Genomic DNA, 288,358 nt, shown 5'->3' with positions numbered 1-288,358 from the left:
CAATTATTCAGACGTGGAGAAACAAGCATATGTCGTTTTCAAAGCGATCAAATATTTCAAACCTTTCTTACTTAAAGCCCATACCAAAGTCGCAGTACCGTTTCCAGCGGTAAGAAACCTTTTGGTACAGAAGGACGTGGGCGAAAAGAGAGCAAATTGGATTACCGCTTTACAATAATACGATCTTGAGATCAAACCAGCAAACATCGTAAGAGGTCAAGGCTTCTGCAAGATGTTAGCTAGAGCATCGCAAATTCCTGAAAACTAATATGAAGAGGTACACACGTATGAGGTAAGCCTAAACGAGGCAGAATCATTATATGCGGACACCATTTATTATCTTAAGAATGGGTATGCTCCATCACACCTGGATCACACCAAGAAAAGAGCTCTGAGGTTGAAAGCTAAGCAATACCAGCTCATAAATGATGTTCTGTTTAAAAGGAATTACGATTCTGTACTTCTTAGGTGTCTTGAGAAAACTGAAGCCAAAAAGGTTTTGCAGGAACTCCACGATGGACCAGCAGGTGGACACTATGCTGGAGAAGCTACTGCGCATAAGATATTACGTGCAGGATATTATTGGCCCACGTTGTTCAAAGACTCATACAATTACGTAAGGAAATGCCAAATCTGCCAGACTGCTGCAGGGAAACAAAGGAAATCGTCCATGCCACTACAGCTAGGTTAACATCGAGCAACCATTCAGCCAATGGGGCTTGGACATAATAGGTGAGATCGTTCCTCACTCTTCTAAGCAGCATAGGTATATCCTCACGGCAACAGATTATTTTACTAAATGGGTAGAAGCAGTTCCTCTCAAGATAGTTAATTCTGAAAACATTATTGAATTCATAGATCAATTTATCATCACTAGGTTTGGATTGCCAACGGCCTTAATGTTTGATAATGCATCATACTTTTCTGGAAATGCAATGACTGAGTTTGCACTGAAAAGAGGGTTCAAACTGAAATATTCTGCCAATTACTATCCGCAAGGTAATGGGTTGGCTGAATCAAAAAACAAAAACCTAATCAGGATTATCAAAAGAACAGTCGACCAAAACCAAAAGAATTGGCACAAAGCGCTGGTAAATGCTTTATGGGCAGATAGAATCACGAAGAAAGATTCAATCGGCACTTCTCCCTTTAATTTAGTTTATGGGAAAGAAGTGGTTCTTCCAACTCACTTAGTCATTCCCTCTTTGTCTTTAGTGCAACACATCGATGAAGTATCTACTTCCTCTTTACAACTGAGACAAATGGAGATAATCAAACTAGAAGAACGTCGAGAACAAGCTAAGAAAACCCATGCTCATCACCAAGCACTAATAAAATCCTCTTTTGACTCAAGCATCATAACCAGAAAGAACTTTCAGATGGGAGATTTAGTTTTGAAATGGGATAAGGCTCATGAAGAAAAGGGAAAACATACGAAATTTCAGAAGCTGTGGCTTGGTCCTTTTCAGATTGTAGAAGTCATAGACCCATCGACGTTTGTGTTGCAGGATTTGGCAGGTAGAAGAGATTCTTTGCCTGTGAATGGACAGATTCTTAAAAAGTATTTTCCATAGAAGATCATTCTTCTATTTTTTGTAGTATAGTTTTAGTTTCTTTTATTTAGTTTTTTTTCTTTCTTATAAATAAAACCGGTTGTAAATGATCATTGAAAAGGATTCATGAAAGAGCACACCAACTCTCTATCAGATTTTGATTTCACTTGTACAAATAGCAAAACTTTTCGAAAAATCTGATTTTTATTATTGACAAATAGAGTTAACTTTAACCTGAATATGATATTAGTTTCAACCTCTCAAAAAACTTTGATGAAAGCAACCTTTGGTAAGAAATTGTTTTATGCCAGCACAATGAAAGGTATCATCAATAATAAAATAAATATTCTCTGTAAAGCTGTTGTTTTCAAACTCTATTATTGTCGTCCAGAGCTTTCTTAAGGAAAAACAATGACTTCCTCCTGCTAAAGGAAACCACAACATTCAGAGAAACAATCCGAGAAAACACTATATCTCAAAGAATAAGAGGTCTCATCACGAGCCGGCTTATCATGATCACAAATATTATAACTTGCTGACTTTGCCAATACTGTCTATCAAAACAGGGCAACGACTCAAGATTGTTGCAATCAAAAGACAAGGGGTCTCATCACGAGCCAGCTTGTTCAACAAAAGTGTAAATCAAGTGAATGACTGTGTCATAATTTGGCCACCAAACCAAGACATTGTTCTTTAGAGAGTAAAAAAGGAAAAAGTGTCAAAAAGGATTTTTCTCTGAAATGTTGTAAATAACCTCAAGCAGGAAAAAGGATCATTACTGGATAACATGGTAACCCTGTCGAGGCTATGGACGCTTGCAGGCAGCAGAGGCTCTACCTACGACAAATGAGCATATTTTAAAGCCAGTACGCAGAGAAGACCTTATTTTATCTTTAAAAAGGACCGAGTAATGTCTGGTATGAATGCAAGAACTAAGCCTAAGGAAGCAGACAATTGGAATAAAAGAAAGGTTGAGACAAAGTATCATTGACAGGATAAGGGGTAATCTACTCTATCTGTCCATAACAAAATTTAGACATATGAAAATTTTTCTGTTTCGGAAGTGGAAATGTCAATAGAAAAGCAGAGATAACTGGTTCTTCACAGTGAATCGCCATTGTTGTGGTCACCAACAACCCCCCTCTTTGTTTGGTATTAGCAATAACATCAAGCAAAGGGGGACCCTTAACAAAAAATCCCAAAAATATTTTTATTAAAATTTTTGTATTTAACTCCCTAAAAGCTATATCGCATCGCAAAGGGAGAGTGAAGCGTTTTCCTATGCGCATAAATTAAGCTGCAAAGAAGCGATGCGACATTCATCGCATCGCATATTTTTGAAAGCGCCTTTAAAAGAAAATCTAAGGAATCGCCGACGGCCGATATGCGACGTCGCATATCGCAACGTCGCATAAGCAGCGCACAGTGATCAAATGAAAAATGCGATATTGCGATCTGCGATCTTACGACCTGCGATTTTGCGATTTGCGATCTGCGATGAATGAGACTATCAATTGCTGCGATGCGAAACACAGAAACCACTCATCGCAAAGTTTCTTCGGCATGATCTGTAAACCCAAAATGGAGCGCGCACCTTAAGGGAAATTAATGATTGCACGCCTGAGTATCCAAAGATGATCGTGTTGCGTTTTTCGAAGAGTCAAGTCATTATGAGTGTCATGATTATGCATTCATTAGAACTTAAAGCTTTCATGTCAATCTTTTCGTCAATTCTCTTTTCCTTTGCGTGAACTGTAAGGCAGCAACTAATATAAATCTATATGCAGGAAACATCTAAGGAAAAGGGGAAAGCGCCAATACTAGAAGAACAGAGAGGAGATGCCTTCGCAAATGGATGCCGCATGCAGCAGGGCCATGGATTCCAGAGTATCATTCAACAGACACTGATGAAAATAGACTATCCAAGACTCAGAGTCAAAGGCGCACAAAAGCAGCATGTTTGCAAAAGATCCTGAAGCTCAGATTGGATAAAGCAAAAAGAAAAACGCTGAAGAGGGAGGACGCTCCAGAAAAGCCTGGAACAAAGAACGGAAGATTGTCTAGGCAACGAAATCCCTAACTCATTGAGTCATTCGCACGGCTGGAAACCGAAATAGCAACAGCACAATCAGTTTGAAAGAAATATGGGTTATACTAAGTATACACACAGCAAATACACCCAGCCAGAGGAATATTTTCAAAAATATCTTCTAGTTTGTCAGAAAGAGGTGCCAGCTTTTGTTATTTCTACTTTTATCGCTCGAGCAAAGGAAAAAGACAACCAGCCGACTCTTTCCAGGAAACCTTGCATTGCTTACAGCACTAAGGAGCGGATACAGAAACGGTTAGAAATTAGATTCAATTTTTAGAAATAAATTTGTTTTAGTAAAAGGGCGGTCATTTGAAGTCGTTTCCTAAATTTTTGTAATTAAGATTAGTTAGTTAGTAGTATTTAACCCTTCTCATGGCATTTGGAGAAGGGTCCGGAAATTTTTCAAAAAACTTGTCCTCAGAACATGCACTTTTGCACCCTCGGAGGGGGTTTTTGATGAATGGATGGATCGAGATTTATTTATGTTTGCATTTTAATGTCTGCTACTGATGTTGCACTTCTGTACTCTTAGTAGATGTTAGAAGTAAGTAGAGATAAATCGTTATTGCTTGAAGTTTGTGAGTGAAATCAATCATAAATGGTACTTTTATCTCTTGATTAATTTCTGCTCATATTCTTAGAGTGATATACAGCTGAGTTGTTTATATGTTAATGTATGAATGTGTGGGTTACCATTTGGCACTTTTGTACGGTGGAGTCATTTGTTTGTGCTTGACATATGAATAACTGATTATGTGATATGCTGTTCACAACTGTTTTGCCTAACTTCTTATGCATAATGGTTTATCTTAATTGATTTATATTCTTATGATAGCTGAATGATCTTTATTACTAGTTGTTGTATGAAATCTTTTTAGATCGCATAATGAAAGAATTTTACCCCGGGTTAGTATAGATTAGATGTGCTGTTTTTGTTAGATTACAGTAGCATAGAGTCAGTTTATAGTCTAGAATTAAATTAGCTTAAAATTACCTTTAGATTAGCATCGTCAAAATCTACACACACACACACATCCTTTATATTGGGAAGCTGGTCCCATTATCCCCAGTCGGACCCGCTACACCAAACGGGCAAGGAGCCGCCAACCAGGTTCCCGACCGGGTGGGTATCCCCCTTGTTGTTGACCCGATTTCGGGGCCCTCAACAGCTGGAAAGGTAATATAAACAACAAAGTAAAATGTGATAAAAAGCAAGCAAGACCATAGGGTAAAGATAAGAAGGAGAATGTTGCACCACCTAAGAGGTTCAATGCATCAGATAGAGGATAGGGACATAAATTTGAAGAAAACAATAAGGATAGAGGCTAGAATACTATAGAGTGTTGGACTGGTGGAAAAGATCATTGCAGGAGAGATTGTCTACAAAATCAGGGTGGTATACCTCAAATATACAGTGCACAGGAGGTGCATACTCTTGGAGATGTTGGTCAGAGTATTCCACGTATCTATGTAGCCTTGGATAACAAACAGGTAGAGCATTAGGCATTTATCATCGAGATGGACAATAAGATTTGTGATCAAGTTATTTCTATTTTGATTCACCCTAGATCTAATTATAGATATATTAGTCCTGACTTGGTGGATATGTGTGGTTTGAGTAAGGAATTGCATGAAGAATCTTGGTTAGTGAAGTTGGCTATAGGTATAAAGAAGCGATATTATCATTGGGTAAGATATTTCACATTTGACTTAAATGGTATGCCTACAACAACACATTTAAATGTATTACCGTTGGGATCATATAGTATGTTATCGAGCATGGATTGTTTGTATCTACATAGAACCAAGGTAGACTGCTATGGCAAAGATATTGAGTGTGTTGATGACAATGGAGAACCAAGATTCTTACAAGGTAAGAAGAAGGCCACATCAGTTAGGATGGTGACAATTATGCAAGCAAAGTGTAGCCTCAGGAAAGGGTGCAAGCTATTCACAATGCACATTTCTAGTGATAAGGGTAAGTAGTTTGAGAGTGCAGATGTGTTGAACAAGTACCGAATTTTATAGAAGTTCATGGATGTATTTCCTAAGTACATTATAGAGTTTCCACCTCACAAGGAGGTATAATTTTCTATTAAGTTAGTGCGAGCGGTAGCTCTAGCATCAAAAGCACCTTACGCAATGAGCACACCTGAGCTGGTAGAACTGAAGCTATAACTTAAGGAAATTTTGGACAAAGGATACATTAGGCCAAGTGTATCACCATGGGGTGCACTGGTCTTGTTTGTGAGGAAGAAAGATGGTACTCTCAGATTATTCATTGATTACAAGGAATCAAACAAAGTGAATATCAAGAACATGTACCCTTTGTCGAGGATTGATGACTTGTTTGATCAACTAAAGGGGGCAGCAGTGTTTTCAAAGATTGATAAGGGATCTGGATACCATCAGGTACGCATCAAGGAAGAAGACATTTACAAGACTGCATTCAGGACCACGTATGGGGATTATGAGTTTGTTGTAGTTCCACTTGGCTTAACTAATGCTACAACTACATTAATGTGCTTGATGAATAATGTATTGTGTCCATATTTGGATAAGTTTGTTATTGTGTTCATTGATGATATACTGGTATATTCTAAAAATGAAAAAGAGCATGCCAAGCATTTAGCAGCAATGTTGAAATTGTTGAGAGAGCATCAATTGTATGATAAGCTTAGAAAATGTAGTTTCTTTTAGAATGAGGTACATTACTTGGGGCATGTCATATCCAAGGAAGGCATTGCAGTAGATATAGAAAAGATAAGATCCATCATGGAGTGGGTATCTCCTAAGAATGTGGATAAGGTGAGATATTTCATGGGTTTGGAAGGCTATTAGCAGAGGTTCATCAGGAATTTCTCACAGATTTCTTATCTTATCACATCTTTGCAAAGAAAAGGTAAGAAGTTTGAATGGACAGAGGAATGTGAGGCTAGTTTTGAGCAACTCAGGAAGTTGTTAACACATGCACCAGTGTTGAAGATTGTAGACCTAGACAGATATTTTGTTGTGTTGATAGATGTGTGCAAGAAAGGACTTGGTGGAGTCCTTATGCAGGATGGATAGGTAGTCTTCTATGAGTCACAGAAAATGAATGAGCACGAGAATAACTATTCCAGGCATGACCTTGAGTTGGAAAAAATTATACAACCATTGAAGATGTGGAGACACTATCTTCTGGACATGAGATTTACATTGATGAGTGATCACAATGGGTTGAAGTATCTATTTGACCAACCAAATCTGAATGGTAGGTAGGCTCAGTGGTTGGCCATGATTAGTGAGCTCAACTTTGAGATCAAATACATCAAAGGCAAGGAGAATAGAGTGGTAAATTCTCTTAGCATGAATGTACAAGTGAATCACTTAACAACTATGAGCTCTTATGGGATAGATTTACAGGATAGGATATTGTGGGCAAGACAACATGATGTCAAATATATGGATATTGTTCATAGGTTGCAGTAGAGTATAGGTATAGGTACAAGTGATGGTACTAGGTATAGGTAGTCTTACAGGTATAGGTGTAGGTGCACAGGACTTAGACTATTGTTTTACAACAAATGGATTGGTCAGGTTCCGAGATGGTATATATGTGTCAGATGACAGTGATCTCAAGAAGGTGATATTGAGGTAGTTTCATGACAAATCCGTATTCAGGTCACCCAGGTTACCAGAAGACACTGACAACAATGAAGAGACCTTACTATTGGCCGAACTTGAAGAGGGATATAGCATAGGTTTTGGATATATGTTTTGTTGTCAGTAAGAAAAAAGAGAGTCTAAACATCCAGGTGGACTGCTAAATCTAATCATGATTCCGGAATGGAAATGGGAGGTCATTTCCATGGACTTCATAGGGTTTCCAAAGGAAATGAAGCAACATGATTGCATCCTGGTGATTATGGATAGGTTAACAAAGGTTGCACACTTCATTTTGGTGAATCCTATGTTCTCAGCTACAGATGTGGCACAGGTATTCATTAGAGATGTGGTTAGACTGCACAGTGTTCCAAAGAAGATTGTATCAGATAGGTATGCGAAGTTCACTTCAAGTTCTAGAAGGCGTTGTTTGTATGTTTGGGCACAAAGTTGGTCTTCAGCACAAGTTATCATCCGTGGAACAGATGGACACACAGAGAGGATCGACGAGATATTGGAGGAAATGTTGCGAATGTATGTGATGCATCAGGAGTGGAAATGGGAAGAGTATCTCCCCTTGGTAGATTTCACATACAACAACGATTATCAGGAGTCATTGAGGATGAGTCCTTTTGAGGCACTGTATGGGAGGAGTCGTAACACTCTTATCAGCTGGAGTGATCCAGTTAGTAGGGTATTGATTGGACCAGATATGGTGGCAGACATGGAACATGAAATGCAGGTAATCAAGAAGAATCTAAATGAAACACAGGATAGGCATGAGAGTTATGCAGATACGAATAGGTTGTTCAAGGAGTTCCAGGTTTGGAAATAGGTTTACTTTCACATCAAACTGAAGAAGAGCTCCTTGCAAATTGTCTCATGTGCCAATCTGGCATCATTGTTTTGTGGACCCTTCAACATTATTGAGAGGATTGGGCTAGTAGCCTATCGACTTGCACTGCCTCTGACAATGAAATTCCATGATGTTTTCCATGTCTCATTTCTTAAGAAGTATGTTAAGAATGTTGATTATGTAATTGACTGGTCTGTATCACAGGTGGAACCAGATGGAGAATTTGAGTCAAAGCCTCAGTGTATATTGTAGAAAAAGGTGCTCATTCTCCGGAACCAAGAAATAAAGCAAGTTAAAGTGCAATGGAAGCACTTTGGGACCGATGAAGCTACATGGGAGATGGCAGATCAGATGTGGACTATGTATCCTTCCTTGTTTGTTGGGTTAGGCAAAGCAACTTGACATGGTGGTTTGGTATATGTTTATGGTGGTTTTGTATTTTCTTATGATGGTTTGGTACTTTCTTATGGTGGTTTTGTATTTTCTTTATGATGGTTTGGTATATGCTTTATGATGGTTTGGTATTTACTTTATGGTGGTTGATATATGCTTTATGATGGTTTGATATATGCTATATGATTTTTTGATATATGCTTAGACATGTTCTTCAGTATATGTTTTGATATATGCTTTGGTATATGATTTGGCATATGTTGTGGTATCTATATTTTGATGATGTTACTGTATGTACACCCATTTATGGATGTAAATACTGTAACGAGCTATGTTATAAAGATCCACTATGCATTATAGGTGTCATATTATTATTCTATCATGTGGTTATGTTATCATAATCTTATGATTTTATATGAGTTGGCATTCAGCAGGATGATCATTTTAAATACCGTAATGAGTTGTGTTTTAAATCTCCACTATGTGGTATGTTGTCATGTTGTTTTTCACTTCAGCAGATCTTTCATTGTAAATACTGCATCGAATTGTGTTATAAAGATCCATGAGAAGTATGTCTTCTTTCAGCAGGTTTTTGAGGTATATGTGTGATTGAATACCGATGACAATGTTCCCCAAGGGGGAGGATTATGTAACAACCCTGGTGAAAACTTGGATGTAATAAAAGTTAAGAAGCAATAATAGCAGTTGATGGGACACATATTCCAAGCTGAATGTTGGGAAAAACATCCTATGGGGTGTTCATTTGGTTGTTTATGGCTAAGGAAATTGGAAAAGGAAATGGTTAAGGCTTTGGAAAGGAAAAATGGCATTTTTGGCTCAATTATTTATGAAAATAATGGAAAATGAAGAAAATAGAGGCCTCATCCATAAAAAGGGTTCTGAGGGTCAGTTGGTAACCTTTTGTCAGTTCAGTGTTGGAACTCTCTCTCATCATTCTCTCTTTCACACTCTTGGACACTTAGAGTTTTCTTGGAGAACTTTTGGAGGGTGTGTCATACTTAGATTCTTGGAGAAAGAAAGTAAAGGAAAAGCAGGAAATCATAAGGAGGCATCGGGATCAATAGCTACATCATATTTTCTTGCAGGTATCGAGTTGCATGTATGTTTCCTTCACTAGTTTTGGCATGCATGACACATGCATGTGGTTTCTTTGTTGTGATCTATCATTGGCATGGAGGATTTCCTAAATTGACACTAGATTGCCTAGTCTTGCCATTTCCTGGATAGCCATGGTGATTTTGGTTTCACTTTCATTGTTTGTTTTGGGCTGGTTCTCATGTTTCCTTTACTTAGGTTAAGTTATTAGTTCCTAGAAGCCTGGTTGGAAAAATGCTTTGGAAGCCCTGTAACAACTTTGGTTGTGTTACTGTCTTAGAAGCCTTGGCTAGAAAAACGCTCTAGAAGCCCTTGGTGGGTTGAGTTACTAATCCTGGAAGCCTTGATTGGACAAATGCTCTGGAAGATCGACAACAGTTGTGGGTTGAGATACTAGTCTTGGAAGCCCTGGTTGGAATGAACACTCTGGAAGCCCTGGAAGGCTTGGATGGAGATGACTGTGATGATGGTTTTGTGATGTCCTACCATGAGGTGGAATCACTGTTTGGTTGGTTGAGGTGGATGGACTCCGAAAGCCCTCGATGAGTTTGATTGATGTGTTCTATGAGATCCCACATTCATGCTTCGAATATGGTATGAGGGTGAATGGCTGAAGAGAGATTAGGCTCAACCAGTCTACGGTCAGGTGGAGCATGGAAGTCCCATCCCAGGTTTGGATTTTGAATCATTAATGAAAGGTTATTTCTCTTTGTATTTCTATGATAATTTTGATGGATTATATGTGCTTTGTATGTTTGTACTTTCATTAGTATTTTCTTCTTCTATTAAGTTGGTTATGTATGTGTTTTATGACAGCAGCCATGTGTGGCTCTCATCATGTCTTTACTTATAATTAAATTATCAATGTATCTATGACCTAATGAACGTAATGGCAGGTGATGCATTGAGGCATCAATGGTTCTTAGCGATTCTCAGCTAAGTATAATACCCCTATGCTCAGAATTGTGAATTAAACCTATAGATTACATATTTGCAATATGTTTGACGAAATGCTTGTCATGGCTAGTGGGGGTCTAGTCAAGGTATTGAATAGGCATTTTATTTAGTACTGTCATTTCCATGTTATATTGTTGATTTGAGGAGATGGATCAATTCTGAGCAGTGACTTGGGCTTTGAGCCTCAAAAAAGTGGCTTAAATCCTACGGTCACTGGCACAACACTGGCAATTCTAGTCCACTGTCACTGGCAGGCATACCTATGAGAACGAATTTAGGTTGTTGGTCACTTCCTTGCCCATATCATGAGATCAAATATGGACCAAGAGACCTAAAACAACAATGGGACCAAGGATAGGTTGTCTGAGTGTATGACATGTCCTCTAAGGGTTTTCTTGATGATGTTGGATGTCGTTATGGTGTGTTTTTTTCATTAAATAAGGCTTGCATTCCATCTCTATTTGGACACTTTCAACCATTCAAGTTTGTGATACATAAATTAGACAATTAAGGTAATTCGTTTATTGAATCAGTGTTGCAAACACACCGAGATGAACGGTATGTTTGGTGGTTTACATATATTGTTTGACATAGTTAAACAAATTATTCTAAACATTCTCAAGAAAAGTTATTTCATCTTAACCTTAAGAGAACCTTATGTTGAGATTCATTCTGATTAACTGGGATATGTTATCTTTTTGCCGATAGGCATCTCTATATCGATTCTAGATGGATGTATCGACGTTGATTTTTATTTTTTAAATAAATATTTTTAAAATATGGATGGCCAAGATTGAAGCCCGAGCGAATATGCTTCGTGTGAGTGGCATATCGATGGTTAGGTTGGTCGGGAGCGTGAAGCATTAGGTTGATCAGGAGTGTGAAATGTTGGTGTGGAAATTATTTATGTGGAAATATTTGACCCCACACCAGTCAGGCAATATTGTCGGCACTGCGAAGTTGGCAGAATATTAAGCATATAAAATTGTATAAACCTCGCTCCATCGTATAACTCCGATAGCGATATCGCGATGCGATTAGTCACAATCGCATATCGCTCATGCCTCGGGTCGGTGTAGCATTCTATCGTGGTCACCGATTACGATATTGCTTTGTTGCAATCATCGATTGCGATGTCGCAATCGCAATAATTGTATGTAATGCTCCAATACGCGCCTACCTCCACCACTGATTGCGACGGCCAATTGGATCTAGACCGTTGATCAGCCATATCCGACTGTTCCTGTTCATTATTGGTTTAAGCCTCCGATAGGTCTTACTTTACTATTTTCTTCAAGATTTTTGCCTCTTTCCCAAGGAACAAATGGGAACTTCTTCTTATGATAACTTCTTCATATGGAGTCTATTTGCTCTCATTCAAGTTGCGTTGGATTCAGAATGAGGAGATCTCTACAATGATAATACTTACAAGAGTAGCCTGCGATTTTCATTTTCCTCTGATTTACAAAGAATTTGTGCCATTTGACACCTTTTTCCTCTTATATGAAGTCTTTTAGACTTAGAGGTTTATCCAGGATCCATTTTTGGATCACGCCTTCCCACTAAGAGAATTTTTGGTCTCCAAAAGACTGATATACTGATCATAACAGTAAATGAGAGTGACGCACCCTCTTCTTTTTAGCCTCCCTACAACTACCTTTGCATAGTGCCTCTGAACCAAAGTTTTTGACCACTTCCCTTCTTGGATGAGCTGGTCTTCTTGGGAAGAACTGTCTTCCTCCTTGCTTTCGTATATAACCTCTACTGAAATGGTCGTATAATGTAGCTTGAATTTCCCTACCTTGATCATTGATTCAAGGTGGCTCAAACAAATGTGAATTTCATCTGATCCACAAAACTTTCACTTGTAACTGTTTGAAAGACTGCCAACAACAATTGTTAACAACAATAGGCATACATGCAACAACTGGATGGACTAACTACTGCTTTAACAAGAGAAACAAATTTCACATCTTGTGAACACCTCCATGTCTTGTATCTCCATACAAATAATGGACTAAATAACAAGCCCACAAAACATGCCTTTAAACAAATAACCCTTCAAGTCAATCATGTAGAAAAAGACCATTAAGACTCTTTTTCAAAAGATGAAACACTTCGTCATTATCTCCATTTGGAGACCAAGTCAACTTCTCCCAAGTCAACATGGCATCACATGCATGTCAAAGCAATCAACCCTGCAAGTTAATTACACATACATGTTCAAAAATAGGGAAATCATCAACATCCCTATGTTTATGAATCTCATGCTCATGCATGCATTTCATCCTTCAACTTTCACTTAAGCACATTGTACTTTCGAAGCTGAAATGAAATATAATGTAGATGCATCAATAGACATGCAATCTCAATTGGATAAGAATTCTAACCATTCCTTAGCAATCCCTTTCAAAGGTACTACCTTGGTTTGCACATCAACATCATCATGTGAACCATTCTGAGACACATCATTCATGAAATCTTCACTTCCATTTCTGCCATCTTCTCTTTCCACTTTCTTCAGCTTTTGTGGAAGCATTGCTGGATTCAGAGTCCAACATTTTGCAGTAAGATGTCCTTGCTTATGGCAGTAAGTGCACTGCATGTGCATCCTCTTGAAAACATGATTTGCCTTTTCCAATGGACCTTTGGCTTCTTGCTTCTTTTCCTTCTTCTTCTTCCTGTATGTGGCCATTCTATTCCAACATCTAGAAACATTATGGTTATCCAAACCACAAAAGGAACATGCAACTCTTTTCCCATACTTATGTGAAAATTTATCATGCTTTGCACAATCAAAAGGAAAATGTTTAGAACCAGATTTATATCTTTCTCTTTCACCTTTATTGCCTTCATGAGTAAGTAAATCAAATGAAGAAGTGGCTCCCTTTGGAACCTAATCAATCTCTTCAAGGCTATCGGAGTCTCCCCAACTCTCTGGCTCAAGTGTGTGCTTCTGAACACCTGCATCTTGCAATTGATGTTTCAAGCTATTGCATTCCTCCTTAATACAATCTTCACACTTTGCAATGCAACCCCTTCTTGGAGTTGTTTCAATGGCCTTCATGGCAGCTTTGGAACTTTCTCCATAAGCTTGTCCATAGCCAAGACCCAAATACTTAGGCCTTTCCTCAATCATTATTGGCTCAACAATACCTTGTGCATGTCTACCCAAGCCTTTTCCTTCATTACCCATCTTGGACATTAGCTTGGACTATATGCCTCTAGTATGTTTTTCAAAAGAACCAATATAAGCATCCTTAGAGGAATTTGAAGACAAACTGGAATGGTTTACATCTTCTTCAAGATGATACTTGACTAAAGATTTTCGGGCAACAAAGGGTTGTGTCTCCAACTCATGCATCCTTTTCAGGTTCATATGTGCGATATGAAGTTGCCTCTCCATTTCCTGTAAATTTCCAGCAAGCAACTGCTTCTCTTCCTTCATAGAATTTGTCTTCTTTCTAAGCATGTTGCTCTTCCTTCCATCCTCATACATTTCTCTCACCATATCCATCATGGTGGACAATTCTTGCTTCATGTCTTCATTAAAGAATCTTGTGAAGAGAGCAGAATTTGAGGACCCACTTGTAGAAGTTTTCATTATGCCAATGAACAAAAAAACTTCAACAAGATAAATAAAGAGCTTATTTAAGCAACCTCTTGCAACAAACCTCTTGTGCCTTGGATTGCCTTGAGGTCCTTTTGGATAGAAGAATGCCTTCAACCCTTCTTCCTATTTGTCCTTCCTGGACTGAGCTATCAGTAGCTCTCCCTTTACCTCTACAAACTCAGAAAATAGTCAGTCTACAAAACAAGCATACAATCAGCCTCTGACTGTTCAAACACCTTTTAGACAAGCATTCTTTGCTTTATCAATCAAGCATCTTGATATCACCTTATTAAAGGTGTGGTTAACCAAACTTAAGCTTTGATACCACCTGATCTGAAAATGGGGCACTTAGGGTTCTTGACTAACTTACAAGAACCTCTCTCACTTCCAAAGCTTTAATTTTTTTCCCAAATCTTATTTATTAACCAATGTGGAATTAAGAAATGCTTGAAATTATAGGTGTATGCTTATGTTTATTTTTAACTGATTGTATATTTTAAAAATTTGTTGTTTTAGCTGATATGTAAATGTGCTGGAACATTATGTATATATGCATATAACAGTAACAATGCAGCAATAAACAATCACACAGAAACAATAATTTAATTAGGAGTTCACCCACAACTCTTGGGCTACATCTCTGTGAGCACTAGTCAACTCAACTAGGCTCTTTGGGATTATGGTATAAGTCTTTTTTTTTACAAGCACTTGGCTTAACTCTTGTTGTCCTACACATAAACAGTAGGTTCAGACACCATTTTATCCTTGGATCTTGAAGCTCTCGCTTTCTAGCTCTCGGTTCTCGCTTTGGCTCTTTGGCTCTGGATCTGGCTCTTGGCTCTGGCTCTGGCTCTGGCTTCTTTCTGCCCTCTACTAAAGGGAAACCTTGGAATAGGGCTGAAGCGACTTGCAATAGCGATTATCGATCGGATCTGGACCGTTGATCGGTCAGATTTGACAGTTCCTGTTCATTATTGGTTTAAGCCTCCTATAGGCCTTACTTCACTATTTCTTTAGGTTTTTTGCCTCTTTCCCAAGGAACAAAGGGGAACTTCTTCTTATGATAACTTCTTCATTTGGAGTCCTTTTTCTCTCATTCAAGTTGCGTTGGATTCAGAATGAGGAGATCTCTACAATGATACTATTTCTGAAAGTAGTCTGCGATTTTCATTTTCCTCTGATTTACAAAAGATTTGTGCCATTTGACACATTTTTCCTCTTATATGAAGTCTTTTAGCCTTAGAAGTTTATCCAGGATCCATTTTTGGATCAATATCTATCTCTATATCTCTCTCCCCCCTTCACTGACTCACCATCTCTCCCTTGTCACTCCCTCTCCACCTTTTTCTCTCTGTCTTTCTTCCCCTTCCAACTCCATCTCTCTTTGCCTCTCTCTCTCCTCTCTCTCAAGTCCTCTCTTTTTTTCCTTCCTCTCTCTCCCCTTCTCTTCGTCTCTCCCCCCATCATACACACACTCTCTCTCCACCCTCCAACTTTGTCGCTATCTCCCTCCCTATCTCCTTCTCTCTCTCCTCCTCTCTGCCTCCTCCATATCTATGTATCCACTTCTCTCTTCCCCTTCTTTCCCTATCTTTATCCTCTCATTTTTTCTCTTCCCTCGTCTCCTCTCTCGCTTGTCACTCCTTCTCTTTCCCTCTCCAAATCCATCTCTCTCACTCTCTCTCCCCCCATCCTCTCTCTCTCTTCCTTTCTCTCTCTCACTGTGTCTCTCACCTCTATGTCTCTCTCTCGCACTCTATTCCCCCTTCCATCTCACTCTCTTTCTTAAAGATGATCCCATTGTATTGTATTTAAGAAAGTATCTAAATTAATAAAAACCTAATTGGTTGTAAAATGTTAAACCTATATTTGAACTAATCATGTTAAAGAAAATATAATAATAAAAGAATTGAAAGAATCATGCACTGTCTTTCTTCTATCATTGTTAATTATTTTTCTTTCTCATTGTCTGGATCCTTGGTTAAGATGTATCTATCCTAGTTCTTTATAATATTTTTTATATTATATAAATTTCACACATGTATATATAAGTATTCTCATTTTTTATTTTATTAAACCTCCATTTAATCTCTATGAAAATATTGTTAGTAGTCATGAGGATGGAGGGTTTAGATATACCTCAAAAGTAATTATAACCCTTTTTCTCTTGAATTTAAATAAAAAATGTTATAAAATTAAATTAAATTAAATATTTGTATTTTGAAATAGGCTATTGTTTTTTGGCATGTGGTATTGATAGGCCTTTGGCATTGTAGTAATTAAAATCCTAGATCCGTAATATAATAATCCGAAGTCTAGATGGCTCATGGTATTGATAAACCATGGTAGTAACCCATGAGATTATAATTTTCTTCCCTCCTCTCTCTCTCTATCTTTCTCCTGTGGGTATTGGCCCATAGTATTGGTAAATATTCATGATTAGAAATCTTGTCATATTGTAAATATTAATTGTTACAAATATATTATTACATAAAATATAATATTACAATATTATATGTTACCCAATATTTATAACCACCCCCACCTAATAAATAGTGGTGAGGGGTGGGGAGTAATAATAATTAAAATGTGATATTATTAAATTTTATCTAATATTTCAGGTCATACACCACCCTAAATATTACATTCTATTCAATTTTTCCCCTCACTCCTACTACCTTCCATTATATTGAGTTTACTTTTTTACAACTAAAAACCTAAAAGCAATATGAAATTTCCCTGGATATTATTACAGGATATTCCCAATTGAACCATCCACTTCTTTCATGTAATTTTCTTTCTTTCACATATGTAACCGCAATGGAATCGACTCGCTTCCTCCTGCAGTCGAAAATCATCATGGCAAATTGGGCACGAAGAAGTAATGCTATTGTTGTCACTAATATGTTCTTCTGAAATAGCAATAGCAATAGCAATAGCAATAGGAGTGAGACGTACCAGATTTCGAGTAACTGGTAACATTAATGGTTGCAGGGCCCTCGCAAAGATGCATGTCTGGTGGTATGCATGGAAGGTGACGTCGCAAATCTCCAAACAGAAAATTTTCATTACATATTCTGCAAAAATCATTATTGGTATTCTCCTTTGTAAACGTTATGCTGGAAGTTGCTCAGGAAAACGTTCACATCGTAGAAATTAAATATATAGAGAAGGTGGTAAAAAGTTCACTATTTAGGAAAGAAATAGACCCAAAAAAAAAAATATTACCCAGAAAGGGTAAGATGATTTAAATATAAGAAATAATAAATAATATAGTTAAATTTTAAAATAAATTAATAATAGTTTAATAATATGATTATATCGTGTTTGTTAATTTAGTATATTTGTGGTGGTTGGGAGAAATGATTGGTATTTTCCTCATCCATTCAATTCATACAAGTGGTAGGATGAATTTTGATGTAATGGTTATATTCTTGTCATTGAAAATGAATACTTTGTTGAGGAGAGAACACATATATTCCTTATTTAGAATATACTGATCTTTTCCATATATATATATATATATGATGATTGTGTCAATTGGGTTATGGAGGGAGGTTAGGAAGAACGAATGGAACATTTCCCACCCAAACCAATAGGGTAAGTCATGTCGGAGAATGAGAGGAAGAGAAAAGGAAGAGGGGGAAGGGAAATGTAGAGAAAACTGAAGGAAATAAATGGAGAGAAGAAGTCTCTTAGGAAAAGAGACAAGGATTAGGAATGTAATAGAGAGAAAAAGAGGCAAAGAGACAAATACTAGGAATGTCTAATATGGTGATGGAGGTGATAAAAGACCAACTTCCAATGCATATAGTCATATCCCATTTGAAGAACTTGAAAAAGTCTTAGGCGTGATCTCCTTAGCACCCCACCCATTAGCTTTCCCTCCACCCCACCCATTGTCAATTCTTAGAAAAGTACATATGTAGGGCGTGGACCAATGTATGATTAACGACTTTTGTTTTCCCATCAAATTAGGGCTAAAAGGATGTTGGAAAATGACAGTGATAACCCTGGAGGGACCAAAGAGTCTTCCAACCTGGAACCCTGATCAGAAATGATGTTGGTGGGTAGGCCAAAATGTGGTATGACATGGGTGAAAACAAACTGAGTGGTCTGCAAGGCAGAAGTGGTTATCTTGGAGAAGCAACAAACAAAAACTCAAATGGCATTATGTTTGCACAAGGTCATAGGAAGTCCATATCGATAGATTCCCGAGGGAAAAATGGGATGGGTAAGGGCTAGGGTAGACCATGTTTTTGATTAGAGGGCTTACTTTGGTTGTACAATAAATAAGCCCACACATACTTATCGACTTGGCATTGTATAGCTAACTAGAATAAGTGGCACTACAGATCCTGAAGAGTCTTTTTAGTGCCAAAATGGGCCCCATAAGAGGAGGAGTGGGCCTCATGAACGAGAAGGAGGGGGTCATTTGTCTGGGGCACACACAACGAGTTAATCTATATAACCAACCGTCCTAGATGGTGTAGTCCATAAAAGGAGTTTGATTTACCTCTGTAGGTTGGAGAAAAGCATTCCAGATAGGTACAAAATGCAGATCAAAGGGATAAAGGTCTTTCCAATTGTCATAATTGGCACAAAAAACTTCTAGCAATTGCAAAACTGGAATAGAAGGGTATCTCAAAAGGTCTACCACTGGATTAGTTATACCACACTTATACTTAATCAGTAGATGGAATTGTTGAATATGTGTGGTCCATTTAAGGTGGTGTTTTTCCTACAATTTAGATTGGGAGTTAATGAAAATAAGCAGATGATGGTCTATATGCAAGAGAATTTCCTTGCCCAAGATGTAATGGTGCCATTGGTTCAAATCCTACGCCAGACTGTAGAATTCCTTTTCATAGGTGCTATAGTTGATCTTTTCCTGGGAGAAAGTATTAGAGTGATATGCCACTCGATGTCTTCCCTATTTAAGAATAGCTCCAATTACATATTGGAAAGTGTAAGTTTTAATATCAAAAGGCTGGTGAAAATCTGGAAGATGTAAGATAGGTGTGAAACAAAGAGCTTGTTTGAGGCGAGTAAACTGATCCATTGTAATAGAAATCCAGGCAAAAGGGGATTGATTAGAAACTTGATGCAGAGGTTGAGCCAGAGAAAAGTTACGAATGAACTTCCAAAAAAATTGATACCAACCAAGAAGCTATTCAGATCGACGGTGGTGGCTAGAGGAGGCTAGTTAGCCAAGTCTTGGCTGAATCAGGGTGGACACCTTCTTGATTAACTATGAATCCCAAATACTACATTGATGTTTGGCCAAAGAATGACTTACGCTGCTTAATCCACAGTGTATGTTGGCGCAACAGCTCCAAGACTGAATAAACATGTTGATTGTTGTTCTCCCAAGTGTTGTTCAACACTAGAATATCATCCAAATAGGTGATAACAAAGATCCCAAGGTAAGGTATGAAAACATCATTGATAAGTTGCATAAACGTTGCATGGGCATTAGTGAGAGCGAATGGCATCACTAGCCATTCATAGATCCTGAACTTGGTCTACAAAGTTGTTTTCTAAATGTGAGAAGCATCCATTTGAACTTGATGGTAGACAACAATCACATCCATCTTGGTAAAGAAGTGAGCCCCATGCAAGTGGTCTAGCAGATCATCTATCTAGGGCAAAGAGTCCTGGTTTTTTACAGTGGCTTTGTTGAGGGCCTAGTAATCAGTCACAAGGCACCATTCATTGATCTACTTCTACTTCTTCGGAATGATGAAGGCATGAGAGGCAAAAAGAGATGACTGTGGCTCGTTATGGCCCAACTACAATAGCTCTTGGAGTTGGTGTTTAATCCCCTCAGCCTCATGAAGAGCAAGGCGATATGAGGGGGCATTGGGTAAAGATGCTCCAAGGATGAGATCGATGGTAGTTCAATGGGACAAGGAGGAGGGAGATCTATGGGAGGCTTAAGGACATCAGCGAACTCAAAGATTAAAAGGGCCATGTCCTATGGAACCGGGTGGGTAGTATTATTAGGTTTGATAGACATAGAGAGATGCATTTGTTAAGAATGACTTGGTGAATGGCCTCATTTTTCTAAAGGAGAGTAGGAGTCTTTAGCGCAAAAGAGGTGAGGAAGAATGTCTGGCCATCTTATTGAAGGTGATGTTGATTATTGTGGCTGTGATAGATAGCTTCGCATTGAGTTTGATAGGGAGAGCCATGTAGAAGGTCAGCACAATCAAGAGGAGACACATTGCAGACCATGGTATCATGAAAGGGACCAATAGCGAAAGCGATCACACAAAGTTAGGACACCATGAAAAAAGGGCCATCCTTATGGACCCATCCCAGTTGATAAGGCATCAGGTGAGGAGTGGTGGGGAGATCAAGGTGCTGCCAAGTCTTGAGTGACAAGATTCTACTGACTCCCATTGTCTAGAATCCACATAGCAAGAATGTGTTTCATTTTACAATTGTGAGTAAATAGGGGGGTCGTGGAGGTCGCATCGTCATCAGTAGTCATGAGGAACAATTAAGGGTCAGGGGCTATATTATTATTGAGTGAAAAGATTTTAGAAGGCGAGGGAGTACTAGTGGAGGCCTCAAGAGTATAAGCAAAGAGTGCTTTAGTAGGATTTTGACTCTTGAGTGCCCGACACTTAGCATAATAGTGAAAATGAGAATGGTGGAAGGTACACCAAGGTCAAGATTTAGGAGAGGCGGGTGATGCAACGCTAGAAGAGGAAGAAGGAGTAGGGCAAGATTGAGGAGATAGAAGCTAGGGAGACACTTTGTGCTCAACAACAAGAGCCCGTAGAAAGGCATTGTCCAAGGTGGTACCATAAAAGGGCTCAAGTTCTCTTGAAACATAATTAATAGACCATAATGAAATCTGGGTGTAAGTACCCCTTCTAGATCATGGATGTGGAGGTGGATATGGAGCTTGAAGAAGAGGTTGATGTAATTATACACTGACTGACCATTATGTCGTCAAAGCTGCAACCATCTAGACATCAAGTTTTGTCATTGCCCCAGTGGATAAAAGTGGTTTCCCAAGGCCTGGTGGAAATTGTCCCAAGTCTGGAGAGGATGGGAGGCAAAGGTCAAGGAATATATGGACTGCAAATCCACCACCAGATCGGGCTAATCCAACTGAGCATCTCAACTAGTCTAAGCAATGGCTTCAAGATGAAGGCTAGCAATCTAGAGCTTAGCTTCCTCATCCAGATATGGAGTTGTCTTGAAGTAGGTAGAGAGATTGGGTATCCATGAATTAATCATTTCATCATTCATCTGACCTGCAAACTTCAACAACTAGAAATGATTGTCCAGCTGGATGGGAGCAGGAGTGTGCCTCTATTATAGGGACATAAGTTCATTTCACGTTATGGCTAGATCCAGGATTGAACAAGATGACCCATAATTAGAATCCTCAGAGGTCGCTTCTTGTTTGGGAGGCTTATTGAAGGTGTAGAGAAACCATGCGATAGGAATGAAGCATTCAGAGAACTTACTTAGTCAATTGATCGGGGGTGATTGGTCAAGGGGGTGCCGGTTGGTTTCTTCCAAGGAGCAAACAAAGTGCTTGTCAGTGACTTTAGGTAGTGCTTGTCTGCCTAGAGCTTGGGACAAGGTAGAAAGGGCTTAGCAAGATGCACGATCAGTAATGTATGATTGGGCTAGTGGGGGCATTGGAGTGAATCGCCTCCCATATATTGATATAGATAGGTTTGACCATCTCTCATTTCCTATATCTAATCTCCCTACCATACTTGCCCGAGAGGGGAGTGCTTGTGTGTGACTCTTTGCTTCAATTATAGTGGCCATTTATTCGAGTCATTCTTTCTAGTCATTCTATAATAGATATCTATACGTCTTTAAGAAAAGAGATGTACCCCTGATGACTAGCTATTAACTATATAAGTACCACCATTCACGACAGCTAGCTATGGAGGAGAATAGTATTCATTTGCTGATGTTAATAGGAAAGGTCTTCATTCTTATTCGTAATGGAAGGGTTATTTATTGAAAGGTATTCCTCTCCCGATATGATAGAACGAGCGACTTCCTACTATCAAATTTCATAAACAAATAGTAAACTCCTTTAGAGTATATTATAGTAGTATTAACAAGTAGAGTCATTTTGATGACGTCAAGTCCTCATTCCTTATGGGCTGGGCTTTGTCCTCCCTTTAGGTCAAAAAAAGATAATAGGGCGAGCCACACAAGAAAAGAATCATGTGTGGTGTGTGTAAAAGTATAGGGCTGCACTATTAGAATCGCTTATAGATAGAGGTAGAGGGCTGCAATCGACTAACCATCAGCGAGGAACGAAGGGAGGGGCAGTGCGCGACTCACCAACAAACGGGGGAACGAACCGCTCTACGCATACCTTCCTTTATGGGTAGGTTGATCGATCACTGTACTTCCAAAACCCATCTACTGGGTCGAGTCTTCCTCTCGAATGCTCTTTTTGGGAGGATTGAAAAAGATTCATGGGATAATGAAACCACCTATCTATCTAGGGGTGTTGGTGCTTTGGACCGATTCCAATAAGGGGAAGATCCCGCTTGTCCCTCTCCCATGTAATCAACCTACCTATGCAGAGGCATGTAGAGTGAATCAGTTGTTTTTCACACATGCCTGTGGCACTCTAGGAATTGGTTCTGCCCGAACTCCCTAGTATTTGCTTCTATCAGAAAATGCGGGAATGGTTGGCACCACAGCACTGTGGCACATACGCGGCCCCCCCAGTCTTGATGGTTCGTTCAACCCTCCTAAAAGGCTGCTTTCTTGCACTAAGAGATGCCAGACACATGAAGCATTTCCGAAGGAATAACACAAAACAAAACCCCGACATCCTTTCACCACGTGCTTATCCTCTAAATGCCTGATTCATTTGGTTGCGAAAAATGGCATTGTCTCTGCACTCACTATAGTAGTAGCACACGGATGGTTTGACCGGGGCCATACAGAGCTCCTCACCTTCCTCCAGTTAGGGGCCACCACTCACTCGACTGGACACGGAAACCACCCGCCCTACCTGAAGGGACTGTCTACGGAAGAAGGTCTCTACACGCACGCAATATCCATGATTACCTATTAGTGGTGTCTTACTCATCTGTAGATGAGCTTAGTATCATAACTATTTCCTTCTTGAGTAGTACAAAATTCACTTTAGTAATAGAAGCAGATCTAGTAGTTGAACTCGTTACCTTATGTATGAAGGAAATCACCACCCCAATACTCACTAGAGAAAAGGGTTGATGGTGAATCGTATATAATATCTCAGTAAGTAATTACTTCTTTATACACCCCAATTTTTTAGGTAAGTAAAGAAAGGGTAGTGCTTTAGAAGGAAGGGTAGGGCTTGTGACATATCTCTTTCCCGAGCTGGGATAATATAGTGGGATAAGATAGAGAGAATGTTTCTTTTGCTCAGCAAAGACTAGCAGGAGAGATAATGGACCTGATGCCAGAGGTTGTGAGAATTATGGACCAGCGCTGAAATTCATAAGGTGGGTGGGAGTAGAGTAGAGAGTGAATAAGAAGCAGATGTGTTTTCAGGTCAATACCCTGTCGAAACCAACCTATTATATATGAGCTTATCCTTCCTATAAGTAAGTCAGGCCCAACACTTGGATAAGATAAATAACCCGTTCATAATGCTTGGACAAGATAAGGAACCCGGGAATCTCCAGAACAGGGGAATCTGTGGGAATCAAGAGTATCCGGGTGGGAAAGATACATGTAAGGCATGGATATGTCTACTCGTTCACACCGTGTCATTCTCCACACCCTGTAGTCTATAGGAACCCGCACCTTGCCTTTATTCATATCCCTAGAGTTGGGAACTCACTGTGCTTGGTCTATGATCACTCCCCTCAGGGTGTCCCTAAGAATCAAGGGTGAATACCTAGAGTGTGAACATTTGTTTGTGATCCCGAGATAAGAAGGATGTTCCATTCATAGGATGGTAGATAAGAAGGCGAGGCAAACAGATAAGAAGATGGGTAGATAAGAAGGTTGGGAAAAGATGGTTCCGATAATAAGTAACGGAGATAAGAAGGATGTTCCGTTCATAGGATGGATAGATTCTTATTGCTTAAGAAACAACCATAGATGTATACTTATTTAGAGGAGGTCCATGATCGTATAGATCAAGATAGATCAAGCTACCACTATAGAACATTTCCCCACCATCTCTCGAACCAAGAAGTAAGGCTAGTCATGTAAGGAGTAGGATTTGTGTTCTCGAGGCCGAAGGCCAAGGGATAACGAAGGTTACTAATTGAACTAGCTTAACCGATATAACTAGTCAAGGTATAGTCCCATCCCTTGTTTGTCTTATAGCCAATAGGGAGTTATTAACTGATCAAACTGGCTTAACCTATTGGAAATGGAGCCTAAAATCACTAGTGTGATGAAATGAGTGAAAGGACCGTTGCACTTATCAAGTTCCTATCACTCTTTAACACTGTGATGCACGAGTGGGAGTTATTTACTGAGAGAACATAGGAAAGGGGATTGAGCCTTAAATACTTCAATCTAACCCTCCTAGAATACTTCTGGAGGGAAGGAAGCGGGACGTAGTGGGAATCAATGAGGGCTTTGCCTACCATTGGAAAGCCTGAGCTATGATACTGATGGATGTGAGTCATTATTCCACAGAGAGAGCAGATCAGGCATCCAATCTTTTTCAAAGTGAGGATTCGCACAAAGTAGAGAGAATGTGGGTCTTAGCATATCCTGATAAACCTCCTAGGACAACGAAATTATTTTAAGGGATCTGTCGGAAAAACTAGTGGATCAATTATAAGTTCTCCACCTTTTTCTTTTGCGATGACTTCTTTTCATCCTTCATCCATCGTGCACTCCCTTCACTCACTACACTATAGGCAGGCAATACTAGTTATTAGTTGCTACAACTTGGCCCTGCTGGATTGGATATTCAGTCTTTTAATCAGCCACACTGGCGGACACACAATAGCGTTTGACCATCAACGATCAAGTATTGGATCGTGGTGGACGGACGTCGCAACTACGTATTTTTGGCCACTTCTCTCCAATATTGACATGAGAGCAACTAACGTTTTTGTTTCATTATGTTAGAAAAAGATGGCATAGCATTCCACCAATAGATAGATGGACGAAGGATATCTCCATAGAATTCACATCTAAAGAGTGCTCAGTGCACTCCGTTCTCTCCGATGGGATTTCAGTTAAGTCAGTCATAGCACGAGTTTAGGTTGCTCCTCTGAAAGGGATTGAGACACGACCCGAACCCCTAACTACCTTCCGTATCCAAGTATTTTAGTGGCTTTTGTTTGTAATATAGTTGTAGCCGTACGATTTTTCTATTCTATATATCTAGTAGTAATAGACTTCCACAAGATGAAACTAGTCACACTTCGTTCCTTTTCCTCTTTCTTATGATTAATGGAACTGATAGCATAATTGAATCACAATCCTTATTTTTATGGGCATGTTATCTCTTGAAATTCTAGATCTGATCACGATATTGAAACAAAGAGGGATTACGAAAAACACCTCAAAGGCCATTATAGGCCCTTCTAGCACCTAATCGGTCATGCTTTCTTCAAGAGGAGAGGAGAGGGTCTCCATAAGTGTGCGGTAGAATTTAGATCTTTGAGGGGGGGAGGTGGGCAATATCAAAACCATTGGCAGGTAGATCCGAACCATGCAGCTAGTAGATGTGAAAATCCTAAATACTTGGTCGCTTTAGAATGGACCAGGACCTCTATTATGGCCGATCCAGTAATGAAGATAGGCTAGTGGTTTATAGCCAAATCCATTTGTTGCTTCTATTCGGCGGTGAAAGAAGGTTGGTTGATTCGGGTGGGGAATATGGAAGCGTGAGGGTGAAGTGGAACCAGCTTCTATATGCATTGAGCGAAACCAGCGAAGAGCGGAACCGGTACGTGCCGGAACACTGGCCAACATCTGGCTTCACTAGCGGCTTCATGAAACGGACTGCGGAGGCTTACAGGGCAGTGAAACAGCCTTTGGGATACCATGCCCTGAGTTCTCCATTCTTATTAGACGTCACTACTATATAATATGTTATTTAGGTACTACATTGCCTATATATGGGGGGGTTTAGGTTTTAGATTGCCTACTAGTTCACGATATAACCCGTATATATTCTGTTATATTAGGCATCGAGCTCGTCGAATCAAGGTGGGTGGTCGAAGAGCCAGGTATGGTAGGCCAAGAACATGATGGTAAGGGATGGGAAGGAGAGCCCACTATTGCTGGTCCTGAAGTGGCTGCTGGGACTGGTCGATCCCACTATACACCACAGGGAGGGAGGGAAGGAGGAGGATGGATGCCTTGCACGTAGCCACTGTTATTACGTATATAATCTGAGAACACGTACGCACTATTATTAGAGGAAAATATGGCAATTAGAAGAGGATTCCCAAGAAGGCTCGACCAAAGGAGAGGAACATGGGTCAAGAGAACAGAAGGAAGGATGGAAAGCATTTGTTTCTTACTCATGTGTCCTCCGGAGGCCGAGCCATGAGGACAGGATATTATGTCTTATTAGGTAGTATTTTGAACCAGACATTACAGTTATTCCCTCCCGGGGCCGAGCCCATTAGGATGTTTGTGCCCTCCGGGGGCCGAACCTGTACATCTCTTTTTTCTCATGAACTTAGACAGATGATTGCTAAGATTAGATTACAAAATAGATGGTCTTTTTACCCTTCTGGTATTACATAGTATAAGATAGGTTACTACAGAGGGGAGGGGATGGGACAGGAGGCATCTCAGTGGGAGGGAATGGGACGTACCAACGCACTAGCCAAATGATGGGATACCTAGATAATGATGAAGATTGATTAGACCCTGATCACTGGCCATTATGAAGAAACCATTTTCCCCGAATCACTGCACCACATGCTTGGATCAGATCAGTTGCTGCTAGAAAAGATTAGATCAGATATGATAAAAGAGATTATCAAAGAAGATAAGATATGATGGCATGTGCGAGTTTAGATGACACAGCTTGCCTGCGCTCACTAGCGATACGACCGAAGGAGGATGAAAGGGAAGCAGAATTGACTTACTTAGAGGGAACAAAACCTGAGTTTGTACCGCATGAGCTGAGCCTAGACTATATACATTATTTTGTTATTTGGTTGATTGATTCCCTAATACTTGAAATTGAGCACCCATATTGATTCAAGTCAGAGAGAGATATATTTTGACCTTTTCGAATGCAGAACTCATGATTGTAGATACTCTTATTAGATATATTATGAAATAGTTTGAAGAAGTAAATGGGACCATCCACCCAACCCCTTGCCCCTTTAGTGATTCTTTAGGCCTAGACAGGATAGATATTGATGGAAGTCATGAGATGGAAGATGGCATGGAACAACACACCTAGGACCTTTTTATGAATGCTAGCAGGGGCTTATACCTTAGTCGGAGAGAAAGAAAAGAGGGAAGATAGAGTTACCATATGATCCGATCAACTACTATATATGGTATCTAGTTTATATATGACCTACAAGGTGAACTATATCACCTGTATATATCATAGTCAAATAGACATATTGTTGGTCCTGGAGTGGCTCCTCATTATGGTCACTGGGACTGGTCTGGGGATTCAAGCTGGGCTCTAGGATTGGTCTCTAGCTGGCTGGGACTACTCCATGGTACTCTTACTTACCCCAACTTTATATCAACACTATTAGAAAAACAGGGAGGAAATACTGGGAGGGAGGAGGGAGTATTGCATGTAGGCATGTTTTAACGTATATAATATGATCACACATAGACACTATTCTTATATGAGTTGGTTTACCTTACCATGCATGTCTTCCGGAGGCTGAGCCCATTAGGGGGGAGATTTGACCTTTATAGCTTTTAGTTAGAACCTTACCATGAGTGTCCTCCGAAGGCCGAGCCAGTCCAGCTGTTGCTACTACTAGTATGATTATTACAGAGGGAAGATCTTCTGCATATTCAGAACAACGATCCAAGTTAGATCTTATTTGATTCGAAACGGTATAAGTTAGATCTTTTTTTATTGTTTATATTTCCTACGCAGGATGACAGGGAAGAAGCAGAAATGACTTACTTCTAGTCACCCAGAACCATAGGACCTACCACATGAGCTGCGCCTAGACTATATACGAGATTTTGCAATCATTGGATTACTAGATATTGATTGGCCTAGGATGACTTGGATATTTTCACATCCCAGAGCACTTTACATGATGAAACCATTCCCGATCAATGGACCACATGCTCAGATCACTAGTGCTTGAATGAGAGATAGCGTATGACCTCCATTGCTATTCATTATATGACATTAGAGGATGAGGGAAACTCAAAAGAATAGCTTAGACGGTTACAGATACATGCCTCGTACCACATGACCAAGAACCATTTATAGATACGGGTTGCGGGTCCTCTATAACAGAATAGAAAAGATTCACCGTGTCACCATACATAACAGAATATATTCATTGTGTCACCCTTAGATATTACAGCCAGACAAGGATCTTAATACTGTTTTTCAGAGAGACCTAATGCTTGTCTATTATAGTATGATAGATAATATTTATACTTTTTGAGAAGTAAGGGGGAAAATTCTGAATTTAGCTATTGGAAAGAAGAAATGGCAGACTACTGCTCAGGTGTAAAGAAGCAGAGAGAGATTTCCCCTTATTATTATACGAACCAAAGGAGTTTATGAATTAATATAATGAATTGGTAGCTTATAATAGACTTGAATTGGTGGGCTAAGTTTCAGCACCAAAATGGCATCACCACTGCTCTAACCTTACTGGAGGCTTCCTAAAAAAAGCCCTCCTCATCGCCGCCATCTATTATATGTCAAAAGAGAGAAAAAAAATTAGTACTTATAAAAAGGGCTTTTCAAGGTCCATGGGCCAAGTTCGTTTGAATTGTTTCACTAACAAAGTTTTTGAAGTTGCTCACTAACAAAAATGGTCAATTCTAGCCATAAAAGTGTAGAAGTTCGTTCATAGTACGACTACTCGGAAGTATAGAAAGTATAGGAAGTGTATGGAGTTATTTCATTTACCTTCTTTTCACAAGCCAAGCCCACCCAAACCCGTACAATCTCCTGAGTCCGACTGTAGGGAATCAATCCAAGAGGGTTGTTCCGATGATCCCATGACTATGGTGGTATTTGTCAAACTAAAATTCCTCAAGTAAGGTGAACCAGGTGGCTCCCTCCATGCAATAAGGGCATGTGTTTTAGTTGTTTGAATCTAGAAGCATTGAAGTTGCTTGGGTTGTGCAGGAGGTACTAAATAGCAATTGGGGAAACCAACTAATTGGCAATAGAGGGCTGCTAAAATATAAGGCGGATCATGGACATCAACTTCCGGCAATCAAAAGTTAGGATCATAGAGAAAAATGAGGCTACTAGAGTCAAGACTACGTCCCTGACCCCACAAAACCAAATTTTTCTGGGTCTGGAAGCACTAAACCTGGCTAACCTGGCCTCCTCTCGACACATTTGGTGAGCAAGAATTCTCCTATACCTGTTCTAGCTTCAAGCCATAAGAATCCTAACCAGCCGCATTTCAATTTCCCTTGCCTTGCAATTTCCCCACACACATAAATAGGAATATGTTATGAAATCCCTCCCAAATGTGTAAATTGAAGCGATTGACCCAGGTCTGAATGGATTTGTTCCCCCAACCCCCTAAGAAAGCATGCTTCCTATATTTTATATACGTAATTACACTATTTCAGAATTGATCAAATATGAGTAGTTGGTAAATTCACAACTGGTGGCCTATAGTGAAAAACTACCCATCCATCCCTCCATCGTCCATCTCCTTGTGGTCGTCTATCATCAACCGAGAAGTCATGTGATCCTAATAACGATGTTGGCCTGTTAAGCCTATTACCTGAGAGCTTATTTATGAGCTAATTAGTAAGCTTCTTCCTTCAATTCAAAGTCACAGGTAAGGGATTTATCATCTTGACTTTCTCTATCCAATCTATTGATGTTCATGGCCAAAAGTAATTAGGATTGATGCCTAACCTTGCTTTAAAGATCAATAATGTGGTGATCATAGAATTTCAGCAATTATAGAAACAAGTGGGAAAGGTGAAGCCCGTTTTTCACCAACCCAAACTGCCTATTTCAGGCGATCCCTAAAGGTGTATATATCTATATCATTGGAACTACCCCGCTAGTGGATAAAATTTGGCGATATGATCCAGCCGCGAAAGTCGTTAGTTGACGACTGCATCTCTATCACTATTACTTATGAGCATGTCAAACCTACTCTACCATGGAAAAAGCATATCAGTGATGTCCCTAGAACAATGATTGGTATTCGTTTCCTTTATTCCTTGCTCTAAATACAAGAATATGTGTGAGGGTGAGCTTGTGAGAAGATAGAGGCAGGGCATATAGCTTTTTTAGTGCATAATTCTTGGGTCAGTGGGGAGCAATTATCCAAGAGTATGTCACCTGGGGGGCCAGGGAGTTATGCAATTAGTAGCTTAGGGTTTTTAGGGGGTGGGTCCTTTTCCTCTTCGGCTTGGTAGGGCCGAAAGTGCTACCATTAGGATCTTCCTTAGTTGCTCATATGCTTGGTGGAGTAAGGCGTGTTATTCCCTTTCTGGACTCAAGCAGCACCAATTTGGCAGCTTTGGCAACAATGATTTTCTTCCTGCTGGCCAAGCTCCGGGCAGTCACTTCTTGGAGGTTTGTATCCCCAAAAAACATTTCTGAATTCTTCTCCAGTGGTAGCTGGGAACATAGGGCATTCCAACCTTTGCACCAAGTTAATTTTCTCCTGAGACTTTGTCATTTGATGGAGGCAGAAATAAAAGCCAAAATCAGAGTCCTTCTCGTTCTTTTATCACCAATATAAAGCTATTGAAAAGCTACAAAATAAGGTGCCTCAACATCGTTTGGCCAGACCAAGACGACAGTTATATCTGGGCCCATTCCTCTAAGTAATTGTAGAAAAAGTGAATGAAGTTCAATTACTTAATCTACAAGATGAAGTTCTATGAGCTTGAAGTATGCTAGTGACATGGTAAGTATGTAACCAGTTTAGAATCTCTTATATCACAAGTTGTGGGCTCCTTCTAAGCATGCGGGATCGTCGTTGATCCAATTGATTCACGTTTCATCTAGGATCAAAAAATCACCTAAAGGTGAAGAATAATTCCATACCACCTCCCTATTGGAGGAATACTTTCTTGTACCTTCCTGAATGTAGACCCCCAACTCACTTTTGGAGTAAGTCTTAGTACGTTATTGTGCCAAGACTTAGGCGTGATATCCTTAGCACCTCACCCATTAGCTTTCCCTAGGTGTGTTTGTTGGATAGCCTACTACTATTTCCATATTCCCCATGAGGAATATCCCCGATGGAGCATGAAGATGGAGCTATACCAATATATAGAGACCTAGGAGCAATGGAAACTACCTCCATAGAGACGACGAGACCAGGGAGGTTCCACTACCGCATCGCTATTTGCACTATACTATTAGGTGAGGTGAGTTAGGCCAATAGTGAGTTAGTCATTGATGAGCCCATGGGATATCCATACATTTCGGGATACCTAACCAAGAGACCTAGCCATTGCAACCCGACCTACACACAGAATGTCAGAAGGAGCCAATCATAAGTCTATGATACTCACATATATACGTTATACGTTCAACCACCCATCCCGACGGAGTGAGTTAGGTGTGCACGGATACTTATTTTGGACAGGAGGGGAAAGCCTAACATGGATGTCGAAACAGTGGTTGGCCAAAATGACACTACCTTTTATCTAGATCTCTACATCAATAATAGATATATGATATCACATAGAGATGTTCTCGCCCTCCTTATATCTTTAGAGCCCTACATCCTTTCCATGGAAAGTACAACATTTCACCTTCCTCCTTCTCACTAGGATAGGTCATAGCTTACAAGTAGAACTACTAGATAGAAAGTACTACTTCTCATTGATATACTATATCATCACAGAGACGTTGATCTTCCTTCTTTATTCCTCGTCTTGGGTGCCATGTGTTATCACTGAAAAGTCTGTTGTAAAAAATTTTTAGCCTAGCTTAAAGACAGGGTGTTTTCGCAGCGCATAAATTCTTTAGCAGTTTCGCAGCGCCATCTGTTTTAGTGATTTCGTAGCGAAAACACTGACCTTGCACTAGTTGCGCTACGAAATTGGGAAACGACACATATTTAAGGTGGTCTGATGGCTGTGAAAGCATTTTTCAAAAAACAACCTGATGTGCTTTGTATCTTATGCTAGTGCGAAGACCTAAGAAATTCTGTTGATGACTAATAAGGCAGTAAAAAATTTGCAGTGGTTGACAGAATATTTCATTGTGATTGATTGGTTTTAGAGCTAAATGTGTAGCTCCGGTTGAATGTACATGGCTGCTATTTTCCAGCCACTTGGTGAATATCCCGTTGCTTCTTTAGCAGTAGATTTGTCAGGTTTATGCACAATCAAAGAATGGAGAGACAGAGTGCAGGCACTTATGCAATGTGCGGAAAAGTTGTATAAAACGATTGTGCACTTGAAACATAATCATATCTATTAAACACCTCTCTGATAGCACCTTTAATTCTATCATTAGGGCGGTGCTGACGTTACACCAATGCAGAAGCGTGTCAGATATGGGAGCTTCTCTAAAAACAGCTGTTAGGTCGTTATGCCTATGCAATATCTAAAGGTAACATTAGAGGATGGCCGTCATTATGAAGATGATCTTTGGGTTAGTGCGCAATATTTTGCATTTGGGAGCGCATTTGTCACGCTCAGAACAACGCTACCTCACACATCTCATGGTTAATTAAAATAGCATTGGTTTTCTGTTGTTCTTCGCGCATTTGTCATTCTTGAGCGCATTTTTTTTTTGGGAGCCGAGGTAAATTGGGACCTGTTATGCGCATCTGGGAGTTATACCAGTGTTGAAAGTATATAAGTTGAAGAGGCCAGTCTGCAAGTATAAAATGGGGTGGAGATGGCAAATTTAAAGATGTTTTTGTCATAAAGTGCCTTTAATCAACTGTCTTTTGATATAATGTAGGTTTTCTGGGGTTCCGGATTTCATTTACAGATACATTTGAAAACTTAGTGCCCGTCAGTTTGGTTTTATTGGCCTCAATTTCTACAGTGCGTTTTAGAGTGTGAATTGAAGCAGACCGAGGCTTAGAAAGCTTGGCATATATACATCCGTCGTAGAGACTCCCTCAGAGTGGCGTTATGAGCCCTACAGGTGCCATGTCGGCGCCTATCGTGAGGCCCGCTGTGGCCATTATACCTCCTGCGACGCTTGTTCTTATGCCCAATCTTATAATGTTATATTGGTATCTTTGGCTTAACTGCCGCTGCTGCTCCTGTCTCTGGACTCATCATGACGGTGCCGCCTATCCCTGGAAATGTATTTTTGGATTCGCCCTCTGAAATTGATATTGCTAGAACACATGCTCTTGAAAAGTCCCAAATCGACGCGAGAGAGAAGCAGAAGAAAGGGAACGCCTTAACAGAGAGCTCAAGGCTGGACTCCATCCTTTATAGCACCGATTTGTTTTTTGATACCTTCGTCGACAACCTGGAATTAGATCTCAAGCATCATATGAGTGGAAAGGGAAATGGTTTGCTTATATACAAGTTTTATGTTGTGGTTGTGCGCGTCGACAACATTGGAGGACGATTTTTTTTATTGTTTTGTACAACATGCTTAAGGACAAACCAGAAGTTTCGGCCCAGACAATTTGAGTATCATCCATCTGATGCTAGTTTGATGGTCTTCGGGACTTTGGATGGGGAAGTGGTTGTGATCAACCATGAAAGTGGTAAAATTGTCGGACATGTTCAGTCAGTTGGAGCAAATCATAGTATTCTTGGTCTCTGTTGGTTCAACAAGGACCCTTCCAAGCTTATTGCTGGCTCTGACAATGGCACATTACAACTGTATGATGTGAACTGAATGCGCTCAAATGTTTTTCCTTCCAGATATGGTGCAGGCAGCAGCTGTAGAAACCATGCCACTTACACATATGAAGAGTTTGAGAAATTAACATCTGTCCATATTAATGAAACAGATAATTATTTCCTTGCTAGTGGATATTCAAAACATGTTGCTCTGTATGATGTGTGCAGAAGAAAACAGTTACAAGTTTTTGAAGATCTCCACCATGAACATGTAAATGTGGTCAAGCAACACTTAGCTGTGGATGGAAGGCTACATATGAAATTTGACATTACTCCTACAGGAAATGTTCAGAACTATACTCGGTCATATTATATGAATGGGATGGCATGGTTCGCCTCTGTTTTAATTGTAAGAATAAGATTTTAGGGGTGATCTTTAGGCAAAAGGCTAACTTATCACTACTGAAAAAGAACTTCAAGACAGTTCAAGCATTGCAAGAAGCATGACAGAAGACAAATGAGAGTGTAGATATTCCAGAGTAGTTATTAGCGGTGGTGTTAGCTTGCATGGGTAGAGGAAAAGAGGATGTTTCTCCAATTGCTCGTTGGCTTGCTATGGCGGTATTGGAGCAGTGTGGAATCAAGCTGGAGCTCTATATGATCCACTTTAGAATGTATTAATCAGGTAGAAGAGAAGATATGTAATATTATCTGCTCAGATTCAAAATCTCATGTAGAAGAGGATCAAAATGAATTTGCTGTTCAGGTTGATGTTACAGAATATGCTAAGGATACCAAGAGATTGGATTTCACCTCTAAAAAACTTGAAGAATTAAAGCACTGTGTCATGCTCATGACTGTGTCTCCCAAGAAGCATTATTGTTTGAAGCTGGTCACAGGAATTTTAAATAGGACTGAAGAGAAGACAGGGGATATTTCGAATGCAATTTTGAAGTCCGATAATAATCAAAAGTCAGTAGATGGTCAGAGTCATGTACTATTGCCTGTTAAGAGCACTGAGGAGCCAAGTCTTAGTTCTCAGCAAGTTGTCAACTCAGAACACTTTGGCATGCTTGTACCAATGCCCAAATGCAAGATGCGGTGATTCTATCCATGATTGGTAAAGCCAGATCTTTTAAGGCACCAAAACAAAGATGTCAAGCTCATTATTATGACTTGCATTAATGAGAATCACACTGAAAATGTATCTGATTCAACGCAGACAATTGTGAGTTTGGTTTGAATGAAAGGGAGACTGTGTTTTCTTTAAATCACACAGCAGTTTCGTAGCGCGCTACGAAACTGCTGTAGGTGATGATTTTAAGCGAAGAGCAGCTATTGTGATACTGTGAGCGGGAGTTGAGGAAGAGAAACACCTGTCTATCAATACCACTTACAGCACATCAGAAACATGGCAGCATTCCATACTTGGGGTTATTAAAAGAGCTGAGACATGTTGCTGAACTTTCGGAGAATGTTGGGAGACAGAGACCGTTAAAATAGAAGCACATCTTTTGGTCAATTAATGAGTCATCAGCGCTAACAGGTATCCAAAGTCAGCGTTCCTTGCATCTTTAGCTCAGCCATCTCAGCCTAACTGAAGGAGGACAACTGTCAAGGATCCAAGAAGAATCAAGCATACGAGGAGAATGAAATTAGTGTTTTAGTTTGATTAGGATTTTGTGTAATTACAGCTCAGCATGTTTGTAATTAATGAATTAGTTAAATAGCATGTAGGAGTAGTTAATATGGCCTTCGAGCCCATTCTAGAGAGAGAGGAATAGATTCCTATAAAGGGATCAGATTAGGATGTAATAGGGGTTGGACATTTTATACAAAAACAGGGTTCATTTGGGCCAATGTAAAGACTTGTTACAGTAATAGTAAAACGGTGGTTGTTTCTTCTCAAGATTCTCAATGGATTATATTGTTCAAATGTGATGGTGTTTTATTCTCTTAATGTTCTTTTACAGCCTTGCTATAGCATAATCACTCAGAATTCATTTTTAATGCTCTGACTTCCTGTATGTTTGGCAAGCTGTGGTTTATGTGAAATATGTTTGAACATCTGATGCAAAGAGCCTTGACTTCCATGAAATGACTATGCTTTTGTTTACTTAGTGTGTGAGACTCCATAGCCCAATGAAGACCAATTTGATATGTATCCAACCAGCTTTTGTTTTCATGAATGAGTGAAGAGTTAGCCATCTGTTGTAGTGAATGATTTTTATCAAAAGTCTGTGAGAGAGCCCTCTCTGACTAGGAAGGCTAATTCCTAGTCTAAAGTCTGGTTGAAAGAGTTACATAAAATCTTACTTGGTTGCAGCCCTTAGTACTGATTTTGTGATAACACCATGAAAAGCATTTCCTAGTATCCTGCTACGCCCGAGCTTGTCTTATTACTATTTGATTAGGAATGTACATTTATCACCGATTGGGACTGATAAGAAGCATTGCATTGACGCACTCCACAACATAATGACTTCCCACCCTAAAGACTAGTTCGGGACTTAAATGTCTTCTTGCTTGCTCGGTACTCGATCCACTGGTCTATCAATGTCAATCTCAGATATGGATGCTCAAAGAATGATTCCATCATTTTGGTATCTTCAAGTGGAAAATTTAGGACTGGGAAAGTGGCGTTTGACAATGCTTTTGGTTGAAAGTGGTTGGAAGCAATGAGAGTATGGATATGGTAAATTTAAGAGTGGTAAGGTGGCATGTCAGTAGGCCCCACCTTTTCTCTATTCATCCTTGGCTCTACTTCTAAGGCTTCTATTTATTTTTCCTTATTTCTCTCTGGTCAAGAATGGGCATCATTCAAAGGCATGTTTGCATGAAGGAATGGCACTAATATGTTGACCACTTTCTGACTTCTTTATGAACTGAGTAGCTTATTCGATTATGCTTCAGATATGTTTGAGTTACTTTCCTGAGGTGTTAGATGATGGAACAATTGGCTCAACGTACCTCTCTTGTTATTATGTAATTACACGAAAACATCTTTCTTAGTCAATTGCCTGTTACGGAGGAGGGAATCACAAAACAAAAAAGTGAGATGTTTGGTAAAATTCACAAGGTTAGATATCTATAGAAAGCCCTAAAATTGCCCTAATTTGTGCTATTGGGGCATGGAATAGAAGCAACTATGGGGTTTCTTGGGTGTGGAGGATAACCTTATTCGCTCCATACATACGCAATGCTTTAGACGGTACACCAAAGTGTATACCATGATTTGGTTTTTTCCACCAATAACTGCATACCCTTATTATAATAGTAGGGCCCCGCCCTTAGGTCCAAGCCAATAAATGACTTAACGGTGAGGTAGAGCAAATGAATGAAATGTGACCCGTTGTGATAGACATGGGAAAGCATAGCATAGAGGGATGTTATGGCTCTTACTACTAGAAGACCATATTCTGTTGATTAACCGATTTCGGAAATGGGTTATTTATACCCAAGTAGATTGATTCATCTTGCTTTGTAGCAAGAAGTTTCTATTGCTCGACCAACATTTGAAGGGTTAAGGGACAAGGTATCCCTCTGTTGGAAATATGAGAGCCAACAATCGTGCTGAACAGCTAAAATATTTGGTAGCAACAGAGTGCTCATTTATCTGGAAAATAATTTGAGTTCGCTAGTCGAATGCCTCTAAAGAGCTAGGTCTTGCTGTTCAGCTCTAAACCTCATATTAACTGGGGGGGTTGGCCGAGTCTCTTGTCTACGGATTCAAAAATGAACCATTATTTAGGATGAGTGCTAACACCTAAAATTGAGGATATTTGAGTCAACAATACTAGGGGGATATTCGAGTTCACCCCAACCCTACTTATAAAGGTGAAGGGCTATTGGTCCAATGCTTCTTAGATAGTTGGAAATTGGGGTACCCCTTTTCCCTATACAACAGTTATTACGAAATTGATTGGGTGGGCTTATAAAAAGAAAAATAAATACCCCCTTATAGTAATCAAATAGGATTAGGAATCACTATATACACTAAAACCAATGCATCTAATGCAAGCAATCAAATATGAGTAGAAATCAACATCTATGCCGAAATCAATGCATCTAGTGTATGGTATTAAATATGATTAGAAATCGACATCTAGACTGAAATCAATTCATCTAGTGCAAGCGATCAAATATGATTAAAAATCAATATCTACACTAAAACCAATGCATCATGTGAAAGCAATCAAATAGGAGTAGAAATCAACATCTACACTAAAATCAATGCATATAGTGCATGTGATAAAATAGGATTAGAATCAACAACCACATTGAAAATATAAAATACTCGTCACTTTCTAGATCTAACTTCTATGTCTATATTTGTCTCTGTGAGCCTCTTTCTTCTTCCCTCTCTCTCAACCTTCCAATCTATGTCTATCTCCCTCCCCCTCTCCTTCTCTTTGTTCCCCTTCCTCTCTTCCCCGTCTCACTCTAACTGCCTCTCCCTAATTTTCTCTATCTTTCTCTTCCTTCCTTTCTCCCCCTGTTATCTATATTTATACCTCCCTCCATCTCTCCTTATTTATCTCTCTATCTCAACCCCCTAAACATATGTCACACACACACACTCTCTCTCTAGCCCCTCCATCTATATCTCTATATCCCATCTATCCCTCCTCCTCCCTCCCTCTCTTTGCCTCTCTCTTATACCCCATCCTCCGCCCCATCTATATCTCTATCTCCCCTTGTCTCTCCTTCTCACCCCTAAAACATACAAATATCTCTCCATGTCTCTCTCTCTCTCTCTCACACACACACACACACACACACACACACACACACACACATAGACTCTCCATCTCTCCCTTGTCACTCCCTCTCCACCTTTCTATCTCTATGTCTTTCTTCACCTTCCAACTCCATCTCTGTCTCTTCGCCTCCCTCTCCTCTCTCTCAAGTCCTCTCCCTTTTTCCTTCCTCTCTCTCCCCTTCTATCCCACCTCCCTCCATCTCTCCCCCCATCATACACACACTTTCTCTCCACCCTCCAATTCCGTCACTATCTCCCTCCCTATCTCCTCCTCTCTCTCCTCCTCTCTACCCCCTCCATATCTATGTATCCACTTCTCTTGCTTCCCCTTCTTTCCCTATCTTTATCCTCTCCTTTTCTCTCTCTTCCCTTGTCTTGTCTCTCCCTCATTTGATCTTCGTCTCTTCCTTGTCACTCCCTCTCTTTCCCCCTCCAAATCCATATCTCTCCCTCTCTCTCCCTCCTCCTCTCTCTCTTCCTTTCTCTCTCTCACTATGTCTCTCACCTCTATGTCTCTCTCCCGCACTCTATTCCCCCTTCCATCTCACTCTCTTTCTTGAATATGATCCCATTGTATTGTATTTAAGAAAGTATCTAAATTAATAAAAAAATAATTGGTTGTTAAATGTTAAACCTATATTTTGAACCAATCATGTTAAAGAAAATACAATAATAAAAAAATTAAAAAAATCATGCAATATCTTTCCTCTATCATTGTTAATTACTTTTCTTTCTCATTGCCTGGATCCTTCGTTAAGATGCATCTATCCTACTTCTTTATAATATTTTTTATATTATATAAATTTCACACATGTATACATAAAAGTATTCTCATTTTTTATTTTATTAAAACCTCCATTTAATCTCTATAAAAATATTGTTAGTAGTCCTGAGGATGGAGGGTTTAGATATACCTCAAAAGTAATTATAACACTTTTTCTCTTGGATTTAATTAAAAAATGTTATAAAATTAAATTAAAATAAAATATTTTTATTTTGAAATAGGCTATTGTTTTTGGCATGTGGTATTGATAGCCCATGGTATTGTAGCAATTAAAATCCTAGATCCATAACATAATAATCCAAAGTCTAGATGGTCCATGGTATTGATAAACCATGGTAGTATAATTTTCTTCCCTCCTCTCTCTCTCTTTCTCTTGTCGGTATTGGCCCATGGTATTGTAAAAAAACCTACTTAGAAGTTAATAATATCCATGGTAAATATTCATGATTAAAAATCTTGTCATATTGTAAATATTAAGTTTTATTAACTTATTAATTAAATTTATAAATGGAACACATCTATATTAATTGTTACAAATACATTGATTACATAAAATATAATATTACAATATTATATGTTACCAAATATTTATAACACCCCCACCTAATAAATAGTGGCGAGAGGTGGTGAGAAATACTAATTAAAATGTGCCCACAGGGCTTTGGATTGACAATGAACGGGTGTGCTGTTAAGGCACTCCCTGCTATAGGTCACTGGTTCAAATCCCCCATGGGTACTTAGGTTAGACTAATAGATAAAAAAGAAAATACTAATTAAAATGTAATATTCTTAAAATTTACCTAATATTTCGGGTCACACCCCACCCTAAATATTACATTCTACTTAGTATTTCCCCTCACTCCTACTACCTTCCATTATATTGAGTTTACTTTCCTGAAATATACCTGGATATTATTACAGGATATGCCCAATTGAACCATCCACTTCCTTCACGTAATTTTGTTTGTTATTCGATGAATAAGCTAATCCATCTCTTTTTAAATTGTATAGATATCGTTTTCACAATTGAGTATGTTAATATTACCCGACACATTTTTTATTTAATTTTTTCTTTTAAGTGACGTTACACATATCTTCAACATACACAATATATATTAGACGACACATATATTTTTTTAATATTTTGTAATGTGACATTACATATTTTTCAATACTTTTTAATGTTACGTGACAATAGTAAAAAGTAAATAATTCTAAACCGAAATCACCAACCAATATGCCCAATTGAATCATCCACTTCCTTCACCTAATTTTCTTTGTTATTCAATGAATAAGCTAATAGATATATTTTTAAATTGTATATATATCGTTTTCAAGTAACATTACACATATCTTTACATATACAATATATATTAGCTGACACATATTTTTTCTATTTTTTCAATACTTTTTAATGTAACGTTCCATGAAAATAGTAAAAAGTAAATAATTCTCATTGTGTGATTTTTGTAATAACAATAACCCAATAAATTTATATTCAGGTTTTAGGTTGTCTGATTTATGTAATACTAATAGTCAGGTAAATTTATGGGGTAAAACATTTGATCCATCATTCCTTGGACATGCAGGTGAGGTTGAAGAGGAGCGGAGCGCATTGTTGATTGATGTCATTTTGATCAATAGAGCACACAGTTCAAGAGTAGTAAAACTGATTAATGTTGTAATTTTGTTATGGAAAGCACAATTATCTTCTTGGGTTGTGCATCATTACTGGTGTTGTGCTAAAAAGAGATTTTAACAATAGTGATGACTATATTCAATTAGGTAGTTTGGAACTGCCTAAGATCACTGGTCACATGCGTGATAAATTAGGTTTCCATAATATTATGAGGTGTGCTAATGATTACATGCTGGATGAGATGGAATGCTCTATGCACGAAGCCTTTATCCACTATGATAGGGACACTGGAATCTAACGTAGGAATATGAGCTTTTATAGAGTTTTTCTTTATTGGCTTGATTAAATTATTATCTTCTTAAATGTTGATTTCTTCCTTTATCTACAATTCCATTATTTAGCAGAAATGCTGGTGGTGGTGTCGTTGAAGCAACTTATCAATGCATAGAGAACTTGGTAACCATATAGGTTCTAGGGGAATCTCTTTTGATCATACCAAGTTGAGTGTGTAGTCCTTGACTCCCAATCTCAATTTTGTTCAATATCTGTGTGCCTCTATTTTGTTTGTGGAATACATATTTTTGTGTGCCTCTATTTTGTTTGTGGAATACATATTTTTGTTTGGAATGATGTCTTCTTGGCAGGTCGCTAGTGGTGGTTCTGTTAAAGTAACTTTATCGCTATACTTGGGGAACTTGGAAACCACTTTAGATTCGAGGGAATCACTTGTTATTATAGAGTTTGTAGAATCTTTTTGATCATTTCAAAGGTGTGTGCATAACTGCTTATTCTGCAGAGTATTGGAATGTAGGTTCTTGTTGTTAATGTTGCAAAACATGTCTTTATTAGTTTTTATTTTCAATGACCATTTACATTTATGCCTTAACAGGTTTCCTTTGCAACATCTGGTGCAAATGATAGTTATATATGTTTCATAATACTTATAAGACATATATAATATTTAATTCTAAAATATATAACGAATTCACGTTGGAAATAAGCAACTATTGTTAAATATGATGTGGGAAAACAACAAAAATTAAGAAAATAAAAGAACAATCAAATAAAACAAGAAATCTACACTTCATTAATTAATAGAAAAATTAAAATTATTTTATTATTTTTAGTATTATGTTTCTATTATTTTAATTATATATTGATAGATAAAAATAACTTAACTATTTTTATATTTTAATTTATTGTTTAATTCATTGAACCATTCTAATGTGTAGAGAGGTGGGTTCGAAACCAAAAATCGTACAGATGCCTTTAACTATTTATATATAAACATTTAAAAGAACAATACAATTTAAATCAGAAAGGAAATGCCAACAACCACTTCTAATGCTATTAATGAGTACTACTGAAATTTTGTGCGGCAGACAGGACAGGTGTTGGCTATTGTTATCCATCGTGTAATGCAAATTTGGTGGAATATGTGACCGCAATGGAATCGACCCGCTTCCTCCCACCGTCGAAAATCATTGTGGCAAATTGGGCACGAAGAAGTAATACTATTGCTATCACTAATATGTTCTTCTGAAATAGCAATAGCAGTGGGACATACCAGATTTCGAGTAACTGGTAACATTAACGGTTGCAGGGCCTGGTTTATGTGTTGGACTAGTGGAAAAGAGTGTTGAACTGGTGGAAAAGATCATTTCAGGAGAGATTGTATGCAAAATTAGGGTGGTAGATCTCAAATGTATAGTGCACAGGAGGTGCATACAGTTGGAGATGTTGGTAAGAGTATTCCATGTATCTACGTAGCCTTGGATAACAAACAGGTAGAGCATTAGGCATCTATCATCGAGATGGATAGTAAGATTTGTGATCAAGTTATTTCTATTTTGATTCACCCTAGATGTAATTATAGATATTTTAGTCCTGACTTGGTCGATATGTGTGGTTTGAGTAAGGAATTGCATGAAGAATCTGGGTTAGTGAAGTTTGATATAAGTATAAAGAAGCAATATTATCATTGGGTAAGATATTTCACATTTGACTTAAATGGTATGCCTACAACAACACATTTAAATGTATTACTGTTGGGATCATACAGTATGTTATCAGGGATGAATTGTTTGTATCTACATAGAACCAAGGTAGACTACTATGGCAAAGCTATTGAGTGTGTTGATGAAAACGGAGAACCAAGATTCTTACAAGGTAAGAAGAAGGCCACATCAATTAGGATGGTGACAATTCTGTAAGCAAAGCGTAGCCTCAGGAAAGGGTGCAAGCTATTCACAATGCACATTTCTAGTGATAAGGGTAAGGAGTTTGAGAATGCAGATGTGTTGAACAAGTACCGAGTTTTATAGAAGTTCATGGATGTATTTCCTAAGTACATTATAGAGTTTCCACCTCACAAGGAGGTAGACTTTTCCATTAAGTTAGTGTGAGCAGCAGCTCTAGCATCAAAAGCACCTTATGCGATGACCACACCTGAGTTGGTAGAATTGAAGCTATAGCTTAAGGAAATGTTGGACAAAGGATACATTAGGCCAAGTGTATCACCATGGGGCACACCGGTCTTGTTTGTGAGGAAGGAAGATGGTACTCTTAGATTATTCATTGATTACAAGGAGTTGAACAAAGTGACTATCAAGAACATGTACCCTTTGCTGAGGATCGATGACTTGTTTGATCAACTAAAGGGGGCTGCAATGTTCTCAAAGATTGATATAAGATTTGGATACCATCAGGTATGCATCAAGGAAGAAGACATTTACAAGACCACATTCAGGACCAAGTATGGGAATTATGAGTTTTTTGTAGTTCCACTTGGCTTAACTAATGCTGCAGCTACACTAATATGCTTAATGAATAATTTTTTGTGTCCATATTTGGATAAGTTTGTTATTGTGTTCATTAATGATATAATAGTATATTCTAAAAATGAAAAAGAGCATGCCAAGCATTTAGTAGCAATGTTGAAATTGTTGAGAGAGCATCAATTGTATGATAAGCTTAGAAAATGTAGTTTCTTTCAGACTGAGGTACATTACGTGGGGCATGTCATCTCCAAGGAAGGCATTGCAGTAGATATAGAAAAGATAAGATCCATCATGGAGTGGGTATCTCCTAAGAATGTGGATAAGGTGAGATATTTCATGGGTATGGAAGGCTATTAGTAGAGGTTCATCAGGAACTTCTCATAGATTTCTTATCCTATCACATCTTTGAAAATAAAAGGTAAGAAGTTTGAATGGATAGAGGAATGTGAGGCTAGCTTTGAGCAGCTCAAGAAGTTGTTAACACATGCACCGGTGTTGAAGATTGCAGACCTAGACAGAGAGCTTGTTGTGTTGATAGATGTGTGCAAGAGAGGACTTGGTGGAGTCATTATGCAGGATGGATAGGTAGTCTGATATGAGTCACAAAAACTGAATGAGCACGAGAATAACAATTCTAGGCATGACCTTGAGTTGGAAAAAAATATAAACCATTGAAGATGTGGAGACACTATCTTCTAGACATGAGATTTACATTGATGAGTGATCACAGTGGGTTGAGGTATCTAGCACGAAGGTATAGGTGAATTACTTAACAACTATGAGCTCTTATGGGATAGATTTACAGGACAGGATATTGTGGGCAAGACAACATGATGTCAAATATATGGATATTGTGCACAAGTTGCAGTAGAGTATAGGTACAGGTACAGGTGATGGTACTAGGTATAGGTGCAGGTACAGGTAGAGATAGTGTTACAGGTATAGGTGTAGGTGCACAGGACTTAGACTATTGTTTCACAACGAATGGATTGATCAGGTTCCGAGATGGTATATATGTGTCAGATGACAGTGATCTCAAGAAGGTGATATTGAGGTAGTTTCATGAGAAACTGTATTCAGGTCACCCAGGTTACCAGAAGACACTGACAACAATGAAGAGACCTTACTATTGGCCGAATTTGAAGAGGGATATAACAGAGTTTGTGGCTATGCGTTTTTTTGTCAATAAGAAAAAACGGAGCCTAAACATCAAGATGGACTGCTAAATCTAATCACGATTACGAAATGGAAATGGGAGGTCATTTCCATGGAATTCTTCATAGGATTTCCAGAGGAAATGAAGCAACATGATTCCATCATGGTCATTATGGATAGGTTAACAAAGGTTTCACACTCCATTTCGGTGAATGCTATGTTCTCAGCTACGGATGTGGCACATGTATTCATCAGAGATGTGGTTAGATTGCACAGTGTTCCAAAGAAGATTGTATCAGACAGGGATGTGATGTTCACTTCCAAGTTTTCCTAGGATACTGCCAGTGAAAAGCCCAAGCTATGATACGGATGGATGGGAGTCATTATTCCATAAAGAGAGTCGATCAAGCATCCAATGTTTTTCAAAGTGAGGATTCGCACAAGGTAGAGAGAATGTGGGTCTTAGCATATCCTAATAAAACTCCTAGGACAATGACATTATTTTAAGGGATCTATCAGAAAAACTAGCGGATCAACTAAAATGAAAATTGATGACCGAGGAGTGCCTTTGCCGCTTTGCATACATTAATAGTGGTGGGAATGTATGTAAAACGTGTGCGTGTGTCGGCCAGCTTCCGTCCATAATTATGTATAATTTATAAAAATTATCCATAATTTTGAGAAAATTATTTCGCATGTTTTTATCCGATACTTTAAGTATCGTAGAAATTAAATATATAGAGAAGAAGGTAAAAAGTTCACTATTTAGGAAAGAAATAGACACAAAAAAAAATATTACCCAGAAAAGGTAAGATGATTTAAATAAGAAGAAATAATAAATAATATAGTTAAATTTTAAAATAAATTAATAATGGTTTAATAATATGATTATATTGTGTTTGTTAATTTAATATATTTGTGGTGGTTGGAGAAATGATTGGGATTTTCCTCATCCATTCAATTCATACAAGTGGTAGGATGAATTTTGATGTAATGGTTATATTCTTGTTGTTGAAAATGAATACTTTGTTGGAGAGAGAACACATATATTCCTTATTTAGAATATAATGATATTTTCCACATATATATATATATATGATTGTGTCAATTGGGTTATAGAGGGAGGTTAGGAGGAACGAATGGAACCTTTCCCACCCAAACCAATAGGATAAGGCGTGTCAGAGAACAAGAGGAAGAGAAAAGGAAGAGGGGGAAGGGAAATGTAGAGAAAATTGAAGGAAATAAATGGAGAGAAGAAGTCTCTTAGGCAAAGAGACAAGGATAAGGAATGTAATAGGGAGAAAAAGAGGCAAAGAAACAAATATTAGGAATGTCTAATATGGTGATGGAGGTGATGAAAGACCAACTTCCAATGTATATAGTCATATTCCATTTGAAGAACTTGAAATAGTAAGTCTTAGGCATGATCTACTTAGCACCCCACCCATTGTCAATTCTTAGAAAAGTACATATGTAGGGCATGGACCAAAGTACGATTAACGAATTTTGTTTTCCCATCAAATTGGGGCTAAAAGGATGTTGGAAAACGACAGTGATAACCCTGGAGGGACCAAAGAGTCTTCCAAAAGGTGCTAAGTAACTTGGAATCCTGATCAGAAATGATGTTGGTGGGTAGGCCAAAATGTGGTATGACATGGGTGAAAACCAACTGTGTGGTCTGCAAGGCAAAAGTGGTTATCTTGGAGAAGCAACAAACAACAACTCAAATGTCATTATGTTCTCGCAAGGTCATAGGAAGTCCACTTAGGAAGTCCATATCGATAGATTCCCAAGGGAAAAATGGGATGGGTAAGGGATAGGATAGACCATGTTTATAGTTAGAGGGCTTACTTTGGTTGTACAATGAACAAGCCCACACATACTTATCGACTTGGCATTGCATAGCTAGCTAGAATAAGTGGCACTACAGATCCTGAAGAGTCTTTGTAGTGCCAAAATGGGCCCCATAAGAGGAGGAGTGGGCCTCACGAACGGGAAGCAGGCAGTCTTCCATCTGGGGCACACACAATGGGTTAGTCCTATATAACCAACCGTCCTAGATGGTGTAGTCCAAAAAAGGAGTTTGATTTACCTCTGTAGGTTGGAGAAAAGCATTCCAGATAGGTAAAAAATGCAGATAAAAGGGACAAAGGTGTTTCCAACTGTCATAATTGGTGCAAAAAACTTCTAGAAATTGCAAAGCGAGAACAGGAGGGCATCTCAAAAGGTCTACCACTAGATTAGTTATACCACACTTATACTTAATCAATAAATGGAATTGTTAAATATGTGTGGTCCATTTAAGGTGGTGTTTCTCCTACAACTTAGATTGGGAGTTAATGAAAATAAGTAGATGATGGTCCATATGCAAGAGAACTTCCTTGCCCAAGATGTAATGGTGCCATTGGTTCAAATCCTACACCAGACTGTAGAATTCCTTGTCATAGGTGCTATAGTTGATCTTTTCCTGAGAGAAAGTATCAGAGTGATATGCCACTAGATGTCTTCCCTGGTTAAGCATAGCTCCAATTACATATTGGAAAGTGTAAGTTTCAATATATGCTGGTGCAAATTTGGAAGATAAAGGATAGGTGCGAAACAAAGATCTTGTTTGAGGCGAGTAAACTGATCCATTGTAATAGAAATCCAGGCAAAGGGGGATTGATTAGCAACTTGATGCAGAGGTTGAGCCAGCTGAGAAAAGTTATGAATGAAATTCTGAAAAAAATTGATACCAGCCAAGAAGCTATTCAGATTGGCGGTGGTGGCTAGAGGAGGCTAGTTAGCCAAGTCTTGGCTGAATCAGGGCGGACACCTTCTTGATTAACTATGAATCCCAAATACTACATTGATGTTTGGCCAAAGAATGACTTACGCTACTTAATCTATAGTTTATGTTGGTGCAACAGCTCCCAGACTGAATAAACATGTTCAATGTTGTTCTCCTAAGTGTTCTTCAAGACTAGAATATCATCCAGATAGGTGATAACAAAGCTCCCAAGGTGTGGTCTGAAAACATCATTGATAAGCCGCATAAATGTTGCAAGGGCATTAGTGAGAGTGAATGGCATCACTAGCCATTCATGGATCCTAAATTTGGTCTTCAAAGTTGTTTTCCAAATGTGAGAAGCATCCATCTGAACTTGATGGTAGACAATAATCACATCCATCTTGGTAAAGAAGTGAGCCCCATGCAAGTGGTCTAACAGATCATCTATCCATGGCAAAGAGTACCAGTTTCTTACGGTGGATTTGTTGAGGGTGTAGTAGTCAGTCACAACGAACCATTCATTGATCTACTTCTACTTCTTCAGAATGATGAAGGCATGAGAGGCACAAAGAGACAACTGTGGCTCATTATGGCTCAACTACAATAGCTCTTGGAGTTGGTGTTCAATCCCCTCAGCCTCAAGAGGAGCAGGGTGATATGAGGGTGCATTGGGTAAAGATGCTCCAAGGATGATATCGATGGTATGTTCAATGGGACAAGGAGGAGGGAGGCCTATGGGAGGTTCAAGGACATCAACAAACTCAAAGATTAAAGGGGCCATGTCCTGTGGAACTGGGTGGTTAGTATTATCAGGTTCGATAAGGCACACCAGACACAAAGAGATGCATTTGTTAAGAATTACTTGGTGAATGGCCTCATTTTTTTAAAGGAGAGTAGGAGTCTTTAGCGAAGAAGAGGTGAGGAAGCATGTCCGACCATCTCACTTAAGGTGATACTGATTAGTGCGGGTGTGATAGATAGCTTGGCATTGAGTTTGATAGGGAATGCCATGTAGAAGGTCAACACAATCAAGAGAAGAAACATCACAAGCCATGGTATCATGAAAGGGACAAATAGCGAAAGCGATGACACAACGTTAGGACACCATGACGCAAGGGCCACCCTTATGGACCCATCCCAGTTGATAAGGAATTAGGTGAAGAGTGGTGGGCAGATCAAGGTGTTGCCCCAGGTCTTGAGTGACAAGATTCTACTCACTCCCATTTTCCAGAATCCACATAGAAAGAATGTGTTTCATTTTACAATTGTGAGTAAATAGGAAGGTCGTGGAGGTCGCATCATCATCGGTAGTCATGAGGAGCAAGGAAGGGTCAGGGACTATATTATTATTAAGTGAAAATACTTTAGAAGGCAAGGGAGTACTAGTGGAGGCCTCAAGAGTATAAGAAAAGAGTGCTTTAGTAGGATGTTGACTCTTGAGTTCGCGACACTCAGCATAACAGTGAAAATGAGAACAGTGGAAGGTACACCAAGGTCAATATTTGGGAGAGGTGGGTGACACACTGTTGGAAGAGGAAGAAGGAGTAGGGCATGATTAAGGAGATCAAAGCTAGGGAGACACTTTGCGCTCAACAGCAAGAGCCCGTAGAAAGGCATTGTCTAAGGTGGTACTGTAAAAGGGCTCAAGTTCTCTTGAAACATAATTAAAATTTGGGTATAAGTACCCCTTCTGGATCATGGATGTGGAGGTGGATATGGAGCTTGAAAAAGAGGTCAATGTAATTCTACAATGACTGACCATTATGTTGTCGAAGCTGCAACCATTTAGACATCAAGTTTTGTCAATGCCCCAGTGGATAAAAGTGGTTTCGCAAGGCCTGGCAGAAGTTGTCCCAAGTCTGGAGAGGATGGGAGATAGAGGCGAAGGAATAAATGGACTGTAAATCCACCACTAGATCGGGCTAATCCAACTAAGCATCTCAACTAGTTTGAGCAATGGCTTCGAGATGAAGGCTAGAAATCTTGAGCTTAGCTTCCTCATCTAGATCTGGAGTTGTCTTGAAGTAGGTAGAGAGACTGGGTATCCATGAATTAACCATTTCCTCATTCATCTGACTTGCAAACTTCAACAACTAGAAATGATTGTCCAGCTAGATGGGAGTAGGAGTGTGCCTCTATTATAGGAACATAAGTTCATTTCATGTTATGGCTAGATCCAGGATTGTAGGTACATAAATTCATTTGACATTATGTCTATGGTGTTTTGATGTGAGAGAACATAGTTTTTGCTTCTGCACTATGGATCAATCTAAGATTCACATTTAGGGAATCCTAAAGAAGAAAATCTGACAACAGTGGAATGTTGAACTATATTCAGAAAATGAAACATCTCATCAAAAGTTGTGAAAGTTCCAGCGTTAAGATCATAAACACTCTAGTTTGTTTTTAGAAAATCTTCAGGGATACGTTATGATTTTGGTCTTGGGTGCTAATTTCAATTGGGCACATACTATTGCAAGCAAAAAATAATGTAGAAGTCTGGAAATAAAAGTATTTAGGATGGGAGAGATGGGTAAGAATGTTGGACAATAAGTTGAAAAGATGGGATAGAATGCACAATCACAAAAGAATTGTGAACTCATAAATATTGTTAGCAATTTACATAAGCTGCATCATAACAAAAATATCACTATGAATGAATAAAACTTCCAACATGTCACGAGGAACCAAAAAAATAACTATGAAAGAATAACAACTTCCAACACGTTAGAAGGATGAAAAATATCATCAAATAAATGATGAGAGTTGGCTCAAGATTTTCAAATAGGGTGCTTTATTACTCATATGTTTGGAAAATTAGTTCGTTCTCTTTTTCCCAAATGATAGACATAGATGAATATTACTTTCTCTTTTGTGCATCACTAACCAAACACAGTAGAAATGGATTTTGATTGGCTAATATCCCATATAAGTGTTCTGTATTTTCTTTATTCATTCACAAGCAACAACTGTATATTAAACCAATCCTTATTTCTTCTCAGAGTATCTATCATTCATCCCATTCGAAGAAGAAAAAGAAAGGTTTCTAACTCTCTAGTTTATGTGAACCGGAGGAATACAATTAGTTGTGTTCATTGGTGTACTGAGGAAGAAATGAAGCAAGTGAGTGATCTGCTCGATTGATGGAGTCCATAGGGAGAGAGAACAAACTTATGTGGCTTGATGTATTTACCTTTGTCGAGTGTGTTTATCATTATGGGAAGCGATGTGAGATGATGTGCTTCTTAATCCTTTTCAGGCCAAATTTTGGCCTGCACTTCTGATGTATATCTTATTTTGATAATAAAATATATCGATACTTATTTAAATTAAAAAAACAAAAAAGAAACACTAGGATGAATGCATTGGATGGATATTGAGCTTGAATGGCCATAATATCAATCTACAAACAAGAAATATCTATAATTCAAAACAATGTTCTCCTCCTCCTGAAATATGAACCTCTATCATAAGCCATCTTGTCAAATGGAAGAAAAATGCAACCCAGTATTGTATTATCTTTTGTAAATTTGTGTGATTCATGAATTATTTTGAATCATGAAGTACTGAAATTAAATTTCATATGATGCTCCAAATGAACACATCCATGTGGAAGACTCTTTGATTTCAATTTATCTTCAAAGGTCCAAATATAAGCCAAATATGGGGAGTTCTTCATATAGGATCATGATCCACTAATAAACAACCTATCCATGTCAGAGCTAGGGCGTTGGGCTAATGGGCCTCCAACCATGTTAAAACCCACTCATGTTTATGGTTGCTATTTACTGTTACTTCTCACTCTTTACTCTCATTTTTCACTATTTAAAGGCTATGGCATGTGGTTAATGAGCCTCTATCCATGTTGAAACCAATTCACAGTTACAACTATTGTTTACTGCTACTGATATGGTTATTGTTTACTATTATTGTTCACTATTTTATGGAGTTTTCAAATTATAAGAAGTGAGTTGTTCAAAATTTCATTATTCCCTCATTTTTCATTTATTTAACAACTCAAATAAAAATGATTTGTTCTAAATCATTTGGTATGTACAAGAATAAAAAAACTTCAATTTGTGTTCTCAGCTAGAATAGACTATGAATGTTTCTTCTAAAATGGCTTTTGATTACAATGCTCCAAATAGTATGAAATAAAATAACCTAGGATTTAATATCAAATCCTCATGTAACAATGAAAAGATGTAGTCCATCCAAAATCCACATCCTAATGTGGTTACAACAAAAAAATATGATAACCCTATGCTTGATGGCCTTCGAAATTTGCAGTGCCCAAACCTGTTGATTTTCCTGCTTGAGTCAAATAGGTTCAGCTACCTATTAATGGTTGATTGGGATTTGTTGGATTCTTGCGATATGATTGATTCAAATTTTCCCCTTATATCCATGGAGGAATTGAGTAACCATAGCTCACACTTGCACTACTATCCCTGACATTAAGTGGAGGTGTCTGATAATCATAGATTAGATTTCACATGCCCTAGTAGGAATATGCAAGTTGGAAAATGTCCATTTTGATAGCAAAATACTTGGATGTTTATGAGGTCTTGGAATAATGGTCTATTATCTGCAGTGTGATCCAATGTGTTTGGAATCATCCTAGTTTCATTAGCTCTTCTTGCATCATTGTCATCCCTATATCAAATCCCGTTTTGTTTTTGAAGCACTTGATCCTTTCTTGATTCATTTTCCTCGCTTTCCAATTATTTTTGATGATCCTTATGTTTCCTTAATTTATCTCTTTCAAGCCTTTCCTCTACTTGATGTTGTGCTACAAAAATCCTTGCTTCCTTCTTTTCCTTAGCTGTAACAACTCCCGTGAAAAATTCCATGTAATAAAAGGTTAAAAAAATAACCATGGTCGATGGGACACTTATTCCAAGCTGAATGGTGGGAAACGCATCCTCGATGGTGCTCATTTGGTTGTTTATGGCTAAGGATTTGGAAAGGTAAAATGGCATTTTTGGCACATTTATTTATGAAAATAATGGAAATTAGGAGAAAAAGGATGTGAAAGGTCACAAGTTGCATGTGACGAGAAAAATGAAGGAAAATAATAGAAAATGAAGAAAATAGAGGCCTCATCCATAAAAATGCTTATGAGGGCCAGTTGGTAACCTTTGTCAATTTAGTGTTGAAGCTCTCTCTCATTATTTTCTCTCTCATACTCTTGTACACTTAAAATTTTCTTGGAGAACTCTTGGAGGGTGTGGCATACTTGGACTCTTGGAGAAAGAAAGAAAAGGAAAATCAGGGAAGTGCAAGGAGGCATCAAGATCAACGACTACATTAGATTTGCTTGCAGGTACCAAGTTGCATTTATGCTTCCTTCACTAGTTTTGGCATGCATGGCACATGCATGTGGTTTCTTGGTTGTGATTTGTCATTGGCATGGAGGATTGCATGGATTAACAATGGATTGCCTAGCCTTGCCATTTCCTGGATAACCATGGTTATTGTAGGTTTACTTTTATTGTTTGTTTTTTATTGGTTCTCATGTTTCCTTATCTTGGGTTGAGTTATTAGTTCTTGGAAGCCTAGTTGGATAAACGCTTTGGAAGCCCTGTAACAGCTTCGGTTGAGTTACTAGTCCTGGAAACCTTGGTTGGATAAACACTCTAGAAGTCCTTAGTGGGTTGAGTTACTAGTCCTGGAAGCATTGGTTGGAAAAACGCTCTAGAAGCCCAGAGCTTTGGGTTGAGTTACTAGTCCTGGAAGACTTGGTTGGAACAAATGCTCTAGAATCCCTGAAAGGCTTGGATGGAGACTAATCTGATGATGGTTTTGTGATGTCCGACCATGAGGTCGAATCACTATTTTATGGATTGAGGTGGATGGCCTCTGGAAGTTGTGGATGAGTTTTGATTGATGTGTTAAACTATGAGATCCCACATTTATGCTTGTAATATGGAACGACGGTGAATGGCTAGAGAGAGATTTGGCTCAGCCATTCTACGGTCGGGTGGAACAGGGAAGTCCCATCTTGAGTTTTGACTTTGCATCATTAATGAAAGGTGATTACATCTTATATTTCTATGAGCATTTTGATGGATTATATATGATCTATATGGCTATACATTCATGAGTATTTTCTGCTGCTATTGTCCTAGTTATGTATTTGTTTTATGAAAAAAACCATGTGTGGCTCTCATCATGTTTTTACTTATAATTTAATTATCAATGTATCTATGACATAATGGATGGAATAGAAGTTGATGCGTTGAGGAATCAATGGTTCTTAACAATTCTCAGCTAAGTATAAGACACCTATGCTTAGAACAATGAATTACACCAGTAGATTACACATTTGCAATATGTTTGACGAAATGATTTTCATGGATAGTAGGGGTCTACTCAAGGTCTTGAACAAATATTTTCGTTAGTATTTTAATTTCCTTGATATCTTGCTGACTTGAAGAGATGGACCAATTATGGGCATTGACCCGGGCTCTGAGCCTGAAAAATTGGCTTAAATCTCAGGGTCATTGGCACAACACTAGCACTTCTGGTCCACATTCACTGGCACACAGGCCTATGAGAGCGACTTTAGGCTATTGGTTGTTCCCTTGCCCATAGAGTGAGAGCGAATATCATCTAAGAGACCTAAAACAATAGTGGGACCTAGGGACAAGCTCTCTAAGTGGTTGACTTGTCCTCTGCAGTTTTTTTTATGATGTTGCATTTAGGTATGGTGTGTTTCCATGTGTTCCACTTCCTTAATATGACTTAGGAGGTCAAATCATATCATAGTTGCCTCTCATCTCATGCTTACCCTTGATGGTCGGTTTCTTGGGTAGATGTGGGAGGAGGTTATTACAATGTGGTATGAGAGCATGGTTCACCCCTCAAACTGGATGGCCTCTGTGTTGGTCATACATGCATGTCTCTCACACTTGCATTCCATATTTTGTTGTAATTGCATGATGTTGATCATTCTTGTGGTGATGTCGTCATGAGGAACTTAGCATGATTTTGCAGGATGCATCACTGTGAGTATATGGTTGGTTATGTGTTGTTATATATCACATACATGTATCATGGGGTTTCTTGGTTACATTGTTGTATGTTTGGTCATATGTATCATTCTTGTGTGTTGGGTTACATTATGATACAAATGAGTGTTGTTAAATTATGCTTGATTTTATGTGTTATGTGTGGGAGTAGCCCATAATCGTCCTTGAGTGATATCTGCATGTAGGCTGGTGTATTGTCTACATTGTGGTTGTGAATGGTCCAGATACAGTGGTACGGTTTATGTCGTCATGCATAAGGTCATGGTATGTATGGTTATTTGATGCTTATGCATTTTCATGTTAGCATGTGGTCAAGTGTACTGTGATGTGGTGGATGTTGTCATGCATGAGGTTGTAGTGTGTGGTGTTAAGGTCATGTATTGATCACTAGACCCTAGCTAGAATGGTTGTTGTGTGGTTATATCCTTATGTATTATTTGTATATATTGTTATGGTTATGTTATACATGTATCATGTTGATTTGTTGATCTTGCAGACAAGGTATCCTCCTTGAGATATAATAAGGTAGTTAGTTTATTGTGATTTGGTTTAGCTAACATGATATACCTTACAGGGAGAAACATTGAATGGATAGCAAGATGGTTTACTACAAAGACTCTCCCTATGAATCTGAAGAGCATTAAGGTGTTGGGAAATCTTTTGATTTAGCAGGGACACTAAGAAGCTTAAAGGAAGAGGTAAGGAGTTGTAAGGCAAATAATGATAGAATCATATAATCATAGGAAACGCTAGCAGAGGTAAATGTAGTCATACTTCAGAGCTTGTCGGATTTGTAGCGACAGGGGCCGCTTTGAATCAGTCATGAGTAGGAGAAAAAACTAATGGAGAATATGGAAATAGATCACATGGCGTTCAATGATCAGATAGAGATGACACAATCCAATATGGAAGATTGTTGGACACACTAGAGAGAGAAGGGATAGACACAGGTATGATCTAGATAGGCATATGATCGTCATTAGTATCATCCTGATAGGAGGAGTGATAGGGAATACATTCCAGATGAATTTAAGAAAGTGAATCCACCTACTTATGATGGGGAAATGAAGAAACCATGGGATGTAGAGGCATGGTTTCTTGGCATGAGGAAGTTCTTCAGGTTGCATGATTATTCAGAGGACATGAAAGCTAGAGTAGATACGTTTGGTCTCAAAGGAAATGTGAACATTTGGTGGGAAGATGTGAAGAATCTTAGGCATATTCATGAGGAAGATTTGTCTTGGAGTGAGTTTGAGAGACTATTTAAGAAGAAGTACTTGTCAGAAAGATACTTTGATGAAAGAGAAAAATAATTTTATGAACTAAAGATGGGCTCCATGATAGATGACGAGTACACTAATAAGTTCTTTGAGTTACTAAGATATGTGACTTACCTCACAGAGGAGAAGGCCAAGATTCAGAGGTTCATTAGTAGGTTACTGGTTGCATTCAAATATGTGATTGAGTTTGATGAGCCTAGATATTTAGAGGATTCCATTAGAAAGCTGAAGCATTGCTATGAAAAATTGAAGCGCAACACTGAAACTAAGCTAAGCTGGAAAGGTAATATAAAGAACAAAGTAAAATGTGATGAAAAGCAAGCAAGACCATAGGGTAAAGATAAGAAAGAGAATGGTGCACCACTTAAGAGGTTTAATGCATCAGATAGAGGACAGGGACATAAATCTGAAGAAAATAGTAAGGATAGAGGCTAGAAGCCTATAGAGTGTTGCACTGGTGGAAAAGATCATTGCAGGAGAGATTGTCTGCAGAATCGGGGTGGTGGACCTAAAATATATAGTGCACAAGAGGTGCATGCTATTGGAGACGTTGGTCAAAGTCTTCCATGTATCTAAGTAGCCTTGGATAACAAACAGGCAGAGAATTAGGCATCTATCATTGATATGGAGAGTAAGATTTGTGATCAAGTTATTTCTATTTTTATTCACCCTAGATCTAATTATAGATATACTAGTCTTGACTTGGTCAATATGTGTGGTTTGAGTAAGGAATTGCATGAAGAATCTTGGTTAGTGTAGTTCGCTACAGGTTTAAAGAAGCGATATTATCGTTGGGTAAGATATTTCACATTTGACTTAAATGGTAGGCCTACAATAGCACATTTAAATGTATTACCGTTGGGATCATATAGTATGTTATCAGGCATGGATTGTTTGTATCTACATAGAACCAAGGTAGACCTCTATGGCAAAGCTATTGAGTGTGTTGATGACAATGGAGAACCAAGATTCTTACAAGGTAAGAAGAAGGCCACATCAATAAGGATGGTGACAATTATGCAAGCAAAACGTAGCCTCAGGAATGGGTACAAACTATTTGCAATGCACATTTCTAGTGATAAGGGTAAGGAGTTTGAGAATGTAGATGTGTTGAACAAGTACCGAATTTTATAGAAGTTCATGGATGTATTTCCTAAGTACATTATAGAGTTTCCACCTCACAAGGAGGTAGACTTTTCTATTAAGTTAGTGTGAGCGGTAGCTCTAGCATCAAAAGCACCTTACGCAATGATCACACCTGAGTTGGTAGAACTGAAGCTATAGCTTAAGGAAATGTTGGACAAAGGATACATTAGGCCAAGTGTATCACCTTGGGGCACACCGGTCTTGTTTGTGAGGAAGAAAGATGGTACTCTTAGATTATTCATTGATTACAAGGAGTTGAACAAAGTGAATATCAAGAACATGTATCGTTTGCTGAGGATTGATGACTTGTTTGATCAACTAAAGGGGGCAGCAGTGTTCTCAAAGATTGATCTGAGATCTGGATACCATCAGGTATGCATCAAGGAAGAAGACATTCACAAGACTGCATTCAGGACCAGGTATGGGGATTATGAGTTTTTTGTAGTTCCACTTGGCTTAACTAATGATGCAGCTACATTAATGTGCTTGATGAATAATGTATTGTGTCCATATTTGGATAAGTTTGTTATTGTGTTCATTGATGATATACTGGTATATTCTAAAAATGAAAAAGAGCATGCCAAGCATTTAGTAGCAATGTTGAAATTGTTGAGAGAGCATCAATTGTATGATAAGCTTAGAAAATGTAGTTTCCTTCAGACTGAGGCACATTACTTGGGGCATGTCATCTCCAAGGAAGGCATTGCAGTAGATATAGAAAAGATAAGATCCATCATGGAGTGGTATCTCCTAAGAATGTGGATAAGGTGAGATATTTCATGGGTCTAGAAGGCTATTAGCAGAGGTTCATTAGGAACTTCTCACAGATTTCTTATCCTATCACATCTTTGAAAAGAAAAGGTAAGAAGTTTGAATGGACAGAGGAATGTGAGGCTAGTTTTGAATAGCTCGAGAAGTTGTTAACACATACACCAGTGTTGAAGATTGCAGACCTAGAGAGAAAGCTTGTTGTGTTGATAGATGCTTGCAAGAGAGGACTTGGTGGAGTCATTATGCAGGATGGATAGGTAGTCTTCTATGAGTCGCGGAAACTGAATGAGCACGAGAATAACTATTCCAGGCATGACCTTGAGTTGGAAAAAATTATACAACCATTGAAGATGTGGAGACACTATCTTCTAGACATGAGATTTACATTTATGAGTGATCATAGTGGGTTGAGGTATCTATTTGACCAAACAAATCTGAATGGTAGGCAGGTTCGGTGGTTGGCCACGATCAGTGAGCTCAACTTTGAGATCAAATACATCAAAGGAAAGGAGAATAGAGTGGCTAATTCTCTTAGAAAGAAGGTACAGGTGAATCACTTAACAACTATGAACTCTTATGGGATATATTTACAGGACATGATATTGTGGTCATTTCCATGGAATTCTTCATAGGTTTTCCAAAGGAAATGAAGCAACATGATTCAATCATGGTCATTATGGATAGGTTAACAAAGGTTGCACACTTAATTTTTGAGAATTTTGTGTTCTCAGCTACAGATGTGGCATAGGTATTCATCAGAGATGTGGTTAGACTGCACAGTGTTCCAAAGAAGATTGTATCAGACAGGGATGCGAAGTTCACTTCCAGGTTTTCCTAGGATACTGCCACTGAAAAGCTCGAGCTATGATACTGATGGATGGGAGTCATTATTCCATAGAGAGAGCCAATTAGGCATCAAATATTTCTCGAAGTGAGGATTCGCACAAGGTAGAGAGAATGCGGGTCTTAGCATATCTTGATGTGCCTCCTAGGACAATGATATTATTTTCATGGATCTGTTGGAAAAACCAGCGGATCAATTAAAATGAAAATTGATGACCAAGGAGTGCCTTTGCCGCTTTGCATACATTAATAGTGGTGCGAATGCATGTAAAATGTGTGCATGTGTCAACCAACTTCTGTCCATAATTATGTATAATTTATAAAAAATTATCCATAATTTTGAGAAAATTATTTCGAATGCTTTTATCTGATACTTTAAGTATCGTAGAAATTACATATATAGAGAAGAAGGTAAAAAGTTAACTATTTAGGAAAGAAATACACCCAAAAAAAAATTATTTCCTAGAAAAGGAAAGATGATTTAAATAAGAAGAAATAATAAATAATATAGTTAAATTTTAAAATAAATTAATAATGGTTTAATAATATGATTATATCGTGTTTGTTAATTTAGTATATTTGTGGTGGTTGGGAGAAATGATTGGGATTTTCCTCATCCATTCAATTGATACAAGTGGTAGGATGAATTTTTATGTAATGGTTATATTATTGTTGTTGAAAATGAATACTTTGTTGAGGAGAGAACACATATATTCCTTATTTAGAATATAATGATATTTTCCATATATATATATATATATATATATATAGATAGATAGATATGATTGTGTCAATTGGGTTATAGAGGGAGGTTAGGAGGAACGAATGGAACCTTTCCCACCCAAACCAATAGGGTAAGGTGTGTTAGAGAACAAGAGGAAGAGAAAAGGAAGAGGGGGAAGGGAACTGTAGAGAACACTGAAGGAAATAAATGGATAGAAGAAGTCTCTTAGGCAAAGAGACAAGGATTAGGAATGTAATAGAGAGAGGAAGAGGCAAAGAGACAAATATTGGGAATGTCTAATATGGTGATGGAGGTGATGAAAAACCAACTTCCAATGTATATAGTCATATTCCATTTGAAGAAATTGAAATAGTAGGTCTTAGGCGTGATCTCCTTAGCACCCCACCCATTGTCAATTCTTATAAAAGTACATATGTAGGGCATGGACCAAAGTACAATTAACGACGTTGGTTTTCCCATCAAACTGGGGCTAAAAGGATGTTGGAAAACGACAGTGATAACCCTGGAGTGACCAAAGAGTCTTCCAAAAGGTGCTAAGTAACCTGGAATCCTGATCAGAAATGATGTTGGTGGGTAGGCCAAAATGTGGCATGACATGGGTGAAAACCAACTGAGTGGTCTGCAAGGCATAAGTGGTTATCTTAGAGAAGCAACAAACAACAACTCAAATGGCATTATGTTTGTGCAAGGTCATAGGAAGTCCACCTAGGAAGTCCATATTGATAGATTCCCAAGGGAAAAATGGGATGGGTAAGGGCTAGGATAGACCATGTTTTCGGTTAGAGGGCTTACTTTGATTGTACAATGAACAAGCCCACACATACTTATCGACTTGGCATTACATAGCTAGCTAGAATAAGTGGCAGTAAAGATCTTGAAGAGTCTTTGTAGTGTCAAAATGGGCCCCATAAGAGGAGGAGTGGGCCTCACGAATGAGAAGCAGGGGGTCATCTTTCTGGGGCACACACAACGGGTTAATACTATATAACCAACCATCCTAGATGTTGTAGTCCAAAAAAGGAGGTTGATTTACCTCTATAGGTTGGAGAAAAGCATTCCAAATAGGTGAAAAATGCAGATCTAAGGGATAAAGATCATTCCAACTGTCATAATTGGCACAAAAAACTTCTAGTGATTGCAAAACCGGAACAGGAGGGTATCTCAAAAGGTCTACCACTAGATTAGTTATACCACACTTATACTTAATCAGTAGATGGAATTGTTGAATATGGTCCATTTAAGGTGGTGTTTTTCCTACAACCTTATACACCAGAGAGATGATGTCAAGAGGATGATCGCGAGAGTGATATCCATTCATTGATCTACTTCTACTTCCTCAGAATGATGAAGGAATTAGAGGAACAAAGAGATGACTGTGGTTCGTTATCACCCAACTACAATAGCTCCTCGAGTTGGTGTTCAATCCCCTCAACCTCACGAGGAGCAAGGCGATATGAGGGGGCATTGGGTAAAGATGCTCCAAGGATGAGATCGATGGTATTTTCAATGGGACAAGGAGGAGGGAGGCCTATGGGAGGCTCAAGGACATCAGTGAACTCAAATATTAAAGGGGCCATGTCCTATGGAACCGGGTGGGTAGCATTATTAGGTTCAATAAGGCACACCAGAAACAGAGAGATGCATCTGTTAAGAATGACTTGGTGAATGGCCTCATTTTTTTAAAGGAGAGAAGGAGTCTTTAGCGTAGAGAGGTGAGGAAGCATGTTCAGCCATCTTACTGAAGGTGATACTGATTAGTGCGGGTGTGATAGATAGCTTGGCATTGAGTTTGATAGGGAATTCCATGTAGAAGCTCAACACAATCAAGATGAGACACATCATAGACCATGGTATCAGGAAAGGGACCAATAGCGAAAGCGATGACACAACGTTAGGATACCATGACGCAAGGGCCATCCTTATGGACCCATCCCAGTTGATAAGGCATTAGGTGAGGAGTGGTGGGGAGATCAAGGTGCTGCCCTAGGTCTTGAGTGACAAGATTCTACTAACGCCCATTGTCCTAAATCCACATAGCAAGAATGTGTTTCATTTTACAATTGTGAGTAAATAGGGGGGTCATGGAGGTCACATCATCATCAATAGTCATGAGGAGCAAGGAAGGGTCAGGGGCTATATTATTATTGAGTGAAAATACTTTAGAAGGTGAGGGAGTACTAGTGGAGGCCTCAAGAGTATAAGAAAATAGTGCTTTAGTAGGATGTTGACTCTTGGGTGGCCGACACTCAGCATAAGAGTGAAAATGAGAATGGTGGAAGGTACACCAAGCTCAAGATTTGGGAGAGGTGGGTGACGCAGGGTTTTAAGAGGAAGAAGGAGTAGGGCAAGATTGAGGAGATTGAAGCTAGGGAGACACTTTGCGCTCAAAAACAAGAGCCCATAGAAATGCATTGTCCAAGGTGGTACTGTAAAAGGGCTCAAGTTCTCTTGAAACATAAGTTGTAGACCATAATGAAATTTGTGTATAAGTACCCCTTCTGGATCATGGATGTGGAGGTGGCTTTGGAGCGTGAAAAAGAGGTCGATGTAATTCTACACTGACTCACCATTCCATTGTCGAAGCTATAACTAACTAGGCATCAAGTTTTGTCGATGCCCCAATGGATAAAATTGGTTTCCCAAGGCCTGGCGGAAATTGTCCCAAGTCTGGAGAGGATGGGAGGTAGAGGTCAAGGAATAAATGGACTACAAATCCACCACCAAATCAGGCTAATCCAATTGAGCACCTCAACTAGTCTGAGCAATGGCTACAAGATGAAGGCTATCAATCTAGAGCTTAGCTTCCTCATCCAGATATGGAGTTGTCTTAAAGTAGGTAGAGAGACTGTGTATCCATGAATTAACCATTTCGTCATTTATCTGACCTGCAAACTTCAAAAACTAGAAATGATTGTCCAGCTGGATGGGAGCAGGAGTGTGCCTCTATTGTAGGCACATAAGTTCATTTCATGTTATGGCTAGATCCAAGATTGTAGGCACGTAAGTTCATTTCACGTTATGTCTATGGTGTTTTGATGTGAGAGAACATCGTTTTTGCTTCTGCACTATGGATCAATCTAAGATTCACATTTAGGGAATCCTAAAGAAGAAAATATGACAACAGTGGAATGTTGGACTATATTCAAAAAATGAAACATCTCTTCAAAAGTTGTGAAAGTTCCAGCGTTAAGATCATAAACACTATAGTTTGTTTTCAGAAAAGCTTCAGGCATACACTATGATTTTGGTCTTGGGTGGTAATTTTAATTGGGCACATCCTATTGCAAGAAAAAAAATGTAGAAGTATGGAAATAAAAGTATTTAGGATGGGAGAGATGGGAGAGAATGTTGGACAATAAGTTGAAAAAATGGGATAGAATTCACCATCACAAAAGAATTGTGAACTCATAAAGATGGTTAGCAATTTACATAACCTGCATCATAACAAAAATATCACTATGACTGAATAAGAACATCCAACATGTCACGAGGAACCAAAAATGTCACTATGAAAGAATAACAAATTCCAACACATCAGAAGGATGAAAAATATCATCAAATCAATGATGAGAGTTGGCTCAAGAATTTCAAATAGGGTTCTTTATTACTCGCATGTTTGGAAAATTAGTTCACTCTCTTTTTCCCAAATGATAGAGATAGATGAATATTACTTTCTTTTTTGTGCATCACTAATCAAACACAGTAGAAATGGACTTTTATTGGCTAATATCCCATATAAGTGTTCTTCATTTTCTTTATTCATTCATAAGCAACAACTGTATATTAAACCAATCCTTATTTCTTCTCTGAGTATCTATCATTCATCCCATTCAAAGAAGAAAAATAGAGGCTTCTAACTCTCTAGTTTATGTGAACCGAAGGAATACAATTAGTTGTGTTCATTGGTGTACATAGGAAGAAATGAAGCGAGTGATCTGCCCGATCGATGGAGTCCACAAGGAGATAGAACAAACTTATGTGGCTTGATGTATTTACCTTTGTTGAGTGTGTTTATAAGCGATGTGAGATGATGTGCTTCTTAATCTTTTTCAGGCCAAATTTTGGCCTGCACTTCTGATATATATCTTATTTTGATAATAAAATATATTGATACTGATTTAAATTAAAAGAACAAAAAAGAAACTCTAGGATGAATGCATTGGATGGATATTGAGCTTGAACGACCATAATATCAATCTACAAACAAGAAATATCTGTAATTCAAAATATTGTTCTCCTCCTCCTGAAATATGGACCTCTATCATAAGCCATCTTGTCAAATGGAAGCGAAATGCAACCCAGTATTGTATTATCTTTTGTAAATTTGTGTGATTCATGAATTATTTTGAATCATGAAGTACTGAAATTAAATTTCATATGATGCTCCAAATGAACACATCCGTGTGGAAGACTCTTTGATGTCAATTTATATTCAAAGGTCCAAATATAAGCCAAAGAAGGGGAGTTATTCATATAGGACCATGTTCCACTCATAAACAACCTATCCATGCCAAAGTTAGGGCGTTGGGCTAACGGGCCTCTAGCCATATTAAAACCCACTCATGTTTATGGCTACTATTTACTATTACTTCTCACTCTTTACTCTTATTTTTCACTATTTAAAGGCTAGGGCATGTGGTTAATGAGCCTCTAGCCATGTTGAAACCAATTCACGGTTACAGCTATTGTTTACTGCTACTGATATGGTTATTGTTTACTATTATTGTTCACTGTTTTATGGAGTTTTCAAATTATAAGAAGTGAGTTGTTCAAGATTTCATTATTCCCTCATTTTTCATTTATTTAACAACTCAAATAAAAATGATTTGTTCTAAATCATTTGGTATGTACAGGAAGAAAAAAAAATCAATTTGTGTTCTCAACTAGAATTTCTCCATTATAATAGACTATGAATGTTGCTTCAAAAATGGCTTTTGATTACAATGCCCCAATTAGTATGAAATAAAATGACCTAGGATTTAATATCAAAGCCTCATGTAAAAATGAAAAGAGGTAGTACATCTAAAATCCACATCCTAATGTGGTTACAACAAAAAAAGTATGATAACCCTATGCTTGATGGCCTCCGAAATCTGCAGTGCCGAAACTTGTTGAGTTTCCTGCTTGAACCAAGTAGGTTCAGCTACCTATTAATGGTTGATTGGGATTTGTTGGATTCTTGCGATATGATTGATTCCAATTTTCCGCTTATATCCATGGAGGAATTGAGTAACCATAGCTTGCACTACTATCCCTAACATTAAGTGGAGGTGTCTGATAATCATAAATTAGATTTCACATGCACTAGTAGGAATATGCAAGTTGGAAAACCTTCATTTTGATAGCAAAAGACTTGGATTAGATATCGTTTTTTGGGATTCAACTACGTTAAGTAAGTCATTCACGTATGACCATTTCCATGAGAGGTAGTCGTAAGTGACTAATTTATCATGATTTGAATCATTCACTTAGCTCTCATTGCATCGGGTGATGCTCACAGGGGTGAAGAAGTGGGATTGAAACTGGTCAAATAAATCACATAGTGTCAATCATCACTTCCGGGGCTTGCACCCGATAACTAGGACTTCCCGGGAGGTCACCCATCCCAGATCTCCTCTGGCTCAAGCGCGCTTAACTGTGGAGTTTTCCCCACAATCAAGCCCACTTAGCTTGCTACCCCATTTGCAAAACCTTAGCAAGTATTGTGCCTCATGAACCATTCAAGTAGAGATCCCTATACTTAAAAGACTTGGATGTTTATGAGGTATTTGAATAATGGTCTACTATCTGCAGTATGATCCAATGTGTTTGGAATCATCCTGGTTTCATTAGCTCTGCTTGCATCATTGTCATCCTTATATTGAATCTCGTTTTCTTTTTGAAGCACTTGATCCTTTCTTGATTCATTTTCCTCACTTTCCAATTATTTTTGACGGTCCTTATATTTCCTTAATTTATCTCTTTCAAGCCTTTCCTCTACCTGATGTTGTGCTGGAAAAATCATTGCTTCCTCATTTTCCTTAGATGTAATAACTCTCGTGAAAACTTCCATGTAATAAAAGGTTAAAAAAATAACCACAGTCCATGGGACCCTTATTCCAAGCTGAATGGTGGGCAAGACATCCTTGGTGGTGTTCATTTGGTTGTCTATGGTTAAGGAAATTGGCAAATGCAATGGCTAAGGCTTTGGAAAAGTAAAATGGCATTTTTGGCACATTTATTTATGAAAATAATGGAAATTAGGAGAAAAATGATGTGAAAGGTCACAAGTTGCATGTGACAAGGAAAATGAAGGAAAATAATAGAAAATGAAGGAAATAGAGGCCTTATCCATAAAAAGGCTTATGAGGGTCAATTGGTAACCTTTTGTCAGTTTAGTGTTGGAGCTCTCTCTCATTATTTTCTCTCTCATACTCTTGGACACTTAGAAATTTCTTGGAGAACTCTTGGAGGGTGTGGCATACTTGGATTCTTGGAGAAAGAAAGGAAAGGAAAATCAAGGAATTGCAAGAAGGCATTAGGATCAACGACTACATCAGATTTTCTTGCAGGTACCAAGTTGCATTTATGTTTCCTTCACTAGTTTTGGAATGCACGGCACATGCATGTGGTTTCTTGGTTGTGATTTGTCATTGGCATGGAGGATTGCATGGATTAACAACGGACTGCCTAGCCTTGCCATTTCCTGGATAACCATGGTGATTGTAGGTTTAATTTTATTGTTTTTTTTTTGTTGGTTCTCATGTTTCCTTAGCTTGGGTTGGGTTATTAGTTCCTGGAAGCCTGGTTGGACAAAAACTTTGAAAGCCCAATAACAACTTGGGTTGAGTTACTAGTCATGGAAGCCTTGGTTGGACAAACACTCTAGAAGCCCTTAGTGGGTTGAGTTACTAGTCCTGGAATCATTGGTTGGAAAAACGCTCTGGAAGCCCGACAGAGCTTTGGGTTGAGTTACTAGTCCTGGAATCATTAGTTTGAAAAACACTCTGGAAGACTGACAGAGCTGTGGGTTGAGTTACTAGTCCTGGAAGACTTGGTTGGAACAAATGCTCTAGAATCCATAAAAGGCTTGGATGGAGACTAATCTGATGATGGTTTTGTGATGTCCAACCATGAGGTCAAATCACTATTTTATGGATTGAGGTGGATGGCCTCTGGAAGTTGTGGATGAGTTTTGATTGATGTGTTAAACTATGAGATCCCACATTTAAGCTAGGAATATGAAACGGGTGTGAATGGCTAGAGAGAGATTTGGCTCAGCCATTCTACGATCGGGTGGAGCATGGAAGTCCCATTCTATGTTTTGATTTTGCATCATTAACGAAAGGTTATTTCTCCCTGTATTTCTATGAGCATTTTGATGGATTATATGTGATCTATATGGCTATACATTCATGAGTATTTTTTGCTGCTATTATCCGAGTTATGTATGTGTTTTATGAAAACAACCATGTGTGGCTCTCATCATGTTTTAGTTATAATTTAATGATTAATGTATCTATGACATAATGGATGGAATGGAAGTTGATGCGTTGAGGCATCAATGGTTCTTAACAATTCTCAGCTAAGTATAAGACCCCTATGCTTACAACAGTGAATTACACCAGTAGATTACACATTTGCATTATGTTTGATGAAATGCTTTCATGGATAGTAGGGGTATACTCAAGGCCTTGAACAAATATTTTCGTTAGTATTGTCATTTCCATGATATCCTGTTGACTTGAAGAGATGGGCCAATTATGGGCATTGACCTGGGCTCTGAGATTGAAAAGTTGGCTTAAATCTCGGGGTTGCTGGCACAACATTGGCAATTCTAGTCCACAGTCACTGGCACACAGGCCTATGAGAGCGACTTTAGGCTGTTGGTTGTTCCCTCGCCCATAGCATGACAGCGAATATGGTCTAAGAGACCTAAAATAATAGTGGGACCTAGGGACAAGCTCCCTATGTTGGGTTGTGTTATATTCTTTCCACGTAGTTAATAGTTGGTTTGAGGGGTACCCATAACCCCACTTTATGGGGTCCGGGCAGTGCCCCAGAAAATTTTGATTTTGGACCTATGTTAGGTTGGGCGGACCCACCTATGGTTTTGTGCATGATTTTCGCACATGTTTTTTGGACGCGATGGTTTTTCGGTCCCTTGGACACGATGGTTTTCGGTCCATGGTATTGGACACAATGGTTTTCAGTCCATGGTATTGGATGCTTCGGAATGTATAAATATGTATTATAACATTGAAAGGAACATAATGAAAAATCAAGCTGGTAGTCCCAGTTTTGGGATCTAGTGGGAAAATCTCTGTGTATATGTGTTTTATGTGTTATGCTCTCGCATTGTTTATTTTTTTGTGTTTTTAGAATTCGTATGCAGGTAATTTCTGTATGGGGTTAAAACCTACATTTGGTATTAGAGCCATTTTGGCTTCAAGGGGACGACTTTGTTGCTGAGGGGTCTCGCTCGGGCCTGTGGTAGACCCTGTTCAGTGGGAGATCTACGAGATCGATTCTGGTGGTGAAAGAAGATGGCGAGCAGTGGAAAGATAGAGATCAAGAAATTTAATGGTTAGAGTTTTGAGTTGTAGAAACTCAAGATGGAGGATCTATTGGTGGATAAAGATCAGTGGATTGCGGTAGATCCGGGTACTAAACTAGCAGGAGTGTCCAATGAAGAATGGAAGAAGTTGGATCGGAAGGCAAAGAGCACAATATGATTGTGTGTCTCAGATTTTGTATTGTTGAATGTATCAGGGGAAGCTATGATGAAGGTTTTGTTGGAAAAGTTAAGGACTTTGTACCAATCTAAGTCTCTGGTGTAGGTTTTAACCCCGTACAGAAATTACCTGCATAAGAATTCTAAATCACAGAAAAATAAACAATGCGAGAGCATAACACATAAAACACATATACACAGAGATTTTCCCCTGGATCCCAAAACCGGGACTACTAGCTTGATTTTTCATTATATTCCTTTCAATGTTACAATACATATTTATACATGCCAAAGCATCCAATACCATGGACTGAAAACCATAGGTAGGTTCGCCCAACCTAATATAGGGTCCAAAAAAAATTTCCCGGGGTGCTGCCTCGGACCCCGTAGAGGGGGGCTACCCGCCCCCCTCAAACCCCCCGGACAGGGGGGGCTGCTGCCCCCCCTGTGACCCCCTCGCTGCGCAATCGGCACAACGAAGGGGGGGCTCTGCCACCCCTCTAACCCCCCCGATTCACTACATAGGTTAGTCGTGGAAACAATATAACACAACCCAACAATCTCCCACTTGTTGTTTTCTTTCCACAGGGGGCCACAAGAGAGTTTAGTCATTTTTTCAGCCCTGAAATGCCCATTGTTTCTCTAAACCAAGAGAACTTCTCAGAGCTCCAGATTTTTTCAATGAATCTGTAGTATTCTTCAAAGTGTCCACCTTTACTAGCAACACCTTTTTGTCTTCTATCATATCCCTCACAAAGTGATACTAAACATGAATGTGCTTTGTCTTTGAATGATAAGCAGGGTTCTTTGCCAAGAAAATTGCACTTTGGCTGTCACAGTCTATTCTTATAGCTCCCTGTACTAACCCCATACTTGAACACAATCTTTGCAACCAAACTGCTTCCTTGCTTGCATGAGTGGCTGCCATGTATTCTGCCTCTGTAGTTGATAGTGCCACTACAGATTGTTTCTCACTCATCCAACTGACTGCACCTCCAAATAGGTTAAACACATACCCACTTGTAGATCTTCTCTGATCCAGATCTCCAGCCCCGTCTGCATCAACAAAGCCATGAATATCCAACACTCTGTCCAATCATGGTCTTCCTTGGTAGCACAAACCATAATCACTAGTGCCATGCAAATACCTGAAAACTCGCTTTACTGTTGTCCAGTGCTCCTTCCCTGGTTTTGACATAAACCTGCTCAATACTCCCACTGCATGTGTAATGTCTGGTCTAGTACAGATCATTGCATACATTAGGCTACCGACTGCACTTGCATATGGAACACGGGACATGCCCTCTTCCTCTTCTTGTGTCTTGGGACACTGTTCAGCAGATAACCTCACACCTACAGGAATAGGAACCTTCACCTTGTTTACTATCCTGCATATTAAACCTCTGCAATATTGTCTTGACATACTTCCTCTGGTTTAACCAAAGCTTCCTCTTTGCCCGATCTCTTTTAATTTCCATGCCCAAAATATAGTTTGCAGCACCAAGATCTTTCATGTCGAATTTGGAGGACAATTGGGTCTTCAAATCCTAGATAATTTCTTTGTCATTTCCAACTAGCAACATATCATCCACATACAAGACCAGATAAATAACACGGTCACCAATCAATTTAAAATACACGCAGTGATCTGCTTTGCTTCTGGTGAAGCCAAGTCCCCATATAAATGTATCAAATTTATGATACCACATCCTTGGTGACTGTTTTAACCCATACAGAGACTTCTTTAACTTGCATACTAGTTCTTTCTTACCCTTCACCACAAAGCCTTCAGGTTGCTTCATGAAGATTTCCTCTTCCAAATCCCCGTGAAGAAATGTTGTCTTCACATCCATCTGTTCTACCTCAAAATCAAAAGCAGCAGCAACAGATAAAAGTAATCTAATAGAAGTTACCTTGTCAACAGGAGAAAAAATATCACCAAAATCAATTCCCGGCACTTCGGAATATCCTTTTGCTACCAACCGAGCTTTATATTTCTCCACCTTCCCTTCTGCATTTGTCTTCTTTTTGAACACCCATTTGCTGCTAATGGGTTTCCTTCCAGTTGGCAACTCCACCAGATCCCAAGCCTCATTCTTGTGCAAAGATGCCATTTCATCAACCATGGCCTCTTTCCAGAGTTTTCCATCCTCTGAATCTACTGCTTCCTTCACAATTCTGGGATCACCATCAGTAATAGACAAAGAAAAATTTGAACAGAAAGCAGAAGGACTATACCTTTCTGGCTGCCTTCTTTCTCGAACTGATCTTCTCACAGCCGGATTTTGTGGCTCTTCATCTTCTGATTCCTCCTCTGTTGTAGAGTCTGATTCTTCCTCCTTTAGCTCAAACTCTATCTTCTTAGGTTCCTTTAGTTGGACTTCATGTTTAATAACATCTTTTACCTCTCTGAACACCACATCTCGGCTGTACACAACCTTCCATGTGACTGGGTTCCAAAGCTTATAACCCTTTAAACCATCCTTATACCCAATAAAGATGCACTTCTCAGATTTACTATCCAACTTGGTTCGTTTCTCCTTTGGAAATGTATATATGCATCACATCCAAACACCCTCAGATGTGAAAGAGAGGGTTTCTTACCAGTCCATACTTCTTGTGGAGTCTTATCCTCCAACGCTAATGAAGGTGACCTGTTGAGCAAGTAACATGCAGTATCCACTGCCTCTGCCCAGAATTCCTGTAGTAACCCGACACCACTAAGCATGCTTCTTACCCTTTCCATCAACGTCTTGTTCATTCTTTCTGCGACTCCATTTTGCTGAGGTGTATATGGAGTAGTCTTCTATCGTGCTATACCACACTTCTTATAGAATTCTTCAAATTCCTTGCTGCAAAACTCTCCACCATTATCTGTTCTCAACAACTTTATCTTCTTCTCTGTCTGATTTTCCACCAAAGCCTTAAATTCTTTAAACCTGTCAAAGACTTCAGATTTCTTCTTAAGGAAATATATCCATGTACTCCTTGAGAAGTCATCTATAAATGATACATAGTACACAGACTTACCCAGTGATGGAACCTTCATAGGTCTAAACACATCACTGTGCACAAGCTCTAATATATGTTTCGCCCTCTTAGCACCAGAGGGGAAACTCACCCGATTCTGCTTCCCATATACACAATTTTCACAGAAATCAAAATCTAGAGAGCTATTACTCATACCTTCTACCATACCTTTACCATGAAGTATTCGAAGGCCCTTCTCTCCAATATGTCCAAGCCTTTGATGCCACAGCATGGTCTTCTCTCTAGAGACCACTACATTTTCAGCTCCACTTTCAGGAACCACATAACTGTTGCACCCATCAACAACAGTGCTACCTTGCAACTTGTACAAAGTTCCAGTTTGAACTCCCCGCATCAATACCAGTGCTCCCCGAACCATCTTGCAGGTATCCTTCTCGAACACTGTTTTTACACCTGCACCATCCACTTTGCTTACAGAAATCAGATTTCTAGCCAATGCAGGAATATGCAGAACAATCGTAAGTGTTCTAACCCTTCCACCTTGCAACTTCAACTTTAATTTTCCGCGACCGATGATTCTAGCCTTCCTATCATCTCCTAAGAAGACATCACCACCATCATATTTCTCATACTCGCAGAACCACTCTCTATGGGGAGTGAAGTGAAAGGATGCACCTGAGTCAATCAACCATGCCTCATGATCTACATGTGTACTTGAAGAAGCCAAGTATACATCCCCACCTTCATCTGAGGTGGTTTTTGCCTCTGCAGAAGGAGCATCATCAGATCCCTTTCCTTTATCAGGAGCTTTAGATTTACAGTCCCTTTTGAAGTGCCCTTCCTTTCTGCATTTCCAGCACACCACCTTTACAGGTTTTCCTAGAGATTTAGATCTCCCTCTAGATTTAGATCTCCCACTCGATGACTTATTTTTGTTTCTATTATGGTACCTTCCTCATACAGACAAGGCATCACCATTGTGGCTCTCCATATTTTTCCGTCTCATCTCCTCCGTCAGCAAGGCTGAGACTATTTCATCAAACTGCAAAGCAGTTGCATTGCTACCTATTGCAATAACCAGACTATCCCACGAATCTGGTAGAGAACACAACAAACTGATGCACTTATCTTCATCTGAAATTTTAATATCAACAAACGCTAACTAACTTACCACAGTATTAAATGCGTTCAGATGCTCTGTCGCCGAGTCTCCATCTTTCATCCTCAAGTTATACAATGTTTTCCGCAGGAACAATTTATTCACCAGAGACTTAGATTGGTACAAAGTCCCTAACTTTTCCCACAAAGCCTTCGCCATATCTTCCCCTGATACATTCAGCAATATTGAATCTGAGACACACAATCGTATTGTGCTCTTTGCCTTCCGATCCAACTTCTTCCATTCTTCATCGGTCACTCCTGTTGGTTTAGTACCTGGATCTACCGCGATCCACTGATCTTTATCCACCAACAGATCCTCAATCTTGAGTTTCCACAACTCAAAACTCTGACCATTGAACTTCTCGATCTCTATCTTTCCACTGCTCGCCATCTTCTTTCACCACCAGAATCGATCTCGCAGATCTCCCACTGAACAGGGTCTACCACAGGCCCGAGCAAAACCCCTCAGCAACAAAGGCGTCCCCTTGAAGCCAAAACAGCTCTAATACCAAATGTAGGTTTTAACCCCGTACAGAAATTACCTGCATACGAATTCTAAATCACAGAAAAATAAACAATGCGAGAGAATAACACATAAAACACATATACACAGAGATTTTCCCCTAGATCCCAAAACCAGGACTACCAACTTGATTTTTCATTATATTCCTTTCAATGTTGCAATACATATTTATACATGCCGAAGCATCCAATACCATGGACCGAAAAACCATCGCATCCAAAACCATGGACCGAAAACCATAGGTAGGTTCGCCAACCTAATATAGGGTCCAAAAAAAATTTTCCTGGGGCGCTGCCCTGGACTCGTAGAGGGGGGCTACCCGCCCCCCTCAAAACCCCCGGATAGGGGGGCTGCCGCCCCCCCTATGACCTCCCCGCTGCGCAATCGACGCAATGAAAGGGGGGCTCCACCCCCCTCTAACCCCTTGGTTCACTACGTAGGTTATTCGTGGAAAGAATATAACACAACCCAACATCTGGTGAATAAACTGTTCCGCGGAAAAAGTTGTATAACCTGAGGATGAAAGATGGAGACTCGGTGATAGAGCATCTGAACGCATTTAATACTGTGGTAAGTCAATTAGCATCTGTTGATATTAAAATTTCAGATGAAGATAAGTGCATCAGTTTGTTGTGTTCTCTACTAGATTCGTGGGATAGTCTGGTTATTGCAATAGGTAGCAATGCAACTGCCTTATAGTTTGATGAAATAGTCTCAGCCTTGCTGATGGAGGAGATGAGACGGAAAAATATGGAGAGCCAGAATTTTGATGCCTTGTCTGTATGAGGACGGTCCCAGAATAGAAACAAAAATAAGTCATCGAGTGGGAGATCTAAATCTCCCGGAAAACTTGTAAAGATGGTGTGTTGGAAATGCGGAAAGGAAGGCCACTACAAAAGGGACTATAAATCTAAAGCTCCTGATAAAGGAAAGGGATCTGATGATACTCTTTCTGCAGAGGCGAAAACCACCTCAGATGAAGGTGGGGATGTGTACTTGGCTTCTTCAAGTACACATATAGATCATAAGGCATGGCTGATTGACTCGGGTGCATCCTTTCACTTCACTCCCCATAGAGAGTGGATCTACCAGTATGAGAAATATGATGATGGTGATGTCTTCTTAGGGGATGACAGGAAGGCTAGAATCATTGGTTGTGGAAAAGTAAAGTTGAAGCTGCAAGGTGGAAGGTTAGCAAAATTCTGGGTGTTTTGCATATTCCTGCATTAGCCAGAAATCTGATTTTTGTTAGCAAGCTGGATGATGCAGGTGTAAAAACAGTGTTCAAGAAGGATACCTGCAAGATGGTTCGGGGAGCACTGGTATTGATGCATGGAGTTCATATTGGAACTCTGTACAAGCTACAAGGTAGCACTATTGTTGATGGGTGCAACAGTTCTGTGGTTCCTGAAGGTGGAGCAGAAAATCTAGTGGTCTCTGGAGAGAAGACCATGTTGTGGAATCAAAGGCTTGGACATATTGGAGAGAAGGGCTTTCAAATACTTCATGGTAAAGGTATGGTAGAAGGTATGAGTAATAGCTATCTGGATTTTGATTTCTGTGAAAATTGTGTATATGGGAAGCCGAATCGGGTGAGTATCCCCTCTGGTGGTAAGAGAGCGAAACAGATATTAGAGCGTGTGCACAGTGATGTGTTTGGACCTGTGAAGGTTCCATCACTGGGTAAGTCTGTGTACTATGTATCATTTATAGATGACTTCTCAAGGAATACATGGATATATTTCCTTAAGAAGAAATCTGAATTCTTTGACAGGTTTAAAGAATTTAAGGCTCTCGTGGAAAATCAGACAGAGAAGAAGATAAAGGTGTTGAGGACAGATAATGGTGGAGAGTTTTGTAGCAAGGAATTTGAAGAATTCTGTAAGAAGTATGGTATACCACGACAGAATACTACTCCATATACACCTCAGCAAAATGGAGTTGTAGAAAGAATGAATAAGACGTTGATGGAAAGGGCAAGAAGTATGCTCAGTGGTGCTGGGTTAGGACATGAATTCTTGGCAGAGGTGGCGGATACTGCATGTTACTTGGTCAAAAGGTCACCTTCATCAACGTTGGAGGATAAGACTCCATAAGAGGTATGGACTGGTAAGAAACCCTCTCTTTCACATCTAAGGGTATTTTGATGTGATGCAAAAGTACATGTTCCAAAGGAGAAATGAACCAATTTGGACAGTAAATCTGAAAAGTGCATCTTTATTGGGTATAAGGATGGTTTAAAGGGTTATAAGCTTTCGAACCCAGCCACACAGAAGGTTGTGTACAACCGAGATGTGGTGTTCAGAGAGGTAAAATATGTTATTAAACATGAATTCCAACCAAAGGAACCTGAGAAGATAGAGTTTGAGCTAAAGGAGGAAGAATCAGACTCTACAACAGAGGAGGAATCAGAAGATGAAGAGCCACAAACTCTGGCTGTGAGAAGATCAGTTCGAGAAAGAAGGTAGCTAGAAAGGTATAGTCCATTTGCTTTCTGTTCAAATTTTGCTTTGTCTGTTACTGATGATGATCCCAAAACTGTGAAGGAAGTAGTGGATTCAGAGGATGGAAAACTCTGGAAAGAGGCCATGGTTGATGAAATGGCATCTTTGCACAAAAATGAGGCTTGGGATCTGGTGGAGTTGTCGGCTGGAAGGAAACCCATTGGTAGCAAATGGGCGTTCAAAAAGAAGACAAATGCAGAAGGAAAAGTGGAGAAATACAAAGTTTGGTTGGTATCAAAAGGTTATTCCCAGGTGCCGGGAATTGATTTTGGTGATATTTTTTCTCCTGTTGCCAAGGTAACTTCTATTAGATTACTTTTATCTGTTGTTGCTGCTTTTGATTTTTAGGTAGAACAGATGGACGTGAAGACAACATTTCTTCATGGGGATCTAGAAGAGGAGATCTACATGAAGCAACCTGAAGGCTTTGCGGTGAAGGGTAAGAAAGAACTGGTATGCAAGTTAAAGAAGTCTCTCTATGGGTTAAAATAGTCACCAAGGATATGGTATCAGAAATTTGATACATTTATACAGAGACTTGGCTTTACTGGAAGCAAAGCAGATCATTGTGTTTATTTTAAATTAATTGGGGACCGTGTTATTTATTTGGTCTTGTATGTGGAATGATATGTTGCTGGTTGGAAATGAGAAAGAAATTATCTAGGATTTGAAGACCCAATTGTCCTCCAAATTCGACATGAAAGATCTTGGTGCTGCAAACTATATTTTGGGAATGGAAATTAAAAGAGATCGGGAAAAGAGGAAGCTCTGGTTAAACCAGAGGAAGTATGTTGAGACAATACTGTAGAGGATTAATATATAGGATAGTAAACCGGTGAAGGTTCCTATTCCTGTAGGTGTGAGGTTATCTGGTGAATAGTGTCCCAAGACACAAGAAGAGGAAGAGGACATGTCCTGTGTTCCATATGCAAGTGCAGTCGATAATCTGTACTAGACCAGACATTGCACATGCAATGGGAGTATTGAGTAGGTTTATGTCAAAACCAGGGAAGGAGCATTGGATAGCAGTGAAGCGGGTTTTTAGGTATTTGCGTGGCACTGGTAATTATGGTTTGTGCTACCAAGGAAGACCAGGATTGTTGATGCAAACTGGGCTGGATATTTGGATCAGATAAGATCTACAAGTGGGTATGTTTTTAACCTATTTGGAGGTGCAGTCAGTTGGATGAGTAAGAAACAATCTACAGTGGCACTATCAACTACAGAGGCAGAATACATGGCAGCCACTCATGCAAGCAAGGAAGCAGTTTGGTTGCAGAGATTGTGTTCAAGTATGGGGTTAGTACAGGGAGCTGTAAGGATAGATTGTGATAGCCAAAGTGCAATTTCTTGGTAAATAACCCTGCTTATCATTCAAAGACAAAGCACATTGATGTTCAGTATCACTTTGTGAGGGATATGATAGAAGACAAAAAGGTGTTGCTGGTAAAGGTGGACACTTTGAAGAATACTGCAGATGCATTGACAAAATGTGTGAGCTCTGAGAAGTTCTCTTGGTGTAGAGAAACAATGGGCATTTCAGGGCTGGAAAAATGACTAAGCTCTCCCGTGGCCCCTTGTGGAAAGAAAACAACAAGTGGGAGAATGTTGGGTTGTGTTGTATTCTTTCCACGTAGTTAACAGGGGGTTTGAGGGGTACCCGTAACCCCACTTTATGGGGTCCAGGGAAGTGCCTCGGAAAATTTTGATTTTGGACCCTATGTTAGATTGGGCGGACCCACCTATGTTTTTGTGCATGATTTTCGCATATGTTTTTTGGACGTGATAGTTTTTCGGTCCCTTGGATGCGATGGTTTTCGGTCCATGGTATTGGATGCTATGGTTTTCAGTCCATGGTATTGGATGTGATGGTTTTTGGTCCATGGTATTGGATGCTTCGGCATGTATAAATATGTATTATAACATTGAAAGGAACATAATGAAAAATGAAGCTGGTAGTCCCGGTTTTGGTATCCATTGGCAAAATCTCTGTGTATATGTGTTTTATGTGTTATTCTCTCGCATTGTTTATTTTTCTGTGTTTTCAGAATTCGTATGCAGGTAATTTCTGTACGGGGTTAAAACCTACACTCTAAGTGGCTGACTTGTCCTCTGAGGTCTTTTTTTATGATGTTGCATGTAGGTATGGTGTGTTTCCATCTATTCCACTTCCTTAATATGACTTAGGAGGTCAAATCATATCATAGTTGCCTCTCATCTCATGTTTACCCTTGCTGGATGATTGCTTGGGTAGATGTGAGAGGAGGTTACTACAAAGTGGTATCAGAGCATGGTTCACCCCTCAAACTGGATGGCCTATGTGTTGGTCATGCATGCATGTCAATTACATGTGTTTCGCTCACACTTTCATTCCATATTTTGTTGTAATTGCACGATGTTGATCATTCTTGTGGTGATGTCGTCATGAGGAACTTATCGTGATTTTGCAGGATGCATCACTATGAGTATATGGTTGGTTATGTGTTGTTATATATCACTTACATGTATCATGGGGTTTCTTGGTTACGTTGTTGTATTTTTGGTCATATGTATCATTCTTTTGTGTTGGGTTACATTATGCTAAATATGAGTGTTGTTCAATTATGCTTGATTTTATGTGTTATGTGTGGGAACAGCCCATAATCGTGCTTGAGTGATATCTGCACATAGGCTGGTGTATTGTCTACATTGTGGTTGTGAATGGTCCACATACAATGGTATGGTTTATGTCATCATGCATAAGGTCATGGTATGTATGGTTATTTAATGCTTATGCATTTTCATGTTAGCATGTGGTCAAGTGTTCTGTGATGTAGTGTATGTTGTCATGCATGAGATTGTAGTGTGCGTGGTGTTAAGGTCATGTATTGATGACTGGACCCTAGCTAGAATGACTGTTGTGTGGTTATATCCTTATGTATTATTTGTATATATTGTTATGATTATGCTATACATGTATCATGTTGATTTGTTGATCTTGTAGACAAGGTATCCTCCCCAAGATATAATAAGGTAGTTGGTTTATTGTGATTTGGTTTAGCTAACATGATATACCTTACAAGAAGAAACATCGAATGGATAGCAAGATGGTTGACAACAAAGACTATCCCTATGAATCCGAAGAGCATTATGGTGTTGGGAACTCTTTTGATTTAGCAGGGACGCTAAGAAGCTTAAAGGAAGAGATAAGGAGTTGTAAGGCAAATGATGATAGAATCATATAGTCACATGAAACGCTAGCAGAGGTAAATGTAGTCATACTCCAGAGCTTGTCAGATTTTTAGCGACAGGGGCCTCTTCGAATCAGTCATGAGTAGGAGAAAAAAACTAATGGGGAATATGGAAATAGATCGCATGGCGTTCAACGATCAGATAGAGATGACACAATCTGAGATGGAAGATTTTTGGACACTCCAGAGAGGAGAAGGGATAGACACAGGTAAGATTTAGATAAGCATATGATCATCATTAGTATCATCCTTACAGGAGGAGTGATAGGGGATACGTTCCGAATGAATTTAAGAAAGTGAATCCACCTACTTATGATGGGGAAATGAAGAAACCACGGGATGTAGAGGCATGGTTTCTTGGCATGAGGAAGTTCTTCAGGTTGCATGATTATTCAGAGAACATGAAAGCTAGAGTAGATACCTTTAGTCTCAAAGGTAATGTGAACATTTGGTGGGAAGATGTGAAGAATCGTAGGCATATTCATGAGGAAGATTTGTCTTGGAGTGAGTTTGAGCGACTATTTAAGAAGAAGTACTTGTTAGAAAGGTCCTTTGATGAAAGAGAAAAATAATTTTATGAACTAAAGATGGGCTCCATGACAGATGACGAGTACACTAGTAAGTTCTTTGAGTTACTAAGATATGTGACTTACCTCACAGAGGAGAAGGCCAAGATTCAGAGGTTCATTAGCAGGTTAATGGTTGCATTCGAAGACGTGATTAAGTTTGATGAGCCTAGATATTTAGAGGTTACCATTGGAAAGCTGAAGCATTGTTATGAAAAACTGAAGCGCAACACTGAAACTAAGCTAAGCTAGAAAGGTAATATAAAGAACAAAGTAAAATGTGATAAAAAGCAAGCAAGACCATAGGGTAAAGATAAGAAGGAGAATGCTGCACCACCTAAGAGGTTCAATGCATCATATAGAGCATAGGGACATAAATCTAAAGAAAATAATAAGGATAGAAGCTAGAAGCCTATAGAGTGTTGGACTGGTGGAAAAGATCATTGCAGAAGAGATTGTTTGCAGAATCAGGGTGGTAGACCTCAAATATACAGTGCACAGGAGGTGCATATTGTTCGAGATGTTGGTTAGAGTATTCCACGTATCTATGTAGACTTGGATAACGAACAGGTAGAGAATTAGGCATCTATCATCGATATGGACAGTAAGATTTGTGATCAAGTTATTTCTATTTTGATTCACCCTAGATCTAATTATAGATATATTAGTCCTGACTTGGTCGATATGTGTGGTTTGAGTAAGGAATTCCATAAAGAATCTTGGTTAGTGAATTTCGCTATAGGTATAAAGAAGTGATATTATCATTGGGTAAGATATTTCACATTTGACTAAAATGGTGTGCCTACAATAGCATATTTAAATGTATTACCGTTGGGATCATACAGTATGTTATAGGGCATGGATTGTTTGTATCTACATAGAACCAAGGTAGACTGTTATGGCAAAGCTATTGAGTGTGTTGATGATAATGGAGAACCAAGATTCTTATAAGGTAAGAAGAAGGCCATATTAGTTAGGATGGTGACAATTATGCAAGCAAAGCATAGCCTCAGGAAAGGGTGCAAGCTATTCACAATGCACATTTCTAGTAATAAGGGTAAGGAGTTTGAGAATGCAGATGTGTTGAACAAGTACCGAGTTTTATAGAAGTTCCTGGATGTATTTCCTAAGTACATTATAGAGTTTGCACCTCACAAGGAGGTAGAATTTTCTATTAAGTTAGTGCGAGCAGTAGCTCTAGCATCAAAAGCACCTCACGCGATGAGCACACCTGAGTTGGTAGAACTGAAGCTATAGCTTAAGGAAATGTTGGACAAACAATACATTAGGCCAAGTGTATCACCATGGGGTGCACCGTTCTTGTTTGTCAGGAAGAAAGATGGTACATTTAGATTATTCATTGATAACAAGGAGTTGAACAAAGTGACTATCAAGAACATGTACCCTTTGCTGAGGATTGATGACTTGTTTGATCCACTAAAGGGGGCAACAGTGTTCTCAAAGATTGATCTGGGATCTGGATACCATCAGGTACACATCAAGGAAGAAGACATTTACAAGACTGTGTTCAGGACCAGGTATGGGGATTATGAGTTTGTTGTAGTTCCACTTGGCTTAACTAATGTTGCAACTACATTAATGTGCTTGATGAATAATGTATTGTGTCCATATTTGGATAAGTTTGTTATTGTGTTTATTGATGATATATTGGTATATTCTAAAAATGAAAAAGAGCATGCCAAGAATTTAGCAACAATGTTGAAATTGTTGAGAGACCATCAATTGTATGATACGCTTAGAAAATTCAGTTTGTTTCAGACTGAGGTACATTACTTGGGGCATGTCATCTCCAAGGAAGGCATTACAGTAGATATAGAAAAGATAAGATCCATCATGGAGTGGGTATCTCCTAAGAATGTGGATAAGGTGAGATATTTCATCGGTCTGGAAGGCTATTAGGAGAGGTTCATCAGGAACTTCTCACAGATTTCTTATCCTATCACATCTTTGCAAAGAAAAGGTAAGAAGTTTGAATGGACAAAGGAATTTGAGGCTAGTTTTGAGCAGCTCAAGAAGTTGTTAACACATGCACGAGTGTTGAAGATTGCAGACCTAGACAGAGAGCTTGTTGTGTTGATAGATGTGTGCAAGAGAGGACTTGGTGGAGTTATTATGCAGGATGGATAGGTAGTCTTCTATGAGTTGCAGAAACTGAATGAGAATGAGAATAACTATTCTAGGCATGACCTTGAGTTGGAAAAAATTATACAACCATTGAAGATGTGGAGACACTATCTTCTAGAAATGAGTTTTACATTGATGAGTGATCACAGTGGGTTGAGGTATGTATTTGACCAACCAAATCTGAATGGTAGGCAGGGTCGGTGGTTGGCAACGATCAGTGAGCTCAAATTTGAGATCAAATATGTCAAAGGCAAGGAGAATAGAGTGAAAAATGCTCTTAGCATGAAGGTACAGGTGAATCACTTAACAACTATGAGCTCTTATGGGATAGATTTACAGGACATGATATTGTGGGCAAGACAACATGATGTCAAATATATCGAGATTGTGCACAGGTTGTAGTAGAGTACAGGTACAGGTACAGGTGATGGTACTAGGTATAGGTGCAAGTACAGGTACAGGTAGTGTTACAGGTATAGGTGTAGGTGCACAGGAGTTAGACTACTGTTTTACAACAAATGGATTGGTCAGGTTCCGAGATGGTATATATGTGTTAGATGACAGTGGTCTCAAGAAGGTGATATTGAGGTAGTTTCAGAAGAAACCGTATTCAGGTAACCCAGGTTACCAGAAGACACTGACAAAAATGAAGAGACCTTACTATTGACCAAACTTGAAGAGGGATATAGCAGAGTTTTTGGCTATATGTTTTGCTGTCAGTAAGAGAAAATAGTCTAAACATCCAGGTGGACTGCTAAATCTAATCCTGATTTTGGAATGGAAATGGGACGTCATTTACATGGACTTCTTCATAGGGTTTCCAAAGGAAATGAAGCAACATGATTCCATCATGGTCACTGTGGATAGGTTAACAAACGTTGCACACTTCATTTCAGTGAATTCTATGTTCTTAGCTACGAATGTGGCACAGGTATTCATCAGAGATGTGTTTAGACTGCACAATGTTGCAAAGAAGATTGTATTAGACAGGGATGCGAAGTTCACTTCCAAGTTTTGGAAGGTGTTGTTTGCAGGTTTGGGCACAAAGTTGGCCTTTGTCACAAGTTATCATCCGCAGACAGATGGATAGACAGAGAGGATCGACAGGATATTGGAGGACATGTTGCAGATGTATGTGATGCATCAGTAGTGGAAATGGGAAGAGTATCTCCCCTTGGTAGATTTCACATACAACAACGATTATCAGGATTCATTGAGGATGAGTCCTTTTGAGGCAGTGTATGGGCAGAGTTGTAACACTCTTAGCAGCTAGAGTGATCTAGTTAGTAGGGTATTGATTGGACCATATATGTTGGCAGACATGGAACAAGAAATGCAGGCAATCAAGAAGAATCTAAAGGAAACACAGGATAGGCATAAGAGTTATGCAGATACGAATAGGTTGTTCAAGGAGTTCCAAGTTTGGGAATAGGTGTACTTGCACATCAAACTGAAGAAGAGCTTCTTACGGATTGTCTAATGTTCCAAGCTGGCATCATGGTTTTTTGGATCCTTCAACATTATTGAGAGGATTGGGCTAGTAGCCTATCGACTTGCACTACCTCTGACAATGAAATTCCATGATGTTTTCCATGTCTCATTTCTTAAGAAGTATGTTAAGAATCTTGATCATGTAATTGACTAGTCTGTATTGCAAGTGGAACCAGATGGAGAATTCGAGTCGAAGCCTCAGTGTATATTGCAGAAAAAGGTGCTCATTCTCTGGAACCAAGAAATCAAGCAAGTTAAAGTGCAATGGAAGCACTTTGGAACCGATGAAGCTACATGGGAGATGGCAGATCATATGTGGACTATGTATCCTTCCTTGTTTGTTGGGTTAGCAAAAGCAGCTTGACATGGTGGTTTGGTATATGCTTATGGTGGTTTTGTATTTTCGTATGATGGTTTGGTATTTTCTTATGGTGGTTTTGTATTTTCTTTATGATGGTTTGGTATATGCTTTATGATGCTTTGGTATTACTTTATGGTGGTTGATATATACTTTATGATTGTTTCATATATGCTATATGATGTTTTGATATATGCTTAGACATGTTCTTTAGTATATGTTTTGATATATGATTTGGCATATATTATGGTATCTATTTTTTGATGATGTTACTATATGTACACCCACGTATTGATGTAAATACTGTAACCAACTATGTTATAAAGATCCACTATGCATTATATGTGTAATGTTATTATGCTATCATGTGGTTATCTTATCATAATGTTAGATGTTATATGAGTTGGCATTCAGCAAGATGATCTTTGTAAATACCATAATGAGTTGTCTTTTAAAGCTCCACTATGTGGTATGTTCTCATGTTGTTTTTCACTTGAGCAGATCTTTCATTGTAAATGCTACATTGAATTGTGTTATAAAGATCCATAAGAAGTATGTCTTCTTTCAGTAGGTTTTTGAGGTATATGTGTGATTGAACACCAATGATAATGTCACCCAAGGGGGAGGGTTCTGTAACAACCCTAGTGAAAACTTGCATGTAATAAAAGTTAAGAAGCAATAATCGCGGTTGATGGGACACATATTCCAAGCTGAATGTTGGGAAAAACATCGTAGGGGGTTTTCATTTGGAAAGGAAAAATGGCATTTTTAGCTCAATTATTTATGAAAATAATGGAAAATGAAGAAAATAGAGGCCTCATCCATAAAAAGGGTTTTGAGGGTCAGTTGGTAACCTTTTGTCACTTTAGTGTTGGAACTCTCTCTCATCATTCTCTCTTTCATACTCTTGGACGCTTAGAGTTTTCTTGGAGAACTTTTGGAGGGTGTGTCATACTTGGATTCTTGGAGAAAGAAAGGAAAGGAAAAGCAGGAAATCATAAGGAGGCATTAGGATCAACAGCTACATCATATTTTCTTGCAGGTGTCGAGTTGCATGTATGTTTCCTTCACTAGTTTTGGCATGCATGGCACATGCATGTGGTTTCTTTGTTGTGATCTGTCATTGGCATGGAGGATTTCCTGGATTGACACTAGATTTCCTAGTCTTGCCATTTCCTGGATAGCCATGGTGATTTTGGTTTCACTTTCATTGTTTGTTTTGGGTTGGTTCTCATGTTTCCTTTACCTGGGTTGAGTTATTAGTTCCTAGAAGCCTGGTTGGACAAACGCTCTGGAAGCCATGTAACAACTTCGGTTGAGTTACTAGTCCTGGAAACCTTGGCTAGACAAATTCTCTAGAAGCCCTTGGTGGGTTGAGTTACTAATCCTGGAAGCCTTGATTGGAAAAACGCTCTAGAAGCTCGGTAGAAGTTGTGGGTTGAGATACTAGTATTGGAAGCCTTGGTTGGAATGAACACTCTGGAAGCCCTGGAAAGCTTGGATGGAGTTGACTGTGATGATGGTTTTGTGATGTCCGACCATGAGGTGGAATCATTGTTTGATCAGTTGAGGTGGATGGGCTCTGGAAGCCCTGGATGAGTTTTGATTGATGTGTTCTATGAGATCCCACATTCATGCTTGGAATATGGTATGAGGGTGAATTACTGAAGAGAGATTTGGCTCAACTATTCTACAGTCAGGTGGAGCGTGGAAGTCCCATCCCAGGTTTGGATTTTGAATGATTAATGAAAGGTTATTTCTCCTTGTATTTCTATGATAATTTTGATGGATTATATGTGGTCTGTATGGTTGTACTTTCATGAGTATTTTCTTCTTTTATTATGTTGGTTATGTGTGTGTTTTATGACAAAAACCATGTGTGTCTCTCATCATGTTTTTACTTATAATTAGATTATCAATGTATCTATGACCTAATGATTGCAATGGCAGGTGATGTGTTGAGGCAACAATGGTTCTTAGCGATTCTCAACTAAGTATAAGACCCCTGTGCTCATAATTGTGAATTACACCTGTAGATTACATATTTGCAATATGTTTTACGAAATGCTTGTCATGGCGTGTGGGGGTCTAGTCAAGGTATTGAATAGGTATTTTATTTAGTACTGTCATTTCCATGTTATCTTGTTGATTTGAGGAGAGGGATCAATTCTAAGCAGTGACCTGGGCTTTGAGCCTGAAAAAGTGGCTTAAATCCTGGGGTCACTGGCACAACACTGGCAATTCTGGTCCACAATCACTGGCAGGCATACCTATGAGAGCGAATTTGGGTTGTTGGTCACTTCCTTGCCCATATCATGAGATTGAATATGGCCCAAGAGACCTAAAACAATAGTGGGACCAAGGTATAGGTTGTCTGAGTGTATGACACGTCCTCTGAGGATTTTCTTGATGATGTTGGATGTCGTTATGGTGTGTTTCTATTGGTTCCACTTCCCTAATTTGACTTAGGAGGTCAAATCATATCACAGTGGCATCTCGTCACATGTTTCCCCCAGATGGCCAATTACGTGGGTAGATGTGGGAGGAGGGTATTGCATTAGCTAAATGCTTCTTTTTATGTTTTAATTCTTGAATTTCAAGTTTCATTTTCTCGGACTCAACTAATAGTTTTATATAGTCTTATGAGGTGAGTAACTTTGAACTTAAATCCAAATGAAGAGTACCTATTGTTCCTTCACTAGTCAAGTAACTACTCCTTCCCTAGCACTTCCATGTCATTTATTTATTGGTTAGATTCCAGTCCTAAATCCAACCTTGATATTTCATGGTGTGAGAGCCCTTTTAAAGGCTTTACTTGGAAGCTCTACTAGTTCAAACCTTTTCACCTCAACTCCTCAATTCTTTTCCATCCATAAGCTCGTTCTTACTTGAAATAGTTCATGAAAGTCCCAAAGACACTCACATCAAGGGGTTGAAATATGTAAGTGGCATGAGTAGGAATTGTTACGATTCAATGCCCAAATTGTTACCCTCCTCAATTGTCTTCACAACAATGTGGCTTCCATGTCCATCTAAAACCAATAGAGGTCTATTATCAGGTGAGACACCACTTGCTATAAATGCTAAAAACTGAAAAATCCAATTCAAAAGAAGTTATTTAGTCATCTATGCATGGGGATGAGCAATAATGTGTGCACCTAGTTCACAATTTGGTATATAGTTTTTCAGTTGAGATTTACCCTTGAATAAATAAAATCCTAGGATTGAAGCACCAATTACATTGACACAACATAGAATAGTTATCCACTTCCTTCTCTTTGGAAAAATCTTTGGCATGTTTCGGCTCCCTCTCTTGGAAATTACATGCATGTCGTAATTCCTTCCTCCCTATAAATAGGTTTGGTCACAGTTCCATAGTCTGGAGCATAAGAATGTTTCTCATGTGCACTATAAAGAGTTTCGTAGATCTTAGACACAATTGTAGGGCATCGATTTAAATATTTGTCTATGTGAAGGCCATCGCTTGTATGAAATACAAGGTTTGGATGCCTTTTTTAAAATCAAAACCACTAGGATTTACCACGAAACCTATCTCTAAATGAGCTTGGCCTCCCCCAAAAGATTTGAGAAACTATGGATTTCAGTTGTATAAACTATAGACCATGTCCCAATTAGGCCATCTCCTTACACCAATTAATCGTCTTGGCCTCCTCCTCTTTATTCATAACTATAAGAGGCCTTCTACATTTTGTATGAGTGAGCCCATTTATCCAATAATGTATTGACGAGGGAGAAATACCATGGTTTTTTGCAAATTCCTAAATTGAATAGTGATTAAAGTCTATATCATTAATTGCATCTAACATGTCTTATTTTTTCCAACCTCTTATAGCATCGATTTTCTTACCTGAACTTGTAGCTTAGACTATGGTTGATGGTGGTTATGTGGTTAATGATGGGACAACATTATCTTATGCCACATGGTCATCCTCAACAAAATTGTTGGGAGCATTTTTTACATTCACATGATCCACCATGTGCTCATCTCATGAAGTGCATCGCAGCTGGGAACCCCAAGTTACTCACCTTCCACTTCTTCTTATACGATCAACATAAATAACTCTTTCCATAGATGCAACTACCTACATATTTATTACATGAATTTAGTTAATAATAATATATTATATAGGCTTATAAAAATGTTGAAATTATTCTTTCCTACAAGTTATTAGTATCTCCGTTTTCCCACAAGAAATTAATATCCTATTAGTTTATTCAAAATTTCTGGGAGATTTCAACAATGATCTGTGCATGGAGTTGGGTTACACATTTTGGCAAGAAAAAGAGCATTATGGGTGAAAAATTCATCTCGATTGAGTCCTTTTAAGTGCTCAATAAAGAAATATTTAACTCCTTGATTGAGCTATTTGAGGGCTTAAAAATTGCTTGATCGAGCATTAAGACAAATGCTCAATTGAGATCCTTTGTAACCCGAGGTTAGGGGCTTGATTGAGCCATTTTTTTGAAAATTCTCACTAATAAATCTTGGGCATGGAAATAAAAAAGGTGGCTCAAGCATGCTTTACCTCTAACTTTATAAATTACTTGATAGAAACATGCCAAGAACAATAGCATGAAATTTTGTAAAAGTGTGCCAAATCATAATAGTTCTACTAGTTAATTAAGTTATAATTAATATGAATACAATGTGGTTTCAAGAAGATGGAAAACTTAAACACACCACATCATCAAAGAGATATGTAATAAGCAAAGTAAGAGAATGATGATTTATGGATTTGGATCATGATCTGGTTACGATGTTGGCTATGTTGTTGGGACTGGATCTTATACTTAATATAGGACTCAAATCGTAGCTATTGGCTATGATGGGTATGTTTCTGGATATGGATCGTAGCTACTAGTTATGATGGTTCTGTCCCTTGATATGATCGATATGTGATTTTTCATAAATAAAGTGTAGAATATTTGCGTCCTTGAGATGTATGGTAATATTGACCCCGAATACGTACCTAAGCCCTATATTTTTGCACTATCGTCAATTGATTGGTTCCCCTCTCAATCTATTAAAAAATATTCTCCACTTAATTGCTCCAATGTGCAAGGGTATATCTTTTATACAATTGAATGTTTTTTGTGGATTTCATGGTTTCCTGTGAGATTTTGTGCATGAGTTTATACTATATAGGTTGTCTTGGAAAAAACAATAAGAACATTAACAATAAATGACTTGAACAAAGATCAATTAGTATGGAAATTTGAAATACATACTGTGAAAAAACTAAAATAGCCTAAATATATTGTGCACTCTTTCTAATATATGTCTCTAGGGCTGATGAATAGTTTCAATGTTTGAAATGCAAATTCAGCAAGGGTTGAAGTTATTTTATAGTTATTTGTTATTGAGTTTGATTGGAAACAAGGATTGACATGGATTGCAATTTGTTAAATTTGAATGTGTATTCTGAATTGATTTGGATATGATCCAATTGTTGGAAATTTGTTACATATGGTTGATCCTTGTGCTTTGATCTATTTAATGGATAATTTAATGGGTTGGGTTTATTTTTGAACAAAGTGGGTTGAATTGTTGAATAACTCAGAAGTTATGGCTAACATCCATCAACTTTGTATGTGTACAAGTATGAATGTGCATACTGATACTTATCTCCAATTCAGTCCAGTGGAGGTTGAAGCCATGAGTACCTTGTACTGGTTGATTAGATCATTTTGGGACAATTGATTGTTTTATTTATTTTGTAGTCGCGACAAGATGTTTAATGCTCTTAATATTTAAAAGTCTATTTATGGATAGTTGTAGGCCCAATCAATGTATGCGCAAATTTTAGACATAATTTAAAATATATGTGCACTTAATGTTTTTTATTTATATTTAAATATCAGTTACATATCTGTCAAGTTCTCGTGGCTGGGTAAGATGAGTACTATGACACCATTGGTCCCTCCACACCATTAAATATCTCTCCCTTAACTCATTCAAAATATTAATTAATTTAAATAACTTAAAAATAATTAACTAAATCAAGATTCTCGCTCTCACACAACAAGAAGTAAATAAATTGTTTTTGGATAATATTGACTAGAGAGAAAATATGATTATAAAAGTATTTCAGACTAACCTAAAATATGGCTGAAATTATTTCAGAATAAGGTAATTAGGCCTAGAAAATTAAATAAGGCTTGCATTCCATCTCTATGTAGACACTTTCAACCATTCAAGTTTGCGATAGATAAATTAAACAATTAAGGTAATTCGTTTATTGAATCAGTGCTGCAAACACACCGAGATGAACGGTATAGTTGGTGGTTTACATATATTGTCTAACATAGTTAAACAAAGAAAAGTTATTTCATCTTAACCTTAAGAGAACCTTATGTTGAGATTCAGTTTGATTAACTTGGATATGTTATTTTTTGCCAATAGGCATCTCTATATCGATTCTAGATGGATGTATCGATGTTGATTTTTATTTTTTAAATATATTTTTAAAATATGGATGGCCATGATTGAACCCCGAGCGAATATGCTTCGTGTGAGTGGAATATCGATGGTTAGGTCGGTCGGGAGCGTGAGATTATTTATGGGGAAATATTTGACTCCGCACCAGTCAGGCAATATTGTCAGCGCTGTGAAGAGAATGGAGTTGGCGGAATATTAAGCATATAATATTGTATATATGTGATATTAAAAATAAAGTATTAAACATTATATTAAATAAAAAAAATTAAATATTATATTTAAATATTAAATATTTAAATATTTAATTATTAGATATTAAATTTTTAAAATAGAGAAATTTAAATATTTTAAAATAAATATGTAAATATGGACATAGATTGAGTGGGCCTAATGGTTAAGAGTGTGTGTTTCCTCCTAAGAGGTCATAGGTTAAAAACTAGAGGGGTAGAGTATGTATGCCTTCCTAGACTTAGCAGTCAAATTGCAAAAGATATATATATATATATATATATATATATATATATATATATATATATATATATATGGAATAATAATTGAAAAAATTGAGATATTAATTAAAAAAAGTGATATTTGAAATAATATATTAATTGAAAACTTGAAATATTTAAGATTAAGAATCAAAAAAATTATCTTGAAAAAAAACACAAATAGATTAAAAACATTTATGAAATTATTAAAATTAAATAAAAAAAATAAAAATAAAAAAATATTAGAAAAACATTTGAAATATGAAATGTTTTTTATTTTCTAAATAATAAATAAGGATAAGTTAAATATAAAATATGAAATATTGGATTTTAAAAGAAAACATAATATTTAAAATGAAATGTTTATTGAAAAATTTACATATTGAATATGAAAGATTAGAAATTGATATGAAATACAAGTATGATATATTAGAAATTCAAACATTTCAATATACGGTTCTAATGACGTTGTTAGTTTCTTTTTTGAAACACAAAGACGAAGTGGTGCTAGAAAGAAGACATTGCTTCTGCTCTGTCGGAAGATGGCTCAATTTCATTAGTGCAGGTGGAGGAATAGAAGTGGAAACTAAAACGATTGAAGTGGTAGGAAATTATATTGGCAAAGCAACATTCAGAACAACATCTTTTTGCATGTTCCTTTGGTCTGGTTCCTCATAGTCACCTGTGTGGCATTTGTGGGTCATTGGCGATTGTTGGTCGAGTCAAATTTGGATGGTGCGAATTGCAGAGATTTACTTTTTTTGTTTCTTGGGATAAAAAAGTGAGCGAGCCTTCCTATGATTTTCTTTTGCAGTATGAATTCCGAAGATTTTTTTTTTTTTTATAGCTATATTATATATAGGAATTTAGCTATGAGCAATGGAATGAGTTTAACAGGAAAAAAAAAGGTTTAAGGGAAATTGTTAACATGATAGAAAAACAAAGCACATAGAATTGGGGAAAAACAGGAATGCATTTCATGGATTGATTTTTTTCCAGGTAAATGGTCATATAGATTGTAAGTACTGACAGACACTGAGGAAGAATTGATTTAGTGAAAGGGAATATCTAGTAACAATGAGGAAGAATTTATTTAGTGAAAGGGCATATCTAGTAACAATGAAATTGTAGATAGTGGCAAAGATTTCCTACCCATTGTACAAATAAATTGACCAACCAAATTAGAAATTATATTATATATATATATATATATATATATATATATATATATTTATGGCTTTTTTAAATTTATTTAATTATTATATTTTTATTTATATCTTTGTTTCTTTAATAACAACAGGAAACATAAAACTTTCTAGTGCAACCAACCTCAACCTCAACAATACAACTATGTAAATACAAACACATTAAAACTATGTAAATACAACCACGATATCAAGAATAAAAACTATGTAAATACAATCTATGTAAATAGAAGCACATTAACAACTATGTAAATACTACTGTGCGTATGGGAAATAGTTGTAGATGTGCAGGGTTCTCTGTATATTATGCTTTAGAATCATGGGCAAATTAGGAATTGTTACAGACACAAAAGGTTTCTAAGAAGTTGGAAACCATATATTTAGGAGAAATGGGTGAGACTTTAAAGAGTGCAATATTGTTATAGTTAAAAGAAAACTTAAATTCTACAAGTGAAACTGAATCGTAAGAAAGTGTAGGTCTCATGCAGGAAAGACTTACCGAGGTTGGAGGATTAGTTCCTTTGCCCAGCTATTTTTGGCAACGCCAGAAAAATCCCTCTACCTGTCATACGAGACCCAGATTTGGACCAAGAAAATTGTAACATAATGAAAACTACTTTGCATCTAGGGAAAGAATAATTTAGAACTTAAATATAAATCTGAAGTGAAAATTGTTTCATGACTAGCAACAGTAAATACCAGAGGTAATGTTTGATGTGTAGAATAGTAACACCAAACCATACGTGAGCTACTTTATTGTAATTTCAACCACAATATTCCAGGAAATATATCTCTAAGATGTAAACAATAAGTATATTACTATCATAAATTAAGAGTTTTACAAGTGTACAGTGAAAGAAAAGAAAACCAATGCATTCGTAAAACAAAATTATAGCACACCTATTTAATTAAGAGAAACAAAATAATATGTACTAGTGACATGTAATCATCAAGAACAATACGCATAGACATCTCGAAATTATTCTAAATATGGAGGATGGATAGCCTTTCCTTTTACAGGCAATTTCTTTCAAGAAAAACCAAATCACTAGTTTGTACATGAAATAATTTACCATCAATTATTTAGTCCTACCCAGACTTAAGGCGTTACAAACTATACAAATATAAGAAAAATATTATAACTTGAAAAAGGGTTTTAAAACCCTTGGTTCTTCTTAACTATCCTAAGTATGGACTCACAAAGCCGACTTGAACCCTATTAAGGTTTAAGAATTTAAAAATTCAGACTCTTTGTGTAATAGTAGGGTCAAACAGTCACCATTGGCCTTCAAAAAAAATACATGAGACACTAAAGAATTTAAAAAGTGAGACTCTTTGTGTAATAGTAGGGTCAAACAGTCACCATTGGTCTTCAAAAAAAATACATGAGACACTGAGCAATCACTTATACAGAGTGTAGAAGGTTGTATCTCCCGTAGACCTTGACATGGAAACAAACCAAATAATGGTATAAAATGAGGAGAACACAAGTGAAAAACTAGCAATGTAATTTACTTGTAACAACCAAGAAAAAATTTGTGTTGAATGTTAGATGGGTGATAAAGTGAGCCAACAATAGCAAAATTGATCGTGCAAAGAGTAGTCAGACACAGAACTATCAGAAACCCTTGTGGACCTGTAAGTAAGAAAGCGTATAAGCCTGATAAAATTAACTTTATCGAGAAATTTCAGACCATAAAAACCAACTCGACATTAAGTCGTTGAGCAAGAAACAATACTAACTCGAGGAAATGTGACATCCTAATGTCTTCGCCTTCAGAGTTGTAGAGTCATTTTCCCTCAAAGAAATAAAGTAGAATGAACCTCGACGGTGTGAGAGAAGGTTTTCCATCTGGACCGTAGATCGTAGGTTTTCTTTGGAGAACCATCGATCTAGGACCAGAGATCAAGATGCATAATAACACCTGGTAAGCAGTGGAAAAACTCCAAGGAGTTCGATGCTGCAAGAGCTAACCAGCCTGCCATAGGGCATTAAATGCCTGCTTACATGCAGGCTGGTTAATTGCATGCTGTTTAAATACATATTGTGGAAGAATGACTGTGACTTTTGCCCACCACAAAATTTTTAACCAGCCTGCATGTAAGCAGGCATTTAATGCCCTATGGCAAGCTGGTTAGCTCTTGCCACCGCATGGGAGCGTGTACCGACACCTGTCGATTGGGTGGCAGTGGAGTCATATCAATATTGCAATGATGTAAACCTCTTCAATGTCCGAATTTTTATGAAAAACATTTTCCACATTGGGAGTGGGTGATGTGGAATATATATTTATATAACATTTGTAAGCGTTGAAGCAACTATTAAGTGATTTGTGAACATCTTTAAAAAAAAAGGCTTTTGGTGGATTAAATCTTGTGAAGATATTTAATATTGAACCTCTGTGATATGTTAAGTTAAATAATTAAATTTGATTCTTGAAATATTTTAATATTTCAAATTGAAAAAGAAAAATTTGAATAAAAAAATTAAAAATTAAAAATAAAAACTAACTAAAAGGATTAAATTTAGAGAACAAATTTATATTGAGAAATATTTAAATCACATATTAAAAACTAGTCTAGATCCATCTCAACACCGGATCTGTCAAGTGTCGAGAGGGATCAAATATCTCAAGGTGAAAACCTATTTTTTGAGTAAAAAACTTGAGGAAAGGTTTGCACCTCGAGAGATTTGATCCCTGTCGACACTTAATGGATCTCATGTTAAGATGGGTCTAGGCTAGTTTAAATCATGTGTGGTCATACAAAATTTGTTGAACATCTAATTATTTTGATCATTTTAAATATGCTAAATATATCTAATATTAATTTGGTCAATTTAATTTAAAATTTTCTTAGTTACCTCAGTTTGTTGAGATGAGAGAGATTGTTAGTAACTTCAATGATGAAAAATGATGAAATACAAATTTTGAGTGCAAAGTGTCAATGTAACAGTTTTCATAGATAGAAAATGTGAATATTAATAATATATTTAATTGAAAACAATCTTCATTGCAATCAATCTAAAACTATTTTCTTCTACTATTCCTATTATCGCACCTATTAGTTTCTCCATTTTGTCATATCTATCATATGAAAAGAGTAGTTGGAATCATAGACCATTATATTTAATTCGAGCTACTATAGTAAACAACATACCTTGTCTCTCTTGCTCTCCAATATTAATAATAGTTTTCTTGAAATTCAATCATTGTGACTTATGAAGTGTTAAACCCCAAATAATTTTCAATGGTAGTTATTTTCTATTACCACATTTGAATGCAAAGTAATTAACAATGTTGAATGATGGAAAATGGGAATAATAAGAATGTACCCAATTATAAGTAGTTTATATTTACAAGAAGCAAAAATTTGTGGTTAGCAAGCATTTTATTTAGGATGAAAATTCAAGTATTATATTTATGGTTGAATAATTTGTATGTGCTTAGACTGAGAGAGAGTGTGTATGTTGGAGAGGGAATAAGAGAGAGGCAAAGATAGGGAGGAAGGAAGAGCTATCGATATGGAGAGAGAAATTTGAGAGAGAGAGAGAGAATGGGAAGAGAGAGAGGGAGGGGAAAGGGAGAGAAGGAGAGAGAGATAGATAGATATGGAGATAGTGTGTGTATGTTTAGGGGCTGAGATAGAGAGATAAAGAAAGAGAGACAATGGGAGATAGTGATATAGATGGAGGAGGTACAGATGTGCCTACACTGAAATCAATTCACACTATTAATCTAATTACTTTGAAATTAATGTACATCATACATCTTGTTGCATCAAATCAAAAATCAACATCTACACTAAAATCAATGCATATATTGCAAACAATCAAATAGGATTAGAAATAAACATCTATACTGAAATCAATGCGTCTAGTGCAAGTAATCAAATAGGATTAGAAATCACTATATACACTGAAACCAATGCATCTAATGCAAGCAATCAAATATGAGTAGAAATGAACATCTATGCTGAAATCAATGCATCTAGTGTAAGGTATTAAATATGATTAGAAATCGACATCTAAACTGAAATCAATTCATCTAGTGCAAGCGATCAAATAAGATTAGAAATCAATATCTATACTAAAACCAATGCATCCTTTGCAAGCAATCAAATAGGAGTAGAAATCAACATCTACACTAAAATCAATGCATATAGTGCATGTGATCAAATACAATTAGAAATCAACAACCACATTAAAAATCTAAAATATTCATCACTCTCTAGATCTAAATTCTATGTCTGTATTTGTCTCTGTGAGACTCTTTCTTCTTCCCTCTCTCTCCACCTTCCAATCTGTGTCTATCTCACTCCCCCTCTCCTTCTCTTTCTTCCCTTCTCTTCCCCGTATCACTCTATATCCCTCTCCCTAACTTCTCTATCTTTCTCTTCTTTCCTCTCTCCCCCTGTTATTTATATTTATACCTCCCTCCATATCTCCTTATTTTTCTCTCTATCTCAACCGCCTAAACATAGGTCACACACTCTCTCTCCCCCATCTCTCTCTCTCTCTCTCTCTCTCTCTCTCTCTCTACCCCCACCATCTATATCTTTATATCCCATCTATCCCTCCTCCTCCCTCTCTCTCTTTACCTCTCTCTTATACTGCTTCCCCCACCTAATCTATATCTCTATCTCCCCTTGTCTCTCCTTCTCAGCCCAAAAACATACACACTCTCTCTCCATATCTGATCTGAAAATGGGGCACTTAGGCTTCTTGTCTAACTTACAAGAACCTCTCCCACTTCCAAAGCTTTAAATTTTTTCCAAGTCTTATTGATTAACCAATGTGGAACTAATAAATGCTTGAACTTATAGGTGTATGCTTATGTTTATTTTTAACATATTATATACTTTTAAAATTTGTTGTTTTATCTGATATGTAAATGTGATGGAACATAATGTATATATGCATATAACAGTAACAATGAGCAATAAACAATCACACAGAAACAACAATTTCATTAGGAGTTCACCCACAACTGTTGGGTTGCATCTCTGTGAGCTCTAGTCAACTCAACTAGGCTCTCTGGGATTATGGTATAAGTCCTTTTTTTTACAAGAAATTGGCTTAACTCTTGTTGTCCTACACATAAACAGTGAATTCAGACACCATTTTATCCCTTGGCTCTTGAAGCTCTCGAATTTCTAGCTCTCGGCTTTGGCTCTAGCTCTTCGGCTCTTGGCTCTGGCTCTTGGCTCTAGCTCTCGCTCTCTAGCTCTGGCTTTGGCTCTGGCTCTTTGGCTCTGGCTACTTTCTGCTTTCTATCAATTTACATCCCTCTTGGATTTTCACTTGGCTTCCAAGTGACTCCCTTGGCTACCTTTTTGCTTCTGCGCTACCTCCTTCACCTCATCTTCCTGCTTTGGCTTCAAGCTCAACAATAAAACCCCCAACAATCAACAACAACAACCAATAGTCCTCCCTGTTTCTATTGCTTTGTGGCTTTTTACGTCAAATTGGCACCGCCTGTTCATTTTCCCTTTCGGGCTCTCTATCTTCTAGCCACATTCCGCTCAAATCCCTTCCCTAAGCATTAGAAATCATTGCTAAATGCCCTCAGGGATGGATGCCACCTATTATGTAACGGAAGGAGAAATCGACGCTTGAAATCCCCAAGTTTTGGCATTCTTAGCTTACACAGGTAAATGCACTAACACGGGAAAAATCTGCAGAGAACACATTTCCCCGGACTTCAAATCTTCATAAATACGCTTTATAACATTATCCAGTCCGCCTGTAATCGCTATCACAAGTCACTTTGGCCCTATTCCAAGGTTTCCCTTTGTATTTCAAAATTACATTAAAACAATGAAAATATCGCAAAAATAGCTTACAATGGATTTGAAATGTTATTCGTTTTCATTCCAAAACCCCTTCGGGTCCAGATTTCACCACATCGCGCTTCCCCTTTGTATTTCATTTAATAACAAAATATACAAAAATACATAAAAAAAATTCCGTTCGACAGATCTCAAATCTTATGCAATAGCGTTTATCATCCCATCAGGTCTGGCTAATCGCATCGCTCATATATATATGTCTAAGCCCCACTCCATCGTATAACTCTAATTGCGATATTGCGATGTGATTAATCGCAATCGCATATTGCTCATGCCTCGGGCCAGTGTTGTGCTATATCATGGTCACCGATTGCGATACCGCTTCGTTGAAATCGTCGATTGCGATGTCACAATCGTAATAATTATATATAATGCTCCGATATCCGCCGACTTCCAACACTGATTGCGATTGCTGATCGGATCTGCACCGTTGATCGCCCAGATCCAACAGTTCCTGTTCATTATTGGTTTAAGCCTCTGATAGGCCTTACTTCACTATTTTCTTCAGGTTTTTTGCCTCTTTCCCAAGGAACAAAGGGAAACTTCTCTCTGGAGTCCATTCTCGCTCATTCAAGTTACATTGGATTTAGAATGAGGAGATCTCTGCAATGATACTATTTTCTAGAGCAGCCTGTCATTTTCATTTTCCTATGATTTACAAAGAATTTGTGCCATTTGGCACCTTTTCCTCTTATATGAAGTCTTTTAGACTTAGAGGTTTGTCTAGGATCCATTTTTGGATCACGCCTTCCCACTAAGAGAACTTTTAGTCTCCAAAAGACTGATATACTGATCTAAATAGTAAATGAGAGTGACTCACTCTCTTCTTTTCAGCCTCCGTACACTTGCCTTTGCATAGTGCCTCTGAACCAAAGTTTCTGACCACTTCCCTTCTTGGATGGGCTGGTCTTCTTGGGAAGAACTGTCTTCCTCCTTGCCTTCCTGCATAACTTCTGTTGAAATGGTCACAGAAGGTAGTTTGAATTTCCCTACCCTGATCATTGATTCAAGGTGTCTCAAACAAATGTGAAGTTCATTTGCTCCACAAAACTTTCACTTGTACCTGTTTGAAAGGCTGCCAACAACAATTGTTAACAACAATAGGAATACAGACAACAACTGGATGGACTAACTACTGCTTTAACAAAAGAAACAGATTTCACATCTTGTGAAGACCTCCATGTCTTGTATCTGCATACAAATGATGGACTAAATAACAAACCCACAAAACATGGCTTTAAACAGATGACCCTTCAAGTCAAGAATGTAGAAAAAGACCATTAGGACTCTTTTTCAAAAGATGAAACACTTCATCATTATCTCCATTTGGAGACCAATTTAACTTCTCCCAAGTCAACATGGCATCACATGCATGTCAAAAAAATCAACCCTGCAAGTTAATTACACACACATGTTCAAAAACAAGGAAATCATCAACATCCCTATGTTCATGCATCTCATGCTCATGCATGCATTTCATCCTTCAACTTTCACTTAAGCACACTCTACTTTTGAAGCTAAAATGAAATATAATGTAGATGCATCAATAGACATGCAATCTCAATTGGATAAGAACTCTAACTGTTCCTTACCAATCCCTTTCAAAGGTACTACGTTGGTCTGCACATCAGCATCATCATGTGAATCATTCTAAGACACATCATTCATGTAATCTTCACTTCCATTTGTGCCATCTTCTCTTTCCACTTTCTTCAGCTTTTGTGGAAGCATTGTTGGATTCAAAGTCCAATATTTTGCAGCAAGAATTCCTTGCTTATGGCATTAAGTGTACTGCATGTGCATCCTATTCACAACATGATTTGCCTTGTCCAATGGACCTTTGGCTTCTTGCTTCTTTTCCTTCTTCTTCTTCCTATATGTGGCCATTCTCTTCCAACATCTAGAAACATTATGGTTATCCAAACAAAACAAGGAACATGCAACTCTTTCCCCATACTTATGTGGGAATTTATCATGCTGTGCATAATCAAAAGGAAAATGTTTGGAACCAGATTTATACCTTTCTCTTTCACCTTTATTGCCTTCATGAGTAGGTGAATCAAATGAAGAAGTGGCTCCCTTTGGAACACCACCAATCCCTTCAAGGCTATTGGAGTCTCCCCAACTCTCTGGTTCAAGTGTGTGCTTCTGAACACCTGCATCCTGCAAATGATGTTTCAAGCTATTGCATTCCTCCTTAATACAATCTTCACACTCTGCAATGCAACCCCTTCTTGGAGTTGTTTCAATGGCCTTCATGGTAGCTTTGGAAATTTCTCCATAAGCTTGTCTATCGCCAAGACCCAAATACTTAGGCCTTTCCTCAATCATTATTGGCTCAACAATACCTTGTGCATGTCTACCCAAGCCTTTTCCTTCATAACCCATCTTGGACATTAGCTTGGAACCTATGCCTCTAGTATGTTTTTCAAAATAACCAATATATGCATCCCTAGAGGAATTTGGAGACAAACTTGAATGGTTTACCTCTTCTTCAAGTTGATACTTGACTAAGGCTTCTTTGGCAACAAACAGTTGTCTCCAACTCATGCATCCTTTTTAGGTTCATATTTGTGATATGAAGTTGCCTCTCCATTTCCTGCAATTTTTCAGCAAGCAACTGCTTCTCTTCCTTCACGGAATTCAACGTCTTTCTAAGCATGTTGCTATTCCTTCCATCCTCATACATTTCTCTCACCATATCCATCATGGTGGACAATTCTTGCTTCATGTCTTCATCAAATAATCTTGTGAAGAGAGCAGAATTTGATGATCCACTTGTAGAAGTTGTCATTATGCCAATGAACAAAAAAACTTCAACAAGATAAATAAAGAGCTTATTTAAGCAACCTTTTGCAACAAACCTCTTGTGCCTTGGATTGCGTTGAGGTCCTGATATAACCTTCTCAAAGGTGTGGTTAACCAAACTTAAGCTTTGATACCACATGATCTGAAAATGGGGCACTTAGGTTTCTTGTATAACTTACAAGAACCTCTCTCACTTCCAAAGCTTTAATTTTTTCCCAAGTCTTATTGATTAACCAATGCAGAATTAAGAAATTCTTGAAATTATAGGTGTATGCTTATGTTTATTTTTAACTGATTATATACTTTAACAATCTGTTGTTTTAGCTGATATGTAAATGTGCTGGAACATAATGTATATATGCATATAATAGTAATAATGCAGCAATAAACAATCACACAGAAACAACAATTTAATTAGTTCACCCACAACTCTTGGGCTACATCTCCGTGAGCACTAGTAAACTCAAGTAGGCTCTCTGGGATTATGGTATAAGTCTTTTTTTTTACAAGCACTTGGCTTAACTCCTGCTGTCTTACACAGAAACAATGGGTTTAGACAACATTTTATCCCTTGGCTCTTGAAGCTCTCGGTTCTCGCACTGGCTCTTCGGCTCTAGCTCTTGGCTCTGGCTCTAGCTCTCTGGCTTTGGCTTTGGCTCTGGCTCTTCAGCTCTGGCTTCTTTCTGCCATCTACCAAAGGGTAACCTTGGAATAGGGCCTAAACGACTTGCGATAGTGATTGCTGATCGGATCTGGACCGTTGATCGGTCAGATACGACGGTTCCTGTTCATTATTGGTTTAAGCCTCCGGTAGGCCTTACTTCACTATTTTCTTCAGGTTTTCTACCTCTTTCCCAAGAAACAAAGGGGAACTTATTCTTATGATAAATTCTTCATCTGGAGTCCATTTTATCTCATTCAAGTTGCGTTGGATTCAGAATGAGAAGATCTTTGCAATGATATTATTTTTGAGAGTAGCCTACGATTTTCATTTTCCTTTGATTTACAAAGGATTTGTGCCATTTGGAACCTTTTTCCTCTTATATGAAGTCTTTTATACTTAGAGGTTTATCCATGATCCACTTTTGGGTCAATATATATCTCTATCTCTCTCTCTCTCCCCCCTTCACTGACTCTCCATCTCTCCCTTGTCACTCCCTCTCTACCTTTCTCTCTCTATGTCTTTCTTCCCCTTCCAACTCCATCTCTCTTTGCCTCTCTCTCTCCTCTCTCTCAAGTCCTTTGTATTTTTCCTTCCTCTCTCTCCCCTTCTCTCCAACCTCCCTCTGTCTCTCCCCCCATCATACACATGCTCTCTCTCCACCCTCCAACTCTGTCACTATCTCCCTCCCTATCTTCTTCTCTCTCCTCATCTCTGCCCCCTCCATATCTATGTATCCACTTCTCTCTCTTCCCCTTCTTTCCCTATCTTTATCCTCTCCCTTTCTGTCTCTTCCCTCGTCTCCTCTCTCCCTTGTCACTCCCTCTCTTTCCCCCTCCAAGTCCATCTCCCTCCCTCTCTCCCCCCTCCTCTCTCTCTTCCTTTCTCTCTCTCACTGTGTCTCTCACCTCTGTGTCTCTCTCCCGCACTATATTACCCCTTCCATCTCACTCTCTTTCTTAAATATGATCCCATTGTCTTGTATTTAAGAAAGTATCTAAATTAATAAAAAACTTAATTGGTTGTAAAATGTTAAACCTATATTTTGAACCAATCATGTTAAAGAAAATACAATAATAAAAAAATTAAAAGAATCATGCACTCTCTTTCCTCTATCATTGTTAATTATTTTTCTTTCTCATCGCATGGATCCTTTGTTAAGATGCATCTATCCTAGTTCTTTATAATATTTTTTATATTATATAAATTTCACACGTATATATATATATATATATATATATATATATATATATATTATTATGTATTTTTATTTTATTAAAACCTTCATTTAATCTCCATGAAAATATTGTTAGTAGTCGTGAGGATGGAGGGTTTAGATATACCTCAAAAGTAATTGTAACCCTTTTTCTCTTGGATTTAGTTAAAAAATGTTATAAAATTAAATCAAATAATATATTTTTATTTTGAAATAGGCTATTGTTTTTTGGCATGTGGTATTGATAGTCCATGGTATTGTAGCAATTAAAATCCTAGATCCATAATATAATGATCCAAAGTCTAGATGGCTCATGGTATTGATAAACCATGGTAGTAACCCATGAGATTATAATTTTCTTCCCTCCTCTCTCTCTCTATCTTTCTCTTGTGGGTATTGGCTGACAGTATTGGTAAATATTCATGATTAAAAATCTTGTCATATTGTAAATATTAAGTTTTTATTAACTTATTAATTAAATTTATAAACGGAACATATTTATATTAAGTGTTACAAATATATTTATTACATAAAATATAATATTACAATATTATATGCTACCCAATATTTATAACCACCCCCACCTAATAAATAGTGGCGAGGGGTGGGGAGAAATACTAATTAAAATGTAATATTATTAAATTTTACCTAATATTTGGGGTCACACCCCACCCTAAATATTACATTCTACTCAATATTTCCCCACTCCTACTACCTTCCATTATATTGAGTTTACCTTCCTACAACTAAAAACTTGAAAGCAACCTGAAATTTACTTGGATATTATTATAGGATATGCTCAATTGAACCATCCACTTCCTTCACGTAATTTTCTTTGTTATTCAATGAATAAGCTAATCCATCTCTTTTTAAATTGTATAGATATCATTTTCAAAAATTGAGTATGTTAATATTACCCGACACATTTTTTATTTATTTACTTTTTTAAAGTAATGTTACACATATCTTTGGCATACACAATATATATTAGACGGCACATATATATTTTTAATATTTTGTAATATGATATTACATATTTTTCAATACTTTTTAATGTTACGGGACAATAGTAAAAAGTAAATAATTTTAAATTGAAATCACCAACCGATATGCCCAATTGAATCATCCACTTCCTTCACCTAATCTTCTTTGTTATTCAATGAATAAGCTAATCAATCTATTTTTAAATTGTATATATATCGTTTTCAAGTAACGTTACACATATTTTCACATATACAATATATATTAGCCGACACGTATATTTTTTCAATACTTTTTAATGTAACTTTCCATGAAAATAGTAAAAAGTAAATAATTCCCATTGTGTGATTTCTGTAATAATAATAACCCAGTAAATTTATATTTCTTGGTGTTCGGTTGTCTGATTTATGTAATAATAATAGTCAGGTAAATTTATGCGGTGAAACATTTTATCCATCATTCCTTGGATATGCAGGTGAGGTTGAAGAGGAGCGCATTGTTGATTGATGTCATTTTGATCAATAGAGCACACCGTTCAAGAGTAGTAAAACTGGTTAATGTTGTAATTTTGTTATGGAAAGCACAATTATCTTCTTGGGTTGTGCATCATTACTGGTGTTGTGCTAAAAAGAGATTTTAAAAATAGTGATGACTATATTCAATGAGGTAGTTTGGAATTGCCTAAGATCACTGGTCACATGTGTGATAAATTAGGTTTCCATAATATTATAGGTGTGCCAATGATTACATGCTGGATGAGATGGAATGCTCTATGCATAAAGCCTTTATCCACTATGATAAGGACACTGGAATCCAACGTAGGAATATGAGCTTTTATAGAGTTTTTCTTTTTTGGCTTGATTAAATTATTATCTTCTTAAATATTGATTTCTTCCTTTATCTACAATTCCATTATTTAGGGGAAATGCTGGTGGTGGCGTTGTTGAAGCAACTTATCAGTGCATAGAGAACTTGGTAACCATATAGGTTCTAGGGGAATCTCTTTTGATCACACCAAGTTGAGTGTGTAGTCCTTGACTCACAATCTCAATTTTGTTCAATATCTATTTGCCTCTATTTTGTTTGTGGAATACAGATTTTTGTTGGGAATGAAGTCTTCTTGACAGGTTGCTAGTGGTGGTTTTGTTAAAGTAACTTTATCGCTATACTTGGGGAACTTGGAAACCACTTTAGATTATAGTGAATCACTTGCTATTATAGAGTTTGAAGAATATTTTTTGATCATTTCAAAGGTGTGTGCATAACTACTTATTCTGTAGATTATTGGAATATAGGTTCTTGTTGTGAATGTTGCAAAACATGCCTTTATTAATTTTTATTTTCAATGACCATTTACATTTATGCCTCAAGGCATTTCCTTTGCAATATCTAGTGCAAATGCTAGTTATATATGTTTCATAATAACTATAAAACATATATAATATTTAATTCTAAAATATATAACGAATTCATGCCATAAACTCAACTATTATTAAATAAAAAGTAAGAAAACAATTAAAAAAAAAAATAAAAGAACTATCAAATAATAAAAAATCTTCACTTCATTAATTAATATAAAATATAAAATTATTTTATTATTTTTAGTATTATGTTTTTCTTATTTTAATTATATATTTAATTATTTTTATTTTAATTATATATTGATAGATAAAAATAACTTAACTGTTGTTATATATATTTTAATTTATTGTTTAATTCATTGAACCATTGTAATGTGTAAAGAGGTGGATTCAAAACCAAAAATCTTACAGACACCTTTAACTATTTACATATAAACATTTAAAAGACAAATACAATTTAAATTAGAAAGGAAATGTCAAACAACCACTTCTAATGCTATTAATGAGTACTACTGAAATTTTGTGCACCAGACGGGACAAGTGTTGGCTATTGTTATCGGCAAATTTGGTGGAATATGTGACCGCAATGGAATCGACCCGATTCCTCCCGCAGTCGAAAATCATCGTGGCAAATTGGGCACGAAGAAGTAATACTATTGTTGTCACTAATATGTTCTTCTGAAATAGCAATAGCAATAGCAGTGGGACGTACCAGATTTCAAGTAATGGACAAGTTGGATGCACCCATAATGGACAAGTTGGATGCGCCCATGTGAAGATGAAGGTGACGTACCACATCTCCAAATGGAAAAATTTCATTACAAATTCCGCAAAAATCATTATTGGTATTCTCCTCTATAAGCATTATGCGAGGTAGCTGGAACGCGATGACAAAATCCTGTAACCTCTGAATGATGGAAGTTGCTCAGGAAAACATTCACATCATTCACCCAATTGTGTTATTCTTCGCTCTAACTCCATCTACATTTCCTCGGAGGGAAAACGGTAAAATAAACTAGTTGTGCGATAAAGCGAAGTATTCTCACATTTACTCCCTCACTTTGTGCTCTTCTGTCTTCAGGTTGAATATTAAGACCCTACCATCGTTCCTCAAGCTCCACCATTTCTCTTATAATCTCCCCTATTTGAGCTCTTAATTCTATATATTGCCTTACTACGTCCCCTCCTCTTTCTTGTCATTGTCCTTCCCTTTCTAGACTCACAAAGATTCAACGAATGGTTGCTTTCTTTCTGTGCCGAATTCTGACTAGCCCACTGAAACTACGAGGATAATTAAAATGAAAATCGATGACCGAGGAGTGCCTTTGCTGCTTTGCATACATTAATAGTGGTGGGAATGTATGTAAAACGTGTGCATGTGTCGGCCAACCGTCCATCCGTCCGTTGGTTCAATTTAATAATAACTAATAAATTTTCCAGTAATAGGTAATTGTTATTGATGTTCAGGTGTAGGAAGGAGGGATGTTGTTGTTCACACAACCAATTTTCCCCTTCCTCTGCATCCTGCTCCCCATACAACGCAATTCCATTTTCGCAGCACCCTGAATCGACCTATAATCACAACAACCGTTATTTTCACATTCTCAGAATAAATGGACCCTTCGGCACCTCCGCCTGAGCACAATGATGACCAGCACAGGGCAGCACCAAGAAACAGGGGCATTCGCAACCAGGAAAACAACAACTCGACGAAGATAGAGCCACCTTGCATGGTAAAGCGTTGGCTGGCAGTAAGCAAGATGTTGAAGGCAAACTGGGCGACACACAGGTTTCAGGACGCTGACGAGGCGACACGTCTGGAATGCATGCGGGAGCGGGCGGCACTGCGGGCGCCCATCCAGCTCAAGGCAGCGGCACATCAGTAGAAGAAGACGATTGGTATAAATACGCATGTCCGATTGAGGAAGAAATGGCCACGGACAATCTTTAGTCTCGACACTTGGTAGCAGAGTGTCGCCCTTTTTCCAGGTGGATGTTTCTTTTTCCTGATGACTGGGCAATTATGATCATGTCGATGTTTTATGGTTATGTCTATGCAATATCTAAGATGTTTTTTTGTCAAAACTGATAACCCTGTGTGGGTTCTTTTGATTTCAAGGACTATTTTCCCCTTTGTTGGGGCAGTCAAGGTTAGACAGTCATATTTTTTGATGAACGATGCTCAATTCTATTAAGGCCATGCCTCTCTGTAATTACTTTTTTGTATCATATTAATAGAACAATCTTACTTAGAAAAAAAATTGTTATTGATGTGTTGGTCTCAGTAGGCGCAAAATGGAATCAGGCCCATTTCAGTTGTGATTTCAAGTGTGTTTATAATAAATTTATACCACAAGTAACAAAATGAAATGTAGAGAAATGAATTGGTTTTTATTTATAAAAAATTATTCATAATTTTGAGAAAATTATTTCGAATATTTTTATCCGACACTCTACCTATCGTAGAAATTGAATATGTAGAGAAGAGAGTAAAAAGTTCACTATTTAGGAAAGAAATGGACCCAAAAAAATTTATTACCAAGAAAAGGTAAGATGATTCAAATAAGAAGAAATAATAAATAATATAGTTAAATTTTAAAATAAAATAATAATGGTATAATAATGTGATTATATTGTGTTTGTTAATCTAGTATATTTGTGGTGGTTGGGAGAAATGATTGGGATTTTCCTCATCCATTCAATTCATACAAGTGGTAGGATGAATTTTGATGTAATGGTTATATTTTTGTTGTTGAAAATGAATACTTTGTTGAGGAGAGAACACATATATTCCTTGTTTAGAATATAATGATATTTTCCACATATACCTATCTGTGTGTGTGTGAAATTGGTTATAGATGGAGGTTAGGAGGAATGAATGTAACCTTTCCCACCCAAACCAATAGGATAAGGCGTGTCGGAGAATAAGAGGAAGAGAAAAGGAAGAGGGGGAAGGGAAATGTAGAGAACACTGAAGGAAATAAATGGAGAGAAGAAGTCTCTTAGGCAAAGAGACAAGGATTAGGAATGTAATAGAGAGAAAAAGAGGCAAAGAGACAAATATTAGGAATGTCTAATATGTTGATGGAGGTGATGAAAGACCAACTTCCAATGTATATAGTCATATTCCATTTGAAGAATTTTAAATAGTAAGTCTTAGGCGTGATCTCCTTAGCACCCCACCCATTGTCAATTCTTAGAAAAGTACATATGTAGGGCATGGACCAAAGTACGATTAACGACTTTTGTTTTCCCATCAAATTGGGGCTAAAAGGATGTTGGAAAATGACAGTGATAACCCTGGAGGGACCAAAGAGTCTTCCGAAAGGTGCTAAGTAACCTGGAATCCTATTCAAAAATGATGTTGTTGGGTAGGCCAAAATGTGGCATGACATGGGTGAGAACCAACTGAGTTGTCTGCAAGGCAAAAGTGGTTATCTTGGAAAAGCAATAAACAACAACTCAAATGGCATTATGTTCACGCAAGGTCATAGGAAGTCCATATCGATAGGTTCCCAAGGGAAAAATGGGATGGGTAAGGGTTCGGAAAGACCATGTTTTTGGTTAGAGGGCTTACTTTGGTTGTACAATGAACAAGCCCACACATACTTATCGACTTGGCGTTGCACAGCTAGCTAGAATAAGTGGCACTACAGATTCTGAAGAGTCTTTGTAGTGCCAAAATGGGTCCCACAAGAGGAGGAGTGGGCCTCACGAATGAGAAGCATGGGGTCATTTGTCTGGGGCACACACAATGGGTTAATCCTATATAACCAACCATCCTAGATGGTGTAGTCCAAACAGGAGTTTGATTTATCTCTGTAGGTTGGAGAAAAGCATTCCAGATAGGTACAAAATGCAGATCAGAGGGATAAATGTCTTTCCAACTATCATAATTGGCGCAAAAACTTCTAGCTATTGCAAAACCGGAATAGGACGGTATCTCAAAAGGTCTACCACTGGATCAGTTATACCACACTTATACTTAATCAGTAGATAGAATTGTTGAATATGTGTGGTCCATTTAAGGTGTTGTTTTTCCTACAACTTAGATTGGGAGTTAATGAAAATAAGCAGATGATGGTCTATATGCAAGAGAATTTCCTTGCCCAAGATGTAATGGTGCCATTGGTTCAAATCCTACGCCAAACTGTAGAATTCCTTGTCACAGTTGCTATAGTTGATTTTTTCCTGAGAGAAAGTATCAGAGTGATATGCCACTGGATGTCTTCCTTGTTTAAGCATAACTCCAATTACATATTGGAAAGTGTACGTTTCAATATCAAAAGGTTGGTGCAAATCTGGAAGATGTAGGATAGGTGTGAAACAAAGAGTTTGTTTGAGGTGAGTAAACTGATCAATTGTAATAGAAATCCAGGAAAAAGGGGATTGATTAGCAACTTGATGCACAGGTTGAGCCAGCTGAGAAAAGTTATGAATGAACTTCCGAAAAAAATTGATACCAGCCAAGAAGCTATTCAGATCGGCGGTGGTGGCTAGAGGAGGCTAGTTAGCCAAGTCTTGGCTGAATTAGGGTGGACACCTTCTTGATTAACTATGAATCCCAAATACTACATTGATGTTGGCCAAAGAATGACTTACGCTGTTTAATCTTCAGTTTATGTTGGCGCAACAGCTCCAAGACTGAATAAACATGATGAATGTTTTTCTCCCAAGTGTTGTTCAAGACTAGAATATCGTCGAGATAGGTGATAACAAAGCTCCCAAGGTGTGGTCCGAAAACATCATTGATAAGCCGCATAAACGTTGCAGGAGTATTAGTGAGAGCGAATGGCATCACTAGCCATTCATAGATCCCGAACTTGGTCATCAAAGTTGTTTTCCAAATGTGAGAAGCATCCATCTAAACTTGAAGGTAGAAAACAATCACATCCATCTTGGTAAAGAAGTGAGCCCCATGCAAATGCTCTAGCAGATCATCTATCCAGGGAAAAGAGTACCAGTTTTTTACAGTGGCTTTGTTGAGGGCCTAGTAGTCAGTCACAAGGCACCATTCATTGATCTACTTCTACTTCTTCAGAATGATGAAGGCATGAGAGGCACAAAGAGATGACTGTGGATCGTTATGGCCCAACTACAATAGCTCCTGGAGTTGGTGTTCAATCCCCTCAGCCTCACAAGGAGCAAGGCGATATGAGGGGGCATTGGGTAAAGATGCTCCAAGGATGAGATCGTGGTATGTTCAATGCGAGAAGGTGGAGGGAGGCCTATGGGAGGCTCGAGGACATCAACGAACTCAAAGATTAAAGGGGCAATGTCCTATGGAACCGGGTGGGTAGTATTATCAGGTTCGATAAGGCACACCAGAAACAAAGAGATGCATTTGTTAAGAATGACTTGGTGAAAGGCCTCATTTTTTTAAAGGAAATTAGGATTCTTTTGTGCAGAAGAGGTGAGGAAGCATGTTCGGCCATCTTACTGAAGGTGATACTGATTAGTGCGGGTGTGATAGATAGCTTTGCATTGAGTTTGATAGGGAATGCCATGTAGAAGGTCAGCACAATCAAGGGGAGATGCATTGCAGACCATGGTATCATGAAAGGGACCAATAGAGAAAGCGATGACAAAACGTTAGGACACCATGAAGCAAGGGCCATCCTTATGGACCCATCCCAGTTGATAAGGCATTAGGTGAGGAGTGGTGGAGAGATCAAGGTGCTGCCCCAGGTCCTGAGTTACAAGATTCTACTGAATCCCATTATCCAGAATCCACATAGAAAGAATTTGTTTCATTTTACAATTGTGAGTAAATAGGGGGTTCGTGGAGGTCGCATCATCATCAGTAGTCATTAGGAGCAAGGAAGGGTCATGGGCTATGTTATTATTGAGTGAAAATACTTTAGAAGGCGAGGGACTACTAGTGGAGGCCTCAAGAGTATAAGCAAAGAGTGCTTTAGTAGGATTTTGAATCTTGAGTGCCCAACACTCAGCATAAAATTGAAAATGAGAATGGTGGAAGGTACACCAAGGTCAAGATTTGGGAGAGGTGGGTGACGCAAGATTGGAAGAGGAAGAAGGAGTAGGGCAAGATTGAAGAGATCGAAGCTAGGGAGACACTTTGCGCTCAATAACAAGATCCCATAGAAAGGAATTGTCCAAGGTGGTACTGTAAAAGGGCTCAAGTTCTCTTGAAACATAATTAATAGACCATAATGAAATTTTGGTATAAGTACCCCTTCTGGATCATGGAAGTGGAGGTGGATATGGAGCTTAAAAAAGAGGTCTATGTAATTCTACACTGACTGCAAATCCACCACCAAATTGGGCTAATCCAACTGAGCATCTCAACTAGTCTGAGTAATGGCTTCAAGATGAAGGCTAGAAATCTAGAGCTTAGCTTCCTCATCCAGATCTGGAGTTGTCTTGAAATAGGTAGAGAGACTAGGTATCCATGAATTAACCATTTCCTCATTCATATGACTTGCAAACTTCAACAACTAGAAATTATTGTCCAGATGGATGGGTGCAGGAGTGTGCCTCTATTGTAGGCACATAAGCTCATTTCAGGTTATGGCTAGATCCAGGATTGAACCAGATGACCCATAATTAGAATCCTCAAGGGTCGCTTCTTGTTTGGGAGGCATACTGAAGGTGTAGAGAAACCATCGGATAGGAATGAAGCATTCAGAGACCTTACCTAGTCAATTGATCGGGGGGTGATTTGTCGGGGGGGAGCTGGTTGGTTTCCTCCAAGGAGCAAACAAAGTGCTTGCCGGTTACTTTAGATAGTGCTTGTCTACTTAGAGCTTGGGATTAGGTAGAAAGGGCTTAGCAAGGTGCATGTTTAGTGATGTACGATCGGAATAGTGGGAGAATTGGAGTGAACTGCCTCCCATATATTGATATAGATAGGTTTGACCTGTATAGGTTTTATCCTCGACGGGTCAGCCCCTAAAAGAGTGCTTATAAAATGACTATTTCTTCAAAAGTAAGGCCATTTATTCAAAACATTATTTATATGTAATTATTCCCGTCTCTCATTTCCCATATCTAATCTCCCTACCATACTTGCTCGAGAGGGGAGTGCTCGCATGTGACTCTTTGCTTCAATTACAGTGGCCATTTCTTCTAGTCATTCTTTCCAGTCATTCTATAATAGATATCTATACATCATTACGCTTTTCCCACTCTACCATACTTACTAGCAACATTGTAGAAGGTTGAAAGCTACGTAGCCCAGTTGTATACTTGCATGAATGACCTACCTCTATGAAGTCTTTTGGGCGGCACTAACTGAGACACCCAAATAAGTAAGGTTATCTTAAAGTTACTTATTTAGTGAAGGGCCTTTATGTAGAAAGGTTCGAACAGAATTTGTGTTCAGAATTTGTTAGGCAACTATGATCGATCTAGACCCTGGACAATTTAGGGATAACCTTCGCTTCACTATGCGAAAGAAATTATATAACTATAGATCGTAGTTACAAGTCCTTACGTCGATTTGGTATGTAGTCCTACTCGTTATTTCAATAAATAGCATATTATCAGAATACGTCCTGTCTTGGGTTGGGTGGGAATAGATAAATAGGTAATAAGAAATATGGTTTATATTGCGTTGTGCCTCCTAACTTAATTTCATTTATGAAAGTAAGGTATAACCTTTTGCATTCAGTTGTCGGCTGTGGGGCTTCCTGCTTAAGGACCAAGGGATAGCTTAACGGAACCCGCTCGTACCTATCAAGCTTGAATGATCAGCCTATCAAGCTTAAGAAACGATATGTACCCTCGATGACTAGCTATTAACTATAGAAGCACCACAATTCACGATGACTAGCTATAGAGGAGAATAGTATTCATTTTCCGAAGTTAATAGGAAAGGTCTTGATTCGTAATTGTAATGGAAGGGTTATTTATTGAAAGGTATTCCTCTCCTGGTATGATAGAATGAGTGACTTCGTACTATCAAATTTCATAAACAAATAGTAAACTCCTTTAGAGTCTACTATAGTAGTATTAACAAGTAAAGTCATTTTGATGACGTCAAGTCCTCATTCTTTATGGGTTGGGCTTTGTCCTCGCCTTAGGTCCAAATAGGAGAATAGGGCAAGCCACACAGGCAAAGAATCACGCATGGTATGTGTAAAAGTATAGGGCCACACTCTTAGAATCGCTTATAGATAGAGGTAGAGGGCCACATTCGACTAACCATCAACGGTGAATGAAGGGAGGGGCATTGCGTGACTCACCAAAAAATGGGGGAACGAACCGCTCTACCCATACCTTCCTTTATGGGTAGGTCGATCGATCATTGTACTTCCAAAACCAATCTACTGTGTCGAGTCTTCCTCTCGAATGCTCCTTTTTGGAGGATTGAAAAAGATTCATGGGATAATGAAACCACATATCTAACTAGGTGTGTGGGTGCTTTGGAGCGATTCCAATCGGGGGAAGATCCTGCTTGTCCCTCTCTCGCGTAATCAATCTACCTATGCAGAGGCAGGCAGAGTAAATCTGTTGTTTTCCACACATGCCTGTGGCATTCTAGGAATTGGTTCCGCTCGAACTCCCTAGTATTTGCTTCTATCGGAAAATGCGGGAATGGTTGGCACCACGGCACCGTGGCACGTACACAGCCCCCCTCAGTCTCAGTGGTTTTGTCAATCCTCCTGATACGTTGCTTGCTTGCACTAAGAGATGCTGGACACAAAGCATTTCTGAAGGAATAACACAAAACAAAACCCCGACTTCCTTTCACCGCGTACTTATCCCTAGATGCCTGATTCATTCGGTTACGAAAAATGGCATTGTCTTTGCGCTCGCTATAGTAGTAGCACATGGATGGTTTGACCGGGGCCATACAGAGCTCCTCACCTTCCTCAAGTTAGGGGCCACCACTCACTCGACTGGAAATAGAAACCACCTGCCTTACTTGAAGGGAATGTCTACGAAAGAAGGTCTCTACACCATCGCTAGATGAGCTTAGTATCATAACTATTTCCTTCTTGAGTAGTAGGACATTCACTTTAGTAATAGAAATAGATCCAATAGTTGTTCTCATTACCTTTTGTATGAAGGAAATCACCATCCCAATACTCACTAGAGAAAAAGGTTGACGGTGAATCGTATATAATATCTCAGTAAGTAACTACTTCTTTATACACCCCGATTTTTTAGGTAAGTAAAGGAAGGGTAGGGCTTTAGAAGGAAGGGTAGAGATTTTGATATCTCTTTCCCGAGCTGGGATAATATAGTGGGATAAGATAGAGAGAACGTTTCTTTTGCTCAGCCAAGACTAGCAAGAGACATAATGGACCTGATGCCAGAGGTTGTGAGAATTATGGACCAGCGCTGAAATTCATAAGGTGGGTAGGAGTAGAGTAGAGAGCGAATAAGAAGAAAATGGGTTTTCAGGTCAATACCCAATTGAAACCAACTTATTGTATATGAGCTTATCCTTCCTATAAGTAAGTCGAGCCCATCACTTGGATAAGATAAGGAACCCGTTCATACGCTTGGATAAGATAAGGAACCCGGGAATCTCTGGAACAGGGGAATTTGTGGGAATCGAGAGTATCCGAGTGGGAAAGATACGTGTAAGGCATGGATATGTCTACTCATTCACACCCTGTCATTCTCCACACCCTGTAGTCTATAGGAACCCGCATCCTGCCTTTATTCATATCCCTAGAGTTGGGAACTGACTGTGCTTGGTCTATGATCACTCCCCTCAAGGAGTCCCTAAGAATCAAGGGTGAATACCTAGAGTGTGAACATTTGTTTGTGATCTAGAGATAAGAAGGATGTTTCGTTCATAGGATGGATAAATTCTTATCTCTTAAGAAATAGCCATAGATGTATACTTATTTAGAGGAGGGTCGTGATCGTATAGATCGAGATAGATCGAGCTACCACTATAGAACATTTCCCCACCCTCTCTCGAACCAGGAAGTAAGGCTAGTCAAGTAAGGTGTAGGATTTGTGTTCTGGAGGTCGAAGGCCAAGGGATTGACGAAGGTTTCTAATCGAACTGGCTTAACAGATCTAACTAGTCAAGGTATAGTCCCATCCCTTCTTTGTCTTCTATCCGATGGGAGTTATTAACTGATCTAACTGACTTAACCTGCTGGAAATGGAGCCTAAAATCACTAGTGTGATGGAATGAGGCAAAGGACCATTGCACTTATCAAGTTCCTATCCCTCTTTAACATCGTGATGCATGAGGGGGAGTTATTTAGTGAGAGTACACGGGAAAGGGGACTGAGCCTTAAATACTTCAATCTAACCCTCCTATAATACTTATGGAGGGAAGGAAGCGAGATGTAGTGGGAATCAATGAGGGCTCTGCCTGCCATTGAAAAGCCCGAGCTATAATACTGATGGATGGGAGTCATTATTCCATAGAGAGAGCCAATCAAGCATCCAATCTTTTTTGAAGTGAGGATTTGCACAAGGTAGAGAGAATGCGGGTCTTAGCATATCCTGATAAACCTCCTAGTACAATGACATTATTTTAAGGGATTTGTCGGAAAAACCAGTGGATCAATTATTAACGTGTGGTTTGAAAACATCATTGATAAGCTGCATAAACGTTGCAGGGGCATTAGTGAGAGCGAATGGCATCAGTAGCCATTCATAGATCCCGAACTTGGTCTTCAAAGTTGTTTTCCAAATGTGAGAAGCATCCATTTGAACTTGATGGTAGGCAACAATCACATCCATCTTGGTAAAGAAGTGAGCCCATGCAAGTGGTCTAGCAGATCATATATCCAGGGAAAAGAGAACTGGTTTTTTACAATGGCTTTGTTGAGGGCCTAGTAGTCAGTCACAAGGCACCATTCATTGATCTACTTCTACTTCTTCAGAATGATGAAGGTATGAAAGGCAAAAAGAGACGACTGTGGCTCATTATGGCCCAACTACAATAGCTCCTGGAGTTGGTGTTCAATCCCCTCAGCCTCACGAGGAGCAAGGTGATATGAGGGGGCATTAGGTAAAGATGCTCCAAGGATGAGATTGATGGTATGTCCAATGGGACAAGGAGGAGGGAGGCCTATGGGAGGCTCAAGGACATCACTAAACTCAAATATTAAAGGGTCCATGTCCTATGGAACCGGGTGGGTAGTATTATCAAGTTTGATAAGGCACAACAGACACAGAGAGATGCATTTGTTAAGAATGACTTGGTGAATGGCCTCATTTTTTTAAAGGAGAGTAGGAGTCTTTAGCGCAGAAGAGGTGAGGAAGCATGTCCGACCATCTTACTGAAGGTGATATTGATTAGTGCGGGTGTGATAGATAGCTTGGCATTGATTTTGATAGGGAATTCCATGTAGAAGGTCAGCACAATCAAGAGGAGACACATTGCAGACCATGGTATCATGAAAGGGACCAATAGCGAAAGTGATGACACAACATTAGGACACCATGACGAAGGGCAATTCTTATGGACCCATCACAGTTGATAAGGAATTAGGTGAGGAGTGGTAGGGAGATCAAGGCCTTGCCTCAGGTCTTGAGTGACAAGATTCTACTAACTCCCACTGTCCAGAATCCACATAGTGAGAATGTGTTTCATTTTACAATTGTGAGTAAATAGGGGGGTCGTGGAGGTCGCATCATCATCAGTAGTCATGAGGAGCAAGGAATGGTCAGGGGCTACATTGTTATTGAGTGAAAATACTTTAGAAGGCGAGGGAGTACTAGTGGAGGCCTCAAGAGTATAAGCAAAGAGTGCTTTAGTAGGATGTTGACTCTTGAGTGCCCGACACTCGGCATAAAAGTAAAAATGAGAATGGTGGAAGGTACACCAAGGTAAAGATATGGGAGAGGTGGGTGATGCAGGGTTGGAAGAGGAAGAAGGAGTAGGGCAAGATTGAGGAGATCGAAGCTAGGGAGACAATTTGTGCTCAACAACAAGAGCCCGTAGAAAGGCATTGTCCAAGGTGTTACTGTAGAAGGGATCAAGTTATCTTGAAACATAATTAATATACCATAATGAAATTTGGGTATAAGTACCCCTTCTGGATCATCGATGTGGACGTGGATATGGAGCTTGAAAAAGAGGTCAATGTAATTCTACACTGACTAACCATTATGTTGTCTAAGTTGCAACCATCTAGACATCAAGTTTTGTCGATGCCCTGGTGGATAAAAGTGGTTTCCCAAGGCCTGGTGGAAATTGTCCCAAGTCTGAAGAGGATGCAGGCAGAGGTCAAGGAATAAATGGACTACAAATCCACCACCAGATCAGGCTAATCCAACTGAGCATATCAACTAGTCTGAGCAATTTCTTCAAGATGAAGGCTAGCAATCTAGAGCTTAGCTTCCTCATCCAGATCTGGAGTTGTCTTGAAGTAGGTAGAGAGACTGGGTATCCATGAATTAACCATTTCCTCATTCATCTGACTTGCAAACTTCAACAACTAGAAGTGATTGTCCAGCTAGATGGGAGCAAGAGTGTGCCTCTATTGTAGGCACATAAGTTCATTTCACATTATGGCTAGATCTAGGATTGTAGGCACATAAGTTCATTTCAAGTTATGTCTATGGTGTTTTGATGTGAGAGAACATAGTTTTTGCTTCTGCACTATGGATCAATCTAAGATTCACATTTAGGGAATCCTCAAGAAGAAAATCTGACAACAGTGGAATGTTGAACTATATTCAGAAAATGAAGCATCTCATCAAAAGTTGTGAAAGTTCCAACATTAAGATCATAAACACTATAGTTTGTTTTCAGAAAAGCTTCAGGCATACGCTATGATTTTGGTCTTGGGTGGTAATTTCAATTGGGCACATCCTATTGCAAGAAAAAAATAATGTAGAAGTCTGGCAATAAAAGTATTTAGGATGGGAGAGAGGGGAGAGAATATTGGACAATAAGTTGAAAATATGGGATAGAATGCACCATCACAAAAGAATTGTCAACTCATAAAGATGGTTAGAAATTTACATAACTTGCATCATAACAAAAATATCACTATGAATGAATAATAACTTCCAACATGTCATGAGGAACCTTCAGGGTCAGTTGGTAACCTTCTGTCAGTTTAGTGTTGGAGCTCTCTCTCATTATTTTCTCTCTCATACTATTGGACACTTAGAATTTTCTTGGAGAACACTTGGAGGGTGTGGCATACATAGATTCTTGGAGAACGAAAGAAAAGGAAAATCAGGGATGTGGAAGGAGGCATCAGGATCAATGACTACATCAGATTTTCTTGCAGGTGCCGAGTTTCATTTATGTTTCCTTCACTAGTTTTGGCATGCATGGGACATGCATGTCGTTTCTTGGTTGTGATCTGTCATTAGCATGGAGGATTGCATGGATTAACAATGGATTGCCTAGCCTTGCCATTTGCTAGATAACCATGGTGATTGTAGGTTTACTTTTATTGTTTGTTTTTGGTTGGTTCTCATGTTTCCTTAGCTTGGGTTGAATTATTAGTTCTTGGAATCCTGGTTGGACAAACACTTTGGAAGCCCTTGGTGGGTTGAGTTACTAGTCCTGGAAGCCTTGGTTGGACAAAAACTCTAGAAGCCCTTAGTGGGTTGAGTTACTAGTCCTGGAAACATTGGTTGGAAAAACGCTCTGGAAGCTCGACGGAGCTTTGGGTTCAGTTACTAGTACTGGAATCATTAGTTGGAAAAATGCTCTGGAAGCCTGACAGAGCTGTGGGTTGAGTTACTAGTCCTAGAAGACTTGGTCGAAACAAATGCTCTAGAATCCCTGAAAGGCTTGGATGGAGACTAATCAGATGATGGTTTTTTGATGTACGACCATGAGGTAGAATCACTATTTTATGGATTGAGGTGGATGGCCTCTGGAAGTTATGGATTAGTTTTGATTGATGTGTTAAACTATGAGATCCCACATTTATGCTTGGAATATGGAACGAGGGTGAATGGCTAGAGAGAGATTTGGTTTAGCCATTCTACGATCGGGTGGAACAGGGAAGTCCCATCCTGAGTTTTGATTTTACATCATTAATGAAAGGTAAATGAGCGTTTTGATGGATTATATGTGATCTATATGGCTATGCATTCATGAGTATTTTCTGCTACTATTATCCTAGTTATGTATGTGTTTTATGAAAACAACCATGTGTGGCTCTCATCATGTTTTTACTTATAATTTAATGATCAATGTATCTATGACATAATGGATGGAATGGAAGTTGATGCATTGAGGCATCAATGGTTCTTAACAATTCTCAGCTAAGTATAAGACCCCTATGCTTAGAACAGTGAATTACACCAGTAGATTACACATTTGCAATATGTTTGACAAAATGCTTTTCATGGATAGTAGGGGTCTACTCAAGGTCTTGAACAAGTATTTTCATTAGTATTGTCATTTCCATGATATCTTTTTGACTTGAAGATATGGACCAATTATGGGCATTCACCTGGGCTCTGAGCCTAACAAATTGGCTTAAATCTCGGGGTCACTAGCACAACACTGGCAATTCTGGTCCACAGTCACTGGCACATAGGCCTAAGAGAGCGACTTTAGGCTGTTGGTTGTTCCCTTGCCCATAGAATGAGAGTGAATATGGCCTAAGAGACCTAAAACAATAGTGGGACCTAGGGACAAGCTCTCTAAGCGGCTGACTTGTCCCCTGAGGTTTTTTTCTTATGATGTTGCATGTAGGTATGGTGTGTTTCTGTCGATTCCACTTCCTTAATATGACTTAGGAGGTCAAATCATATCATAGTTGCCTCTCATATCATGTTTACCCTTACTGGCTGGTTGCTTGGGTAGATGTGGGAGGAGGTTATTACAAAGTGGTATCAAAGCATGGTTCACCCCTCAAACTAGATGGCCTATGTGTTGGTCATGCATGCATGTCAATTACATGTGTGTCTCTCACACTTCAATTCCATATTTTGTTGTAATTGCATGATGTTGATCATTCTTGTGGTGATGTCGTCATGAGGAACTTAGCGTGATTTTGTAGGATGCATCACTTTGAGTATATGGTTGGTTATGTGTTGTTATATATCACTTACATGTATCATGGGGTTTCTTGGTTACATTGTTGTATGTTTGGTCATATGTATCATTCTTGTGTGTTGGGTTACATTATTCTACATATGAGTGTTGTTCAATTATTCTTGATTTTATGTGTTATGTGTGGGAATAGCCCGTAATTGTGCTTGAGTGATATCTGCATGTAGGCTGGTGTATTGTCTACATTGTGGTTGTGAATGGGCCACATACAATGGTACAATTTATTTCGTCATGCATAAGGTCATGGTATGTATGGTTATTTAATGCTTATGCATTTTCATGTTAGCATGTGGTCAAGTGTACTATGATGTAGTGGATGTCGTCATGCATGAGGTTGTAGTGTCTGTGGTGTTAAGGTCATGTATTGATGACTAGACCCTAGCAAGAATGACTGTTGTGTGGTTATATCCTTATGTATTATTTGTATATATCGTTATGATTATGTTATACATGTATCATGTTGATTTGTTGATCTTGCAGAAAAGGAATCCTCCCTGAGCTATAATAAGGTAGTTGGTTTATTGTGATTTGGTTTAGCTAACATGATATACCTTACAGGAAGAAACATCGAATTGCTAGCAAGATGGTTGACTACAAAGACTCTCCCTATGAATCCGAAGAGAATTATGGTGTTGGGAACTCTTTTTTTTTAGCAGGGACAGTAAGAAGCTTAAAGGAAGAGATAAGGAGTTGTAAGGAAAATAATGATAGAATCATATAGTCACAGGAGATACTAGTAGAGGTAAATGTAGTCATACTTCATAGCATGTCGGATTTGTAACGACAGGGGCCATTTCGAATCAGTCATGAGTAGGAGAAAATAACTAATGGGGAATATGGAAATAGATCACATTGTGTTCAGCAATCAGATAGAGATGACACAACCCAAGATGGAAGATTGTTGGACACTTCAGAGAGGAGAAGGGATAAACACAGGTATGATTTAGATAGGCATATGATCATCATCAGTATCATCCTTATAGGAGGAGTGATAGGGGATACGTTCCAGATGAATTTAAGAAAGTGAATCCACCTACTTATGATGGAGAAATGAAGAAACCACAGGATGTAGAGGCATGGTTGCTTGGCATGAGGAATTTCTTCAACTTTCATGATTATTCAGAGAACATGAAAGCTAGAGTAGATACCTTTAGTCTCAAAGGTAATGTGAACATTTGGTGGGAAGATGTGAATAATCTTAGGCATATTCATGAGGAAGATTTGTCTTGGAGTGAGTTTGAGCAACTATTTAAGAAGAAGTACTTGTCAGAAAGGTACTTTGATGAAAGAGAAAAATAATTTTATGAACTAAAGATGGGCTCTATGACATATGACGAGTACACTAGTAAGTTCTTTGAGTTACTAAGATATGTGACTTACCTCACAGAGGAGAAGGCAAAGATTCAGAGGTTCATTAGTAGGTTATCGGTTGCATTCAAAGACATGATTGAGTTTGATGAGCCTAGATAGATGCCATTGGAAAGATAAAGCATTGCTATGAAAAATTGAAGTGCAACATTGAAACTAAGCTAAGTTGGAAAGGTAATATAAAGAACAAAGTAAAATGTGATAAAAAGCGAGCAAGACCATAGGGTAAAGATAAGAAGGAGAATGTTGCACGACCTAAGAGGTTCAATGCATCAGATAGAGGTCAGGGACATAAGTCTGTAGAAAATAATAAGGATAGAGGCTAGAATCCTATAGAGTGTTGGATTGGTGGAAAATATCATTGTAGGAGAGATTGTATGTAGAATCAGGGTGGAAGACCTTAAATATACAGTGCACAGGAGGTGCATACTGTTGGAGATGTTGGTCAGAGTATTCCACGTATCTATGTAGCCTTGGATAAAAAACAGGCAAAGCATTAGGCATCTATCATCGAGATGGATAGTAAGATTTGTGATCAAGTTATTTCTATTTTGATTCACCATAGATCTAATTATAGATATATTAGTCCTAACTTGGTCGATATGTGTGGCTTGAGTAAGGAATTGCATGAAGAATCTTGGTTAGTGAAGTTCGCTATAGGTATAAAGAAGCGATATTATCATTGGGTAAGATATTTCACATTTGACTTAAATGGTATGCCTACAACAACACATTTAAATGTATTACAGTTGGGATCATACAATATGTTATCGGGCATGGATTGTTTGTATCTACATAGAACCAAGGTAGACTGCTATGGAAAAGCTATAGAGTGTGTTGATGACAATGGAGAACCAAGATTCTTACAAGGTAAGAAGAAGGCCACATCAATAAGGATGGTGAAAGTTATGCAAGCAAAGCATAGCCTCAGGAAAGAGTGCAAGCTATTCGCAATGCACATTTCTAGTGATAAGGGTAAGGAGTTTGATAATGCAGATGTGTTGAACAAGTACCGAGTTTTATAGAAGTTCATGGATGTATTTCCTAAGTACATTACAGAGTTTCCACCTCACAAGGAGGTAGACTTTTCTATTAAGTTAGTGCGAGCGATAGCTTTAGCATCAAAAGCACCTTACGCAATGAGCACACCTGAGTTGGTAGAACTAAAGCTATAACTTAAGGAAATGTTGATAAAAGGATACATTAGTCCAAGTGTATCACTGTGGGGCGCACCGGTCTTGTTTGTGAGGAAGAAAGATGGTACTCTCAGATTATTCATTGATTACAAGGAGTTGAACAAAGTGACTATCAAGAACATGTACCCTTTGCCGAGGATTGATGACTTGTTTGATCAACTAAAGGGGGTAGCAGTGTTCTCAAAGATTGATATGAGATTTGGATACCATCAGTTATGCATCAAGGAATACGACATTTACAAGACTGCATTCATGACCAGGTATGGGGATCATGAGTTTGTTGTAGTTCCACTTGGCTTAACTAATGCTGCAACTACATTAATGTGCTTGATGAATAATGTATTGTGTCCATATTTGGATAAGTTTGTTATTGTGTTCATTGATGATATACTGGTATACTCTAAAAATGAAAAAGTGTATGCCAAGCATTTAGCAGCAATGTTGAAATTGTTGAGAGAGCATCAATTGTATGATAAGCTTAGAAAATGAAGTTTCTTTCAGACTGAGGTACATTACTTGGGGCATTTCATCTCCAAGGAAGGCATTGCAGTAGATATAGAAAAGATAAGATCCATCATGGAGTGGGTATCTCCTAAGAATGTGGATAAGTTGAGATATTTGATGGGTCTGGAAGACTATTAGCAGAGGTTCATCAGGAACTTCTCACAGATTTCTTATCCTATCACATCTTTGCAAAGAAAAGGTAAGAAGTTTGAATGGACAGAGGAATGTGAGGCTAGTTTTGAGTAGCTCAAGATGTTGTTAACACATGCACCAGTGTTGAAGATTTCAGACCTAGAGCTTGTTGTGTTGATATATGTGTGCAAGAGAGGACTTGGTGGAGTCATTATGTAGGATGGATAGGTTGTCTTCTATTAGTCGTGGAAACTGAATGAGCACGAGAATAACTATTCTAGGCATGTCTTTGAGTTGGAAAAAATTATACAACCATTGAAATGTGGAGAAACTATCTTATATACATGAGATTTACATTGATGAGTGATCACAGTGGGTTGAGGTATCTATTTGACCAAATAAATATGAATGGTAGGCAGGCTCGATGGTTGGCCACGATCAGTGAGCTCAACTTTGAGATCAAATACATCAAAGGAAAGGAGAATAGAGTGGAAAATTCTCTGAGCATGAAGGTACAGGTGAATCACTTAACTATGAGATCTTATGGGATAGATTTACAGGACAGGATATTGTGGACAAGACAACATGATGTCAAATATATGGAGATTGTGCACAGGTTGCAGTAGAGTACAGGTATAGGTACAGGTGATGATACTAGGTATAGGAGCAGGTACAGGTACAGGTAGTGTTACAGGTATAGGTGTAGGTGCATAGGACTTATACTATTGTTTTACAACAAATGGATTGGTCAGGTTCCGAGATGGTATATATGTGTCAGATGACAGTGATCTAAAGAAGGTGATATTGAGGTAGTTTCATGAGAAACCATATTTAGGTCGCCCAGGTTACGAGAAGACACTAACAATAATGAAGAAACCTTACTATTGGTCGAACTTGAAGAGGGATATAACAGAGTTTGTGGCTATATGTTTTGTTGTCAGTAAGAAAAAACAGAGTCTAAACATCTAGGTGGACTGCTAAATCTAATCGCGATTCCAAAATGGAAATGGGAGGTCATTTCCATGGAATTCTTCATAGGGTTTCCAAAGGAGATGAAGCAACATGATTCCATCATGGTCATTATGGATAAGTTAACAAAGGTTGCACACTTCATTTCGGTGAATTCTTTGGTCTCAGCTACGGCTGTGGCAAAAGTATTCATTAGAGATGTGGTTAGACTACACAATGTTCCAAAGAAGATTGTATCAGACATGGATGTGATGTTCACTTCCAAGTTTTGGAAGGCGTTGTTTGCAAGTTCGGGCACAAAGTTGGCCTTCAGCACAAGTTATCATCCGTGGACAGATGGAAAGACAGAGAGGATCGACAGGATATTGGAGGACATTGCGGATGTATGTGATGCATCAGCAGTGGAAATGGGAAGAGTATCTCCCCTTAGTAGATTTCACATACAACAACGATTATTAGGAGTCATTTAGGATGAGTCCTTTTGAGGCACTGTATGGGCGGAGTTGTAACACTCTTAGCATTTGGAGTGATCCAGTTAGTAGGGTATTGATTGGACCAGATATGTTGGCAGACATGGAACAGGAAATGCAGGTAATCAAGAAGAATCTAAAGGAAACACAAGATAGGCATAAGAGTTATGTAGATAGGAATAGGTTGTTCAAGGAGTTCTAGGTTTGGGAATAGATGTACTTGCACATCAAACTGAAGAAGAGCTCTTTGCGGATTGTCTCATGTGCTAAGCTGGCATCATGGTTTTGTGGACCCTTCAACATTATTGAGAGGATTGGGTTAGTAGCCTATCGACTTGCACTGCTTCTGACAATGAAATTCCATGATGTTTTCCATGTCTCATTTCTTAAGAAGCATGTTAAGAATGTTGATCATGTAGTTGACTGGTTTATATTGCAGGTGGAACCAAATGGAGAATTCGAGTCAAAGCCTCAGTGTATATTGCAGAAAAAGGTGCTCATTCTCCAGAACCAAGAAATCAAGCAAGTTAAAGTGCAATGGAAGCACTTTGGGACCGATAAAGCTACATGGGAGATGGCGGATCAGATGTGGACTATGTATCTTTCCTTGTTTGTTGGGTTAGGCAAAGAAGCTTGACATGGTGGTTTGGTATATGCTTATGGTGGTTTTTTAGTTTCTTATGATGGTCTGGTATTTTCTTATGGTGGTTTTGTATTTTCTTTATGATGGTTTGGTATATGCTTTATGATGCTTTGGTATTTACTTTATGGTGGTTGATATATGCTTTATGATGGTTTGATATATGCTATATGATGTTTTGATATATGCTTAGACATGTTCTTTATTATATGTTTTGATATATGCTTTGGTATATGATTTGGCATATGTTATGGTATCTATATTTTGATGATGTTACTATATGTACACCCATGTATGGATGTAAATACTGTAACGAGCTATGTTATAAAGATCCACTATGCATTGTAGGTGGCATGCTATTATGCTGTCATGTGGTTATGTTATCATAATGTTATGATTTTATATGAGTTGGCATTCAGCAGGATGATCATTGTAAATACCGTAATCAGTTGTGTTTTAAAGCTCCACTATGTGGTATATTGTCATGTTGTTTTTCACTTGAGAAGATCTTTCATTGTAAATACTACATCGAATTGTGTTATGAAGATCCATGAGAAGTATGTCTTCTTTCAGCAGGTTTTTGAGGTATATTTGTGATTGAACACCGATGACAATGTCCCCCAAAGGGGAGGGTTCTGTAACAACCCTGGTGAAAACTTGCATGTAACAAAAGTTAAGAAATAATCATGGTTGATGGGACACATATTCCAAACTGAATGTTGGGAAAAACATCCTAGGGGGTGTTCAATTGGAAAGGAAAAATGGCATTTTTGGCTCAATTATTTATGAAAATAATGGAAAATGAAGAAAATAGAGGCCTCATCCATAAAAAGGGTTCTGAGGGTCAGTTGTTAACCTTTTGTTAGTTCACTGTTGGAAATCTCTCTCATCATTCTCTCTTTCATACTCCTGGACACTTAGAGTTTTCTTGGAGAACTTTTGGAGGGTGTGTCATAATTAGATTCTTGGAGAAAGAAAGCAAAGGAAAAGCAGGAAATCATAAGGAGGCATCAGGATCAACAGCTACATCATATTTTCTTGTAGGTATCGAGTTGCATGTATGTTTCCTTCACTAGTTTTGGCATGCATGACACATGCATGTGGTTTCTTTGTTGTGATCTGTCATTAGCATGGAGGATTTCCTAGATTGACACTAGATTGCATAGTCTTTCCATTTCCTAGATAGCCATGGTGATTTTGGTTTCACTTTCATCGTATGTTTTGGGTTGGTTCTCATGTTTCCTTTACTTGGGTTGAGTTATTAGTTCCTAGAAGCTTGATTGGAAAAATGCTCTAGAAGCCCTGTAATAACTTCGGTTGATTTACTAAACCTAGAAGCCTTGGCTAGACAAATTCTCTAGAAGCCCTTGGTGGGTTGAGTTACTAATCCTGGAAGCCTTGATTCGAAAAATGCTCTGGAAGATGGACAACAGTTGTGGGTTGAGATACTAGTCTTAGAAGCCTTGGTTGGAATGAACACTCTGGAAGCCCTGGAAGGTTTGGATGGAGATGATTGTGATGGTGGTTTTGTGATGTCTGACTTTGAGGTGGAATCACTATTTGATCAGTTGAGGTGGATGGACTCCGGAAGCCCTAGATGAGTTTTGATTGATGTGTTCTATGAGATCCCACATTCATGCTTGGAATATGGTATGAGGGTGAATGGCTGAAGAGAGATTTGGCTTAGCCATTCTACGGTCAGATAGAGTGTGGAAGTCCCATCCTAGGTTTCGATTTTGAATCATTAATGAAAGGTTATTTCTCCTTGTATTTCTATGATAATTTTGATGGATTATATGTGGTCTGTATGGCTGTACTTTCATGAGTATTTTCTTCTTCTATTATGTTGGTTATGTATGTGTTTTATGACAGTAGCCATGTGTGGCTCTCATCATGTTTTTACTTATAATTAAATTATCAATGTATCTATGACCTAATGAATGTAATGGCAGGTGATGTGTTGAGGCATCAATGTTTCTTAGCATTTCTTAGCTAAGTATAAGATCCCCATGCTCAGAATTGTGAATTACACCTGTAGATTACATATTTGCAATATGTTTGATGAAATGCTTGTCATGGCTAGTGGGAGTCTAGTCAAGGTACTGAATAGGTATTTTATTTAGTACTGTCATTTCCATGTTATCTTGTTTATTTGAGGAGATGGATCAATTCTAAGCAGTGACCTGGGCTTTGAGCCTAAAAAGGTGGCTTAATTCCCGGGGTCCCTAGGACAACACTGGCAATTCTGGTCCACAATCATTGGCAGGCATACCTATGAGAGCGAATTTCGATTGTTGGACACTTCCTTGCCCATATCATGAGATTGAATATGGCCCAAGAGACCTAAAACAATAGTGGGACCAAGGTATAGGTTGTCTTAGTGTATGACATGTCCTCTAAGGGTTTTCTTGATGATGTTGGATGTCATTATGGTGTGTTTCTGTTAGTTCCACTTCCCTAATTTGACTTAGGAGGTCAAATCATATCATAGTGGCATCTCGTCACATGTTTACCCCTAATGGCCAATTTCGTGGGTAGATGTGGGAGGAGGGTATTGCATTAGCTAAATACTTCTTTTTATCTTTTAATTCTTGAATTTCAAGTTTCATTTTTTCAGACTCAACTAATAGTTTTATATAGTCTTATGAGGTGAGTGACTATGAACTTCAATCCAAATGAACAGTACCTATTGTTCCTTCATTGACACTTTATTTACTAGTAGCTTCAAGAACAGAATAAGTAACTAATCCTTCCCTAGCACTTCCATGTCATTTATTGACACTTGCCTTTCAATATCCCAGTGCAATTTCAACAATGTCATTTTTGACCACATTTTCAACCACATTCTCATTGTTAGTTGTATGATCAACAAATTCATTAATAATATCACATGTAGAAGTTTCATGTGCTTTAGTTGGTAGAAAATATCCATGCAATTGTCAATTGGTTCATTATTATATTGTGTTTCACTTAAATGGTCATCATCATCATTATATAAGTGTCCTTGAGAGAGGGAAATCATATTATCAGCTACAACTACATCTTCCTTTTCATCCACTTCTTCTTTCACTTCAACATTTATTTGGAAATTCCCTTTTCTTGGCCACCCACATGAAATTCCTCGCTGCAACCAGTATCATGCATAAGAGTGTCATTATCTATTGGTTGGATTACAGTCGTCCTAAATCCAACCTTGATATTTGATGGTGTGAGACCCCTTTTAAAGGCTTTACTTGGAAGCTCTACTAGTTCAAACCTTTTCACCTCAACTCCTCAATGCTTTTCCATCCATAAGCTCATTCTGACTTGAAATAGTTCATGAAAGGCCCAAAGACACTCACATCAAGGGGTTGAAATATGTGAGTGGCATGAGTAAGAATTGTTAACGAGTCGATGCCCAAATTGTTACCCTCCTCAATTGTCTTCACAACAATGTGGCTTCCATGTCCATCTAAAACCAATAGAGGTCTATTATCAGGTGAGACACCACTTGCTATAAAAGCTAAAAAGTGAAAAATTCAATTCAAAAGAAGTTATCTAGTCATTTATACATGGGGATGAGCAATTATGTGTGCACCTAGTTCACAATTTGGTATATAGTTTTTCAGTTCAGATTTACCCTTGAATAAATAAAATCCTAGGATTGAAGCACCAATTACATTGACACAACATAGAATAGTTATCCACTACCTTCTCTTAGGAAAAATCTTTGGCATGTTTCGGCTCCCTCTCTTGGAAATTGCATGCATGTCATAATTCCTTCATCCCTATAAACAGGTTTTGTCATGCAGTTCCATAGTCTGGAGTATAAGAATGTTTCTCATTTGCAGTATAAAGAGTGTCGTAGAAATTAGACACAATTGCAGGGCATCGATTTTTGTCTTTGTGAAGGCCATCGCTTCTATGGAATACAAGGTTTGGATGCCTTTTTTAAAACCCAAACCATTGGGATTTTCCAGGAAACCCATCTCTAAACGAGCTTGGCCTCCCTCGACAGATTTGAGAAACTATGGATTTGAGTTGTATAAATTGTAGACCATGTCCCAATTAGGCCATCTCCTTACACAAGTTAATCGTCTTAGCCTCCTCCTCTTTAGTCATAACTGTAAGAGGCCTTCTACATTTTGTGTGAGTGAGCCCATTTATCCAATAATGTATTGACGAGGGAGAAATACCATGGTTTTTTGCAAATTCCTAAATTGAATAGTGATTAAAGTCTATATCATTAATTGCATCTAACATGTCTTCTCCTGTCCAACCTCTTATAGCATTGATTTTCTTACCTGAAATTGCAGCTTAGACTATGGTTGATGGTGGCTATATGGTTAATGGTGGGACAACATCATCTGCTACCACATGGTCGGCGCTGCGAAGAGAATGGAGTTGGCGGAATATTAAGCATATAAAATTGTACATATGTAATATTAAAAATAAAGTATTACACATTATATTAAATAAAAAAATCTAAATATTATATATAAATACTAAATATTAGATATTAAATATTTAATTATTAAATATTAAATATTAAAATTTTGAAATAGAGAAATTTAAATATATTGAAATAAATATTTAATATGGACATAGCTTGAGTGGGCCTGATGGTTAAGAGTGTGTGTTTCCTCCTAAGAGGTCACAGGTTCAAAACGAGAGGGGGATAGAGTATGTATGCCTTCGTAGACTTAGTAGTCAATTTGAAAAGATATATATATATATATATATATATATATATATATATATGGAATAATAATTGAAAAAATTGAGATATTAATTAAAAAAAGTGATATTTGAAATAATATATTAACTAAAAAATTGAAATATTTAAGATTAAGAATGAAAAAATTTATCTTCAAAAAAACATAAATAGATTAAAAACATTTATGAAATTATTAAAATTAAATAAAAAATAAAAAAATATTAGAAAAACATTTGAAATATGAAATGTTTTTATTTTTTAAATAATAAATAAGGATAAGTTAAATATAAAATATGAAATATTGGATTTTAAAGGAAAACATAATATTTAAAATTTGACATAGAGAAAAATATATATGGAGAAACTTTAAGAAAGACACATTAAATATTAATGGAAAAAATAACATATTATTTGAAAAATGATTTATTAAAATTAAATGTTAATTGAAAAATTTTCATATTGAATATGAAAGATCTAGAAATTGATATGAAATATAAGTATGATATATTAGAAATTCAAACATTTCAATATATGGTGCTAATGACATTGTTAGCTTCTTTTTCGAAACGCAAAAACGAAGTGGTGCTAGAAAGAAGACATTGCTTCTGCTCTGTCAGAAGATGGCTTAATTTCATTAGTGCAGGTGGAGGAATAGTTGAAGTGGTAGGAAATTATATTGGCAGAGCAGCGTTCAAAACAACATCTTTTTGCATGTTCCTTTGGTCTACTTTCTTATAGTCACCTGTGTAGCATTTATGGGTCGTTGGCGATTGTTGGTTGAGTCAAATTTGAATGGTGTGAATTGCAGAGATTTACTTTTGTTGTTCCATGGGATAAAAAATTAAACGAGCCTTCCTATGATTTTCTTTTGCAGTATGAATTGCGAAGGAAAAATTTTTTTTTTTATAGCTATATTGTATATAGGAATTTAGCTATAAGCGATGGAATGAGTTTAACAGGAAAAAAAGGTTTAAGGGAAATTGTTAATATGATAGAAAAACAAAGCACATAGAATTGGGGAAAAACAGGAATGCATTTCATGGATTGATTTTTTTTCCAGCTAAATGGTCATATAGATTGTAAGTACTAACAGAAACTAAGGAAGAATTGATTTAGTGAAAGGGAATATCTAGTAACAATGAGGAAGAATTTATTTAGTGAAAGGGCATATCTAGTAACAATGAAATTGTAGATAGTGGCAAAGATTTCCTACCCATTGGACAAAGAAATTCACCAACCAAATTAGAAATTTTATATTTTTTTATGGCTTTTGTTTATTTATATAATTATTATATCTTTATTTCTTTAATAGCAATAGGAAACATAAAACTTTCTAGTGCAACCAACCTCAACCTCAACAGTACAACTATGTAAATACAAGCACATTAATAACTATGTAAATACTACTGTGCGTATGGGAAATACTTGTAGATGTGCAGGGTTCTCTGTAAATTATGCTTTAGCATCATGGGGAATTTAGGAATTGTTACAGACACAAAATGGTTCTAAGAAGTTGGAAACCATATATTTAGGAGAAATGGGCGAGACTTTAAGGAGTGCAATATTGTTATAGTTAAAATAAAACTTAAATTCTACAAGTGAAACTGAATCGTAAGAAAGTGTAGGTCTCATGCAGGAAAGATCGACCGAGGTTGGAGGATTAGTTCCTTTGCCCAGCTACTTTTTGCAGCCCCAGAACAATCCCTCTACCTATCATACGAGACCTAGATCTGGACCAGGAAAATTGTAAGATAATGAAAACTACTTTGCATCTAGGGAAAGAATAATTTAGAACTTAAATATAAATTTGAAGTGAAAATTGTTTCACGGCTAGCGACAGTAAATACCAGAGGTAATGTTTGATGTGTAGAATAGTAACACCAAACCATACGTGAGCTACTTTATTGTAATTTCAACCACAATATTCCAAGAAATATATCTCTAAGATGTAAATAGTAAATACATTACTATTAGAAATTAAGAGTTTTACAAGTGTACAGTGAAGAAAGGAAAACCAACGCATTTGTAAAACAAAATTATAGCACACCTATTTAATTAAGAGAAACAAAATAATATGTACAAGTAACATGTAACCATCAAGAACAATATGCATAGAAATCTCGACATTATTCTAAAGATGGAGGATGGATAGCCTTTCCTTTTACATGCAAATTCTTTCAAGAAAACCCAAATCACTAGTTTGTGCATGAAATAATTTACCATCAATTATTTAGTCCTCGCCCAGACTTAAGGCGTTACAAAATATACAAATATAACAAAAATATTATAACTTGAAAAAAGGTTTTACAGCCCTTGGTTCTTCTTAAATATTCTAAGTATGGACTCACAGAGCCGACTTGAACTTTATTAAGGTTTAAGAATTTAAAAAGTAAGACTCTCTGTGTAATAGTAGGCTCAAACAGTCACCATTGGCCTTCAAAAAAAATACATGAGACACTGAGCAATCACCTATACAAAGTGTAGAAGGTTGTATCTCCCGTAGAATTTGGCATGGAAATAAACCAAATAATGGTATAAAATGAGGAGAACACAAGTGAACAACTAGCAATGTAATTTAATTGTAACAACCAAGAAAAAATTTGTGTTGAATGTTACCTGGGTGATAAAGTGAGCCAACAATAGTAAAATTGACCGTGCAAAGAGTAGTCAGACACAGAACCATCAGAAATCCTCGTGGACCTGTAAGAAAGAAAGCGTATAAGCCTAAAAAAATTAACTTTATCGATAAATTCCAAACCATAAAAACCAACTCGACATTAAGTCGTTGAGCAAGAAATAATACTAACCTGAGGAAATGTGATATCTCAATGTCTAAAACTATTTTCTTCTACTGTTCCTATTGTCGCACCTATTAGTTTCTCCATTTTCTCATATCTATCATATGAAAAGAGTAGTTGGAATCATAGACCATTCAAATATTTAATTCAAGCTACTATAGTAAACAACATACCTTGTCTCTCTTGCTCTCCAATATTAATAGTAGTTTTAATGAAATTCAATCGTTGTGACTTATGAACTGTTAAACCCAAAATAATTTTCAATGGTAGTTATTTTCTATTACCGCGTTTGAATGCAAAGTAATTAACAATGTTGAATGATGGAAAATGGGAATAATAAGAATGTAACCAATTATAACTAGTTTATATTTACAAGAAGCAAACATTTGTGGTTAGCAAGCATTTTATTTAGGATGAAAATTTAAGTATTGTATTTATGGTTGAATAATTTTTATGTGCTTACACTGAGAGAGAGTGTGTATGTTGGAGAGCGAATAAGAGAGAGGCAAAGATAGGGAGGAAGGAAGAGATATCGATATGGAGAGTGAAATTTTAGAGAGAGAGAAGGGGAAGAGAGAGAGGGAGGGGAAGGGAGAGAAGGAGAGAGAGATAGATAGATATGGAGATAGTGTGTGTATGTTTAGGGGCTGAGATAGAGAGATAAAGAAAGAGAGAGAACGGGAGGTAGTGATATAGATGGAGGAGGTAGAGATGTGCTTACACTAAAATCAATTCACACTGTTAATCTAATTACTTTGAAATTAATGTACATCATACATATTGTTGCATCAAATCAGAAATCATCATCTACACTAAAATCAATGCCTATAGTGCAAACAATCAAATAGGATTAGAAATAAACATCTATACTGAAATCAATGTGTCTAGTGCAAGTAATCAAAACACTGAAACCAATGCATCTAATGCAAGCAATCAAATAGGAGTAGAAATCAACATCTATGATGAAATCAATGCATCTAGTGTAAGGTATTAAATATGATTAGAAATCGACATCTAAACTCAAATCAATTCATCTAGTGCAGGCAATCAAATAGGATTAGAAATCAATATCTATACTAAAACTAATGCATCATGTGCAAACAATCAAATAGGAGTAGAAATCAACATCTACACTAAAATCAATGCATATAGTGCATGTGATCAAATATGATTAGCAATCAACAACCACACTAAAAATCTAAAATATTCATCACTTTCTAGATCTAACTTCTATGTCTGTATTTGTCTCTGTGAGACTCTTTCTTCTTCCCTCTGTCTCCACCTTCCAATCTGTGTCTATCTCCATCCCCCTCTCCTTCTCTTTCTTCCCCTCCCTCTCTTCCCCCTCTCACTCTATCTTCCTATCCCTAACTTCTCTATCTTTCTCTTCTTTCCTCTCTCCCCTTGTTATCTATATTTATACCTCCCTCCATCTCTCCTTATTTGTCTCTCTATCTCAACCCCCTAAACATATGTCACACTCTCTATCTCTCCCCCTTATCTATCTATCTATCTCTCTCTCTCTACCCCCTCCATCTATATCTCTATATCCCATCTATCCCTCCTCCTCCCTCTCTCTCTTTGCCTCTCTCTTATACCCCTTCCCCCGCCCCATCTATATCTTTATCTCCCCTTGTCTCTCCTTCTCACCCCCAAAACATACACACTCTCTCTCCATATCTGATTCGAAAATGGGGCACTTAGGCTTCCTGTCTAACTTACAAGAACCTCTCCCATTTCCAAAGCTTTAAATTTTTCCCAAGTCTTATTGATTAACCAATGTGGAATTAAGAAATGCTTGAAATTATAGGTGTATGCTTATGTTTATTTTTAACATATTATATACTTTAAAAATCTGCTATTTTAGCTGATATGTAAATGTGCTGGAACATAATGTATATATGCATATAACGGTAACAATGCAGCAATAAACAATCACACAGAAACAACAATTTAATTAGGAGTTCACCCACAACTCTTGGGCTACATCTCCGTGAGCTCTAGTCAACTCAACTAGGCACTCTGGGATTATGGTATAAGTATTTTTTTTTACAAGCACTTGGCTTAACTCCTATTGTCCTACACATAAACAATGGGTTTAGACACCATTTTATCCCTTGGCTCTTGAAGCTCTCGGCTTTCTAACTCTCGGCTCTAGCTCTGGCTCTTCAGCTCTTGGCTTTGGCTCTTGGCTCTCTGGCTCTGTCTTTGGCTCTAGCTCTTCGGCTCTGACTTCTTTCTACCCTCTATTAGTTTACATCCTTCTTGGCTTTTCACTTGGCTGCATTTCTGCTTCGGCGTTGCCTCCTTTGCCTCATCTTCCTGGTTTGGCTTGACGTTCAGCAACAAAACCCCCAGCAATCAACAACAACAGCTGTTGTGGGGAAAAATGCCTATGCAGGACGATCCTATCCACCTAAGGTGTGACAGCGCCTTAGCAACAAACGAATACAGCTATTATGATTTCTTCCTTTATGAAATGGGAAAGAGGAGAGATCGGTAGACTTACCGCTGTCTTCCGGTTGTCCCTCGAACTAGATCCTCTTCTCTTTGTGTGTCCACAGCTACTTGTCTCCTCGCTTGCTCAAGAGAACAGCTACTTGAATCCCACGAGATCACAAGAGAACAGCTACCTGTGACAAGAGAACAGCTACTTGCGACAAGATAAGAACACAATACAAAGGCAAATATACATATTCATAAATGATTCAGGATTAGAAGTAAATCAAATATACTAATGCAATCATACAAAATACACCAGCATATAGGAAAGAATCAAGATAGCTTTATTGATAAGTAACAGAGTTTAGGAAGAGATACAACCCATGGGGCTCCAATCCAGCATCTCCTTCCCAGCAGAATGGAATTCCTTCTTCAGCTCCCTTCAAAGCATTAAGCACCCAATGTTCGCAGCCACAAACCAACAACAATTCTTTGCAATTATAAAATTCCAGCCTGTAGATCCCATGGAGGAGAGATCCATATATAGATGTTTGGAGAGAGGATGAGTCAGCTTGAGATCTGACTAGTGTCCTCTCCCTCTCTCAGTTCTTGAGTCCACTTGGAGGTTCTTGCTTCCACTTGGAGATTTGGAACCTCTTACTCATCACCAGTCGAATTCCTTGATGCAAGTGTCATTTTGGAAGCTTCCTGGGCATTGACACCTTGAGGAATGACTCTGCCACATGTCCAAACTCGCTCAGCGCAGGTAGCCTTTGTTGGAGTTGACATTCAACGCAGGTAGACAGTGGAGCAGTTGACATGATCCAGAATTGGCTTGTTTTTGAGTGTTTTCAGGTGGAGAACTTCTGTGAATTGCTGTGGTTGGTTTGCCTTGTTCCTCTAGGGGTAGGAACAACATGTTTAGGGACTTTCGATCCCTTAGATTATGGACATTTCATGCTCGAGGCTGTAAGGCACAAAAATGTCTATAACAGTTGCGCCCTAAAGTATGAGGTGTTTATCGGGTGAAATGCTTTATCCAGGAGGGTCCGAAGTTCATCCATCTGCTGGGAGGAGACTTGTAATAAAATACAATACAATACATTATGATTCATACTGCTTTCATGATCTAGCTGAGGCGGGCATTCCCATGCTCAGCTTTATAAATTCATTTTTGTACATAGAACAGACGATCGTCTGATGGTAGACTGATAATTTTGGCGAAATTATCATCCTTTGAGTAGGATGATCATCTGCTGCAATGATGTACATGCCAAATGTCTTTATCTTTCCTGAATATATATCGCAGCCCGGATGGATGAAACTAGATCCGGGGTCTTCAAACTCGTTCGATCTTCACTCTAAGTACAAGTCGATCCATGTGAGAATTGCGTTGAAGTCGAACATGGAAAGACATCGCTTGATTACCGGTCAATGATGTAAACCGTTAACAAGCGCGAGAGGAATCACCGATAATGATAATGACCCTCAAGGTACTGCAGTACAGAATAAAGGACTTGGCGTCGAACACCACGCAAAATCTTCTGGTCGAAGGTCATTGATGTATACCTGTCGCCGGAAGTGAGAAACTTGCCATTGAGGCATGCAAGCTTCAAAGTACTGAAGGGGTTGTTCCTAGATCAACTTCTTGGATAATGAGCTGATGTCGACAAGAAGCGATCTGTCACAGGAGGGCCTTAATGAATCCCACATCAGTGACACGGAACGGAGCTAATGATTTTAATGGAGGTGAAAACGATCTGTGACATATGATTCAGGGTGGCGGTCATGAATGGATGAAGGATAATGTATGGCAGTGGATGGGACCCGGTTGACTCTTTCTGAACGACTTCTCTTGAACATATGGCGACACTGATGCGATGGATTGGTAGCATTACCCCAAATATGGATGGTATGGCGAGACCATGGTGATGTGACCGGTGAATGAAACAACCCAACCCGAATGTGGTATAGAGGAAAAGTGTCATGTTCAAGAGCGACCTGCTACCATCAAAGTTTTCTTGATTTTTCCCAATTTTTCCCCAGTCATTGCTGACCAGTACCTCTTTATTTTTGTCAAGCTTGAGGAGGATAACATATGCTTGTTCTATAACCTGCCCTTCGGGCAAGCCCATCGCTATGTTTTAACGAGCTTAGCGATAGTGAAACTCGTTCTCGTCTAAAGACAAGTTTGTCGCTATTTAACAATTTTAACGAGTCTAACGACAAGGATAACTCGGTCCTTTTCATTTTTAGAGAGTCTGAAAAGGTACATAAAGTTAACTCCAAAATTCCTTTTCCGTCATCTAATCCCTTAAGTCCGAAAAAGTATAAAACAATACAGAAGGGATGAGTTTTCGATAATTTTAACGAGCCGAATAAAACAAGCGCTCGACCTTTTTGTGCAATAATCCCTCAGGTCCAAAAAGATTAAAATCTAGAGGAGGGATAGCACTTCCAGTCGCTTTAACGAGCTGGAAGGCCAAAACTCGGCAACCTTTTCATATTTTACGAGTCAGTTGGAAAGAGCTTAAAGAAGACTTGTCTTTTGAGGAACGAGTGATAAACAGGGTTAGCAGCTGATTCCAGGTACAGGTTGGAATTTTCCAATCACGACAGTGTCACAAGGATGGCTAGGTGAAATCACTCTTCGCAGTTGTTCCTCAAAATGGGTAAACAATCATATGGAGGTGAACGATCGGCCAAATGAAAAGTGGAGGTGACAGGTGCAAACACGACCAAGGCTTTAACGGCTGATGATATTACATTCACAGTGGTTATTTACCGGGATAGTTCATTTTTTAACGAGCTTAAACGCGGGTGGAAACATTGCTCGAGCTTATGTTTATTTTTTAACGAGCATGAATTCCGCGTTAAAACTGCTCGTTGATAAGTTTGCATGCCCCCGGCATAATAACGCAAATCGAGGTGCATGCCCCCCAAGCTTCATTGCATTCAACTCGGTGGTTGGAATGAAGGTTTCCCTTTGAAATTTGGAAAGGGGATTTGTTTCATTTTTTAATGAGGTTGACAGAGTAAAAGAACTATCCTCATGACTCCTTGTTTCATTTTTTAACGAGGTTGACACGAGATTAGAACCGTCCTCGGAGTCCAGATCCATTAGATATAGAAGGTTTCATATTCCAATGTGGCCACTTCCGCCAGATTACTCGGAGGCGGTAGGGCAAAAGTACCCATTAAGGCAGGGTCTTTTAGGAGACCTACTCCGATATTTTGGAGCGAATGATTGCTTCCATGGATCATTGGAATGCTTCCAGTAACTTGAGAACCATTGGGGAGGAAGTTTTGTTGATCGACGATCGTAATCCCTCCTTGGAAAGGGAATGCAATCTTTCTAAAATAGGTTGACACAATTGCTGCCATGGCATATATCCATGGTCTTCCTAGTAGGATGTTGTAATCAAGGTTTCCGTCAATTACTTCAACATCAATTTCTATTGTTTTCCCTCCTAATTCAACTTTCAAGTTATTTAGGATACCGTATGGGGTATATTTCCTTCTTGTCAAATGCTTTTAACGTCGTCGCAGACCGCGACAAGGTTGGAGATCCTAAAGTTTTCCAGCAACTCATCGACATAATACATGTAGATGCCCCCTCATCAATAATTGTTCGATGAACAGTTTTGTTGAGGGCTTTCACTTGGATAAGGAAAGCTAGTTGAGCTGGTAACTGAGGGTCATATCCTTTATGATTAAAGGCCACAAGATTGGAATCCATTGGGTCAATCCCAACTATTGCTGATAATAAAGCTTGCTCTTGGGAGAGGCAATTTTGCGGTACCTCAAGCGTCGACATAGCGGACGGCGATTGGGCCAGGTCCTCTATTATATTATAATTCTGTGTTATTTTTGCACGAGGATTAAATGTCGACTCGTGTACTACTCCCTTTGGCGACTTTATCATTTGTTCAGGAATGATGGGTGGCACAATTTTGGTCAAAGTTGTTGTCGAACTACTAGGTTGTTCATTAGCCTTGTTATTCGACACCTTTGGATTTCCGTAATCTTTGTTCCTCGTCAAAGCATCATTTTGCTGCTTTGATACAGACAACATAAGAACTTGGGATCGGGAAGCATTTTGATTAGCAACCAGTTCGGTTCCCGGGTTTGGAAACGGATCAGTCAACACAGCTGAGGTTTTCGAACTCTTAAAGAATCTTTTAAGCTCAGCTTTGTATGGACAATCTGATGTCCAATGATCCTCATCGCATATATGACACCCCGTAGGGGGTTTCCTTTTTCTCCCTTTCTTTTTCTTCTTGCCCCCTGGTTGCTTCATTTGTTTGCCCTTGTCGTCCGACACGGCACTTACTTCCGAGGCAAGAAGTTCATCGTTTGCATTTTGACTGGAAATCTTACGGGCCTTTTTAGATATAGCCTTTGTCGATTTCATGTCTGTTGCGCCGATCACACCATCGCCGGCATGAGAGTCATTGTTTGATTTAGGAGGAGGAGAAATTGAGAATTCCGGTCTAGGGGCATCAGGTATTTTGTCGTAGAGCATGCCGGACTGAGTATAGACCAAGTCCAGATATTGCGCACGAGCAATGACTTGCTCTTTCGTTACGACTCCCCCCTTTGCCACATCTTCCGTGATTGTAGGAAGTAAAGACTTGATAAACCATTCAGCTAATAGCTGATCGGGAACGTACGTTTTTACCATCCTGCGACGACGTCGCCACTCATGTATATGATCAGATATGTGAGTGGCCATTGTCTGTTTGAAGTTGGTAAGGAGTTCTGTTCCCGTTTCATACCTTATTGGTAATTGAAAATGGGTTAAAAAGGTTGTGGCTAAGGTACTGAAGTTGTCGAACGAAGCTCTAGGCAATTCAATATACCATTTTGCCGCTGGACCGGTTAATGTCCTCTGAAAAAGGCGAAGCCTTATCGAATCATCATTCAGTGTGTTTGATGAACACCACAGATGAAATGTCATCACAGATTCGACGGGTCTTCACCCGGATTTCCATTAAATTTAGGAATATCTGACGAAAGTTTATGCGGAATCGCTGGCCACCAAGAGGCATAAGAAATTGGATCATTCGTCAGCCGGTTTAGATCTGGTAATTCTAGAGTTGCTACAAAGGGCAACTGTTGATTCAGGTTAGGCGAAGCATACCCAGGATAAGATGGAATCACCTGAGCAGTGGGTCTTTGCATACCAGTAAAATGTATTTGATGCTGGCAATTTTGACAAGGTTGATGGGCACAACCATTATAATATGGTTGTTGATAACCGCTTTGGAAATGCGATTGTCCATTACTTACAAAGACTTGTTGCTCAGGTCCTGGATGTGATTGCTAGAATGGGGGTTGATGAGTTTGAACCAGCTCTGGTTGTTGGACCATTTGCTGTTGTCTAATACTGGATGATTGACCAAGATGAGGAGTCATAGTACTTGTTTGAGCCTGAGTCGCTCCAGATAAGGAGGCACTAACCGGAGGTTGCGATTGAGTTGTCGAGACAAGGGGCTGTTGTATGGCAACCTGAGAAACTTGGGGTTGACATGCCACAGGTAGCGCTTGTACTTGCGACGCAATCACCATACCAGGTATAGTGGCAACATTCGACACAGGGTGGACTGGTTGCATTGAATATGCAACCCTTGGTTGCTGAGGCAGTATTGGTACCCATCCGCTGGATGTAATTCCAGTTTGACCTGAATTTTGTTGTAAAATCCCATATGGTTGTTCTCCGGGGGGGAACAATGAAAAGGCATACTGTCCTCCATATGGTGGCAATCTAGTACTTAAAGGGTAGATTGGCCTTTGAAGACACATTGGATCAATTCGTTGAGTTTCAACATAAGAAATACCAGATGATAATCCGGATGAAGAAATAGGAACTAACCATGTCGTCGAAACAGTCTCTGATTGGACTCCAGCTTGTTGTTGACAATTTGCCGGGACAGATGGTATACCAGTGAACATCGTTGGAGTAGCGGCAGGAGGCTCTGCCGCTGCTGTGTCGGATGACACAGTCCTGGATGTTGATGGTTGTTCAGACATATCTAGTCTATCCAAAAGATTTTCTAGTGATTCTACAAGAACTTTGTGATGAAGGTAGACTAACTTCGAAGATCAACGAGGGAATGGTGATGATTATTCCGTTTAAAATAAATTTTAACGATGCTTGGACACAACTTGCTTTTTCAATTTTAAAGAGTCGAGAAAAAGCTAAAGATGACTCTAGTCTCCTTCGATGTTTTAACGAGCCCGAAGTGACAAATGCTCGGATGGAATTTTTCTGTTATAGAGTCTGAAAAAGGCCAAAAGAAACTGCTCTGGAGATCTAGGCAGAGGGTGTGCCAAACTTTTCGCAAAACCACAGAATACTTTTTACGGTACGGGTGGTCGATCTTTGTGAATGCTGTGTTCACTGCATTGCGATCAGTAGGGCGGCCGACACGGCTTCCTAAGGATAAAAGATATATGCCTATAGGGGTCTCCCAATATATACGCGACAGTACGTGGGAGCACAATCCATACTAGCGCTACCGTCTCTCAGGAGGAATCACCCACCTTCTTCGAGATCGACAGTCACTAGGCTTAACGATGCCGGAACACGTCTCTAGCCTAGACCTCTATGTTGTGCGTTATGTTACAAAGCGTTGTTAGGTTCATTCAATTTATTTTAGGTTGATCTTTTTAAATTTTGCCTTTCAAGGTTCACCACGAGATGTATGATACAAATTCCTAAATGCAGTCTAAGATGATAAGCAAGCTTTATTATCTTTTCAACTTTGAAAATCCTAGCTACTAAGGGAAAAGAGTAACACTATCTTTTCTCAAAGAGCAATCAGCACACTCTAATGCACTTTCCCTAAATCCAACATGCAAACTATCAAATGCAAAATGCACAATGCAGGTGTTTGTTTTCCACTTTCTTAGTATAAATGCCTACAAAGAAAGCTTTTTACACAACTTTGAATTTGCTTTTACAATGATCAATACAAACAAGTTCACTTTCTTCGAAATCAACAAGGGTAGAAGAGATTACAATCACTTTGCGATTTTCGAAATAAAGACTTGTTTTGACACTTTGAAAGAGACAAATTCAAACCAATAAGCAAAAGTAAAACTATAATCAATCTGAAAAACAGCCAATGAACTCTCTTCTAAGATCACTATCAATCAGATCTGAATCAAAGGCTACAGGATGATTACTTTACTCATGCAAAGGAAGACTGTAAATGACGCCACAAACACATAAAAAACATTCACAATATTTTTGTACAAAAATGAGGCGGAATTCAAGCAAAGAAAAGGCTTATCAGACTGGCACCTATGCTGGTTAAAGGCTGCAAAAAACAGAGATCAAAACAGGGCAAGAGAGGACAAAGAACCCCAGCTGCACAAGGCCACACTGGTTCAGCGTAGGTCTAACACTGTCAGTTTGACATTCAGCGCAGGTAGCCCCTTCGAGACCTGCGTTGAAATGCAGACTGCCTTCACAGTGCCTGCGCTGAAGGAGAAACTCTCGTTTCCCCTGTGTTCTGGGTCACAAAATGCTCAAAAATCAACTATTTCAGGCCAAATCAGAAACACAAGCAAGGTATAAACAGAGGGATGCTTTGATACGGTACTAAATACTATCACAAGGATCATCAAATCATTTGTGGATCTAGTTTAGATCATAGACAAGTCCAACAACTGGATCAAAGCAGCAACTTTCTACTTTGCATCCGGGAAAGATGCAGTTCAATAGTTGTTGTCGAGTCTATGAAGTAAACAAATGACGGAAACACAAATGAAATGAATAAACAAGTTCTTCCCCAGTGGAGTCGCCAATTTGTTGTGGGGAAAAATGCCTATGCAGGACAATCCTATCCACCTAAGGTGTGACAACACCTTAGCAACAAACGAATACAACTATTATGATTTCTTCCTTTATGAAATGTAAAAGAGGGGAGATCGGCAAACTTACTGTTGTCTTCCGGTTGTCCCTCGAACTAGATCCTCTTCTCTTTGTGTGTCCACAGCTACTTGTCTCCTCGCTTGCTCAAGAGAATAGCTACTTGAATCCCACGAGATCACAAGAGAACAGCTACCTGTGACAAGAGAACAGCTACTTGCGACAAGAGAAGAACACAATACAAAGGCAAATATACATATTCATAAATGATTCAAGATTAGAAGTAAATCAAATATACTAATGCAATCATACAAAATACACCAGCATATAGGAAAGAATCAAGATAGCTTTATTGATAAGTAACAGAGTTTAGGAAGAGATACAACCCATGGGGCTCCAATCCAGCATCTCCTTCCCAGCAAAATGGAATTCCTTCTTCAGCTCCCTTCAAAGCATTAAGCACCCAATGTTCCCAGCCACAAACCAACAACAATTCTTTGCAATTATAAAATTCCAGCCTCTAGATCCCATGGAGGAGAGATCCATATATAGATGTTTGGAGAGAGGATGAGTCAGCTTGAGATCTGACTAGTGTCCTCTCCCTCTCTCATTTTTTGAGTCCACTTGGAGGTTCTTGCTTCCACTTGGAGATTTGGAACCTCTTACTCATCACCAGTCGAATTCCTTGATGCAAGTGTCATTTTGGAAGCTTCCTGGGCATTGACACCTTGAGGAATGACTCTGCCACATGTCCAAACTCGCTCAGTGCAGGTAGCCTTTGTTGGAGTTGACATTCAACGCAGGTAGACAGTGGAGCAGTTGACATTCAACGCAGATGCTCAGTGGAGCAGTTGACATGATCCAGAATTGGCTTGTTTTTTAGTGTTTTCAGGTGGAGAACTTCTGTGAATTGCTGTGGTTCGTTTGCCTTGTTCCTCTAGGGGTAGGAAAAACATGTTTAGGGACTTTGGATCCCCTAGATTATGGACATTTCATGCTCGAGGCTGTAAGGCACAAAAATGTCTATAACAACAGCCAACAGTCCTACTTGTTTTTGTTGTTTTGTGGCTTTTTAAGTGAAATCGGCACTGCCTGTTCATTTTCCCTTTTAGGCTCTCTATCTTCCAGCCACAGTCCACTCAAATCCCTTCCCTGAGCATTAGAAATCATTGCTAAACTTCCACAAGGATGGATGCCACCTATTCTGTATAGGAAGGGGCAATCGACACTTGAAATCCCCAAGTTTTGGCATTCTCGGCTTACACACGTAAATGCACTAACACGGGAAAAATCCGAGGAGAACACTGTTCCCCGGAATTCAAATCTTCATAAATATGCTTTATAACATTATTGGGTCCACCTGCAATCGCTATCGCAGGTCGCTTTGGCCCTGTTCCAAGGTTTCCCTTTGTATTTCAAAATTACATTAAAACAGTGCAAATATAGCAAAAATGGCTTATGACGGATTTGAAATGTTATTTGTTTTCATTCCAAAACCCCTTCGGGACCGGATTTCATCACATCGCTCTTCCCCTTTTTATTTCGTTTAATAATGAAATATACGAAAATACATTAAAAAAAATTGCTTTTGGCAGATCTCAAATCTTATGCAATAGCGTTTATTATCCCATTGGGTCCAGCTAATCGCATCGCACATATATATATGTCTAAGCCCCGCTCCATCGTATAACTCTGATTGCGATATCGCGATGCGAATAATCGCAATCACATATCGCTCATGCCCCAGGCCGATTTAGCGCTCTATCGTTGTCACCGATTGCGATACCGCTTCGTTGCAATCACCGATTGCGATGTCGCGATCGCAATAATTATATATAACGCTCCGATATTCGCCAACTTCCAACACCGATTGCTATTGACAATCGGATTTGGACCGTTGATCAACTAGATCTGATGGTTCCTATTCATTATTGGTTTAAGCCTCCGATAGGCCTTACTTCATTGTTTTCTTCAGGTTTGTTGCCTCTTTCCCAAGGAACAAAGGGGAACTTCTTCTTATGATAACTTCTTCATCTGGAGTCTGTTTTCACTCATTCAAGTTCTGTTGGATTCAGAATGAGGAGATCTCTTCAATGATACTATTTTTGAGAGAAGCCTATGATTTTCATTTTCCTCTGATTTACAATGAATTTGTGCCATTTGGCACCTTTTTCCTCTTATATGAAGTCTTTTAGACTTAGAGGTTTATCCAGGATCCATTTTTGGATCACACCTTCCTACTAAGAGAACTTTTGGTCTCCAAAAGACTAATATAATGATATAAACAACAAATGAGAGTGACTCACCCTCTTCTTTTCAGCCTCCCTACAATTGCCTTTACATAGTGCCTCTGAACCAAAGTTTCTGACCACTTCCCTTCTTGGATGGGCTGGTCTTCTTGGGAAGAATTGTCTTTCTCCTTGCCTTCCTAAATAACTTAGGCCATGGTATTGTAGCAATTAAAATCGTGGATCCATAATACAATAATCCAAAGTCTAGATGGCTCATGGTATTGATAAACCATGGTAGTAACCCATGAGATTATAATTTTCTTCCCTCCTCTCTCTCTCTCTATCTTTCTCTTGTGGGTATTGGCCCACGGTATTGGTAAATATTCATGATTAAAAATCTTGTCATCTTGTAAATATTAAGTTTTTATTAACTTATTAATTAAATTTATAAACGGAACACATTTACATTAATTGTACAAATATATTTATTACATAAAATATAATATTACAATATTATATGTTACCCAATATTTATAACCACCCCCACCTAATAAACAGTGGTTGAGTTTACCTTCCTACAACTAAAAACCTGAAAGCAACCTGAAATTTACGTGGATATTATTACAAGATAAGACCAATTGAACCATCCACTTCCTTCACGTAATTTTCTTTGTTATTCGATGAATAAGCTAATCCATCTCTTTTTAAATTGTATAGATATCATTTTCAAAATTGAGTATGTTAATATTACCCAACACATTTTTTATTTTTTTTTTTTTTAAAGTAACGTTACACATATCTTCAGCATACACAATATATATTAGACAACACATATTTTTTTTAATATTTTGTAATGTGACATTACATATTTTTCAATACTTTTTAATGTTACATGAAAATAGTAAAAAGTAAATAATTTTAATAGAAATCACCAATAGATATGCCCAATTGAATCATCCACTTCCTTCACCTAATTTTCTTTGTTATTCAATGAATAAGCTATCGATCTATTTTTAAATTGTACATATATTTTTTTCAATACTTTTTAATGTAATTTTCCATGAAAATAGTAAAAGATAAATAATTCCCATTGTGTGAGTTCTGTAATAATAATAACCCAGTAAATTTATATTTTGTGGCATTCAGGTTTTCGCTTGTCTCATTTATGTAATAATTTTATGGTGTGAAACATTTGATCCATCATTCCTTGGATATGCCGGTGAGGTTGAAGAGGAGCGCATTGTTGATTGATGTCATTTTGATCAATAGAGCACACAGTTAAAGACTAGTAAAACTTGTTAATGTTGTAATTTTGTTATGGAAAGCACAGTTATCTTCTTGGGTTGTGCATCATTACTGGTATTGTGTTAAAAAGAGATTTTAAAAATAGTGATGACTATACTCAATCAGGTAGTTTGGAACTGCCTAAGATAACTGGTCACGTGTGTGATAAATTAGGTTTCCATATCACATGTGTGATAAATTAGGTTTCCATAATATTAGGAGGTGTGCTAATAATTACATGCTGGATGAGATGGAATGCTATATGCACGAAGCCTTTATCCACTGTGATAAGGACACTGGAATCTAACGTAGGAATATCAACTTTTATAGAGTTTTTCTTTATTGGCTTGATTAAATTATTATCTTCTTAAATATTAATTTCTTCCTTCATCTACAATTCCATTATTTAGCGGAAATGCTGGTGGTGACATTGTTGAAGCACAGTGCATAGAGAACTTGGTAACCATATAAGTTCTAGGGCAATCTCTTTTGATCACACCAAGTTGAGTGTGTAGTCCTTGACTCACAATCTCAATTTTGTTCAATATCTGTTTGCCTCTATTTTGTTTGTGGAATACAAATTTTTGTTGGGAATGATGTTTTCTTGAGAGGTTGATGGTTGTTAGTTAAATTAACTTTATAGTTATTCTTAGTTTGAAGAATCTTTTTTGATCATTTCAAAGGTGTGTGCATAACTACTTATTCTGTAGATTATTGGAATGTAGGTTCCTGTTGTGAATATTGCAAAACATGCCTTTATTAATTCTTATATTCAATGACCATTTACATTTTTGCATTAAGGCGTTTCCCTTGCAATATCTAGTACAAATGCTAGTTATATATGTTTCATAATAATTATAAAACATATATAATATTTAATTCTAAAATATATAAAGAATTCACGCAATAAACACAACTATTGTTAAATAAGATGTGGGAAAACAATAAAAATAAGAAAATAAAAGAACAATCAAATAAAAAAAAAAAATACACTTCATTAATTAATAGAAAAATTAAAATTATTTTATTATTTTTAATATTATGTTTTTCTTATTTTAATTATATATTGAATTATTTTTATTTTAATTATATATTGATAGATAAAAATAACTTAACTATTTTTATATATTTTTTAATTTATTGTTTAATTCATTGAACCATTGTAATGTGTAGATACGTGGATTCGAAACGAAAAATCTTACAAACACCTTTAACTAATTACATATAAACATTTAAAAGACAAATACAATTTAAATCAGAAAGGAAATGTCAACCACCACTTCTAATGCTATTAATGAGTACTATTGAAATTATGTGCGGAAGACGGGACAGGTGATGGCTGTTGTTATCCATTGTGCAATGCAAATTTGGTGGAATATGTGACCTCAATGGAATCGAGCAGCTTCCTCGCGAAGTCGAAAATCATCGTGGCAAATTGGGCACGAAGAAGTAATACTATTGCTGTCACTAATATGTTCTTCTAAAATAGCAATAGCAATAGGAGTGGGACGTACCAGATTTCGAGTAACTGGTAACATTAATTGTTGCAGGGCCTGGCCTATCTGTCTTTGGCATGATGGACAAGTTGGACGCCCCCATGGCAAGATGCATGTCTGGTAAGAATTTTGATGTAATGGTTAGATTCTTGTTGTTGAAAATGAATACTTTGTTGAGGGGAGAACACAAATATTCCTTATTAAGAATATAATGATATTTTCCATATATATATATATATATATATATATATATATATATATATATATATATATATATATATATATATATATATGATTGTGTCAATTGGGTTATAGAGGGAGGTTAGGAGGAACCAATGGAACCTTTCCCACCCAAACCAATAGGGTAAGGCGTGTCAGAGAACAAGAGGAAGAGAAAAGGAAGAGGGGGAAGGGAAATGTAGAGAACACTGAAGGAAATAAATGGAGAGAAGAAGTCTCTTAGACAAAGAGACAAGGATTAGGAATGTCTAATATGGTGATGGAGGTGATGAAAGACCAACTTCCAATGTATATAGTCATATTCCATTTGAAGAACTTGAAATAGTAAGTCTTAGGCGTGATCTCCTTAGCACCCCACCCATTGTCTATTCTTAGAAAAGTACTTATGTAGGGCGTGGACCAAAGTACGATTAACTACTTTTGTTTTCCCATCAAACTGGGGCTAAAAGGATGTTGGAAAACAACAGTGATAACCCTGGAGGGACCAAAGAGTCTTCCAAAAGATGCTAAGTAACCTGGAATCCTGATCAAAAATGATGTTGGTGGGTAGGCCAAAATGCGGCATGACATGGGTGAAAACCAACTCAGTGGTCTGCAAGGTAGAAGTGGTTATCTTGGAGAAGCAACAAACAACAACTCAAATGGCATTATGTTCGCGCAAGGTCATAGGAAGTCCACTTAGGAAGTCCATATCGATAGATTCCCAAGGGAAAAGTGGGATGGGTAAGGGCTAGGATAGACCATGTTTTCGGTTAGAGGGCTTACTTTGGTTGTACAATGAGGAAGCCCACACATACTTATCGACTTGGCATTGCATACCTAGCTAGAATAAGTGGCACTACAGATCTTGAAGAGTCTTTGTAGTGCCAAAATGGGACCCATAAGAGGAGGAGTGGGCCTCACGAACGAGAAGCGGGGGGTCATCTCTCTGGGGCACACACAACGGGTTAATTGTATATAACCAACCTTCCTAGATGGTGTAGTCCAAAAAAGGAGTTTGATTTACCTCTGTAGGTTGGAGAAAAGCATTCCAGATAGGTACAAAAAGCAGATCAGAGGGATAAAGGACTTTCGAACTGCCATAACTGGCGCAAAAAACTTCTAGCAATTGCAAAACCGGAACAGGAGGGCATCTCAAAAGGTCTACCACTAGATTAGTTATACCACACTTATACTTAATCAGTAGATGGAATTGTTGAATATGTGTGGTCCATTTAAAGTGGTGTTTTTCCTACAACTTAGGTTGGGATTTAATGAAAATAAGCAGATGATGGTATATATGTAAGAGAATTTCCTTTCCTACGATGTAATGGTGCCATTGGTTCAAATCCTATGCCAGAATGTAGAATTCCTTGTCATAGGTGCTATAGTTGATCTTTTACTGAGAGAAAGTATCAGAGTGATATGCCACTGGATGTCTTCCCTGTTTAAGCATAGCTCCAATTACATATTGGAAAGTGTAAGTTTTAATATCAAAAGGCTGGTGCAAATCTGGAAGATGTAGGATAGGTGCGAAACAAAGAGCTTGTTTGAGGCGAGTAAACTGATCCATTGTAATAGAAATCCAGGCAAAAGGGGATTGATTAGCAACTTGATGCAGAGGATGAGCCAGCTGAGAAAAGTTATGAATGAACTTCCGAAAAAAATTGATACCAGCCAAGAAGCTATTCAGATCGGCGGTGGTGGCTAGAGGAGGCTAGTTAGCCAAGTCTTGGCTGAATCAGGGCAAACACCTTCTTGATTAACTATGAATCCCAAATACTACATTGATGTTTGGCCAAAGAATGACTTACACTGCTTAATCTATAGTTTATGTTGGAGCAACAGCTCCAAGACTGAATATACATGTTGAATGTTGTTCTCCCAAGTGTTGTTCAAGACTAGAATATTACCCAGATAGGTGATAACAAAGCTTCCAAGGTGTGGTCCGAAAACATCATTGATAAGCCACATAAACATTGCAGGGGCATTAATGAGAGCGAATGGCATCACTAGCCATTCATCGATACCGAACTTGGTCTTCAAAGTTGTTTTCCAAATGTGAGAAACATCCATCTAAACTTGATGGTAGAAAATAATCACATCCATCTTGGTAAACAGGTGAGCCCCATGCAAGTGGTCTAGCAGGTCATCTATCCAGGGCAAAGAGTACCAGTTTTTTACAGTGGCTTTGTTGAGGGCCTAGTAATCAGTCACAAGGCACCATTCGTTGATCTACTCCTACTTCTTCAGAATGCTAAAGGCATGAGAGGCACAAAGAGACGACTGTGGCTCGTTATGGCCCAACTACAATAGCTCCTGGAGTTGGTGTTCAATCCCCTCAGCCTCACGAGGAGTAAGGCGATATGAGGGGGCATTGGGTAAAGATGCTCCAAGGATGAGATCGATGGTATGTTCAATAGGACAAGGAGGAGGGAGGCCTATGGGAGGCTCAAGGACATCAGCGAACTCAAAGATTAAAGGGGCCATGTCCTATGGAACTGGGTCGGTAGTATTATCAAGTTCGATAAAGCACACCAGACACAGAGAGATGCATTTGTTAAGAATGTCTTTGTGAATGGCCTCATTCTTTTAAAGGAAAGTACGAGTCTTTAGCAGAGAAGAGGTGAGGAAGCATGTCCGACCATCTTACTGAAGGCGATATTGATTAGTTCGGGTGTGATAGATAGGTTGGCGTTGAGTTTGATAGGGAATGCCATGTAGAAGGTCATCACAATCAAGAGGAGATACATCGCAAACAATGGTATCATGAAAGGGACCAATAGCGAAAGCGATGTCACAACGTTAGGACACCATGATGCAAGGGCCATCATTATGGACCCATCCCAGTTGATAAGGCATCAGGTGAGGAGTGGTGGGGAGATCAAGGTGTTGCCCCAGGTCTTGAGTGACAAGATTCTACTGACTCCCATTGTCTAGAATCCACATAGCAAGAATATTTTTCATTTTGCAATTGTGAGTAAATAGGGGGGTCGGGGAGGTGGCATCATTATCAGTAGTCATGAGGAGCAAGGAAGGGTCACGAGCTATATTATTATTGAGAGAAATTACTTTAGAAGACGAGGGAGTACTAGTGGAGGAATCAAGAGTATAAGCAAAGAGTGCTTTAGTAGGATGTTGACTCTTGAGTGCCCAACACTCAACATAAGATTGAAAATGAGAACGGTGGAAGGTACACCAAGGTCAAGATTTGGGAGAGGTGGGCGACGCAGGGTTGGAAGAGGAAGGAGTAGGGCAAGATTGAGGAGATTGAAGCTAGGGAGACACTTTGTGCTCAACAACAAGAGCCCGTAGAAAGGCATTGTCCAAGGTGGTACTGTAAAGGGCTCAAGTTCTCTTGAAACATAATTAATAGACCATAATGAAATTTGGGTATAAGTACCCCTTCTGGATCATGGATGTGGATGTGGATATGGAGCTTGAAAAAGAGGTTGATGTAATTCTACACTAACTGACCATTCTGTTGTCAAAGCAGAAACCATCTAGACATCAATCTTTTTCGATGCCCTAGTGGATAAAAGTGGTTTCTTAAGGCCTGGTCAAAATTGTCCCAAGTCTAGAGAGGATGGGAGGCAGAGGTCAAGGAATAAATGGAAAAATGCTCTGGAAGCTCGATAGCAGTTGTGGGTTGAGATACTAGTCTTAGATGCCTTGGTCGGAATGAACACTCTGGAAGCCCTAGAAGGTTTGGATGGAGATGATTGTGATGATGGTTTTGTGATGTCTGACTGTGAGGTGGAATCACTATTTGATCAGTTGAGGTGGATGGACTCTGGAAACCCTAGATGAGTTTTGATTGATGTGTTCTATGAGATCCCACATTCATGCTTGGAATATGGTATGAGGATGAATGGCTGAAGATAGATTTGGCTTAGCCATTCTACGGTCAGATAGAGTGTGGAAGTCCCATCCTAGGTTTCGATTTTGAATCATTAATGAAAGGTTATTTCTCCTTGTATTTCTATGATAATTTTGATGGATTATATGTGGTATGCATGGGTGTACTTTCATGAGTATTTTCTTCTTCTATTATGTTGGTTATGTATGTGTTTTATGACAGTAGCCATGTGTGGCTCTCATCATGTTTTTACTTATAATTAAATTATCAATGTATCTATGACCTAATGAATGTAATGGCAGGTGATGCGTTGAGGCATCAATTGTTCTTAGCGATTCTTAGCTAAGTATAAGATCCCCATGCTCAGAATTGTGAATTACATCTGTAGATTACATATTCGCAATATGTTTGATGAAATGCTTGTCATGGCTAGTGGGAGTCTAGTCAAGGTACTGAATAGGTATTTTATTTAGTACTATCATTTCCATGTTATCTTGTTGATTTGAACAGATGGATCAATTCTAAGTAGTGACTTGGGCTTTGAGCCTGAAAAGGTGGCTTAATTCCCGGGGTCGCTAGGACAACACTGGCAATTCTAGTCCACAGTCACTGGCAGGCATACCTATGAGAGCGAATTTAGATTGTTGGTCACTTCCTTGCCCATATCATGAGATTGAATATGGCCCACGAGACCTAAAACAATAGCGGGACCAAGGTATAGGTTGTCTTAGTGTATGACAAGTCCTCTAAGGGTTTTCTTGATGATGTTGGATGTCATTATGGTGTGTTTCTGTCAGTTCCACTTCCCTAATTTGACTTAGGAGGTCAAATCATATCATAGTGGCATCTCGTCACATGTTTACCCCGGATGGCCAACTTCGTGGGTAGATGTGGGAGGAGCGTATTGCATTAGCTAACTCCTTCTTTTTATCTTTTAATTCTTGAATTTCAAGTTTCATTTTTTCAGACTCAACTAATAGTTTTATATAGTCTTATGAGGTGAGTGACTATCAGCTACAACTGCATCTTCCTGTTCATCCACTTCTTCTTGCACTTCAACATCTATTTGGAAATTCCCTTTTCTTGAACACCCACATGAAATTCCTCGCTGCAACCAGTATCATGGATAAGAGTGTCATTATCTATTGGTTGGATTCCAGTCGTCCTAAATCCAACCTTGATATTTGATGGTGTGAGACCCCTTTTAAAGGCTTTACTTGGAAGCTCTACTAGTTCAAACCTTTTCACCTCAACTCCTCAATTCTTTTCCATCCATAAGCTCATTCTGACTTGAAATAGTTCATGAAAGGCCCAAAGACACTCACATCAAGGGGTTGAAATATGTGAGTAGCATGAGTAAGAATTGTTAACGAGTCGATGCCCAAATTGTTACCCTCCTCAATTGTCTTCACAACAATGTGGCTTCCATGTCCATCTAAAACCAATAGAGGTATATTATCAGGTGAGACACCACTTGCTATAAAAGCTAAAAAGTGAAAAATTCAATTCAAAAGAAGTTATTTAGTCATCTATGCATGGGGATGAGGAATTATGTGTGCACCTAGTTCACAATTTGGTTAGTTTTTCAGTTGAGATTTACCCTTGAATAAATAAAATCTTAGGATTGAAGCACCAGTTACATTGACACAACATAGAATAGTTATCCACTTCCTTCTCTTAGGAAAAATATTTGGCATGTTTCGGCTCCCTCTCTTGGAAATTACATGCATGTCATAATTCCTTCATCCCTATAAACAAGTTTTGTCACAATTCCATAGTCTGGAGTATAAGAATGTTTCTCATGTGCACTATAAAGAGTGTTGTAGAACTTGGACACAATTGCAGGGCATCGATTTAAATATTTGTCTTTGTGAAGGCCATCGCTTGTATGAAATACAAGGTTTGGATGCCTTTTTTGAAACCCAAACCACTAGGATTTTCCAGGAAACCCATCTCTAAATGAGCTTGGCCTCCCTCGACAGATTTGAGAAACTATGGATTTGAGTTGTATAAATTGTAGACCATGTCCGAATTAGGCCATCTCCTTACATCAGTTAATCGTCTTAGCCTCCTCCTCTTTAGTCATAACTGTAAGAGGCCTTCTACATTTTGTGTGAGTGAGCCCATTTATCCAATAATGTATTGACGAGGGAGAAATACCATGGTTTTTTGCAAATTCCTAAAGTCTATATCATTAATTGCATCTAACATGTCTTCTTTTGTCCAACCTCTTATAGCATTGATTTTCTTACCTGAAATTGCAACTTAGACTATGGTTGATGGTGGCTATATGGTTAATGATGGGACAACATCATTTGCTACCACATGGTCAATGTCAACAAAATTGTTGGGAGCATTTTTTACATTCACATGATCCACCATGTGCTCATCTCATGAAGTGCATCGCAGGAGGGAACCTCAAGTTACTCGCCTTCCACTTCTCCTTATACAATCAACATAACTAACTCTTTCCATAGATGCAACTACCTACATATTTATTACATGAATTTAGTTAATAATAATATATTATATAGGCTTATAAAAAGGTTGAAATTATTCTTTCCTACAAGCTATTAGTATCTCTGTTTTCCCACAAGAAATTAATATCCTGTTAGTTTATTCAGAATTTCTAGGATATTTCAACAATGATCTGTGCATGGAGTTGGGTTACACATTTTGACAAGCGAAAGTGCATTGTGGGTGAAAAAATTCATCTCGATTGAGTCCTTTTAAGTGCTCAATCAAGAAATATTTAAGTCCTCGATTGAGCTATTTCAGGGCTTAAAGATTGCTTGATCGAGCATTAAGACAAATGCTCAATTGAGATCCTTTGTAACTCGAGGTTAGGGGCTTGATTGAGCCATTTTTTTGAAATTTCTCACTAATACATCATGGGCATGGAAATAAAAAAGGTGGCTCAAGCATGCTTTACCTCTAACTTTATAAATTACTTGATAGAAACATGCCAAGAACAATAGCATGAAATTTTGTAAAAGTGTGCCAAATCATAATAGTTCTACTAGTTAATTAAGTTATAATTAATATGAATACAATGTGATTTCAAGAAGATGGAAAACTTAAACACACCACATCATTAAAGAGATATGTAATAAGCAAAGTAAGAGAATGATGATCTATGGATTTGGATCATGATCTGGTTAAGATGTTGGCTATGTTGTTGGGACTGGATCTTATACTTAATATAGGACTCAAATCGTAGCTATTGGCTATGATGGGTATGTTTCTAGATATGGATCATATCTACTAGCTATGATGGTTATGTTCCTTGATATCATTGATATGTGATTTTTCATAAATAAAGTGTAGAACATTTGCGTCCTTGAGATGTATGGTAATATTGACCCCGGGTACATACCTAAGCCCTATATTTTTGCACTATCATCAATTGATTGGTTCCTCTCTCAATCTATTAAAAAATATTCTCCACCTAATTGTTCCAATGTGCAAGGATATCTTTTTGTACAATTGAATGCTTTTTGTGGATTTCATGGTTTCCTGTGAGATTTTGTGCATGAGTTTATACTATATAGGTTGTCTTGGAAGAAAACAATAAGAACATTAACAATAAATGACTTGAACAAAGATCAATTAATATGGAAAATTGAAATACATACTATGAAAAAACTAAAATAGCCTAAATATATTGTGCACTCTCTCTAATATATGTCTCTAGGGCTGATGAATAGTTTCAATGTTTGAAATGCAAATTCAGCAAGGGTTGAAGTTATTTAATAGTTATTTGTTATTGAATTTGATTGGAAACAAGGATTGACATGGATTGCAATTTGTTAAATTTGAATGCGTATTCTGAATTGATTTGGATATGATCCAATGGTTGGGAATTTGTTGCATATGGTTGATCCTTGTGCTTTGATCTATTTAATTGGTTGGGTTTTTCTTTTTTTTGAACAACGTGGGTTGAATTGTTAAATAACTCAGAATTATGGCTAGCATCCATCAAATTTGTATGTGTACAAGTATGAATATGCATAATGATACTTATCTCCAATTCAGTTCAGTGGATTAGATCATTTTGGGACAATATATTGTTTTATTTATTTTGTAGTTGCGACGAGATGTTTTATACTCTTAATATTTAAAATTCTATTTATGGATTGTTGTAGGCCCAGCAAGTTTTGGACATAATTTAAAATATATGTGAACTTAATGTTTTTTTATTTATATTTAAATATCGGTTACATATCTGTCAAGTTCTCGTGGTTGGGAGAAATGAGTACTATAACACCATTGATCACTCAACACCATTAAATATCTCTCCCTTAACTTATTCAAATTATTAATTAATTTAAATAACTTAAAAATAATTAACTAAATCAAGATTCTCACTCTCACACAACAAGAAGTAAATAAATTGTTTTTGGATAATATTAACTAGAAAGAAAATATGATTATAAAAGTATTTCAGACTAACCTAAAATATGGCTGAAATTATTTCAGAATAAGGTATTTAGGCCTAGAAAATTAAATTCCATCTCTATGTGGACACTTTCAACCATTCAAGTTTGCGATAGAATTCGTTTATTGAATCAGTGTTGCAAACACACCGAGATGAACGGTATGTTTGGTGGTTTACATATATTGTTTGATATGGTTAAACAAATTATTCAAGAAAAGTTATTTCATCCTAACCTTAAGAGAACCTTATCATTCTGATTAAGATGGATGTATCGACATTGATTTTTATTTTTTAAATATATTTTTAAAATATGGATGGCCAAGATTGAAGCCTTCATGTGAGTGGCATATCAAATGGTTAGGTCAGTCGGAGCGTGAAACGTTGGTATGGAAATTATTTATGGGAAAATATGTGAGTGGCATATCAAATGGTTAGGTCGGTCGGGAGCGTGAAATGTGGGTATGGAAATTATTTATGGGAAAATACTTGACCCCGCACCAGTGAGGCAATATTGTCGGCGTTGCGAAGAGAATGGAGTCGGCGGAATATTAAGCATATAAAATTGTACATATGTAATATTAAAAATAAAGTATTAAACATTATATTAAATAAAAAAATCTAAATATTAAATATTAGATATTAAATATTTAATTATTAAATATTAAAATTTTGAAATATAGAAATTTAAATATTTAATATGGATATAGTTTAAGTGGGCTTGAGCGTGTGTTTTTTCCTAAGAGGTCACAGGTTCAAAACAAGAGGGAGTAGAGTATGAATGCCTTAATAGATTTAGTAGTCAATTTGCGAAAGAAAAAATAAAATTATATATATATATATATATATGGAATAATAATTGAAAAAATTGAGATATTGATTAAAAAAATGATATTTGAAATAATATATTAATTAAAAACTTGAAATATTTAAGATTAAGAATGAAAAAATTTATCTTAAAAAACATAAATAGATTAAAAACATTTATGAAATTATTAAAATTAAATAAAAAATAAAAAAATATTAGAAAAACATTTGAAATATGAAATGTTTTTATTTTCTAAATAATAAATAAGGATAAGTGAAATATAATATGGAATAATAATTGAAAAAATTGAGATATTAATTAAAAAAAGTGATATTTGAACTAATATATTAATTAAAAACTTGAAATATTTAAGATTAAGAATGAAAAAAATTATCTTAAAAAAAACATAAATAGATTAAAAACATTTATGAAATTATTAAAATTAAATAAAAAATAAAAAATATTAGAAAAACATTTGAAATATGAAATGTTTTTATCTTCTAAATAATAAATAAGGATAAGTTAAATATAAAATATGAAATATTGGATTTTAAAAGAAAACATAATATTTAAAATTTGACATAGAGAAAAATATATATGGAGAAATTTTAAGAAAGACACATTAAATATTAATGGAAAACTAATATATTATGTGAAAAATGATTTATTAAAATGAAATGTTTATTGAAAAATTTTCATATTGAATATGAAAGATCTAGAAATTGATATGAAATATAAGTATGATATATTAGAAATTCGAGCATTTCAATATATGGTGCTAATGACATTGTTAGCTTCTTTTTTGAAACGCAAAAACGAAGTGGTGCTAGAAAGAAGACATTGCTTCTGATCAGAAGATGGCTTAATTTCATTAGTGCGGGTGGATGAATAGAAATGGAAACTAAAATGATTGAAGTGGTAGGAAATTATATTGGTAGAGCAGCGTTCAAAACAACATCTTTTTGCATGTTCCTTTGGTCTGCTTTCTTATAGTCACCTGTGTAGCATTTGTGGGTCGTTGGCGATGGTTGGTCGAGTCAAATTTGAATGGTGTGAATTGCAGAGATTTACTTTTGTTGTTCCATGGGATAAAAAATTGAATGAGCCTTCCTATGATTTCCTTTTGCAGTATGAATTGAGAAGGAATTTTTTATTTTTTTATAGCTATATTGTATATAGGAATTTAGTTATAAGCGATGGAATGAGTTTAACAGGAAAAAAAGGTTTAAGGGAAATTGTTAATATGATAGAAAAACAAAGCACATAGAATTAGAGAAATACAGGAATGCATTTCATGGATTGGTTTTTTTTTCCACTAAATGGTCATATAGATTGTAAGTACTAACAGACACTAAGGAAGAATTGATTTGGTGAAAGGGAATATCTAGTAACAATGAGGAAGAATTTATTTAGTGAAAGGGCATATCTTGTAAGTAAGTAAGAAAGCGTATAAGCCTAAGAAAATTAACTTTATCCAGAAATTTCAAACGATAAAAACCAACTCGACATTAAGTCGTTGAGCAAGAAATAGTACTAACCTGTGGAAATGTGATATCCCAATGTTTAAAACTATTTTCTTTTACTGTTCCTATTGTCGCACCTATTAGTTTCTCCATTTTCTCATATCTATCATATGAAAAGTGTAGTTGGAAACATAGACCATTCAAATATTTAATTCAAGCTACTATAGTAAACAACATACCTTGTCTCTCTTCCTCTCCAATATTAATAGTAGTTTTAATGAAATTCAATCGTTGTGACTTATGAATTGTTAAACCCAAAATAATTTTCAATGGTAGCTATTTTCTATTACCGCGTTTGAATGCAAAGTAATTAACAATGTTGAAGGATGGAAAATGGGAATAATAATAATGTAACCAATTATAACTAGTTTATATTTACAAGAAGCAAACATTTGTGGTTAGCAAGCATTTTATTTAGGATGAAAATTCAAGTATTGTATTTATGGTTGAATAATTTTTATGTGCTTACACTGAGAGAGAGTGTGTATGTTGGAGAGGGAATAAAAGAGAGGCAATCTCTTTTGATCACACCATATAAGTTCTAGGGCAATCTCTTTTGATCACACCAAGTTGAGTGTGTAGTCCTTGACTCACAATCTCAATTTTGTTCAATATTTGTTTGCCTCTATTTTGTTTGTGGAATACAAATTTTTGTTGGGAATGATGTTTTCTTAAGAGGTTGATGGTTGTTAGTTAAATTAACTTTATCGTTATTCTTAGTTTGAAGAAGCTTTTTTGATCATTTCAAAGGTGTGTGCATAACTACTTATTCTGTAGATTATTGGAATGTAGGTTCATGTTGTGAATATTGCAAAACATGCCTTTATTAATTCTTATATTCAATGACCATTTAGATTTTTGCATTAAGGCGTTTCCCTTGCAATATCTAGTACAAACGCTAGTTATATATGTTTCATAATAATTATAAAACATATATAATATTTAATTCTAAAATATATAAAGAATTCACGCAATAAATACAACTATTGTTAAATAAAATGTGGGAAAACAATAAAAATAAGAAAATAAAAGAACAATCCAATAAAACAAAAAAATCTACACTTCATTAATTAATAGAAAAATTAAAATTATTTTATTATTTTTAATATTATGTTTTTCTTATTTTAATTATATATTGAATTATTTTTATTTTAATTATATATTTTAATTTATTGTTTAATTCATTGTAATGTGTAGAAACGTGGATTCGAAACCAAAAATCTTACAAACACCTTTAACTATTTACGTATAAACATTTAAATTAAAGAATTTAAATCAGAAAGGAAATGTCAACCACCACTTCTAATGCTATTAATGAGTACTATTGAAATTCTGTGCGGCAGACGGGACAGGTGTTGGCTGTTGTTATCCATTGTGCAATGCAAATTTGGTGGAATATGTGACCGCAATGGAATCGACCAGCTTCCTCCCGAAGTCGAAAATCATCGTGGCAAATTGGGCACGAAGAGGTAATACTATTGCTGTCACTAATATGTTCTTCTGAAATAGCAATAGCAATAGGAGTGGGACGTACCAGATTTCGAGTAACTGGTAGCTGGAACGTGACGACAAACCCCTGTAACCTCGTGAATGATGGAAGTTGCTGAGGAAAACGTTCACATCGTTCACCCAATTCTGTTATTGTTCGCTCCAACTCCACCTGCATTTCCTCGGAGGGAAAACTGTAAAAATAAACTAGTCGTGTGATAAGTCGAAGTATTCTCACATCTACTCCCTCACTTTGTGCTCTTCTATCTTCAGGTTGAAGATTAAGATCCTGCCACCGTTCCTCAAGCTCCGCCATTTCTCTTATAATCTCCCCTATTTGAGCTCTTATAATCTCCCGTATTTCAGCTCTTAATTCTATATATTGCCTTACTTCCCCTCCTTCTCTTTCTTGTCGTTGTCCTTCCATTTCTAGAGTCGCAAAGATTCAACGAATGATTGCTTTCTTTCTGTGCCGAATTCTGACTAGCCCACTGAAACTGCGAGGATAATTAAAATGAAAATCGATGACCGAGGAGAGCCTTTGCCGCTTTGCATACATTAATAGTGGTGGGAATGTATGTAAAACGTGTGCGTGTGTCGGCCAGCTTCCATCCATAATTATGTATAATTTATAAAAAATTATCCATAACATTCGAAAATTTGTTTTTATCCCATACTTTAAGTATGGTAGAAATTAGAGAAGAAGGTAAAAGTTCACTATTTATTACCCACAAAAATAAGATGATTTAAATAAGAAGAGATAATAAATAATATAGTTAATTTTTAAAATAAATTAATAATGGTTTAATAATATGATTATATTGTGTTTGTTTATTTAGTATATTTCTAGTGGTTGGAGAAATGATTGGGATTTTCCTCATCCATTCAATTTATACAAATAGTAGTAAGAATTTTGATGTATGGGTTAGATTCTTGTTGTTGAAAATGAATATTTTGTTGAGGGGAGAACACATATATTCCTTATTAAGAATATAATGATATTTTCCATATATATATATATGATTGTGTCAATTGGGTTATAGAGGGAGGTTAGGAGTAACCAATGGAACCTTTCCCACCCAAACCAATAGGGTAAGGCGTGTCAGAGAACAAGAGGAAGAGAAAAGGAAGAGGGGGAAGGGAAATGTAGAGAACACTGAAGGAAATAAATGGAGAGAAGAAGTCTCTTAGATAAAGAGACAAGGATTAGGAATGTCTAATATGGTGATGGAGGTGATGAAAGACCAACTTCCAATGTATATAGTCATATTCCATTTGAAGAACTTGAAATAGTAAGTCTTAGGCGTAATCTCCTTAGCACCCCACCCATTGTCTATTCTTAGAAAAGTACTTATGTAGGGCGTGGACCAAAGTATGATTAACTACTTTTGTTTTCCCATCAAATTGGGGCTAAAATGATGTTGGAAAACAACAGTGATAACCCTGGAGGGACCAAAGAGTCTTCCAAAAGATGCTAAGCAACCTGGAATCCTGATCAGAAATGATGTTGGTGGGTAGGCCAAAATGCGGCATGACATGGGTGAAAACCAACTCAGTGGTCTGCAAGGCAGAAGTGGTTATCTTGGAGAAGCAACAAACAACAACTCAAATGGCATTATGTTCGCTCAAGGTCATAGGAAGTCCACTTAGGAAGTCCATATTGATAGATTCCCAAGGGAAAAGTGGGATGGGTAAGGGCTAGGATAGACCATGTTTTCGGTTAGAGGGCTTACTTTGGTTGTACAATGAGGAAGCCCACACATACTTATCAACTTGGCATTGCATAGCTAGCTAGAATAAGTGGCACTACAGATCTTGAAGAGTCTTTGTAGTGCCAAAATGGGACCCATAAGAGGAGGAGTGGGCCTCATGAACGAGTAGCGGGGGGTCATCTCTCTGGGGCACACACAACGGGTTAATTGTATATAACCAACTGTCCTAGATGGTGTAGTCCAAAAAAGGAGTTTTATTTACCTCTGTAGGTTGGAGAAAAGCATTCCAAATAGGTACAAAAAGCAGATCAGAGGGATAAAGCACTTTCCAACTGCCATAATTGGCGCAACAAACTTCTAGCAATTGCAAAACCGGAACACGAGGGCATCTCAAAAGGTCTACCACTAGATTAGTTATACCACACTTATACTTAATCAGTAGATGGAACTGTTGAATATGTGTGGTCCATTTAAAGTGGTGTTTTTCCTACAACTTAGGTTGGGATTTAATGAAAATAAGAAGATGATGGTCTATATGTAGGAGAATTTCCTTTCCTACGATGTAATGGTCCCATTGGTTCAAATCCTATGCCATACTGTAGAATTCCTTGTCATAGGTGCTATAGTTGATCTTTTCCTGAGAGAAAGTATCAGAGTGATATGCCACTGGATGTCTTCCGTGTTTAAGCATAGCTCCAATTACATATGACTCTGGAAGCCCTAGATGAGTTTTGATTGATGTGTTCTATGAGATCCCTCATATGACTCTGGAAGCCCTAGATGAGTTTTGATTGATGTGTTCTATGAGATCCCACATTCATGCTTGGAATATGGTATGAGGGTGAATGGCTGAAGAGAGATTTGGCTTAGCCATTCTATGGTCAGATAGAGTGTGGAAGTCCCATCCTAGGTTTGGATTTTAAATCATTAATGAAAGGTTATTTCTCCTTGTATTTCTATGATAATTTTGATGGATTATATGCGGTCTGTATGGGTGTACTTTCATGAGTATTTTCTTCTTCTATTATGTTGGTTATGTATGTGTTTTATGACAGTAGCCATGTGTGGCTCTCATCATGTTTTTACTTATAATTAAATTATCAATGTATCTATGAACTAATGAATGTAATGGCAGGTGATGCGTTGAGGCATCAATGGTTCTTAGTGATTCTTAGCTAAGTATAAGATCCCCATGCTCAGAATTGTGAATTACATCTGTAGATTACATATTTGCAATATGTTTGATGAAATGCTTGTCATGGCTAGTGGGAGTCTAGTCAAGGTAGTGAATAGGTATTTTATTTAGTACTATCATTTCCATGTTATCTTGTTGATTTGAGCAGATGGATCAATTCTAAGCAGTGACCTGGGCTTTGAGCCTAAAAAGGTGGCTTAATTCCCGGGGTCGCTAGGACAACACTGGCAATTCTGGTCCACAATCACTAGCAGGCATACCTATGAGAGCGAATTTAGATTGTTGGTCACTTCCTTGCCCATATCATGAGATTGAATATGGCCCAAGAGACCTAAAACAATAGTGGGACCAAGGTATAGGTTGTCTAGTGTATGACATGTCCTCTAAGGGTTTTCTTGATGATGTTGGTGTTAGGATATTCCGACACATAGGAAATAGTTAAGTACAACTTGGTCTAGTGTAGAGTTAGGTATAGAGTTAGGTAAAGTGTGTTTCTTTACCGTTGTACATTTTGTAACTTACAATCCGACGGTCACGATATGTAGTGATCCGACGGTTCATTCTCTCCTCGGTATTACCAACACTTGATCCGTGGCTTGACACCCGATTGGTCCATGAATTCTATTTAAAGCGCATGGAGGGTCATTTGTAGGGTAATCCGTGCATGAGAGAAGCTTATTTAAATTTTCATTCTTTGATTAATAAATTGCCTGAAGTGGCCGCGTTGGCTCAGGCCGTGGACTATTTCCCTCTTTGAGGGTTTTAACCATGTCAAAAATACTGGTGTATTGATCTGTGATCTGGTTGTGAGCGGTGTCCTTTTGGTGTTCTTTTTGAGGAACTTACCCTGTAAATTCCTACATGGTATCAGAGCTATTTGAGGGCCGCGTCCGTTGGTGATCCAAATCTGAAGCCGGTAGAACTGCATCCGACTGCCGTTTCCTAGATCTGTTGTTTCTGACTGCTTTCGGGCCGAGAGGACTGCTCTGTTGTGTTCGGAGCATCTGTTCCAGTGAGGAACCCCTTTCGTTTCACGCGAAAAGGTTTCCGGTAGCCCTAGCTGCGTCATTTTTTAAGATCTGGAGGTATACAGTCTTTATTTGCAGTTTACTGTTATTTTCTCTCTGCTTATTTCGGTTTCGGTTTATTTAACTTTTTTTAACCAGATCTATACCTTTCATTTCTGTGTATGCTCTTTGCCCTGTGACTCTATGCGATCTTGGCAAATCAGAAACAGAAAGGAAGGATTTTTCTCATGCGTATGCTCTTTTCCCTGCACCTTAGTGTGATCTCGGAAAATCAGAAACATTGAGAAAAATATTTAGTTTTTCGGCTAAAGCTAACTTTGAGCCGCAAGGTTCAATTTTTGAAAATATTTAGTTTTTTGGGTAAAGCTAACTTCGAGCCGTAAGGTTCATTTTCTTTGCATGTCCGTGTTGGGTTTTGTGTTTTTTGTTTTGTAGGGAAAAAGAGCTTTCTCAAAGCAAGCACGCAACCCAAAGCCCCCCCCCCCCCCCCCCCTCTCTCTCTCTCTCTCTCTCTCTCTCAAATTTTTTGTATAGATCAATTGGTTCAAAGCTATTTTAAGAGAGTAGAGGTCTTGGGTTCAAGTCTCCATTTTTTGGGGGCGAACTTTTTCATTTCCGCACATTCCCGCACTTCGTCGGCAACTTCAACAACGTTTTTTCAAAAAGCCATAACTTCCTCATCCGGAAGCCTTTTTCAGAGCCGTTTTTTTTAAACCAGCCTATTTTTTGAGATCTATCCATTGGAACACTTACTTTCAGCATATTCAGCTTCAGTCTCTGTTGAAATGGAAAGTCAATACCAAGTTACCCTTGACAGCACCAACTACTTCCAATGGTTGTCCTACATGGAGGATTTACTTAGAAGTAAAGGTCTCTACCGAATAGCCACAGGCCAAGAAAAGAAACCGAAAGATGAAGACAAGGCTGCTAAATGGGAAAATAGACAAGATCAAGCACGTGGTTTGATAGGGATGTCTATTTCTCCAGATCTTAGATTCCATATTGCAGAACTTGAAACTCCTCATGAAGCAATGGAACAAATCAATAAAGTTTTTGGGATTAAAAATGAAATTAGAGCCCATCAACTTGAAAATGAGTTGCTTACATTGGACCCTAATAATTTTTCTTGCATTGAAGATTTCTTGTCTAAGTTCAAGACCCTTAGATATCTTTTGGAAGGTGTTAAGGTTAAGAAAGAAGATAGTAACTTTATTTATTCCATCCTTACTAAGTTGGGACCAGCCTACTCTGTATTTGTTTCCACCTTCCATTCTACAAGATAAGCCTTCATTTCTCAAGGAAAATACTACAAGCCCCCTTCCTTTGACTCTTTTTGTGATTCTTTAATAAGAGAACAAGAAAAACTTTCACACCTTGGTCTTCTTAATCTTGGAAACTCTTCCAAGAAAGCGTTAGCCGCCCAGCAGCAACCAAATTCAAAGAATCCTAAGAAGTCATATCCTAAAAAGAATGGTCCTAAACCAAACAAGGGTCCTAAGCAATTTCAGCCCCAAAATGAAAAATCATTTCAACAAAATGATAAGACAAATAAAAACAAAGGGAAGAAGACTGATAGACATTGCAATTTTTGTAATCGAGATGGCCACTTAGAATCAAAATGATTTAAAAAGATGGAAGCCTTGGAAGCAGCAATGAAGAAGCATAACATCCATTTAGGGCAATCTTCAACTTCAACTTCATCTTCAGGAATGGCACTTTCTGCATGTGGTTGTCAAGCATCTCGGTCTGGCTATGCATTAAATGTATCTTCTTCTTCTCATTCTCATGAGTGGCTCATTGATTCTGGAGCTTCTTATCACATGGCCAAAAACAAAGCCATGTTTTCTTCTTTAAATGATTGTAACACCAAAAATATATATGTTGGTGATGATAGATCTCTTAATGTTGTAGGGACTGGAACTGTTCATCTAGACAATGGTCAGTTTAATGATGTATTATGTGTTCCAACCTTATCCTGCAACCTTCTATCTGTATATCAGATAACTCATTCAGGTGAAGGTAAAATCATTGAATTTTCACCTCATGATGTTGTAATAAAGGACTTAAAAGATCCTAAACAGATTTTGGCTACTGGCATTGCTGATGATTCTACAAGGTTGTATAAGTTTCACAACTTTGGGTCATCAAATATTCCCTCAGTATTTGTTGCTCATAACGATGAAGTGAGCAAACTTTGGCATGAGCGATTTGGTCACTTAAACTATCACTCCCTTCAGCATCTATGTAAAGAAAATATGGTGACAGGTCTTCCTATGGTATCTTGCAGAGATGATGTTTGTTCCGGATGTGTACTCGGAAAACATCATCGGGACAGTTTTGAAAAACGTGCCTCTTGGCACGCCTCAGCCCCTTTACAACTTGTGCATAGTGATTTATGTGGTCCACTTCCAGTTGTGTCATTCTCTGGTTGCAAGTATTTCTTAACTTTCATTGATGATTTCTCCAGACGCACTTGGGTATACTTCTTAAAACTCAAGAGTGAAGTATTTAACACTTTTTTGGCCTTCAAGGCCTTTGTTGAAAAACAATCTGGACATCAAATTCTTAAGTTAAGATCTGATAATGGCGGAGAATATGTTAAAAACACATTCATCAACTATTGCACTGAGAATGGAATTCAAATGCAACATACTGTTCAATATACTCCACAACAAAATGGTGTAGCTGAAAGGAAGAATCGCACCTTAAAGGAAATGGCTAATTGTATGCTACAATCTAAAGGACTTGGTCTTAGTTTTTGGGCAGAAGCAATTAACTGTGCAAATTACATAATAAATCGCACTCCTACTAAGGCTTTAAAGAATATCACTCCAGAAGAAGCATGGAGCTCAATCAAACCAGATGTAAGTCACTTTCGTGTTTTTGGAAGTGAAGCGTGGGCCCATATTCCAGATGAAAAGCATAAAGCTTTAGAACCTAAGAGTGAAAAATGTACTTTTGTTGGATATTCTGAAGATGTAAAAGGCTATAGACTTATTCCATTTAAGTCCAAAAATGTTATCATTAGAAGAGATGTAAAATTTGATGAAAATATATCGGCCTGCGAGCCTAGTCCGGCGGATGTGCCACCTCTCCCTATCTCTTCTACCTTTGAAAACATTTCTTCTTCAGATGATGAAAGTGAGGATGACAATCCTACCCCACCATCTCAGGATCCTCCTTCAGCTCCTGAGCTTCCAAAATGGGTTCGTGCTACTCGAGATGCAGTAGGTGATCTTGCCTTTGATCCTTCAGATCAGCGACGCACACGTTCTCAGTTCGAGAGAGCCTCTTCTCTACTGGCTCAAGCTCCAGTAAATTATGATCCTGACACCTTTGCAGAAGCTTCAGGCCATCCAGATTGGGAAGCAGCTATGAATGAAGAATATCATTCATTATTGGCAAATGATACATGGGATCTTGTTCCTTTACCAAAGGGACGAAAACTTGTTAGATGCAAATGGGTTTACAGAACCAAGTATGGACCAGATGGAAAAGTTGATAAACACAAAGCTCGTCTTGTTGCTAAGGGCTTTTCACAGATTGAAGGCATTGACTACACTGAAACCTTCTCCCCTGTTGCCAAAATGAACTCTATCCGCCTTGTTCTTTCCCTTGCTGCCTCTTTCAAATAGGAAGTCCATCAGATGGATATTAAATCTGCCTTCTTGCATGGGGACTTGCATGAAGAAATCTATATGGAACAACCCATTGGCTTCATACAAACAGACTCCAGCCTTGTTTGTCAACTTAAGAAATCCCTTTACGGTCTCAAGCAAGCTCCTCGGGCTTGGTATGCCAAAATGGATAGCTTTCTTTTAGAATCTGGCTTTTCTAGGTGTCATTCTGACAATACTGTCTACACCAAGAAAGTGGGCAACTCTCTTATCATCCTTGTTCTTTATGTTGATGATCTTATCCTTACTGGTAGTGATCCCAACCTTATAAACCATGTGAATTCTAGCCTCAAAAGGAAATTTGAAATGACAGACTTAGGACACTTACACTATTTTCTTGGTCTTCAAGTCTTGCAATCTAAGGAGGGTATTTCCCTTTCCCAGTCCAAGTATGCTTGTGATATTCTACGTCATTTTCACATGGAAGACTGTAAGCCAGCCCCTTCTCCCTTTCAGTCTAGAGTCAAACTCTCAGTCACTTGTACTTCTCCTGAAGTTGATGCTACCTTATACCGTCAACTTGTAGGAAAACTTTTGTATCTAACCCATACTCGTCCTGACCTTTCCTTTGTTGTTGGCCTTGTTGCTCGGTTCATGCAAAACCCCCGTGAAAGTCATTGGAAAGCAGCTAAAAGAATACTTCGTTATGTTCGAGGTATAGTTCAGTTTGGGATTCATTACAGTGCCGAAGCAGCTCCTCTATTGGTTGGTTTCACTGATTCTGATTGGGCTGGTGACCCTGATGATCGGAAGTCTACTGTCGGTTATGTCTTCACTCTTGGTTCAGGACCTATTACATGGGCTTGTAAGAAACAGGGTGCCATTTCTCTTTCGTCAGCAGAAGCAGAGTATCGTGGTGCCGTGGAAGCTAGTAAGGAAGCCTTGTGGCTTTGTCAGATCCTGTCAGAGTTTGGCTTTGAGCAGCAACATCCGACTACACTTTGGTGTGATAATCAAAGTGCCATTCAGCTATGAAAATATCCAGTTCAACATCAGCGCAGCAAACACATTGAACTGCACATGCACTTCATCAAAAAGCTCATTCACGACCATGTTCTTGAAGTGCAATATTGTTCAACAGATGATCAAGTTGCAGACATCTTCACAAAGGCTCTCACAGAGGCAAAGTTCACTAAACTTCAATTTATGGTTGGAGTTCAGGAAGTTGTCACTAAGGGGGGATAGGCTCTAGTGCCTCCTTCCTTCTCCTATTGTGTCATATTTGTAAATCCTTCAATCCTATCCCAAGTTGTTCTTAAGGGGGGATGTTAGGATATTCCGACACATAGGAAATAGTTAAGTACAACTTGGTCTAGTGTAGAGTTAGGTATAGAGTTAGGTAAAGTGTGTTTCTTTACCATTGTACATTTTGTAACTTACAATCCGACGGTCATGATATGTAGTGATACGACGGTTCATTCTCTCCTCGGTATTACCGACACTTGATCCGTGGCTTGACACCCGATTGGTCCATGAATTCTATTTAAAGCGCATGGAGGGTCATTTGTAGGGCAATCCGTGCATGAGAGAAGCTTATGTAAATTTTCATTCTTTGATTAATAAATTGCCTGAAGTGGCCGCGTTGGCTCAGGCCGTGCACTGTTTCCCTCTTTGAGGGTTTTAACCACGTCAAAAATACTGGTGTATTGATCTGTGATCTGGTTGTGAGCGGTGTCCTTTTGGTTTTCTTTCTGAGGAACTTACCCTGTAAATTCCTACAGTTGGATGTCATTATGGTGTGTTTCTGTCAGTTCCACTTCCCTAATTTGACTTAGGAGGTCAAATCGTATCATAGTGGCATCTCGTCACATGTTTACCCCGGATGGCCAACTTCGTGGGTAGATGTGGGAGGAGGGTATTGCATTAGCTAAATCCTTCTTTTTATATTTTAATTCTTGAATTTCAAGTTTCATTTTTTCAGACTCAACTAATAGTTTTATATAGTCTTATGAGGTGAGTAACTATGAACTTCAATCCAAATGAATAGTACCTACTGTTCCTTCATTGACACTTTATTTACTAGTAGCTTCAAGAACAGAATAAGTAACTAATCCTTCCCTAGCACTTCCATGTCATTTATTGACACTTGCCTTTCAATATCCCAGTGCAATTTCAACAATGTCATTTTCGACCACATTTTCAACCACATTCTCATTGTTAGTTGTATGATCAACAAAGTCATTAATAATATCACATGTAGAAGTTTCATGTGCTTTAGTTGGTAGAAAAAAATCCATGCAATTATCAATTGGTTCATTATTATATTGTGTTTCACTTAAATGGTCATCATCATCATTATATAAGTGTCCTTGAGAGAGGGAAATCATATTATCAGCTACAACTGCATCTTCCTGTTCATCCACTTCTTCTTGCACTTCAACATCTATTTGGAAATTCCCTTTTCTTGACCACCCACATGAAATTCCTCGCTGCAACCAGTATCATGCATAAGAGTGTCATTATCTATTGGTTGGATTCCAGTCGTCCTAAATCCAACCTTGATATTTGATGGTGTGAGACCCCTTTTAAAGGCTTTACTTGGAAGCTCTACTAGTTCAAACCTTTTCACCTCAACTCCTCAATTCTTTTCCATCCATAAGCTCATTCTGACTTGAAATAGTTCATGAAAGGCCCAAAGACACTCACATCAAGGGGTTGAAATATGTGAGTGGCATGAGTAAGAATTGTTAACGAGTTGATGCCCAAATTGTTACCCTCCTCAATTGTCTTCACAACAATGTGGCTTCCATGTCCATCTAAAACCAATAGAGGTCTATTATCAGGTGAGACACCACTGGATATAAAAGCTAAAAAGTGAAAAATTCAATTCAAAAGAAGTTATTTCGTCATCTATGCATGGGGATGAGCAATTATGTGTGCACCTAGTTCACAATTTGGTTAGTTTTTCAGTTCAGATTTACCCTTGAATAAATAAAATCTTAGGATTGAAGCACCAATTACATTGACACAACATAGAATAGTTATCCACTTCCTTCTCTTAGGAAAAATCTTTGGCATGTTTCGGCTCCCTCTCTTGGAAATTACATGCATGTCGTAATTCCTTCATCCCTATAAACAGGTTTTGTCACAGTTCCATAGTCTAGAGTATAAGAATGTTTCTCATGTGCACTATAAAGAGTGTCGTAGAACTTAGAAACAATTGCATGGCATCGATTTAAATATTTGTCTTTGTGAAGGCCATCGCTTGTATGAAATACAAGGTTTGGATGCCTTTTTTAAAACCCAAACCACTAGGATTTTCCAGGAAACCCATCTCTAAATGAGCTTGGCCTCCCTCGACAGATTTGAGAAACTATGGATTTGAGTTGTATAAATTGCAGACCATGTCCCAATTAGGCCATCTCCTTACACCAGTTAATCGTCTTAGCCTCCTCCTCTTTAGTCATAACTATAAGAGGCCTTCTACATTTTGTGTGAGTGAGCCCATTTATCCAATAATGTATTGACGAGGGAGAAATACCATGGTTTTTTGCAAATTCCTAAAGTCTATATCATTAATTGCATCTAACATGTCTTCTTTTGTCCAACCTCTTATAGCATTGATTTTCTTACCTGAAATTGCAGCTTAGACTATGGTTGATGGTGGCTATATGGTTAATGATGGGACAACATCATCTGCTACCACATGGTCAATCTCAACAAAATTGTTGGGAGAATTTTTTACATTCACATGATCCACCATGTGCTCATCTCATGAAGTGCATCGCAGCTGGGAACCCCAGGTTACTCGCCTTCCACTTCTCCTTATACAATCAACATAACTAACTCTTTCCATAGATGCAACTACCTACATATTTATTACATGAATTTAGTTAATAATAATATATTATATAGGCTTATAAAAAGGTTGAAATTATTCTTTCCTACAAGCTATTAGTATCTCTGTTTTCCCACAAGAAATTAATATCTTGTTAGTTTATTCAAAATTTCTATGAGATTTCAAAAATGATCTGTGCATGGAGTTGGGTTACACATTTTGACAAGCGAAAGTGCGTTGTGGGTGAAAAAATTCATCTCGATTGAGTCCTTTTAAGTGCTCAATCAAGAAATATTTAAGTCCTCGATTGAGCTGTTTCAGGGGTTAAAGATTGATTGATTGAGCATTAAGACAAATGCTCAATTGAGATCCTTTGTAACTCGAGGTTAGGGGCTTGATTGAGCCATTTTTTTGAAATTTCTCAGTAATACATCATGGGAATGGAAATAAAAAAGGTGGCTCAAGCATGCTTTACCTCTAACTTTATAAATTACTTGATAGAAACATGCCAAGAACAATAGCATGAAATTTTGTAAAAGTGTGCCAAATCATAATAGTTATACTAGTTAATTAAGTTATAATTAATATGAATACAATGTGATTTCAAGAAGATGGAAAACTTAAACACACCACATCATTAAAGAGATATGTAATAAGCAAAGTAATAGAATGATGATCTATGAATTTGGATCATGATCTGGTTAAGAGGTTGGCTATGTTGTTGGGACTGGATCTTATACTTAATATAGGACTCAAATCTTAGCTATTGGCTATGATGGGTATGTTTCTGGATATGGATTGTAGCTACTATCTATGATGGTTATGTTCCTTGATATCATCGATATGTGATTTTTCATAAATAAAGTGTAGAACATTTGCCTCCTTCAGATGTATGGTAATATTGACCCCGGGTATGTACCTAAGCCCTATATTTTTGCACTATCATCAATTGATTGGTTCCTCTCTCAATATATTAAAAAATATTCTCCACCTAATTGTTCCAATGTGCAAGGATATATTTTTTGTACAATTGAATGTTTTTTGTGGATTTCATGGTTTCCTGTGAGATTTTTTGCATGAGTTTATACTATATAGGTTGTCTTGGAAAAAACAATAAGAACATTAACAATAAATGACTTGAACAAAGATTAATTAGTATGGAAAATTGAAATACATACTGTGAAAAAACTAAAATAGCCTAAATATATTGTGCACTCTCTCTAATATATGTCTCTAGGGCTGATGAGTAGTTTCAATGTTTGAAATGCAAATTCAGCAAGGGTTGAAGTTATTTTATAGTTATTTGTTATTGAATTTGATTGGAAACAAGGATTGACATGGATTGCAATTTGTTAAATTTGAATGTGTATTCTGAATTGATTTGGATATGATCCAATGGTTGGGAATTTGTTGCATATGGTTGATCCTTGTGCTTTGATCTATTTAATTGGTTGGGTTTTTCTTTTTTTTGAACAATGTGCGTTGAATTGTTGAATAACTCATAATTATGGCTAGCATCCATCAACTTTGTATGTGTACAAGTATGAATGTGCATAATGATACTTATCTCCAATTCAGTTCAGTGGATTAGATCATTTTGGGACACTGTATTGTTTTATTTATTTTGTAGTTGCGACATGATGTTTTATACTCTTAATATTTAAAATTCTATTTATGGATTGTTGTAGGCCTTGCCAACGTATGCACAACTTTTGGACATAATTTAAAATATATGTGCACTTAATGTTTTTTATTTATGTTTAAATATCGGTTACATATTTGTCAAGTTCTCGTGGTTGGGAGAGATGAGTACTATGACACCATTGGTCACTCAACACCATTAAATATCTCTCCCTTAACTTATTCAAATTATTAATTAATTTAAATAACTTAAAAATAATTAACTAAATCAAGATTCTCGCTCTCACAAAACAAGAAGTAAATAAATTGTTTTTGGATAATATTGACTAGAGAGAAAATATGATTATAAAAGTATTTCAGACTAACCTAAAATATGGCTGAAATTATTTCAGAATAAGGTATTTAGGCCTAGAAAATTAAATAAGGCTTGCATTCCATCTCTATGTGGACACTTTCAACCATTCAAGTTTGCGATAGATAAATTAGACAATTAAGGTAATTCATTTATTGAATCAGTGTTGCAAACACACCGAGATGAACGGTATGTTTGGTGGTTTACATATATTGTTTGACATAGTTAAACAAATTATTCTAAACATTCTCAAGAAAAGTTATTTCATCTTAACCTTAAGAGAACCTTATGTTGAGATTCATTCTGATTAGGATGGATGTATCAACATTGATTTTTATTTTTTAAATATATTTTTAAAATATGGATGGCCAAGATTGAAGCCCGAGCGAATATGCTTCATGTGAGTGGCATATCAATAGTTAAGTCGGTAGGGAGCGTGAAACGTTGGTATGGAAATTATTTATGGGAAAATATTTGACCCCGCACCAGTCAGGCAATATTGTCGGCGCTGCGAAGAGAATGGAGTCGGCGGAATATTAAGCATATAAAATTGTACATATGTAATATTCAAAATAAAGTATTAAACATTATATTAAATAAAAAAATCTAAATACTATATATAAATATTAAATATTAGATATTAAACATTTAATTATTAAATATTAAATATTAAAGTTTTGAAATAGAGAAATTTAAATATTTTGAAATAAATATTTAATATGGACATAGCTTGAGTAGGTATGATGGTTATGAGCGTGTGTTTCCTCCTAAGAGGTCACAGGTTCAAAACCAGAAGGGGATATAGTATGTATGCCTTTGTAGACTTAGTAGTCAATTTGCAAAAGAAAAAATAAAATTATATATATATATATATATATATATATATATATATATATATATATATATATATATATATATATATATATGGAATAATAATTGAAAAAATTGAGATATTAATTAAAAAAAGTGATATTTGAAATAATATATTAATTAAAAACTTGAAATATTTATGATTAAGAATGAAAAAATGTATCTTCAAAAAAACATAAATAGATTAAAATCATTTATGAAATTATTAAAATTAAATAAAAAATAAAAAAAAAATATTACAAAAACATTTGAAATATGAAATGTTTTTATTTTCTAAATAATAAATAAGGATAAATTAAATATGAAATATGAAATATTGGATTTTAAAAGAAAACATAATATTTAAAATTTTACATAGAGAAAAATATATATGGAGAAATTTTAAGAAAGACACATTAAATATTAATGGAAAAAATAACATATTATTTGAAAAATGATTTATTAAAATGAAATGTTTAATGAAAAATTTTCATATTGAATATGAAAGATCTAGAAATTGATATGAAATATAAGTATGATATATTAGAAATTCAAACATTTCAATATATGGTGCTAATGACATTGTTGGCTTGTCTTTCGAAACGCAAAAACAAAGTGGTGCTAGAAAGAAGACATTGCTTCTCCTCTGTCAGAAGATGGCATAATTTCATTAGTGCAGGTGGAGCAATAGAAATGGAAACTAAAATGATTGAAGTGGTAGGAAATTATATTGGTAGAGCAGCGTTCAGAACAACATCTTTTTGCATGTTCCTTTGGTCTGCTTTCTTATATCCACCTGTGTAGCATTTGTGGGTCGTTGGCAATTGTTGGTCGAGTCAAATTTGAATGTTGTGAATTGCAAAGATTTACTTTTGTTGTTCCATGGGATAAAAAATTGAACGAGCCTTCCTATGATTTTCTTTTGCAGTATGAATTGCGAAGGAAAAATTATTTTTTTTATAGCTATATTGTATACAGGAATTTAGCTATAAGCGTTGGAATGAGTTTAACAAGAAAAAAAGGTTTAAGGGAAATTGTTAATATGATAGAAAAACAAAGCACATAGAATTGGGGAAAAACAGGAATGCATTTCATGAATTGATTTTTTTTCCAGCTAAATGGTCATATAGATTGTAAGTACTAACAGGCACTGAGGAAGAATTGATTTAGTGAAAGGGAATATCTAGTAACAATGAGGAAGAATTTATTTAGTGAGTGTAGATAGTGGCAAAGATTTCCTACCCATTGGACAAAGAAATTCACTAACCAAATTAGAAATTTTATATTTTTTATGGCTTTTGTTTATTTATATAATTATTATATCTTTATTTCTTTAATAGCAATAGGAAACATAAAACTTTCTAGTGCAACCAACCTCAACCTCAATAGTACAACTATGTAAATACAAGCACATTAACAACTATGTAAATACTACTGTGCGTATGGGAAATAGTTGTAGATTGTTGGGTCCCTATAATACTGGTGATTACCCCATTACTATTGTAGTTATACCCCTTATTTATATTGTTGTGCCCCTATTACCCCCATATTGTTATTTCTATGCCCCATAGAATCCCTCTATTGTTATTTTTGTGGCTTTATATTATTATTGTTAGGTCGGCTGGATTATATTGTGGCTCGTTAGACTCCTATATATAAAAAGGAGGTTTTGTCATTTGTATCATCCAATAATTGTTCATTTATGTAATGTAAAGGAGGTTGCCCCCTCAAAGAGGCTGAATTCTAAGGCGTGGATTTATGTTTTTTATCTTTTCTTGAGCTGGTTTCATAACATTTGGTATCAGAGCTTTGGATTTTAGGGTTTCGCTGCTCCAAACAGGTCATCGTGGCATTTTCGCTATAAATTTTTTTCTGTGATGTTTCAGAAGTCGCAAAAAAAAACTCATTTGAGAAGAAATCGCGCTGAACCTTGGGTCCGAATTTCAGAACTTTTCACACTATATTTGCGGAGATTTTATCTGAGGAAGTTTGTCTTTTTGCAGACTCCTGAATTACAGTCCAAACAGGTGACCTGGGGAAAACCGTCATAACTTTCTCTCTGGGGATCGGATTGAAATTTCATAAGAAGGTAGAGAAAGAGGACGGACTGTAGTTGCTTGCAGGCATTTTTCAGATCCATAGGTTGAAAAAGTGACTCGTGGCACGTCGTACAAGTTTTCTCTACGGAACTGGTCTATAATCAAGTCACCGTGGGAGATTTCGCATAACTCTTCCTTGGAGAAACCAAATTGGGTCAGACTTGTGGCATTGGAAAGAGGACGCAGAAGGATACCACAGGTTGCAATTTCAGAACTGGATGATCCAAAATTACAGAGATACATTAGATTCAATATCAGGCTTCTACAAAGTGGAAAAAGGTGTGTAGTTTTTATTTTTATTTTTGCATAAGCTTGGTTTGAAGGAATTCAAAGGGCACAGTACAACATTATTATCGATAACTGATGCCCCGAGGAAAGAAAATGCAAACACCTAGTAAGGAAACTGAAAGCTCTAGCATGACTCGTGAAGAAGAGGAAGAAATGCTACATGATATATGAAAATTACAAGAACAAGTGCAACAAATGTCACGCTCACAAAAGCTAACAGAAGCTAAGATAAATGGCGTGGAATCTAAGATAAAGGGCATGGAAGCTATGATGGATAATTTGAAGACAGACATGGCAGATTTGAAGACAGATTTGATAAATTTTCTACAAGAAATACATACTAAGGGTGAAAAGGTTGTAAAGGAAACTCATGATGTGAACCAAAGAAATGTTAATCATGATTCCATAGACTGTAATGTTGGATCGAAGGCCCACCATATTCCAAAACTCGAAATGAGGAAGTTTGATGGCAAGGATCTAGCCACATGGATATTACAGATGGAGCAGTTCTTCGATCTCAATAATGTGCAAAACACACAAAAGGTATGTATGGCAACTGTATATTTGGAACCAAATCAGTTTGTATGGTATCAATGGCTTTGTTCCCGTAAACAATTTATCACTTGGGAAATTTTTACGGAAGAATTGATAGCACATTATGAGGATACAAAAAGCAACACTTTTTTTAGCCAATTGATAAGTCTCAAACAAAAGGGTTCAATAATGGAGCACATTGAGGAGTTCCAAAAATTGAACATAAGGGTAAAAGATATTCCAGAGGAGCATAGGATTGATGTGTTCATAGGGTATTTAAAGGATAATATCCAACATGATGTTCGCCTTTGGGAACCTGATTCATTAGAGAAGGCATTCAGGTAAGCAAGAAAAATGGAAAGCAAAATTATGGAAACTAGGAAGCATACCACTCACAACTATAAAAACGGAAGTGTTGTTCCCCCTAGTCTTCCACAACCTATAAGGTTGACACCACAACTATTGGAAGAAAAAAGAGAAAAACGGCTTTGTTACAGTTGCGATAGCAAATACACTAAAGGTCATAAGTGTGCTGAGAAGAAATTATTCTACATAGATTGTGAAGAGGAAGAAGAAAAGGAGCAAGAAAGGTCAAAAGAAGAGGATATACTCCAAGAAAAAATCCTACATGAAGAACAAATAAATCCAACCATATCTTGTAATGCATTGGCGGGAATTACCACTCCTCAAACCATCAAGATAGAAGGACAAATCAAGAAGAAAAAGGTAATAGTGTTGATTGATTCAGGAAGCACCCACAATTTTATTCATTGTAGGGTAGCAAAATAATTGAATTGCTTCCTATATCGAGCACCAAAGTGTCAAGTGATGATTGCAAATGGAGGAACTATAAATTGCTCTGGAAAGTGCCATAATATCAAGCTATCCATGGGAGAATGTGTATTGACTAGCCCAATGCTTTCCATTCCAATGGGAGGTGCTGATGTTGTACTAGGAGTCCAATGGCTACAATCCTTGGGTACAATAGCTTTTAATTTTCAAGAACTTTTCATCAAATTTTCTACGTAAGGAAAGGAAGTTTAATTAAGGGGTATCGCAGGGAAACCAGGAAAGATAATCAACTCTAATGGTATGATAAAGCTTCTAAAAAAGGAGCAAAGAGGTGTAATTGCACAATTATGTTCACTAGATGTTTCCACATCGGAATCATCTATTTCTCCAGATCTCCAAAAAGTCCTGGACAATCATTCCAAGGTATTTGAGACTCCCAAAGGTCTCCCACCTATGCGTGATCATGATCATGCTATTCATCTGATTCCAGGAAGTGTTCCTCCAAACATCAGGCCGTATAGATATCCCTATGTCCAAAAAAGTGAAATTCAACGTATGGTTGCAGAACTGCTAGAGGCTGGTATAATTCAACCGAGTCAAAGTTCTTTCTCTGCTCCAGTAGTATTGGTGCACAAGAAGGATGGATCATGGCGCATGTGTCCGGATTATAGGGAGATCAACAAGCTAACTATTAAAGATAAGTTCCCCATTCCTGTCATTGATGAATTACTGGATGAATTGCATGGATCAATTTACTTCACCAAGTTGGATCTTCGTTCGGTATATCATCAAATCAGAATGAAGATTGAAGACATTCCAAAAACAACATTTAGAACTCATGAGGGTCACTATGAATTTTTGGTCATGCCTTTTGCCCTTACCAATGCACCATCAACATTTCAAGGTTTGATGAATTCAATTTTCAAACCATTCCTTAGAAAATTTGTGTTAGTATTTTTTGATGATATACTAATCTACAACAAGTCTTGGAAGGATCATGTTGAACATGTTGATAGGGTGCTACAACTATTGGAGGAGAAACAATTATATGCAAAAAGATCCAAATGTTTCTTTGGATTCCAGGAGGTGGAATATTTGGGTCATATTGTATCTCATGAAGGAGTTAAGGTAGACCCTAGCAAAATTAAATCCATTAAGGAATGGAAAATCCCCACATCCATAAAGCATCTGCGAGGATTTCTTGGGTTGACAGGGTATTATCGCAAGTTTGTTAAGAATTATGGGAGAATAGCAGCACGTCTAACAACATTATTGAAGAAAGATGCATTTTCATGGACTCCGGAAGCAACAAAGGCCTTTGAACATCTTAAAGAGGCAATGTGCCAAGCACCGGTCTTAGCTACACCGGACTTCACAAAAACCTTTATTGTGGAATGTGATGCTTCAGGAAATGGAATTGGTGCTGTTCTAATGCAAGATGAAAGACCCATTGCTTTTGAAAGTCGTCCAATCAAGGGAAAGTTTTTAAGGAAAGCTATTTATGAGAAGGAAATGTTGGCAATACTCCATGCACTTAAGAAATGGCGACCCTACCTAATGGGAAGAAACTTCAAGGTAAAAACGGATCATGATAGCCTTAAATACTTTTTAGAACAAATATTATCCTCTGAAGAGCAACAAAAGTGGGTCACAAAGATGTTGGGTTATGACTTTGAAATCATCTACAAAAAAGGGAAGCAAAATTGTGGTGGCAGATGCACTCTCAAGAAAGGATGAGGATGTGGAAGCATTGTTGTGCGCCATTTCTATTATCCAACCAGATTGGATAAACAAAGCAAGGGAGGAATGGAAGGATGACGAAGAAGTGTGGGCACTTATTCGAAAGCTACAACAAGATTCTAGTACGTCTGATACATTTAGCTGGAAAAATGATTCGTTATGGTACAAAGATCGCTTATACCTCTGTAAGAATTCCCAGATAAAACACAAGATTCTTATGGAATTGCACACTTCTCCCTTAGGAGGGCACTCAGGATTTTTAAAAACTTACCACAGGGTTAAGAAGGAATCTTTTTGGGATGGCGTTAAATCAGATATTCAAAAGTTTGTGGCAGAATGTTTGGTTTTCCAACAAAATAAAGTTGAAACAATTAAGACACCTGGTCTATTACAACCTTTATCCATTCCAAGCCAACGTTGGGAAGAGGTTTCAATGGATTTTATCACAGGTTTACCCAAGTCTGAGGGAAAGAGTGTCATCATGGTGGTAGTTGATAGACTTACCAAGTATGCAAACTTTTGTGCATTATCACATCCATTTAAAGCCAGTACAGTTTCTACTGCATTTATGGAAACAATTCAAAAGCTACATGGAAACCCAAAGATTATTGTAAGTGAAAGAGATCCTATTTTCACTGGAAATTTTTGGACAGAATTATTTTCTTGTCTTGGTAATCAGTTAGCTCATAGCTCATCTTATCATCCTCAATCTGATGGGAAAACTGAGATAGTAAACAAATGTTTGGAAGGATATCTTCGTTGCTTTGTATCTGACAAACAGACACAATGGGTCAAATGGTTGCCTCTGGCTGAATGGTGGTATAACACTTCCTTCCATACAGCAACAAAAATGACCCCATTTATGGCATTTTATGGGTATCAACCACCATCCATCACATCATATTTAAGAGAAAATTCTAAGGTTCAGGAAGTGGAACATCACATCGAACATCAACAACAAGTCCTCCAACTCTTAAAGGATAACCTCGTGTTGGCACAAAATAGAATGAAACAAGAGGAGGATCAACATCGCAGTGAAAGAAGTTTTGATGTAGGTGATTGGGTATTCCTTCGGCTACAACCATATAAGCAAATGTCCCTAAAGCAAGCTAAGAAGGATAATAAATTATCACCAAAGTATTATGGTTCGTACAAGGTGTTGCAAAAGATTGGTACTATGGCATACAAATTGGAGCTTCCTGCAGCTTCTCGATTGCACCCAGTTTTCCATGTTTCATGTTTAAAGAAGGTTATAGGTGACAAGCTCCCAGTTCAAACAATATTGCCAGAACTTGACGAGGAAGGAAAAAATATATTGGAACCGGAAGCAGTCACAGAAACAAGAACTTGACAGCTACGAAATTGATCAATTTCAGAGTATCTTATCAAGTGGAAGAACTCATCCACTGAAGATTCCACATGGGAGGATGAGAATTTTATGCAGAAGTATCCAGAACTATGCAAGCGTTGAGGAAAACATTTTTTTGAAGGAGAGGGGCATGTTGGGTCCCTATAATACTGGTGATTACCCCATTACTATTGTAGTTATACCCCTTATTTATATTGTTGTGCCCCTATTACCCCCATATTGTTATTTCTGTGCCCCATAGAATCCCTCTATTGCTATTTTTATGGCTTTATATTATTATTGTTAGGTCGGCTTGATTATATTGTGGCTCCTTAGACTCCTATATATAGAAAGTAGGTTTTGTCATTTGTATCATCCAATAATTGTTCATTTATGTAATGTAAAGGAGGTTGCCCCCTCGAAGAGGCTGAATTCTAAGGCGTGGATTTATCTTTTTTATCTTTTTTTGAGCTAGTTTCATAACATATATGTGTAGGGTTCTCTGTAAATTATGCTTTAACATCATGGGGAATTTATGAATTGTTACAGACACAAAAGGGTTCTAAGAAGTTGGAAACCATATATTTAGGAGAAATGGGCGAGAATTTAAGGAGTGCAATATTGTTATAGTTAAAATAAAACTTAAATTCTATAAGTGAAACTGAATCGTAAGAAAGTGTAGGTCTCATGCAGGAAAGATCGACCGAGGTTGGAGGATTAGTTCCTTTGCCCAGCTACTTTTTGCAGCCCCAGAACAATCCCTCTACCTGTCATACGAGACCCAGATCTGGACTAGGAAAATTGTAACATAATGAAAACTACTTTGCATCTAGGGAAAGAATAATTTAGAACTTAAATATAAATGTGAAGTGAAAATTGTTTCATGGCTAGCAACAGTAAATACCTGAGGTAATATTTGATGTGTAGAATAGTAACACCAAACCATACGTGAGCTACTTTATTGTAATTTCAACCACAATATTCCAAGAAATATATCTCGAAGATCTAAACAGTAAATACATTACTATTAGAAATTAAGAGTTCTACAAGTGTACAGTGAAGAAAAGAAAACCAACGCATTTGTAAAACAAAATTATAGCACACCTATTTAATTAAGAGAAACAAAATAATATGTACAAGTGACATGTAATCATCAAGAACAATATGCCTAGAAATCTCGACATTATTCTAAAGATGGAGGATGGATAGCCTTTCCTTTTACATGCAAATTCTTTCAAGAAAACCCAAATCACTAGTTTGTGCATGAAATAATTTACCATCAATTATTTAGTCCTCGCCCAGACTTAAGGCGTTACAAAATATACAAATATAACAAAAATATTATAACCTGAAAAAAGGTTTTACAGCCCATGGTTCTTCTTAACTATCCTAAGTATGGACTCACATAGCCGACTTGAACCTTATTAAGGTTTAAGAATTTAAAAAGTAAGACTATCTATGTAATAGTAGGCTCAAACAGTCACCATTGGCCTTCAAAAACAATACATGAGACACTGAGCAATCACCCATACAAAGTGTAGAAGGTTGTATCTCCCGTAGAATTTGACATGGAAATAAACCAAATAATGGTATAAAATGAGGAGAACACAAGTGAACAACTAGCAATGTAATTTAATTGTAACAACCAAGAAAAAAATTGTGTTGAATGTTACCTGGGTGATAAAGTGAGCCAACAATAGTAAAAACTGACCGTGCAAAGAGTAGTCAGACACAGAACCATCAGAAATCCTCGTGGACCTGTAAGTAAGAAAGCGTATAAGCCTAAGAAAATTAACTTTATTGAGAAATTTCAAACCATAAAAACCAACTCGACATTAAGTCGTTGAGCAAGAAAAAATACTAACCTGAGGAAATGTGATATCCCAATGTCTAAAACTATTTTCTTCTACTGTTCCTATTGTCGCACCTATTAGTTTCTCCATTTTCTCATATCCATCATATGAAAAGAGTAGTTGGAATCATAGACCGTTCAAATATTTAATTCAAGCTACTATAGTAAACAACATACCTTGTCTCTCTTGCTCTCCAATATTAATAGTAGTTTTAATGAAATTCAATCGTTGTGACATATGAACTGTTAAACCCAAAATAATTTTCAATGGTAGTTATTTTCTATTACCGCGTTTGAATGCAAAGTAATTAAGAATGTTGAATGATGGAAAATGGGAATAATAAGAATGTAACCAATTATAACTAGTTTATATTTACAAGAAGCAAAAATTTGTGGTTAGAAAGCATTTTATTTAGGATGAAAATTCAAGTATTGTATTTATGGTTGAATAATTTTTATGTGCTTACACTGAGAGAGAGTGTGTATGTTGGAGAGGGAATAAGAGAGAGGCAAAGATAGGGAGGAAGGAAGATATATCGATATGGAGAGAGAAATTTTAGAGAGAGAGAAGGGGAAGAGAGAGAGGGAGGGGAAAGGGAGAGAAGGAGAGAGAGATAGATAGATATGGAGATAGTGTGTGAATGTTTAGGGGCTGAGATAGAGAGATAAAGAAAGAGAGAGAATGGGAGATAGTGATATAGATGGAGGAGGTAGAGATGTGCTTACACTAAAATCAATTCACACTGTTAATCTAATTACTTTGAAATTAATGTACATCATACATATTGTTGCATCAAATCAGAAATCATCATCTACACTAAAATCAATGCATATAGTGCAAACAATCAAATAGGATTAGAAATAAACATCTATACTGAAATCAATGTGTCTAGTGTAGGTAATCAAAACACTGAAACCAATGCATCTAATGCAAGTAATCAAATATGAGTAGAAATCAACATCTATGCTGAAATCAATGCATCTAGTGTAAGGTATTAAATATGATTAGAAATCGACATCTAAACTGAAATCAATTCATCTAGTGCAAGCAATCAAATAGGATTAGAAATCAATATCTATACTAAAACTAATGCATCCTGTGCAAGCAATCAAATAGGAGTAGAAATCAACATCTACACTAAAATCAATGCATATAGTGCATGTGATCAAATATGATTAGCAATCAACAACCACACTAAAAATCTAAAATATTCATCACTTTCTAGATCTAACTTCTATGTCTGTATTTGTCTCAGTGAGACTCTTTCTTCTTCCCTCTCTCTCCACCTTCCAATCTGTGTCTATCTCCCTCCCACTCTCCTTCTCTTTCTTCCCCTCCCTCTCTTCCCCCTCTCACTCTATCTGCCTATCCCTAACTTCTCTATCTTTCTCTTCTTTCCTCTCTCCCCTTGTTATCTATATTTATACCTCCCTCCATCTCTCCTTATTTGTCTCTCTATCTCAACTCCCTAAACATATGGCACACTCTCTATCTCTCCCCCTTATCTCTCTCTCTCTCTCTCTCTCTCTCTCTCTACCCCCTCCATCTATATCTCTATATCCCATCTATCCCTCCTCCTCCCTCTCTCTCTTTGCCTCTCTCTTATACCCCTTCCCCCGCCCCATCTATATCTTTATCTCCCCTTGTCTCTCCTTCTCACCCCCAAAACATACACACTCTCTCTCCATATCTGATTTGAAAATGGGGCACTTAGGCTTCCTGTTTAACTTACAAGAACCTCTCCCATTTCCAAAGCTTTAAATTTTTCCCAAGTCTTATTGATTAACCAATGTGGAATTAAGAAATGCTTAAAATTATAGGTGTATGCTTATGTTTATTTTTAACATATTATATACTTTAAAAATCTTCTATTTTAGCTGATATGTAAATGTGCTGGAACATAATGTATATATGCATATAACGATAACAATACAACAATAAACAATCACACAGAAACAACAATTTAATTAGGAGTTCACCCACAACTCTTGGGCTACATCTCCGTGAGCTCTAATCAACTCAACTAGGCAATCTAGGATTATGGTATAAGTCTTTTTTTTTACAAGCACTTGGCTTAACTCCTATTGTCCTACACATAAATAATGGATTTAGACACCATTTTATCCGTTGACTCTTGAAGCTCTCGGCATTCTAACTCTCGGCTCTAGCTCTGGTTCTTCGGCTCTAGCTCTGGCTCTTCGGCTCTTGGCTTTGGCTCTTGGCTCTCTGGCTCTGTCTTTGGCTCTAGCTCTTCGGCTCTGACTTCTTTCTACCCTCTATTAGTTTACAGCCTTCTTGGCTTTTCACTTGGCTGCCTTTCTGCTTATGCACTGCCTCCTTTGCCTCATCTTCCTGGTTTGGCTTGACGTTTAGCAACAAAACCCCCAACAGTCAATAACTATTTTTATATATATTTTAATTTATTGTTTAATTCATTGAACCATTGTAATGTGTAGAAAGGTGGATTCGAAACCAAAAATCTTACAAACACCTTTAACTATTTACATATAAACATGTAAAAGACAAATACAATTTAAATCAGAAAGGAAATGTCAATAACCACTTCTAATGCTATTAATGAGTACTATTGAAATTCTGTGCGGTAGACGGGACAGGTGTTGGCTATTGTTATCCATCGTGCAATGCAAATTTGGTGGAATATGTGACCGCAATGGAATTGACCAGCTTCCTCCCGAAGTTGAAAATTATTGTGGCAAATTGGGCACGAAGAAGTAATACTATTTCTGTCACTAATATGTTCTTCTGAAATAGCAATAGCAATAGCAGTGGGACATACCAGATTTCGAGTAACTGGTAACATTAATTGTTGCAGGGCCTGGCCTATTTGTCTTTGGCATGATGGACAAGTTGGACGCCCCCATGGCAAGATGCATGTCTAGTGGTACCTGTGACCGCATGGCAGGTGACGTCCCACATCTCCAAACAGAAAATTTTCATTACAAATTCCACAAAAATCATTATTGGTATTCTCCTCTGTAAACGTTATGCGAGGTAGATGGAACGTGATGACAAACCTCTGTAACCACATGAATGATGGAAGTTGCTCAGGAAAACGTTCACATCATTCACCCAATACTGTTATTCTTCGCTCTAACTCCACCTGCATTTCCTCGGAGGGAAAACTGTAAAAATAAACTAGTCGTGTGATAAGTCGAAGTATTCTCACATCTACTCCCTCACTTTGTTCTCTTCTGTCTTCAGGTTAAAGATTAAGATCCTGCCACCATTCCTCAAGCTCCGCCATTTCTCTTATAATCTCCCCTATTTCAGCTCTTAATTCTATATATTGCCTTACTACGTCCCCTCCTTCTCTTTCTTGTCGTTGTCCTTCCATTTCTAGAGTCGCAAAGATTCAACGAATGGTTGCTTTCTTTCTGTGCCGAATTCTGACTAGACCACTGAAACTGCGAGGATAATTAAAATGAAAATCGATGACCGAGGAGTGCCTTTGCCGCTTTGCATACATTAATAGTGGTGGGAATGTATGTAAAACGTGTGCGTGTGTCGGCCAGCTTCCGTCCATAATTATGTATAATTTATAAAAAATTATCCATAACATTGGAAAATTTGTTTTTATCCGATACTTTAAGTATGGTAGAAATTAGAGAAGAAGGTAAAAGTTCACTATTTATCACCCAAAAAAGGTAAGATGATTTAAACAAGAAGAGATAATAAATAATATAGTTAATTTTTAAAATAAATTAATGGTTTAATAATATGATTATATTGTGTTTGTTTATTTAGTATATTTTTAGTGGTTGGGAGAAATGATTGGGATTTTCCTCATCCATTCAATTTATACAAATAGTAGTAAGAATTTTGATGTAATGGTTAGATTCTTGTTGTTGAAAATGAATACTTTGTTGAGGGGAGAACACATATTTTAATTATATATTGCTAGATAAAAATAACTTAACTATTTTTATATATATTTTAATTTATTGTTTAATTCATTGAACCATTGTAATGTGTAGAAAGGTGGATTCGAAACCAAAAATCTTACGAACACCTTTAACTATTTACATATAAACATTTAAAAGAAAAATACAATTTAAATCAGAAAGGAAATGTCAACCACCACTTCTAATGCTATTAATGAGTACTATTGATATTTTGTGCGGCAGACGGGACAGGTGTTGGCTGTTGTTATCCATTGTGCAATGCAAATTTGGTGGAATATGTGACCGCAATGGAATCGGCCAGCTTCCTCCCGAAGTCGAAAATCATCGTGGCAAATTGGGCACGAAGAAGTAATACTATTGTTGTCACTAATATGTTCTTCTGAAATAGCAATAGCAATAGGAGTGGGACGTACCAGATTTCGAGTAACGGTAAACATTAATTGTTGCAGGGCCTGGTCTATGTGTCTTTGGCATGATGGACAAGTTGGATGGCCCCATGGCAAGATGCATGTCTGGTGGTACCTGTGACCGCATGGCAGTTGACGTCCCACATCTCCAAACAGAAAATTTTCATTACAAATTCCGCAAAAATCATTATTGGTATTCTCCTCTGTAAACGTTATGCGAGGTAACCACATGAATGATGGAAGTTGTTCAGGAAAACGTTCACATCGTTCATCCAATTCTGTTATTCTTCGCTCCAACTCCACCTGCATTTCCTCGGAGGGAAAACTGTAAAAATAAACTAGTCGTGTGATAAGTCGAAGTATTCTCACATCTACTCCCTCACTTTGTGCTCTTCTGTCTTCAGGTTGAAGATTAAGATCCTGCCACCGTTCCTCAAGTTCCGCCATTTCTCTTATAATCTCCCCTATTTCAGCTCTTAATTCTATATATTGCCTTACTACATCCCCTCCTTCTCTTTCTTGTCGTTGTCCTTCCATTTCTAGAGTCGCAAAGATTCAACGAATGATTGCTTTCTTTCTGTGCCGAATTCTTACTAGACCACTGAAACTGCGAGGATAATTAAAATGAAAATCGATGACCGAGGAGTGCCTTTGCCGCTTTGCATACATTAATAGTGGTGGGAATGTATATAAAACGTGTGCGTGTGTCGGCCAGCTTCCGTCCATAATTATGTATAATTTATAAAAAATTATCCATAACATTGGAAAATTTGTTTTTATCCGATACTTTAAGTATGGTAGAAATTAGAGAAGAAGGTAAAAGTTCACTATTTATCACCCAAAAAAGGTAAGATGATTTAAACAAGAAGAGATAATAAATAATATAGTTAATTTTTAAAATAAATTAATGGTTTAATAATATGATTATATTGTGTTTATTTATTTAGTATATTTTTAGTGGTTGGGAGAAATGATTGGGATTTTCCTCATCCATTCAATTTATACAAATAGTAGTAAGAATTTTGATGTAATGGTTAGATTCTTGTTGTTGAAAATGAATACTTTGTTGAGGGGAGAACACATATATTCCTTATTAAGAATATAATGATATTTTCCATATATATATATATATATATATATATATATGATTGTGTCAATTGGGTTATAGAGGGAGGTTAGGAGGAACCAATGGAACCTTTCCCACCCAAACTAATAGGGTAAGGTGTGTCAGAGAACAAGAGGAAGAGAAAAGGAAGAGGGCGAAGGGAAATGTAGAGAACACTGAAGGAAATAAATGGAGAGAAGAAGTCTCTTAGACAAAGAGACAAGGATTAGGAATGTCTAATATGGTGATGGAGGTGATGAAAGACAAACTTTCAATGTATATATTCATATTCCATTTGAAGAACTTGAAATAGTAAGTCTTAGGCATGATCTCCTTAGCACCCCACCCATTGTCTATTCTTAGAAAAGTACTTATGTAGGGCGTGGACCAAAGTACGATTAACTACTTTTGTTTTCCCATCAAACTGGGGCTAAAAGGATGTTGGAAAACAACAGTGATAACCCTGGAGGGAACAAAGAGTCTTCCAAAAGATGCTAAGTAACCTGGAATCCTGATCAGAAATGATGCTGGTGGGTAGGCCAAAATGCGGCATGACATGGGTGAAAACCAACTCAGTGGTCTGCAAGGCAGAAGTGGTTATCTTGGAGAAGCAACAAACAACAACTCAAATGGAATTATGTTCGCGCAAGGTCATAGGGAGTCCACTTAGGAAGTCCATATCGATAGATTTCCAAGGGAAAAGTGGGATGGGTAAGGGCTAGGATAGACCATGTTTTCGGTTAGAGGGCTTACTTCGGTTGTACAATGAGGAATCCCACACATACTTATCGACTTGGCATTGCATAGCTAGCTAGAATAAGTGGCACTACAGATCTTGAAGAGTCTTTGTAGTGCCAAAATGGGACCCATAAGAGGAGGAGTGGGCCTCACGAACGAGAAGCGGGGGGTCATCTCTCTGGGGCACACACAACGGGTTGATTGTATATAACCAACCGTCCTAGATGGTGTAGTCCAAAAAAGGAGTTTGATTTACCTCTGTAGGTTGGAGAAAAGCATTCCAGATAGGTACAAAAAGCAGATCAGAGGGATAAAGGACTTTCCAACTGCCATAATTGGCGCAAAAAACTTCTAGCAATTGCAAAACCGGAACAGGAGGGCATCTCAAAAGGTCTACCACTAGATTAGTTATACCACACTTATACTTAATCAGTAGATGGAACTGTTGAATATGTGTGGTCCATTTAAAGTGGTGTTTTTCCTACAACTTAGGTTGGGATTTAATGAAAATAAGCAGATGATGGTCTATATGTAAGAGAATTTCCTTTCCTACGATGTAATGGTTCCATTGGTTCAAATCCTATGCCATACTGTAGAATTCCTTGTCATAGGTGCTATAGTTGATCTTTTCCTGAGAGAAAGTATCAGAGTGATATGCCACTGAATGTCTTCCCTATTTAAGCATAGCTCCAATTACATATTGGAAAGTGTAAGTTTTAATATCAAAAGGCTGGTGCAAATCTTGAAGATGTAGGATAGGTGCGAAACAAAGAGCTTGTTTGAGGCGAGTAAACTGATCCATTGTAATAGAAATCCAGGCAAAAGGGGATTGATTAGAAACTTGATGCAGAGGATGAGCCAACTGAGAAAAGTTATGAATGAACTTCCGAAAAAATTGATACCAGCCAAGAAGCTATTCAGATCGGCGGTGGTGGCTAGAGGAGGCTAGTTAGCCAAGTCTCGGCTGAATCAGGGCAAACACCTTCTTGATTAACTACAAATCCCAAATACTACATTGATGTTTGGCCAAAGAATGACTTACACTGCTTAATCTACAGTTTATTTTGGTGTAACAACTCCAAGACTGAATATACATGTTGAATGTTGTTCTCCCAAGTGTTGTTCAAGACTAGAATATCATCCAGATAGGTGATAACAAAGCTTCCAAGGTGTGGTCCGAAAACATCATTGATAAGCCACATAAACATTGCAAGGGCATTAGTGAGAGCGAATGGCATCACTAGCCATTCATCGATCCCGAACTTGGTCTTCGAAGTTGTTTTCCAAATGTGAGAAACATCCATCTGAACTTGATGGTAGAAAATAATCACATCCATCTTGGTAAAGAAGTGAGCCCCATGCAAGTGGTCTAGCAGATCATCTATCCAGGCCAAAGAGTACCGGTTTTTTTACAGTGGCTTTGTTGAGGGCCTAGTAGTCAGTCACAAGGCACCATTCATTGATCTACTCCTACTTCTTTAGAATGATGAAGGAATGAGAGGCACAAAGAGACGACTGTGGCTCATTATGGCCCAACTAAAATAGCTCCTGGAGTTTGTGTTCAATCCCCTCAGCCTCGCGAGGAGTAAGGCGATATGAGGGGGCATTGGGTAAAGATACTCCAAGGATGAGATCGATGGTATGTTCAATGGGACAAGGAGGAGGGAGGCCTATGGGAGGCTCAAGGACATCAGCGAACTCAAAGATTAAAGGGGCCATGTCCTATGGAACTGGGTCGGTAGTATTATCAAGTTCGATAAAGCACACCAGACACAGAGAGATGCATTTGTTAAGAATGTCTTTGTGAATGGCCTCATTCTTTTAAAGGAAAGTAGGAGTCTTTAGCAGAGAAGAGGTGAGGAAGCATGTCTGACCATCTTACTGAAGGTGATACTGATTAGTGCGGGTGTGATAGATAGCTTGGCGTTGACTTTGATAGGGAATGCCATGTAGAAGGTCAGCACAATCAAGAGGAGATACATCGCAAACCATGGTATCATGAAAGGGACCAATAGCAAAAGCGATGACACAATGTTAGGACACCATGATGCAAGGGCCATCATTATGGACCCATCCCAGTTGATAAGGCATTAGGTGAGGAGTGGCGGGGAGATCAAGGTGCTGCCCCAGGTCTTGAGTGACAAGATTCTACTGACTCCCATTGTCCAGAATCCACATAGCAAGAATGTGTTTCATTTTACAATTGTGAGTAAATATGGGGGTCGTGGAGGTTGCATCATTATCAATAGTCACGAGGAGCAAGGAAGGGTCACGAGCTATATTATTATTGAGAGAAATTACTTTAGAAGGCGAGGGAGTACTAGTGGAGGAATCAAGAGTATAAGCAAAGAGTGCTTTAGTAGGATGTTGACTCTTGAGTGCCCAACACTCAGCATAAGATTGAAAATGAGAACGGTGGAAGGTACACCAATGTCAAGATTTGGGAGAGGTGGGCGACGCAGGGTTGGAAGAGGAAGAAGTAGTAGGGCAAGATTGAGGAGATTGAAGGTATGGAGACACTTTGTGCTCAACAAAAAGAGCCTATAGAAAGGCATTGTCCAAGGTGGTACTGTAAAGGGCTCAAGTTCTCTTGAACCATAATTAATAGACCATAATGAAATTTGGGTATAAGTACCCCTTCTGGATCATGGATGTGGAGGTGGATATGGAGCTTGAAAAAGAGGTTGATGTAATTCTACACTGACTGACCATTCTGTTGTCAAAGCTGCAACCATCTAGACATCAAGTTTTGTCGATGCCCTAGTGGATAAAAGTGGTTTCTTAAGGCCTGGTCAAAGTTGTCCCAAGTCTAGAGAGGATGGGAGACAGAGGTCAAGGAATAAATGGAAAAATGCTCTGGAAGCTCGATAGCAGTTGTGGGTTGAGATACTAGTCTTAGATGCCTTGGTTGGAATGAACACTCTGGAAGCCCTAGAAGGTTTGGATGGAGATGATTGTGATGATGGTTTTGTGATGTCTGACTGTGAGGTGGAATCACTATTTGATCAGTTGAGGTGGATGGACTCCGAAAGCCCTAGATGCGTTTTGATTGATGTGTTCTATGAGATCCCACATTCATGCTTGGAATATGGTATGAGGGTGAATGGCTGAAGAGAGATTTGGCTTAGCCATTCTACGGTCAGATAGAGTGTGGAAGTCCCATCCTAGGTTTGGATTTTAAATCATTAATGAAAGGTTATTTCTCCTTGTATTTCTATGATAATTTTGATGGATTATATGTGGTCTGTATGGGTGTACTTTCATGAGTATTTTCTTCTTCTATTATGTTGGTTATGTATGTGTTTTATGACAGTAGCCATGTGTGGCTCTCATCATGTTTTTACTTATAATTAAATTATCAATGTATCCATGAACTAATGAATGTAATGGCAGGTGATGCGTTGAGGCATCAATGGTTCTTAGTGATTCTTAGCTAAGTATAAGATCCCCATGCTTAGAATTGTGAATTACATCTGTAGATTACATATTTGCAATATGTTTGATGAAATGCTTGTCATGGCTAGTGGGAGTCTAGTCAAGGTAGTGAATAGGTATTTTATTTAGTACTATCATTTCCATGTTATCTTGTTGATTTGAGTAGATGGATCAATTCTAAGCAGTGACCTGGGCTTTGAGCCTAAAAAGGTGGCTTAATTCCCGGGGTCACTAGGACAACACTGGCAATTCTGGTCCACAATCACTGGCAGGCATACCTATGAGAGCGAATTTAGATTGTTGGTCACTTCCTTGCCCATATCATGAGATTGAATATGGCCCAAGAGACCTAAAACAATAGTGGGACCAAGGTATAGGTTGTCTTAGTGTATGACATGTCCTCTAAGGGTTTTCTTGATGATGTTGGATGTCATTATGGTGTGTTTCTGTCAGTTCCACTTCCCTAATTTGACTTAGGAGGTCAAATCATATCATAGTGGCATCTCATCACATGTTTACCCCGAATGGCCAACTTCGTGGGTAGATGTGGGAGGAGGGTATTGCATTAGCTAAATCCTTCTTTTTATCTTTTAATTCTTGAATTTCAAGTTTCATTTTTTCAGACTCAACTAATAGTTTTATATAGTCTTATGAGGTGAGTAACTATGAACTTCAATCCAAATGAATAGTACCTACTGTTCCTTCATTGACACTTTATTTACTAGTAGCTTCAAGAACAGAATAAGTAACTAATCCTTCCCTAGCACTTACATGTCATTTATTGACACTTGGCTTTCAATATCCCAGTGCAATTTCAACAATGTCTTTTTCGACCACATTTTCAACCACATTCTCATTGTTAGTTGTATGAACAACAAAGTCATTAATAATATCACATGTAGAAGTTTCATGTGCTTTAGTTGGTAGAACAAAATCCATGCAATTGTCAATTGGTTCATTATTATATTGTGTTTAACTTAAATGGTAATCATCATCATTATATAAGTGTCCTTGAGAGAGGGAAATCATATTATTAGCTACAACTGCGTCTTCCTGTTCATCCACTTCTTCTTGCACTTCAACATCTATTTGGAAATTCCCTTTTCTTGACCACCCACATGAAATTCCTCGCTGCAACCTGTATCATGCATAAGATTGTCATTATCTATTGGTTGGATTCCAGTTGTCCTAAATCCAACCTTGATATTTGATGGTGTGAGACCCCTTTTAAAGGCTTTACTTGGAAGCTCTACTAGTTCAAACCTTTTCACCTCAACTCCTCAATTCTTTTCCATCCGTAAGCTCATTCTGACTTGAAATAGTTCATGAAAGGCCCAAAGACACTCACATCAAGGGGTTGAAATATGTGAGTGGCATGAGTAAGAATTCCTAATGAGTTGATGCCCAAATTGTTACCGTCCTCAATTGTCTTCACAACAATGTGGCTTCCATGTCCATCTAAAACCAGTAGAGGTCTATTATCAGGTGAGACACCACTTGCTATAAAAGCTAAAAAGTGAAAAATTCAATTCAAAAGAAGTTATTTAGTCATCTATGCATGGGGATGAGCAATTATGTGTGCACGTAGTTCACAATTTGGTTAGTTTTTCAGTTCAGATTTACCCTTGAATAAATAAAATCTTAGGATTGAAGCACCAATTACATTGACACAACATAGAATAGTTATCCACTTCCTTCTCTTAGGAAAAATCTTTGGCATGTTTCGGCTCCCTCTCTTGGAAATTACATGCATGTCGTAATTCCTTCATCCCTATAAACAGGTTTTGTCACAGTTCCATAGTCTGGAGTATAAGAATGTTTCTCATGTGCACTATAAAGAGTGTCGTAGAACTTAGACACAATTGCAGGGCATCGATTTAAATATTTGTCTTTGTGAAGGCCATTGCTTGTATGAAATACAAGGTTTGGATGCCTTTTTTAAAACCCAAACCACTAGGATTTTCCAGGAAACCCATCTCTAAATGAGCTTGGCCTCCCTCGACAGATTTGAGAAACTATGGATTTGAGTTGTATAAATTGTAGACCATGTCCCAATTAGGCCATCTCCTTACACCAGTTAATCGTCTTAGCCTCCTCCTCTTTAGTCATAACTGTAAGAGGCCTTCTACATTTTGTGTGAGTGAGCCCATTTATCCAATAATGTATTGACGAGGGAGAAATACCATGGTTTTTTGCAAATTCCTAAAGTCTATATCATTAATTGCATCTAACATGTCTTCTTTTGTCCAACCTCTTATAGCATTGATTTTCTTACCTGAAATTGAAGCTTAGACTATGGTTGATGGTGGCTATATGGTTAATGATGGGACAACATCATCTACTACCACATGGTCAATCTCAACCAAATTGTTGGGAGCATTTTTTACATTCACATGATCCACCATGTGCTCATCTCATGAAGTGCATCGCAGCTGGGAACCCCAGGTTACTCGCCTTCAACTTCTCCTTATACAATCAACATAACTAACTCTTTCCATAGATGCAACTACCTACATATTTATTACATGAATTTAGTTAATAATAATATATTATATAGGCTTATAAAAAGGTTGAAATTATTCTTTCCTACAAGTTATTAGTATCTCTGTTTTCCCACAAGAAATTAATATCCTGTTAGTTTATTCAGAATTTCTAGGCGATTTCAACAATGATCTGTGCATGGAGTTGGGTTACACATTTTGACAAGCGAAAGTGCATTGTGGGTGAAAATTTTCATCTCGATTGAGTCCTTTTAAGTGCTCAATCAAGAAATATTTAAGTCCTCGATTGAGTTGTTTCAGGGGTTAAAGATTGCTTGATTGAGCATTAAGACAAATGCTCAATTGAGATCCTTTGTAACTCGAGGTTAAGATGTTGGCTATGTTGTTGGGACTGGATCTTATACTTAATATAGGACTCAAATCGTAGCTATTGGCTATGATGGGTATGTTTCTGGATATGGATCGTAGCTACTATCTATGATGGTTATGTTCCTTGATATCATCAATATGTGATTTTTCGTAAATAAAGTGTAGAACATTTGCGTCCTTGAGATGTATGGTAATATTGACCCCAGGTACGTACCTAAGCCCTATATTTTTGCACTATCATCAATTGATTGGTTCCTCTCTCAATATATTAAAAAATATTCTCCACCTAATTTTTCCAATGTGCAAGGATATATTTTTTGTACAATTGAATGTTTTTTGTGGATTTCATGGTTTCCTGTGAGATCTTGTGCATGAGTTTATACTATATAGGTTTTCTTGGAAAAAACAATAAGAACATTAACAATAAATGACTTGAACAAAGATCAATTAGTATGGAAAATTGAAATACATACTGTGAAAAAACTAAAATAGCCTAAATATATTGTGCACTCTCTCTAATATATGTCTCTAGGGTTGATGAGTAGTTTCAATGTTTGAAATGCAAATTCAGCAAGGGTTGAAGTTATTTTATAGTTATTTGTTATTGAATTTGATTGGAAACAAGGATTGACATGGATTGTAATTTGTTAAATTTGAATGTGTATTCTGAATTGATTTGGATATGATCCAATGGTTGGGAATTTGTTGCATATGGTTGATCCTTGTGCTTTGATCTATTTAATTGGTTGGGTTTTTCCTTTTTTTGAACAATGTGGGTTGAATTGTTGAATAACTCATAATTATGGCTAGCATCCATCAACTTTGTATGTGTACAAGCATGAATGTGCATAATGATACTTATCTCCAATTCAGTTCAGTGGATTAGATCATTTTTGGACAATATATTGTTTTATTTATTTTGTAGTTGCGACATGATGTTTTATACTCTTAATATTTAAAATTCTATTTATGGATTGTTGTAGGCCTTGCCAATGTATGCACAACTTTTGGACATAATTTAAAATATATGTGCACTTAATGTTTTTTATTTATGTTTAAATATCGATTACATATTTGTCAAGTTCTCGTGGTTGGGAGAGATAAGTACTATGACACCATTGGTCACTCAACACCATTAAATATCTCTCCGTTAACTTATTCAAATTATTAATTAATTTAAATAACTTAAAATAATTAACTAAATCAAGATTCTCGCTCTCACACAACAAGAAGTTAATAAATTGTTTTTGGATAATAATGACTAGAGAGAAAATATGAGTATAAAAATATTTCAGACTAACATTAGGCCTAAAAAATTAAATAAGGTTTGCATTCCATCTCTATGTGGACACTTTCAACCATTCAAGTTTGCGATAGATAAATTAGACAATTAAAGTAATTCGTTTATTGAATCAGTGCTGCAAACACACCTAGATGAACGATATGTTTGGTGGTTTACATATATTGTTTGACATAGTTAAACAAATTATTCTAAACATTCTCAAGAAACGTTATTTCATCTTAACCTTAAGAGAACCTTATGTTGAGATTCATTCTAATTAGCATGGATGTATCCACATTGATTTTTATTTTCTAAATATATTTTTAAAATACGGATGGCCAAGATTGAAGCCCGAGCGAATATGCTTCATGTGAGTGGCATATCAATGGTTAGGTCGGTCGGGAGCGTGAAACGTTGGTATTGAAATTATTTATGGGAAAATATTTGACCCCGCACCAGTCAGGCAATATTGTCGACGCTGCGAAGAGAATGGAGTCAGCGGAATATTAAGCATATAAAATTGTACATATGTAATATTCAAAATAAAGTATTAAACATTATATTAAATAAAAAAATCTAAATATTATATATAAATATTAAATATTAGATATTAAACATTTAATTATTAAATATTAAATATTAAAATTTTGAAATAGGGAAATTTAAATATTTCGAAATAAATATTCAATATGGACATAGCTTGAGTAGGCCCCATGGTTATGAGCGTGTGTTTCCTCCTAAGAGGTCACAGGTTCAAAACCAGAGGGGGATAGAATATGCATGCCTTTGTAGACTTAGTAGTCAATTTGCAAAAGAAAAAATAAAATTATATATATATATATATATATATATATATATATATATATATAGAATAATAATTGAAAAAATTGAAATATTAATTAAAAAAAGTGATATTTGAAATAATATATTAATTAAAAACTTGAAATATTTAAGATTAAGAATGAAAAAATTTATCTTCAAAAAAACATAAATAGATGAAAAACATTTGTGAAATTATTAAAATTAAATAAAAAATAAAAAAATATTAGAAAAATATTTGAAATATGAAATTTTTTTACTTTCTAAATAATAAATAAGGATAAGTTAAATGTAAAATATGAAATATTGGATTTTAAAAGAAAACATAATATTTAAAATTTGACATAGAGAAAAATATATATTGAGAAATTTTAAGAAAGACACATTAAATATTAATGGAAAAAATAACATATTATTTGAAAAATGATTTATTAAAATGAAATGTTTATTGAAAAATTTTCATATTGAATATGAAAGATCTAGAAATTGATATGAAATATAAGTATGATATATTAGAAATTCAAACATTTCAATATATGGTGCTAATGACATTGTTAGCTTCTTTTTCGAAACGCAAAAACGAAGTGGTGCTAGAAAGAAGACATTGCTTATGTTCTGTCAGAAGATGGCTTAATTTCATTAGTGCAGGTGGAGGAATAGAAATGGAAACTAAAATGATTGAAGTGGTAGGAAATTATATTCGCAGAGCAGCGTTCAGAACAACATCTTTTTGCATGTTCCTTTGGTCTGCTTTCTTATAGTCACCTGTGTAGAATTTGTGTGTCGTTGGTGATTGTTGGTCGAGTCAAATTTGAATGGTGTGAATTGCAGAGATTTACTTTTGTTGTTCCATGGGATAAAAAATTGAACGAGCCTTCCTATGATTTTCTTTTGCAGTATGAATTGCGAAGGAAAAAATAATTTTTTTATAGCTATATTGTATATAGGAATTTAGCTATAAGCGATGGAATGAGTTTAACAGGAAAAAAAGGTTTAAGGGAAATTGTTAATATGATAGAAAAACAAAGCACATAGAATTGGGGAAAAACACGAATGCATTTCATGGATTGATTTTTTTTCCAGCTAAATGGTCATATAGATTGTAAGTACTAACAGACACTAAGGAAGAATTGATTTAGTGAAAGGGAATATCTAGTAACAATGAGGAAGAATTTATTTAGTGAAAGGGCATATCTAGTAACAATGAAATTGTAGATAGTGGCAAAGATTTCCTACCCATTGCACAAAGAAATTCACCAACAAAATTAGAAATTTTATATTTTTTATGGCTTTTGTTTATTTATATAATTATTATATCTTTATTTCTTTAATAGCAATAGGAAACATAAAACTTTCGAGTGCAACCAACCTCAACCTCAATAGTACAACTATGTAAATACAAGCACATTAACAACTATGTAAATACTACTGTGCGTATGGGAAATAGTTGTAGATGTGCAGGGTTCTCTGTAAATTATGCTTTAGCATCATGGGGAATTTAGGAATTGTTACAAACACAAAAGGGTTATAAGAAGTTGGAAACCATATATCTAGGAGAAATGGGCGAGACTTTAAGGAGTGCAATATTGTTATAGTTAAAATAAAACTTAAATTCTACAAGTGAAACTGAATCGTAAGAAAGTGTAGGTCTCATGCAGGAAAGATCGACCGAGGTTGGAGGATTAGTTCCTTTGCCAAGCTACTTTTTGCAGCCCCAGAACAATCCCTCTACCTGTCATACGAGACCCAGATCTGGACTAGGAAAATTGTAACATAATGAAAACTACTTTGCATCTAGGGAAAGAATAATTTAGAACTTAAATATAAATTTGAAGTGAAAATTGATTCACGGATAGCAACAGTAAATACCAGAGGTAATGTTTGATGTGTAGAATAGTAACACCAAACCATACGTGAGCTACTTTATTGTAATTTCAACCACAATATTCCAAGAAATATATCTCTAAGATGTAAACAGTAAATACATTACTATTATAAATTAGGAGTTTTACAAGTGTACAGTGAAGAAAAGAAAACCAACGCATTTGTAAAACAAAATTATAACACACCTATTTAATTAAGAGAAACAAAATAATATGTACAAGTGACATGTAATCATCAAGAACAATATGGATAGAAATCTCGACATTATTCTAAAGATGGAGGATGGATAGCCTTTCCTTTTACATGCAAATTATTTCAAGAAAACCCAAATCACTAGTTTGTGCATGAAATAATTTACCATCAATTATTTAGTCCTCGCCAAGACTTAAGGCGTTACAAAATACACAAATATAACAAAAATATTATAACTTGAAAAAAGGTTTTACAGCCCTTGGTTCTTCTTAACTATCCTAAGTATGGACTCACATAGCCGACTTGAACCTTATTAAGGTTTAAGAATTTAAAAAGTAAGACTCTTTGTGTAATAGTAGGCTCAAACAGTCACCATTGGCCTTCAAAAAAAATACATGAGACACTAAGCAATCACCTATACAAAGTGTAGAAGGTTGTATCTCCCGTAGAATTTGACATGGAAATAAACCAAATAATGGTATAAAATGAGGAGAACACAAGTGAACAACTAGCAATGTAATTTAATTGTAACAACCAAGAAAAAAATTGTGTTGAATGTTACCTGGGTGATAAAGTGAGCCAACAATAGTAAAACTGACCGTGCAAAGAGTAGTCAGAGACAGAACCATTAGAAATCCTCGTGGACCTGTAAGTAAGAAAGCGTATAGGCCTAAGAAAATTAACTTTATCGAGAAATTTCAAACCATAAAATCCAACTCGACATTAAGTCGTTGAGAAAGAAATAATACTAACCTGAGGAAATGTGATATCCCAATGTCTAAAACTATTTTCTTCTACTATTCCTATTGTCGCACCTATTAGTTTCTCCATTTTCTCATATCTATCATTTGAAAAGAGTAGTTGGAATCATAGACTGTTCAAATATGTAATTCAAGCTACTATAGTAAACAACATACCTTGTCTCTCTTGCTCTCCAATATTAATAGTAGTTTTAATGAAATTAAATCGTTGTGACTTATGAACTGTTAAACCCAAAATAATTTTCAATGGTAGATATTTTCTATTACCACGTTTGAATGCAAAGTAATTAAAAATGTTGAATGATGAAAAATGGGAATAATAAGAATGTAACCAATTATAACTAGTTTATATTTACAAGAAGCAAACATTTGTGGTTAGCAAGCATTTTATTTAGGATGAAAATTCAAGTATTGTATTTATGGTTGAATAATTTTTATGTGCTTACACTGAGAGAGAGTGTGTATGTTGGAGAGGGAATAAGAGAGAGGAAAATATAGGGAGGAAGGAAGAGATATCAATATGGAGAGAGAAATTTTAGAGAGAGAGAGAAGGGGAAGAGAGACATGGAGGGGAAAGGGAGTGAAGGAGAGAGAGATAGATAGATATGGAGATACTGTGTGTATGTTTAGGGGCTGAGATAGAGAGATAAAGAAAGAGAGAGAATGGGAGATAGTGATATAGATGGAGGAGGTAGAGATGTGCTTACACTAAAAAAAAACACACTGTTAATCTAATTACTTTGAAATTAATGTCCATCATACATATTGTTGCATCAAATCAAAAATCATCATCTACACTAAAATCAATGCATATAGTGCAAACAATCAAATAGGATTAGAAATTAACATCTATACTGAAATCAATGTGTCTAGTGCAAGTAATCAAAACACTGAAACCAATGCATCTAATGCAAGCAATCAAGCATGAGTAGAAATCAACATCTATGCTCAAATCAATGCATCTAGTGTAAGGTATTAAATATGATTAGAAATCGACATCTAAACTGAAATCAATTCATCTAGTCCAAGCAATCAAATAGGATTAGAAATCAATATCTATACTAAAACTAATGCATCATGTGCAAGCAATCAAATAGGAGTAGAAATCAACATCTACACTAAAATCAATGCATATAGTGCATGTGATCAAATATGATTAGAAATAAAAAACCACACTAAAAATCTAAAATATTCATCACTTTCTAGATCTAACTTCTATGTTTGTATTTGTCTCTGTGAAACTCTTTCTTCTTCCCTCTCTCGCCACCTTCCAATCTGTGTCTATCTCCCTCCCCCTCTCCTTCTCTTCCTTCCCCTCCCTCTCTTCCCCCTCTCACTCTATCTGCCTATCCCTAACTTCTCTATCTTTCTCTTCTTTCCTCTCTCCCCTTGTTATCTATATTTATACCTCCCTCCATCTCTCCTTATTTGTCTCTCTATCTCAACCCCCTAAACATATGTCACACTCTCTATCTCTCCCCCTTATCTATCTATCTCTCTCTCTCTACCCCCTCCATCTATATCTCTATATCCCATCTATCCCTCCTCCTCCCTCTCTCTCTTTGCCTATCTCTTATACCCCTTCCCCTGCCCCATCTATATCTGTATCTCCCCTTGTCTCTCCTTCTCACCCCCTTGTCTGTATGCTTATGTTTATTTTTAACTGATTATATACTTTTAAAATCTGTTGGTTTAGCTGATATGTAAATGTGTTGGAACATAATGTATATATGCATATAACAGTAATGATGTAGCAATAAACAATCACACATAAATAAAAATTTAATTAGGAGTTCACCCACAACTTTTGGGCTAAATCTTCGTGAGCACTATTCAACTCAACTAGGCTCTTTGGGATTATGGTATAAGTCTTTTTTTTTCACAAGCACTTGGATCCATAATATAATAATCCAAAGTATAGATGGCTCATGGTATTGATAAACCATGGTAGTAACCGATGAGATTATAATTTTCTTCCCTCCTCTCTCTCTCTCAATCTTTCTCTTGTGGGTATTGGCCCACAGTATTGTTAAATATTCATGATTAAAAATCTTGTCATCTTGTAAATATTAAGTTTTTATTAACTTATTAATTAAATTTATAAACGGAACATATTTATATTAAGTGTTACAAATATATTTATTACATAAAATATAATATTACAATATTATATGCTACCCAATATTTATAACCACCCCCACCTAATAAATAGTGGCCACGGGTGGGGATAAATACTAATTAAAATGTAATATTATTAAATTTTACCTAATATTTGGGGTCACACCCCACCCTAAATATTACATTCTACTCAATATTTCCCCACTCCTACTACCTTCCATTATATTGATTTTACCTTCCTACAATTAAAAACTTAATTTACCTGGATATTATTACAGGATATGCTCAATTGAACCATCCCTTCTATCTCTTCTCTCCTTTTCTATCTCTTCCCTCGTCTCCTCTCTCCCTTATCACTCCCTCTCTCCCCCTCCAAATCCATCTCTCCCCCTCTCTCTCTCTCTTGTGGGTATTGGCCCACAGTATTGGTAAATATTCATGATTAAAAATCTTGTCATCTTGTAAATATTAAGTTTTTATTAACTTATTAATTAAATTTATAAACGGAACACATTTACATTAATTGTACAAATATATTTATTACATAAAATATAATATTACAATATTATATGTTACCCAATATTTATAACCACCCCCACCTAATAAACAGTGGTTGAGTTTACCTTCCTACAACTAAAAACCTGAAAGCAACCTAAAATTTAGGTGGATATTATTACAAGATAAGACCAATTGAACCATCCACTTCCTTCACGTAATTTTTTTTGTTATTCGATGAATAAGCTAATCCATCTCTTTTTAAATTGCATAGATATCATTTTCAAAATTGAGTATGTTAATATTACCCAACACATTTTTTATTTAATTTTCTTTTGAAGTAACGTTACACATATCTTCAGCATACACAATATATATTAGACAACAGATTTTTTTAATATTTTGTAATGTGACATTACATATTTTTCAATACTTTTTAATGTTACATGAAAATAGTTAAAAGTAAATAATTTTAATAGAAATCACCAATAGATATGCCCAATTGAATCATCCACTTCCTTCACCTAATTCTCTTTTTTATTCAATGAATAAGCTATCGATCAATTTTTAAATTGGACATATATTTTTTTGAATACTTTTTAATGTAATTTTCCATGAAAATAGTAAAAAGTAAATAATTCCCATTGTGTGAATTCTGTAATAATAATAACCTAGTAAATTTATATTTTGTGGCATTCATGGGGTGAAACATTTGATCCATCATTCCTTGGATATGCGGGTGAGGTTGAAGAGGAACGCATTGTTGATTGATGTCATTTTAATCAATAGAGCACACAGTTAAAGAGTGGTAAAACTGGTTAATGTTGCAATATCTAGTACAAACGCTAGTTATATATGTTTCATAATAATTATAAAACATATATAATATTTAATTCTAAAATATATAAAGAATTCACGCAATAAACACGACTATTGCTAAATAAGATGTGGGAAAACAATAAAAATAAAAAAATAAAAAAACAATCAAACAAAACAAAAAAATCTACACTTTAACTATTTACATATAAACATTTAAAAGACAAATACAATTTAAATCAGAAAGGAAATGTCAAAAACCACTTCTAATGCTATTAATGAGTACTATTGAAATTCTGTGCGGCAGACGGGACAGGTGTTGGCTATTGTTATCCATTCAGCAATGCAAATTTGGTGGAATATGTGACCGCAATGGAATCGACCAGCTTCCTCCCTAAGTCGAAAATCATCGTGGCAAATTGGGCACGAAGAAGTAATACTATTGCTGTCACTAATATGTTCTTCTGAAATAGCAATAGCAGCGGGACGTACCAGATTTGGAGTAATTGGTAACATTAATTGTTGCAGGGCCTGGTCTATGTGTGTTTGGCATGATAGACAAGTTGGATGCCCCCATGGCAAGATGCATGTCTGGTGGTACCTGTGACCGCATGGCAGGTGACGTCCCACATCTCCAAACAGAAAATTTTCATTACAAATTCCGCAAAAATCATTATTGGTATTCTCCTCTGTAAACGTTATGCGAGGTAGCCACGTGAATGATGGAAGTTGCTCAGGAAAACGTTCACATCGTTCACGCAATTCTGTTATTCTTCGCTCCAACTCCACCTGCATTTCCTCGGAGGGAAAACTGTAAAAATAAACTAGTCGTGTGATAAGTCGAAGTATTCTCACATCTACTCCCTCACTTTGTGCTCTTCTGTCGTCAGGTTGAAGATTAAGATCCTGCCACCGTTCCTCAAGCTCCGCCATTTCTCTTATAATCTCCCCTATTTGAGCTCTTAATTCTATATATTGCCTTACTACGTCCCCTCCTTCTCTTTCTTGTCGTTGTCCTTCCATTTCTAGAGTCGCAAAGATTCAACGAATGGTTGCTTTCTTTCTGTGCCACTGAAACTGCGAGGATAATTAAAGTGAAAATCGATGACTGACTAGTTCCTTTGCCGCTTTGCATACTGTTGGATACCTATACCAATAGGTTTCATATTTCATGATTGGCAAGAGAAAAGCCAAATATGCTCTGCTCTGGTATTCCAAAGATCCCATATTTCCTAGAAAGCAAGAGCTGGGTAAAGTGTTTCAAGTATTGAGGACCTTATTTCAATTTTGTGGATGATTCAACAGTCTAATCTGGATCATGCCATATTTCAATTTTGTGTTATAGAATAGAGAAAGAAGTCTGTCCAAACAGCCTAATCTTGGCAGACAAGTAGTTTAGGTAGAGAAGCAAAGGTTCCCAACAGTCTAATCTGGGACCTTGGAAGAGACAAGGGTAGAAATAGATAGAGAAAAGAATAAAGAAAAAGCCAAAGAAAAGAAAAGGCAAGTAAGGGTTTGCAAGTCCAAGTGCACCCTCCAAGGAGAAACAAAAAATGCTAGGGAAATAGCTGGGTAGGTAGTTGGGGTCGCAGAAAGTGAGTCCTATCATTACAGGAATGGTGATGATGGGCAGCAAAGTAAAAGACTACAGCAGGAGCATGACTAACTTCCCTCTTCCCCTTTATTCCATTACTAACACTCCCTTTCTTTCAGCTGAGATTTATGGAGAGAGATCATGGTTTTATGGTGGTTCTAGTTATTCAGAAGCCACATTTCTTGTCTAAGATCTTTTCATTTTGATCTACTCTCAAAACTAAATCACTTTCATATAAACTCAGTAAGATTCCCTTCATTTGCTCCCTTCATTCATATTAACACTAATTCTATTGTATAAATCCTCATATCGCCCATTCCCCTAATATTACTAACACCAAGGTGTATAAATCCCAAACTCTTATAAATACCCACCCCCCTTGGCATTATAGCCAATAAAGTTACAAGTCAGGGATCAAATGACATCAGGTCATGTTGATAAACCTATGCCAAATACCCCTTTTCCTCATAAGCCAGTTCCTCTATCTCTACCCCCTTTTGCACATAAAACCTTTAAAAAGGGCCCTAAACCCCACCTTACCCGCTTCAAAGGGCCAAAAGAGCATAAAACCCACTTTCCGCCTATTAGCCAAGGTTGGCGCATATAACTCTTTTTATCGGAATACATTAGAAAAGCGCTCAAAAGCATGGTTTATTTGCCTCCGCCCTCATCCGTATATTCCACACATGTCACCTCCCTGACCACCATTAGATCAAGGGCCTGCAGATCCGACGGCCCTAATCGCGTTGGACCCCTTCCGACGTCTGACCGATACCCGTACTAACCTCCCGTCACATCTGCCTCGCGTCCGCCGTCTGATCAAAGTCCGTAGATCTAACGATCATCGTGACGTCGTAGCCCATCCGATGACCGATAGATATCTCCCGACGTCCGTATTTGGAGGACGTCATTCCACTGCTACGTGCCCTCACCACCATACGTCGGAGGTACTACTGACCGATACCGCCCCGTACAGAAGGCGGTGCGATATGAAACCACTGTTGGTTTCCGGATTCCCTCATCCCGCCTACCCGCGTCATCACCGCATCAGCAACGCGTCACCCCCCGTCACCCAGGTACGCTGCCCCGTCGACCTCCCTGTCCCTGCCATTGGTCCACCTGTCCTGCCATGTCACCGCCACCGTGTACCAACCAGACAGCGCCACGTCACCCGATGACGTCAGCATGACGTCATCCGACCTTGACCCCACCCTATGACGTCATGCTGACGTCAGCACATATTCGCGCCAAAAGCGTAAAAAGGTCTATTTCACCCAAAATTTCGTGTTTTTTGCTCATTTTGCGTGTTCGTCGTTATTCTGCTCTGCATGCAAACAACGTCCAAATTGTCTACCAACCTGCTAAATTGACCAGAAGGCCTCCAGCGCACCAGTTCAACCTGCGGTCACGACCTCTGCGCATTGTCTTACCAGGTATTCCTCATCATTCATCCTCTGTGCGCCTGCAATTATCTATTTAACGCCTTAGAGAGCTTAAAGAAAGCCGAAAATCAGAAATTCACCACTGAATTCCTCAGCAAAGCCTTGAAGTTCCAATTATCACTTCGAAAAACACCAGCCGAGCCTTTCCCAGTGGCATTCTGCTAAGAAACCAGGCCCTGTCTGCGCAATCGTGGCAGGCGCATTTGAAACCAATTTTTAACATTGAAAGGTGCCAAAAAAGGGCTAAGCTTCGCTCTTAATTACAAAAACAGCATTTCAACTGCTGCACACCCTGCATTTACCTCCCACTTGCATTTCCATCCCTCTACAAAGAAACTTTGCTGTTGTTACTCTGCATAGTAACACAGCCCCTGAGTAAGAGTAAAATTTGCAAAGGAAAATCATGGACCCCCCTGTAGCTCCCATAGCCCTCAATGTGGCTCCCCTGAATGTCCCTAATAGAACATTTGACACCAGAGCATTGGCAGACCTGGACTACAAGATAACAGAGGAAACGAGGAGCAGAAGCAGGTTCCATCTGCAAATATTAAACGAGATAAAGATCAAACATGAGAGGGGGACAGACATCCTGGGAATTTGGGAGTCATTCCTCCCAATATTCAAACTTCCTCAGGTTAATCAATTCCCTGAGCTTGTGCACATAGTTGCTGAACACTATGATGCATCCCAGAGAGCAGTGCTAGATGCTGAAGGTTCAATCCTGTTCCTCATTACCCCTGAAGCCATCAGGGAGATGTTGCAATTCCAGACAGAGCATAAGTTGGTCCCTCTGTCACTAGCTGATTTAATAGTACAGGGAGCCAGAACCACAGAGGCCCAAATCACTAAGGTCAACCAGCTCTTCATCAAAGCTGACACTTTGCAGATTCCTCCCATCAACTGTGTTTACCTCAATCAATTGGGCCAAGACCTGGTTGACATGATCAGTCCCATCCTGGGATATGATTCAATAGAACATATTGATGAAACAGTTATACAAATGATGCTTATGTTCTCCCCAGGAAGGAAACCAATCCACTATGATTATGCAACATACATATCAGACAAAATGCATGAACAGTTGATGAATTTGCCAAGAGAAAGAGTGTTTAGGTACACCTCCTACCTGTATCATCTGCTCATATACTTCCAGCATGATAAATTCTCCTTCCCAATAAAGAGAGTAGATGCACAGGGCAATCTGAGATCAGTAGTATATTGGACATCTGTTTTCCATGTATCATGCTACTCTCCATATACCTACTGTGAGTTTATTGATCTCTTCATCCATCCAGCCTTGACTCTACTGATTGGTTCACCTCCTCCTAGACTGACAGAGGACATGAAAAGGTGCCTACATTTGTCAAAAGTATACAGTATTGGGGACTGGTATCTTTACCAACACCACACCGTCATCAGAATATATGGGTGTGAGTTACCCCCATTTAGACTACTCAAATTTGTGCCCATGAGGCTATTTGCCTTAGAATACTTCAGGCAGTTTGGCTCTGTGGATATGTTCCACTTCTCATGCAGAGGCAAGAAAGCACAGCTGAAAATCAAGAGCCAACTTGGCCATTTAGTCTACAATGAAAGGGATGAAGGGTGGAAGGAGGCAGATAGAATACTGGGGGATTTGGTTTGAAGTACAGTTTTACATGGAAACCCTATGACCCCAACAACTTCATCACAATGAGGAGACTCAAATATAAACTGTCTGCTTACGGTCATCATAGCCTCCCCAAAATTGAAAAATATGCCAATCAAAGCAAGTGGAAAAGGGGAACTCTAGAAGAAGATATAACTCAAAAAGAGCTTGATCAAAGAGCTCTGAACAATCAAAAGAAGATGGCTGACCTTGAGTTTTATGCACAGGTCCCCTCACTGCCAAGCACACAAATTGGAGCAGCAGCCTCCTCTTCAACTACTCCACAGCAAACTACAAAGGTTGCTGGAAAGGTCTCAGAAAAAGGAAAGGAAAAGGAAATGGAGGCAGAGCAAGAGCAACAGCAGGAACAGCAGCAAGAAAAACAAGGGCTGGAGCCGCCTGCCCAGCAAAAGGAAACAGTGGATACTCCTCAGACCACTGAACAAGTCATGCCTACAAGGCAAGACTCTACATTTGATGCCTCGGTCCTCCAAACCCCTCAAAAGGAGGACACATTTCTCTTGAGGAAAAGGGAAAGAGAAACTCCCTTGACATCCTCTATCAATCAAGGAGAGAAAAGGCAAAGACTCAACGATTTTCCAGAAGAGGATATAGCCATCCGAGAAGCATCGGGCATGGGCCCACCAAGTCAAGAAATTTCAGCAAGTTCCTCTCAGCAGGAACTAGACAGGACAATGGGAGGGGAAGTCACCTCCTCCAGCCAGCAGAAAGAGGAAAGAGTGAGCATAAAGCAGCAGTTCATAGACATTAAGAGAAGGAGTGACCCAATCAAAGTTCAATTATACAATCACCTACTTAACATGGCTCCTTCCAATCAGCAGAGACTCATGTCTGCTTTTGATGTAGGTGAGGGCAAACTGACATTGAGTCATTTTATGCCTACGGCACTCAAGCCACAGTCTTCTGCTGATTATCTCAGGACCAATTTAGAGGTCCTTGCCAAAGATATACACCCCATGGACAAAATTGAGTTGCATAAACAAACAGGGGAAATGGTGTATGCTTCATTGGCCGATAAGACCTTGGACAACTACAAGTTAACAAGCCGTCTGAATGCTACGGCTTCCCAGCTGGAGCTAGAGAGAGCCTCTTCTCAGGCCAAAGACAACAGGATCAAAACCCTGGAAGAAATCATCATAGAGATTGGGCACAATCCCAATGATATTAAAGGGATACAAGAGATCTTAAAAATCAGAGATGCTGATATGGCTGCACTAAGGAAGAAGATTAAACTTCCAGCCACTATCCATCCACAGACCGATGAAGTGGCAAAACAAAGGTATGAACAGGATTCCACTGCTCTGTTGATTTCTGTTTACAAAGAATTTCTGAAGGCACAAGAAAAATTGGGGCAATATGAGGCCACACAAGCACCTCTGAAAGGATCATCAACACAAGCACAAGAGGGGCAAACATCTCAGCCCCCTCCACAGGTCATTAATCTTGAAGAGACTGCTCCTACTACTGCACCTCCACCTCAGCATGTTGAACAACCAGCCACATCTACTTCAGCAGCACCCACCAGCACAGATCAGAGCTTAGACATGCAAAAGCTAAAAAGCGAAATACAAGCTTTAGAAGCACAAATGATGCAGCTAAATGAAACTAAGGAGCAGCTGGCCAAGGTGAATGAAAGGCATGACAAAACAAAAAGAGAAGTAGGAGAGAAGGCCAAAGAAATCAAAGCTCTTAAAGACAAAATCAAGGAGCTTGAGAAAGAGCTACAGCTAGATAAAATCATAGCCGAAATCAGAGCAATGATATGGTCCAATATTGGTAAGTCCATCAATAACCAGTGGTCATACATTGAGACAATCCATGAGCAACTGGAGCTCATTCCTAAAGCACAGAGGGAAATCAGAACATCAAGGGCCTTGTTGGGGAACATGCCTGAAATTGCAACCAAAATGATCAATGTGCTCAATCATAAGACCAGTTCTCAGTTGACCATCATGGGAATCGCAAACAGAACTGATACTATCCAAATGATCAAGAGGGTTATTACTCTTAGAAATCTGATGCAAACCTTAGACAGAAGAACCCAGGATATGCAAACTGAGGTAAACAGGTTCTTTGAAAAGTTTCGGGTATTGGAAAGTAAAGGAATCCCTAGCTTGCTGAACAATGGAGGGAGATTATTCACTCATGAAGAATATGCCAAGAGAGTGAATGTTTTTGCCTCATCACAGGTAAATGAGAAAGCCAGCACCTCAGAAGATACAGGGCCTATCACAGGACAGATTTTCTATGGTAAGATAGAACATCTAATTTTTATAATGAATGAAATGAATCATCTATTTGATGTAGCCCCCAACTTTTTCAAGTATACAGAAGCTGAAGAAACAATGCAGGCCATCCTCAAGCATCAGCTCCCTACACAGGAATGGTGGACAGATGCCATCCAGAGAATTTTGTAAACATTAAGCCATGCATTAATTTCTGTTTTTTCTATAAATTCTGATGGAAAGAACAGTCATCAAAATCAGCAGGCATCATAAAGTCAAAGCTGAGCCAACTCAGCAGATGGAGCAGCCAACAAAGCAGGAAGGACAAACGCAGCTGGCAAAGCCATGAAATTCATTGCGCAGGCAAAAGTAAATGCGTACCTACAGGATCGGTACATAGTAATGTAACCGACTCAGTGACTCCTTAAAGTCAAAACAATCATCTGACAGGCATAAAGGGCATTTACTCCGCATTTAATGTTGTAATAACTCCCTGCGTACTTTCTGAACACTACCGAAGATATTTTCTCTCTCTCAGATGACTCAATGCCTGAGATATTTTGTATACTTATTTCTATATAAACCCCTGCGCATGATAGAGCAAGGGGTTGTTGTTATTTTCCTTTGAAGAGCTCTCGCTTGTTGTAAAAATTCCCAGAGAGAAATAATACAAAAGGAGAATGGAATTTCCGAAGCGTGGTGTATTTGGTGCGTTGTGATGAATGGTGAATGTTGCAGGATTCCAGAGTGTTTCATAAAACAATAAGTTTTCTCAAATCTCTGTATTACATGTTTTCGAGTCTTTTGTTCTCTTTCATTGTCCAGATATTTACACTTAATAGCAAAGTAGAAGAATAGTTCCAGGACTTAATCCATGATTACCCTGAACTCAAACTAAGCTATTATCCATGTTTTCCTCAGATATAGTAACAGAAGTGTAATTCTTAGTTGCTGCACTTTGAATCTATATCTTTCGCTGTGATAGACATTCCCAGGGATTCAAGTTTGCCCCTGTGACATCTGTCTTTTCTCGTAACCAGTTTGGTGGAAACAGTTAACAACGAGTGAAAATTCTTGAATGCTTTCATTGTTTGTCTTACCTGTTTCCTGTTATTAATCAAAATTTGTTCTATGAAACATCCAAATGGCCCTGTAAGTTTCACCGGTTCATCTCAAAGTTTTCTAGACACCTACAGCCACAGACTCCATTGCCCAATGATACTTGACTCTCTGAATATCACATCACAAGAGATCTGAAGGATATTCTTCAACCAAAACATAAACAAAACCTGTGCATAATAGCTAGCCTAAAACCCTATCATAAACAGTTACAAATCATAAAGAGAGAGCCCTCTCTGATCACAGTTTGGCTAGAAACAGTGATCCAAAGATTGGTTAGTGGTTACCCCGGCCGTATTCCCTTGGGAGTCATAGGGAACAACCTGGGTGTTAACATAATTGGCGACTCCACTGGGGACTTCTTATAAGTTTTTTAGATACTATCTATCTTCCAAAGCTACCATCAAGCCTGAAACTAGCCAAGAGGCCTTAGGACTGTTTCTGTAAACACAGGGACAGCTTTAGGGAAGAGCTAACTAGGGAATCTTCATCCTAGCTTTGAAAAATATATAGTCATTCCAGAATTCTTACCTAGTCCTTGTACATACAAAACCTCCTGTATAAAGTTCTAAAAGAATACTTAGAAGCTGGCTCCCAAAAGAAACCCAAGGCACACTAGGGCAAACCCTGACCCTGATCAACCCATCATTGTTGATAACCCAAATCTCATTCCAAAGAACATAAGGAGACAGCAAAAGCAGGAGAAGCCTACTGATTCAGATATAAGTTCAGACCAACCTATCCTCATTCCAACTCCTTGTAAAGTCCTTTTCCGTTCCACACCTAATTCCCCTAGTTCATCATCAACACCTCAAAGCCCTCCTCTCCCATCTTCACCATCTGCACATATTCTTTCAATCAGTTTCCCGCTTGTTACCCCTGTTATACCTGTAATCCCAGCTGTCCCATTTGTTCCTATTAACCCTATAAACCCCATAAACATGGCTAACAGATATGCACCTCTGCAGATACCAGCCAATGCACCGGCTCTACCTCAAGACTACCAAACCAAAATCTCATTTTTTGACTCCCAGGGCCCTTTGACAGCTGTCCAGCATGCTAAGAAGATGCAAGATCACTTTGAGACCTTTGAAATAGATGATGACAGTGTCAGGATGAGAATTTTTGTTCAAAGCTTAACCGGGGATGTCAGAACTTGGTTTAGATCCCTGAATGCAAATTCCATTGCAACCCCTGAGTTCCTGTACCAAGAGTTTACCAACAGATGGGAGAAGAAGAAAGATCCTCTACACATACTCGGTGAATATAACACTATCAAAAGAGGTCCCCAAGAAACAGTCTTGGAGTATTGTGCTAGGTTTAACAATGTATATAATGCTATCCCCCAGAACTTAAGGCCCCCTCCTGATTTGGCCCTGTATAACTTCCCTGACGGTTTTGACTCTGATATGGCCTATCAGCTGAAAGAAAGAGATCCTCCAACCCTTGCAGAAGCTCAAAGAGTTGCAGTCACTGTAGAGGCCAACCTAATTGCCAAAAGAAACAGGGCAAAGCTGGAAAAGAAGGCTGGTTTCAGAGAAGAGCCCTCAGGCTTTGATCAAAAGTTGGATGCAATACTAAACAGCATGAAAAGACTAGGTGAAAGAGTGGAATCAGTTGAAAGAAAGTCATCATGGGAGGCACCACAAAACAACCCTCCTAGAAACCCAAATATTAGGAGAATGCAGAACCCAAACATAGGAAAAACAAGTGCAGACCAAGATATCAGACCCCCTTTTCAAGAAAATTATGCAGAAACTTCCTCAGCCAATCAGCTCAATGAAGATCCTGAAATCAACTTAATGGGTCTGGATGGTAAAAGCCATGTTTTCTTAACACAAGAAGACCATGAGGAGGATGAAAGCAACGCATTCCAAACAAAATCAGGAGAATCCTTTGACTTTAAACAAGGGTATGACACTGCTGTCTATGAAGTCCATAAACAATACAAACTAAGGAGTCGGACTGTAAATGTAAATCAGCCTGAAAAGATAAAGGAGAAACAGCAATCTAAAGAAACCTTAGTCACTGAACCTAATGACAAAACAGACTTGCCTACAAAAGAAGTAGTGGTTGAGGAAGTCACTGAATTACTGTCCCCACCACAACAGCCCACGGCAACCTCATCCTCCCACCCAAATCCGAACATTACCCCTCAAGACATGGGTATGAGGGGCAGGTTCCAAAATCAAGATGAAATCCAACAAGAAGATTTAATGAACAGAGAAAGGACTGCTATCCGTGACTCTAAAATCCAAATTGACAAACCCTTTGACCTAGGAGCAGAGATTGGCAAGTTAAAGATAGCAATTCCCCTTTCAGAGCTAGCCAAGCATGACATATATAAGCAACAGATCAAAAAATCCCTTCAGCTCACCAACAACAAAGATGATGTAAATGTGCTAGATGACACTCCAGAATTACTGTTTGGCCCAGAGGTAGATGGAAAAACAGTAGTCACAGGGGTTTTACCTTTTTATGTCAGCCTGCATGTTCATGATAAAATACTGCATAATGCAATGTTTGACTCAGGTGCCTCTCACAACCTTATGCCAAAAGCTGTCATGGAAAGATTAAACTTGGATATAACAAGACCATACAAAGACCTGTTTTCTTTTGATTCTAGTCAAGTCAAATGTTTGGGCCTAATAAAAGATTTATGTGTGTCCCTGGTTCAATTTCCCAACAAAACCATACTAATGGATGTTGTAGTTGCTGATATCCCACCCAAATACGGGATGCTCTTATCAAGATCATGGGGAGCCAAACTCCAAGGCTCCCTGCAATTAGATATGTCATATGCAACCATTTCTGTATTTGGGCAACCAAAAAGACTTTATAGGGAAACACTCATGAAGTATATGGTCAGCATTGAAGAAAAGCCTCAAAATTTTCCGATATATGCTGTCCATTCAGACATAGACTCCTTCATCCTCTTCAATGACAGCGCAAGCCTCTCAAACAATGACATTAAGACTGAAACACTCATACAAGAACAAAACATTGATCAAACAAGTAGCACCTGCCAAATTTCAATCAGCCCAACAATACCCATTAACCCTCCTCTAGTTGTCAAAGATTGTCAAACAAATGATGAAATTATCCTAGGAAACAAATGGGAAAAGAGACCTCAACTCATGCTCACATTGCCATCCCATGAACAGAATGTTAAATCTCCTATTCAGCAAGATATTCTATGGGTCCTAGAGTTTGATGGTTCAGTTAACAAGTTAGGGGCAGGAGCTGGAGTATGGATACATAACAAAGAGAAAGGCTATGCAGAAGGCAGGGCTTACAGATTGAAGTTCAGATGCACTAACAACATAGCAGAATATGAAGCTCTGCTGTTGGGCCTAAAAGTAGCAAAATCACTACAAGCTCCTAAACTCTCCATCATGGGAGACTCTGATCTAGTGATTCAACAAGTGAAAGGAAATTTTGTTACCAATGACAAAAGATTGAGGTCCTATAGGTCTGCTGTAATTGAAATATTAGAAACTTTCTCCGAGTTTGTTATCACAAAAATTCCAAGGGGCCACAATCTCCATGCACACAGCTTGGCAACATTTGCCAGCACCTTTAAATTCCCATCAGAACCCAACAATTGTTTCACGGCAGAGGTCAAATATAGGCCTTCTATTCCAAACAATGTCAAAGAGTGGCAAGTATTTGAGAATGACATGCAAATAAACAACTTTTTAACCTTGCAACAAGAGTTTACAGGATTAAATATTGACCTTGAGACAGCAAGTCAATCACAAATGTTTGATGGAGCAAGTCAATCACAATTACAGTTTCAACAGTCTGCCCACCCAATGTCACCTAGAACAGCCAAACAATTACTCAGTCCAACCATTTTCAACAAAGAAAACATTCAGCAAATTCACCAAATTGACTGTGAAGAGGTGAGCAACGCTGAAGATGAAATCATACAACTCAAAGACAATCTCCTTCCAGCAGGCCTTACCCCACTAGAGGACATTTTTGACTCAAATGATGTCCCCAGGAAACCAAAGATGCAGCCATTAGATGCAACAATTGAAGAATGTAACATTGGTACCACTGACAAGCCTAAAATAATAAAGCTATCTGCTGCTTTGCCCCCTGATCAAAAACCCAAATATATTGACCTCTTTAAAGAGTTCCAAGATATCTTTGCTTGGGGTTATGAGGACTTGAAGTCTTATGATACCTCTGTTATCCAGCATACCATTCCCCTCAAGCTTAATAAAAAACCATTCAAACAGAAATTGAGAAGAATCAATCCTGTGCTCCTTCCTTCCATTGAAAAGGAATTACAGAAAATGTTCAAAGCTGGTATCATAGCACCAATCAGGTTTTCTGAGTGGATTTCAAATTTGGTCCCTACAAGAAAGAAAACTGGTGAAATCAGACTTTGTGTAGACTTAAGGAATTTGAACCAAGTGTCACTCAAAGACAACTACCCCTTACCCAAAATGGATCACATTCTTCAAAGAGTAGTAGGAGCTTCAAGGATATCATTGCTGGATGGTTTCTCAGGTTTCAATCAAATCCTGGTACACCCTGATGATCAAGACAAAACTGCATTTACTACCCCATGGGGCACTTTCAAGTATGTGAAAATGCCCTTTGGATAGAAAAATGCAGGGGCAACATTTCAGAGAGCAATGGACATTGCTTTTGCAAAAGAGATTCATGACTTCTTGGTCATTTACTTAGATGATCTAACACCCTTTTCAAAATCTGACCAAGAACACTTGAAACATTTGAGACAAATCTTCATAACATGCAGGAAATATGGTATTTCCTTAAACCCCAAGAAGTCATTATTTGGCTTGGAAGAAGGGAAACTGCTAGGGCATATTATTTCAAAAAATGGCATAAGAATTGATCCAGATAGGATACAAGCTATCCTACAAATGCCTCACCCAAGGAATGTCAAGGAGCTGCAAGGATTCTTAGGAAAAATCAACTTTTTAAGAAGGTTTATCCCAAATTTAGCAGAGTTAATCAGATTACTAAACAATATGCTAAAGAAAGATTCAAAGGTCAAATGGACTGTTGAAGCAAAACAAGCCTTTGAAAGTATAAAGTTGGCCCTGACTCAAACCCCAGTGTTAACCAATCCGCAGTTTGACAGAGACTTCATCATTTTCTCCTTTGCCTCCCAACATACTATCGCTGTTGTTTTATTACAGAAAGATGACCAAGGGAATGAGAAACCTATTGCCTTTTTCAGCAGAGCTCTTAGAGATGCTCCCCTAAAGTACCAAATAATGGAAAAACAAGCCTATGCCTTGATCAAAGCTATTAAAGACTTTAGGATTTACATTCTCTACTCCCATGTTGTGGCTTATGTACCAAGTCCTATTGTCAAAGACATTCTCACCCAAGAAAACTTAGAGGGTAGGAGAGGAAAATGGATTGCCAATATACTAGAATTTGACATTGAAATAAAGCCTACAAAGCTGATAAAAGGGCAAGGTTTGGCCAAATTAATGACAGAAGCAAATTTCCAAGCCTTAGATATCAACCAACTGGACAGTGAAACAGAGCTGGCGACTCCAAAGATCAATGTAGCCTTTGAACAATCTCCTTGGTACTCTGATATCTGTTATGTGTTACAAAACCTGTGTGCTCCCCCAGGACTGTCCAGAACTAAGTGTAGGTTCCTAAAAATGAAAACATCTAGATTTTGTGTGATGGATGAAAATCTACTGTGGAAAAACCATGAAGGTATTTTGCTGCACTGTCTAATAGAGAATGAAACTAACAAAATCATGCAAGACTTCCATGCTGGAGACTGTGGTGGACATTTGTACTGGAAGTCCACTGTGGACAAGATATTGAGGGCTGGTTATTACTGGCCTACTATGTTCTCTGATGTTAAGAAATTTACAGCCTCATGCCACAAATGCCAACTGTTTGAAGGCAAAAGACAGCTGCTGCCACTTTCTTTGAAGCCCATTGCAACAGAGAGACCTTTTCAACAATGGGGCTTGGATTTCATTGGGGAAATTCATCCCTCATCTTCAGGACAACACAGATGGATTCTAACAGCAACAGACTACTTCACCAAGTGGATTGAAGCTGCCCCATGCAGACAAGCAAATGATTCAGTAATCATTCAGTTTTTGGAAAACAATATACTGGCTAGATTTGGCTGCCCAGACAAGATAATAACAGACAATGCTGCTGCCTTCAGATCCAAAAAGATGGTAAACTTCTGCCATAAATTTCACATTACTTTGGGCCATTCTACAGCTTACTATCCTCAAGGAAATGGCCTTGCTGAATCATCAAACAAAAGTTTGATAAATATCATAAAGAAAGTGCTGGAAGAGAACAAAAAGAACTGGCATAAGAAACTAGTAAATGCTTTATGGGCAGACAGACTAACAACTAAAAGATCAATTGGGACCAGCCCATATGAGTTAGTTTATGGATTAGAGGCCAGATTTCCTTCATCACTAGGAGTGCCGGTTATGAAACTTCTACAAGAAAGCCAAGCAGAGCCAAATGACATGCAAAGAAGGATCAACCAGATAATTTGTTTACAGCAGACCAGAGAACAAGTTTTCAGCAGAGTGCAGATACTACAAGAGAAACTGAAAAAGGCCTTTGATAGAAGAACCAAAGCAGAAGATTTCAATGTAGGGGACAAAGTGCTAAAGTGGGATGCAAGAAGAGAAGAGAAAGGGAAACATGGAAAGTTTGACTCTCTATGGAAAGGACCATTTGCTGTCCAAGCAGTGCAAGGTAACAACACTTATTTCCTCAAAAGTCTTACTGAAACTGACTTGGATGAAGGTCCTGTCAATGGCAGGATGCTGAAGCACTACTTTGATTATTCCCCATGAGTGGAACCTAAAGATTCTTTGTATATATGCATTTGTACATATTGTTTTCTGTTTTAGATTGTAAAGAGCAGTTTTCCCAAGTAATTCACCAAGAAGCAAAAGGCAAATAGAATCAGAGGTCTTACAAGAAAGAAGCACACTATTTTGACACATTCATGCAGCAGATTTCAAAGACAAAGATGGGCAGTCAAGGAACAAGGCAATCTGACCTGCTATTCTTGGTCTTTCAAAAGAAAAACCATCCCCATGTGGAGCCACTGTTGGATACCTATACCAATAGGTTTCATATTTCATGATTGGCAAGAGAAAAGCCAAATATGCTCTGCTCTGGTATTCCAAAGATCCCATATTTCCTAGAAAGCAAGAGCTGGGTAAAGTGTTTCAAGTATTGAGGACCTTATTTCAATTTTGTGGATGATTCAACAGTCTAATCTGGATCATGCCATATTTCAATTTTGTGTTATAGAATAGAGAAAGAAGTCTGTCCAAACAGCCTAATCTTGGCAGACAAGTAGTTTAGGTAGAGAAGCAAAGGTTCCCAACAGTTTAATCTGGGACCTTGGAAGAGACAAGGGTAGAAATAGATAGAGAAAAGAATAAAGAAAAAGCCAAAGAAAAGAAAAGGCAAGTAAGGGTTTGCAAGTCCAAGTGCACCCTCCAAGGAGAAACAAAAAATGCTAGGGAAATAGCTGGGTAGGTAGTTGGGGTCGCAGAAAGTGAGTCCTATCATTGCAGGAATGGTGATGATGGGCAGCAAAGTAAAAGACTACAGCAGGAGCATGACTAACTTCCCTCTTCCCCTTTATTCCATTACTAACACTCCCTTTCTTTCAGCTGAGATTTATGGAGAGAGATCATGGTTTTATGGTGGTTCTAGTTATTCAGAAGCCACATTTCTTGTCTAAGATCTTTTCATTTTGATCTACTCTCAAAACTAAATCACTTTCATATAAACTCAGTAAGATTCCCTTCATTTGCTCCCTTCATTCATATTAACACTAATTCTATTGTATAAATCCTCATATCGCCCATTCCCCTAATATTACTAACACCAAGGTGTATAAATCCCAAACTCTTATAAATACCCACCCCCCTTGGCATTATAGCCAATAAAGTTACAAGTCAGGGATCAAATGACATCAGGTCATGTTGATAAACCTATGCCAAATACCCCTTTTTCCTCATAAGCCAGTTCCTCTATCTCTACCCCCTTTTTGCACATAAAACCTTTAAAAAGGGCCCTAAACCCCACCTTACCTGCTTCAAAGGGCCAAAAGAGCATAAAACCCACTTTCCGCCTGTTAGCCAAGGTTGGCGCATATAACTCTTTTTATCAGAATACATTAGAAAAGCGCTCAAAAGCATGGTTTATTTGCCTCCGCCCTCATCCGTATATTCCACACATGTCACCTCCCCGACCACCATTAGATCAAGGGCCTGCAGATCCGACGGCCCTGATCGCGTTGGACCCCTTCCGACGTCTGACCGATACCCGTACTAACCTCCCGTCACATCTGCCTCGCGTCCGCCGTCTGATCAAAGTCCGTAGATCTAACGATCATCGTGACGTCGGAGCCCATCCGATGACCGATAGATATCTCCCGACGTCCGTATTTGGAGGACGTCATTCCACTGCTACGTGCCCTCACCACCATACGTCGGAGGTACTACTGACCGATACCGCCCCGTACAGAAGGCGGTGCGATATGAAACCACTGCTGGTTTCCGGATTCCCTCATCCCGCCTACCCGCGTCATCACCGCATCAGCAACGCGTCACCGCCCCGTCACCCAGGTACGCTGCCCCGTCGACCTCCCTGTCCCTGCCATTGGTCCACCTGTCCTGCCATGTCACCGCCACCGTGTACCAACCAGACAGCGCCACGTCACCCGATGACGTCAGCATGACGTCATCCGACCTTGACCCCACCCTATGACGTCATGCTGACGTCAGCACATATTCGCGCCAAAAGCGTAAAAAGGTCTATTTCACCCAAAATTTCGTGTTTTTTGCTCATTTTGCGTGTTCGTCGTTATTCTGCTCTGCATGCAAACAACGTCCAAATTGTCTACCAACCTGCTAAATTGACCAGAAGGCCTCCAGCGCACCAGTTCAACCTGCGGTCACGACCTCTGCGCGTTGTCTTACCAGGTATTCCTCATCATTCATCCTCTGTGCGCCTGCAATTATCTATTTAACGCCTTAGAGAGCTTAAAGAAAGCCGAAAATCAGAAATTCACCACTGAATTCCTCAGCAAAGCCTTGAAGTTCCAATTATCATTTCGAAAAACACCAGCCGAGCCTTTCCCAGTGGCATTCTGCTAAGAAACCAGGCCCTGTCTGCGCAATCGTGGCAGGGGCATTTGAAACCAATTTTTAACATTGAAAGGTGCCAAAAAAGGGCTAAGCTTCGCTCTTAATTACAAAAACAGCATTTCAACTGCTGCACACCCTGCATTTACCTCCCACTTGCATTTCCATCCCTCTACAAAGAAACTTTGCTGTTGTTACTCTGCATAGTAACACAGCCCCTCAGTAAGAGCAAAATTTGCAAAGGAAAATCATGGACCCCCCTGTAGCTCCCATAGCCCTCAATGTGGCTCCCCTGAATGTCCCTAATAGAACATTTGACACCAGAGCATTGGCAGACCTGGACTACAAGATAACAGAGGAAACGAGGAGCAGAAGCAGGTTCCATCTGCAAATATTAAACGAGATAAAGATCAAACATGAGAGGGGGACGGACATCCTGGGAATTTGGGAGTCATTCCTCCCAATATTCAAACTTCCTCAGGTTAATCAATTCCCTGAGCTTGTGCACATAGTTGCTGAACACTATGATGCATCCCAGAGAGCAGTGCTAGATGCTGAAGGTTCAATCCTGTTCCTCATTACCCCTGAAGCCATCAGGGAGATGTTGCAATTCCAGACAGAGCATAAGTTGGTCCCTCTGTCACTAGCTGATTTAATAGTACAGGGAGCCAGAACCACAGAGGCCCAAATCACTAAGGTCAACCAGCTCTTCATCAAAGCTGACACTTTGCAGATTCCTCCCATCAACTGTGTTTACCTCAATCAATTGGGCCAAGACCTGGTTGACATGATCAGTCCCATCCTGGGATATGATTCAATAGAACATATTGATGAAACAGTTATACAAATGATGCTTATGTTCTCCCCAGGAAGGAAACCAATCCACTATGATTATGCAACATACATATCAGACAAAATGCATGAACAGTTGATGAATTTGCCAAGAGAAAGAGTGTTTAGGTACACCTCCTACCTGTATCATCTGCTCATATACTTCCAGCATGATAAATTCTCCTTCCCAATAAAGAGAGTAGATGCACAGGGCAATCTGAGATCAGTAGTATATTGGACATCTGTTTTCCATGTATCATGCTACTCTCCATATACCTACTGTGAGTTTATTGATCTCTTCATCCATCCAGCCTTGACTCTACTGATTGGTTCACCTCCTCCTAGACTGACAGAGGACATGAAAAGGTGCCTACATTTGTCAAAAGTATACAGTATTGGGGACTGGTATCTTTACCAACACCACACCGTCATCAGAATATATGGGTGTGAGTTACCCCCATTTAGACTACCCAAATTTGTGCCCATGAGGCTATTTGCCTTAGAATACTTCAGGCAGTTTGGCTATGTGGATATGTTCCACTTCTCAGGCAGAGGCAAGAAAGCACAGCTGAAAATCAAGAGCCAACTTGGCCATTTAGTCTACAATGAAAGGGATGAAGGGTGGAAGGAGGCAGATAGAATACTGGGGGGATTTGGTTTGAAGTACAGTTTTACATGGAAACCCTATGACCCCAACAACTTCATCACAATGAGGAGACTCAAATATAAACTGTCTGCTTACGGTCATCATAGCCTCCCCAAAATTGAAAAATATGCCAATCAAAGCAAGTGGAAAAGGGGAACTCTAGAAGAAGATATAACTCAAAAAGAGCTTGATCAAAGAGCTCTGAACAATCAAAAGAAGATGGCTGACCTTGAGTTTTATGCACAGGTCCCCTCACTGCCAAGCACACAAATTGGAGCAGCAGCCTCCTCTTCAACTACTCCACAACAAACTACAAAGGTTGCTGGAAAGGTCTCAGAAAAAGGAAAGGAAAAGGAAATGGAGGCAGAGCAAGAGCAACAGCAGGAACAGCAGCAAGAAAAACAAGGGCTGGAGCCGCCTGTCCAGCAAAAGGAAACAGTGGATACTCCTCAGACCACTGAACAAGTCATGCCTACAAGGCAAGACTCTACATTTGATGCCTCGGTCCTCCAAACCCCTCAAAAGGAGGACACATTTCTCTTGAGGAAAAGGGAAAGAGAAACTCCCTTGACATCCTCTATCAATCAAGGAGAGAAAAGGCAAAGACTCAACGATTTTCCAGAAGAGGATATAGCCATCCGAGAAGCATCGGGCATGGGCCCACCAAGTCAAGAAATTTCAGCAAGTTCCTCTCAATAGGAACTAGACAGGACAATGGGAGGGGAAGTCACCTCCTCCAGCCAGCAGAAAGAGGAAAGAGTGAGCATAAAGCAGCAGTTCATAGACATTAAGAGAAGGAGTGACCCAATCAAAGTTCAATTATACAATCACCTACTTAACATGGCTCCTTCCAATCAGCAGAGACTCATGTCTGCTTTTGATGTAGGTGAGGGCAAACTGACATTGAGTCATTTTATGCCTACGGCACTCAAGCCACAGTCTTCTGCTGATTATCTCAGGACCAATTTAGAGGTCCTTGCCAAAGATATACACCCCATGGACAAAATTGAGTTGCATAAACAAACAGGGGAAATGGTGTATGCTTCATTGGCCGATAAGACCTTGGACAACTACAAGTTAACAAGCAGTCTGAATGCTACGGCTTCCCAGCTGGAGCTAGAGAGAGCCTCTTCTCAGGCCAAAGACAATAGGATCAAAACCCTGGAAGAAATCATCATAGAGATTGGGCACAATCCCAATGATATTAAAGGGATACAAGAGATCTTAAAAATCAGAGATGCTGATATGGCTGCACTAAGGAAGAAGATTAAACTTCCAGCCACTATCCATCCACAGACCGATGAAGTGGCAAAACAAAGGTATGAACAGGATTCCACTGCTCTGTTGATTTCTGTTTACAAAGAATTTCTGAAGGCACAAGAAAAATTGGGGCAATGTGAGGCCACACAAGCACCTCTGAAAGGATCATCAACACAAGCACAAGAGGGGCAAACATCTCAGCCCCCTCCACAGGTCATTAATCTTGAAGAGACTGCTCCTACTACTGCACCTCCACCTCAGCATGTTGAACAACCAGCCACATCTACTTCAGCAGCACCCACCAGCACAGATCAGAGCTTAGACATGCAAAAGCTAAAAAGCGAAATACAAGCTTTAGAAGCACAAATGATGCAGCTAAATGAAACTAAGGAGCAGCTGGCCAAGGTGAATGAAAGGCATGACAAAACAAAAAGAGAAGTAGGAGAGAAGGCCCAAGAAATCAAAGCTCTTAAAGACAAAATGAAGGAGCTTGAGAAAGAGCTACAGCTAGATAAAATCATAGCCGAAATCAGAGCAATGATATGGTCCAATATTGGTAAGTCCATCAATAACCAGTGGTCATACATTGAGACAATCCATGAGCAACTGGAGCTCATTCCTAAAGCACAGAGGGAAATCAGAACATCAAGGGCCTTGTTGGGGAACATGCCTGAAATTGCAACCAAAATGATCAATGTGCTCAATCATAAGACCAGTTCTCAGTTGACCATCATGGGAATCGCAAACAGAACTGATACTATCCAAATGATCAAGAGGGTTATTACTCTTAGAAATCTGATGCAAACCTTAGACAGAAGAACCCAGGATATGCAAACTGAGGTAAACAGGTTCTTTGAAAAGTTTCGGGTATTGGAAAGTAAAGGACTCCCTAGCTTGCTGAACAATGGAGGGAGATTATTCACTCATGAAGAATATGCCAAGAGAGTGAATGTTTTTGCCTCATCACAGGTAAATGAGAAAGCCAGCACCTCAGAAGATACAGGGCCTATCACAGGACAGATTTTCTATGGTAAGATAGAACATCTAATTTTTATAATGAATGAAATGAATCATCTATTTGATGTAGCCCCCAACTTTTTCAAGTATACAGAAGCTGAAGAAACAATGCAGGTCATCCTCAAGCATCAGCTCCCTACACAGGAATGGTGGACAGATGCCATCCAGAGAATTTTGTAAACATTAAGCCATGCATTAATTTCTGTTTTTTCTATAAATTCTGATGGAAAGAACAGTCATCAAAATCAGCAGGCATCATAAAGTCAAAGCTGAGCCAACTCAGCAGATGGAGCAGCCAACAAAGCAGGAAGGACAAACGCAGCTGGCAAAGCCATGAAATTCATTGCGCAGGCAAAAGTAAATGCGTACCTACAGGATCGGTACATAGTAATGTAACCGACTCAGTGACTCCTTAAAGTCAAAACAATCATCTGACAGGCATAAAGGGCATTTACTCCGCATTTAATGTTGTAATAACTCCCTGCGTACTTTCTGAACACTACCGAAGATATTTTCTCTCTCTCAGATGACTCAATGCCTAAGATATTTTGTATACTTATTTCTATATAAACCCCTGCGCATGATAGAGCAAGGGGTTGTTGTTATTTTCCTTTGAAGAGCTCTCGCTTGTTGTAAAAATTCCCAGAGAGAAATAATACAAAAGGAGAATGGAATTTCTGAAGCGTGGTGTATTTGGTGCGTTGTGATGAATGGTGAATGTTGCAGGATTCCAGAGTGTTTCATAAAACAATAAGTTTTCTCAAATCTCTGTATTACATGTTTTCGAGTCTTTTGTTCTCTTTCATTGTCCAGATATTTACACTTAATAGCAAAGTAGAAGAATAGTTCCAGGACTTAATCCATGATTACCCTGAACTCAAACTGAGCTATTATCCATGTTTTCCTCAGATATAGTAACAGAAGTGTAATTCTTAGTTGCTGCACTTTGAATCTATATCTTTCGCTGTGATAGACATTCCCAGGGATTCAAGTTTGCCCCTGTGACATCTGTCTTTTCTCGTAACCAGTTTGGTGGAAACAGTTAACAACGAGTGAAAATTCTTGAATGCTTTCATTGTTTGTCTTACCTGTTTCCTGTTATTAATCAAAATTTGTTCTATGAAACATCCAAATGGCCCTGTAAGTTTCACCGGTTCATCTCAAAGTTTTCTAGACACCTACAGCCACAGACTCCATTTCCCAATGATACTTGACTCTCTGAATATCACATCACAAGAGATCTGAAGGATATTCTTCAACCAAAACATAAACAAAACCTGTGCATAATAGCTAGCCTAAAACCCTATCATAAACAGTTACAAATCATAAAGAGAGAGCCCTCTCTGATCACAGTTTGGCTAGAAACAGTGATCCAAAGATTGGTTAGTGGTTACCCCGGCCGTATTCCCTTGGGAGTCATAGGGAACAACCTGGGTGTTAACACATACATTAATAGTGGTGGGAATGTATGTAAAACGCGTGCGTGTGTCGGCCAGCTTCCGTCCATAATTATGTATAATTTATAAAAAATTATCCATAACATTCGAAAATTTGTTTTTATTCGATACTTTAAGTATGTTAGAAATTAGAGAAGGGAAAAGTTCACTACTTATTACCGAGAAAAGGTAAGATGATTTAAATTTGAAGAGATAATAAATAATATAGTTAATTTTTAAAATAAATTAATAATGGTTTAATGATATGATTATATTGTGTTTGTTAATTTAGTATATTTTTAGTGGTTGGGAGAAATGATTGGGATTTTCCTCATCCATTCAATTCCTGAGAGAAAGTATCAGAGTGATATGCCACTGAATGTCTTCCCTGTTCAAGCATAGCTCCAATTACATATTGGAAAGTGTAAGTTTCAATATCAAAAGGCTGGTGCAAATCTGGAAGATGTAGGATAGGTGCGAAACAAAGAGCTTGTTTGAGGCGAGTAAACTGATCCATTGTAATAGAAATCTAGGCAAAAGGGGATTGATTAGCAACTTGATGCAGAGGATGAGCCAGCTGAGAAAATTTATGAATGAACTTCTGAAAAAAATTGATACTAGCCAAGAAGCTATTCAGATCGGCGGTGGTGGCTAGTGGAGGCTAGTTACCCAAGTCTTGGCTGGATAGGGCAGACACCTTCTTGATTAATTATGAATCCCAAATACTACATTGATGTTTGGCCAAAGAATGACTTACATTGCTTAATCTACAGTTTATGTTGGCGCAAAAACTCCAACACTGAATATACATGTTGAATGTTGTTCTCCCAAGTGTTGTTCAAGACTAGAATATCATCCAGATAGTTGATAACAAAGCTTCCAAGGTGTGGTCCGAAAACATCATTGATAAGCCACATAAAGGTACACCAAGGTCAAGATTTGGGAGAGGTGGGAGATGTAGGGTTGGAAGAGGAAGAAGGAGTAGGGAAAGATTGAGGAGATTGAAGCTAGGGAGACACTTTGCGCTCAACAACAAGAGCCCGTAGAAAGGCATTGTCCAAGGTGGTACTGTAAAATGTCTCAAGTTCTCTTGAAACATAATTAATAGACCATAATGAAATTTGGGTATAAGTACCCCTTCTAGATCATGGATGTGGAGGTGGATATGGAGCTTGAAAAAGAGGTTGATGTAATTCTACACTGACTGACCATTCTGTTGTCAAAGCTGCAACCATCTAGACATCAAGTTTTGTCGATGCCCTAGTGGATAAAAGTGGTTTCTTAAGGCCTGGTCAAAATTGTCCCAAGTCTAGAGAGGATGGGAGGCAGAGGTCAAGGAATAAATGGACTACAAATCCACCACCAGATTGGGCTAATCCAACTGAGCATCTCAACTAGTCTGAGCAATGGCTTCAAGATGAAGGCTAGCAATCTAGAGCTTAGCTTCCTCATCCAGATCTGGAGTTGTCTTAAAGTAGGTAGAGAGACTAGGTATCCATGAATTAACCATTTCCTCATTCATTTGACCTGCAAACCTCAACAACTAGAAATGGTTGTCCAGCTGGATGGGAGAAGGAGTGTGCCTCTATTGTAGGCACATAAGTTCATTTCACATTATGGCTAGATCAAGGATTGAACCAGATGACCCATAATAATAATCCTTAGGGGTCGCTTCTTGTTTAGGAGGCATACTGAAGGTGTAGAGAAACCATGGGTTAGGAATGAAGCATTCAGAGACCTTACTTAGTCAATTGATCGGAGGGTGATTGGTCGAGGGGGGGCTGGTTGGTTTCTTCCAAGGAGCAAACAAAGTGCTTGCCAGTGACTTTAGATAGTGCTTATCTACCTAGAGCTTGGGATAATGTAGAAAGGGCTTAGCAAGATGCACAATCAGTGATGTACAATCAGGCTAGTGGGGGTATTGGAGTGAAAAACCTCCCATATATTGATATAGATAGGTTTGACCCAGAGAGGTTTTATCCTCGATGGGCCACCCACTAAAAGAGCACTTATAAAGTGACTCCTTTTTCAAAAGTAAGGCCATTTATTCAAGTCATTATTTATATGTAATTATTCCCATCTCTCATTTCCCATATCTAATCTCCCTACCATACTTGCTCGAGAGGGGAGTGCTCGCGTGTGACTCTTTGCTTCAATTATAGTGGCCACTTCTTCCAATCATTCTTTCCAGTCATTCTATAATAGATATCTATATGTCATTACACTTTTCCCATTCTACCATACTTACTAGCAACATTGTAGAAGGTTGAAAGCTACGCAACCTTGTTGTATACTTGCATCAGTGACCTACCTCTATGACGTCTTTTGGGTGGCACTAACTGAGACACCCAAATAAGTAAGGTTACCCTAAAGTTACTTATTTAGTGAAGGTACTTTACATAGAAAGGTTCGAACAGAATTCATGTTTAGAATTTGTTAGGCAACTATGATCGATCTAGAACCTGGATAGTTTAGGGATAACCTTCGCTTTGCTATGCTAAAGAAATTATATAAGTATAGATCGTAGTTGCAACTCCTTACATCGATTTGGTATGTAGTCCTACTCATTATAGTCATCTTGGAACAAATAACATATTATTAGAATATGTCTTGTCTCAGATTGGGTGGGAATAGATAAATAGGTCATAAGAAATATGGTCTATAGTGCGCTTCGCCTCCTAACTTGCTTTCATTTGTCAAATTAAGGTATAACCTTCTGCATTCGGTTGCCGGCTATGGGGCTTCTTGCTTAAGGACCAAGGGATAGCTTAAAGGAACTCTCCCGTACCTGTCAAGCTTGAATGATCAGCCCGTCAAGGTTAAGAAAAGAGATGTACCCCTGACGACTAGCTATTAATTATAGAAGCACCACCATTCACGACGATTAGCTATAGAGGAGAATAGTATTCATTTGCCGACATTAATAGGAAATGTCTTCATTCGTATTCGTAATGGAAGGGTTATTTATTGAAAGGTATTCCTCTCCTGGTATGAAAGAACGAGTGACTTCGTACTATCAAATTTCATAAACAAATAGTAAACTCCTTTAGAGTCTATTATAGTAGTATTAACAAGTAGAGTCATTTTGATGACGTCAAGTCCTCATTCTTTATGGGCTAGCCTTTGTCCTTGCCTTAGGTCCAAATAAGAGAATAGGGCGAGCCACACAGGCAAAGAATCGTGTGTAGTATGCGTAAAAGTATAGGGCCACACTCGACTAACCATCAGCGACGAACGAAGGGAGGGGCAGTGCGTGATTCACCAACAAATGGGGCAACGAACTGCTCTACCCATTTCTTCCTTTATGGGTAGGTTGATTGATCACTGTGCTTCCAAAACCCATCTACTGGGTCGAGTCTTCCTCTCGAATGCTCTTTTTGGGAGGACTGAAAAAGATTCATGGGATAATCAAACCACCTATCTAACTAGGGGTGTGGGTGCTTTGGAGCGATTCCAATCAGGGGAAGATCTCGCTTGTCCCTCTCCCATATAATCAGTCTACCTACGCATAGGCAGGCAGAGTGAATCAGTTGTTTTCCACACATGCCTGTTGCATTCTAGGAATTGGTTCCACCCGAACTCCCTAGTATTTGCTTCTATTGGAAAATGTGGGAATGGTTGGCACCACGGCACCATGTCACGTACATAGCCCCCCTCAGTGTTGGTGGTTTGGTCAGCCCTCCTAACCGGCTACTTTCTTGCACTAAGAGATGTCGGACAGACAAACTATTTCCGAAGGAATAACACAAAACAAAATCCTAACTTCCTTTCACCGTGTACTTATCCTCTAAATGACTGATTCATTTGGTTATGAAAAATGGCATTGTCTCTACGCTCGCTATAGTAGTAGCACACAGATGGTTTGACCGGGGCCATACAAAGCTCCTCACCTTCCTCCAGTTAGGGGCCACCACTCACTCAACTGGACACGGAAACCACCCAGCCTGCCTGAAGGGACTGTCTACTGAAGAAGGTCTCTGCACACATGCAATATCCATGATTACCTATTAGTGGTGTCTTACTCATCGCCAGATGAGCTTAGTATCATAACTATTTCCTTCTTGAGTAGTAATACATTCACTTTAGTAATAGAAGTAGATCCAATAGTTGAACTCGTTACCTTCTGTATGAAGGAAATCATCATCCCAATACTCACTAGAGATAAAGGTTGATGGTGAATCGTGTATAATATCTCGGTAAGTAAGTACTTCATTATACACCTCGATTTTTTAGGTAAGTAAAGGAAGGGTAGGGCCTTAGAATGAAGGGTAGGGCTTGTGATATCTCTTTCCCGAGCTGGGATAATATAGTGGGAAAAGATAGAGAGAACGTTTCTTTTGCTCAGCCAAGACTAGCAAGAGAGATAATGGACATGATGCTAGAGGTTGTGAGAATTATGGACCAACGGCGAAATTCATAAGGTGGGTAGGAGTAGAGTAGAGAGAGAATAAGAAGCGGATGGGTTTTTAGGTCAATACCCTGTTGAAACCAACCTATTATATATCAGCTTATCCTTCCTATAAGTAAGTTGGGCCCAACACTTGGATAAGATAAGGAACCTGTTCATAATGCTTGGACAAGGTAAGGAACCCGGGAATCTCCGGAAAATGGAAATCTGTGGGAATTGAGAGTATCTAGGTGGGAAAGATACATGTAATGCATGGATATGTCTACTCATTCACACCATGTCATTCTCCACACCTTGCAGTCTATAGGAACCCGCACCCTGCCTTTATTCATATCCCTAGAGTTGGGAACTAACTGTGCTTGGTCTATGATCATTCCCCTCAGGGAGTCCCTAAGAATCAAGGGTGAATACCTAGAGTGTGAACATTTGTTTGTGATCTAGAGATAAGAAGGATGTTCCATTCATAGGATGGTAGATAAGAAGGTGAGGCGGATAGATAAGAAGATGGGTAGATAAGAAGGTTGGGAGAAGATGGTTCCAATAATAAGTAACGGAGATAAGAAGGATGTTCCATTCATAGGATGGATAGATTCTTATCACTTAAGAAATAGCCATAGACGTATACTTATTTAGAGTAGGGTCACGATCGTATAGGTCGAGATAGATCGAGCTACCACTATAGAACATTTCCCCACCCTCTCTCGAATCAGGAAGTAAGGCCAGTCAAGTAAGGAGTAGGATTTGTGTTCTCGAGGCCGAAGGCCAAGGGATTGATGAAGGTTACTAATCGAACTGGCTTAACCAATCTAATTGTTCAAGGTATAGTCCCATCCCTTCGTTGTATTATAGCTGATAGGGAGATATTAACTGATTGAACTGGCTTAACCTGTTGGCAATGGAGCCTAAAATTGCTAGTGTGATGGAATGAGTGAAAGGACCATTGCACTTATCAAGTTCCTATCCCTCTTTAATACTGTGATGCATGAGGGGGAGTTATTTATTGAGAGAACACAGGAAAGGGTATTGAGCCTTAAATACTTCAATATAACCCTCCTAGAATACTTATGGAGGGAAGGAAGCAGGATGTAGTGGGAATCAATGAGGGCTTTGCCTGCCATTGAAAAGCTTGAGCTATAATATTGATAGATGGGAGTCATTATTCCATAGAGAGAGTTGATTAGGTATCAAATCTTTTTCGAAGTGAGGATTCGCACAAGGTAGAGAGAATGTGGGTCTTAGCATATCTTGATAAACCTCCTAGGAAAACGACATTATTTTAAGGGATATGTCAGAAAAACTAGTAGATTAATTATCTAGGTGTGGTATGAAAACATCATTGATAAGCCGCATAAATGTTGTAGGGGCATTAGTGAGAGAAAATGGCATCAGTAGCCATTCATAGATCCCGAACTTAGTCTTCAAAGTTGTTTTCCAAATGTGTGAAGCATCCATTTGAACTTGACGGTAGACAACAATCACATCCATCTTGGTAAAGAAGTGAGCCCCATGCAAGTGGCCAAGCAGATCATCTATTTAGGGCAAAGAGTACCAGTTTTTTACATTGGCTTTACTGAGGGCCTAGTAGTCAGTCACAAGGCACCATTCATTGATGTACTTCTACTTCTTTGGAATGATGAAGGCATGAGAGGCACAAAGAGACGACTGTGGCTCGTTATGGCCAAACTACAATAGCTCCTGGAGTTGGTCTTCAATCCCCTCAGCCTCACGAGGAGGAAGGCGATATGAGCGATCATTGGGTAAAGATGCTCCAAGGATGAGATTGATGGTATGTTCAATGTGACAAGGAGGAGGGAGGCCTATGGGAGGCTCAAGGCCATCAACAAACTCAAATATTAAATGGGCCATGTCCTATGGAACCGGGTGGGTAGTATTATCGAGTTCGATAAGGCACACTAGACACAGAGAGATGCATTTGTTAAGAATGACTTGGTGAATGATCTCATTTTTTTAAAGGAGAGTAGGAGTCTTTGCGCAGAAGAGCTGAGGAAGCATGTTCGGCCATCTTACTAAATGTGATACTGATTAGTGCAGGTGTGATAGATAGCTTGGTGTTGAGTTTGATAGGGAATGCCATGTAGAAGGTCAGCACAATCAAGAGGAGACACATCGTAGACCATGGTATGATGAAAGGGACCAATAGTGAAAGCGATGGCACAACGTTAGGACACCATGATTGCCTAGTCTTGCCATTTCCTGGATAGCCATGGTGATTTTGGTTTCACTTTCGTTGTTTGTTTTCGGTTTGTTCTCATGTTTCCTTTACTTGGTTTGAGTTATTAGTTCTTAGAAGCCTGGTTGGATAAACGCTTTGGTAGCCCTGTAACAACTTTGGTTGAGTTACTAGTCTTCGAAGCCTTGGCTAGACAAACACTCTAGAAGCCCTTGGTGGGTTGAGTTACTAATCTTGGAAGCCTTGATTGGACAAACGCTCTGGAATCTCGGCAACAGTTGTGGGTTGAGATACTAGTCTTGGAAGCATTGGTTGGAATGAACACTAGAAGCCTTGGAAGGCTTGGATGGAGATGACTGTGATGATGGTTTTGTGATGTCCAACCGTCAGGTGGAATCACTATTTGATTCGTTGAGGTGGATGGACTCCGGAAGCCCTGGATGAGTTTTGATTGATGTGTTCTATGAGATCCCACATTCATGCTTGGAATATGGTATGAGGGTGAATGGCTGAAGAGAGATTTGGCTTAGCCATTCTACGGTTAAGTGGAGCGTGGAAGTCCCAACCCAAGTTTGGATTCTGAATCATTTATGAAAGGATATTTCTCCTCGTATTTCTATGATAATTTTGATGGATTATATGTGGTCTGTATGGCTGTACTTTCATGAGTATTTTCTTCTTCTATTATGTTGGTTATGTATGTGTTTTATGACAGCAGCCATGTGTGGCTCTCATCATGTTTTTACTTATAATTAAATTATCGATGTATCTATGACCTAATGAATGCAATGGTAGGTGATGCATTGAGGCATAAATGGTTCTTAGCGATTCTCAGCTAAGTATAAGACCCCTATGCTCAGAATTGTGAATTACACCTGTAGATTACATATTTGCAATATGTTTGATGAAATGATTGTCATGGCTAGTGGGGTTCTAGTCAAGGTACTAAATAGGTATTTTATTTATTACTATCATTTCCATGTTATCTTGTTGATTTGAGGAGATGGATCAATTCTGAGCAGTGACCTGGGCTTTGAGCTTGAAAAACTAGCTTAAATCCCAGGGTTGCTGGCACAACACTGGCAATTCTGGTCCGCACTCACTGGAAGGCATACCTATGATCTATGGATTTGGATCATGATTTGGTTAAGATGTTGGCTATGTTGTTGGGATTGGATCTTATACTTAACATAGGACTCAAATCATAGCTATTGTCTATGATGGGTATGTTTCTGGATATGGATCGTAGCTACTAGCTATGATGGTTATGTTCCTTGATATGATCGATATGTGATTTTTCATAAATAAAGTGTCGAGCATTTGTGTCCTTGAGATGTATGGTAATATTGACCCCGGGTACGTACCTAAGCCCTATATTTTTGCACTATCATCAATTGATTGGTTCCCCTCTCAATCTATTAAAAAATATTCTCCACTTAATTGTTCCAACGTGCAAGGATATATTTTTTGTACAAGTGAATGTTTTTTGTGGATTTCATGGTTTCCTGTGACATTTGGTGCATGAGTTTATACTATATAGGTTTTCTTGGAAAAAAACAATAAGAACATTAACAATAAATGACTTGAACAAAGATCAATTAGTATGGAAAACTGAAATACATACTGTGAAAAAACTAAAATAGCCTAAATATATTGTGCACTCTCTCTGATATATGTCTCTAGGGCTGATGAATAGTTTCAATGTTTGAAATGCAAATTCAACAAGGTTGAAGTTATTTGATAGTTATTTGTTATTGAATTTGATTGGAAACAAGGATTGACATGGATTGCAATTTGTTAAATTTGAATGTGTATTCTGAATTGATTTGGATATGATCCAATGGTTGGGAATTTGTTGCATATGGTTGATCCTTGTGCTTTGATCTATCTAGGTTCAGAAACGTTAGGTCGGCCAGGAGCGTGAAATATTGGTGTGGAAATTATTTATGGGGAAATATTTGACACTGCACCAGTCAGGCAATATTGTTGGCACTGCGAAGAGAATGGACTTGGTGGAATATTAAGCATATTAAACTGTACATGTGTAATATTAAAAATAAAGTATTAAACATTATATTAACTAAAAGAAAATTAAATATTATATTTAAATATTAAATATTAGATATTAAATATTTAAATATTTAATTATCAAATATTAAATATTAAATTTTTAAAATAGAGAAATTTAAATATTTTGAAATAAATATTTAATATGGACATAACTTGAGTGGGCCCAATGGTTAAGAGCGTGTGTTTCCTCCTAAGAGGTCATGGGTTCAAAACCAGAGGGGTAGAGTATGTATGCTATGTATGTCTTTGTAGACTTAACAGTGAAATCACAAAGGATTATATATATATATATATATATATATATATATATATATATATATATATATATATATATATATATATATATATATATATATATATAATATGGAATATGGAATAATAATTGGAAAAATTGAGATATTAATTAAAAAAGTGATATTTGAAATAATATATTAATTGAAAACTTGAAATATTTAAGATTAAGAATGAAAAAATTTATCTTGCAAAAAAACACAAATAGATTAAAAACATTTATGAAATTATTAAAATTAAATAAAAAATAAAAAAATATTAGAAAAGCATTTGAAATATGAAATGTTTTTATTTTCTAAATAATAAATAAGGATAGGTTAAACATAAAATATGAAAGATTGGATTTGAAAAGAAAACATAGAAGTGGTGCTAGAAAGAAGACATTGCTTCTATCTGTCAGAAGATGGCTCAATTTCATTAGTGAAGTGGAAACTAAAACGATTGAAGTAGTAGGAAATTATATTGGCAGAGCAACATTCAAAACAACATATTTTTGCATGTTCCTTTGGTATGCTTTCTCATAGTCACCTGTGTAGCATTTGTGGGTCATTGGCGATTGTTGGTAGAATCAAATTTGGATGGTGCAAATTGCAGAGATTTACTTTTGTTGTTTTGTGGGATAAAAAAGTGAGGGAGCCTTCCTATGATTTTATTTTACAGTATGAAATGCGAAGAAAAAATTATTTTTTATAGCTATATTGTATATAGGAATTTAGCTATGAGCGATAGAATGAATTTAACAAGAGAAAAAGGTTTAAGGGAAATTGTTAACATGATAGAAAAACTAAGCACAGAATTGGGGAAAAACATGAATGCATTTCATGGGTTGATTTTTTTCCAGCTAAATGGTCATATAGATTGTAAGTATTGATAGACACCGAGGAAGAGTTGATTTAGTGAAAGGGAATATCTAGTAACAACGAGGAAGAATTTTTTTAGTGAAAGGGAATATATAGTAACAACGAAATTGTAGATAGTGGAAAAGATTCCTATCCATTGGACAAAGAAATTGACCAACCAAATTAGAAATTTTATAATTTTTTTTATGGCTTTTGTTTATTTATATAATTATTATATTTTTAGTTATATCTTTGTTTCTTTAATAGCAACAGGAAACATAAAACTTTCTAGTGCAACCAACCTCAACCTCAACAGTACAACTATGTAAATAGAAGCACATTAACAACTATGTAAATACAACCACAATATCAAGAATAAAAACTATGTAAATACAATCTATGTAAACAGAAGCACATTAACAACTATGTAAATACTACTGTGTGTATGGGAAATAGTTGTAGATGTGCAAGGCTCTCTGTAAATTATGCTATAGCATCATGGGCAAATTAGGAATTGTTACAGGCACAAAAGGGTTCTATGAAGTTGGAAACCATATATTTAGGAGAAATGGGTGAGACTTTAAGGAGTGTAATATTGTTATAGTTAAAATAAAACTTAAATTCTACAAGTGAAACTGAATCGCAAGAAAGTGTAGGTCTCATGGAGGAAAGACAGATCGAGGTTGGAGTTTGGCAACCCTAGAACAATCCCTCTACCTGTAAAAGGAAAGGCTATCCATTCTCTCTCCCCCTGTTATCTATATTTATACCTCCCTCCATCTCTCCTTATTTGTCTCTCTATCTCAACCCCCTAAACATATGTCACACACTCTCTCTCTCCCCGATATCTCTCTCTCTCTCTCTCTCTCTCTCTCTCTCTCTCTCTCTCTCTCTCTCTCTATCTATCTATCTATATCTCTATATCCCATCTATCCCTCCTCCTCCCTCTCTCTTTGCCTCTCTCTTATAGCCCTTCCCCTGCCCCATCTATATCTCTATCTCCCCTTGTCTCTCCTTCTCACCCCCAAAACATACACACTCTCTCTCCATATCTGATCTGAAAATGGAGCACTTAGGCTTCTTGTATAACTTACAAGAACCTCTCCCTCTTCCAAAGCTTCAAATTTTTCCCAAGTCTTATTGATTAACCAATATGGAATTAAGAAATGCTTGAAATTATAGGTGTATGCTTATGTTTATTTTTAATTGATTATATACTTTAAAAATCTGTTGTTTTAGCTGATATGTAAATGCGTTGGAACATAATGTATATATGCATATAACAGTAACAATGCAACAATAAGCACCCGGATGCGGGTGCCTTAATGAGTTGTTAATGCTCGAGCACGCGGCGCCGACATCTGACAATACCTCGGGTTGGTTTGGCAGTTCGTGGCAGGACATTAATTCACATTTATGATGCATTGGGTTCAAGGCAAGCAGGGAAAGGATTTCAGGATGGTGCACACAATTCACGATTCATTTGTTCTGGCCTCTTCAGACAGTTGCAGAGTCACTCTGGTTTATTCAGGTAGTGACATTCTCTGGTGGTTATGTCCTCAGAACTTTGGCGCAATACAGAGCATTTGGAAGCCACCATGGCTTCATAAGCGCTCGCATCTAGCCAGCTTCAGGTATTTGGTTTTGTTTCTTTTCGAAGGTGTCTGGTATAGTCAGTCAATTTTCCTCTGGCCCATCTCTGTAAGAGGTCTCGTTTCGGTCTTTGCTGAAGGTGTCTGGGTCGGGTATTGGGTTCAGTCCGTCAGTGCTGGGTTATTTCTCGTGGTCGTTTATACTCTCTGTGTTGGGTTATTTCTTGGGGTCTTCAAATCAGAGGTCTGTTCACTCCGGTTTCTTTTAGATTGTGGCGGGTCGTTTCTCTTCCTCCCTCAATCCTTTAGCACTTTCAATTTGTTAATCCTTTCTGCAATGGCCCGGCGTCGTGGTATTTCACGGCGGGGCAGTAATTCAGGATCCCATGGAGGTTTTCGGGGTCGTGGTGGCTCTGGTCCTCGACGTATTTCCCCGTTAGCCTCTGCCTCGCCGGCCTCACCGCCATCAGACCACTCTGGACCGTCCCTAAATAGCTCTTTTCACTCATCCCGCTTCAAATTTAAAAGCAGGCTTAACAAGCCAATTATCTCAGCTATTATTATTGTCATCTTCTCGGAGGAAGAGGATGAGCTCACAGGCTCTGTTGAAACCTCCAAGGAAAAGTCTCTTTCTCAAAATTCCAGTGACTCTCAGGGCAGCTTGGCGGGTGATGTCCTTAATAATCCTGCTGCGTTGCAGGAAGAAGGTCAACAAGAAGACTCTCTCCCTCAGCAAGACTCTTCTCAAGAGGATATCATCGCTTGTGCGCCAGCGCAATTCTCTGGTAGCGTTCTGCACCTTGTGACTGCTCCAGGCTGCAACATGATGGAAGTCGAAGATAATGTGATGGTTCATTGGGTAAGCTCTCCCAGCAAGGCAAATGAAGAAGACACAGACTTGCCACCTCAGGCATAACTACCTCTGCCTCAACAAGTCATCTCAGGATTGCTGGTTTTTTTGGATGTAATTCTCAGTGGGTATGGCTTCTGATATCATCAATATGGTTTTTTCTCATATTCCAGGTTATGATTTTAGCTTTCCAGTGTTTTTGTAATAGTTGCAAAGAACTACATTTTGTAATAGGGCGGCTCACACTAAAGTGTCGATCCTATCTAGCTTTATTGAGTTTTGGGTCTATGATTTTCATCTATGTAAACAGAAGGCCAAGTGTTAACTGCAACAGTTTTTCTGACAGAGGGCAGGCTACAGCCCCCTCAGAGGTTCAAACCTCTTTGTAAATATTTTTCTTTTTTATTCATAATAGAATAGTCTTTATTCAGAAAAAAAAACAATGCAACAATAAACAATCACACAAAAACAAAAATTTAATTAGGATTTCACCCACAACTATTTGGCTACATCTCTGTGAGCTCTAGTCAACTCAACTAGGCTCACTAGGATTATGGTATAAGTCTTTTTTTTTACAAGCACTTGGATTAACTCCTGTTGTCCTACACAAAAACAGTGGGTTCAGACATCATTTTATCCCTTGGCTCTTGAAACTCTTGGCTTTCTAGCTCTCGGATCTGGCTCTAGCTCTTCGTCTCTTAGCTCTGGCTCTCTAGCTCTAGCTTTGGTTCTGGCTCTTTGGCTCTAGCTTCTTTCTTCCCTCTATTAGTTTACAACCTTCTTGGCTTTTCACTTTGCTTCCAAGTGACTCCCTTGGTTGCCTTTCTGCTTCTGCGCTGCCTCCTTTACCTCATCTTCCTACTTTGGCTTCATGTTCAACAACAAAACCACCAACAATCAACAACAACAACCAACAATCCTCCCTGTTTCTGTTGTTCTGTGGCTTTTTAAGCCAAATTAGCGTTGCTTGTTCATTTTCCCTTTCAAGCTCTATGTCCTCCAGCCACAATCCACTCAAATCCCTTCCTTGAGTGTTAGCAATCATTGCTAAACACCCTCAGGGATGGACGCCACCTATTTTGTAACGGAAGGGGCAATCGGCGCTTGAAATCCCCAAGTTTTTTCATTCTTGGCTTACATAGGTAAATGCACTAACATGGGAAAAATCCGCAGAGAACATTGTTCCTTGGACTTCAAATCTTCATAAATACGCTTTATAACATTATCGGGTCCACCTACAATTGCTATCACAAGTCGCTTTGGCCCTGTTCCAAGGTTTCCCTTTGTATTTCAAAATTACATTAAAACAGTGCAACTATCGTAAAAATGGCTTATGACGGATTTGAAATGTTATTCGTTTTCATTCCAAAACCCCTTCGGGTCCGGATTTAATCACATTGCGCTTCCCCTTTGTATTTCGTTTAATGACGAAATATACAAAAATACATAAAAGAAATTCCTTTCGGCAGATCTCAAATCTTATCCAATGGACATAACTTGAGTGGGCCCAATGATTAAGAGCGTGTGTTTCCTCCTAAGAGGTCACAGGTTCAAAACCAGAGGGGTAGAGTATGTATGCCATTGTAAACTTAGCAGTGAAATCACAAAAGATTTTTTTTTTCTTAGCAGTGAAATCACAAAAGATTATATATATATATATATATATATATATATATATGGAATATGGAATAATAATTGGAAAAATTGAGATATCAATTAAAAAAGTGATATTTGAAATAATATATTAATTGAAAACTTGAAATATTTAATATTAAGAATGAAAAAATTTATCTTGAAAAAAAACACAAATAGATTAAAAACATTTATGAAATTATTAAAATTAAATAAAAAATAAAAAAATATTAGAAAAACATTTGAAATATGAAATGTTTTTATTTTCTAAATAATAAATAAGGATAAGTTAAAAATAAAATATGAAAGATTGGATTTTAAAAGAAAACATAATATTTAAAATTTGACATAGAGAAAAATATATATGGAGAAATTTTAAAAAAGACACATTAAATATTAATTGAAATAAATAACATATTATTTGAAAAATGATTTATTAAAATGAAATGTTTATTGAAAAAATTACATATTGAATATGAAAGATTAGAAATTGATATGAAATATAAGTATGATATATTAGAAATTCAAACATTTCAATATACGGTGCTAATGATATTGTTAGTTTCTTTTTCGAAACGCAAAAACGAAGTGGTGCTAGAAAGAAGACATTGCTTCTATCTGTGAGAAGATGGCTCAATTTCATTAGTGTAGGTGGAGGAATAGAAGTGGAAACTAAAATGATTGAAGTGGTAGGAAATTATATTGGTAGAGCAGCGTTCAAAACAACATATTTTTGCATGTTCCTTTGGTCTGCTTTCTCATAGTCACCTGTGTAGCATTTGTGGGTCGTTGGCGATTGTTGGTAGAGTCAAATTTGGATGGTGCGAATTGCAGAGATTTACTTTTATTGTTTTGTGGGATAAAAAAGTGAGGGAGCCTTCCTATGATTATATTTTGCAGTATGAATTGCGAAGAAAAAATTATTTTTTTATAGCTATATTGTATATAGGAATTTAGCTGTGAGCAATGGAATGAATTTAACAGGAAGAAAAGGTTTAAGGGAAATTGTTAACATGATAGAAAAACAAAGCACATAGAATTGGGGAAAAACATGAAAGCATTTCATGGATTGATTTTTTTCAAGCTAAATTGTCATATAGATTGTAAGTATTGATAGACATTGAGGAAGAATTGATTTATTGAAAGGGAATATCTAGTAACAATGAGGAAGAATTTTTTTAGTGAAAGGGAATATCTAGTAACAACGAAATTGTAGATAGTGGCAAAGATTCCTATCCATTGGATAAAGAAATTGACCAACCAAATTAGAAATTTTATAATTTTTTATGGCTTTTGTTTATTTATATAATTATTATATTTTTAGTTATATCTTTGTTTCTTTAATAGCAACAGGAAACATAAAACTTTCTAGTGCAACCAACCTCAACCTCAACAGTACAACTATGTAAATAGAAGCACATTAACAACTATGTAAATACAACCACAATATCAAGAATAAAAACTATGTAAATACAATCTATGTAAATAGAAGCACATTAACAACTATGTAAATACTACTGTGTGTATGGGAAATAGTTGTAGATGTGCGAGGCTCTCTGTAAATTATGCTTTAGCATCATGGGCAAATTAGGAATTGTTACAGGCACAAAAGGGTTCTAAGAAGTTGGAAACCATATATTTAGGAGAAATGGGTGAGACTTTAAGGAGTGCAATATTGTTATAGTTAAAAGAAAACTTAAATTCTACAAGTGAAACTGAATCGTAAGAAAGTGTAGGTCTCATGCAGGAAAGACTGACCGAGGTTGGAGTTTGGCAGCCCCAGAACAATCCCTCTACCTGTAAAAGGAAAGGCTATCCATTCTCTCTCCCCCTTTTATCTCTATTTATACCTCCCTCCATCTCTCCTTATTTGTCTCTCTATCTCAACCCCCTAAACATATGTCACACACTCTCTCTCCCCCATATCTCTCTCTCTCTCTCTCTGTCTCTCTCTCTCTCTCTCTCTCTCTCTCTCTCTCTCTCTCTCTCTCTCTCTCTCTATCCCATCTATCCCTCCTCCTCCCTCTCTCTTTGCCTCTCTCTTATACCACTTCCCCTGCCCAATCTATATCTCTATCTCCCCTTGTCTCTCCTTCTCACCCCCAAAACATACACACTCTCTCTCCATATCTGATCTGAAAATGGGGCACTTAGGCTTCTTGTATAACTTACAAGAACCTATCCCACTTCCAAAGCTTCAAATTTTTCCCAAGTCTTATTGATTAACCGATATGGAATTAAGAAATGCTTGAAATTATAGGTGTATGCTTATGTTTATTTTTAATTGATTATATACTTTAAAAATCTGTTGTTTTAGATGATATGTAAATGCACTAGAACATAATGTATATATGCATATAACAGTAACAATGCAACAGTAAACAATCACACAAAAACAACAATTTAATTAGGATTTCACCCACAACTCTTTGGCTACATCTCCGTGAGCTCTAGTCAACTCAACTAGGCTCACTGGAATTATGGTATAAGTCTTTTTTTTACAAGCACTTGGATTAACTCCTGCTGTCCTACACATAAACAATGGGTTTAGACATCATTTTATCGTTTGGCTCTTGAAACTCTTGGCTTTCTAGCTCTCGGATCTAGCTCTAGCTCTTCATCTCTTAGCTCTGGCTCTCTGGCTCTGGCTTTGGTTCTGGCTCTTTGGATCTAGCTTCTTTCTGCCATCTATCAGTTTACAGCCTTCTTGGCTTTTCACTTTGCTTCCAAGTGACTCCCTTGGTTGCCTTTCTGCTTCTGCGCTGCCTCCTTCGCCTCATCTTCTTGCTTTGGCTTCATGTTCAACAACAAAACCACCAACAATCAACAACAACAACCAGTAGTCCTCCCTGTTTCTGTTGTTTTGTGGCTTTTTAAGCCAAATTAGCGTTGCTTGTTCATTTTCCCTTTCAAGCTATTTGTCTTCTGGCCACAATCCACTCAAATCCCTTCCTTGAGTGTTAGCAATCATTGCTAAACACCCTCAGGGATGGATGCCACCTATTTTGTAACGGAAGGGGCAATCGGCGCTTGAAATCCCCAAGTTTTTGCATTCTTGGCTTACATAGGTAAATTAACTAACATGGGAAAAATCCACAGAGAACATTGTTCCTTGGACTTCAAATCTTCATAAATACGCTTTATAACATTATCGGGTCTGCCTACAATTGCTATCACAAGTCGCTTTGGTCCTGTTCCAAGGTTTCCCTTTGTATTTCAAAATTACATTAAAACAGTGCAACTATCATAAAAATGGCTTATGACGGATTTGAAATGTTATTCGTTTTCATTCCAAAACCCCTTCGGGTCTGGATTTAATCACATGCGCTTCCCCTTTGTATTTTTTTTAATGAAGAAATATATGAAAATACATAAAATAAATTCCTTTCGGCAGATATCAAATCTTATCCAATGGCATTTATTATCCCATCGGGTCTGGCTAATCGCATCGCACATATATATATGTCTAAGCCCCACTCCATCATATAACTCTGATTGCGATATCGCGATGTGATTAATCGCAATCACATATTGCTCATGCCCTGGGCTGGTGTAGCGCTCTATCGTGGTCACTGATTGCGAAATCGCTTCATTGCAATCGCCGATTGCGATGTCGCGATCGCAATAATTATATATAACGCTATGATATCCATAGACTTTCGACACCAATTGCAATTGTCGATCGGATTTGGACCGTTGATCGGCTAGATCCGATGGTTCCTGTTCATTATTGGTTCTAGCCTCCAATAGGCCTTACTTCACTGTTTTCTTCAGGTTTTTTGCCTCTTTCCCAAGGAACAAAGGGGAACTTCTTCTTATGATAACTTCTTCATCTGGAGTCTGTTTTCGCTCATTCAAGTTGCATTGCATTCAGAATGAGGAGACCTCTGCAATGATATTATTTTTGAGACCAACCTGTGATTTTCATTTTCCTCTGATTTACAAAGAATTTGTGCCATTTGGCACCTTTTTCCTCCTATATGAAGTATTTTAGACTTAGAGGTTTATCCAGTATCCATTTATGGATCAATATATATATATATATATATATATATATATATATATATATATATATATATCTCCCCCGCTCACTGACTCTCCATTTATCCCTTGTCACTCACTCTCTACCTCTCTCTCTTTATGTCTTTCTTCCCCTTCCAACTCCATCTCTCTTTGCCTCTCTCTCTCCTCTCTCTCAAGTCCTCTCTCTTTTTCCTTCCTTTCTCTCCCCTTCTCTCCCACCTCCCTCCGTCTCTCCCCCCATCATACACACACTCTCTCTCCACCCTCCAACTCTGTCACTATCTCCCTTCCTATTTCCTTCTCTCTCTCCTCCTCTTTACCTCCTCCATATCTATGTATCCACTTCTCTCTCTTCCCCTTCTTTCCCTATCTTTATCCTCTCCTTTTTTGTCTCTTCCCTCGTCTCCTCTCTCCCTTATCATTCCTTCTCTCCCCCTCCAAATCCATCTCTCTCCCTCTCTCTGCCCCTCCTCTCTCTCTCTCTCTATCTTTCTCTTGTGGGTATTGGCCCACAGTACTGGTAAATATTCATGATTAAAAATCTTGTCATCTTGTAAATATTAAGTTTTTATTAACTTATTAATTAAATTTATAAACGGAACACATTTACATTAGTTGTACAAATATATTTATTACATAAAATATAATATTACAATATTATATGTTACCCAATATTTATAACCACCCCTACCTAATAAACAATGGTTGAGTTTACCTTCCTACAACTAAAAACCTGAAAGCAACCTGAAATTCACGTGGATATTATTACAAGATAAGGCCAATTGAAACATCCACTTCCTTCACGTAATTTTCTTTGTTATTCGATGAATAAGCTAATCCATCTCTTTTTAAATTGTATAGATATCATTTTCAAAATTGAGTATGTTAATATTACCCAACACATTTTTTATTTAATTTTTGTTTAAAGTAACGTTACACATGTCTTCAGCATACACAATATATATTAGACAACACAGATTTTTTTTAATATTTTAGATTATAGGGAATCACTTGCTATTATACAGTTTGAATAATTTTTTTTGATCATTTCAAAGGTGTGTGCATAACTACTTATTCAGTAGATTATTGGAATGTAGGTTCTTGTTGTGAATGTTGCAAAACATGCCTTTATTAATTCTTATTTTCAATGACCATTTACATTTATGCCTTAAGGCGTTTCCTTCGCAATATCTAGTACAAACGCTAGTTATATATGTTTCATAATAATTATAAAACATATATAATATTTAATAATAAAATATATAACGAATTCACGCAATAAACACAACTATTGTTAAATAAGATGTGGGAAAACAATAAAAAATAAGAAAATAAAAGAGCAATCAAATAAAACTAAAAATTTGCACTTCATTAATTAATAGAAAAATTAAAATTATTTTATTATTTTTAACATTATGTTTTTCTTATTTTAATTATATATTGAATTATTTTTATTTTAATTATATATTGATAGATAAAAATAACTTAACTATTTTTATATATATTTTAATTTATTGTTTAATTCATTGAACCATTGTAATGTGTAGAGAGGTGGATTCAAAACCAAAAATCTTACAAACACCTTTAACTATTTACATCTAAACATTTAAAAGACAAATACAATTTAAATAAGAAAGGAAATGTCAACAACCACTTCTAATGCTATTAATGAGTACTATTGAAATTCTGTGCGGCAGGTGGGACAGGAGTGCCTTTGCCGCTTTGCATACATTAATAGTGGTGGGAATGTATGTAAAACGTGTCCGTGTGTCGGCCAGCTTTCATCCATAATTATGTATAATTTATAAAAAAATATCGAGAACATTCGAAAATATGTTTTTATCCGATACTTTAAGTATGGTAGAAATTAGAGAAGAAGGTAAAAGTTCATTGTTTATTACCCAGAAAAGGTAAGATGATTTAAATAAGAAGAGATAATAAATAATATAGTTAATTTTTAAAATAAATTAATAATGGTTTAATAATATGATTATATTGTGTTTGTTAATTTAGTATATTTTTAGTGGTTGGGAGAAATGATTGGGATTTTCCTCATCCATTCAATTCATACAAGTAGTAGTACGAATTTTGATGTAATGGTTATATTCTTGTTGTTGAAAATGAATACTTTGTTGAGGAGAGAACACATGATACGTTAGGACACCATGAGTACCAGTTTTTTACATTGGATTTGCTGAGGGCCTAGTAGTCAGTCACAAGGCACCATTCATTGATCTACTTCTACTTCTTTGGAATGATGAAGGCATGAGAGGCACAAAGAGACGATTGTGGCTCGTTATGGCCAAACTACAATAGCTCCTGGAATTGGTCTTCAATCCCCTCAGCCTCACGAGGAGGAAGGCGATATGAGCGAGCATTGGGTAAAGATGCTCCAAGGATGAGATTGATGGTATGTTCAATGGGACAAGGAGGAGGGAGGCCTATGGGAGGATCAAGACCATCAACAAACTAAAATATTAAACGGGCCATGTCCTATGGAACCGGGTGGGTAGTATTATCGAGTTCGATAAGGCACACCAGACATAGAGAGATGCATTTGTTAAGAATGACTTGGCGAATGGCCTCATTTTTTTAAAGGAGAGTAGGAGTCTTTAGCGGAGAAGAGGTGAGGAAGCATGTCCGACCATCTTACTGAAGGTGATACAGATTAGTGCAGGTGTGATAGATAGCTTGGCATTGAGTTTGATAGGGAATTCCATGTAGAAGGTCAGCACAATCAAGAGGAGACACATCGTAGACCATGGTATCATGAAAGGGACCAATAGTGAAAGCAATGACACAACATTAGGACACCATGATGCAAGGGCCATCATTATGGACCCATCCAAGTTGATAAGGCATTAGGTGAGGAGTGGTGGGTAGATCAAGGTGCTGCCCCAGGTCTTGAGTGACAAGATTCTATTGACTCCCATTGTCCAGAATCGACATAGCAAGAATGTGTTTCGTTTTACAATTGTGAGTAAATAGGGGGGTCGTGGAGGTCGCATCATCATCAGTAGTCATGAGGAGCAAGGAAGGGTCAGGGGCTACATTGTTATTAAGTGAAAATAATTTAGAAGGCAAGGGAGTACTAGTGGAGGGCTCAAGAGTATAAGCAAAGAGTGCTTTAGTAGGATGTTGACTCTTGAGTGCCCGACACTCAGCATAAGAGTGAAAATGATGATGGTGGAAGATACACCAAGGTGAATATTTGGGAGAGGTGGGTGATTCAGGGTTGGGAGAGGAAGAAGGATTAAGGCAAGATTGAGGATATCGAAGCTAGGGAGACACTTTGAGCTCAACAACAAGAGCCCGTAGAAAGGCATTGTCCAAGGTGGTATTGTAAAAGGGCTCAAGTTCTTTTGAAACATAATTAATATACAATAATGAAATTTGGGTATAAGTACCCCTTCTGGATCATGGATGTGGGGGTGGATATGGAGCTTGAAAAAGAGGTCAATGTACTTCTACACTGACTCGCCATTCTGCTGTCGAAGCTGCAACCATCTAGTCATGAAGTTTTGGTGATGCCCTAGTGGATAAAAGTGGTTTCCCAAGGCCTGGCGGAAAGTGTCCCAAGACTGGAGAGGATGGTAGGCTGAGGTCAAGGGATAAATGGACTACAAATCCACCACCAGATCGGGCTAATCCAACTGAGCATCTCAACTGGTCTGAGCAATGGCTTCAAGATGAAGGCTATCAATCTAGAGCTTAGCTTCCTCATCCAGATCTGGAGTTGCCTTGAAGTAGGTAGGGAGACTGGGTATGCATGAATTAACCATTTCCTCATTCATCCAACTTGCAAACTTCAACAAATAGAAAGGATTGTCCAACTAGATGGGACCAGGAGTGTGCCTCTATTATAGGCACATAAGTTCATTTCATGTTATGGCTAGATCTAGGATTGTAGCCACATAAGTTCATTTCACATTATGTCTATGGTGTTTTGATGCGAGAGAACATAGTTTTTGCTTCTGCACTATGGATCAATCTAAGATTCACATTTAGGGAATCCTAAAGAAGAAAATCCGACAGCAATGGAATGTTGAACTATATTCAGAAAATGAAACATCTCATCAAAAGTTGTGAAAGTTCCAGCGTTAAGATCCTAAACACTATAGTTTGTTTTCAGAAAAGCTTCAAGCATACATTATGATTTTGGTCTTGGGTGGTAATTTCAGTTGGGCACATTCTATTGCAAGAAAAAAATAATTTAGAAGTCTGGAAATAAAAGTATTTAGGATGGGAGATATGGGAGAGAATGTTAGACAATAAGTTGAAAAGATGGGATAGAATGCACCATCACAAAAGAATTGTGGGCTCATAAAGATGGTTAGCAATTTACATAGCCTGCATCATAACAAAAATATCACTATGAATGAATGAGAACTTCCAACATGTCACGAGGAACCAAAAAAATCACTATGAAAGAATAACAACTTCCAACACGTTAGAAGGATGAAAAATATCATCAAATCAATGATGAGAGTTGGCTCAAGGTTTTCAAATAAGGTGCTTTATTACTCGTATGTTTGGAAAATTAGTTCGTTCTCTTTTTCCCAAATGATAGAGATAGATGAATAGTACTTTATTTTTTGTGCATCACTAACCAAATGCAGTAGAAATGGATTTTGATCGGCTAATATTCCATATAAGTGTTCTGCATTTTCTTTATTCATTCACAAGCAACAACTATATATTAAACCAATCCTTATTTCTTCGCTGAGTATCTATCATTCATCCCATTCAGAGAAGAAAAAGAGAGGTTTCTAACTCTCTAGTTTATGTGAACTGAAGGAATACAATTAGTTGTGTTCATTGGTGTACTAAGGAAGAAATGAAGCGAGTGATCTGCCCGATCGATGGAGTCGACAGGGAGAGAGAAAAAACTTATGTGGCTTGATGTATTTACCTTTGTCGAGTGTGTTTATCATTATGGGAAGCGATGTGAGATGATGTGCTTCTTAATATTTTTAAGGCCAAATCGACCTGCACTTCTGATGTATATCTTATTTTGATAATTAAATATATTGATACTTATTTAAATTAAAAAATAAAAACAAAAAAGAAACTCTAAGATGAATACATTGGATGGATATTGAGCTTGAACAGCCATAATATCAATCTACAAACAAGAAATATCTATAATTCAAAATAGTGTTCTCCTCCTCCTGAAATATGAACCTCTATCATAAGCCATCTTGTCAAATGGAAGCAAAATACAACCTAGTATTGTATTATCTTTTGTAAATTTGTGTGATCATGAATTATTTTGAATCATGAAGTACTGAAATTAAATTTCATATGATGCTCCAAATGAACACATCTGTGTTGAAGACTCTTTGAGGTCAATTTATCTTCAAAGGTCCAAATATAAGCCAAAGAAGGGGAGTTCTTCATATAGGACCATGATCCACTCATAAACAACCTATCCATGTCAGAGCTAGGGCGTTGGGCTAATGGGCATCTAGCCATGTTAAAACCCACTCATGTTTATGGTTACTATTTACTGTTACTTCTCACTCTTTACTCTTATTTTTCACTATTTAAAGGCAAGGGCATGTGGTTAATGAGCCCCTAGCCATGTTGAAACCAATTCATGGTTACAACTATTGTTTAATGCTACTGATATGGTTATTGTTTACTATTATTGTTCACTTTTTTATGGAGTTTTCAAATTATAAGAAGTGAGTTGTTCAATATTTCATTATTCCCTCATTTTTCATTTATTTAACAACTCAAACAAAAATTATTTGTTTCAAATGATTTGGTATGTACAAGAAGAAAAAAAATTCAATTTGTGTTCTCAGCTAAAATTTCTCCATTCTAATAGACTATGAATGTTTCTTCTAAAATGGCTCTTGATTACAATGCCCCAAATAGTATGAAATAAAATGACCTAGGATTTAATATCAAATCCTCATGTAACAATGAAAAGAGGTAGTCCATCCAAAATCCACATCCTAATGTGGTTACAACAAAAAAAATATGATAACACTATGCTTGATGGCCTCTGAAATCTACAGTGCCCAAACTTGTTGAGTTTCCTGCTTGAACCAAGTAGGTTCAGCTACCTATTAATGGTTGATTGGGATTTGTTGGATTCTTGCGATATGATTGATTCCAATTTTCCCCTTATATCCATGGAGGAATTGAGTAACCATAGCTCACACTTGCACTAATATCCCTAACATTAAGTGTAGGTATCTGATAATCATAAATTAGATTTCACATGCACTAGTAGGAATATGCAAGTTGGAAAACCTCCATTTTGATAGCAAAAGACCTAGATGTTTATGACGTCTTGGAATAATGGTCTATTATCTGTAGTATGATCCAATGTGTTTGGAATCATCTTGGTTTCATTAGCTCGTATCATTGTCATCCCTATATCAAATCTTTTTTTCTTTTGAAGCACTTGATTCTTTCTTGATTCATTTTCCTTGCTTTCCAATTATTTTTGATGGTCCTTATATTTCCTTAATTTCTCTCTTTCAAGCCTTTCCTCTAGTAACTTGATGTTATGCTGCAAAAATCCTTGCTTCCTTCTTTTCCTTAGTTGTAACAACTCTCATGAAAAATTCCTTGTAATAAAAGGTTAAAAAAATAACCACAGTCGACACTTATTCCAAGCTGAATGGTGGGCAAGGCATCCTTGGTGGTGTTCATTTGGTTGTTTATGGCTAAGGAAATTGGAAAAGGCAATGGCTAAGGCTTTGGAAAGGTAAAATGGCATTTTCAGCACATTTATTTATGAAAATAATGGAAATTAGGAGAAAAAGCATGTGAAAGGTCACAAGTTGCATGTGACGAGGAAAATGAAGGAAAATAATAGAAAATGAAGAAAATAGAGGACTCATCCATAAAAGGCTTATGAGGGTTAGTTGGTAACCTTTTTTCAGTTTAGTGTTGGAGCTCTCTCTCATTATTTCCTTCTCATACTCTTGGACACTTAGAATTTTCTTGGAGAACTCTTGGAGGGTGTGGCATACTTAGATTCTTGGAGAAAGAAAGAAAAGGAAAATCAGGGAAGTGCAAGGAGGCATCAAGATCAACGACTACATCAGATTTTCTTGCAGGTACCGAGTTGCATTTATGTTTCCTTTACTAGTTTCGGCATGCATGGAACATGCATGTGGTTTCTTGGTTGTGATCTGTCATTGGCATGTAGGATTGCATGGATTAACAACGGATTGCCTAGCCTTGCCATTTCCCTGGTGATTGTAGGTTTACTTTTATTGTTTGTTTTTGGTTGGTTCTCATGTTTCCTTAGCTTGGGTTGAATTATTAGTTCCTGGAAGCTTGGTTGGACAAACGCTTTGGAAGCCCTATAACAGCTCAGGTTGAGTTACTAGTCCTGGAAGCCTTGGTTGGACAAACACTCTAGAAGCCCTTAGTGGGTTGAGTTACTAGTCCTGGAATCATTGGTTGGAAAAATGCTCTGGAAGCCTGACGGAGTTTTGGGTTGAGTTACTAGTCCTGGAATCATTAGTTGGAAAAATTCTCTGGAAGCCCGACAGAGTTGTGGGTTGAGTTACTAGTCCTAGAAAACTTGGTTGGAACAAATGCTCTAGAATCCCTAAAAGGCTTGGATGGAGACTAATCTGATGATGGTTTTGTGATGTTCGACCATAAGGTCGAATCATTATTTGATGGATTGAGGTGGATGGCCTCTGGAAGTTGTGGATGAGTTTCGATTGATGTGTTAAACTATGAGGTCCCACATTTATGCTTGGGATATGGAAAGGGGGTGAATGGCTAAAGAGAGATTTGGCTCAGCCATTATACGATCTGGTGGAACAGGGAAGTCCCATCCCAAGTTTTAATTTTGCATCATTAATGAAAGGTTATTTCTCCTTGTATTTCTATGAGCATTTTGATGGATTATATGTGATCTATATGGCTATACATTCATGAGTATTTTCTGCTGCTATTATCCTAATTATGTATGTGTTTTATGAAAACAGCCATGTGTGCCTCTCATCATGTTTTTCCTTATAATTTAATGATCAATTTATCTATGACATAATGGATGAAATGGAAGTTGATGCATTGAGGCATCAATGGTTCTTAACAATTCTCAGCTAAGTATAAGACCCCTATGCTTAGAATAGTGAATTACACTTGTAGATTACTCATTTGCAATATGTTTAACGAAATGCTTTTCATGGGTAGTAGGGGTCTACTCAAGGTCTTGAACAAGTATTTTCATTAGTATTGTCATTTCCATGATATATTTTTGACTTGAAGAGATGGACCAATTATGGGCATTGACCTGGGCTCTGAGCCTGAAAAATTGGCTTAAATCTTGGGGTCGCTGGCACAACACTGGAAATTCTGGTCCATAGTCGCTGGCACACAAGCCTATGAGAGCAACTTTAGGCTGTTGGTTTTTCCCTTGCCCATAGCATGAGTGCGAATATGGCCTAAGAGACCTAAAACAATAGTGGGACCTAGGGACAAGCTCTCTAAGTGGCTGACTTGTCCTCTGAGGTTTTTTTTTATGATGTTGCATGTAGGTATGGTGTGTTTCCGTCTATTCCACTTCCTTGATATGACTTAGGAGGTCAAATCATATCATATTTGCCTCTTGTCTCATGTTTACCCTTGCTGGCCGATTGCTTGGGTAGATGTGGGAGGAGGTTATTACAAAGTGGTATCAGAGCATGGTTCACCCCTCAAACTGGATGGCCTATGTGTTGGTCATGTATGCATGTCAATTACATGCATTTCTCTCACACTTGCATTCCATATTTCGTTGTAATTTCACGATGTTGATCATTCTTGTGGTGAATTCGTTATGAGGAACTTAGCGTGATTTTGTATCATGCATCACTGTGAGTATATGGTTGGTTATGTGTTGCTATATATCACTTACATGTATCATGGGGTTTCTTGGTTACATTGTTGTATGTTTGGTCATATGTATCATTCTTGTGTCTTGGGTTACATTATTCGACATATGATTGTTGTTCAATTATCCTTGATTTTATGTGTTATGTGTGGGAATAGCTCGTAATTGTGCTTGAGTGATATCTGCATGTAGGCTGGTGTATTGTCTACATTGTGGTTGTGAATGGGCCACATACAATGGTACAATTTATTTCGTCATGCATAAGGTCATGGTATGTATGGTTATTTAATGCTTATGCATTTTCATGTTAGCATGTGGTCAAGTGTACTATGATGTAGTGGATGTCGTCATGCATGAGGTTGTAGTGTGTGTGGTGTTAAGGTCATGTATTGATGACTGGACCCTAGCTAGAATGACTGTTGTGTGGTTATATCCTTATGTATTATTTGTATATATTGTTATGATTATGTTATACATGTATCATGTTGATTTGTTGATCTTGCAGAAAAGGAATCCTCCCTGAGCTATAATAAGGTAGTTGGTTTATTGTGATTTGGTTTAGCTAACATGATATGCCTTATAGGAAGAAACATCGAATGGCTAGCAAGATGGTTGACTACAAAGACTCTCCCTATGAATCCAAAGAGCATTATGGTGTTGGGAACTCTTTTGTTTTAGCAGGGACAATAAGAAGCTTAAAGGAAGAGATAAGGAGTTGTAAGGCAAATAATGATAGAATCATATAGTCATAGGGGATACTAGTAGAGGTAAATGTAGTCATACTTCATAGCATGTGTAGCGATAGGGGCCGCTTCGAATCAGTCATGAGTAGGAGAAAAAAACTAATGGGGAATATGGAAATAGATCACATGGTGTTTAGCGATCAGATAGATATGACACAATCCGAGATGGAAGATTGTTGGACACTCCAGAGAGGATAAGGGATAGACACAGGTATGATTTAGATAGGCATATGATCGTCATCAGTATCATCCTTACAGGAGGAGTGATAGGGGATACGTTCCGGATGAATTTAAGAAAGTGAATCCATCTACTTATGATGGGGAAATGAAGAAACCACAAGATGTAGAGGCATGGTTTCTTGGCATGACAAAGTTCTTCAGGTTGCATGATTATTCAGAGAACATGAAATCTAGAGTAGATACCTTTATTCTCAAAGGTAATGTGAACATTTGGTGGGAAGATGTGAAGAATCTTAGAAATATTCATGAGGAAGATTTGTCTTGGAGTGAGTTTGAGCGACTATTTAAGAAGAAGTACTTGTCAGAAAGGTACTTTGATGAAAGAGAAAAATAATTTTATGAACTAAAGATGGGCTCCATGACATATGACGAGTACACTATTGAGTTTTTTGAGTTACTAAGATATGTGACTTACCTCATAGAGGAGAAGGCCAAGATTCAGAGGTTCATTAGCAGGTTACTGGTTGCATTCAAAGACGTGATTGAGTTTGATGAGCCTAGATATTTAGAGGATGCCATTGGAAAGCTGAAGCATTGCTATGAAAATTTGAAGCACAACACTGAAACTAAGATAAGCTGGAAAGGTACTGTTATCACTCAGGTTGTCCTTAAGCTCCAGAAAGGATACGGCCGAGGTAACCACAAACCAACTTTGGACTGCAGGTTCTAGCCCACCTGCAGTCAGAGAGGGCTCTCTCTTTATGGTTTAGCTTTGTTGAGGGGGATTCTAGGCTAGCTATTAAGTTTAGGGGTTTTGTTTGTGTTTTGGTTGGAAAGATGATGCTTCAAGTAGAGAGGCAAAGCATATTGTGGTAAATTTCAAACCATTGGGCATGGAGTCATGGAGTAAGACTGCTGGTATGTTTTCTTGATCACTAAAAAGATGAGGAGCAAGGTAGCTGCTCATGAAACAATTTTTGCAAGTTTAAAAGGATGAAAAAGGGCTAAGGAATGAGAGGCAGCAAAGAATCTCTCAAACATGTTAGCAGTAAGAAGATGAATAAACTCTATTTGGGAGCAACTAAGAATTCCTAGATGACACTCATTCATATGTGAAATAGATCAAACATGAGCCATAACAGAATTCATATTTATGTCTAGATCAAGAAGAAAAACATTAAGAAGCCACAGAACCTGGGCATAGAGTGCAGCAAAGAAAATTTTATACCAATCCTTTGTTATGTGACTTGAGCATATATGAAAATGAAATAACAGATGCAGGGAACACTTATTGTATGATATTGCAGCACGAGAATTCCTCATTTAACTCTTCAGAAACATTAACAACACATCAACAGTCCATTCTTCGAGCTTGTATGTAGTCTTTAATTATAGAAAAATATCAGAAATACAGTGCGAGTCTCTCCTGGATACATTAGCCGACCAACCCTTTTAACAATGCAGAGGGTTGTATTTATACAAAAAGATGATACAAAAATATCTAGATGAGAAGTTAATAGCTCATAACTTCTTTACCAACTCCTAAGGAGCGGTTGATGAGAAAGTAAATGCTAAAATAAATACAAATGTAGAAACTGTTCTTTTCTGCCAGGAAATATTGACTTTTGATTTTAATTGAGTCGGCTGGGGCTGTGCTCTTAAAAATCCGCACTTTTTGGGCTCGCTGTCCCAGTGCACTGCTTTGTGACTGCTCCCACCTGTTCTGTGTGCTCCTTGACTGCTTTGACCGGTGCTTTCGCGCTTTATCCTATGCTTGCTGCTAACCTGTAGCTGACCAAGATTTTGAAATAAATAAAAAGGGGCCATTACTGAAATTTACCTAGGCAAAACGGCCAGCATTGCCTGCCACCAATCCTGGGGAGGTAACTGATGCTGTTTTATTTTGATAAGTGTCTCATCGGCCTCTGTATACTTGTAATAGTTGGGCGACATTTCAAACAAGTGGCTGAATTCATGCTTTATGTAAAATAAACTTTCCAGCTTATCATAAAGAGTCTGTCCTGTAGGCGGCCCTGCTTCTGTTGTGGAGCTTGATGGAGCAGTGGGCTGATTTGTGACGTAATTATTGATTCTGGTCGTATATTGGTCACGTATCAACAATTTTCCAGTGCCAGTGAGTAGGCTGGGAAATCCCCTAGTCTGTAGTGCTGCGAGTTTTAATTCAAAATTGTCTACATCCCTTTTTATTTCCCGACATCTTGCCTCTAAGGTTTGCACAAAGCTTCTCAGTGTGAGCACCCTCTTTACTGTTAATATGGCCTCTGTTCGGTTCATGATATGCAGCGCTGCCAGCTCTTCCTTGGTCTGATGGTTTAGAAAATTGATCATTCTATTGGCCTGCTCGGGCATGTTTCCCAATGCTGCCTTGGCTCTCTGAGTTTCAATTTGAGCACGACCAAGTAGTTCTACCTGTTCATACATTGCCTGGATTGACCTCCATTGGCTGGTAATTGACTGATTAATTTTGGCCCACAGGATTTTCTTTATTTCAGCCAGGGTCTTGTCCAGTGACAGCTCTTTCTCCAATGTTTTAACTTTGTCCTTCAGGGCCTTAATTTCCCTTGATTGCTCAGCTACTGTCATTTTGGAGTTGTCATATTTTTCTTCCAATTTGGCCATATTTTCTTTGGCCTCTTTTATTTCTGTTGCTTGTAGCTTTAGCTCATTGACATCTCTTGTCAATTCATCCACACTCGTGCCAGACTCAGGAATTGTTGTTGTTGCCGTTGTAGCTTCTGTAGCTGGTGTTGTGGCTGGAATAATTGGAGGGGTAACTTCTGCTTGTGATGGAGGAACAACAACAGTTGGGTTTGTTTGAGGTGGCTCGGAGGTTGACTCTCCCTGCTTTCCTTGCAGTGCTTTCTCCAATTCCCCTTCCAAATCAATTACTCTTTGGTTTAATTTCAACATCAAATCCAATTGATCCTCAGCTTCTTTCTCTTTCTGCAGTTCTCCTATTTGAGGATGCTCAGTAGGAAGCAACCTCAATCTCTTCTTCAATGCAGCAATGTCATCATCCTTCTTCTTCATAAGGGTCCTCACACCCTTAGGATCCTTAGGATCATGTCCTAAGTCCACAATAATCTCCTGCAATGTTTTAATTCTATTGTCTTTGGCTGTTGAGGACAGTCTTTCGAAATCCAACTGAGTGTTAGTATTCTTCAATGACTCCTTCAACTCATGGGCCAATGTGGCCTTCTCTGCAAGGGTACCATAGAGAATTTCCGATGTCTGCTTATGTAGCTCTATTTGGTCCATGGGGTGAATGTCCTTGGCCAGGACCTCTAGCCTTGTCTTGACAAAATCTGCAGTTGACTGAGGCTGCTAAACCTTGGGTTTGAAGTGGCCGAGAATCATCTTTTCTTGTTTGATATCAAATGTTGCCATCAATCTTTCTTGCTTGGCAGGTGTTGCTTTTAGGAATTGATCATAAAGTTGCACTCTTAGCAACTCATTTTGAGATTTGAGTTCTTTGAAGCTGGCTTTAACGCTAGCTGGTTTCTTGCCTCTCTGTGTGGAGGAAGAGACCTCCATGCCGTGTTGTCTATCTTGCTCTTGCTGAAAAGAGCTTGTGGCTGTATGCTGTCTTGCTTCCCTTCTCCGGCTTTCTGTGACCTCTTCACTGACCTCCTCCTCAATTGGAGAGTCCATTCTTTGCCTCTTTGACTCAGGCTGCTGTGTAGACCCACTAGCAGGTGTGGAGTCTTCCCGGTCTCGTTTCCTGCCTCTTTCTTCATTGACCGGGGTTTGCAGAGGTGGCACTTGGGCTGTCTCTATTTGCTATGGAGGGGCTTGCATTTGAGTTTCTTCCATTGAGGTGACCGGCTGTTCAGTGACTGTTTGCTCTGTCTCCATTGGCTCTTTCCCTTTGGTTGTACCTGTTGCTGATGTAGATGCTCCTTGGGCAGCTTGTGAAGGTGCAGTTGTAGATGTGCCCTATTCAATTTGGTAAGGTAGCTTGAAATTTACCTGGTCATCAGAATCCAAGTGAAGAGTCTTTTCGAGATCCTTAGCAGTTTGCTCCAAAAGTTCCTCTTGAGTAAATTCTTCAACTAAAGTCCCATGTGCCCATGCATCTTGATTGGCATATTGTTCAATGTGTGGGTATTTACAATGGTCATAGGGTGTCAATCTATATTTGACCCTTCTGGCATTAATAAAACCAAGCGGGTCATAAGGGACCCACCAGAAACTCCTCTTCAACTTAAGTTGATCCTTCAATATTAGGTCAGCATCTTGCCAACCATCCTTCTTGTTCATGATGAAGGAGCCTAGGCGGTCTTTAAATTTTAGCTGAGCCTTCTTCTTAGTGCTGTGGAAATGAGTTAAATCTGAATTTATAAGCTGTCTGTAGTACTCCAAGGAAAACAGCCTCATTAGCACATATCTCGGGAGCCTGTAAGGACAAAGCTCACAGCCATAGATTCTAAACACGGTGTGGTCCTGATATAGATACCAATCACCTACTTTGTAGCTCTTAGAAAGCTGTAATAACTTTTGCATCTCATAGGTTATTCTGGGAGGGGGAGTTTTCATTAACAGGTAGGAGACTGGATACACAAACTGGTCAATGAACTCACAGTACGAGTAAGGGGAACGCTGGACTTGATGAAAAACAGCTGACCAAAAGACAACAGATCTTCTTTCTCCCTTTGAATCGAAGTTTTTCATGGGACACTGGAAGATTTCAGATTGATAATACATGAGCAGATGAGAAATGTATGAAGAATATTTGAAAACTCCCTGCCTATCCAGGTTAAGGAGCTGGTCATGGATTTTATTTGCTATGAACCTGGCATAATCATACTTGACAGCAGGAGGTTGTCCTTGGCTAAATGAAGACAATATAACCAGCACTCTCTCATCCACATGCTCACTTGTTGTGAAACCCATCACATAAGATATCATGTCTATAAGTAACTGGCCCACCTCATTAAAATGGTCGTATGGCAATGGAGGTGGCTCCTTAGGTTGGCAATCTACCCTCATAAATGTCTTAACAATTTTTTCAAACCTGGGGCCAGGGAGCCAAGAAGCTTCTTCCAGCAAGTTGTTCATGGAGAAGGGAAACAGTATCTGAGCCTTCTTGAAGCTCAACATCTGGTTGATGGAGTCAGCAGTGACGTAGAAGAGTATGCTCCCAGATGGAGACTTAACAGCTCTTTGATTTGGATCATAATTTGCAGCACAGAGGTGAATAACCTCAGGAAAAATATTGACAGAAGGGAGGAAATATTGTGGCAAATTGGACTCCCACATGCCATACATGTCAGATTTGTTTATGAAACTGTTTCTCAGCTGGCAGTATGTATGCAAACGATTTCTGTTTCCAACCAAGTCTTGAATAAGGTAGTCTGTATCAGCGAAGGGCATTGTTTCAAGTTCTTTACTTGGTGGATTTATGGGAGTGACGTTCAGAGCAGATGGAGTGGCCATTATGCAACTTTTGAATGATTGAGCTGAAACTTCCCTCTCTTAGTGAATTCTCTGGAGCTAGAGACTGTGAGGGACGATGCAAAGGGGCCGAGGACAATTATAGCTTCAGTGGACGGGTTTAAATAGTAGAATCGGGTAAAACAAGGCAATGCAGAGCTGCTGCGGGATTTTTCCTAGCGGTCAAACTCTAAACGGGACTAGCCAGTGAAAATGTAAATGGGCACGAGGCTTCTAAGGCTTTTTCTTAAGTAAAGGTCTTGCAGAGGTTTTGCATGAAGGTTTAAGTGAGGCAGAGCTGCCAATTGGGGAAAAGTGCAGGCTTACAATATATGCAGTGGACAAAATGAAAGAACAAGAGCGAAAAAGGGCAAGACGTGACAAATACCTGGTGCAAACAGCGCCGAGAGTGGACGAGCTGGTGCAGAGGTAGGCTATGGAGCCGAATTTGCAGGCCGCGACAGCTCAACTGGATGCTTTAGCTTTGGAAACAAGGAAATGAATCAAACAAGGAACTAGAGCCTTTCAAACGAGCCAATAGAAGTAAAATATAACGCTCGTCCGCGCTCTTTTTAAGCAAAAATTGACATTTGGGCGCTTTTTCGGGATGACGTTAGCGTGACGTCATCGGCAGGTCCCAAGGTACGCATGGATGACATGGCAGCTGACGAGGCGGTGACATGGAGGCTGACGTCATAGGGTAGACGTGGCAGTTGACGTCACAGGGGGGAGGGTGGTAAGTGGTTTTGGGCTCCCCGCTTTGGCGCCTGGGCGGCTTGGGAGGAGGGGGCTCTGCCACAGCCCGGAGGGTGATGCGTGGCGGGAGTACGACGGCAAAACCGCCGAAGTCCCGGACGCTAACCCTCGGGCGATTGGCGTGTGAAAAGACCCGCCCACCGTAGATCTTGGGCGGGCCAAATCTAACGGCTGGCGGGATTAATAATACGGCGGATCGTTAATGACGGGGCCCGCGGCATTAATTCATTTGTTTATTCATATGGCGGAGGGGTTATAGATTAGTAAAGTGGGTTTTTGGGTTTACGCGGCGCAGGCTAAATGACTAGTTTAATGTTTTAATATAACATTTAAACATTTAAACTTTGGAACGGTGACTGCAGGGGAAACAAAAATGGTTATCAGTTCAACCGGGGGTTGACTGATTCCGAGGGGAAAATAAGAGGAGGGTTAAATGCAAGTCCCAGATGGATTTGACATTTTCCTAGATTCTAGAACATATGGCTATAGTGCCAAAGGGGAGGGATATTCATTATTTTTTGGTATTTTATGTAATTTTTGTAGTAAATGGGGGTGGGGAATAGTTAGGGAGCTATATAGTACAATTAGAAGTTAATATGACTTTATGAGGTGAAAGAAGAGCAGAAGGCTAAGTTTCAACAGTAAAACTTAGATACAGGGGCAAATGAAAAAGTGATTTTAGACAAGAAATGTGGCTTCTTTTCATTTAAGAAAGCCAACATTTACCTTGATGTCTCACAAAATGAAGTAAGACTAGGACTTGTTGGGCAGATCCCAAGATTCTTTAAGGGGGATGTTAGTAAGATATTTTTAGGGGGAGTGAAAGAGAGTTAGACATGCTTTAAGCATTCTGCCATCAAACACTGCTTTGCCACCTTTGCCACTGATGAGCTGAGCTTTCCTTGTCAAAGCCAGAACTGAAGATGATCTTGTTTCTGCAACCCCAGGCTACCTACCCAGCCTAGTACACCTAGCATTTTTTGTTAGTTCCGGAAGGGTGCACTTAGACTTGCAAACCCTGATTTCTTTTTCTTTTGAACTGCCTTCCTATCTAAAAACTATCCCTATTTCTTCTAAGGGCCCAGATTAAGCTGTTGGCTATTTCATTCTCTATATTCTAAAGTAAGCAATTTAAACCTAGGGAAACGAAGCTTATACTATTTGGCTTTCCTTTAACTGAGGAATTTTCAAAAATGGAACTTTTACAGCATGAAAAAGATGAACATTTTTTGCACTTCCACTGTCAATCATGAAATATGAAACCTGTTGCAACAGGAGGCTAACAGGTACTACAAAGAACAAAGTTTAATGTGATAAAAAGTGAGAAAGAGCATAGGGTAAAGATAAGAAGGAGAATGTTGCACCACCTAAGAGTTTCAATGCATCAGATAGAGGACAGGGACATAAATCTGAAGAAAATAATAAGGATAGAGGCTAGAAGCCTATAGAGTGTTGGACTAGTGGAAAAGATTATTGCAAGAGAGATTGTCTACAGAATCAGGGTGGTAGACCTCAAATATACAATGCACAGGAGATGCATACTGTTGGATATGTTGGTCAGAGTATTCCACGTATCTATGTAGCCTTAGATAACAAACAGGCAGAGCATTAGGCATCTATCATCGAGATGGACAGTAAGATTTGTGATCAAGTTATTTCTATTTTGATTCACCCTAGATCTAATTATAGATATATTAGTCCTGACTTGGTTGATATGTGTGGTTTGAGTAAGGAATTGAATGAATAATCTTGGTTAGTGAAGTTCACTATAGGTATAAAGAAGTGATATTATCATTGGGTAAGATATTTCACATTTGACTTAAATGGTATGCCTAAAACAAAACATTTAAATGTATTACCGTTGGGATCATACAGTATGTTATCGGGCATGGATTGTTTGTATCTACATAGAACCAAGGTAGACTGTTATGGCAAAGCTATTGAGTGTGTTGATGACAATGGAGAACCAAGATTCTTACAAGGTAAGAAGAAGGCAAGCTATTCGCAAGGGTGAAAGCTATTCGCAATGCACATTTCTAGTGATAATGGTAAGGAGTTTGAGAATGCAGATGTGTTGAACAAGTACTGAGTTTTATAGAAGTTCATCGATGTATTTCCTAAGTACATTACAAAGTTTCCACCTCACAAGGAGGTAGACTTTTCTATTAAGTTAGTGCGAGTGACAACTCTAGCATCAAAAGCACCTTACGCGATGAGCACACCTGAGTTGGTAAAACTGAAGCTATAGCTTAAGGAAATGTTGGACAAAGGATACATTAAGCCGAGTGTATCACCATGGGGCTTACTAGTCTTGTTTGTGAGGAAGAAAGATGGTACTCTCAGATTATTCATTGATTACAAGGAGTTGAACAAAGTTACTATCAAGAACATGTACCCTTTGCCGAGGATTGATGACTTGTTTGATCAACTAAAGCAGCAATGTTCTCAAAGATTGATCTGAGATCTGGATACCATCAGGTACGCATCAAGGAAGAGGACATTTACAAGACTGCATTCAGGACCAGGTATGGGGATTATGAGTTTGTTGTAGTTCCACTTGGCTTAACTAATGCTGCAGCTACATTAATGTGCTTGATGAATAATGTATTGTGTCCATATTTGGATAAGTTTGTTATTGTGTTCATTGATGATATATTGGTATATTCTAAAAATGAAAAATAGCATGCCAAGCATTTAGTAGCAATGTTGAAATTGTTGAGAGAGCATCAATTGTATGATAAGCTTAGAAAATACAGTTTCTTTCAGAATGAGGTACATTACTTGGCGCATGTCATCTCCAAGGAAGGAATTGCAGTAGATATAGAAAAGATAAGATCCATCATGGAGTGGGTATCTCCTAGGAATGTGGATAAGGTGAGATATTTCATGGGTCTGGAAGGCTATTAGCAGAGGTTCATCAAGAACTTCTCACAGATTTCTTATCCTATCACATCTTTGCAAAGAAAAGGTAAGAAGTTTGAATGGATAGAGGAATGTGAGGCTAGTTTTGAGCAGCTCAAGAAGTTGTCAACACGTGCACTAGTGTTGAATATTGCAGACCTAGACAAAGAGCTTGTTGTGTTGATAGATGTGTGCAAGGGAGGACTTGGTGGAGTCATTATGTAGGATGGATAGGTAGTCTTCTATGAGTCATGGAAACTGAATGAGCACGAGAATAACTATTCCAGGCATGTCCTTGAGTTGGAAAAAATTATACAACCATTGAAGATGTGGAGACACTATCTTCTAGACATGAGATTTACATTGATGAGTGATCACAGTGGGTTGAGGTATCTATTTGACAAACCAAATCTAAATGGTAGGTAGGCTCGGTGGTTGGCCACGATCAGTGAGCTCAACTTTGACATCAAATACATCAAATGCAAGGAGAATAGAGTGGCAAATGCTCTTAGCACGAAGGTACAGGTGAATCACTTAACAACTATGAGATCTTATGGGATAGATTTACAAGACATGATATTGTGGCAAGACAACATGATGTCAAATATATGGAGATTGTGCACAGGTTGCAGTAGAGTACAGGTACAGGTACAGGTGATGGTACTAGGTATAGGTAGTGTTACAGGTATAGGTGTAGGTGCACAAGACTTAGACTATTGTTTTACAACAAATGGATTGGTTAGGTTCCGAGATGGTATATATGTGTCATATGACAGTGATCTCAAGAAGGTGATATTGAGGTAGTTTCATGAGAAACTATATTCAGGTCACCCAGGTTACCAAAAGACATTGACAACAATGAAGAGACCTTACTATTGGCCGAACTTGAAGAGGGATATAACAAATTTTGTGGCCATATGTTTTGTTGTCAGTAAGAAAAAACAGAGTCTAAACATCCAGGAGGACTGCTAAATCTAATCACAATTCCAGAATGAAAATGGGAGGTCATTTCCATGGACATCTTCATAGGGTTTCCAAAGGAAATGAAACAACATGATTCCATCATGGTCATTATGGATAGGTTAACAAAGGTTGCACACTTCATTATGGTGAATTCTATGTTCTCAGCTACGGATGTGGCACAAGTATTCATCAGAGATGTGGTTAGACTGCATAGTGTTCCAAAGAAGATTGTATCAGACAGGGATGTGAAGTTCACTTGGAAAGCGTTGTTTGCAGGTTTGGGCACAAAGTTGGCCTTCAGCACAAGTTATCATCTGTGAATAGATGGACAGACAAAGAGGATCGACAGGATATTGGAGGACAAGTTGTGAATGTATGTGATGCATCAGCAGTGGAAATGGGAAGAGTATCTCCCCTTGGTGGATTTCACATACAACAACGATTATCAGGAGTCATTGAGGATGAGTCCTTTTGAGGCACTGTGTGGGCGGAGTTATAACACTCTTAGCAGCTGGAGTGATTCAGTTAGTAGGGTATTGATTGGACCAGATATGTTGGTAGACACGGAACAGGAAATGCAGGTAATCAAGTAGAATCTAAAGGAAACACAGGATAGGCATAAGAGATATGCAGATGGGAATAGGTTGTTCAAGCAGTTCCAGGTTTGGGAATAGGTGTACTTGCACATCAAACTGAAGAATAGCTCCTTGCATATTGTCTCATGTGCCAAGATGGCATCATGGTTTTGTGGACCCTTCAACATTATTGAGAGGATTAGGCTAGTAGCCTATCGACTTGCACTGCCTCTGACAATGAAATTCCATGTCTCATTTCTTAAGAAGTATGTTAAGAATGTTGATCATGTAATTTAATGGTCTGTATTGTAGGTGGAACTAGATGGAGAATTCGAGTCGAAGCCTCAATGTATATTGCAGAAAAAGGTGCTTATTCTCCGGAACCAAGAAATCAAGCAAGTTAAAGTGCAATGGGAGCACTTTGGGACCGATGAAGCTACATGGGAGATGGCGGATCAGATGTGGACTATGCATCCTTCCTTGTTTGTTGGGTTAGGCAAAGCAGCTTGACATGGTGGTTTGGATATGCTTATGGTGGTTTTGTAAATCCTTATGATGGTTTGGTATTTTCTTATGGTGGTTTTGTATTTTGTTTATGATGGTTTGGTATATGCTTTATGATGCTTTGGTATTTGCTTTATGGTGGTTGATATATGCCTTATGATTATTTGATATATGCTATATGATGTTTTGATATATTCTTAGACATGTTCTTTAGTATATGTTTTGATATATGCTTTGGTATATGATTTGGCATATGTTATGGTATCTATATTTTGATGATGTTACTATATGTACACCCATGTATGGATGTAAATACTGTAACGAGCTATGTTATAAAGATCCACTATGCATTATAGGTGTCATGTTATTATGCTATCATGTGGTTATGTTATCATAATGTTATGATGTTATATGAGTTGGCTTTCAGCAGGATGATCATTGTAAATACCGTAATGAGTTGTGTTTTAAAGCTCCACTATGTGGTATGTTGTCATGTTGTTTTTCTCTTGAGCAGATCTTTCATTGTAAATACTACATCGAATTTTGTTATAAATATCCATGAGAAGTATGTCTTCTTTCAGCAGGTTTTTGAGGTATATGTGATAGAACACCGATGACAATGTCCCCTAAGGGGGGGGGTTCTATAACAACCTTGGTTAAAAATTGCATGTAATAAAAGTTAAGAAGAAATAATCGCGGTTGATGGGACACATATTCCAAGCTGAATCTTGGGAAAAACATCCTAGGGGGTGTTCATTTGGAAAGGAAAAATGTCATTTTTGGCTCAATTATTTATGAAAATAATGGAAAATGAAGAAAATAGAGGCCTCATCCATAAAAAGGGTTCTGAGGGTCGGTTGGTAACCTTTTGTCAGTTCAGTGTTGGAACTCTCTCTCATCATTCTCTCTTTCATACTCTTGGACACTTAGAACTTTCTTGGAGAAATTTTGGAGGGTGTTTCATACTTGGATTCTTGGAGAAAGAAAGCAAAGGAAAAGTAGGAAATCATAAGGAGGCATCAGGATCAACAACTACATTATACTTTCTTTCAGGTATCGAGTTGCATGTGTGTTTCCTTCACTATTTTTGGCATGCATGACACATGCATGTGGTTTCTTTGTTGTGATCTGTCATTGGCATGGAGGATTTCCTACATTGACACTAGATTGCCTAGTCTTGCCATTTCCTGGATAGCCATGGTGATTTTGGTTTCACTTTCCTTGTTTGTTTTCGGTTTGTTCTCATGTTTCCTTTACTTGGTTTGAGTTATTAGTTTCTATAAGCCTGGTTGGATAAACGCTTTGGAAGCCCTATAACAACTTCGGTTGAGTTACTAGTCTTGGAAGCCTTGGCTAGACAAACACTCTAGAAGCCCTTGGTGGGTTGAGTTACTAATCTTGGAAGCCTTGATTGGACAAACGCTCTGGAATATCAACAACAGTTGTGGGTTGAGATACTAGTCTTGGAAGCCTTGGTTGGAATGAACACTGGAAGCCTTGGAAGGCTTGGATGGAGATGACTGTGATGATGGTTTTGTGATGTCTGACCATCAGGTGGAATCACTATTTGATCAGTTGAGGTGGATGGACTCCGGAAGCCCTGGATGAGTTTTGATTGATGTGTTCTATGAGATCCCACATTCATGCTTGGAATATGGTATGAGGGTGAATGGCTGAAGAGAGAATTGGCTTAGCCATTCTACGGTTAGGTGGAGCGTGGAAGTCCCAACCCAGGTTTGGATTTTGAATCATTTATGAAAGGATATTTCTCCTTGTATTTCTATGATAATTTTGATGGATTATATGTGGTCTGTATGACTGTACTTTCATGAGTATTTTCTTCTTCTATTATGTTGGTTATGTATGTGTTTTATGACAGCAACCATGTGTGGCTCTCATCATGTTTTTACTTATAATTAAATTATCGATGTATCTATGACCTAATGAATGCAATGGTAGGTGATGTGTTGAGGCATAAATGGTTCTTAGCGATTCTCAGCTAAGTATAAGACCCCTATGCTCAGAATTGTGAATTACACCTGTAGATTACATATTTGCAATATGTTTGATGAAATGATTGTCATGGCTAGTGGGGGTCTAGTCAAGGTACTGAATAGGTATTTTATTTAGTACTATCATTTCCATGCTATCTTGTTGATTTGAGGAGATGGATCAATTCTGAGCAGCGACCTGGGCTTTGAGCTTGAAAAACTGGCTTAAATCCCAGGGTCGTTGGCACAACACTGGCAATTCTGGTCCACACTCATTGGAAGGCATACCTATGATCTATGGATTTGGATCATGATTTGGTTAAGATGTTGGATATGTTGTTGGGACTGGATCTTATACTTAATATAGGACTCAAATCGTAGCTATTGGCTATGATGGGTATGTTTCTGGATATTGATCGTAGCTACTAGCTATGATGGTTATGTTCCTTGATATGATCGATATGTGATTTTTCATAAATAAAGTGTAGAACATCGGCGTCCTTGAGATGTATGGTAATATTGACCCTGGGTAAGTACCTAAGCCCTATATTTTTGCACTATCATCAATTGATTGGTTCCCCTCTCAATCTATTAAAAAATATTCTCCACTTAATTGTTCCAACGTGAAAGGATATATATTTTGTACAATTGAATGTTTTTTGTGGATTTCATGGTTTCCTGTGACATTTGGTGCATGACTTTATACTATATAGGTTTTCTTGGAAAAAAACAATAAGAACATTAACAATAAATGACTTGAACAAAGATCAATTAGTATGGAAAACTGAAATACATACTGTGAAAAACTAAAATAGCCTAAATATATTGTGCACTCTCTCTGATATATGTCTCTAGGGCTGATGAATAGTTTCAATGTTTGAAATGCAAATTCAACAAGGTTGAAGTTACTTTATAGTTATTTGTTATTGAATTTGATTGGAAACAAGGATTGACATGGATTGCAATTTGTTAAATTTGAATGTGTATTCTGAATTGATTTGGATATGATCCAATGGTTGGGAATTTGTTGCATATGGTTGATCCTTGTGCTTTGATCTATTTAGGTTCGGAAACGTTAGGTCGGTCTGGAGTGTGAAATGTTGGTGTGGAAATTATTTATGGGGAAATATTTGACCCCGCACCAGTCAGGCAATATTGTCAGCGCTGCGAAGAGAATGGACTCGGTGGAATATTAAGCATATAAAACTGTACATATGTAATATTAAAAATAAAGTATTAAATATTATATTAAATACAAAAATTAAATATTATATTTAAATATTAAATATTAGATATTAAATATTTAAATATTTAATTATTAAATATTAAATATTAAATTCTTAAAATAGAGAAATTTAAATATTTTGAAATAAATATTTAATATGGACATAACTTGAGTGGGCTCAATGGTTAAGAGCATGTGTTTCCTCCTAAGAGGTCACGGGTTCAAAACCAGAGGGGTAGAGTATGTATGCCTTGGGTAGAGTATGCATGCCTTTGTAGACTTAGCAGTGAAATCACAAAAGATTTTATATATATATATATATCTATATATATATATATATATATATATATATAATATATATATATATATATATATATATATATATATATATGGAATATGGAATAATAATTGGAAAAATTGAGATATTAATTAAAAAAGTGATATTTGAAATAATATATTAATTGAAAACTTGAAATATTTAAGATTAAGAATGAAAAAAATTATCTTGAAAAAAAACACAAATAGATTAAAAACATTTATGAAATTATTAAAATTAAATAAAAAAAATAAAAAAAAAAATATTAGAAAAACATTTGAAATATGAAATGTTTTTATTTTCTAAATAATAAATAAGGATAAGTTAAACATAAAATATGAAAGATTGGATTTTAAAAGAAAACATAATATTTAAAAGTTGACATAGAGAAAAATATATATGGAGAAATTTTAAAAAAGACACATTAAATATTAATTGAAATAAATAACATATTATTTGAAAAATGATTTATTAAAATGAAATGTTTATTGAAAAATTTACATATTGAATATGAAAGATTAGAAATTGATATGAAATATAAGTATGATATATTAGAAATTCAAACATTTCAATATACGGTGCTAATGGTTCTAGAAAGAAGCCATTGCTTCTACTCTGTCGGAAGATGGCTCAATTTCATTAGTGCAGGTGGAGGAATAGAAGTGGAAACTAAAACGATTGAAGTGGTAGGAAATTATATTGGCAGAGCAGCGTTCAAAACAACATATTTTTGCATTTTCCTTTGGTCTGCTTTCTCATAGTCACCTGTGTAACATTTGTGGGTCATTGGCGATTGTTGGTAGAGTCAAATTTGGATGGTGCGAATTGCAGAGATTTACTTTTGTTGTTTCGTGGGATAAAAAAGTGAGCGAGCCTTCCTATGATTTTATTTTGCAGTATGAATTGCGAAGAAAAAATTATTTTTTATAGCTATATTGTATATAGGAATTTAGCTATGAGCGATGGAATGAATTTAACAGGAAAAAAAGGTTTAAGGGAAATTGTTAACATGATAGAAAAACAAAGCACATAGAATTGGGGAAAAACATGAATGCATTTCATGGATTGATTTTTTTCCAGCTAGATGGTCATATAGATTGTAAGTACTGATAGACACTGAGGAAGAATTGATTTAGTGAAAGGGAATATCTAGTAACAATGAAATTGTAGATAGTGGTAAAGATTCCTATCCATTGGAGAAAGAAATTGACCAACTAAATTAGAAATTTTATATTTTTTTTATGGCTTTTGTTTATTTATATAATTATTATATTTTTAGTTATATCTTTGTTTCTTTAATAACAACAGGAAACATAAAACTTTCTAGTGCAACCAACCTCAACCTCAACAGTACAACTATGTAAATAGAAGCACATTAACAACTATGTAAATACAACCACAATATCAAGAATAAAAACTATGTAAATACAATCTATGTAAATAGAAGCACATTAACAACTATGTAAATACTACTGTGTGTATGGGAAATAGTTGTAGATGTGCAAGGCTCTCTGTAAATTATGCTTTAGCATCATGGGAAAATTAGGAATTGTTACAGGCACAAAAGGGTTCTAAGAAGTTGGAAACCATATATTTAGGAGAAATGGGCGAGACTTTAAGGAGTGCAATATTGTTATAGTTAAAAGAAAACTTAAATTCTACAAGTGAAACTGAATCGTAAGAAAGTGTAGGTCTCATGCAGGAAAGACCGACCGAGGTTGGAGTTTGGCAGCCCCAGAACAATCCCTCTACCTGTAAAAGGAAAGGCTATCCATTCTCTCTCCTCCTGTTATCTATATTTATACCTCCCTCAATCTCTCCTTATTTGTCTCTCTATCTCAACCCCCTAAACATATGTCACACTCTCTCTCTCTCCCATATCTCTCTCTCTCTCTCTCTCTCTCTCTCTCTCTCTCTCTATCTCTATATCTCTATATATATATATATATATATATATCCCATCTATCCCTCCTCCTCCCTCTCTCTTTGCCTCTCTCTTATACCCCTTCCCCCACCCCATCTATATCTCTATCTCCCCTTGTCTCTCCTTCTCACCCCCAAAACATACACACTCTCTCTCCATATCTGATCTGAAAATGGGGCACTTAGGCTTCTTGTATAACTTACAAGAACCTCTCCCACTTCCAAAGCTTCAAATTTTTCCCAAGTCTTAATGATTAACCAATATGGAATTAAGAAATGCTTGAAATTATAGGTGTATGCTTATGTTTATTTTTAATTGATTATATACTTTAAAAATCTGTTGTTTTAGCTGATATGTAAATGTGCTGGAACATAATGTATATATGCATATAACAGTAACAATGCAGCAATAAACAATCACACAAAAACAACAATTTAATTAGGATTTCACCCACAACTCTTTGGCTACATCTCCGTGTGCTCTAGTCAACTCAACTAGGCTCACTGGGATTATGGTATAAGTCTTTTTTTTACAAGCACTTGGATTAACTCCTGTTGTCCTGCACATAAACAGTGGGTTCAGACATCATTTTATCCCTTGGCTTTCTAGCTCTCGGATCTAGCTCTGGCTCTTCTTCTCTTAGCTCTGGCTCTCTGGCTCTGGCTTTGGTTTTGGCTCTTTGGCTCTAGCTTCTTTCTGCCCTCTATCAGTTTACAGCCTTCTTGGCTTTTCACTTTGCTTCCAAGTGACTCCCTTGGTTGCCTTTCTGCTTCTGCGCTGCCTCCTTCGCCTCATCTTCCTACTTGTGCTTCATGTTCAACAACAAAACCCCCAACAATCCTCCATGTTTCTGTTGTTCTGTGGCTTTTTAAGCCAAATTAGCGCTGCTTGTTCATTTTCCCTTTCAGGATCTTTGTCTTCCAGCCAAAATCCACTCAAATCCCTTCCCTGAGGGTTAGTAATCATTTCTAAACACCCTCAGGGATGGATGCCACCTATTTTGTAACGGAAGGGGCAACCGGTGCTTGAAATCCCCAAGTTTTTGCATTCTTGGCTTACATAGGTAAATGCACTAACATGGGAAAAATCCGCAGAGAAAACTGTTCCTTGGACTTCAAATCTTCATAAATACACTTTATAACATTTTCGGGTCCGCTTGCAATCGCTATCACAAGTCGCTTTGGCCCTGTTCCAAGGTTTCCCTTTGTATTTCAAAATTACATTAAAACAGTGCAACTATCGTAAAAATGGCTTATGACGCATTTGAAATGTTATTCGTTTTCATTCCAAAACCCCTTCGGGTCCGGATTTAATCACATCACGCTTCCCCTTTGTATTTCGTTTAATCACGAAATATACGAAAATACATAAGAAAAATTCCTTTCAGTAGATCTCAAATCTTATCCAATGGCATTTATTATCCCATCGGGTCCGGCCAATCGCATCGCACATATATATATGTCTTTGCCCCACTCCATAATATAACTGTGATTGCGATATCATGATGCGATTAATCGTAATCACATATCACTCATGCCCTGGGTTGGTGTAGCGCTCTATCGTGGTCACTGATTGCGATATCGCTTCGTTGCAATCGTCGATTGTGATGTCGCGATCGCAATAATTATATATAACGCTCTGATATCCATAGACTTTCAACACCAATAGCAATTGCCGATCGGATTTGGACCGTTGATCGGCTAGATCCGATGGTTCCTGTTCATTATTGGTTTAAGCCTCCAATAGGCCTTACTTCACTGTTTTCTTCAGGTTTTTTGCCTCTTTCCTAAGGAACAAAGAGGAACTTCTTCTTATGATAACTTCTTCATCTGGAGTCTGTTTTCACTCATTCAAGTTGCATTGCATTCAAAATGAGGAGACCTCTGCAATGATACTATTTTCGAGACCAACCTGTGATTTTCATTTTCCTCTGATTTACAAAGAATTTGTGCCATTTGGCACCTTTTTCCTCCTATATGAAGTATTTTAGACTTAGAGGTTTATCCAGTATCCATTTATATATATATATATATATCCCCCCTCACTGACTCTCCATCTCTCCCTTGTTACTCCCTCTCTACCTCTCTCTCTCTATGTCTTTCTTCCCCTTCCAACTCCATCTCTCTTTGCCTCTCTCTCTCCTCTCTCTCAAGTCCTCTCTCTTTTTCCTTCCTGTCTCTCCCCTTCTCTCCCACCTCCCTCTGTCTCTCCCCCCATCATACACACTCTCTCTCTCCACCCTCCAACTCTGTCACTATCTCCCTTCCTATCTCCTTCTCTCTCTCCTCCTCTTTACCTCCTCCATATCTATGTATCCACTTCTCTCTCTTCCCCTTCTTTCCCTATCTTTATCCTCTCCTTTTCTGTCTCTTCCCTCGTCTCCTCTCTCCCTTGTCACTCCCTCTCTTCCCCCTCCAAATCCATCTCTCTCCCTCTCTCTGCCCCTCTTCTCTCTCTCTTCCTTTCTCTCTCTCACTGTGTCTCTCACCTCTATGTATCTCTCCCACACTCTATTCCCCCTTCCATCTCACTCTCTTTCTTAAATATGATCCCATTGTATTGTATTTAAGGAAGTATCTAAATTAATAAAAAACTTAATTGGTTGTAAAATGTTAAACCTATATTTTGAGCCAATCATGTTAAAGAAAATACAATAATAAAAAAATTAAAAAATCATGCACTATCTTTCCTCTATCATTGTTAATTATTTTTCTTTCTCATCACCTGGATCCTTGGTTAAGATGCATCTATCCGAGTTCTCTATAATATTTTTTATATTATATAAATTTCACACATGTATATATATAAGTATTCTCATTTTTTATTTTATTAAAACCTCCATTTAATCTCTATGAAAATATTGTTAGTAGTTGTGAGGATGGAGGGTTTAGATATACCTCAAAAGTAATTATAACCCTTTTTCTCTTGGATTTAATTAAAAAATGTTATAAAATTAAATTAAATTAAATATTTTTATTTTGAAATAGGATATTGTTTTTTGGCATGTGGTATTGATAGGCCATGGTATTGTAGCAATTAAAATCCTAGATCCATAATATAATAATCCAAACTCTAGATGGCTCATGGTATTGATAAACCATGGTAATAACCCATGAGATTATAGTTTTCTTTCCTCCTCTCTCTATCTTTCTCTTGTGGGTATTGGCCCACAGTATTGGTAAATATTCATGATTAAAAATCTTGTCATATTGTAAATATTAAGTTTTTATTAACTTATTAATTAAATTTATAAACGGAACACATTTATATTAATTGTACAAATATATTTATTACATAAAATATAATATTACAATATTATATGTTACTCAATATTTATAACCACCCCCACCTAATAAATAGTGGTTGAGTTTACCTTCCTACAATTAAAAACCTGAAAGCAACTGAAATTTACCTGGATATTATTACAGGGTAAGACCAATTGAACCATCCACTTCCTTCATCTAATTTTCTTTGCTATTCAATGAATAAGCTAATCCATCTCTTTTTAAATTGTATAGATATCGTTTTCAAAATTGAGTATGTTAATATTACCTGACACATTTTTTATTTTTATTTTTTTTAAAGTAACGTTACACATATCTTCAGCATACACAATATATATTAGACGACACATATATTTTTTTAATATTTTGTAATGTGACATTACATATTTTTCAATACTTTTTAATGTTATGTGACAATAGTAAAAAGTAAATAATTTTAAACCGAAATCACCAACCAATATGCCCAATTGAATCATCCACTTCCTTCACCTAATTTTCTTTGTTATTCAATGAATAAGCTAATCGATCTATTTTTAAATTGTATATATATCGTTTTCAAGTAAAGTTACACATATCTTCACATATACAATATATATTAGCCGACACATATATTTTTTCAATACTTTTTAATGTAATTTTCCATGAAAATAGTAAAAAGTAAATAATTCCCATTGTGTGATTTCTGTAATAATAATAACCCAGTAAATTTATATTTCGTGGCGTTCAGGTTTTCGGTTGTCTGATTTATGTAATAATTTTATGGGGTGAAACATTTGATCCATCATTCCTTGGATATGCGGGTGAGGTTGAAGAGGAGCGCATTGTTGATTGATGTCATTTTGATCAATAGAGCACACAATTCAAGAGCAGTAAAACTGGTTAATTTTGTAATTTTGTTATGGAAAGCACATTTATCTTCTTGGGTTGTGCATCATTACTAGTGTTGTGCTAAAAAGAGATTTTAAAAATAGTGATGACTATATTCAATTAGGTAGTTTGGAACTGCCTAAGATCACTGGTCACATGTGTGATAAATTAGGTTCCATAATATTATGAGGTGTGCTAATGATTACATGCTGGATGAGATGGAATGCTCTATGCACGAAGCCTTTATCCACTTTTATGGTTATATTCATGTTGTTGAAAATGAATACTTTGTTGAGGAGAGAACACATATATTCCTTATTTATAATATAATGATATTTTCCATATATATATGATTGTGTCAATTGGGTTATAAAGGGAGGCTAGGAGGAACAAATGGAACCTTTCCCACCTAAACAAATAGGGTAAGGCATGTCAAAGAAAAAGAGGAAGAGAAAAGGAAGAGGGGGAAGGGAAATGTAGAGAACACTGAAGGAAATAAATGGAGAGAATAAGTCTCTTAGGCAAAGAGACAAGAATTAGGGATGTAATAGAGAGAAAAAGAGGCAAAGAGACAAATATTAGGAATGTCTAATATGGTGATGGAGGTGATGAAAGACCAACTTCCAATGCATATAGTCATATTCCATTTGAAGAACTTGAAATAGTAAGTCTTAGGCATATCTCCTTAGCACCCACCCATTAGGTTTCCCTCCACCCCACCCATTGTCAATTCTTAGAAAAGTACATATGTAGGGCGGGGACCAAAGTACAATTAACGACTTTTGTTTTCCCATCAAACTGGGGCTAAAAGGATGTTGGAAAATGACATTGATAACCCTGGAGGGACCAAAGAGTCTTCAAAAAGTTGCTAAGTAACCTAGAATCCTGATCAGAAATGATGTTGGTGGGTAGGCCAAAATGTGGCATGACATGGGTGAAAACCAACTGAGTGGTCTGCAAGGCAGAAGTGGTTATCTTGGAGAAGCAACAAACAACAACTCAAATGGCATTATGTTCGCACAAGGTCATAGTAAGTCCACTTAGGAAGTCCATATTGATAGATTCCCAAGGGAAAAATGGGATGGGTAAGGGCTAGGATAGACCATGTTTTCGGTTAGAGGGCTTACTTTGGTTGTACAATGAACAAGCCCACACATACTTATTGACTTGGCATTGCATAGCTAGCTAGAATATGTGGCACTATAGATCCTGAAGAGTCTTTGTAGTGCCAAAATGGGATCCATAAGAGGAGTGGGCCTCACGAACGAGAAGCACAGGGTCATCTGTCTAGGGCACACAAAACGGGTTAATCCTATATAACCAACCATCTTAGATGGTGTCCAAAAAAGGAGTTTGATTTACCTCTGTAGGTTGGAGAAAAGCATTCCAGATAGCTACAAAATGCAAATCAAAGGGATAAAGGTCTTTCCAACTGTCATAATTGTTGGAAATAATACGAGAGGGGGGGGGTGAATCAGTATTATCAGATCAATCAAACTTTTCAATGCTCAGAAACATATACGCTACTTCAATTAAGTGAACCCGTGTACACGCTACTGTGTCTAATGAAACTCGCGTATATCAGAGATCTTATAATTCAGTTAGCTTAATCTTCAGTAAATGCATCAGATCATTATTAAGCATATTTAACAGTAAACAGGTGCAGATAAGAACAGAACATCACACAAGAGCCACACACATGAACACAAAGATATAAGGTGAAACCTAATGTGGGTGAAAACCACCTGCTGCAAGTCATCTCAATCTTCTTCTTAATAAGAAAATCCTTTTACAATATTTGTACTTGTGCAGTCTATACCAGTACAGGAGCTACAACCCCTTTGCTCTTGTACTAGCCGATCCATTTACTAGTACGCAGGCTGCTACTGCTACAATGCTCCAAAGATCTCCTTTAGCTTTGTACTAGCTTAGATACTAGTACGTAGGTGCTTACCTACAATCTTCTCACCTCCAGGTACCACGTTTCATCAATTTTCAGACTGGATACACTGAAGCACAACACATAATCTGTAAGGCCACTTTTCATCCAATTTTCATACTGGACCCATAACTATCATTGAAGCTCAAAACAATCATCAAACTCTGAATCACTGAAACCCTGTTAACAGCAGTCACCAGAACACAGAGCAGACACAGAACTCTGTAATAACATCAGATCCATCTGCAACTTCAATATTAAGATTTACAATGTATACGCTACTTCGATGAATCAAACCCGCGTGTATACGCGCTTTCGCCAAAGACAACCCGCGTACAGATCTAAAAATAACTTCTCGTAACTTGCAGCTGTACCAGACATCAATCATACTCATAATACTTATAGAACAATACATGCGTCAGTATGTAGATCTAGAATAAGCATCATAAAGATAGTTCATTTCAAACCATTTGATCCCGATCTCTCCTTAGATCTTGTTCTCCATCAACCGATGAGATCTCTCCTTAGCTCAGATCAAGCAATGCATCATCAACCCATAACCCTGCATACTGGATCTAATGCTTCATCAGATATTCAAGACATTTCAGATGCACTTGCCTAATGATTTCCTTCCCTTTATATAGCCTTAGGCCTTGTTCAATACCAAGAGCCAAAACCATAGAAATCCAATACCATCAACTTCAAAATAGGATCAACACGTCCGCCGAGACGCCAAGGTCCAAAATAGGCACAACTTCCAAGGAAAACCGCCATGGACCAAAGGTACTTTTCCACATACACGCGCTTTTAATGAAGCCAACTGCGTGTACACGGACTTGCTTAACTAACCTGCGTGTATGAACTTTCTCTTCTTCTTATAGTCTGATCATCAATTCCTTGCTGCTGTCCTTCTGTAAAATGATTTCTTATCAGTGTGGTTTGCCATCAAGGACAACACTTATCTCATAATGCCAACAATAATTGGCACAAAAAACTTCTAGCAATTGTAAAACTGGAACAGGAGGGCATCTCAAAAGGTCTACCACTGGATTAGTTATACTACACTTATACTTAATCAGTAGATGGAATTTTTGAATATGTGTAGTCCATTTAAGGTGGTGTTTTTCCTACAACTTAGATTGGGAGTTAATGAAAATAAGCAGATGATGGTCTATATGCAAGAGAATTTCCTTGCCCAAGATGTAATGGTGCCATTGGTTCAAATCGTATGCCAGACTGTAGAATTCCTTGTCATAGGTGCTATAGTTGATCTTTTCCTGAGAGAAAGTATCAGAGTGATATGCCACTGGATGTCTTCCCTGTTTAAGCATAGCTCCAATTACATATTGGAAAGTGTAAGTTTCAATATCAAAAGGCTAGTGCAAAACTGGAAGATGTAGGATAGGTGTGAAACAAAGAGCTTCTTTGAGGCGAGTAAACTGATCCATTGTAATAGAAATCTGGGTAAAAGGGGATTGATTAGCAACTTGATGCAGAGGTTGAGCCAGTTGAGAAAAGTTATGAATGAACTTCCGAAAAAAATTGATACCAGCCAAGAAGTTATTCAGATCGGCGGTGGTGGCTAGAGGAGGCTAGTTAGCCAAGTCCTGGCTGAATCAGGGTAGAAACCTTCTTGATTAGCTATGAATCCCAAATACTACATTGATGTTTGGCCAAAGAATGACTTACGATGCTTAGTCTAAAGTTTATGTTGGCACAACAACTCCAAGACTAAATAAACATGTTGAATGTTGTTCTCCCAAGTGTTGTTCAAGACTAGAATATCATCCAGATAGGTGATAACAAAGCTCCAAAGGTGTGGTCTGAAAACATCATTGATAAGCCGCATAAACGTTGCAGGGGCATTAGTGAGAGCGAATGGCATCACTAGCCATTCATAGATCCCGAACTTGGTCTTCAAAGTTGTTTTCCAAATGTGAGAAGCATCCATCTGAACTTGGTGGTAGACAAAAATCACATCCATCTTGGTAAAGAAGTGAGCCCCATGCAAGTGGTCTAGCAGATCATCTATCCAGGGCAAAGAGTATCGGTTCTTTTACAGTGGCTTTTTTGAGGGCCTAGTAGTCAGTCACAAGGCACCATTCATTGATCTACTTCTACTTCTTCGTAATGATGAAGGCATGACAGGCACAAAGAGATGATTGTGGCTCGTTATGGCCCAACTACAATAGCTCCTGGAGTTGGTATTCAATCCCCTCAGCCTCTCGAGGAGCAAGGCGATATGAGGGGGGTTGGGTAAAGATGCTCCAAGGATGAGATCGATGGTATGTTCAATGGGACAAGGATGAGGGAGGCCTATGGGAGGCTCAAGGACATCAGCGAGATCAAAGATTAAAGGGGCCATGTCCTATGGAACCAGGTGGGTAGTATTATCAGGTTCGATAAGGTACACTAGACACAGGGAGATGCATTTGTTAAGAATGACTTGGTGAATGGCCTCATTTTTTTAAAGTAGAGTAGGAGTCTTTAGCGCAGAAGAGGTGAGGAAGCATGTCTGGCCATCTTACTGAAGGTGATACCGATTAGTGTGGGTGTGATAGATAGCTTGGCATTGAGTTTGATAGGGAATGCCATGTAGAAGGTTATCACAATCAAGAGGAGACACATCGCAGACCATGGTATCATGAAAGGGACCAATAGCGAAAGTGATGACACAACGTTAGGACACCATGATGCAAGGGCCATCCTTATGGACCCATCCCAATTGATAACGCATTAGGTGAGGAGTGGTGGGGAGATCAAGGTGCTACCCTAGGTCTTGAGTGACAAGATTCTACTGACTCCCATTGTCCAGAGTCCAGATAGCAAGAATTTGTTTCATTTTACAGTTGTGAGTAAATATGGGGGTCCTGGAGGTCGCATCATCATTAGTAGTCATGAGGAGCAAGGAAGGGTCAGGGGCTATATTATTATTGAGTGAAAATATTTTAGAAGGCAAGGGAGTACTAGTGGAGGCCTCAAGAGTATAAGAAAATAGTGCTTTAGTAGGATGTTGACTCTTGAGTGCCTAACACTTAGCATAAGAGTGAAAATGAGAATGGTGGAAGGTATACCAAGGTCAAGATTTGGGAGAGGTGGGTGATGCAGGGTTGGAAGAGGAATAAGGAGTAGGGCAAGATTGAGGAGATCGAAGCTAGGGAGACACTTTGCATTCAACAACAAGAGCCTATAGAAAGGCATTGTCCAAGGTGGTACTGTAAAAGGGCTCAAGTTCTCTTGAAACATAATTAATAGAACATAATGGAATTTGGGTATAAGTACCCCTTCTGGATCATGGATGTGGAGGTGGATATGGAGCTTGAAAAAGAGGTCGATGTAATTCTACACTGATGACCATTCTATTGTCGGAGCTACAACCATCTAGACATCAAGTTTTCTCGATGCCCTATTGGATAAAAGTGGTTTCCAAAGGCCTGGTGGAAATTGTCCCAATTCTGGAGAGGATGGGAGGTAGAGGTCAAGGAATAAATGGACTTCAAATCCACCACCAAATCGGGCTAATCCAACTGAGCATCTCAACTAGTTTGAGCAATGGCTTCAAGATGAAGGCTAGTAATCTAGAGCTTAGCTTCCTCATCCAGATCTGGAGTTGTCTTGAAGTAGGTAGAGAGACTGAGTATCCATGAATTAACCATTTCCTCATTCATCTGACCTGCAAACTTCAACAACTAGAAATGATTTTCCAGCTGGATGGGAGCAAGAGTGTGCCTCTATTGTAGGCACATAAGTTCATTTCACATTATGGTTAGATCCAGGATTGAACCAGATGACCCATAATTAGAATCCTTAGGGGTCGCTTCTCATTTGGGAGGCATATTGAAGGTGTAGAGAAACCCCGGGATAGGAATGAAGCATTCAGAGACCTTACTTAGTCAAGTGATCGGGGGGTGATTGGTCGAGGGGAGGTTGGTTGGTTTCTTCCAGGGAGCAAACAAAGTGCTTGCCGGTGACTTTAGATAGTGCTTGTCTACCTAGAGCTTGGGATAAGGTAGAAAGGGCTTAGCAAGATGCACGATTAGTAATGTACGATCGAGCTAGTGGGGGCATTAGAGTGAACGCCTCCCATAGATTGATATAGATAGGTTTGACCAGCAAAGGTTTTATCCTCGACGAGCCACCCCCTAAAAGAGTGCTTATAAAGTGACTCTTTCTTCAAAAGTAAGGCCATTTATCGAAGTCATTATTTATATGTAATTATTTCCATCTCTCATTTCCCATATCTAATCTCCCTACCATACTTGCACGAGAGGGGAGCACTTGCGTGTGACTCTTTGCTTCAATTATAGTGGCAATTTCTTCTAGTCATCCTATAATAGATATCTATACGTCATTATGCTTTTCCCATTCTACCATACTTACTAGCAGCATTGTAGAAGGTTGAAAGCTACACATCCTAGTTGTATACTTGCATCGGTGACCTACCTCTATGAAGTCTTTTGGGTAGCACTAACTGAGACACCCAAATAAGTAAGGTTATCCTAAAGTTACTTATTTAGTGAGGGGCCTTTACACAGAAAGGTTCAAATAGAATTCGTGTTCAGAATTTATTAGGCAACTACGATCAATCAAGATCTTGGACAGTTTAGGGATAACCTTCGCTTCGCTACGCTAAAGAAATTATATAACTATAGATCGTAGTTGCAAGTCCATACGTCGATTTGGTATGTATTCCTATTCATAATAATCTTCTTGGAATAAATAACATATTATCGGAATACGTCATGTCTCAACTTGGGTGGGAATAGATAAATAGGTCATAAGAAATATGGTCTATAGTGCGCTTCGCCTCCTAACTTACTTTCATTTATGAAAGTAAGGTATAACCTTCTCCATTTGGTTGCTAGCTATGGGGCTGCCTGCTTAAGGACCAAGGGATAGTTTAAAGGAACTCGCCCGTACTTGTCAAGCTTGAATGATTAGCCTGTCAAGCTTAAGAAAAGATATGTACCCCCGACAACTAGCTATTAACTATAGAAGCGCCACCGTTCATGATGACTAGCTATAGAGAAGAATAGTATTCATTCGTCGATGATAATAGGAAAGATATTCATTCGTATTCATAATGGAAGGGTCATTTTTTGAAAGGTATTCCTCTCCCGGTATCATAGAATGAGCGACTTCGTACTATCAAATTTCATAAACAAATAGTAGACTCCTTGAGAGTCTATTATAATAGTATTAACAAGTAGAGTCATTTTGATGATGTCAAGTCCTCATTCTTTATGGGCTAGGCTTTTTCCTCACCTTAGGTCCAAATAGGAGAATAGGTCGAGCCACACAGGCAAAGAATCGCATGTGGTATGGGTAAAAGTATAGGGCCACACTCTTAGAATCGCGTATAGATAGAGGTAGAGGGCCGCACTCGACTAACCATCAGTGATGAATGAAGGGAGGGGCAGTGCGCGACTCACCAACAAATGGGGGAACAAACCGCTCTACCCATACCTTCCTTTATGGGTAGGTCGATCGATCACTGTGCTTCCAAAACCCATCTTCTTGGTCGAGTATTCCTCTCGAATGCTCTTTTTGGGAGGATTGAAAAAGATTCATGGGATAATGAAACCACCTATCTATCTAGGGGTGTGGGTGCTTTGGAGCGATTCCAATCGGGGGAAGATCCTACTTGTCCCTCTCCCATGTAATCAATCTACCTACACAGAGGCAGGCAGAGTGAATTGATTGTTTTCCACACACACCTATGGCATTCTAGGAATTGATCCCACCCGAACTCCCTAGTATTTGCTTCTATCAAAAAATGTGGTAATGGTTGGCACCATGGCATTGTGGCACGTAAATGACCCCCTTCAGTTTCGATGGTTCGGTCAGCCCTCCTGACTGGTTGCTTGCTTGCACTGAGAGATGCCAGACACACGAAACATTTTCGAAGGAATAACACAAAACAAAACCCCAACTTCCTTTCATTGCGTACTTATCCTCTAAATGTCTGATTCATTCCATTACAAAAAATGGCATTGTCTTTGCGATCACTATAGTAGTCGCACACGGATTGTTTGATTGGGGCCATACAGAGCTCTTCACCTTCCTCTAGTTAGGGGACACCACTCGCTCAAATGGACGTGGAAACCACCCAGCCTCCCTGAAGGGACTGTCTATGGAAGAAGGTCTCCACACATACAGAATATCCATGATTACCTATTAGTGGTGTCTTACTCATTGCCAGTTGAGCTTACTATTATAACTACTTCCTTCTTGAGTAGTAAGACATTCACTTTAGTAATAGAAATAGATCTAGTAGTTGAACTCGTTACCTTCTGTATGAAGGAAATAACCATCCCAATACTCACTAGAGAAAAATGTTGATGGTGACTCATATATAATATCTCGGTAAGTAAGTACTTCTTTATACTCCCCGATTTTTTAGGTAAGTAAAGGAAGGGTAGGGCTTTAGAAGGAAGGGTAGGGCTTGTGACATATCTCTTTCCTGAGATGGGATAATATAATGGGATGAGATAGAGAGAACGTTTCTTTTGCTTAGCCAAGACTAGAAGGAGAGATAATGGACTTGATGCCAGAGGTTGTGAGAATTATGGACCAGCGGTGAAATTCATAAGGTGGGCGGGAGTAGAGTAGAGAGTGAATAAGAAGCGGATGGGTTTTCAGGTCAATACCCTGTCGAAACCAACCTATTATATATGAGCTTATCCTTCCTATAAGTAAGCCGGGCCCAACGCTTGGATCAGATAAGGAGCCTATTCATAATGCTTGGAAAAGATAAGGAACCCAGGAATCTACGGAACTGGGGAATCTGTGGGAATCCAGAGTATCCGGGTGGGAACGATACATGTAAGGCATGGATATGTCTACTCATTCACACCCTGTCATTCTCCACACCCTGCAGTCTATAGGAACCCGCACCCTGCCTTTATTCATATCCCTAGAGTTGGGAACTAACTGTGCTTGGTCTATGATCACTCCCCTTAGGGAGTCCCTAAGAATCAAGGGTGAATACCTAGAGTGTGAATTTTTTTTTGTGATTTGGAGATAAGAAGGATGTTCTATTCATAGGATGGTAGATAAGAAGGCAAGGTGGATAGATAAGAATATGGGTAGATAAGAAGGTTGGGAGAAGATGCTTCCGATAATAAGTAACAGAGATAAGAAGGATGTTCCGTTCATAAGATGGATAAATTCTTATCGCTTAAGAAACAACCATAGATGTACACTTATTTAGAGGAGGGCCGCGATCATATAGATCGAGATAGATTGAGCTACCACTATAGAACATTTCCCCACCCTCTCTCGAACCAGGAAGTAAGGCTAGTCAAGTAAGGAGTAGGATCTGTGTTCTAAAGGCCAAAGGCCAAGGGATTGATGAAGGTTACTAATTGAACTGGCTTAACCAATATAATTGGTCAAGGTATAGTCCCATCCCTTCTTTTTCTTATAGCCGATAGGGAGTTATTAACTGATTGAACTGGCTTAACCGGCTGGCAATGGAGCCTAAAATTGCTAGTGTGATGGAATGAGTGAAAGGACCATTGCACTTCTCAAGTTACTACCCTGTTTAACACCGTGATGCATGAGGGGGAGTTATTTAGTAAGAGAACACGGGAAAGGGGATTGAGCCTTAAATACTTCAATTTAGCCCTCCTAGAATACTTCTGGAGGGAAGGAAGCGGGACGTAGTGGGAATCAATGAGGGCTTTGCCTGCCATTGAAAAACCCAAGCTATGATCCTGATGGATGGGAGTCATTATTCCATAGAGAGAGCCAATCAGGCATCCAATCTTTTTCGAAGTGAGGATTCGCACAAGGTAGAGAGAATGTGGGTCTTAGCATATCTTGATAAACCTCCTAGGACATGGACATTATTTTGAGGGATATGTCGAAAAAACCAGCAGATCAATTATAAGTTCTCCACCTTTTTCTTTCGCGACGACTTCTTTTCAACCTTCATCCATCGTACACTCCCTTCACTCACTACACTATAGGCAGGCACTGGTAGTTATTAGTTGTTGTGACATGGCCCTATTGGATTGGATATTCAGCCTTTTGATCAGCCACACTGGCGGACACACAACAATCTTTTACCATCAATGAACAAGTATTGGGTTGTGGGGACAGACATCGAAACTACTTCTTTTTGGCCACCCCTCTCCATTATTGACACAGGAACGAATAACGTTTTTGTTTCGTTATGTTAGCCAAAGATGGCATAGCATTACACCAATAGATAGATGGATGAAGGATATCTCCATAGAATTCACACCTAAAGAATGCTCACTACACTTCGTTCTCTCTGATGGGATTTTAGTTAAGTCAATCATAGCATGAGTTCAGGTTGCTCCTCTGAAAGGGATTAAGACATGACCCGAACCCCTAACTACCTTCTGTATCCAAGTATTTCAGTGGCTTTTGTCTGTAATATAGTTGTAGCTATATGATTCTTCTATTCTATATATCTAGTAGTAATATACTTCCACAAGATGAAACTAGTCACACTTCATTCCTTTTCCTCTTTCGTTATGATTAATGGTTCCTTTTCCTCTTTCTTATGATTAATGGAACTGATAGCATAATTGAATCATAATACTTATTTTTATGGGCATGTTATCTCCTGAAATTCTAGATCCGATCACAATATTGAAATGAAGAGGGATTATTAAAAACACCTCAGAGGCCATTCTAGGCCCTTCCAGCACCTAACCAGTCATGCTTTCTTCAAGAGGAGAGGAAAGGGTTGCCATAATTGCATGGTAGAATTCGGATCTCTCAGGGGGGGAGGTGGGAAATATCAAAGCCATCGGTAGGTAGATCTGAACCGTGCAGCGAGCAGATGTGAAAAGCTTAAAGACTGGGCCGCTTTAGTATGGACCAGGACCTTTATTATGGCTGATCTAGTAATGAAGATAGGCTAGTGGTTTATGGCCCGATCCATTTTTTGCTTCTATTCAGCAGTTAAAGAAGGTTGGTTGATTCGGGTGGGGAACATGGAAGCGTGAGGATGAAGTGGAACCAACTTCTATATGCATTGAGCGAAACTAGCGAAGAGTGGAACCGATACGTGCCGGAACACTGGCCAACATCTGGCTTCACTAGTGGCTTAATGAAATGGACTGCCGAGGCTTACAGGGCAGTGAAACACCCTTTGGGATACCATGCCTTGAGTTCTCCATTATTATTAGATGTCATTACTATATAATATGTTATTTAGGTACCACATTGCCTATATATGGAGGGGTTTAGGTTTTAGATTACCTACTAGTTCACGATATAACTCGTATGTATTCTATTATATTAGGCATTGAGCTCATCGAATCAAGGTGGGTGGTTGAAGAGCTAGGTATGGTAGGCCAAGAACATGATGGTAAAGGATGGGAAGGAGAGCCCACTATTGCTGGTCTTGAAGTGGTTGTTGGAACTAGTGGATCCCACTATACATCAGAGGGAGGGAGGGAAGGAGGAGGATGGATGCCTTGCATGTAGCCATTGTTATTACATATATAATATGAGAACACATACACACTATTATTAGAGTAAAATATGGCAATTAGAAGAGGATTCCCAAGCAGGCTCAACCAAAGGAGAGGAATATGGATCATGAGAACGAGAAGGAAGGATGGCAAGCATTTGTTTCTTACTCATGTGTCCTCTAGAGGCCGAGCCATGAGGAGAGGAGATTATGTCTTCTTAGGTAGGATTTTGAACCAGACATTACAGTTGTGCCCTCCCGGACCGAGCTCATTAGGATGTTTGTGCCCTCTGGGGGCCGAACCTGTACATCTCCTTTTTCTCATGATCTTAGACAGATGATTGCCAAGATTAGATTACAAAACATATGGCTTTATACCCTTCTGGTATTACATAGTACGAGATAGGTTACTTCTGAGGGGAGGGGATGGGATGGGAGGCATCTCCATGGGAGGGAATGGGACGTACCGACTCACTGGCCAAATGATGGGATCACTGGATAATGATGAAGATTGATTGGACCCCGATCATTGGCCATTATGAAGAAACCATTTTCCCTATATCACTGGACCACATGCTTGGATCAGATCACTTGCTGCTAAAAAAGATCAGATCAGATATGATAGAAGAGATTATCAGAGAAGATAATATCTAATGACACATGCGAGTTTAGATGACACGACCTGCCTGCGCTCACTGCTATTAAAGATACGGCCGAAGGAGGATGACAAGGAAGAAAATTGACTTACTTAGAGGGAATAGAACCTAAGTTCATACCACGTGAGCTGAGCCTAGACTATATACATTATTTCATTATTTAGTTGATTGATTCTTGAATACTTGAATTTGAGCACCCTTATCGATTCAAGTCAGAGAGAGATATATTTTGACCTTTTTGAATGCAAAACTCATGCTTGTAGATACTATTATTAGATATGTTATGGAATAGTTTGAAGTAAATGGTACCACCCACCCAACCCCTTGCCCCTTTAATGATTCTTTAGGCCCAGACAAGACAGATATTGATGGAAGTCATGAGATGGAAGATGCCATGGAACATCACACCTAGGACCTTTTTATGAATGCTAGCAGGGATTTATACCTTAGTTGTAGAGAAAGAAAAGAGGGAAGATAGAGTTACCATATGATTCAATCAACTACTATATATGGTATTTAGTTTATATATGGCCTACAAGGTGAACTATATCACCTGTATATATGACAGTCAGAGAGACATATTGTTGGTCCTGGAGAAGCTTCTCTTTATGGTTGTTGAGATTGGTTTGGGGATTCAAGCTGGGCTCTGTGACTAGTCTCAAGCTGGCTGGGCTGCTCCATGGTACTCTTACTTACTCCAATTTTATATCAACACTACTAGAACAATAGGGAGGAAATACTGGGAGGGAGGAGGGAGTATTGTATGAGAACTATTTTAATGTATATAATATGATCACACGTAGACACTTTTCTTATATGAGTTGGTTTACCTTACCATGCGTGTCTTCTAGAGGTGGAGCCAATTAGGGAGGAGATTTGGCCTTTGTAGCTTTTAGTTAGAACCTTACCATGAGTGTCCTCAGGAGGCTGAGCCAATCCAGCTGTTGCTACTACTAGTATGATTATTACAGAGGGAAGATATTATGCATATTCAGAACAACGGTCCAAGTTAGATCTTATTTGATTCGAAACAGTATAAGTTAGATCTTATTTGATTCTTTATATTGCCTATGGAGGATGACAGGGAAGAGGAAGAACTGACTTACTTCTAGTCACCCAGAACCTTAGGAGCTACCACATGAGCTGAGCCTAGACTATATACGAGATTTTGCAATCACTAGATTATGAGATATTTATTGGCCTATGATTACTTGGACATTTTCACATCCGGAGCACTTTACATGATGAAACCATTCCTGATCAATGGACCACATGCTCGGATCACTGGCGCTTGAATGAGAGATAGCATATGACCTCCATTGCTATTCATTATACAACATCAGAGGATGAGGGCAGCTCAATAGACTGACTTAGACGGTTACAGATACATGCCTCATACCACATGACCAAGAACCATTTATAGATACGGTTTGCGGGCCCTACATAACATAATAGAATAGATTCACCATGTCACCATACATAACAGAATATATTCATTGTGTCACCTGTAGATATTACAATCAGACAGGGATCTTAATACCGTTGCTCAGAAAGACCTAATGCTTTTCTATTATAGTATGATAGATAATATTTATACATTTTGAGAAGTAAGGGGACAAATTCTGAAGTGAGCTATTGGAAAGAAGAAAAGGCAGACTACTGCTTGGGAGTAAAGAAGTAGAGAGAGATTTCCCCTTATTATTATACAAACCAAAGGAGTTTATTAAATAATATAATGAATTGGTAGCTTATAATAGACTTGAATTGGTCTGAATTTGGGCACCAA

This window comes from Pinus tabuliformis, chromosome 4_2 (genome assembly GCF_031772625.1).
Source record: "Pinus tabuliformis cultivar Carrire ecotype Pingquan chromosome 4_2, CPIR1, whole genome shotgun sequence".
Lineage (NCBI taxonomy): Eukaryota > Viridiplantae > Streptophyta > Pinopsida > Pinales > Pinaceae > Pinus > Pinus tabuliformis.
This window is presented reverse-complemented; position numbering follows the sequence as displayed.